This window comes from Delphinus delphis, chromosome 2, assembly GCF_949987515.2.
Source record: "Delphinus delphis chromosome 2, mDelDel1.2, whole genome shotgun sequence".
Classification (NCBI taxonomy): Eukaryota; Metazoa; Chordata; class Mammalia; order Artiodactyla; family Delphinidae; genus Delphinus; species Delphinus delphis.
The window spans coordinates 82,533,362-82,821,719 of NC_082684.1; the positions used below are offsets into that span (position 1 = coordinate 82,533,362).

Genomic DNA, 288,358 nt, shown 5'->3' on the forward strand with positions numbered 1-288,358 from the left:
TAAGGAATCTGTTGCAACTTTCTGTATTTGCCTTTGAAATCGTTTTCATTACCTTGGTTTAGAGAATAAGTATTGTTTCGCAGTGACCTATGACCCCATTTGAGTAAGTGTTTTAAGATCTTTTTGGTATTTTTGACAAACTTCCTCCAAATCAAATTCTAATAAAGTCTTTTGACTTACAACTTTGGATGTCCTCTCTCCTTACAAAAAGAGAGACATTTAACTAATCATGTATATTTGATTTGTTAAATTACATAAGAAGCATTATCAGATAAGAAGCAATGTTAAGCTTTCTTTATGTTGTGTCTGTACAGATATAAATGTTCCAGAATATTATGTGAAATTTCTAGAAGCCTTGTATGTCCTGAGGTAAAATGTTATCTGTCAGCAAAATTGAAGCTCACACTAAGAGGACTGAACCCAAGTATCAGGGAAATGCCCAAACTGACTTTCATACAAAGGCAGAAACAATAAAAGAATCTGTAAAGATTGTGACACATGTGGATAAAGCCCATTCCGCTGCAAAAATTTGATCTCTCATTGCCAGGCTTTTGCCATCCTGATGTCCTTGTAACATGGCAACAGTCTGCTCCTGAATCAGAGAATTTAAGATGAGTAAACAACAGCTATAAAGGAAACAAACAGCGCAGTGGGAAACCCAAGATGGTCGCTTGGTTCTTCCCAACTCCCTGGCAAACCTCCTTTTTCATGTGATGTGTGAAAGCCTCCTCTTGCCATGAGGCTGATGCCCTCACAATAGCAAAGAAACTGTTTAAAAAATGTGTTTTCCACTTGGGGTATACCTTTCACAATGTCTAGTGAGGAAGGCACCCACTTAACGAGGCGAATCGTGAAAGTGTTAAGAAAAACCTTGAGGAGGCATCCCTGGTGGTCCAGTGGTTAGGACTCTGTGCTTCCACTGCAGGGGGCGTGGGTTTGTTCCTTGGTCAGGGAACTAAGATCCCACATGCCATGCGGTGTGGCCAAAAGAGAAAAACAAACCTTGCAAACCTCTTGAAATTATCACTGTCCCTAACACCTTCAATCATCAAGCAAGGTCAGTGGAACTAATGGAAAAACTGGACTCAAGCAGAGCAAGAATTAATTACATGGGGGACTTCCCTGGTGGTCCAGTGGTTAAGACTCCACGCTCCCAATGCAGGGGGCCCGGGGTTTGTTCCCTGGTCAGGGAACTAGATCCCGCATGCCACAACTAGAGATGCTGCAAGCCACAACTAAAGACCCACATGCTGCAGTGAAGATCCTGTATGCTGCAACTAAGACCTGGTGCAGCCAAACAAATATTTAAAAACAAAAAAAATCCTTTAAAAAAGAATTAATTACATGGCGGGGGGCTGGTGGTGGTGGGATGAATTGGGAGATTGGGATTGACGTATATACACTAATATGTATAAAATAGATAACTAATAACCTGTATAAAAATAAAATTCAAAAATAAAATGAAAAAAGAATTACATAGGATTGAATGAACTGATAAATATGATTATAATTTTTTATCGTTTTGTCTAAAATACTACTGATTTTTAATAATTTGTTTTCCAGATAAAAGGAAAAAATTTTAAAGACTTAAAACAATTTAGTAAATTAAACATTTTTAAGCAGAATTGAAACACTTATCTTTTTCTCCCTGATTTCTGCAGAATTCTCAGACTAAGCCCTTTTCCTGAAGCTAAATGACTTGATACAAACTTCAGAGAAATTGCCACAACAGCTCATATTTAAATAATCCTCATGTTTGTTTCTGTATGAGCCACTCAGAAAGTTTACTTGAACACCTGGTGACATCATTAGAGACATTTCAAACTGCAAAAGATGCTTTGACCCTGACATCTAGAAATCTTGATTGACTGCCTCTTGGGCCCAGAAACTGGTTTATAAGTTGCTCTAATGATTAACCTTTGTTTTTCTTTCATTTCTATGAAAGTCCTCTTATTAATTACCAGATTGCTTGCCCCATAGTCCCAGCTTTGGGAACACACCTGTATCACCACCTCCTAAAATGAGATATAACTGTTTAACTAAACTGAGCTGTTTTCAGAACTAAAAACTGGTTCAAAGAAATGGAAGACTCTACTAACCCATTCTCTTCACAGTTACCAGCTCAGCTTTTAATACGTGAAACTTCCAGGGATGTTTCAGAAGAGGAAACTATTGGGCCCCTAGGTAGGCAACCACAAAATGTGCCTCAATGGCATATTGATTATTTTGAATTAAAGTTACTTAAGAAACAGCCAATGCAAGGGGGACACTCTCACCCTCCTTTCTGTCTCCCTGAAAGCAGGAAATATATCTCCCATGTGAAAAGTGTACCCCCTGCATCTGGAAGTAGAAGGACGCCCTTATCACCAGAGATAGGAAATTCAGGCCAAGAATCCTATATAAACAAATATTATATCTTTAAGTTACTATACCAAGCCCAAACTCTGTTAAATTAAAAGGAATTAAATTAAATAATCAGGTGTAATTCTGGTTATTGTAACCAAGTTTCTTTATTGATTACTCTGTAACCAGATATTTAACCATGCCTTTTAAGTCTTATTTATAGACAGTTATTATTGTACTCTGATGCTGTTGCAAAAGTGCTTCATCTTCAAGACGATTCATAAGAAGCCTATGGAAGCAGTTAACAGTTCCACATCAAGAGGATGGCTCTGCGAGGATTCTAGCCCACACTGACTTAAAACAAGGAGCTGTCCTGCAGCTAGAGCCCCTAAATAAGGCATCCAGAGATTTTTACTCCCTGACAGGCAGGGTCAATGCCTCTACTCAACACTGAAGCAGCTACAGGAAACAGATCATCTATCGCCCCTCTGCTTCCCATACAATCATAGGAGTAAAATCTCTGAAGGGGGAATGAGGTTTGGGGGGAAGGGGCAGGGCACATGAAAAGAATGACACAGCTGTTGAGAATATGACAAAAACTGGTTAGAGCCAATTAGGCCCAACATGGAGGAAGATTCGACTCCCAGTAGACCTTGAGCCTCATTTTATGCTCATTGTAATATAAATATAGGCATCTAAATGACGCACCCAGAGGTGCCATGACAGTTCTGAGGCCAACCATAAAAGGCCAAAAAGTGGGTGGTGGCCCAATTCCTGGAAATCCCTGCCCCTTCCCCAAAATATTTGGAATAATCCTCCCAATTGTGAGCCTATGAAATTACCCACCCTATAAAAACTAACCACCTCCACACCTTTGAGAGGGCCCACACTCTGTCTGTGGAGTGTGTATCTCCCAGGGCTGCTTTCCACTTTTGAGACAGACACATAAGGAACGTGTATCTCTCTAAATAAACCTGCTTTCCCACTTAGAGCCCCCTTGCCTGTCCGCTTGTATCCTTCACAAGCATCCTATATTAATCTACTTCTTGCCTGTCTTCTTTGCCTCTTGCAGAATTCCTTCTGTGCTGAGACATAAAGAACCTGAACTTCATTAAGTTCTGAGACCAGGTATGTGATTTCAGCTGGGAGGTTGTGGGTTTGAGTCCCCTCCAAAGCCAGAGATTGTGGATTCAAGTCCCATCTGAAGTGCAAATGGGTTCGAGTCCGAATCTGAGATGTGCAGTTTCAATTATATCCCTGAGGGATCAACTAACCTTGATTGTAATCAAAACGCGACCTGCCTGAGACCATACCCCTGAAGTCTATCTGGGCTCAAATGTGACCCAAGCTTGTAACAGACTCTTCTTTTTCCTCCTTGCAATGTGAATTTCCTGGGGGCGAATCTACCCCAGCTCTGAGGAACTCAGTGGATTTGGAGCAGGTTATTAGCCATTCCGGCGATGAAAGGGACATGAGACCAAAATTGATCATCAGTGCTTTCTAAAGGAAAGATTTCAATGATGACATATTTAAGATCAATTAAAAATTAAGATGGAGTAACTGGGGTTCAGGCATCCAAAATGGAGCCTGGTGGCCATTGTGGTTGTGGTTTCAGACATGGTCCTGCATCCCTGAGAACTTGAATTTTCTGAGCTGTATCAAACTCAAGGATACCACCATTCATTTTCAAAACAGTATCTGCCAGAGGCTGCCAGCTGCAACCTTATGGTCTGAAGGTCTCCCTCTGTGACTGTGCAATTATTTTGGACATCAACTAACCTTGCTTAACAAGCATCCTTACTTCTTGCCAGCTCCAATACTATTTCTTGACAAACAACTTCTGTAACTTTGTGGGTTTTGCCTATATAAGCCTCCCCCATTTTGCAGTCAGTCAGAACACAGTTCAAGTGCTTCTTGAATCTGTGCTCCCTGGCTATAGTCCTCAGCTTGGCTTGAATAAAACTCTCTTCTATTCCTTAATATAGATTGTTTATTGATTATTTGTGTTGATAATAGCATGAGGTAGCACGATTTGGATATCCCATTGACCCAGCACCATGTATTGTAAAGACCTGAACTACAATGGTGATTTTGTCATACTCGAGTGACTGTGTAAGTGCAGCTATCTGTTCACGAGAGGAATTAGTCAATAAATTCTTTTTAATAATGTCCTTATTGATGTTCGTTTTAAGGTAATGTTCTCTTAAAAAGCATTGCAAACTACTACATGTTTTTCTAGTTTCTGGAAATGTTTGTATAAGGTTGGTGTTATCTCTTTCTTAAGGGTTTGGGGAAATTCATCAGGAAAACACTCTGGGCTTGGAGTGTTCTTTGTGGGTGATGTCTAATTTGTCATTCAATTTCTTTAATAGATGTAGAACTTTTCATATTTTAAATTTTCCTTGTATCATTTTTGTTAAATTGTGTTTCTCAAGGAATTTATCAATTTCATCAAAATTTTCAAATTTATTGGCATAAAATTATTCATAACATCCTCTTACTGTCCATTGGTACTGACCAGTACCAATGTCCCCCTTTTCATTCCTCATATTGGTTATTTGCTTCTTCTTTTGTACTTATTTTTTCTTGATCAGTTTGGCTAAAGGTTTGTCAATACTATTATCCTTGCAAAAAGACTCAAATTTGGCTTCATTTCTTTATTGTATTTTCCCTCATTTCATTGATGTCTACTCTTTATTATTTCTATCTTTTTGTTTCTTTGAATTTAATTGGTTTGCTTTTTGGCTTCTTGAGATTGATACTTAGATAATTAATTTTCAATCTTTTATCATTTCTAATATTTGCATTTAATGCTATATATTTTCTTTTAAGAATGGGTCTACCTGCATCTTTCACATGTTGATGTGGTATTTTTTATCACCATTCAGTTCAAAAATATTTTCTTATATCCATTTGTTGTTTAATTTAATCCCTAGTTTAATTCTAGTTTAATCTGATTATTTAGAAGTGCATTCCTTAAATTCTGAACATCAAATATTTGGGGACTTTTTTAGTTTTCTTTTTTTCTTATTGATTCCTTGTTTAATTCTAATGTGGTCAGAGAACATACTTTTTATGATTTCGGTCTTTGAAAGTGATGAAACTTACTTTCAGTTACAGTATAAAGTCAATTTTATAAATTACATATATGAACTTGAAAAAATTCATATTCTGAAGGTTTGGGGAGCAGTGATTCTTATATCACATTTGTAAATCATGTTTTCCAAGTCTTGTGTATGTCTATTGATTTCTTTTTTTTTTTTTTTTTTTACTGCTTATTACATCAGTTAATGTGTTTAAAACCTTCCTTTGTGATTGTGGATTTGCCTATTTCTCCTTCAAGTTTGTTAAGTTTTGTATTTATATATTTTGAGGCTGGTTGGGTCCTATAACATTTAGGGTTGTTATAGCATTGTGTTGTCCTGACACATTTATCATTATGAAATGTCCTTATTGATGTCTCCTAAGGTTACTAAGAATAGTACTTTCTATGACTTCAACTCTTTGAGAGAGGCAATAACCACTTAGAACATACATTCTCTGCCTTTGGTTTAGAGATTAATTCAAATACATTAAGCTGCAAATAATTTTATACTTAAGCCTGGGTATATGGTAGAGGAGTCATTATTGATATTTGTTCAAATTTATGTGTAAGCTTCCCTCAGGGGATTTTACAAATTTATTGGTAAGCTTTTTATTTGTAACAGTGATTTGTGATTTGGGAGGTGAGAGCATTAGTGTCTTTAGTGCATTAGGGCCAGGGATGTTATGTATTCTGTGAGGCATGGGACAGTCCTTTACAAGGACCAATAGTTACTGTTTTGCACAACTTTCAATAGTTCATTTGGTTATTCATTTGGGTGATATAACTGTTAATAATTTTATGCTCTATGCTGACTCTTTTACATATGAACCCTAAAATATATTTTGTATTCTTTAGATAGACACTGAATTCTCCATAAATAGTACACAGAGGGACTACTGTGTTTTGTTTGTTTGGAGTTTTATGGAGAATTTGGGGAAAGCACAATTTGGGGAAAGCACATCAGCTACCCTATTCTGCCCATGGAATTTTTGTTTTTATACAACTCGCCTATATTTTGTCAGCAGTGCAACACATAGCCTGTATGTGTGTTGAAGAGGATTCTATAGATAGATGCAAGCATCTGATCACTTCATTGATCTTCTACATTTCATAATGAAACAATATTTTGTTATAAATTTCCTTCTCTATTTTTCTTTGAAGTTGGAGCTTTGTTGTGTATATTCATTTAAAAATTATTTGTTTAGGTACATGATATTATGTACAACTTTAGCTCAAGATAATTAATATTTCATTTAGGGATTTTTGTTGTAAAAAGGGAAAGCCGGAATCTGATTGGTTGAGAACTTGGTAGAATCACGATGTTTGCTAAGACAACTCAAAGAAGTCTTTTTATTTCTACTATTTATTGTTATTATTATTTTTAAAAGTTAGCATTGTTACATAAGTTGGTTTTAGGCAGGAGAGCCAATTGCCTCCGGGCCGGGAACGTTTTGTCCCCCAGTGCCAGAGGCACTCCTAGGCAGTCCAGGTTGAGAGCCGGCCGGAACCTTGGCGCCGCGACGCCAGTTTCCGGCGGGCTCCTTAGAGCGCAGAACAGCTTTGGGCCGAAGGACCATGAGAGGGCCGGAACCGGGTCCCGAAGCTACGATGGAGGGGGACGTGCTTGACACTCTAGAGGCACTGGGGTGAGTAGTCCTGGGGCCGCCTTTCCCCCGAAAACGTAAGCTGTACCTCCGATGGCTGCCTCAGTCTCCTCCCCGTGGGCCTTCGCTGAGCTCTTGCCGCTCGGTGCAGGCCTCCGTCCCTGCCTCGCTGTCTCCGGCGCGGACAGAGTTAAGAGAGAGGCGGGAGAGAAATCCGCTTGGGGGGTGGAGCAGGCCCGGAGAGCTGGGGCGCTTGTCCCCCTCTTCCGAACTACTTGCCTCGGAACTCCGCAGCCGGGACCCGCGGCGAAGGCGCGGAGGGGCCCGGCTGGCAGCACTCCTGTGGGCAATTAGTTGCTGCCCCGCGGGTGGTATTGTTGACGCTCCGGGGGAGAGGCGCTGGAAGCCGGAGTGCAGCTGTTGACTGTTGTCTCCTACCTTGTACAACCTGTGGATTAATTAGGGCGCGGGAGCGAATCTCCTGCTTCCTTGACCCGAGAAAGGGGTTTTAGTTCAGTGCAAGTCCATTCATTTCACCGTTTCTTCCATTCATTAACAACATACTAATTTGGTGTTAATCTGTATTCATTAATGCGTATTTGTGCTAGGCCGAGGAGGAAGACAGTTTTCAGATTACTAGTAGGTTACCTAGTCGGGGACTATAAAGAGTCTACGGGTGTTTGCAATTCAGGGTGGTTAAGTGCTATGAGAGCTCCTGGAATGATGTTAATACTTGCAGGCATGGGTATCAATACATGCAAAATAGTCTCTCCTTCAGCCTCATCCTGTTTTTCTTCACAGCCCTGGGGTCCCAATCCCAAATTATCTTGTCCTGAACATTTATTTATTGTCTCTTGAACATCCACCCTCCACCCACTAATACACAAAAGTCAGCTCCAGGAGAACAGGTACCTTACTTGTCTTGTTCCCCAAAACATCCTACAACCAGATCTGCTACAATAAATAGTGGTTGGATGAATGGGTAAGTAAATGAAGAAAAGTTCAAAGCAGAGAGTGCACAGAGGTAAGCATAGGGCCAGATAGTTGCAAGTCAAAAAAATACACATTAATTAAAGACATTGGAGCCATCTGTAAAATTGTGTGCCCTGCCACGTCTGGAGTTTCTTGGATAGGATAGGCTGTGCCTTTGCAGTACTATCGTGAAGCTTGAACCACCCTCTCGCCCCCCTTTATTTTTCTTAAAACTGCACTTGCTCCTCTATCAATTGCTTCTTTGGGACCCTGATAGTACCTACTTTGCAGTGACTCATTGTTACAGAGCCTTGCACTTACCAGATCCTGAATAAATATTTGTCAAGTGAAAGAACAGAGCCAGTGATTACTTAGGGGGCATTTTTACTTCTGTGAAATCCCGTGGAAATTGTCACGTAACTTGGTTAAGGAAGTAACCAACACAAAAAGTTAAAATAATTAAAGTGTTTTGGACCCAAATAGTTTGAGCTCCCAAGTATTCCAGATAAGACTAGTGGGATTCTATAAATAGTTTTTGAAAACTGGAAAGTCAGTGCTTTTTTTTTTTCTTTCATTCTTTGAATTTGTTTATATTATAGGTGTTTTGAAAAATGAAGTTTGGTATAATCTTGGCTTTTATCAAGGAAAATTATTTTAGATTATTCACTATAGAAAGTAAAACAGTTTAGAACTGATTTAAAACATACTTTAGAACTGATTTTTCCTGGAATAATTAAGGACAAGATTTTGAAGTTTGAATTTTCCTATAATGATAATGAAAAGTGAAAAAAGTAATTGTTTATTTACAATATGTGTTGTAATTGAACATGCGTTTCAAAATTTCCATGTAGATTGTGAATAATGCATTTTCTGTTGTGATTAAAACATTTAGGATATCAGTGAAGGTACTTCAGTTTATCAGATAAAATAGGAAATTAAAGGGAGGAATTAAAAGGGAAAATCTATGTGAAAGAACAGTTTAGTGATGTAGTACATTATAAACGAAAACAGTGTAGTAATGACTTAGTTTCCTAATCTGTGAAAGGAGCAGGCTGGATCAGATTTCAGAAGTCTCAGTTCTGACAATCTATGATTTTTGTAGAACAGTGTATCTCAACCCTGGTAATACATCAAAATCATGTTTGGAGCTTGTAAAAAAATGTTTCAGTGTGGTATATACCACCAGCTGTGTGAAGCATGATCTTCAGGGGTGCGATATAGGCATGCATATTTTTAAAAAGCTTCACAGCCTAGGTTGAGAACCACCATTGTGGAGGGAAATTTATTTCACATATTTACTGAGCACAGCTCTGTATTGGACGCTGTTCTGAGAAGTCATTGGTGAGCAAAACAGACTTGGTTCCTGTCCCAATGGAGCTTACAGTCTGGTGGAGAAAAAGACATGATCACACAAATATTTATAAACTAAAATAAGTGTTTCAAAGGAAAAGAACAGGGTGACATAATGTGGCAGGAGGACCTATGTAGTCTTAGGGGTTAGTGACAGATTACTGAGGAAGTGACATTTGAGTTGAAATAGGAAGGGTGAGTAGGAGTTAACTAGGTGAAGTTGGCTGGGAAAGGAGGACAAAGGTGTCCTTACAGTGAGGACAAAATATGAAAGACCTTAAAGTGGAAAGGATCTGCCATATTAGGAGAACTGGAAGGGGGCTGATGTAGCCGGAGGGCAGAGAGCAAGGACCAGTGTTAGAAGATTGGATCAGCGAGGAACAGGGCATGCAGCACCTTTCAGGCCATGTTGAGGATTTTGTTCTTTGTCATGACAGCAATACGACATGATTGAAGAATTTTAAATAAAAAAGGGAGTGATTAGATCAGGGGTCCCCAACCCCCTGGGGGCTGTGGGCCAGTAGTGGTCTGAGGCCTGTTAGGAACCAGGCTGCGCAGCAGGAGGTGAGCGTGGAGCGAGCAAAGCTTCATCTGCTGCTCCCCATGGCTCACATTACCGCCTGAACCAGCTCCCCTACTCCCCTCCCTCCGCCCCCTCTGTGGAAAAATTGTCTTCCACAAAACTGGTCCTTGGTGCCAAAAAGGTTGGGGACCGCTGGATTAGATGTCTAGTTTGAAAAGTTACCTCTGTCAGCAAGGTGGAAAATAGATTGGAGAATTAGTTAGTAGTCTAGGCAAGAAGTGATGGTTGCTCAGTGGCAGTGGATCTAGAAAGAAGTATATTACTGGTCTCAGTGATTTGATTGGCTATTAGAGCTGAAGGAGATGACAGTATAAAGGATTCATTTCTTCAACAGGTGTTTATTGAGCAACAAAATAAAATGATACACTTTGGAATCTCAATTGGACAGGGAAGAAAGTGAAGACAGCCGGAAGCTAGGAAATGCAGAGAATGTGGAGGGACCATAGGAACTGAGGTAGAGATGATATTAAGTGTGGTCAAAAGAGCAAGCTGGAAGGATAGATAGTAGGCTATGGTCAGGGAGTGACATGTTCAAGTTAGTGATTTCGGAGGTGACATAGTTCCAGGTGATGGCATGATCTGGGTGTGGCTTACTTATGTGCAGTGGCAAAGGTTGGAAAAGAGGAGGTTAGGGAATTGAGAGCTCAGGGTACTGGAAAGGGTATACATATGGACTTCGAAGAAACTCAGTATAATTGAAAAAAATAGGAATGGAGAGGAAAAACTGAGCACAGGGAATGTTGAAGAGTGTCCAAGAGATTGATAGGTGAAAACCACGAGAGAAAGAGGGTGGCATATCTGACTGGCCTGAGCCTGGAGAGAGCGGGAGATATTTATAAGATAATGAGGGAGTCGATCAAAAAATGGGCAGAAGATCTAAATAGACATTTCTCCAAAGAAGACATACCGATGGCCAAAAAGCACGTGAAAAGATGCTCAACATCTCTAATTATTAGAGAAATGCAAATCAAAACTACCATCACCTCACACTGGTCAGAATGACCATCTTCAAAAAGTCTACAAACAATAAATGCTGGACAGGGTGTGGAGAAAAGGGAACCCTCCTACACTGTTGGTGGGAATGTAAATTGGTGCAGCCACTATGGAGAACAGTATGGAGGTTCCTTAAAAAACTAAAAGTAGAACTACCATATGAGCCTGCAGTCCCACTCCTGGGCATACATCTGGAGAAAACCATAATTTGAAAAAATACATGCACTCCAATGTTCATTGCAGCACTATTTATAATAGCCAAGACATGGAAGCAACCTAAATGTCCATCGATGGAGGAATGGATAAAGAAGATGTGGTGTATTTATACAATGGAATATTAGTCATAAAAAAGAATGAAATAATGCCATTTGCAGCAACATGGATAGACTTAGAGATTATCATACTAAATGAAGTAAGCCAGAGAAAGACAAATATCATATAATATCACTTATATGTGGAATCTAAAAAAAGAATGATACAAAAATGAACTTATATACAAAACAGAAATAGACCCACAGGACATAGAAAACAAACTTACGGTTACCAAAGAGGAAAGTGTGTGGGTGGGGAGGGGTAAATTAGGAGTTTGGGATTAACATATACATGCTACTGTATATAAAATAGATAAACAAGGACCTACTGTATAGCTCAGGGAACTATACTCAGTATTTTTTAATAACCTATAAGGGAAAAGAGTCTGAAAAAAAATAGATATATATGTACGTATAATGAATCACTTTGCTGTGCATCTGAAACTAACAACATTGTAAATCAACTATATTTCAATTTAAAAAAAAAGATAATGGGAGAGCAGTGATATGGATGCTGTATTCGGAAGCAAGGAGGACAAAAACCCCACCATTTGACCGTCAGGCACTTAAGAGTAAAATACCCAAAGCTAGAGGCAGTAGGGATAAATCATTCTGAGAAGACATTGACAGAATAGGAGAGTTGTTTTTTATGGATGTAACATATGGAAGAGTTTGAGAAGCAGGAAGAAGTGGAGAGCTGGATCAGAGGCAAGCCAGTAGGGTGGGTAAATGACAGGGGGAAAGAAAGGGTCTAATATTTTATATGTTGGCCGATGAAAATAGAAAACAGAAAGTAAGTTAGACCCCGGCTGTGTCTTTGTGAAGGTTTACCAATGGCCCTACTGGACTGAAGGTTTGGTTCACCCAGCTTAGAGCAGTGTCAGATCAGCAACTATGGTTCAAGTGTGCATGGCCCTGGGGGAGTCTAGGCCTAGGGGAGGTGTCCCCAGTTACTACTAAGTTATTACTCTTCGGAGTTACTCTTTGGAGTAAGAGTAGCACTTTCCTAATTCAATAAGAATTTATAGAACAAACTAAGCATGGTAATAATACCTATCTTACAGGATATTGTGACAGTTAAATAAGGTAATATACATACAGCACATAGCACTGGCCTAAGATTAGTTTATAAATGTTAGTTGCTATATGATTATGATTGTTATTAGATATTCAGGTTTGTTAAATGCATTTCTTTTTTCTTTTTCTTTTTACCTATTTTGAGGAACTGAGGCATTAAAGCTTGTGTATTCAGGATTTAGTATTTTTGGTGATTCAGTAAATTTTTGCTGAATTTTAAAATTGGCATTTCAGTAAAAATAACTTACCAATAATATGAATTAGTTACATTTTTTCAGGAGCTTATGATTATTGCTTTATTGCAGAAGTGAAAACATGTAGGGGGAAATAAGATATTTACTGTTAAGTCTCAATGAGAGGTGCTGTAAGATATGGTAGAAAGGTAATACAGGGGAACCAGTCTTGGTTGGAGGAGCAGAGACTGGTCTAGTCCCAGCTTTCTTTACCTGGCTGCATTACCTGGCCAGGTTATTTACTTTGTTTCCTTATTAGTGTAGAGAGAAGTTTGAGTTCACATGGAGCATTTGGGGTCAAATCTGGATTTAAATCAGAGTGTCGTCATTGAACTTCTGATATTATCTTCTGGTCCTACAGAATTAGAATAATAATAACTTCAAATCATTGCTGTAAAGAGTAGATGAATTGGAATATTCATCTGGCCTGCTACTTAAGGCAGGTATCCTAACCTTGTTGAGCCTTAATTTCTTATCTGCAAAATGGGGCTTTGAAACTACTCACCCTTCGTGAAATATGACCAGAGAATTTAGAGAAAAAGAAACACAAATGGCCTTTAAACATATCAAAAGATGTACAGTCGTGCCATAAGAGAAATGTAAATTAAAACTATACTGAGATACCAGCTGGTCAAAAATCCAGATTTTTGACATGAGTCAAATGTTTGGTAAGTTATGGGTAATGGATACTCTTCTACTTCAGTGGTACAACCCCTGTATAGGCAAATTTAACATTAGCCAGCAAAGTTGGATAGCCATTTACCCTTTGATCCAGTGATCCTACCTCTAGAAATCTATTCCAGATATACACTGACAAAAATTTGCCCAATTTTTTTAATAGCAAAGCATTACAAAAAACCAAAATGTCCTTCAGTGAGGGTATAGCAAATAAAATATGGTATATCCAGACAGTGGATACAACTATAAAAATGTTTGAATAGTATCTCTACAGATCTCTAGTATATATAAATATGTGTCTGTGCATGTGTATGTTTAAAAAAAGGAATAGAACAGTAGATAGTAGGCTGCCTTTTATCTAAAAAAGATACATTTATATATATATATATATATTTTGTGTATATATATGTTTATATTTTAAAACATTATGGTTTGACAACCCCAAACTAATAAATACGGTTTCCTATGAGGAAGGGAGGAAACAGAGTACTAGATGGAACAGTATTAAGATTGCAAGCTAGAATTGTCTGAATGTACCTTGTTTTGTTTTAGACTTTGAAACCGTATAAATGTTTTACATAATTGTAAAGCAAAATTAAAATGAAATCAAAACAAAAAAAGAGAGACAAACCCCTAAAAATTAAAAGCAAAATGAAAAAAATACCTATCAGTGTATTGAGTAGGAGGTTTAATCACATGGAAAGGAATTGTTTTTCTATACATCCTTACTGGAATCTATCCTAATGATAAAAATATAAATTGTTTTCATTAATTTTATTTTTAGTAATAATGCTGTTTTTTCTGTTCTGAAACTATGTAATTTATGTTATTTTTATATTTACTAGGATTCTGTAAATGTCATAAAAAAACAGAATTTTCATTGTAAGAGAAAAATAGATAAAAATGTAAAACAAAATAGGTAAAAACCCTATAATTCTAAATTTGAACTGGAAATAGCAGTGTGAACTCCTGATATAATTTCTTTTAAAAAGGTACAGATACAGTGATTAACCTTTACGACCAGATTGTGTATTCTAAATACCATTGAAGAGAATCAGGGCTTCTTGGAGAAATGGCTGATTACAGGTATAGGGGAGGAACATATTGTGTAGAAAGCAAGGAAAATATTTAAAGAATAATGGGGACAAATCAAAGGACTCATTGAGTAACATGAATGTGCTCCCACTAATCAGAGATAGGACAATTTGAGTATCAAACGAAAGTAAATGCAATGGATTAAAACCCATCAACTGTGCTAAAACTTACAAGTTTAATAATGTGGGGGAAAAAAAGGCTCAGTTACAGAAAGAACAGTAAAAGTAGAAAACTGGTATCAAATTCAATTAAGGTAATATATAAAAATGGTTTGAAAATTTAAGGTTCTATTCAAATACACTTTGTAGCAGTGTTTAAAAGTATAAAATTATAAAAGAAATGGTTAAGGTTAAAATCTCATATGTCCTCAGTTTTAATTTTTTTAATTTAAATTTGCATCTGTTCTTTTTTCACTATATTACCTTTTTCTTATTCTTGTAAGAATAAGAAAAGTTATAGTTATTAGACTCTATTCTATTTGACCTTGTTATATGTAATATTTATCTTAAAATTGGTTGATAATTTTACTAAAAAATTTTAAAACAAAGTCAAATGTTAATTATATAGAGCAGAAATCAGCAAACTATTTCTGTAACAGACCAGATAGTAAAAATTATAGGCTTTACTGGCCACACTGTCTCTGTCACAAATACAGGAAAACAGCCAGAGAGAGTTTGTAAATGGGTACAGTTGTTGGCTGTGTTCCAATAATATTTTATTCACAAAGACAGGCAGCAGACGTTGATGAAAAAGTATTAGGTGTATTAGGGTTTTGTTTGTTTGTTTTAACCTTTTATATCTTCCTTTCTAGGTATAAGGGACCACTGTTAGAAGAGCAAGCCCTTATAAAGGCAGCAGAGGGTGGACTATCTTCACCTGAATTTTCAGAGCTCTGTGTTTGGTTAGGCTCTCAAATAAAATCATTGTGCAACTTGGAAGAAAGTATCACTTCAGCTGGTATTGCTATTGAGTTTTATTTACTTTTCTGTTTACTAGTAAAATGAAATGATAGGTTATGATTTACAGTTTTATCTATAATGTGCTCACTGTACAAAGAAAAGTCATTACTACAAACAACTTCAATATGTGATTTAAATATCTTTGGATTAAATTTTATATTGACTAATCCAAAATTGGTTCTTAAATTTATATAAAATTATAAATAATTATTGTTTATCTGCTGTCTTGAATTTAGTATTGTTCTTTAGAAAAAGAAGAGTCTGAATTTGGTTATTTAAAAAGTTTAAATTTTGAATACTGCTTATTTTGAATTAAGGTGTTTTTTTCCCCTAAAGTATGCATATATTTAATCCCTAATTTAAGTTGTATTACCAAACCTATAACTCAGGACATGGATTCACATAGGAATACGTTTATAAAAAACTCCTGTACTAGCTCACAAGGTTTATTTAATTCACTACTGTACTGGTAGCTGGAGTTCTTGTGGGTCTTTGATTGGTAGAATTTCAGACATGTAATAAAATGAAAAATAAAATTTGTGGGGGCATTTGCTAGGAGACCAGTAGCCTTCCCTTCTGATGCTGTCCTTTTAAATTGTTTTTTTCCTTGCCAAATCTAATAGAATTCACTTGAAGCTAAGTAAAATAAGCTGAATTCAGAACTTATGACACAAGTTCCCACATAATTAGATGATGAAAGAAAGATAAGTGCTGAGGCTTAATTTGATGATAGCATTTATTATCCAAATCCATAGAAATACAATAGAAATGGATCATTTGCTCTGAAGCCAATTAATAATTATAGCCATAATAATGCTTTTAATATTTCAGTTACTAACATAAAATATTTCCATTTTATCTGCTTTTATGGAAAGCCCATTGGAAGATATCAGAGATTTAAATATAAAAATATTTATAATTTCATGATTAGATACTTATGTTCTTGAATTTAATTGTTGCTTTCCATATGTAGAAATATGTTTTGGTTACTTTGACCTAAGCTTTTGGGGTCACACATTTAAGGATTTAATGTCAAAGTAAAATTTGGAATTGAATATAAAATTAAAATCAACTAGTGGTAGATTTGATAGTATCAGATTACATGGTAAATATTTAGTAAATGTTTTATACCTTTTCTTGTTTAAAGGGAAAGATGATCTAGAAAGCTTCCAGCTTGAGATAAGTGGCTTTTTAAAAGAAATGGCATGTCCATATTCTGTACTCGTATCAGGAGATATTAAAGACCGTTTAAAAAAGAAGGATGACTGTTTGAAACTTCTATGTAAGTTATGTTTCTTTGAACAATTTAAATGCATGTGTTTAATCTGGTTTGTGTTACTTTCAAGTCAAGATTTATGAACTTTAATTAATGAATCATTAGATATTTTGTGTATTAGAAAATTTTTAATATTTGGCTTAAAATATGAAACTAACTCAGAGATTTTTATATAAATGTAGTATAAATTCTACTAAAGTACTCTTTAAGATTTCTAACACTTATGATTTATTTGGCCAATATAGAATGCCCAGTGTTTGTGACTTGTATGGTACTTCAGTAATTTTTCCTTCACCTAATTCATCTCTTTACATTTATGACTAATTGGCTAAAGTGGTGATCTCCAAACTGCTATTTAATCTTAAAACTCTCTGAAACTAGGCTGCTAAGCAGATTATTAGATGATAGGCACTGAATGATGGTTCAAAAATATTCATTGATCCCTTTCTACTGTACCAGAAACTGCTCTAAGCATTAGGGATGTATCAGTTTAAAAAAAAAATTGTGCTCTTGTGCCACTTGAATTTTAGTGAGTGTGGCCTATTTTCATCAGGGGTGAATTTGGAGTACAGATTACCTATATCTAAACAATTACTATGAATAACATCCATTTATTTATATTGGCTCCCTTAAAATTTTTAAAAATTCAGTTAGTTTAATTTCATGCTATTTTGGAAGTTCTACAAGCGGTGACTATTTGAAAGAATTTTTCTAACATCTTCTATTATTGAAGATTTCTATTTTAGGTTGTACCATTTATAAAAAGATGCATGTGATATATTCCTCTATGTTCTAGTGTTAAAATGTTAGTTTCATTAGAGCAGAAACCATGTTTATGTGTTTAACTACTGGTGGTGTTGGAAGTGTTGACATTTGAATTATCTTGTTTGTTTTGGGGAGGATAAAAATTATGTGCCCTTCCCTCATTTCTTACACTATTTCCTTGTCTTCCTCCCATTCAGTGTAAGTCACTGATTTAATGAACCATTGTTACTAATGGGAGGTCACAGTAACCCTTAGGTGTATTGGGACACAAAGGAAGGTAAGAAGCACTGGCCATGAGGAACTTGCATATAGATATAGGTAATCCTTAGATTACCTTATCCTTACCTTAGATATAGGTAATCTGTAATTCTTTATGTTAGTCAGTGAGAACTGTGTAAATCATCATGTTTCCCTTTTTGCCTTTGCTTCTAAGAAGCTCAGCAATAATGGTAATATAAGTTTCTGGTCCAAATAACAGTAAAGAGGAGATATAAGAGAGGTTGGTATAGTTTTTTCTGATTATAAACATACATACTCAGGAGATGTGGTGAAATGGGGAATTGTTAAATGAGTACAAAGTTTCAGTTGAGGAAGATGAAAATGTTCTGGAGATGGATGGATGGATGGTGGTGATGGTTATACAACCGTGTGAATGCACTTAATGCCACTGTACACTTAAAAATAGTTAGAATGGTAAATTTTATGTTACATGTTGAAAAAATACATGCTCATCATAGAAATCTTACAAAGTAGATAAATATGAAAAGAAGAAAATAATTTATAATTTCACTCCCCAGAGAGGATCATGAATAACTTTTCAGTGTATTTCCTTTTCCTTCTCTTTTTCCTTTGTACACACATATTTAAATAAGATTTAGATCTGTTACAGATGTAGTTCCTGCTCTTCCTCTGCTTCATTTAATGTATTGTGAGCATTTTCCCATCACTTAGTATTTTTTGAAAAAATAATTTAAATTGGCTACATAACATTCTATGTTATGGGCATTTTTACTTAACAGATTTCAAATTTGAGGGTATTTGCATTTTTCTAATTTATCTATCTATCTATATCTATTTATGGCTATGTTGGGTCTTTGTTGCGTGTAGGCTTTCTCTAGTTGCGGTGAGCGGGGGCTACTCTTCGTTGCGGTGCGTGGGCTTCTTATTGTGGTGGCTTCTGTTGTTGCAGAGCATGGGCTCTAGGCGTGTGGGCTCAGTAGTTGTGGCGCACGGGCTTAGTTGCTCCGCCGCATGTCGAATCTTCCTGGACCAGGGCTTGAACCCGTGTCCCCTGCGTTGGCAGGCAGATTCTTAACTACTGCGCCACCAGGGAAGTCCCAGTTTTTCTATTTTAAATTAATTTTTTTGTTCATATTTTTGGTTACTTAGACAAAGATCATGAACATTTAAAAAAATTCTCTGGTCTAGATATATTGCCATAATTTGCTCCAGAAAGGTTATACCAATTCACAATCTTACCAGCATCTATTTCATCTTTATCTTTAGTTTGACTACCTTTAAAACATACTGATATAATAAGCTTCTTCATGTTCTTTTAGAATTGTTTGCAACGTGTGTAAGATGAAAAGGGCCACATTCCTTACTATGTGGAGAGCTTTTATAGAGATAAAAACTCATTGGACTACTGAGCCTGCGCGTCTGGAGCCTGTGCTCCGCAACAAGAGAGGCCACGACAGTGAGAGGCCTGCGCACTGCGATGAAGAGTGGCCCCCGCTTGCCACAACTAGAGAAAGCCCTTGCACAGAAACGGAGACCCAACACAGCCAAAAAAATAAATATAAATAAAAAAGCTCACTGGAAAAATATGTAAAGTACATAAGGCATGAAAAGGCATTTTTGGAAAGGCAAATTTTCAATAACACAATTAAAATTCACCTGTCTTTTGACTTGGCAGTTCAATGACTAGGAGTTCATACTAACTGTACAAAGATATATGAAAAGAATGTTCATTATGGCATTGTTTGTAGTAGTTAAATAGAAATGGTACATCTTTGCAGTGATACCATTCTATAGCCATTAGAATGAGAGTAGATAAAATGTGTAAATATGGAATGATCTCTAAGATATATTGGTAAATAAAAAATATACGGAACATGTATCGTATGCTCTTGTTTCTCTAAAAGAAATAAAAGTGCATAGGTGGTAGAGACATATACTAAATATATACATACACACACACACGTGCGCGTGCCTAAAAATATGCCCAAGAAACTAACACTGGTGATTGCCTCTGGGGAGGGGGAATCTGAGGATCTGTGGTGGGAAGAAGACTTTTCACTGTATTATTTCCCATCTGTGAGAATTAGCATTTTAAATACTAGACTGAACTCTTGTTTGTACTGTTACATACAGCATGTTTCCATAGAACAAAGACAGACTTCAGCCATGATTCTGCACAAAATATAAATTTTTGAAGAACTGGTGATCTGCTTAATGAAGTTAAAAAATCAGGGACCTTGGCATAGTCCTCATGTGCAAAGTTTGATACATGTTGGTCTTAACTTTTTGTGGGTTCTTTAGACGATCGTGTATAGATTACATGAAAAAATCTTATATTAGTGGCTCTCGATCCTGCCTGCCCATGAGAGTCACCTTGGGTCTAAAACCACACAGATTCCCAGATCCTACTTCAGACCTACTGGTTCAGAATCTCTGAGGGTGGGACCCTGGTACTTGTACTTTTAAACAATTTCTCAGATATTTTTTCTGCTCAGCTGAAGTCGGAACTGTTGTATTAAATTGTGTGTGTGTATAACTTTAAACAAATAAAAACAAACCCCAATATCTTAACTGTACTGTTGTAAAAGTTAATTTTAAAAAAGACTGTAATGATTTAAGATAATTTTTTGCTTTCCAAAATGATATTTTTTAGGTTTTTTTTAATTGAAATAGAGTTCACATAAAATAGTTTCAGGTGTACCACATAGTGATTTGACATCTGCATACATTATGAAATGGTCACCATGGTAAATCTAGTAACCATCTGTCCCCATACGAGGTTATTACAGTATTATTGACCGTATTTTATATTGTGTGTTACACCCCTATGGCTGATTCCTTTTCTTTCTGGAGGTTTGTACCTCTTAAGCCCCTTCACCTATTCTACCCCACCCCCACACCCCTTCTTTCTGGCAACTACCTATTTGTTCTCTGTGTATATGAGTCTGTTTCCATTTTGTGTTGTTTGTTTTGTTTTTTCCATCTAAGATTTTTGAATGATTTTTTAAAATATGGCTGTTGAAAGGATGAAATAAAATGGTGACAGTGAAAGGACTTGTGAACAGCCTGGGGTGGTCTGTCTTAAAGGCAGTTTTTCAAATTGCTCAATCTGCTTAATAGATCAGTTAAAGCTATACATTCTCCCCTGGCTTGAGCTGTGCATATCAGAGAGAGAATATTTTATCAGTCTTATACATTCTTAAGCATTTTAAAATTGTTGAAGTACAGGTGGGTCTCTCCTACTAGGCTTTAAACTCTTTGCAAGTAGGCACTATTTAAAAAAAAATTTCCTTCTGCCCTCTTTATTATTATTTCTTTTTGTGATAAGAATACTTAATGTAAGATTTACTGTCTTAGCAAATTTTTAAGTGTACAATATAGTATTGTTAACTATAGGCACTATGCTGTAAAGTAGATCTCTAGGACTTATTCATCTTATATAACCAGTATGTATCAAACTTTGCTTATGAGGACTATGCCAAGGTCCCTCTGATTTTTTAACGTATTTATTTATTTTTGGCTGCGTTGGGTCTTAGTTACTGCGCGCGGGCTTTCTCTAGTTGTGGCGAGTGGGGACTACTCTTCGTTGTGTTGCACGGGCTTCTCATTGCGGTGGGTTCTCTTGTTGTGGAGGACAGACTCTAGGCGCATGGGCTTCGGTAGTTGTGGCTCGTGGGCTCTAGAGCGCAGGCTCAGTAGTTGTGGCGCACGGGCTTAGTTGCTCCGCGGCATGTGGGATCTTCCCAGACCAGGGATTGAACCTGTGTCCCCTGCATTGGCAGGCAGATTCTTAACCACTGCGCCACCAGGGAAGTCCCGGTACCTCTGATTATAAAACTTCAATGAAACAGATCACCAGTTCTTCAGAAATTTATATTTAACGAATATAAAATTTATATTTAACTAAACTCCTTGTTTCCTCCTTCCCCGGCCTGGCAATCACCATTCTACTTTCTACTTTAGGAGTTTGACTGTTTTCGATTCCTCATAGAAGTGATATCATTAGTATTTGTCTTTCTGCGTCTGGCTTATTTCTCTTTGCACAGTGTCCTCCAGGTTCATCCATGTTGTCACAAATGGCTGGATTTTCTTCTTTTTTAAAGCTGGATAATAATTCCATTGTATACATATACCACATTTTCTTTATCCATTCGTCTGTTGAAGGACACCTAGGTTGTTTCCAAATCTAGGCTGTTATGAACAGTACAGTAGTGAATATGGTAGTGAAGATCTCTTTGAGATCCTGATTTTCCCTTTGCATGTATACCCAGAAGTGGGATCTTTAAAGCATTCTTGTGCATTTTAACATTATTTGTTTTTCCCTTTTCTTATTATAGTATTTTTAAGTACAGAGCTTCAAGCTTTACAGATATTACAGAACAAGAAACGTAAAAGTTCTCAATTAGATAAAAATAGTGAAATTTATCAGGAAGTTCAAGCTATCTGCGATACCCTTGGTATTCCCAAGTCAACAACTTCTGACATTCCACTTATGCTGAACCAAGTGGAATCAAAGGTATTGTATTTGTTTTATTTTTCATTTCCCCCAAATTCAGTTAAATGCTGATATGTAAATGTTGAATTAAAAATGAAAATACAGTTGATCCTTGAACAATGTGGGACTTAGGGGTGCTAACCCTCTGCAGAGTCGATAATTAACATACAACTTCACTGTTGTCCCCCTGTATCTGCAGTTCGCATTTGTAAATTCAACCACCTGTGGATCAGATAGTACTGTAATTTTATTTAGTGAAAAAAATTCACATGTAAGTGGACCAGCACAGTTCAAACCCATGTTGTTCAAGGGTCAACTGTATTTCCTTTAACTACAAGATATACATTCTATTTAAAGAAACATTTATCTTCGTGTAAACTAAATTTTGGATTTGGAGTTAATATGCATGTGACCTAATTTGACTATAAGTAATATTCAGGAATCGGATCTTAATGAGTGAGTGCTAGGCTTTGTGAAGGTTTGCCCTGATAGAAATCCTTTTGCAAATTTAAGGGACCCTTTTCTAAACAAGGTTGTATTACGGTATAATGAAAGAAGTATAGTTATCGTATGAAGTCAAAGGCAAACTAAATTTCTTTTTAATGGATGTTGTTAATAGAATTGCAGTGTGGTTGTCTTTGGCAGTGAGCAAAGAAATGCACAATTTCTGGTGGATAAGTGTTTAGTAAATGTTTGTTGTATAGTGAATAAATGAATGAGTACCCTGATGGAGTAGTTAAAAACAACTAAAACCTGTGTACTTCTAGCTTTTTTTTTTTCCAGTTATTAAACTATCCTTGTTCCCAGTCAAGCCATCGATTAGAGAGAATGATACTCTCACAGACCAAATTCTGGCTTAATTCCTAGGTTCTGTAGGAGTCCTCTAGGGGAATAATACAAGATTCATTTTTAAGGAAAAGAAAATTCTCACCCTCAAGAATAGGTACTAAAACTCTGTTTTTAGACATGCTGTTTTAAACTAAATTCTTGAATAAAGTACTCTTTGCATTGATAATTTATGAACTGAAAAATAAAAAGATTTGTCTTACTGAATGTCAGAGAATTTTAGTATCATTAAGATGAAAACACAGTATAAAAACTTTTTTTTTTCCCCTAGAACTTGTAAACCAAAGAATAAGCCTATGAATCCCAGCTCAGAAACACTGGTGTAGAGTTAATAAATTGCTCTTCAGAATTTGTTTCTCTGGATTAAGAATGATCTGGGGTTGGCTAAAATATCTGGGGCTATTTCAAATTGAGACAGATTTCTAGACTCTTCCTAATCTCCCAGTGCTTACACATATTGATCCCAGAGAGGTTTTTTCTTTTTATGAGTTTCAGTTAGAATTTAAAAATACCCCCAAACCTCTTTTCCCTGCTTAAAGCAGGCTGTAATGCCTGTGTTCAAGTGCTGGCAGGCTAATTATAAGGTAGTAGTTACTATGGCCATCATGGCTAAATATTTACCTATAATGACTTACTTCTCCATTCAGTTCCTATCAAAAGCAAAAATTTCCATATTTTCTTCTATGTACGATGTGTCCAGAAGACACTTCGTCACCATTGGGGAGGAAATTTATCATTATCTTTTAGCTCGAAGCTGTTCAAATGTAAATCTAAAGTAATTATAGTAATATTAACAGCACACATACAGCATTTACTGTGCTAAATGTTTATATGTAATAACTCATTGCATTCTTACATCACCTATAATGAAGTAGTAATATTATTATTTACAACAGCCATTTGAGAAAATTGAGGTACTGAAAGATTTAATAAATTAGACAAGCAAGTTTCTAAGTAGTAGTAGTGGTAGACTGGAGTTTCAAACCCAGATGGTCAACCTCAGAGTCTGCTCTTAACTCCCTCTTTATCACAAGTGATTCTCAAAGTTATTAAAACTGTTATCTAATGTTGAAATACAGGGAATGTGATTATATGTGAGAAACTTAAGCATGCATTCAGAGTCCCTCTTGAGTAAGGGGTTATGACTAAAACTTTTAGTAGTATATGAAATATCAAAATCGAAGGTATTTACAATAGTGAGGAATCTACAGAAATGGTATGTTTTAAGAAAATAATAATTCTTTTCAATGTGTAAGAGCAGTGTCAGTAATCACTGTTGTAGTGGTAGCTTTACTGTGATGTAAAGCTTAAGCTTTGGGACCCCCTAATTTGCACAAGTTCTTTCTAAGCTCATTTTTCAAAAATAGCTTTCTCAAGATATAATTTAAGTGCTGTAAAATTCGCCCATTTAAAGTATACAATTCAATGAATTGTAGTATATTTACAGAGTACAACATCATCAAAATCTAATTTTAGAACATTTCCATCATTCTCAGAAGAAACCATGTGCCCATTTACAGTCACTTCCCATTACCACCACCAGTTTCCAAGCTAATTTTGTGTTCATAATTTTTAATTCTTTTTAAAAGAGGTCCCCCAACATTAAATAAGGTTCATACTCCTCAAAATGTGAACTCTTCCTGATTATTTTCTCTAGTTACTTTATAACTAAGCAACTGTAAATATTTCATTCTGTTTGAATGACCTCTGATATTGCTGAAGCAAAAGCAAATGTCTAAATCTTGTTCACCAAAATAAAAATGTTTCAAGTAATTCAAATCAGTGGCTTTGCTTTGCAAAAGTAATGAAATGTGTATGTGGCGACTAATTGAGAGGGCTTGCTCTCCTGTGTTGTCTTGCTGAACAATGGAATGTGTACAGAATATTTAATGGAGTAAAACCAACATACTCAGCAAAGGTTTTAGTATCCCTTTTGAGAATTTGTCAGCATGTAAGAGCGTGCCATCTTAAGAAGAAACTCTGAATTTATTTCACATATAAATTATAGATTCTCATAATAAAACCTTTTAGTAGCTACTTCTTTAATTGTCCATGTACATTATTTCTTACTCTGGAAAAGGTGTGCTATAGCTTGAATTAATGTAACTAATGCTTCTTTGAGAAAGATACTCTGCATTGTAGTGATATTCTTTCCTATTATGTGAAGGTATATTTTAACTATTTCTCTTTAACATTTTATTAATTCTCTAGCATTCAAAGCGTTTTAAGCAAGAATAAGATCGTTTTAAATTAGGGATACACATTTTCACAATCTTTTATGTTTAATTTTAGGTGAAAGATATTCTCTCACATGTCCAGAAAAATCACGTGGGAAAACCACTGCTGAAAATTGATTTAAATCTGGAACAGGCGGTAAGTCACCCCCCCACCTTTTTATTAGCTTTATGTAATTAAAGTAGTGAATATGACTTAATTTTATAGATGGACATCTAGATTTTACAGTGTGTAGCATGCATTTTTTATATTGGAGAATTAAAATGGAATGATATTCTAGAACAGTAGGTCCTAACATTTCTTCACTCAGATTATTAATTAAAAAAAAAAACCTGGCCAAAAGTATTTATAGTCCCTAATATGTTAGCATAGTTGTAATTTGAAAAGTGTAGTAGCTCAACGCCAACAAGATGGGAAGTTGTTGGTATTTTCTTTCCTTATTGGTCCAAACTACTTTGCAAGTAGACGTTTTACGTAAATTAACATGTTTGATTGAAGATCAGGTAAACTGTACCAATTGTAGAGCTTAATTTGTATGTTTAGTATCTTCCGAATATTTTATATGTTCTATCAAATATCTTTATCTAAATAATTTACTGTAAAGTTTCATGGGATCAGAAAATGACCATCAAGTACCACCTTTTGAATTAATAGGACGTATTGACCACAATTCTGAAATTTCTTTTCTGTGCATAATGAGTCTAAAGGTTATGATTTTTGTTTCCAAATTCCTTAGGAACAACTGGAAAGAATCAACGATGCCCTTTCCTGTGAATATGAGTGCCGTCGGCGGATGTTGATGAAACGATTAGATGTAACAGTGCAGTCCTTTGGATGGTCTGATAGAGCAAAGGTAAGGCTGTTTTTCCATTTGTGTCCTGTAGGTGGTACTCTGTGACAGCTCTTCAGGCTCTCTTGTCTGTTAGGTAACGATGCCACATTTGTACTTTATCACTCTGTCTGAAGCTCCTGCCCAGGCCAACTGCTGGTCTTAAATAATGATCCTGGTCTTGTATAAGTCCCTGTTTGCAAATATCTTAATTTCTTCCCATATCTTTCACATTTATTTAAAACTCATAGATGTTGTGATTTATGCAAGGATATACATAAAAGAAGGCATCATATGTGATAGTGAGATAGATATAGTGAGCAACTGGTCAAGAAAGAAGGATTTACTGCTAAACACCCTACAGTACACAGGATAGCCCTTCACAACAAGATCTGTCTGGTCCAAAAGATCAAAAGTAGTGGTTGACAAAATCTGTTTCTGATGATATGAGATCAGATTTTTCTTTATACATAATATATTGTTATTTTCATTCAACAAATAGTTGAATGCCTACTCTATTTCATGTACACATTAAAGGACATTTATTAAAACATATATTTGAACAGCAAGTGCAATGTGGCACACTGTACACAAAAAGAGGTGACTCTTCTGTAAGCATCATGCCTGTCTGCTTATTGTGCTTACTGTCGCTTTGTTTATTTAACTAATGTGAGGTTCATTATTCTTTTTCAGCTTTGCAATCTGGTTAAAGTAACACATCACTCCTCAATGTTATCCTGTCTAAATCTTCTCTGATAAATAGCACCTGTCTGCAGAAAGCACCTGCTCAGAAGCAGTGTTAGACTCCCTGTTACTGTTAAGCTTGTGAGAGGTCACCCAGGCTGAGAGGAAAGAAATTAACAGACAAGCTGCTACTGTGTTCTGAAATGATGGGACTGAGGCCACGTATTCTCTGGTTTCTCTCCTCATGGTCTTTGCAGTCTTTCCAGTATAGTATGTCTCTCTTCCTATTGCACAGAGGGATTAAAACCCTTTTTTCCCATTTGATATATGTCTAAATCCTTTTATTCAACTGTCGAAAAAGTAAAATACTGATTTTTTTATTCAGAAAAAAATAAAAAAGAAAGATAGATTTAGGAATGAATCAGGTAGCACTGATGCCTGAACAAACCTTAAAGGTGGCTTAAGGCTGTGGAGTGTGTTCCAGTTGAAGAGAGGGTTGGAGGGTGGGGGCATTCCCAAATATGGATCTCTTCAGGTAGTTTTCTAGAGAGCTGTCACCCATCATTCCCATTTCATGTCTGTAATCTGTACCCAGGCGGCGTCTGGGATCCTCCACTCCAGACTGTAAGCTGGGATGATTATAGGAAAACATTTGCTTCCCCTGTTTGAGGGATCATTGTGTCCTGTGCTCCTTGATGTCCAGTGTCTGAAAATCACTGGTTCACGTGGGTTGTCCAGTTTTATAGTTGTCTCAGGTAGGAGGGTAAATCTGTGCCTGTTACTCTCAGATATTATTATTACATTCTTTGGATTAACTGGGTAGTTGTCCTGCCCCCATATTGTATCAACTGGGGTCATTTATGCAGCTTCATTCAACTGATACCTGGGCTGGGTTGGGCTGGAACATCCAAGACGGTTGCCTCACATGTCTGGGTTTTGCTAACTGTTTCTTGGGGTGCTTCACTTGTCATCTTGGCCCTTAGGTGGTCTCTCTCTCCATGTGGTGCCCCACATTGGTTTCCTATGGCTGCTGTAATAAATTACCACAAACTTCGTGGTTTAAATAATACACATTTATTTTCTTACAGATCTAGAGATCAGAAGTCCTAAAATGAAGGTATTGGCAGGGTTGCATTCCTCCCGGACACTTCAGGGGAGAATCTGTTTCCTTGCATTTACTAGCTTCCAGATACCACCTGTGTACCTCGAGTCATGACCTCATCCTCCATCTTCAAAATCAATAGTGTAGGATCTTCCATTCTTTCTCCTTCTGCTTCCATTGTCACATGCCTTCTGCTCTCTCTCTCTTATCAGGAGCCTTGTGGTTACACTGGGCTTACCCAGATAATCCATCTCAAGATCCCTAACTTAACTCACATCTGTATCTTCAAGGTGACATATTCACAGGTTCCAGGGATTAGGATGTGGAGATCTCGGGGGAGCCATTCTGTTTACCAGGTGTCTTCTAATTGAAGTTTATTTTTTTCCTGCATTGTATTTCGTTATCATATGTGGCTGCTGCTTTTTTCTTTTCTTTTCTTTTTCTCTTTTTTAAATATACTTTTAAAAATCAAGTATTCTAATGAGTCCTCTTTTCTATACTTTCCCTCCTAAAAGCTTGTATCCTTCTACTGCAGTTTGGGCTGTTTGCTTGCCTATCCTTGGCTACTCCACTATTTCCTGGATTCCATGGCCTTCTCTTTCATTGTTTATTCCCTCAATCTGCCATAGTAAGTCCACAAATAACTTCCTAACAAAGGGTGCATAGGAGTGATTTTTCTGAACCCTTGAATTCTAAAAATGTTTATTCTGCTGCCACATTTGATTGATAGTTTGGGTAAATATAAAATTCTAGGTGGAAAACATTTTTCTCTAAGAATATTGAAGGCAAAAAAAAAAAAAGAATATTGAAGGCATTGCTTCATTGTTTTCTAGCATATAGTGCTGCTGTTGAGAAACCCAGTGCCATTGCCTGTCCTTTTGGATGACCTTTTATTTTTCACTGGGAGCTTTTGGACCCTCTTCTTTTTTTTTTTTTTTTTTTTTTTTTTGAGAGTTACATTTTATTTGACAGACTTGCTGAGGACTTAAGCCTGGAAGACAGCCTCTCAGATGACTCTGAGGGACTGCTCTGAAGAGAGGTAAGGGAGGAGTCAGGATATATAGGAGTTTTTGCAAGGAACGAGGTAGTAGGAACATCAAAAGATCATTGTTAAAAAAAAAGAAAGAAAAATCATTGTTAATTAAAGAAAAACAGGGACTTCCCTGGTGGTTGGACTCTCTTCTTTATCCTTGGAGTTCTGAAATTTCACAGCATATGTCAGTCTGGGTCTTCCTGAATTCATTGTGCTAAACATTAGGTGGGCATTTCAATCTGTAGACTCTCAGCTTTTATATTTCTCTTTATTAATTTCTTCCCTTTTGTTTTCTCTTTCTGAAACTCTTGTTATTCAGATATTAGACCCCCTAGATAGATCCACTTGAGTTGCTTTATTTTTTTTCTCATTTTCTGTCTCTTCCTTTTTGATTGACTTTCTTGGAAATGTCCTCAATTTTATTTTGTGCTTGGCACTAAATTTTTGTTTCTGCCATCATTTTTTCATTTCCAGGAATTCTTTTTGCTTCTTGAGTTTTCCTTTTTCATGTTTTTTTTTTCTTGTTTTATGAACGTGCTATCTTCTTCAATGGGGATGAAAAATTTTTTTTTAAAAAAGGTTGTTTTTTTTTTCCCCCCTTAATTATTTCTGTCTCTTCCAGGGCAATTTTTGGTTTGTTTTTCTTGGTCTCTCTCTCGTGGTGGCTTTCTTCAAATCATGATGGTCCTTTGTTGTCCATATTTAAGAGAAGACACTGAAAAACTGATTGGGAACTGTAGTTGTTGATCAGGATTGTTGATGTCAGACTCTGGAGCTGCCTCCTGTGCTGTGGAAATTCCTGATGCTCATTTGGAGAAGTCTTTTCTCTGTAGCTGCTCAGTGTTTCAAGAAGGGAAGCCTCATTTTTTTTTCTATACATTATTCTCCTTTGGCCAGAGGAGGAGGAGTGGCAACATGGCACCAGGGGTTGGAAGAATAGACTATTCCACAAATAGACAGTTAACCCCTATTTTTGGCTCCCAGTTTCATTTTCTGAGATGTTGGTTCCCTTCTTACCTGTATCCCCTTTTTCCATTCTGTTTATTGTAGTATATGTATATTTTTTGAAAAAAATAATTTAGTGTGTTTGAGAAAATACCTTTAGGAAATATCTTGATATCTTATCTTCTCATCTTGGTCTTTTTTCATCATGTTTTAGGACAAGGAGGTTGTGTTTTTGTTGTTTTTCCCTTAGTCCGGAAGATTTTTTAAATATCTTTTTTCTCAGAGTATAGATCAAATTTTGGCCTTTCATGCCATCCTTTTCAATTGATTATGTGAGTATATACATTTATACCCTGAGTTTTCTTTTCTTGTTAAATTTAATATATCTTTATCTTATTCTCCCTATTTCATGTGTCTGATGTTGAATGACTCATCAAATATTGTTCTACAGCATTTAAAATCTTTTGCATACAGATATACTCTATTGATTGACATTGAGTTTTCCTTTAATTTTGTCTCCTTTGACCCTGTAATGAAATTTTTGGCAGCTAAATTTTTGTTCATGTCCATGATATATTCCTAAAAGTGGAATTCCTTGATCAAAGAAATAATGCTTTTGATGCACACTCCAGAGTTGCCCTTCAAAAAGATTATACATGTTTATTAGTATGGTTAATCTGGTTTCTCTGTTACTTTGCTGGTATTGAAATAGGACTGAGTATACTTTTATAGTTTGCTTTTTTTTTTTTTTTTCCTGAATATATTGTGATCATGGTCCCATATCTCTAAAAGTTCTATTTCGGTGTCCTTTTAAAATTGATTTTTAATTTATTTCTTATTTTTTGAGTTATAATTCACCATCTTAAAGTGTACAGTTCAGTGGTTTTTAGTATATTCACTGTATTCTGTGCCATTATCTAATTCCACAACGTTTCCCTCACCGCCAAAAGAAACATGCACCTATTAGTGGTCATTTGCTGTACCTTCAACTTCCTTTTCTGACACTCACTACTATAACCTACTTTCTGTCTCTTTGGATTTGCCTGTTCTGGATATTTCATATATATAAGGAGTCATACAATATGTGGCTTTTTATGTCTGGCTTCTTAGCATAATGCTTTCAAGTTTCATCCATGTTGTCCCATGTAACTGCACAATCAGCCCTCCATGTCTGCAGATGTGAAACCCATGGATTCCTAGGGATTCCTAAATGGAAATTTACTGTGTGAAAGGTTATGACTCTTAATGCTCTTGATTCACATCACCAAATTGTTTTTTACAAAGTTTGTATGAATTTAAGCTCCTACAAGTAGTGTAAATGAAATTTTGCCTTCACTTTAGCTTCTTTAGTATTTAGAATATTATCAATTTTATGGCTAACTTGATGGTTAAAAAAGACTAAGTTGTTTTAACTTGTATATTTTTTATTAGTGGTACAGTTGAACATTTTTTCATAAGCTTATTAGTCATTTGAATTTCCTCTTTTTTGAAATTTCTATTTGTGTCTTGTCTTTTTTTCCCCTTAAGGTCTTCCTGTTTTCCTTCTGATTGAGCTTTTTATATATTAAGGAAGTTAGCTAGTTGCTTTATTTGTTGAAAATATTTTCCCCAGTGGTCTTTTGTTTTATGTCTTTTGCTGTGCAGAAATTTTAGTCTATAATATGGTTAAGTTTTTCAGTTTAAAATAAAACTTTAAACAGTGAACTCTTTTTAAAAATTTATAATTAATTTTTTTATTGGAGTGTAGTTGATTTACAGTGTTGTGTGAGTTTCTGCTGTACAGCAAAGTGAGTCAGTTATACATATACCTATATCCACTCTTTTGTAGATTCTATTCCCATATAGGTCATTACACAGAGTATTGAATAGAGTTCCCTGTGCTATAAGGTAGGTTCTTATTAGTTATCTATTTTATATATAGTAGTGTGTCTATGTCAGTCTGAATCTCCCAGTTTATCCCTCCCCCCTCCCTTTCCCCCTTGGTAACCATAAGTTTGTTTTCTACATCTGTGACTCGATTTCTGTTTTGTAAATAGGTTCTTTTGTACGATTTTTTTGGATTCCACATATAAGTGATATCATATGATACTTGTCTTTCTCTGTCTGACTTACTTACTATGATAAACTCTAGGTCCATCCATGTTGCTGCAGATGGCATTATTTCATCCTTTTTTATGGCTGAGTAATATTTCATTGTATATATGTACCACATCTTCGTTATCCATTCCTCTTTTGATGGACATTTAGGTTGCTTCCATGTCCTGGTTATTGTAAGTAGTGCTGCAGTGAACATTGGGGTGCATGTACCCTTTCTAATTATGGTTTTCTCCAGATATATGCCTATGAGTGGGATTGCTAGATCATATGGTAGCTCTACTTTTAGTTTTTTAAGGAATCTCCATACTGTTCTCCATAGCGGCTGTACCAATTTACATTCCCACCAACAGTGTAGGAGGGTTCCCTTTTCTCCACTCCCTCTCCAACATTTATTGTTTGTAGATTTTTTGATGATGGCCATTCTAACAAGTGTGAGGTGATACCTCATTGTAGTTTTGATTTGCATTTCTCTAATAATTAGTGATATTGAGCATCTTTTCATGTGCTTTTTTTTTTTTTGCATACAAATTCTTGACCTTATATATTTATTTTGTCATTTTTTTCCCTGCCTGTAATGGGTTTCTTAACACGAAGTCAGTCCATGCCCAGGATTTCTTTTTTTTTTGTTCATCAACATTAGACTATATTTTGCATTTATATAATAAAATATAGAAGACAATAAAAATAAGTGAGTATTGCTATAAGCAACAACAGAAATAAAACACATGAGCAATATTCAGCAAAACAAGGCAGACATAAAATGATATACATTGTATGGTTTTTTTTTAAAAAATTCAAAACTGGGCAAAACAAATTTATGGTGAAGGTAGTAGTGATTATGGGAACAGAAAGCAGGGGTCATGACCAGGAAATAGTATAAGGAAGGCTTCCGAGGTGCTGGGAAAGTTCTGTTTCTTGATCTGAGTAGTGGTTATACTAGTGGGAGTTCAGATAACTCACATAAGTCATAAGTTTATAGTTAAACTTACGACTTATACACTTTTCTCTGTGTTATAACTTATTAAAAAAGCTAAGACAAAAGCCTTATTTAGTTCATTAAGATCAGCAGTTGGCAAAGAATTACTGAATATTATTTTAGACACCTACAAAGTTCAAGGAAGTGTCTTAGGTGATCAAAGATTCCAAGTCCATTCCACTATCAAATATATATTTTTTTCTTATTAGTCATCCATATTATACACATCAGTGTATACATGTCAATCCCAATCTCCCAGTTCATCACACCACTCCCGCCCCACACCACTTACCCCCTTGGTGTCCATATGTTTTTTCTCTGCTTCTCTGTCTCAATTTCTGCTCAGCAAACTGGATCATCTGTACCATTTTCTAGGTTCCACATATATGCGTTAATATACAATATTTGTTTTTCTCTTTCTGACTTCACTCTGTATGACAGTCTCTAGATCCACGTTTCAACAAATGACCCAATTTCGTTCCTTTTTATGGCTGAGTAATATTTCATTGTATATATGTACCACATCTTCTTTATCCATTCGTCTGTCGATGGGCATTTAGGTTGCTTCCATGACCTGGCTATTGTAAATAGTGCTGCAATGAACATTGGGGTGCATGTGTCTTTGAATCATGGTTTTCTCTGGCTATATGCCCGGGAGTGGGATTGCTGGGTCATGTGGTAATTCTATTTTTAGTTTCTTGAGGAACCTCCATACTGTTCTCAATAGTGGCTGTATCAATTTACATTCCCACCAACAGTGTAGGAGGGTTCCCTTTTCTCCACACCCTCTCCAGCATTTGTTGTATGTAGATTTTTTGATGATGGCCATAACAAATGTGAGGTGATACCTCATTGTAGTTTTGATTTGCATTCTCTAATAATTAGTGATATTGAGCATCTTTTCATGTGCTTTTTAGCCATCTGTATGTCTTCTTTGGAGAAATGTCTATTTAGATCTTCTGCCCATTTGTTGATTGGGTTGTTTGTTTTTTTGATATTAGGCTGCATGAGCGGTTTGTATATTTTGGAGATTAATCCCTTGTCAGTCACTTTGTTTGCAAATATTTTCTCCCATTCTGTGGGTTTTCTTTTAGTTTTATTGATGATTTCCTTTGCTGTTCAAAAGCTTTTAAGTTTCATTAGGTCCCATTTGTTTTTATTTTCATTACTCTTGGAGGAGGATCAAAAAAGATCTTGCTGCAGTTTATGTCAGTGTTCTGCATATGTTTTCCTCTAAGAGTTTTATAGTATCTGGTCTTACATTTAAGTCTTTAATCCATTTTGAGTTTATTTTTGTGTATGGTGTTAGGGAATGTGCTAATTTCATTCTTTTACATGTAGCTGTCCAGTTTCCCCAGCACCTCTTATTGAAGAGACTGTCTTTTCTCCAGTATATAGTCTTGCCTCCTTTGTCGTAGATTAGGTGACCATGGGTATGTGAGTTTATCTCTGGGCTTTCTATACTGTTCCATTAATCTATATTTCTGTTTCTGTGCCAGTACCATACTGTTTTGATTACTGTAGCTTTGTAGTATAGTCTGAAGTCAGGGAGCCTGATTCCTCCAGCTCCGTTTTTCTTTCTCAAGATTGCCTTGGCTATTCAGGATCTTTTGTGTCTCCATACAAATTGTAACATTGTCTTGTTCTAATTCTGTGAAAAATGCTATTGATAATTTGATAGGGATTGCATCGAATCTGTGGATTACTTTGGGTAGTATAGTCATTTTGACAATATTGACTCTTCCAATCCAAGAACATGTTATATCTTTCCATCTGTTTGTGTCATCTTTGATTTCTTTCATCAATATCTTATAGTTTTCTGAGTACAGGTCTTTTGCCTCCTGAGTACAGGTATTTTATGCGGTGGTAGATGCGATTGTTTCCCTAATTTCTCTTTCTGATCTTTAATTGTTAATGTATAGGAATGCAAGAAATATCTGTGTATTAATTTTATATCCTACAACTTTACCAAATTCATTGATGAGCTCTAGTAGTTTTCTGGTAGCATCTTTAGGATTTTCTATGTATAGTATCATGTCATCTGCAAACAGTGATAGTTTTACTTCTTTTCCTATTTGGATTCCTTTTATTTCTTTTTCTTCTCTGATTGCCATGCCTAGGACTTTTAAATCTATGTTGAATAAAAGTGGAGACAGTGGACATCCTTGTCTTGTTCTTGATCTTAGAGGAAATGCTTTCAGTTTTTCACCATTGAGAATGATGTTTGCTGTGGGTTTGTTGTATATGGCCTTTACTATGTTGAGATATGCTTCCTCTGTGTCCACTTTCTGGAGAGTTTGTATCATAGATGAGTGTTGATTTTTGTCAGAAGCTTTTTCTGCATCTATTGAGATGGTCATATGGTTTTTATTCAGTTTGTTAATGTCGTGTATCACATTGATTTATGTATGTTGAAGAATCCTTATATCCCTGGGATAAATCCCACTTGATCATTGTGTATGATTGTTTTAATGTGTTGTTGCATTTAGTTTACTAGTATTTTGTTGAGGATTTTTGCATCTATATTCATCAGTGATATTGGCCTGTAATTTTCTTTTTTTGTGATATCTTTGTCTGTTTTTGGTATCAGGGTGATGGTGGCCTTGTAGAATGAGCTTGGGGGTTGTTACTTTCTCTGCAAGTTTGAGAAGGATCGGTGTTAACCCTTCTCTAAATGTTTGACAGAATTCGCCTGTGAAGCCATCTGGTCCTGGACTTTTGTTTGTTGGAAGTTTTAAAATCACTGTTTTAATTTCAGTACTTGTGATTGATGTGTTCATATTTTCTATTTCTTCCTGGTTCAGTCTTGGAAGCTTGTATCTTTTTGAGAATTTGTCCATTTCTTCTAGGTTGTCCATTTTATTGGCATATAGTTGCTTGTAGTTAAACAATGAACTCTTTATTATATTTGGAATCCCCTTAGTTATATGTTGATTATTATTATTATTTTACAATTAGACAACAGTTCATTGCAGCACGATTTAAAAAATCTATTTCTTTTCTCATTGCTCTTTTTTTTAATGTTTTAATATTCTTCATTTTTAGAGCAGTTAAAGGTTCATAGCAATATTGAACAGAAGGTTTTGAGATTTCCATTTACCTCCTGCCCCCCCCCACACATAACCCGCCCATCATCGTCCCCCACGAGAGTAGTAGATTTTTGCAGCTGATGAACCTACATTGATACATCATTATTATCCAAAGTCCCATAGTTTATAGTAGGTTTCACTCTTGGTGCTGCACATTCTATGGTTTTGAAAAAATACACAAAGACAGGTATCCACCATTATAGTATCCTACAGAATATTTTCACTGCCAGAAAAATCTTCTCTGCTTTGCCTATTCTTCCCTCCCTCTGCACAACCCCTGGCAACCCATTTAATCTTTTTACTATCTCTATAGTTTTGCTTTTTCCAGAATGTCATATAGTTGAAGTCATACAGATTATTATTTTCAGATTAGCTTCTTTCACTTAATAATAGACATTTAAGTTTCCTTCATGCCTTTTTGTCTCACTGATCTTTGATGCCTCCGCTATCATTTATTGCATTCATGCATTTATGAGGCCCTGAATCTCAATTGCCTCTTTTGTTTCATCAATCTATTCCCCCTACCAGTTCCATTTAATTAGACCGAGGTAGGATAGTATAGTGTTATCTATACAACCACTCTAAAAGGATGTTTTGAAGATTAAAGATATGATATTAGATGAAGAATAAATAGCTTGGCTCATTTAACAAGTAGTCAATGAATGTTAACTCTTAAGGCAATGATGATTTAGATATCCCCTACCTCCCTGCCCACCACTCTCCCCCAAAAAATATTCCAGTAGGACTGCAATAAATCTATAAGTTAATTTTGAGGGAAACCAACAATACTCAATGTCCCCATCCAGAAACTTGGTATTTCTGTTTATTCAAGTTTTACTTCTGTTTTTGTAGATTTACTAATGTTTTCTTCTTAAAGGTTCTGTGTGTGTTTTTGGTACAGCTATTTTTAGGTATTTTGCTTTTTGTTAATATGAATGGGATTTTTTTTCGTTACTTTTTAAATGAGTTGTTACTGGTAGTTATGTAGCCTTTTAGCATCTGTTGGGCTTTTTTCTTTCTCATTCTACTTACAGATTATCAGATATTTGAATGTTTTGCTCCTCTGTTTCTTTGCTTGTGTTATTATCTCCTTTTTTTCTTTCTGAAGATTATGATTGCCATCGCCCTTTTTTAAAATTAATTAATTAATTTGGCTGCGTTGGGTCTTAGTTGTGGCACGTGGGATCTTTGCAGCATGCAGGATCTTTAGTTGCGGCATGCAGGATCTTTGTTATAGTACGTGGGATCTTTAGTTGCGGCATGCAGGATCTTTGTTATAGTACGTGGGATCTTTAGTTGTGGCATGCAGGATCTTTAGTGTGGCATGCAGGATCTTTTGTTATTGCGTGCGGACTTCTCAGTTGTGGCGCACGGGCTCTAGAGTGCGTGGGCTGAGTAGTTGGGGTACGCAGGCTGAGTTGCCCCACGGCATGTGGGATCTTAGTTCCCTGACAAGGGATGGAACCCACGTCCCCTGCATTGGAAGGTGGAGTCTTAACCACTGGATCACCAGGGAAGTCCCACCATTGCTCTTTCATTGAAATGTTCTTTGGTTCCTTTTTTCCCTGAATTTTGTCATTTAGATAAAAACAGATGACATAGCAAGAATTTACCAGCCTAAGCGTTACGCTTTGTCACCCAAGACAACAATAACCTTGGCACATCTACTTGCTGCCCGTGAAGATCTATCCAAGATCATCAGGACAAGTAGTGGCTCCAGCCGGGAGAAGACAGCATGTGCCATTAATAAGGTTGGTCTTTCTTTCAGTAACAGCGGATAATGAATTTATAATATCCTTGTTTGATGTTTTTACAGATTTAATCCATTTTTCTTTTAATCCTAGTGAACTCCTAGAAAAGAGAGTGGTGGAGGGCCTTCAGTCAATTTAGGCTTAGTAATGTTTTCTGTGTGCATGTTCGTTTGAATTTCTGTATTCATAAATTAAACCACAGTTTTATCTGAATTAGAGGAATTAAGAATTATTTTTATGAATAGCATTAGCAAGAATTATTTGCCTTCTTTCCAATAATGTAATCATTTTTTGTCAGTAAAAATCTGTAGGAGTCATTTCGGGTACTCACATATTCCTTAGATCCTTGGTGTAAAGGGAGGAGTCCATGCTTTGGGTTCACATCCTAGCTCTATCATTTACTTAGAGCAGTCACCTTGGGCAAGTTGCGGAATCTCTTGGAGGTTCCATTTCCTGATTCAGAGTATAGATCCATTGCTCTGACAGTAGTCTTAAATAAGCTCAGAGTCTGAATTTTTTACTTTATGACATTAGCATTAACAATAAACTAATTTAGAATGTTTATATTAGCTTGATTAGCATATACTTTTTATTTAGATAGATCACTCTATGACAAACTACTACAAAAGAGCAAGAAATCAGAAGTAAGGGATTTGGGTAATTTTAAAACATCGTTTCTCACTCAATGCAGTGAGAAAGGTATCCTGTATCAAGGGATAGCTGTATGTAAAGTCAGTTTGCTAATTATTGCTAAGTTAGGCACCAGTGTTTGGGCCTTCCTGCTTCCATTTTAGACCAACCTCCTCTCTTCTTAAAGTGTTCTGTCTTTAAATATGTTACTTAATGTCTTGCATCAGGTTATAAGCTAGTCTTGATGGATCAAGAGTTCTATTTCTTTAAGTGACATTACCCATCTCTTTTCTGAGTTTGTAATTTATAGTCTGGTTATTTGAGGGCAATCTTATGAGATCTTGGAACAGCGTCCCTGTATATCCACCCACATAGCATGTTTGGTGGAGAGACCAATGAAGATAACAACCAAGAAAAAAGCTACTGATATTTTTTGGATTTGGTAATTAGGATGTTATTGCTGACTTTTAAAAGAAAGTTTGCTTCTTCGAACCTTGTCCCACAGTGAGGATGTTGTACTTTTTGTCTTTCATTTATGACATAAAGTAGTAAAACATGATTTTGATTAGAGAATCAAAGGAAGTAGAACACAACTGATTCATAGATCATTTTAGTTGAGGCACTTCTGGTTTACCTTCTTTCCTGAAAGAGACTAGCAGGAAGCTATTTGCTTCCTGTTGGTCTCTGTACACAGGCATATAAAGTAGTTCCTTTCTACAGAAAGTTGGGGACTTAAAGCAAACTCTTCCTTGGTTTATCCTTCAAAGCATTATAAAGCATGGTTAAGGAAGTGTATCAAGTCTCTCTTTTCTCTATAATATAGTAACTAGTATCATTGAAAGTTAGCTTAATTTCTCATAAAAAAGGAATAGTTCAGGCTTCCCTGGTGGCGCAGTGGTTGAGAGTCCGCCTGCCGATGCAGGGGACATGGGTTTGTGCCCCGGTCCGGGAAGATCCCACATGCCGTGGAGCGGCTGGGCCCGTGAGCCATGGCCGCTGAGCCTGCGCATCCAGAGCCTGTGCTCCGCAACGGGAGAGGCCACAACAGTGAGAGGCCTGTGTGCCACAAAAAAAAAAAAAAAAAAAGGAATAGTTCATTGAAAATCCTTGTATCTCTTTACAGTGATAACCTTGGATTATAGCCATTATGTTCATCTCTGACTGCATTATACCCACATGTTATCATATATACTTCATACTCTGTTGAAATAAAATGTGCTCAGAAATAGTCTTTTATTGGATAATCTATTACCAAACCAATGGCAATAGAAAGTCCAGAGTTGTTGCATAAATGGATATGAAGTCATGTAAGGTATGTATTTTATGTATACTGTAAATGTTTTGCTAAAAAAATTTCTTAGTGTGATGGGTACTACATTTGTTATAAAATTTGCTAAACAAATTTAAACAAGTCGTTAAGTTTCAGAAATATTCCCCCACATTGCTTAAAAATAACAGCACATTATGAGGAATTTGTCACACATCACATTTGTATTTTCAATATTAATTCATACAGCTGTGTCTGATACTTTCATGTCCTTAAATACTTGACTTCTGTTTCTTTATTAGAACAATAACTTCAATATTGCTTGTATCCTTTATGTAAATTTTAACTTTTAAAATATTGGAAACTGAAAGAAGATATTTCTTTACACAGGTGCTGATGGGAAGGGTGCCTGACAGGGGAGGACGGCCGAATGAAATTGAACCACCACCCCCTGAAATGCCCCCTTGGCAAAAGAGACAAGAAGGCGGCGGAAGGGGTGGTTGGGGTGGTGGAGGTGGAGGTAGAGGAGGTGGTGGGAGTGGAAGAGGCGGTTGGGGAGGGGGAGGGGGAGGGGGGTGGGGTGGAGGTGGAGGTGGAGGAGGGGGTGGTAGAGGAGGAGGTTTCCAAGGCAGGGGAGATTATGGTGGAAGAGGGGGCTATGGAGGAAGAGGGGGCTATGGAGGAAGAGGTTATGGAGATCCATATGGAGGAGGTGGAGGAGGTGGTGGTGGATATAGAAGATATTAAAAGCTAAGCATTTAGATAGCAGGCTTACTTCTTAATAGATACATTAGGCATAGTGTTCTAAATAACTACTTGAATGTCATCTTTGAAGTAAACACCATGTTAGATTCCCTGATGATATCATTCTTGAATTGGGTTTAGTATGTAAAGAGCATTGTTTTATACTACTATTTGATCTCTTAGACAAAGTGATGATTTTTTCTGTATTCTGTGTACTCTTGAGCATGTTATGTCTTTTTAAAAAACAAAAAAAAACGAGCAAAAATTATTTTTAAAAGTGTAAATATATTATTACCATCAAACTTGGAAAATAGAAAGTATTTTATTGTCATGATTGAATTTAGATTGTTACCTGTATTTTATTCAGGTCTGAAACACATAAATGACCCCACTTGTAGTGGAAAGGAATATAGACTATTGCCTCATCTGTATTCCTGTGGCTGTGTTTTGTGTTTGTTAATCCTACTTTACAAAATAGGGAAAGGGGCTGATTGATAGTTGTGTTCAGGAGGAAGATTTCTTGACTTTTTCTTTCTTTTATATGAGCAATTCCTCTGGCCAGGTTTGTGTTAAAATTCCATTAATTGAAGCTGAAGTCTGGTTTTTGCTATGCATATTTGATTTATTTTCCAACTGGATTTGAAATCTATATGGTTTTGTTTGACAGCAGAATTAAAGACTGAGGTCAGAATTACTCTAAAGGGACAAAGACATGTACTAATTTTACATGGTGGTGTGAAAAATATTTCTGTAAATTGGTTTCTTCATCATTTGTGCCATCACTTTAGGTCTCCGAATATTAAAAGGCAGGCTGCACTGTGCTACACAGGATTAGGACACTCATATCCAGTTTCAGTAGATCAGAGGCAGGGCCAGGGTATCCTGTGGTAATTCTGATTCTCAGCTAGATTTGGGAAACAAAGGGTTGGGGAATGATTAAATGTGGTTTGGTGTTTGGAGCAGTCGAAGGCTTGAGAATCAGGAGTTGTGAATTCAAATCATGGCACTAGTCCAGGGGTGCTATGGGTTGAAATGGCCATAGCTCTCAAGGATTAATTTGTCCTCATTTGTCAAATAAGGAATGTGATACTTGTACCTTCTCAGGTTGTTTTATAAAGACCTAAGTACAAGTCCAATTTGTTGAGAATTTATAAAGGCCTGTTGTGAATGGTTTAAGAGGTGGCCCAAGTAATGCATTTTTCTCTTAGTGTAGAGAGAGAAAAAGATAGTCACATAAATGTTTTCAATCCCACTTTAAAATCTGTAGGCTCCTGGTCAACTCTTGTGCATAACAACTTTCTGTGGTCTAACCAACTCAACAGATAGAAGGCTGAGTACCTGTGGACAAATGGTATTTGATATTTGGCAGTGTTATTCTTGTTGTTGTTTTGTTTTACAGTAAACCCTGTGGAGAAATCTAAAATAATGTTAAACCTTCACATATTGTGTACACCGCAGTCTTGGCCATGTATTTTTCAAGCTAACCCTTTGAGGAAATTTGTTCAGGATAGGAAAACATAAATTTTTTTGGTTATTCTTAAGCTTAGATTTTAAAAAAATTTTACATGTAATGAAGAGACTTAATTTCATTTGTGATAGTTGAAGAAAAGCCTTTCCATATAAGGAAACACTTTTATCAGTAGCTATGAACTCTGAAAAATAAATAATTTTAAAAAATATATACGCAAAGACCACTGGAGTAAAATATTTCAAAAAAGTTATTACTTAAACTGTTCATTTAAAACCTTTACATTTCTGCTTCATTTCTTTTCAGGAGCTTTAGTTGCTGATACAGGATGGGTTTACAACTACTTTCAGCTTCTTTTATTACTAAAGGTTTATGGCTAATAATGGTAGAAACATTAGTTTATTAATTTCTGTAAGATTTCTTTGTACCTTCATAGGAGTGTTGTTGGGTTATCTGCTACTCACTGTAAATCTTATCCAAGTTTAGCACTTGCTCCTGGAATTTTGTTGGAGCCGGAACCACTCTTATTTACACATTCCTATAAACTTCACTTGAATGAAAAGCTGAGTGGTCTAGAACCTAATATCTTATTCTTTCCTGTGAGGTAGGATTTTCATGAAAATCTTCTTTCAGTAAAAATTTCTTTCATAGAAAAGTTTGCTAAGCAATATCTAGAATAGCAATAAGGCAATTTGGGGCCTTAATGTGAAAGGCCATAATGTGAAAATGCTTTTATAAATTAAATGCAATACAAATGCAGAGTATGATGAATGGCACTTCACTGCTTCCTAAAATCTAACACCTTCTTCTGTGCCACCTCTTCATCATTCTTTTTTGCCTAGTTCTTAATCTTATTTTTTCCTACTACCTCATTTTCCCTCCCCTTTTTTCTTCTCCCTGCCTTGGTCTATCCTGTGGTATCTAATAGCACCTATAGACATGATCTTACTGGGAGTTTCTGGATTAAAGAAGTAACTGACCTGTTACCTGGATTTGTCCATCCATACATAATTACCACAACATTACACATAAGCTCTCAGTAAAAGAAGAGATGAAGTATTTCCTTTTAACCTGTTCCCTTGTGTTCTGCAGATCAGGGAAATCTTGCCTCACTAAACAGAAAAAAAAATCTTAAACCAAAAAGCATTTAATTACCTTTATGTGTGTCAAAAGAAGGTATGATAACCCCCAAAATATTTGTGATGGAGAATGTTCTGAGGAATGATACAATCTATACCTTGTAAGGGGCACAGGGTAGAGAGATTTGGAGTGGGAATTGTGGGTGGAGGAGAGGGTAGGTAGTTTAATCTCTCTTCTAGGGCCAAGTTGTCAGTGTGACTTCATTGTTTTGTATGAAGGACTATGAAATGCCAAAATGATAAATATACCACATCCAAGTGTACCAGAATACATTCCACCATGGAATTTGAGTGATTGGAATATGTCCCTGTTCTCCCCCCCCACCCCCCTTCATTGGTCTAGTTAAACAAAAGTTGGCTGATCATTAAGGAAAAATCACAGCTATCTCTAATCACTCTAGATAATCATGAGCATAAATGAATTGCTCTGGGTGATCTGTCCACTAGATTGAACCATCCTCTACCAATTCCATCCATAGCTTCAAAGTTTCTCTTCTTTACTTGCTAGTTTTCTTAGATAGAACTGTGGAATTAAAGCTGAAAGCCACAGGAATGACAACCTCAGATTTGTCTCCTTCAGTGTTAAGTATCTGTAGATACAATATTTGGGGATCACTGTAAGTCATTATGCAATAAGATGGGAAAAGGTTGAATATTTCTATATGCTACTACTTCATGTTATAGAAAGATTTAGAAAAATGTATACTGAATAATTAGTTGCTTTGCTTTTCCTTTCAGGAAGACTCAGTTTGGTTTGGTTAACAGAAGTAGGGAGTGGTCTCAGCTGTCGATTATAGTAAAAATTCAGGTGAGGCTTCTATATGTTCATGAACTAGAAGAAACACAGGACATCTATGCCGTAGGGATCCTAATGTCTTTTATCATACAAATATTACACAAAGAAAACTTACATTAGGTATCAAAAAAAACCACCTTTACAATCTGTACATTTGTTTTTTCCTTGCAGTTCTTTTACATTATACATCTTTAAACAGAAATTCACATTTGGCCAGTAAAACAGCAAATCAATTACCAAAGAAAATAAGAAATGACACTGTTGTTAACAAGATTTGTCCTTGTTTCAGCAGATAAATATATGCCCAAATTTATTTCAAGTTGATACAAGACACAAATTTGTATCCTAGGCTTGATGAACAAAAAATTTGTTTCATATTATTTCTGTAGATTTCATTAATCCCATGTAGTTCAGAGCAAATAATATTAATTTATACACTATACTTATTTGGCCCTTGCTGGACTGTAAAGACTTGTGGTGAAACTACTGCTTCCTATCCATTTCAGTGATAAATTCTGGAATGCTTGAGACTTTCTAGCCATGTTAATTTGACTAATTAAGGAGACTGTGACCTTTTGAATTCCTCTAGATCACAAATTATTTACATAGAAACTAACCTGGGCTCTGTATTTTGGATCCTGGGTAACAAGAATTAAAAAAATTTAATTGTGTTTCATAACTATGTTTAAAGAAATTGCATTGTACCGTCTTTGGTCAGAGGAAAAGAATAGGTGAAGAATATGAATTTTAAGGATGATTATAAACTCATATTTGTTCCACATAAGGTAAATAAGTAGCAAAGTACTTCTTATAGGATTATATACCAAGTGGTGGACCTAAGCAGCCCTGCCATGGGGATTTCTGAGTTTGGATTTAGAAAAAGGTAGATTTGTGTGTAAAGTGATTCCTTAAATCACTAACTGAAAGCTAGTCACTAGCTTTTTCACTAAAGCTCAGTTCAGTACAAGGAGGTATGCAAATGGGAACTGGTCTTTCATCAAAGAAACTTCTTAAATGATATGAATTCTCCAAGGAAGCTTATACTATATATATAATTTGTTTCTGATTAAGACTTGGTGTTGTTGGCTTTAGGTTTGGAACTTTTGGTTGCTGAGATTATATGCTTGGCAGTTGGTCAACTTGTGTATGAACTTTAAGTCAGCTTGGTGTCAGGCTTTCCAAGCATGGAAGGTAAGTTCTCCCCACCAAAAGAAAATGATCATATGAATTTTTTTTAGAGAAATAAAGAGTCTGACAAAGAAATTTGTGAATAGTTGCCCAGATAATTAAATGAGCCCATTTATCATTAACCTTAACAGAAAACTCACAGGACTCTTGTGATTTTGCCAAACAATACAATTTACATTCTGAGCAATTTCTTGATCTTGTAGCAAACTGAACTTCGTGAATTTGTGTACATGACCAAAAGTCATTTAACTCACACATTTTACTAAGGAAGAAACAGAATTCCAAGCCACATGCATGACTGATGTTGTATATACATAATATGTACATATGTACATGCTGTCAGCTGTTATTGAAGCCTCTGATCCAATTAGCTTATTTCTAAATAGTATTAATAGTGAAGACAGTACAAGCTCAAATTCAGTTCAGAAACTTCAAGAAAAAAAAATAGGATGGCATATGAGCGTTAAACATTTTTAAAAAGCCATAAATTCTTCATTCTATCCAGTGTAGATTATATGAGGGACAAACATCATGTTTGCGTTATGTTTGTTTTAGCTAATTAGCCAGCCATGTGTGAGGTGCTAATAGCCACATTTCCAGGTACTTAACTTGGCTACTTCTTTTATGACTCAGACTAAAACTATGAGTTGACCTGTAATTGGATGATGTCATGTTGTTTAATAGTCCCTTCCTGCTCTCCCCAAATTTATGGCTGCATCTCTAGAAGTTCTCTTCTAAGTAGATATCCTCATGTGTGTTAGAACGTAGTGAGGAAGAAGGGGAAAAGGCAAATTGATTAGATCTGAGGTAGTGAAGTGGGAACCAGATTTGTAAAGAATGCTGAAATATAGAGGAAGCGGTTCTACTTTTGGAATGTGAGTATTTTTCCACTATAAGCAAGCTTTGGATGGAACAAAATAAATGCCTCAGGAAAAAATGGGAAGGAAACAAATTCATTTTCCAGGGATTTTAGTTCTAAGGAAGAAGCAGCTGGGCAGGCCACATAGAAGCTATCTTGTCAGAAAACTATAGTCATGTTTTTTATCATGCTTTTGATATTAGTCCCGGTGGTGGGGGGGTAAATTCTGGTATGAATGGCAAATACTTTGCATTCTTCAGCTTTCCTCCCTTTGATTCAACTGGCTGGAAGAGAAAACCATACCACACAGTTGGAATCTTTTAAGTAACAGAAGAGTAACCAGCTTTCCTTCTTTAAAGTACCCTTTTGAAAGCCAGTCAGTCTAAGGTTTCCCAGGTCTTTGTGTTAAGAGTTTTAGGAAATGAGATCTCTGATACACTCTGCAGTTTGTGCTGCTTGAGTTTCTGGGCTAAGAACAGTCACCCTGCTCCATCTGAGCCAAGACATGATTGCTTCTTGCAAGCTGGAGGGTTTCTATCTTCTTCTGTGCATATTTCAGTTGGATCTTTAGAGCATTATTATCTGCTTTCAGGGTGTTTATTTCCTTTAAAAAAAAAAAAGAATGAGGTATGTTAATAAAGCAGCAACGAATGGCAAATCAGTTACAGTACTGGGAGTACTACACTTGATTGGCATCTATTCACTGTGGCTGAGAATTAAAAAGTGTTTTCAAGGCATGTATTTTGCCCTGAATAAAAAATAACACATTAAATATCAAATGAGCATGTGTAAACAACAATTAGTTTTGTTACATCAAAGATGTGAGTGGCTAGCAGGCAGAATAAACCATTCCTGGGCAATAGATGAATAATGAGAAAATCTTTGAATATTGTGTAACAGACCTAAACTTGGCAGAAATAGTCTTGGTCAGGTCTGAGGTATGAAAGTAGTGACTTGGAATTCTATAATATGTGATATTATAGTTCACATGCGATATTACATATATAATCATATTACATATTTTCTCCTCCAAATCATTGAAAACTAACAGACTCTTGAGAAAGATAAGAATTTTATCCCATCCCCGTAAACTGGGATTTATTTAATTTGCAGTGATTTAGTTATAGAGGCAGCTGTTGATTTCCAGTGTTGTAAGTGGCAGAATTTCATTCTTTGTTTATGGCTGAGTAATATTCCATTGCATGTATGTATATGCACATATATATACATACATCTTCTTTATCAATTCATCTGTTGATGGACACTTAAGTTGCTTCTACATCTTGGCTATTGTAAATAATGGTAAGAACATTGGGGTGTGTGTATCTTTTTGAATTAAGTGTTTTCATTTTCTTTGGATATATACCCAGGAGTGGAATTGCTGGATCATATAGTAGTTTTTTTCAGTCTTTTGAGAAATCTCCATAGTGTTTTCCATATTGGCTGCACCAATTTTCATTCCCCCCAGCAGTGCACGAGGGTTCCCTTTTCTGAACATCCTCATGAGCACTTGTTATCTTGTGTTCTTGATGATAGCCATCCTAATAGGTGTGAGATGATATCTCATTGTGGTTTTTTTTTTTTTCTTTTTTTTGCGGTACAGGGGCCTCTTACTGCTGTGGCCTCTCCCGTTGCGGAGCACAGGCTCCGGACGCGCAGGCTCAGCGGCCATGGCTCATGGGCCCAGCCGCTCCGCGGCATGTGGGATCTTCCCAGACTGGGGCACAAACCCATGTCCCCTGCATTGGCAGGCAGACTCTCAACCACTGCGCCACCAGGGAAGCCCTCATTGTGGTTTTGAATTGCACTTCTCTGATGATGGGTGATGTGGAGTATCTTTTCATGTACCTGTCGGCCATTTGTATGTTTTCTTTGGGAAAAAAGTCTATATAGTTCTTCTGTTTTGTAATCAGATTTTGTTGTTATTGAGTTGTATGAGTTCTTTACATATTTTAAATAACTCCTTACCAGATATATCATTTGCAAATATCTTCCCCCATTCAGTTGATTGCCTTTTCATTTTATTGATGGTTTCCTTGCTGTGCAAAAGCTTTTTAGTTAATGTAGTCCCATTTGATGATTTTTTGCTTTTGGTGTCATATCCAAAAATTCATTGCCAAAGACCAGTGACAAGGAGCTTCTTCCTTCGTTTTTTTCCAAGGAGTTTCATAGTATCAGGCTTCATGTTTACCTCTTTGATCCATTTTGAGTGAATTTTTATCAGTGGTGTAAGATGGGGGTCGAATTTCGTTGCTCTGCATGTGCTTATCCAGTTTTCCCAACAACATTTGTGAAGAGACTTTCCTTTCTGCTTGGGTGCTCTGGGCTCCCTTGTTGAATATATTAGTTGACTGTATATGCAGGGGTTTAATTCTGGGCTCTTTTCTGTTCCATTGGTTTATGTGTCTGTTTTTGTGCCAGTACCATACTGTTTTTATTACTGTAGCTTTGTAGTATAATTTGAAATTAAGTGTGGTACCTCCAGCTTTGTGCTCTTGCATCAGGATTACTTTGGTTATTCAGGATCTTTCATGGTTCCATATAAATTTTAGGACTTTTTTTTCTATTTCTGTAAAGAATTCCATTGGCATTTTGATGAGAATTGCATTGAAGCTATAGATTGCTTTGGATAGTATGGATATTTTAAGTCTTTTAAAAAAATTTATTTTGTTGAAGTCTAGTTGATTTACAATGTTGTGTTAGTTTCTGCTATACAGCAAAGTAATTCAGTTATACACATATACATATTCTTTTTTCATATTCTTTTCCATTATGGTTTATCACAGGATATTGAATATAGTTCTCTGTGCTATACAGTAGGACCTTGTTGTTTATCCATTCTGTATGTTAATAGTTTGCATCTGCTAATTCCAAATTCCCAATCGACCCCTCCCCCACCCCTCCCCCACCCCTCCCCCCTTGGCAACCACAAGTCTGTTCTCTGTGTCTGTGAGTCTGTTTCTGTTTCATGGATAAGTTCATTTAGGTCATATTTTAGATTCCACATATGGTAAGTGATATCATATGGTATTTTTCTACTGACTTCACTTAGTATGATAATCTCTAGGTCCATCCATGTTGCTACAAGTGGCATTATTTCATTCTTTTTTATGGCTGAGTAGTATTGCATTGTATATATATATATATATATATATATATATACACACCACTAAATCCATACTATATCTTTATCCATTCATCTGTTGACGGGCACTTAGGTTGCTTCTGTGTCTTGGCTGTTGTAAATAGTGCTGCTGTGAACAGTGGGGTTCATGTATCTTTTTGAATTATAGTTTTGTCCAGATATATGCCCAGGAATGGGATTGCTGGATCACATGGTAGTTCTACTTTTAGTTTTTTAAGGAACCTCCATACTGTTTTCCATAGTGGTTGTACCAATTTACATTCCCACCAACAGTGTAGGAGGTTCCCTTTTCTCCACACCCTCTCCAGTGTTTATTATTTGTAGACTTTTTAATGATGGCCATTCTGACCAGTGTGAGGTGGTACCTCATTGTAGTTCTGATTTTCATTTCTCTAATAATTAGTGATGATGAGCATCTTTTCATGAGCCTTTTGGCCATCTGTATGTCTCCTTTGGAAGGAAAGAATTCAGGTCTTCTGCCAGACCTTTTAGCAATCTTAATTCTTCTGATCCATGAACACAGGATGTCTTTCTGCAAAGTCTTGTAGTTTTCATTGTAGAAATCTTTCATTTCCTTGATTAAATTTATTCCAATTTTATTGTTTCTGATGCTATTGTGAAGGGGAAAGATTTCTTTTTCAGATGTTTCGTCCTTAGTGTATATAGAAATGCAACTGATTCTATAAGTTGACTTTGTATACTGCAGTTTAACAAAAAATGTTTATTAGCTTCAACAGTTTTTTTTGCTTAATCTTTAGGTTTTTCTATATACAGACTCATCATCTGCAAACAGTGACAGTTTTGCTACATCGTTCCTGATTTGGATGCTTTTTTACTTTCTTGTCTTGCCTAATCGCTGTAGCTGAGACTGTCAGTACTTTAGGTCATATTTTAGATTCCACATGTAAGTGATATTATATGGTATTTTTCTGACTGACTTCACTTAGTATGATAATCTCTAGGTCCCTCCATGTTGCTGCAAGTGGCATTATTTCACTTTTTTATGGCTGAGTAGTATTGCATTGTATGTACATACACCACTAAATCAATACCATATCTTTATCCGTTCATCTATTGATGGGCACTTAGTGGTGAGAGTGTTCTTGATCTTGGTGGAAAAGCTTTGAAATTTTCTCCATTGAGTATAATGTTAGCTGTGGGTTTGTCATATATGGCCCTTATTATGTTGAGGTTTATTCCTTTTATCCAGTCTGAGCAGGGTTTTTATCATGAAATTTTGTCAGATGTTTTTCTGCATCTGTTGAGATGACCACATGATTTTTATCTTTCATTTTACTAATGTGATGATTACATTTATTGATTTGCCTATGTTGAACTGTCTTTGCATGCTAGGGATAAACCCTACTTTTCATGGTGTATAAAAATCTTTTTGATGTGTTCTTGAGTTCAGTATGCTAATATTTTGTTGAGAATTTTTGCATGTATAGTCATCAGTGATACTGGTCTGTAGTTTGGTTTTCTTGTAGTTTCTTTATCTGGCTTCGGTATCAGGGTAAAACTGCCCTCGCAGAATGAGTTTGCAAATATTCCCTCTATTTTTTGGAAGGTTTTAAGAAGGACTGGTGTTAATTCTTTGAGTATTGGGTAGAATTTGCCAGTGAAGCCATCTGATCCTGGGGTTTTCTGTGTTGGGAGGATTTTGATTACTGATTCAAAGACTTTGTTACTGGTCTGTTCAGATTTTCTGTATTTTTCTTGATTCAGTCGTTTGGTTGTATATTTCTGTAAACGTATTCATTTCTTCTAGGTTATCTAGTTTGTTGGCATATAATTACTCATAATAGTCTCTTATGGGCCTATGTATTTGTGTAGTAACACTTGTAATGTCTCCTTTTGTCATTTTAATTTTACATATTTGAGCCTTCTCCCTCCCTTTCTTTCTCTCCCTCTCCCTCTCTTTCTGGCTGTGTCAGGTCTTAGTTGCAACACGCGGGATCTTCGTTGCGGCATGTGGGACCTTTCATTGCAGTGCATGGGCTCCAGAGCACGTGGGCTTAGTTGCCCCACGGCATGTGGGAATCTTAGTTCCCTGACCAGGGATTGAACCTGCGTCCCGTGCATTGGAAGGCAGATTCTTTACCACTGGACCACCAGGGAAGTCACTCTTTTTTCTTAGTGTGAATAAAGGTTTGTCCATTTTGTTTATCTATCTTTTGTCAGTGTACATGAAGCTTTGGTTTGCTGTGGCGCAACTGGCTGTTTTAAGAGCAGTTACTGCTAAATGATTATCGATTTTATCTTTTTTGTTGATCCTTTCTATTTGTTTTTCTGGTCTCTATTTTATTTATTTCCAGTCTGATCTTTTTCCTCCTGATAGCAGCAAGTTGACGTGGGGCAGGCTCACCAACTCCCTTGGCTTCACAGCCCTCTCTGAGGTCCTGTGAAGCTATTCTCTTCTCTGAAGAACAGGTGGGTAGAAATCTACTGGGTGGTCTGGTGTAAGGTGTAGAGTCACTTTTGTTTGTTTATGAATGACCAGTTTAGCTGTAAATAAAAGGAGAGAGAAAAAAGGAGCAACACATGCCACCGTGATGCTGATGTTGCTGGTCTTCAAGACTTTGAATCTCGTGTTTTTACCTTACTTATACCATACTGATTACCCCCCAAAATATGGGAGGGTAATTTGGGATACATGAGTTGTTTCTCAACATAAATTACCTAGATAGCTGTCTGGTAGCTACTGTGTAATATTGAGTATCTGCTATGTGCCAGGTACTGTGTTACATGATTAATAGAGGTGGATATAGTATCAGACTGGGGATTTGAACCTAAGAGGCTTTGCATTTTCTTTTGTCCTGTGGTGGCTTAGAGGTATACACATACTTAAAATAATGTATAATATTTATTAATTATAATATGAATATTACTATAATATGAATATTACATATTATTTTAAATACTCTAAAACATGCATAGTGAATTCTGGTCCTTAGGTCCCAATGACAAGGATAAAAGTAAAGAGGGTTTACCAGCTCTGGTATTACCGGGTAGGAATGAATACTGGACCTAACTAACTCAGTCACCTGAAATCTTTCTACCACCCACTTCTTGCAGCAAGAAGTCACTGTTGCCAACAACTACACTGCTCCTTTTACACGGCATGTAAAATGTCAGGATCTGAAGCAAGCTGTAGAGCGCATGGACTGTATTTTACAGAGGACCAAACAGGTCACAGAGTTTATCAGCAGGAGTAAGAAATATCTGGGACTAGAAGCACAGATCTTTGTCCCCAAGACTGAAGTTCTTTCTACTCTATCAAGTTCACTTTTCAAGGTTTCTTTCATTGTTCTTGAAAGTTGATTCTGGCTGCTTCTACCCCTAGAGAGGGCTTTGTGTCACCCGCATCGGAAGATGTTCTGATTGATTCTTAAAGCATGTCTTAAAATAGTCTGAGTGACTACTTTTATTCCAGAAAATCTGTTCTTTTCTCAAGCGTTCCTCCTAATATTATGTTTTTGTTCTAGGCACCAAACCAAGAGTTTCACGTACATTATCTAACATGTTTCTTCAATTCCTGGGGGTCTGACAGGGAAGGTACAACCCTGAGGACCAGGTAGGGAATCCTGAGAACCTCTTGGGCAGTTTTACTATGTAGTGTGTAGAATTATGTAAGGAATTCTAGCCAGTTAGATGTTGGTTTTGTGTTTGTACTGATTGATAGGCCTCCAAATGATGTTTTGGGGAAAAAAGGCAGACAGGCCTTACCCTATCTTTGGTAAGACACTACTGTCCCATGACAAGAGGTCTGTCTAAACCAGCTCTCACCCTGAGCTTTGTACTCTAAACAAAAAGAAGTAATTAGTGATGACCCTATGGAATTGAGTATTTGGACAACTGCCTGTTGTCCCCCGTTGTCCTAGCTCCTACTTTCTTTTTTTCTATTCTTAACCTTATTATCCCCCTTCTCATCAAACCTTGGCATCATATTCTTCTTGGTAAACCTTATTTTGTCTTTTCTAACACCTCCATTAGATAACTTATGATTAGGACATTGTGAGCCTAACAGATAAAAAGCAATTCTGCTACCACAACTGTTACAATTTACTACATTATATTGCTATAGATTATAATCAATGGTGCATTTTCCAACTACTGTTGATTTAGCTGTGTGTGTATGTAAAATCAGCACATCCCCTGATGTTTTAGAGAAGAGTTCCCTCATTCCGTATTAAGAAGGAGGCTTTTTCTGCAGTGAGCTAAATACTCCCTCCGTTTTTTTTGATAGCACGGTGCTCACCTCCTTTTAGGAAGATGTCCAGGCAACCATGAAGGCCCCCAAAGACCTCTAGGGAGGGAGGATTTAGGCAACTTGCTTTTAAGTCTAGAAAAAGGGTGTGGTGTCACCACAGTAAAGCTGATCAATAGAAAGTGGTTTTTCTCAAGGAGCCTACTGTGCACAGAGCTTTGGGCCCTGGTACCAACACTTCGAGATTGTACCTTTGTGGCAATAGGAGCCCTGTCTATCCTGTCCTAGTTACATAATGTGAACCAGGGCCCCCCACTGGTTTCTTTGAGACAAAGCAGAATCCTTTTTTTCCCCCTTTATCTTTCTAATAATCAACCTGGTCTGAATCTTCAGTTTACATGTTCTTCCCTGGTTGAGCCCCACTTTTCTCAGAGTCTGAAAAAAAGGAAAAGAGGGTACCTGTTCCAGCTCTTGGTAGGTTGGGAGTCTGAGGTGACGGAGCTCCTCCTTTGATTTTATGAGGGATTCTTTATTCTCCCACTTGACGAAAGCCCGCTTTCTGACCAAGACTGGGCTGGGGCATGGAGATGTAGTGCTGGGAAGTACATACAGAGTATCCTGGGCCGTCTTCCTTGGGGAAGATAGCACAAAGTGACTGGAAGGGCCCTCACTGCCAAGCCAAGACAGTGCTTCGGTCTGGGTGGCCTTGTGGGCAACAGTCCTCTTCAACCGAACAGAAATCTTCTGTGAGGACACTCCCATGAGCATGATGGTCCGATCCTTACTTTCTTCATTGTGTTCCACAGCCTCCCCATTAGGGAATGTGAAAGGTCCTTCCTCTGGTGCTGTAGGAAGGTACGTGACATGTTAGTACTTTGGCTCAGAAGAGCAGAGACTCAATATTGACACATTAGTTTCGAATGAGACTTTTCTTATTGGTACAGGAGTTCCATAGGCCCAAAGTGGACTCATTTTCAAGCAGGCAGTTTAGGGGGTAAGGGGGCTGAAATCCAGGGGCCTTGCTGGCCAAGCTATGGCCACTGGTGTCAGGCTGCATCCACCCTGAGGAAAGGCCATCCTTAAAGGCTCCTTTTCTGTTGCTTTTTTCTATTTGCTTGCTTTCTTTTGCTCCCCAAAAGGTAGCGTGCCTAAGATTCCGTCCCAAGCTTTCTGTATATCTAGGGTTTATATTTACCATTTAATAGATAACAGTGATAACCAGTAGTCGGTTTTTTCACTACAAGCAGACCTTGCCAAATAGCACTTCTACAGCAATTTTCATTTGTTGCCCATGATACACCTATGTTTAACCTACCTATTAGTCTACTTCCTGGCAGTCCTCCTCTTGTCACTATTGGGCAAAGCTCTGGGGACTGGGGAGAGATGGTCTGGAGAAGAGAAACCTCTAGGTGCAGCCCCTTTCCAGGCTTCACTCTGAGGCCGCAGACCTTCATGGTGCTCTCTGCCACTTTTCTCCCAAGAAAGTCTGCATTGTGTGTGACAGAATTGTGGTGTCCACAGGTGAAATGGAACTCTTAAAATACAGGGTGCATAATATACAGGCATGTTTGTGGTGGTTTTTATTACAAGTAGGAAGGATAAAGGTAATGTTTCCTCCCCGAAAACCATATTCTTCTATCTTCACTTCCCAAGATGAACATTCCCAGTGCTTGCTTACCATGGTGCAGATCTTTGGCTCCCAATGAGCAAAGGTTGGACGTTGGCCCCACAGAGGTGCTGTTCTCTGTGGGAGCTGTTGAGTTCTTGGCTCGCTTCTTGCACTCGAACACAACCAGGTCTTTGCATTGTTTGTGGCAGTTCATCCCGCAGTCTGTGGACAAGACACCCTGATCAGGAAGTCTTTCACTTTCTCCTCCAGGGTCTCAAAACCACATGCATGCAGTGCTCTCGTCACACATGCCTGTCCTGTCTTCTGGAGCTAGGACACTTAACACTTCTATTGAACTTAGCATTCTTCTCACTGGGTTGTTCTTCTCACAACCTTGTCACAGCCCTTATGAGTCTGGGAATCAGAAGTGGCATCCTGCTCTCCTAGACAGAAGTGGTGTTTTTCTTGGTCATCCTGCACATACTGCCTACTCTAAGGAGACCCTGGAGGCTCCCAGCTGTTAGGTCTTATTCTTTCTTCCTTGCAGTAAAAGGTCTTTTCTCCTTTACTCCTGAACTTTTCTAGTCATAAGGAAGGACAATTATCCTGGGATATCTACTGATAAAAGGAAAGCTGACAAGGGCCTTTGGTAATCACTTATCTTTTGTTTCAGAAGTGATTCTGTGCCTGTCTTTGGGGACCCATGACCATATGAGAGCATAATCTACCAGTCATCCCTATTTCCAGGGCAAACAAGGCAAAGTGAGGCTCTTGTAATGAGCTGCATAACTAGTCACCCAGATTCCTCTCTTCTTTGTGGTGGCAATCACTCTCAGGGGGTGCTCTAGGGAAGCCAGTTTGAAGATGAGGTTGTGAGGTGTGCTGAGAAGCTGTGGACTGAATGGACAACTACTATGGGGTAGAGCGACAACACACTGGACAAAGCTGGGCCTTACCTTTACACCGATACCCTTGTTTGATCACTCCCCAGAGCTGTGGGACAAAGAAGAGACAGTTAGAATGCACCATAGGTCCTTCATCTACCTGGCAGGAGGCTAGACATCCATTCTTTGTTTTCCCTCATTCTGCTCTACCTCAAGTGGGAAGGAAACCTCATTTATCTCTCATGTGTCTTAATCCCTCCTGGCCTTAAACTGAAAACAGGAAAAGTTTGTGCTGATCAGAGGTAAATGTTCTCAAGAAGCTTACTACAGTGGATTTATGACCCAGGTCTGAAGTGGATGAATCACAGGACAAATAGGCTTCTTGAGACTCCAAACTAAAGAGCAAGTATACAGAATCCTGGGGTCACGACTGAGTTTAGGAGGAAACTGTTGGTCGGGGTGGGACAGGGGAGGGGCAGAGCCCAAGTGACTTCTTAAAAGGCAGTTCCTTTTGAAGGGGTGAGGATGTCTCATATTTCTCTTTTCTAACAGCATATGGATATAATACTTTAAAAGTATATCCCAAATTCAACATTTCCTCACCATTTATCCCAGGCCCTTCTACCAGAGGAGAAAATAAACCAGGAAGAAACGGGAAAAGATGAGTGCAAGTAAAACCCATGCATTTGAGGACGAGGTTATTGTAGGTGTTTGCTTAGGCTCTAGGCAGGAAGAGTTGATAAAGGTGCATGAGGTCTGTACCTGGCTTAATCCTTTAAACTGTCTCATACCCCTCCCCACGTTCAACCCCAAAGCACTCTGAGAACAACTCACAAATCCAGCACAGTTGTCACAGAAAGTGGGTTTCAGGTAGGTTGTCTCTTGGAAGTTGTGAGGAAAGCCCAGGCCCAGCTTGGAGTAGATGGAGCTGGCCCTCATGAAGTAGGCAGTGATCTCTTCTCTGCTGATGAGACCTTCCCTGCCCGCAAATGAGAGAGAAGGATGTGAGCGGGGCTGGGTAGCAAGGCAGCTTCTAGCCTTAGAAACTCACTCTCTTTGTATCCTTGAGGGGTAGTACAGTATGTATTACCTGACACTTACTTCCATGAGCCCTCCTTTTAATAAGGATGTCTGGGTAGCATGTGTAAGGAGGTGAGATGGCATTACTCATTTCCACAGAGTCACTCTTTGGCTAAACCAGGTTTTCCTAACTAACTTAACCACTATCCACAAGACTTGAAAAAGAAGTGATGGAAATGTGGGTGTAGGGAAATATCTTATGCTGAGGTTTCTGACTTTAGACAGCACCTACTATATAACTGTAACCCACCAACCAAACATTTGGTTTCACACAGAGAACCAACTTCTTGAGAAAAGTAAATATGCAAAATATTAGTAAATATTAGTTGTTCCTCATAATCTGTAAGGACAAAGCAAGAAGGAAGACTAAACTTTTTCTTACTTACAGTTGACTAGACTATTCCTAAACTGGCAGAATTATGGAGTCTTTGCATTTAAAACATGCATTTTTCATGGTAAAGCCGGACAGGCATAGCACTGAGATTCATTAAGTGACCACATCAGCAACACATCTGAGTTTACAAATTCTTCTAGTGACACACCCATAAAGCGTTCTTACCAACAGGTTCACAGCCACATATTCCCATACACAAACCCTCACCTGTCTTTGTCCATCACACAGAAGGAAAATGGAAAACTCGCAGCAATCTTTTCAAATTCTTCCTGGGAAATGTATCCATCCTGGTCATGATCATAGTTCTTGAATACAGACTGTGAAAAAGGAGTTTCTTTGGTGATTACGAAAGAGAAACCAATCATAGCCAAATGACAAAGGGGCCAGAACACCTCAGTCTAAGTGAGAGGAACAAGGAAACCTGCTCCTTAAGCTGCTGCCGAGATTCAGTGGGCCACATCCCAGGTCTCTGCAGGTACCAGCATCTGGAGGGTGGGCAGATGCTTTCAATTCCATTAGCATGTCAATATGCCCTCACCCCAGCTGCTCTGTACTCCTAGCTCACTGCACTGGGGGATGTTCCCCCTTCACTCTGCCCTTTCTTCACTGCACAGCTCAGATTGCCACTTCTCTGTGTAGCTTCTACTAACAGCCCAGTCGGAAGTGCTCCCTACCCCCTCTTAATCCTCTACCAATTGTTCTGTCACTTGCTGGCTCGTTCTTTTCTTGTTACACTGGAATGGTCCACAGGATAAATGTAGAAATATGAAGGTATACCCCTCCTCAGCATTTAGCACAGTGAATTGAATCAAGCAGTGTCACACTTTTCAGTTTTAGATTCTCATCACCCTTACTTACACTCAAATCTTTTCCAACCTCTCTCTGCCCCCAAATCAACTGACAACCTTTAAATATATGATCTCTTGCTAGGCCTTTAAGAGGTACATCTCCCCCCAGAAGAGGCCAAAGTGTGTTGGCAAAATGTAACTTCTGAACTGTTCTGCAGCCACAATATGAGAAGTAACTGGTTCCCTGTGCTCACATAGGAACGAGTTTCAAGTTTCTTACCTTTGTGTTTCTACCACTGTGCTCCCCTCTCCCCATACACAACACGAAGCCAGGCAATGCCTTGCTTTTCATCTGTGCAAACACAGCTGTACTTACATCTACCATCCTCTGGACGTGTTTGCTTATGGTCTTTGGATCAGGTTTGGGAGATACTCCAGAGGCCCAGTCCACAACTACTGGTGGCTTTGAAGGTGTTAGTGGCTAAAATGAAATATTCAGAGAAATCCCCATGACTATAATGCAATGCTATAACCTTAAGCTCCTTCCTTTCCCATTACCTGGTAGCTGCAGCTGTGGACAACCCTCAACTATGTGCAGTGGCAAGGAGCAGAGGGCCCGCACGTAACTGAAATCTAGAACAGTAACCTTGCCTAACACAAGTGTTGTGCTTTAACACAAGTGTTGTGCTTTACAGTTTATAAAGAGCTCCTCACATACATTGTCTCCATCTAAGATAATTTAAAATTTTCAATATGCCTGGAGTTTCACTTCCCTCTCTATTAAAGCTTTTGTTGAAGCTATCAACAAAGAGTAAAGTAGATCATTTAAATTTTCTCTTTCTAAAGCAACTACAGAAAGAAGAACAAACAAAACCCAGTTAGTAGAAGGAGAGAAATCATAAAGATCAGAGCAGAAATAAATGAGATAGAGATGAAGAAAACAATAGCAAAGATCAATGAAACTAAAAGCTGGTTCTTTGAAAAGATAGATAAAATTGATAAACCTTTAGCCAGACTCATCAAGAAAAAGAGGGAGAGGGCTCAAATCAATAAAGTTAGAAATGAAAAAGAAGTTGCAACTGACACCACAGAAATACAGACTACTACAAACAACTCTGTGCCAATAAAATGGACAACCTAGAAGAAATGGACAAATTCTTAGAAAGATACAAGCTTCCAAGACTGAACCAGGAAGAAATAGAAAATATGAACAGACCAATCTCAAGTACTGAAATTGAAACAGTGATTTAAAAACTTCCAACAAACAAAAGTCCAGGACCGGATGGCTTCACAGGTGAATTCTATCAAACCAAAAAAAAACAAAAAAAGAGTTTAACACCTGTCCTTCTCAAACTCCTCCAAAATATTGCAGTGGAAGGAACACTCCCAAGCTCATTCTAGGAGGCAACCATCACCCTGATACCAAAACCAGACAAAGATACCCCCCGCCGACCGCAAAAAAAAGAAAGAAATTACAGGCCAGTATCACTGATGAACACAGATGCAAAAACTCAACAAAATATCAATACTAGCAAACCGAATCTAATAACACATTAAAAGGATCATACACCATGATCAAATAGGATTTATCCAGGGATACAAGGATTTTTCAATATCTGCAAATCAATCAGTGTGATACACCACATTAACAAACTAAAGAGTAAAAATCATATGATGATTTCAATAGATGCAGTTAAAAGCTTTTGACAAAATTCAACACCCATTTATGATAAAAACTCTCCAGAAAGTGGGCATAGAGGGGACCTACCTCAACATAATAAAGGCCATATATGACAAACCCACAGCTAACACCGTTCTCAATGGTGAAAAGCTGAAAGCATTCCCTCTAAGATCAGGAACAAGACAAGGATGTCCACTGTCTCCAGTTTTATTCAACATAGTTTTGGAAGTTCTAGCCATGGGACTCAGAGAAGAAAAATAAAAGGAATCCAAATTGGAAAAGAAGTAAAACTATCACTGTTTGCAGATGACATGGTACTTACTATACACAGAACATCCTAAAGATTCTACCAGGAAACTACTAGATCTCATCAGTGCATTTGGTAGTTTCAGGATACAAAATTAATACACAGAAATCTCTTGCATTCCTACACACTAACAATGAAAGATCAGAATGAGAAATAAAGGAAACAACATAATTTACCATCGAATCAAAAGAATACCTAGGAATAAACCTACCTAAGGAGACAAAACACCTGTACTCCAAAAACTATAAGACACTGGTGAAAGCAACTGAGGATGACACAAACAGATGGAAAGATATACCATGTTCTTGGATTGGAAGAATAAATATTTTCAAAATGACTATATCACCCAGAGTAATCTACAGATTCAATGTAATCCCTATCAAATTACCAATGGCATTTTTCACAGAACTAGAACAAAAAATTTTTAAATTTGTATGGAAACACAAAAGACCTCAAATAGCCAAAGCAATCCTGAGAAAGAAAAACGGAGCTGGAGGAATCAGGCCCCCTGACTTCAGACTATACTACAAAGCTACAGTAATCAAAACAGTATGGTATTGGTGCAAAAACAGAAATATAGATCAATGGAACAGGATAGAAAACCCAGAAATAAACCTATACACCTATGGTCAATTAATCTATGATAAAGGAGACAAGAATATACAGTGGAGGAAAGACAGTCTCTTCAATAAGTGGTGCTGGGAAAACTGGACAGCTATGTGTAAGAGAATGAAATTAGAACATTCTCTAACACCATACACAAAAATAAACTCAAAACAGATCAAGACCTAAATGTAAGGCTGGACACTATAAAACTCTTGGAAGGAAACATAGGCAGAACACTCTTTGACATAAATCGCAGCAAGATCTTTTTTGATCCACCTCCTAGAGTAATGAAAATTAAAAAAAAATAAACTGGGATCTAATTAAACTTAAAGGCTTTTGCACAGCAAAGGAAACCATAAAAAACAAAAACACAGCCCACAGAATGGGAGAAAATATTTGCAAATGAAGTGGCTGACAAAGGATTAATCTCCAAAATAAACAACTCATGCAGCTCTATATCAAACAAAGCCACAAACGACCCAATCAAAAAATGGGCAGAAGATCTAAATAGACATTTCTCCGAAGAAGACATACAGATGGCCAAAATTCACATGAAAAGATGGTCAGCATCACTAATTATCAGAGAAATGCAAATCAAAACCACCATGAGGTATCACCTCACACTGGTCAGAATGGCCATCATCAAAATGTCTACAAACAATAAATGCTGGAGAGGGTGTGGAGAAAAGGGAACCCTCCTACACTGTTGGTGGGAATGTAAATTGGTACAACCACTATGGAGAACAGTTAAAAGCTAAAAATAGAGCTACCATATGATCCAGCAATCCCACTCCTGGGCATATATCTGGAGAAAACCATAATTTGAAAAGATACATGCACTCCAGTGTTCACTGCAGCACTATTTACAATAGCCAGGACATGGAAGCAACCTAAATGTCCATTGACAGAAGAAAGGATAAAGAAGATGTACGTATATATGATGGAATATTACTCAGCCATAAAAAAGAATGATATAATGCCCTTTGCAACAACATGGATAGACCTAGAGATTATCATACTAAGTAAGTCAGACAAATATCATATATCACTCATATGTGGAATCTAATTTTAAAAATGATACAAATGAACTTATTTACAAAACAGAAACATACTTACAGATATCAAAAACAAACTTATGGTTACCAAAGGGGAAATGTTGGGGGGAGGGATAAATCAGGAATTTGGGATTAACATACACACACTACTATATATAAAACAGATAACCAACAAGGACCTACTGTATAGCACAGGAAACTTTACTCAATGTTCTGTGATAACCTATATGAGAAAAGAATCTGAAAAAGAATATATGTATACGTATAACTGAATGACTTTGCTGTACACCTGAACAGCAGGTACACTCCAGTAACATTAAAAAAAATTTTTCCTCTCTGTTCTCTACTTACTATTTAGTAGAGACAAGGATAAGGAGAAAAATAGCTAAAAGGCAGGAAGACACGCAAGAAAAAAAAACAAGAAGTGAGGCCTAGACAGGCTGAGATGGAATCCATTCCTAAGTATCTTGAGACTTGGCCCAAATTAAAATCTCTTCGAAAAATGAAAGAAGGTCCCCTTTTCGTTGGAATGCCCTCCAACACCCTGAAACCTGCCGAACATGTTCAGTGAACATCTTTGGTTACAATAGTATGCTAGAACTTGGTCTTTCTGTATAGAAACAATGAAATTTAGCCATCTGAACAGATAAGCTGAATTTCTCATGTACAGGCAACTCTCTACCCTTGAGTACCACTTGCTTGGAGCTGGGGAGCTGCCCAGGAGACTGTGGGAATTATTGGTTCTTCAGAAGGAAGACTGAAATTATTTCACCTGCCTGTAGGAAGCCAGGGCCAGATAACCTGTGAAGTCCCTACTGTGCAGCCAGGACTGTGCACAGGACTTCTCATCATAAGAGGTCAAAAGACCCAGCAGACTGCTCTTTCTGACCCACGTGAATACAAGACGTGGGGGCTTTTCTATCTACCAAGTTGAAAGTCCTCTGAAGCTGAGCATCTGATGAATATACATATCATTATAATCAACAAATCATGAAGAGAAACAACTGCCTTGAGGACACTTTATAATTAATAGGAGGGAGAGGTCACTCCAGCCTACCATGCTATATCCTTTCTCTAACTAGTAAACCACTGGCTGATTCCCCCACTCCTTCTGACACTCATGGCATGTAGTTATTTACTGTTCACATATTAGTCTTATCCCCTCGAGTTGTGTACAAACTCTTTATGGTCAGGAACTATTCCTAATACATATGCTGAAGCTTTTCTTATTCCTAGCACAATGTTGGGCACATAGTAAAAAGATAATCTGCTTTTTAACCTGAACTAAAGTCCATTCCAAGATGGATGACCTTGATGAGAGGCTTGTAAAGCACCTGTTACACATGGGCGTCTTACTATGAAAAACTCACGGGGGCTTTGTGGTTCCTGGGCTCCCGGGCATAAGAAAGCTCGTAGATTTCGTCTTCAGTGTAGTAGAGATCTAGGGATAACTGCAGATCAAAGGAGAACAGAGTTAATTGCTAGGATGCTGTTTGCCTTTCCCAGGGCCGATGTGTTTCTTTCTTGGTTCTTCCTCTCTAGTGGTTTACCCTTTTAGGCTGTAAGTCATTTGTTTTTAAAAATTCACAAAATTTTGGGGGTATAACATCTACCATTGCAGTAGGGCAAGCGTTAGTTTTTGTTAAAGTATTTTTAAACTTTGGAGAAGTCTCAAGATGCCCACTTTTAAACTATGGTTTAATAGCTAAGCTTCTAGGCAGAGCTTAGGCCAAAGGCCCTATCTAGTCAGATGGTCCACACCTCACATGTTCTCTCCCAAAGCAGACGGATGATCTGAAGGGACAGTTTGCATGGCCTGATACCATTAAAGTTTGATTCCAGCAACAGAACCCAGTTTAAATGAGAACAGGTAGTATCAAACAATATTAAGAGTTTCATATAAGAAAAACTTTAGAGGAGAGAGGTCTTAGAAATAATCTTGTTCCTAATCTGGATTCTGTGGATGGGCTTCAGGGGGTTCAGAACTCAAAAACATCCATATTTTTTAGTATATATGGCTTACGTATATTTTGGGAGGGAAATGCTTAGTTTTCCTCACAGAATTTGTGAACCAAGAAAGTTAAGGTTCAGTGCCTCTTTCCTCAGATAATGCGGTCTAAGGCTGAAACTAGCCAAGGTCACCTGGACAATTAGCAAAAGGGCTGGGATTAGACACCAGCTGGATGCAAAGCCTGAGGCACTATCAGAATAATCCTGTGAGGTAGGAAGAGGCTACAGTGATTATTCCGTTCTGCAAAAAAAGCAGATTAAAAATTGTCTAATTTTAGAACTGAAAGAGAAGGGAGAAGTCATTGCAGAGATGAATCCCTCTGATTTTACAGAGAAGGAAACAGAGAGAGTTATGTGCCCACAGTCAGTCACACAGCTGGTGAACTACAGAATCACAGGTCTGGAAGGGAGTTCATCTGATCTCACCCCCCACCCAAAGTGCAAATCCTGGTCTCCTGCATCACAAGTGTTCGCCTGCCCTTGGCTTAAATGTCTCTGGGATCCAAGCCAGTGGTAGCAGGACCCAAATAATGAACCTATTTTTTCCTTTTTTTTTAAACTCAATGCCTTGTCCTTTTTTTAAATGAAAACCGACTGTCTCCAATCTCTTACCAAGCCTTGTATCCTGATTTGCTATCAGCTCCTCCCAGAGAGCTTAGGACTGGCTTTTGTAGGGGGAGGGGAACACTCCTAGAGGTCCAAAGGGCATGGTGCTTAAGAGCACAGCCCCGGAGTCCCACCACCCGGGTCTGAGCCCAGGATCTGCTGCTTAATAACGTGTGGCTTCTGGAAAGTTACGTCTTTGTGCCTCAGAATCCCCATCCATAAAATGGAGGTAATGAGAGTATCCACTTCATAGAGTTCTTGTGAGGCTTAACTGAGCTGATCTTTGATGAGGTAGCGCTCAGTAATTTGTCTCCCATGGAGCCTCACCGTCAGCAGGTGCACCAGGTCCTTGTTGGCCTCCAGGGGTGGGGCCACCTCTTGCAGCTGGACCAGTTCATTGATATGATTGTAAAGGGCCAGCAGCTTGTGGACGTTCACCTTCCCCTCCTCCAGATAGTCGGGCATGGCTTCATACAGGGAGATGAGGTCCTTGAGGTGTACCCCCAGGATGGGGATCTTGAAGTGGGTGCACTCCCCGTAGGCACGCCGGTAGTTGTCATAGTTTCTGCAGGAGGACAGCAGCTCGGTCATCTCACCCAGAACCTACAAAGCAGAGGAAGGGAGCCAGTCACAGGTACCATCCAGGCAGGCTGCGTTTCTGCAGCGGCTGCCTTTTACTCTCAGCTCCTACCATAATTTCACCCCATCCCTGATTTGTCAGGCAGGGGGTGGTCCACCTAAAGGTGTAGATTCTGACTCCCCAGTTAAAACTCCAGCTTATGTCAAACATCGCAGAGTAGATTTAGAAAACGCAAGCTGTGCTTTACAACATAACTGGAAAATTCTAGATGAGGTTTGTTTTTTTTTTTTTTTTTTTTTTTTTTGCGGTACGCGGGCCTCTCACTGTTGTGGCCTCTCCCGTTGCGGAGCACAGGCTCCGGACGCGCAGGCTCAGCGGCCATGGCTCACGGGCCCAGCTGCTCCGCGGCATGTGGGACACTCCCGGATCGGGGCACGAACCCATGTCTCCTGCATCGGCAGGCGGACTCTCAACCACTGCGCCACCAGGGAAGCCCCTAGATGAGGTTTTATTTACCATTTTTATGCTAAAATTGTTCTTTAAAAAAATAAGTAAGCACACGATAAAAAAGATTTTAAAAGTACAAGAGTATACAGTGCATAGTAAGTGTCTCTCTGACTTCTACCCCAAGCCACGCAGTCCCCTTCCCTAGTGTCTTCCGAATGATTCCAAAGACACTGCACCGCACAACACTTCAAGTGTGCTGCCCACGCAGCTGGCGCGGGGAAGCGTGTTTCCAGCGTGGCGCTTCAGTCACCTGTCAAGTGGTGTTATTCCTTATGCTGCGCTCTGTGGGCCTTGGCTCGGTGAGTCTCAAGATGGGCCTATGCCTAGGAAGCAGGTGACATTCCACCCATGACCGAAACCCTAGATAGGGAGACTGAACAGACTAGACCAATTCCCAGCAATGGACCTGAGAGAGGACGAGGCAGAGGCCGTGGGGGGCTCTGCGTTAGAGCCTGTGCTCTGCCGTGGCCAGAGGGCGTGTGGCCGCTCCCAGCACAGCAAGGGCACAGCCAGGTCTGCTGTTCCTTCCAGTGCACCTGCTTTAAGTCAGCACGCAGTTCACAGAACCCCACCCCCACGTGTGGTGACCGGCCTTCTCAGAAGCAAAGACAGGAAGGACAGACTCACGTCACAACACAAAACAACCACTTTAAACACTGTGCCGGAAATTCCTGTAATAAAATCGTGGCCTAAAGTACCCTTTCTCCCGATGAAGAGCTTGAGGTCTGGGAGTCAGCCCCCGGCAGCCATGTGGCTGCCAAGAGAGCCTCCTCACACACCTCTAAGGAAACAGGGCGCGCGAGTGTGGAGTGTGGGAAATGCTCACAAGACGAGAGACTAGCAGCAAAGATGACAAAGGTATTTTTGTTCCCCTTGGAAGGTGACATAAACTACTGCAGGACGCTAGCTTTAATTCTGGACTTAGGAATTCACTATGCAGACCACCCCGAAGGTCAAGCAGCTACAGACAGGAAGCACTGCTATGGGGGGACCCCAAGCTGCAGAGCAGCAAGCTACATCTCGTAAACGAAATGACACGAAGGCCCTTGAAATTCTGTGATTCTCTCCCTCCGAGACACAGGCAGTCTTCAGTTGTTCTGCCAGCTCCCAGCCAGCACTATGAGGGAATTATAAGGTGACCAGACCACTGGGAGGTGGGGGTGGAGCGGTGTCCCCAGACCCCAGCATTGTCAGAGCAAGGATGATTAATAAGAGGCTTTCTGAAAGGAGGCTGAACACCTGGGAAAACGGATGTGGCAACGAGGCTCATACATCTCTCCCTAAGAAGAGAGCTCGCGAGGGGACTGGGGTTTGAGTTCAGTAAGGGAGGCCAAATGAGATGAAATGCCCAGAGCAGCTGTTATCAAACCCATACCATAAGTAGCTGCATTTATACCTGTACTATATCATAGCGGTTTACATGTGTGATAACAGCCGTAGGTATAAAGGATTAAAGTCCTTTCTATAAAATCTAATTAATAACGTAGGAAAGTACATAGGACACTTAAGAAAAATGTTCCTCAATAAAATACCACCTATTAAAAAATGGTACCTGAAAAGCTCATTTCCAACTATCTGGAAAAATTCAGCTCTCCATAATGTCACTCTCCAAGGGTTCCAGCTAGCTAGGTTTCTAACGTGTCACTAAATAACCTCACTTGACATGCAGACTGAACTATGGTCACGGAACCACTCTTCCTTGCTAGAGCAAGTGAGTTCTCACTAAAGATGGTGACTCCGGATACTCAGTGGCATATGAACATGGGAAAGACACACACATTGTTTCAAATCACCAGCGGGAACGGGTGCAGTAACACTGCGGCCAGACTGAGTCGCAGTCACTCTCAAATCTGTGACATCCCCGTTCCTGTCCTGTGGGTTTTCTTAGGGTTGCTTCCTTGGTATTTTGCCTGGTTGAAAAGGGATGCTTTGGTTCGGAAATGCTCTCTGGGCTGCCCCTCAAGGAGGAAACGCTGACGTTAGTCCTAGGAATGCTGCTAAGAGGCCCGGGAGGAGACAGGAGCACTGACCTTATTGATTTCATGCGGGACATGTGAACTTGTCTCCTTGAGCCTGGAGATTGAGCTGTGACAGAGCCCTCCTATCACAGCCATCAACGTATTGAAGTTCTGTAGTTGGTGGAGCTTCTGTGACACAGAAAACAGAGTCACTGTACATGCCAGTTACATGGGAGCTTAGATGCTGCTTCTCATTTCTGTGTTATGAGTCTTCCTAATTCTGGCCAAAGGCTAGCAATCAGGTATTGCAATTTTCTGTCCATTTCTTTCCTAAGGCTTAATTCCAGACCAGGAGGTCCCAAATCTAGCAAAGCGTCATGTCTTCCTCCTTTAGTTTCAGCTGGTCTGTGGACCACCCTCTACAGCAGTGGCTTCTAACACCCAAAGTACTTGTTTAACACAAAGATTTCTGGACTCAAGTACAGATGTTCTGATTCCCCAGATCTGGGGTTGAGCTTAGGGATCCGTGCTTTAGTTAACATCAGAGCAGGTGGTCCATGTACCACACTTTAAGAAACACTGGTCTAGAACATCTAGAGATGAAAAAATATATCGTTCAGCATAATCCTTTATATCCTTCACCCCAAAGTAACCAGACTTTTATTTCTGAGGGCAACGCCAATGCCTATATAGGACAGTAACTGGGACAGAGATGCTAGAATCTCTGTGAAATTTCAAATATGTGTTCACAGTATCTGCTTTTCTCTTATCAGATGCCTAAACTCTGCCCCTCAAACACTAAACCCAGCCAGTCAACACAACATGGGCTCACAGACCTAAATCAGGCTGGTCCAGCTCCACTAAAACCTGAAATTGCCATTTCCTTTGCCATGTGGGCCACATTTGGTAAAACAATATAGGCTGGTAAGCATCTTCTGAAAAATGTTAAAGATCTAAACAGATCTAACCATATCCTGACCTTGAAGGTGGCCTGTAGGGCCCTCTCCGTACGGCCCTTGTGTGGGATGTAGAAGAGTCACCGTATCTAGATCTGGGGGCAGCTAAAAGTGCACAAACCCCACCCGGAGGTTCATGATGAGAAAGCAGCTCTAATGGATAGACTAGGCTGGGGGAAGAGGGGATAATTTACCTCTTAGCCCAGGCGCTAAGTCAATCCAGTCACTCACCTGAGCCACCTGGATGAACTTGATGAAGACTTCAGCTCGGAGCTGGGGGGTGGGGCGGCTGAGAACCATCAGTTGTACCCACTGGGAGATGCCGTTACACAGGGCAATGGACCGCTCCATGGTAGGGTTCTCCTTCACGCAGCTATTCACGAGGTAATTCTGATAATCGGAGAACTGGGGAAAAAGAAACTCATCAGGACTGCCGCTCCAGTATTCTGGGAGACCTGAGGGGCTTATTACCTCTGCTGAGTTGATGGCTAGAATCTGCTAAGGGACAGATGAGCTCTTGGCTTTCCTCTCCTGCAGACAAGGATGGTAGGAAGGACATCTTTCTTATTCTACCCACAGCATGGTCCCTCTACATCAAACGTCATTAGGCCTAAATGGATGTGTACACATACAAGTTAACCCCAATATTATGTGGAGTAGATAGGGATAGTGCCCCTTTTCAATTCTAAAGAATACAGTATACAAGAAAAATCTCAGTACTAGTTCCAGCTATGTTGCTGAAGGTAAGGGGGAAAAAAAAAGATCATCTCACAAAATCTACTGTGTTACACACTCTTTTTCTCTCTCTCCTAGCTGTTTTCTTAACTTAAAAATGGGATAGGGCTTCCCTGGTGGCGCAGTGGTTGAGAGACCACCTACCGATGCAGGGGACACGGGTTCGTGCCCCGGTCTGGGAAGATCCCACATGCTGCAGAGCGGCTGGGCCCGTGAGCCATGGCCACTGAGCCTGCGCATCCGGAGCCTGTGCTCCGCAAAGGGAGAGGCCACAACAGTGAGAGACCCGCGTACCGCAAAAACAAAAACAAAACCGGGATAACATCTGTCCTATTTAGGACACGGAATTGTTAATAAGATCAAACATGATAACCTGTGAAAGCACTTTAACTTTTCAAAGTACTACATAAGTGTGAGGTGGTGCTAACAAGATATTATTAACCTCATGATCAAACAGCCCTGTCTGGATTTCCCTCTATTCGCCAACTTGAGCAGGGGCGAAGTGAGTGGGGTACGTGACACTGATTAGCTATTATTTGGGGACCACAGCTTCCCATTCACCTGGGCAATGGCATTCACTATGGCTGACGCTGAAACAAACAGCAGATGTGAAGCTGGAAATGTCTCAGAAGATCAGTGTATAAGTCATGACTGCAGCTACTGTGTCCCTGTCACAAACAATCCTTCTGCTCAAATAGTATAACAGAGGGAGGAGAGTTTGCTCTGCTCCAGTGCTCCCATGGGAGTTTTCAGTGCTGTTCCCCAGCTATTTCCAGCTCTCCATTTCTCAACTCTGCCCTTTGAGATCAGGTGTGACCACATGACAGTTTAGCCAGGAGAATGTCAGTGGAAGTGACGTGATGACCTTTTTTTTTTTTTTTTGCAGAAACAAGGGAACTGTTTTAATAATGATGTTTATATTAGTAATACGCACATTCCAGAAATAAAGAAAAATCCTCTCGCTGGGATTGTATTGGAACGAATGCTTTTCAGGGAAATTCTTTTAGGAAGTTGAGCACACTATCATTTCATACCCTAAAAATCTTCAGATATTTAGGAGTTGCTGATAGATGTGACGACTTTTGAGATAGAAGAGCCAGTGAATGATTGGCTATGTTGCCTTTCCAGGCTGCAGAGATCGTGGAGACCTATGTCAAGATGAAGCCTCCCACACCCAGGCTCTGAGCACCTGTGGTCAGCAGAGGCCCCTGTGCAGGAGTGAAAAATAAACTTTTGCTTTGTTAGGCCGCTGAGATTGGGTGGGAAGGGTTGAGGGGGTTGTCATCAGCGTACACACCTTAGTCCTGCCTGACTAGTAATACACTGATGAGAAGATCTCATAACCTGAATAAAATGAATGCAGATTAACTGAGCCCCATTTTTCTGTGCTGTTTGCTGATGGGTGGAAAAATATGAGTAGACCAAACCTACTCCTTAAGAGAGACATATACAGCACAAATCTTACCGGTTCTAAGAAAAAGTTCCCCGATTCATTCCAGTGAATACATTTATATACCCCTCCCATTCGAAATGTAACATATTGAATCCACTTGTTTTTTAAAAGAATTATCTCAGTATAATTATTCCCCCCTCCAAAGTATTATAATAATCAGAAAATATCAAATGTCACTCAATTCATAGCAGAGATAAATTTCCCTCCCACCCTACGTGGGCAAAACTGTTTAGAACTGTGTAGGTAAAACAAAAAGATCCCCCCAAAAGTCTTCTACGAGGCGACCGTGACATTCAAAAGAAATGAAGGTTCAAGCTGATGTCTTCATTTGCAGCTAGAACCCTGCACCGACACTGGGGGAGCACTGGCGCAGAGGCCTTGTTCTGCACTGACTCTTCCCTTCCACCTCCACTGATCTGAGCCCTGGCAGGGAACAGACAGCCCACAGGCCTGACAGAGCAGTCCTACCAGTTGGGCCCCAGTACAGCTCAGATTTCCAGTGTGATAGATGGCTCTTTTCAGTGTCCTTCCCCCGTGACACGAGAGGCACTGCCAAATGGAAACCCCCCAGGGGGAGTGTTCCAACTGGGGCCTGTGGTTCTGTCTGAGGGGAGCCAGTGAGGAGACGGGAGGTCCCCATGCAGATGAATGCTTGGAGACGTATTTCCAAATTGGGCTGGAGCGGGTGGGGAGGTTCCTGGCTGATTGGCAAAATAGCTGTGTGAAAACAGGGAGGCTGTCAACATTATGGGAGAAAAGCTATAATAACCCCTGTAACCTGGTTTGCAGCTCTCCTTCCAAACACAAGCAGCCTCAATTAATTGGTGCTGAGTGACCGAGAGAGGCTTGTGATCCTGGTCTCAGCTCTGACTCTAATAAACTGTGTGACCTGGTCCAAGCCACCCCTGGGCCTCCATCACCTCAGCAGGGAACAGGTACATCTAAGAAATGCATCCAGCAACTAGGTAGTCTCTACTTTTAGAGCAAAGCTCAGAATTGTATCTTTCCATAGCGGTGGGGGCTGAATGGAGTCATTTCTCAGGAAATCATATCGGCCAGTGAGGCTCTGTTGGCAAGTTCTCTTGTATGGAGCTGGTGTTCTTTGGTATCACATATGGAGTTTCAGTGAGCAAGGTTTGTGTCAGCACAATTTCTCTCTAGAATCAGGGGAGACTGCTGGGCCATGTCAGCACCACCTCAAGGGTTTAGGTAAATTCTGGGCTAGACCAGTAGCATCTGATTTATTTTGAGATTTCCCACAGCCATCCAAAGCCTATTCTAGAATGAATTCAAGTCCTCTTACAGGACTTAGCCTCATTTTTTTGGAGGAAAATTAAAACCATTCTGGAAGCCTAATGATTATCAGGAATAAAATGTGTGTGTGTGTGTGTATGCGCATGCATGTTGTGTGTACACTCACGTGTGCAGGGTACCATGTGTGCCCACAGTATTGCCACTTGAGCGAGTGGTGGGCTGAGGGAGGTGGGCTTGGAGGATGGGAGCGTGCAGCAAAGCAGGAGCAACAAACAAGGCAGCGTGTCCTGATTTTCCCAACGACACAGAGTGATGGGAAAGCCTACCAGTGCTGAGGGGCCCTCTAGGGTTAGGAGGTGGATGGCCTGTTGAATTCCTCTGCTTATTTTCAGAGATATCCCAGGGAAGCTTTTCTCCGGCCCCTCGGGTACATACAGATATCCTCCGGAAGGACTTGAACTCCAGGTAGGTAAGGTGCTCGGAGAGCTCTTCTGGTTCCAGATGGTCAAAGAGCAGGGAGACTTTTCGTTTCTTGCTGGTGTTCGATTTTATCCTTTGAGTCAGTTTCCTGGACCAGTCACGGGCATTGCTTTTGTGGGTTAAAATGAAAGGGAGAAGACAGGGAAAAAGAATAAATCAAAATTGCTTTTTAATGCAAATAAATCCATTAACGCTTCCCACAAGACTATGCAAAGCACCGTTACCTAACTTTCCTTGGTCAAAGCAATGCATTAACAGTTTCCCCACATCAGTTTTTCCTACGGTGGCGACTAGGAAGCTTTGATGGTTTTCCCTGAGCCTTCTGAACGTGCCATGGGAACTGGGTAAAATGCATTTGTCTTAAGTCTGTGGGAAGGACAGAGTCTCGGGCATTGTTCACAGTGTCCTGGCTCCTCTGTGTAGCCCTGGCAGGTCTGCTCTCTCCATGCCTTCTGTGTGTTTCCTCATCTCATGAGGGTGATGGGGACTCTATGTGGTTGGAAATCTCAAGGTAGTGGGGCAGTTTTCATGCCAGAAAAGCACAGAGAACCACAGAGAGGAGATGCCATGCTGGGTAATCATGTGTAGGAACAGGTGGTCACTCTGGGCAGACTTGTGGCATTTTCCTCAAATGTCCCCAGCCACTGAAATGACCAAGGAAGTCTAGCTAACCCTAGAGTTAGCCCCCCACACATTTTCTTGTAATCAATCCACGTGTTTCTTACTCAGTTTCAATTTCCTACACTAAGGAAGCAAAGAGAAAGGTAGCAGGCTGCAGATCTGTGTTTCCCAAACCTGTATTCCTGAGAACCTTGTCTCTTGACAAAAGGGTTCTGTGGTCAAATGAGTTTGGGAAATGCTACAAATTCTGCAGCCCCCTTAGCCAAAGAGCATATTACACACTCTGAGATGCATTGCAAAAAGGAAGTTCGACTCTCTCTTTCTCAAGTATATCTGGTCGGGCAATATCCCACTGACTAATTCCTAAAGAATATACTGTGGAAAATATTGGTAGAGGAAATTCAGCTAGGGGTGTATTGGGATAAGGAAATCAGGGTTTGAGAACTGCCCTGGGCCCTGTGTGCTGCATTTAAAAAACGGAGACACTGTTACTGTAAAACCTTCTTTTACCTCTCAAGTTATTATAATTCTAAACAAAGAAGTACAGAGAGTCCAACCCGCTATGTAGATTTAATTGGGACTCTGACATGTGATTTGGAAATCATTTCCACACGGCCACGGCACAGGGCACTGAGGGCTCTCACAGTCCAGATTCTGCTCTGCCATTAACTCAGCTAGCTGTGTGACCCCAGAAAAGCAAGCCTTGCTGAGCCTGTTTCCCAGGACGTTGGATAAAATCATCTTGAAAATATGTTTCAGTCCTAGAATTCTATGTCCTAGGGATCTGTATTATTCTAAAACAAAGGGGCCACATTGTGAAAACCTTAGCATATGATGAGTGTACTCTCCTCTCCCCAGATTAGGACAGGCATTCATTTTTCCAGAGTGGGACCATCTCATAAATAAGAAATCTAAGGAATAATATGCAGTATTCCTGAGATCCTTTCTATCTCTGCATAGGTCTAAGTGTCTCTTGCAGAACTTTTTGGCCTACCGAATATGTTATAAACCCTTTGCTCGATCCATTTTCCAGCAGTCCCTTCCCCATTTATAAGTGCAGGGGCCCTCCAGGCGTTAGCTGCTGAAGAGGCACCAATTTAGTCACCACACTTTCAGTTTATTGGGATTTATACAAATTTTAGTCAATATCTGGCTTCCTGATTTCTTTTTCACTGAGACTTTTTTCCTACTCTTGGATATTAGTCACGTACACTGTTATCACCAGGGGGCTTCTCTGCTTTCCTGCTACATGTCAAGCTTTTCTCTTTCATGAGGCCATCTGAACCTGCCTGAGGGCTTCTTGGGGTGGGTAGAGCAGACGTCACAGCGGGACGCAGAGCCTTGCTGAGTGGCCTGGGTTGTATTACAGGAGGGAGGTGGTTTCGAAAGAGGCGTCAAAACCACGACACTCACATTTGAGTTGTGTCAATCAGGCGGCAGTGCAGCTCCTCGCCGTTAGCTTTCACCAGTTCCTGAAACTCTTCCATAGTGCTTGCCAAGCTGGCATCTATTTTAAACATGATCCAGAATTCTGTTATCCAATACCTACATGGTGGGATTTAAAAAACACAAGCCAAAACTGAAGCCAAGGACTTACATTGTGGTGGGTTCTTCCCGCAAAAAGGATTCAGAAAAAGACGGGCTGGTTTGTTCTATATTCCTGGGAATATAGAATCTATATTCTCTACACAGAATATAAGGAACTGGAGTAGGGGTGGGGGGAAGAGAAGAAAACCACCCACTGACAGTCCTCTGCGCCCCACATATTAAATGCTATGCTATGATAAGATGAATCATAATGAAGGAAGCCACTGCAAAGATTTAGGCACAACCATGTGTATCAGAGAGAATGATAAATAAGACAATGGCAGACAAACCAAACGTCCAAAGATTGGACAATGCATCTGTAAATTACACTTTATTATACCTCAGGATATTACATGGCCATTAAAAATAATGTTTACAAAAAGTTTTTAATGACTAGAGAAGATTCCTATGATTTAAAGTTAAGTGAAAACTACAGGATACAAAATTTTGTATGTATTTTGATCTCTACTATGTTAAAAAACCTACTTGGAAAGAGACAAGGGAAATATACCAAAATAGGTAGTTGGATATAAGTGATTATTACTATAGTTATATTCTTCTTCTCTATATTTTCAAAGTGCTCTAATATGAGCTACATTACTTTTATACTTGGGAATAAAAACAAACAAAATAACCTTTCCCTTATGTCACTTGATACCAAAATGCTGGAAGGTTGACAAAAACATTGGTATAAAATATTAAGTTCAGGCACATCAGAAAAAACCGACTATGCTCTCTGAGGAATTTCCAGTACTAACAATTGCCCTTTCTGGTCTGTCCAGAGGTGTTGTATAGATGGTCAGAAAGGGAAAGGCAGGGAGGACAAGGAAAGAGCTAGAGTCTCTGGCTCTTTCATTTCACCCCACTCCACAAAGTCCCAAGTGCATGCAGAAATGTTACCTTACAAAATAGCAGATCTTCAGGCAAAGCCCTGGTGAATTCTTTGCCAAGGCATCCTTATAGGTATGGCTGTGGTTAAGGGAAATGGAAGCCTCTGTTATAGAAACCAAACAACCTTTCATCTTTGCAAGTATTGCTAAAACTACCCTCCCTCCAGCCCCACAAATAGTTTCTTTTAATGTTTCTTCTCTCCCTGGCCATAGGATAAAACCAACTCAATGTGTGCAGCTGTATGCTTATGAAGGGCAAAGATGGTGACTTTAGCCCATGCTGAAGCCGCTTATGGAAGAAGGCCACAGCATCTCCTCTGCAGAAGTAGGAAGTCAACAGCACAGCAATGTCCCCACACAGGTGACCTGTAAGAAGTAAAGAAGGGGCAAGTGACCTCTGCCCATGCCCAAGACTAGGAGTCTGCTGGAGACAAGCTAAAAAGAAGAGCTTGTTCTTATCTTTTCAGCAACTGATAAAAAATCTGTGCATTGAATTAGAAGAAAGGGAAGGAATAAATATTCAGATGTAATGATAAGGCAATAATAGGAAAATGATAATACATGCCTAGAAAATGTCAGTAGATTGATCTTACAGGTTGTAATAGCAAGTCAGAAAAAGCCATGTGAATGATCCAGATACAACTGGAGAGCACATTAAGGATCAATACCATTCGGAATATTCCACGAGAATGATGCCATTCTAAGAACAAGAAAGAATAACAAAGTTCCACCAAGTTCACGCATCTCTAGAGATATATGGAAAGAATAAGTGTTTACTGTAAAGGTCACAGAAATGCAAAATCCAATCCAGTGACGAACCTGGGTGGTCCTACCCTCTTCCATCAACATACTGAGGAATCAGGCTATGTGGGCTGTGTGCCCCGCAAGACACTGCCCTCTTTCTCCTCTAAAAACCATGTCAAATTAACCACAATCCAGGGCTCCGTGAATTTCAGCAGGGCCCCTGAGAGGAATCCACTGAGCAGCCAGCAGATGTCTCAATTAACTGGGGCTGTGCAGTCTTCTTTCAGTGGCTATGCATATTTTAACCCTTGGAAAACTCAGACTTAAATATAGCAAAGTAAAAAACAGGCCAAATCATATTACTGATTTTTTTATTAGGAAGGGATCTATGCCTTTTGAAATCTTATATACCTTAATGTTTAAGAGCATATTAGAACAAGAGTCTTGAAACTTCAATCTGGAATATACAATTAAGGGATTTACACTTGTGATTTTAAATTCAAATCTTATTAAGTTTATGCATAGCTTTGGAACATCTAAGGTAATGTTAGCTTTACTGTTTATAATTTTAATTTACTGAAGTTATAAAAACTATTTAGAATTCAGAAAAGCCTCTGAAGTATTTAAAAAATCTAAGATTTAAAATTACAAGTACATACCTATCAATAATTACTTTAAATGTAAATGGACTAAATGCTTCAGTCAAAAGACATGGAGTGGCTGAATGGATACAAAACCAAGATCCATATGTATGCTGCCTACAAGAGATGCACTTCAGATCTAAATAGATAGACTCTTCAAGAAAAAAAATGAGAGGGCCCAAATCAATAAAATCAGAAATAAAAAAGAAGTTACAATCAATACCACAGAAATATAAAAGAACGTAAGAGATTACTACAGCCAGTTACATGCCAATAAAATGGACAACCTAGAACAAAGGTACTAATTCCTAGACATGTACAATCTTCCAAGACTGAGCCGGGAAGAAATAGAAAATATAAGCAGACCAATTACCAATAATGAAATTGAATCAGTAATTAAAAAAAACAAAACAAAAACAAACTTGCAGCAAACAAAAGTCCAGGACCAGATGGCTTCACAGGTGAATTCTACCAAACATTTAGAAAAGAGTAAACACCTATCAAACTATTCCAAAAAACTGCAGAAGAAGGACCACTTCCTAACTCATTCTACAAGGCCAGCATCACCCTGCTACTAAAGCCAGTCAAAGATATCACAAAAAAAGAAAATTACAGGCTAATATCAGTGATAAAAATATGATGAACATAGATTCAAAAATTCTCAACAAAATATTAGCAAACCAAATACAACAATATATCAAAAGAATTATACACCATGATCAAGTGGAATTTATCCAATGAATGCAAGGATAGTTAAATATCCACAAATCAGTCAGTGGGATATACCTCATTGACAAATTGAAGAATATATAAAGAATAAAAATCATATGATCATCTCAATAGATACAGAAAAGGATTTGAGAAAATTCAACAATTTATGACTAAAAAAAACTTTCCATGAAGATGTATAGAGGGAACATACCTCAACATAGTAAATGCCATATATTATAAGCCCACAGCTAACATCATACTCAATGGTGAAAACTGAAAGAATTTCTTCTACGATCAGGAACAAGACAAGGATGCCCACTCTCACCACTTTTATTCCTAGCCAGAGCAATCAGACAAGAAAAAGAAATGAATCCAAATTGGAAAAGAAGAAGTAAAACTGTTACTGTTTGAAGATGACATGATACTATACATAGAAAATCCTAAATATACCACCAAAATACTACCAGAGTTCATAAAAATTCAGTAAAGTTGCAGGGTACAAGATTAATATATAAAAATCTGTTGCATTTCTATATACTAACAAGGAACTATCAGAAAGAGAAATTAAGAAAACAATCCCATTTAAATCACATCGAAAAGGACAGAATATCCAGGAATAAATCCAACTATGTAAGTAAAAGACCCACAGTCAGAAAACTTTAAGACACTGATGAAAAAGATTGAAGATGACAGAACAGATGGAAAGATATACCATATTCATGGATTAGAAGAATACCGCTAAAATGACCATCCTACCCAAGGCAACCTACTGATTCAATGCAATCCTATCAAAACACCAATGGCATTTTTCACAGAACTAAAACAAATAATTCTAAAATTCTATGGAAAGAAAAGTCCCCAAAGAGCAAAACAATCTTGAGAAAGAAGAATAGAGCTGGAGGTATCACACTCCCGGACTTCAGACTATACTACAAAGCTACAGTCATAACTGTATGGTACTGGCACAAAAACAAACAAGTAGATCAATGGAACAGAATAAAAAGCCCAGAAATTAACCCACACACTTATGGTTAATTAATCTAAAACAAAGGAGGCAAGAACATACAATGGAGAAAAGACAGTCTCTTAAATAAATGGTATTGTGGAAACTGGACAGTTACATGCAAAAGAATCAAACTGGACTATTCTGGACACTATGCAAACTGGACACTATGCACAAAAATGAATTCAAAACTGATTACGAACTTAAATGTAAGACCTGAGCTGCCTGGAAGCAGAGAGGCAGCATATCCAAAGGGCTGCCTCCATAGTGTGGAGTTCAGGAGTTTGGAGAGCCCTTTGGGGGTCCCAGTTTTACCTAAGAGATGTCAACTTGAGAGTGTGCTGAACTTCACCTTATGCTCCCATATCACGTGTAGTCATCAAAGTGTTTTCTCTGCGGTTTGGCAGACATTCTTAGAGGGGAATCAGGAAGATGGTGGAAGAATAAGAGGTGGAGATCACCTTCCTCCCCACAGATACACCAGAAATACATCTACACGTGGAACAACTCCTACAGAACACCTACTGAACGCTGGCAGAAGACCCCAGACCTCCCAAAAGGCAAGAAATTCCAGACATACCTGGGTAGGGCAAAAGAAAAAAGAATAAACAGAGACAAAAGAATAGAGATGGGACCTACACCTCTGGAAGGGAGCTGTGAAGGAGGAAAGGGTTCCACACATTAGGAAGCCCCTTTGCGGGTGGAGACTGCGGGTGGTGGAGGAGAAAAGCTTCAGAGCCACGGAGGAGAGCACAGCAACAGGGGTGCGGAGGGCAAAGCGGAGAGATTCCATCACAGAGGATCGGTGCCCACCGGCACTCACCAGCCCGAGAGGCTTGTCTGCTCACCCGCCGGGGCAGGCGGGGCTGGGAGTTGAGGCTCGGGCTTCGGTTGGAGCACAGGGAGAGGACTGGGGTTGGCGGCGTGAACACAGCCTGCAGGGGGTTAGTGCACCACGGCTAGCTGGGAGGGAGTCCGGGGAAAAGTATGGACCTGCCGAAGAGGCAAGAGACTTTCTCTTCCCTCTTTGTTTCCTGGAGCACGAGGAGAGGGGATTAAGAGCTCTGCTTAAAGGAGCTCCAGAGACGGGCATGAGCCGCGGCTAACAGTGCGGACCCCAGAGACAGGCATGGGACGCTAAGGCTGCTGCTGCTGCCACCAAGAAGCCTGTGTGTGAGCACAGGTCACTATCCACACCTGCCCTCTCGGGAGCCTGTGCAGCCCGTCACTGCCAGGGTCCCGGGATCCAGGGACAACTTCCCCGGGAGAACACGTGGCATGCCTCAGGTTGGTGCAACGTCCCGCCAGCCTCTGCAACTGCAGGCTCTCCCGCATCCATACCCCTCCCTCCCCCGGCCTGAGTGAGCCAGAGCCCCCGAAGCAGCTGCTCCTTTAACCCTGTCCTGAGCGAAAAACAGACGCCCTCCAGTGACCTACACGCAGAGGCAGGGCCAAATCCAAAGCTGAGCCCCAGGAGCTGTGCAAACAAAGAGGAGAAAGGGAAATCTCTCCCAGCAGCCTCAGAAGCAGCGGATTAAAGCTTCACAATCAACTTGATGTACCCTGCATCTGTAGAATACATGAATAGACAATGAATCATCCCAAATCAGTCCAAATTGAGGAGGTGGACTTTAAGAGCAAGGTTTATGATTTTTTCCCCCTTTTCCTCTTTTTGTTAGTGTGTGTGTGTATGCTTCTGTGTGAGATTTTGTCTGTATAGCTTTGCTTTCACCATTTGTCCTAGCGTTCTATCTGTCCGGTTTTTTTTTTCTTTTTAAAAAAAATTTCTTAATTATTCTTTATATTAATAACTTTATTTTATCTTACTTTATTTTACTTTATCCCCTTCCTCCCTTCCTTCCTCCCTCCCTATTTCTTTTTCTTCCTTCCTTCCTTCCTCTTTCTTTCTTTCTACTTTTTCTCCCTTTTATTCTGAGCCGTGTGGATGAAAGGCTCTTGGTGCTGCAGCCAGGAGTCAGTGCTGTGCCTCTGACGTGGGAGAGCCAACTTCAGGACACTGGTCCACAAGAGACCTCCCAGCTCCACATAATATCAAATGGTGAAAATCTCCCAGAGATCTCCATCTCAACACCAGCACCCAGCTTCACTCAACGACCAGCAAGCTACAGTGCTGGACACCCTATGCCAAACAACTAGCAACACAGGAACATATAACCCCACCCATTAGCAGAGAGGCTGCCTAAAATCATAATAAGTCCACAGACACCCCAAAACACACCACCAGATGTGGACCTGCCCACCAGAAAGGCAAGATCCAGCCTCATCCACCAGAACACAGGCACTAGTCCCCTCGACCAGGAAGCCTACACAACCCACTGAACCAACTTTAGCCACTGGGGACAGACACCAAAAACAACGGGAACTACGAATCTGCAGCCTGCAAAAAGGAGACCCCAAACACAGTAAGATAAGCAAAATGAGAAGACAGAAAAACACAGCAGATGAAGGAGCAAGATGAAAACCGACCAGACCTAAAAAATGAAGAGGAAATAGGCAGCCTACCTGAAAAAGAATTAAGAATAATGACAGTAAAGATGATCCAAGATCTTGGAAATAGAATAGAGAAAATGCAAGAAACATTTAACAAGGACCTAGAAGAACTAAAGATGAAAGAAGCAACAATGAACAACACAATAAATGAAATTAAAAATACTCTAGAGATGCGATCAATAGCAGAATAACTGAGGCAGAAGAATGGATAAGTGACCAGGAAGATAAAATAGTGGAAATAACTACTGCAGAGCAGAATAAAGGAAAAAGAATGAAAAGAACTGAGGACAGTCTCAGAGACCTCTGGGACAACATTAAATGCACCAACATTCAAATTATAGGGGTTCCAGAAGAAGAAGAGAGAAAGGGACTGAGAAAATATTTGAAGAGATTATAGTTGAAAACTTCCCTAACATGGGAAAGGAAATAGTTAATCAAGTCCAGGAAGCACAGAGAGTCCCATACAGAATAAATCCAAGGAGAAACACGCCAAGACACATATTAATCAAACTATCAAAAATTAAATACAAAGAAAACATATTAAAAGCAGCAAGGGAAAAATAACACACAAGAGAATCCCCATAAGGTTAACAGTGGATCTTTCAGCAGAAACTCTGCAAGCCAGTAGGGACTGGCAGGACATATTTAAAGTGATGAAGGAGAAAAATCTACAACCAAGATTACTCTACCCAGCAAGGATCTCATTCAAACTCGATGGAGAAATTAAAACCTTTACAGACAAGAAAAAGCTGAGAGAGTTCAGCACCACCAAACCAGCTTTACAACAAATGCTAAATGAACTTCTCTAGGCAGGAAAAACAAGAGAAGGAAAAGACCTACAAAAACAAACCCCAAACAATTAAGAAAATGGTAATAGGAACATACCTATCGATAATTACCTTAAATGTAAATGGATTAAATGCTCCCACCAAAAGACAGACTGGCTGAATGGATACAAAAACAAGACCCATATATATGCTGTCTACAAGAGACCCACTTCAGACCTAGAGACACATACAGACTGAAAGTGAGGGGATGGAAAAAGATATTCCATGCAAATGGAAACCAAAAGAAAGCTGGAGTAGCAATTCTCATGTCAGAGAAAATAGACTTTAAGATAAAGACGATAAGAAGAGACAAAGAAGGACACTACATAATGATCAAGGGATCAATCCAAGAAGAAATAACAATTGTAAATATTTCTGCACCCAACATAGGAGCACCTCAATACATAAGGCAAATACTAACAGCCATAAAAGGGGAAATAGACAGTAACATATTCATAGTAGGGGACTTTAACACCCCACTTTCACCAATGGACAGATCATCCAAAATGAAAATTAATAAGGAAACACAAATTTTAAATGATACATTAAACAAGATGGACTTAATTGATATTTATAGGACATTCCATCCAAAAACAACAGAATACACATTTCTCTAAAGTGCTCATGGAACATTCTCCAGGATAGATCATATCTTGGGTCACAAATCAAGCCTTGGTAAACTTAAGAAAATTGAAATTGTATGAAGTACCTTTTCCAACCACAAAGCTATGAGACTAGATGTCAATTACAGGAAAAGATCTGTAAAAAACACAAACACATGGAGGCTAAACAATACACTACTTAATAACGAAGTGATCACTGAAGAAATCAAAGAGGAAATCAAAAAATACCTAGAAACAAATGACAACGGAGACATGATGACCCAAAACCTATGGGATGCAGCGAAAGCAGTTCTAAGAGGGAAGTTTATAGCAATACAATCCTACCTTAAGAAACAGGAAACATCTCGAATAAACAACCTAACCTTGCACCTAAAGCAATCAGAGAAAGAAGAACAAAAAAACTCCAAAGTTAGCAGAAGGAAAGAAATAAAGATCAGATCAGAAAGAAATGAAAAAGAAATGAAGGAAATGATAGCAAAGATCAATAAAACTAAAAGCTGGTTCTTTGAGAAGATAAACAAAATTGATAAACCAGTAGCCAGACTCATCAAGAAAAAAAAGGAGAAGACTCAAATCAATAGAATTAGAAATGAAAAAGGAGAAGTAACAACTGACACTGCAGAAATACAAAAGATCATGAGAGATTACTACAAGCAACTCTATGCCAATAAAATGGACAACCTGGAAGAAATGGACAAATTCTTAGAAATGCACAACTGCCAAGACTGAATCAGGAAGAAATAGAAAATATGAACAGACCAATCACAAGCACTGAAATTGAAAATGTGATTAAAAATCTTCCAACAAACAAAAGCCCAGGACCAGATGGCTTCACAGGCGAAATCTATCAAACATTTAGAGAAGAGCTAACACCTATCCTCCTCAAACTCTTCCAAAATATAGCAGAGGGAGGAACACTCCCAAACTCATTCTACGAGGCCACCATCACCCTGATACCAAAACCAGACAAGGATGTCACAAAGAAAGAAAACTACAGGCTAATATCACTGATGAACATAGATGCAAAAATCCTTAACAAAATACTAGCAAACAGAATCCAACAGCACATTAAAAGGATCATATACCATGATCAAGTGGGGTTTATTCCAGGAATGCAAGGATTCTTCAATATACGCAAATCAATCAACGTGATACACCATATTCACAAATTGAAGGAGAAAAACCATATGATCATCTCAATAGATGCAGAGAAAGCTTTTGACAAAATTCAACACCCATTGATGATAAAAACCCTGCAGAAAGTAGGCATAGAGGGAACTTTCCTCAACATAATAAAGGCCATATATGACAAACCCACAGCCAACATCATCCTCAATGGTGAAAAACTGAAAGCTCTTCCACTAAGATCAGGAAGAAGACAAGGTTGCCCACTCTCACCACTCTTATTCAACATAGTTTTGGAAGTTTTAGCCACAGCAATCAGAGAAGGAAAGGAAATAAAAGGAATCCAAATCGGAAAAGAAGAAGTAAAGCTGTCACTGTTTGCAGATGACATGATACTATACATAGAGAATCCTAAAGATGCTACCAGAAAACTACTAGAGCTAATCAATGAATTTGGTAAAGTAGCAGGATACAAAATTAATGCACAGAAATCTCTGGCATTCCTATACACTAACGATGAAAAATCTGAAAGTGAAATCAAGAAAACACTCCCATTTACCACTGCAACAAAAATAATAAAATATCTAGGAATAAACTTACCTAAGGAGACAAAAGACCTGTATGCAGAAAATTATAAGACACTGATGAAAGAAATTAAAGATGATACAAAGAGATGGAGAGATATACCATGTTCTTGGATTGGAAGAATCAACACTGTGAAAATGACTCTACTACCCAAAGCAATCTACAGATTCAATGCAATCCCTATCAAACTACCACTGGCAGTTTTCACAGAACTACAACAAAAAATTTCACAATTTGTATGGAAACATAAAAGACCCTGAATAGCCAAAGCAATCTTGAGAACGAAAAACAGAGTTGGAGGAATCAGGCTCCCTGACTTCAGACTATACTAGAAAGCTACAGTAATCAAGACAGTATGGTACTGGTACAAAAACAGAAATATAAATCAATGGAAAAGGACAGAAAACCCAGAGATAAACCCACGCACATATGGTCACCTTATCTTTGATAAAGGAGGCAGGAATGTACAGTGGAGAAAGGACAGCCTCTTCAATAAGTGGTGCTGGGAAAACTGGACAGTTACATGTAAAAGTATGAGATTAGATCACTCTCTAACACCATACACAAAAATAAGCTCCAAATGGATTAAAGATCTAAATGTAAGGCCAGAAACTATCGAACTCTTAGAGGAAAACATAGGCAGAACACTCTATGACATGAATCACAGCAAGATCCTTTTTGACCCACCTCCTAGAGAAATGGAAATAAAAACAAAAATAAATGGTACCTAATGAAACTTCAAAGCTTTTGCACAGCAAAGGAAACCATAAACAAGACCAAAAGACAACCCTCAGAATGTAGAAAATATTTGCAAATGAAGCAACTGACAAAGGATTAATCTCCAAAATTTACAAGCAGCTCATGCAAAAAAACAAACAGCCCAATCCAAAAATGGGCAGAAGACCTAAATAGACATTTCTCCAAAGAAGATATACAGACTGCCAACAAACACATGAAAGAATGCTCAACATCATTTATCATTAGAGAAATGCGAATCAAAACTACAATGAGATATCATCTCACACCAGTTAGAATGGCCATCATCAAAAAATCTAGAAACAATAAATGCTGGAGAGGGTGTGGAGAAAAGGGAACCCTCTTACACTGTTGGTGGGAAAGTAACCTGATACAGCCACTATGGAGAACAGTATGGAGATTCCTTAAAAAAGTAAATATAGAACTACCATATGACCCAGCAATCCCACTACTGGGCATATACCCTGAGAAAACCATAATTCAAAAAGAGTCATGCACCAAAATGTTCATTGCAGCTCTATTTACAATAGCCCGGAGATGGAAACAACCTAAGTGTCCATCATCGGATGAATGGATAAAGATGTGGCACATATATACAATGGAATATTACTCAGCCATAAAAAGAAACGAAATTGAGCTATTTGTAATGAGGTGCATGGACCTAGATTCTGTCATACAGAGTGAAGTAAGTCAGAAAGAGAAAGACAAATACTGTATACTAACACACATATATGGAATTTAAGAAAAAAAAATGTCATGAAGAACCTAGGGGTAAGACAGGAATAAAAACACAGACCTACTAGAGAATGGACTTGAGGATATGGGGAGGGGGAAGGGTAAGCTGTGAGAAAGCGAGAGAGTAGCATGGACATATATACACTACCAAACGTAAAATAGATAGCTAGTGGGAAGCAGCCACATAGCACAGGGAGATCAGCTCGGTGCTTTGTGACTACCTAGAGGGTGGGATAGGGAGGGTGGGAGGGAGGGAGACGCAAGAGAGAAGAGATATGGGAACATATGTATATGTATAACTGATTCAGTTTGTTATAAAGCAGCAACTAACACACCAGTGTACAGCAATTATACTCCAATAAAGATGTAAAAAAAAAAAAAGTAAGACCTGAAACCATAAAACTTATAGAAGAAAACATAGGTATATGATCTTTGACATCAGTCTTCATAACATTGTTTTTGGATATGCCTCCTCAGGCAAGGGAAACAAAAGCAAAAATAAACAAATGAGACTAGGGCTTCCCTGATAGCACAGTGGTTAAGAATTCTCTTGCTGGTGCAGGGGACACAGATTCGAGCCCTGGGCTGGGAAGATTCCACATGCTGCGGAGCAACTAAGCCTGTGCGCCACAACTACTGAGCCTGCACTCTAGCGCCCATGAGCCACAACTACTGAGCCCGCATGCCACAACTACTGAAGTCTGCGCACCTAGAGCCCATGCTCCGCAATGAGAAGTCACTGTAATAAGAAGCCTGCACACTGCAACAAGGAGTAGCCCCTGCTCGCTGCAACTAGAGAAAGCCCGTGCACAGCAATGAAGACCCAACACAGCCAAAAATAAATAAATAAATTTATTAAAAAAAAAAAAAACAACCAAATGGGACTATATCTAACTAAAGCTTTCGCACAGTGAAGGAAAAGAAACCACCAACAAAATGAAAAGGCCACCTACTAAATGGTGAAGATATTTGCAAATGATATATCCAATAAGGGGTTAATATCCAAAACATACAAAGAACTCATACAACTCAACATCAAAAAACCAACGTGATTAAAAAACTGGCAGAGGATCTGTATATACATTTTCCCCAAGGAAGACAAATGGCCAAAAGCCACATGAGAAGATGCTCAACATTACTGATCATCAGGAAAATGCAAATCAAAACCACAACGAGGTATCATCTCACACTTGTTAGAATGGCTGTTATCAAAAAGACAACAAATGACAAGTGTTGGTGAAGATCTGGAGAAAACAGAACCCTTGCACGCTGTTGCTGGGAACATAAATTGGTGCAGCCACTATGGAAAACAGTATGGAGGTTCCTCAAAAAATTAAAAATAGAACTACCATATGGTCCAGAATTTCCATTCCTGCGTATTTATCTGAAGAAAACAAAAACATTAATTAGAAGAGATATATGCAGCCATGTGTTCAATGCAGCATTATTCACAATAGCTAAGATATGGAAGCAACCTAAGTGTCCATCAAGAGACGAAAGTATAAAGAAGATGTGGTACATACACACACAGACACACACACACACACACACACACACACTGGAATATTACTCAGCCATAAAAAAGAATGAAATCTTGCCATTTGAGACAACATGGATAGACTCAGAGGGTACATGCTAAGTGAAATAAGTCAGATAGAGAAAGACAAATACTGTATGATTTTATTTATATGTGGAATGTGAAAAAACAAATGCACAAACATAACAAAACAGAGTTATAGGTACAGAGAACAAACAAGTGTTTGCCAGAGGGGAGGGAAGTAGGGGGAAGAAAGAAATAAGTGAGGAAGATTAAGAGGTACAAACTTCCATTTGCAAAATAAATGAGACATGGGTAAGAAATGCACCGTATGGGGAATACAGTTAATAACTATGTAATACCTTTGTAGGGTGACATATCCGTAACTAGACTTATTGTGGTGACCAGTTTGACATGTATAGACATATCAAATCACTGTTATGTAATAGAAACTAACATAGTGTTGTAGGTCAATTATACTTCAAAAACGGACAAAGAAACAACAAACATAGAAAAACAGATCAGATCTGTGGTTACCAGAGGCAGGGGATGGGAAAAAGGGGGATTGTATGAAGGCAGTCAAAAGATACAAACTTATAAGATGAATAAGTACTAGGGATGTAATGTACAACATGATAAAAATATAATGAACACTGCTCGACGTTATACATGAAAGTTGCTAAGAGGGAAAATTCTAAGTTCTCATCACAAGAAAAGAAATTTAAATTTCTTTAATTTTGTATCTATATGCGATGATAGATGTTCACTAAACTTATCATGAATCACGCTTCAAACCTTAAACTTACACAGTATTTTATGTCGGTTATATCTCAATAAAACTGGAAGAAGAAATAAAATTCATAATTATAGTTTAAAACCATTATTCCAATTAACCAGACATTTTTCAAGGTTCCTTAAAAGTGCCTGGTGGGACATTCTAGACTTATAGGAAGAACAGTAAGATTTGCAAGCTAAACTTGAACCTCTAAAGAAAAACTATGGCTGTGAAATTTGTACGTTTCATAAAATGACTTTAACTTAAAAAACCTAAATTTTGATAGATTTACTGTTATAAAATCTGTCCGAGAGCACCAAAATCAAACAGAAACACAAAACACAAAACACAAAACACACACACACACACACACACACACACACACCCCAAGAACAACGGTAATCAATCCAAAAAATAAGCCCAGGCAACTGGCAAATTTCATGAAGTGAATAGTTCCAATGCTTGCCTTTCTTTGGACATAAAAGGGAGGAGTGAGAATGACATGACTTTACATTTCTCTTTACATTTCTTTATACCACATGGGTAAGAAAATGCATCCCTTCGGTGCAAAGAGATTCAAGCATAAGGCACATTCTAGATAAATACGTCTTAGAGTCTATATTTTTATTATTTGATCTAGTTGTTGAAAGATTTAACTTCTTCCTTATTAATGAGGAAGGCACTCACACACAAAAAACCCACTTTTCTTTTAAGACAACTGGGTGGACATAAGAATCAACGTGGTGCCTTTCATGGTGGAGTTTATCTTCCTTCTGTTTGCTCCCTACCCTTCTCTTCACACGTCCGTTCCGCAGCGCACAGTGCCAGGTGCCATCCAGGAGGGCAGAGCCTCCCAAGGTCGCAGAGCCCTTGTGCCACAGTGGAGGCAGCCTCGAGCAAGGCAGGCACTGCTTTCTCACGTGAGGAGATGAAGCAAACAGCAGCACACGCAGGGCAGTAATCAGGGGCTCAGGCATCTGCTGACCTGGGGTAATCGTCATTGTTTGCTGCAAGCTTCAGGCTCCACATCCTCATGGGCAGTGCTGTGGCCATGAAGTACCAGGGCAGTTCTGGCTGTACTTCTCAGGCATCTGAACTATTCAAAGCATGTTGTTAAATTTTTTTTCTCTAACAATGGAAAAACAGGAAACAAAAGGAAGCCATCCGAGCTTCTTTAACTGACAGGTAAAAGGAGCCATTCCAGTCTGGTATGTTGAGACGTTCACCGTGGAGGGGAAAGGGTTTCTGAGAGAGCTGAGCATAGAGCTGGAGGGGCACACTGGGCCAGCCTGTGGAGGGCCATTTCCTGGCAACCGAGGATCTGCCATTACCCTCTATTTGCAGAGGCTCTGGTGCATGGCCTGCCTGATTCGCTTCTCAGGAAAGTAACTGCAGAGGTGGATAAACGAGGGAGAGGGTGGCTGTGAAGATGAGAAGCCCAGGATGGGACAGAGGCTGGGGAGAGAGACCGTGAGGGCCCAAACAAAGGCAGAGACATGGGAATGGAGAGAAAAGAGTCACTTCTGACGCAGGAACCCTGAGATTGGGTGATGGACTCTGTAGGTGAAAGGCAGGGAGGACTGTGAGTGCTTTGATGTTGCCGCTTTAAGACCATCGGATGGGCAGCAATACCATGAACTGAAACTGAAAATACAGGTGTCAAAGCAGAACTCATAGTAGTAGTAGTTGAGGTGGTGAGTTAATGAGTTAAGTTTTAGGCATATTAGATTGCAGTGTCTGCAGGATAAAGTGGTACAAACGTTAAAAAAAAATGGTTTGGGTTAGAGAAATATGGACTTGAAAGACCTCAGAGGAATGGTGGTGGAAATCCTGGTGGGAAATCACCCAGGGGAAGTGCAGTGAGAAGAAACCAGGATGTTATCCCCATCTCGAGGAGGTACGCAAAGAAGAGGCTGGATGGAGAGGTGGAGGAGGGAAGCCCAGGAGGGGGGAGAGCCGGGAAGGTGCAGTTCCCAGGGCCCTGGAGGGAGTCTGGAGAGGCAGGGGGTGTCAACAAGGCCTCTACACGGACATCGCTGTAAACAAGGATGGAAACAAAAGCCACCAGGCTTGGCAGCTAGGAGGTCACTGGTGACATCAGAGGAAAGTCTGAGTACAGGGGTGGGGCCCACAGTCGGGTTAAGGACTGAGTGGGAGTTGAGCGATGGGAGAGAGTGAGTGCGGACTATTTTAAGAAGTCTGTGCATCACATTTCTAACCCTATCAATGGAATGAAGGGGAGGCAGGGTTGAGAGTTTATTTTTAGGTTGGGGAGACTTGAATGTGTTTTAGGCTGAGAGGCAGGTGCCCCTGAAGAGGCAGGGTTTAGAAGGACAGGAGAGAGGGGAGATAACTGATAGAGAAAGATTCTGTGAGAGTGGGAGGGAGGATGGGGAGGAAGAGGGCTCTGCTGTCACCGTGGGGGCAGGTACCTGGCAGGGCACCAAGACAGGCGCCCCAGGTACAGCTCAGTCCTTAGAGCAACAAAATTTTTTCAGCGAGGAGTATTTAATCACTGACATTGTTTAGAATTGCTGGTACGTGGAGTTAATAAAAAGTACACCAACTCTGAGTCTGTTTATTACGGTTTTAAAATTCTCTGCAGGCCAGACATCCAATTATTACCTGCACCTCTCATCATGTGGACCCCTCCCAAGGTTGCACGCTTGGAATGCCACTGAAAACACCTCCTCTGAGATGAGAGGTAAAGGTTTATGAGTCACTTTAGAGAAGAGATTCAGTCTTTACGTTTTTTTCTGTGTGCCATGAGATGAAAAGGGATGGCTGAGGAGGGTGGTAAAGGATTAGAACAGCTACAAAGCATGACTCAGTGCCAGGGACCTGGGCTTCAAGGTGCTAAACAGTCTCAGCCCACCTACAGCCCACAGTGTCATCAGTCATCAGGGAGAGGGAGAAGGCAGCCGTTTTCTCCACCCAGCTCCATTCACACCCCCAGAAGGTTAGAATCCGGCAGGGTTTGCTTGGCACGTAGCCAGCGCCTCTGCCTAAGCAAAAAGGCACCAGCAGCCTCTCCAGATGCTCTGGCATCAGAAAGCGCTCTTCAGAACCTGAGCAAGGCTGAAGAATTGGACAGGAAAGCCACAATGCAGTTTATCACTTGAGTCATGCTTGCACCCTTGTCATTTTGCATGGGATAAATATGAATTTTGATTAATCTACAGGAAAACTATTTTTCACTAGCAAGCACTAACAAAGAAGACTATGTGTGCATGTTGATTTCTTTGGCCTCTTCCCAGAGCAATCAGCATCAATAACATTGCCTCGCCCAACAGAAGATACACACACATACATATGCACACACTCACACATGCACACAGACACACACACCGTGCCATGAAAGGACGTATGAACCCATTAACCACTCAGGGTTATGCCAAACCAACCAAAGTGAAAGCATCCTTCCAATTTCAAGACACTGCTGAACGAATCCCACTTGGGGACCGCCGGGCACTGTGCTAAAGGATATAGAGTGATAACTTTTTGGAGCAGTTCAGCAGAGGAAATGAGAATTCGGTGCATGGTCAGCAGGACTTGCAACAGTTGGTTACTTCGACACAGGTTTCCGTCTGCATCTGAAAACATAAAGAGCAGCTTCTGAGCGAGGCCCCAGAGAGGAATTAGTTACCTGGTGGGACACCTGCCAGCCCCCCATCACTCCCGGTGGAAGACCAGAGGGCGGGCTCTGCAGGCCCAGCGCCCTGCCCCCACTGACTCTGACACCACACATCCATCCCTCCGTTCTTTGCTTTTCTTTATCCTCCAGCTGCATCCTCCCCAACCCCAAGTGTCCATTTTGAGGCTCATGAACCACGCTGCCAGAAAGGTGGTAGAATCGTGGGGAAAGGATAACATTTGCACCGGTACATGCGAGTCTCTGTTGAAAGCAGAGGCAGATCCAGGCTTTGTGATGCCTGAAAGGCATATAATGGGGGAAGGAGGAAGTCCTTTCTGGGGTCAGAGGGAAAAAAGTTATAGTCTTACCAGATTACAGTTAAAATACCTTATTCTTGCAAGTTTTACAAAAACATATGACCACATGAATACATTTCTAGGGCTGCCCCATGGCCTTGGAAGTGGGCTCATGCAAACGAGGGGCCCTGAAATGGAAGCTTCCCTAGTTTTACGGGCAGTGCGCTCTGGATGGGAATAAAGGAGGAAGACTATGGGCAAACATGACTTTTGGAGATTATGGGTGGGTTACAAGTACCCATGATGATTTGTATCAAAGATCATGGTTAGCTCCTTACTTGGGTTTTGCAAATCCTGCTGGTACCACATAACAAGATGCATTCCATACAATGGCATTGGGTGCAAAGATTCCCCCTGGAGTGGTTTTCAAAATCTTTTAACATTTACGGCATGAAGTGTTAGGGGCTGTGCTGGTTATTCACTGCAGATCTAGTCTCTGTCCTTCACCATGGACTGCATCACCAGGCTCCTTGCTAGCCAGCTTCCGGTTGGGTTCAGCCATTGGGATGCATCGGCAAGAGATGGGAGGAGAGAGAAGTAGGTATTTCTTTCTCCTTCCCTCTCTGCTTGGCACTACTTCCCTGTAGCTACAGGTCTCTTCAATGAGTGATCACGCTGCTTGGTCCCGCTTTGAGGGCTCTAGCTCTCACTGGGATCTAATACTATATACTAATCTCCCTTTTGACCCTTTGCTCCTGAGGGTGGTAACAACTTCTGGCTGTTGATAGTCTCTGGGTGCAGCATCTCTTAATTCCACTCTCATCTCTGTAAGTAGGCCCCCATCATTAAAGTGTCTTCACTTAAACAAACCATGTGAATTCTGTTCCCTGCTGGGAACTTGAATGATTCAGGGGAAAATATCTAATGAAAGAATATACATGGATTCTTTTATCAATATACATGGATTCTTTTATCATAGCTCTTTAAAGCACGTTATACAAAAGGGGTTATCATTTTCATTCTTTCCAAGTATACCAAATGGTGAATGAAGGACATAGTGCATTTGGGCTCAGGATTCAGAAGTTCTGGCTCACTCGCAAATGATGAGTTAAAGTCATAGCTCATTGAGAAAATATAAGCAAACGCGACAAGATCGCTCACCTTCCCACCGCCAAATCCACCAATTTACCCACATTCTATTACTCTTACTGCCTGCCTTCCTCTATTACCATGGAAGGTACTTCACAGGTCAATGCTTCCACTGAGCTCTGAGTCTCCTTTTTCTCAAGGACACTGACACTGTCTTTGTCCACGTTCTCTCCTTCAGTATCAACTTTCCTCTTTCTCTCGCCTGGTTTACTTCCACTGGCATTTAAGCACACCCCAGAATCTCCTATTTAAAACGAAATGAAATAAAACTAAACCTGAAACTCTAGGCACCTCTCCATTCTGTTCCCCTTTTCAGCAAAACCTCAGTCATCAATTTCTCATCTCCCATTCCCTTTCATCCATACCATTTTTGACTCCTACCTCTCTTTCTTTTGTTGTTTTTTTTGCGGTACGCGGGCCTCTCACTGTTGTGGCCTCTCCCGTTGCGGAGCACAGGCTCCGGACACGCAGGCTCAGCGGCCATGGCTCACGGGCCCAGCCACTCCGTGGCATGTGGAATCTTCCCGGACCGGGGCACGAACCCGTGTCCCCTGCATCGGCAGGCGGACTCTCAACCACTGCGCCACCAGGGAAGCCCTCTCCTACCTTTCTTATTCCACAAAATCTTTTATTTTCAAGGTCTCCAATCTTTTATTTTCAAGGTCCACATTGCCAAATCCAAGGGCTCATGCCTCTGTCCTCATCTTACTTTATGACTTGAGTTGCATTCAACCCAACCCAACCCAAGCTGACAACTCTCTCCTCCTTCCTGGAGCATTTTCTTTGCTTGGCTTCCACAACATCACACTCTCTCAGCTTCTCTCTCCAGCTCTTGTTCTGTCTCCTCTTCGTTTGCTGAGCTTTTAAATGTTACTGTGCTCTGTGGCTTAGTCCTCCCACTTCTTTTTTTTTCTAACAATTTTTAAAGTCTAAAACTTTTTAAGTTTTAAATTAAAAAAGTTTAACTTCTTTCTTCTAGGTAGGGGAATTCATCTAGTCGTTTGGCGAAAATACCATTGATATGCTCATGACTGCCCAACAGACATCTTCAGCCCTGAGTACCGAATTCTTATGTCCCACATCCTACTTGGTGAATCCACATAGATGTGTAATTTCTGACTTAACTCATACAAACAAAATTCATGACCTCTCCGTCCCCTAATTCACTTCTCCTCCATTTTTCCTCATCTCAGGAAATGGTACCACCAGCCATCCTCTCAGTTACCCAAACAAAAAACCTAGTGGTCATCCTTCGTTTCTCATTTTTCCTCGCATCCAATACATTAGCAAGTCTTGATTCTACTTTCAAAATATGCCTCAAACCTCTCCGTGTTTCCCCATCCTTGCCATCATGCTGTGTAGCCATTACCACGATGACCTAATTGACCTCCCTGTTTTCACTCTTATCCACTTACCCACAAACTGCTCTTCACACAGCAGCCAGGAGTGAGCTCCTAAAACCCATAAATCAGGGCATGTGCTTAATACGCTTCAATGGGTTCCATTATACTTGTAATAACACATGGACTCCTTGCTACAGCCAACAGAGCTCTACATGTTCTGGCCCCTGTTAGCCTCCCACTTCATTTCATACCATATTACTCCTCTCTATACCACTGTTTATACCTCGAACGCTCCAAGCTTATTCCTACTTTGCATTTGTTATTTCTGTCAGTGTGGCCTTTCTTCCCTTGGCCCATTCATGTCATTTATGTCTCAGTTTCAAGGTCACATCCTCAGAAACGTCTTCCTTAAACTACTTAAGGTAGCCATGGTCCTGCCTGAGTTTCTTCACAACACTTACCAGTGATCTGAAGTTCTCTTTTTTTATTTGATTTTTATTTTCTGAGTCTCTGCTAGAATATAAGCTTCATGAGACCTGACCTTGTCTGTTTTTTCCACAACCGTATCTCTAGGGTCTACAACAGTGCTGATACATGACAGTTACTCATTAAACACTTCTTGAGTAAATGAGTGAACTACACCAAATAGGAGACCCCTTAACTCTTCATGTATCTTTGGATATTGAGTTTGCTTTTTTCATTAGCTATTTCATTAATGATATATAATATACACACATTTTCTTCTTGGCCACAGTTTATAAAAGAAAGTTACAATTTGATAAATCATTTTTAAGAAGTATTCATCTAGCCTGTTATAGTTTTATAAACGTTCATTACTTATTCTAAGCTTACACTCTGGTGAGGTGGGGTTAGTACTGCTATGTTTTCTGGCCCACATAATTTCTGTAATATTTATCTCCTGCCACAAAAATTCTGCATAACAAAACACCCCAAAATTCAGTGCCTGAAAACAGTAATCTTTTTTTTTTTTCCTCAAGAGTCTGTAAGTTGGCTAGGGGTTGGCTGATATAGGCTGGGCTTTGCTAGGGCTCCTATCCTACATGCCCCCCCACCTTCCCTGGACCAGTGGGCTAGCCAGGGTATGCTCTTCTCATGGTGATGGCAGGGTGCTGTAGGACAACTGGAAGTATCCAAGGCCTCTTAGGCCTAGGCTTAGAACTGGCACTTAGACTGCTTAGAAGCTGTCACTTCTGCTTTATTCTGTTGGCTGAAGAAAGTCACTGCTGAATCTCAAGTCAAAGGGCAGGAACCTCAAAGCCATATGGAAAAAATCACTGACACAGAGAAGGTAAAATTGGGCGAGGAGGCAATAACACAATCAAATCTACCACAATTATACGGATGTAAGTTTTCAAGTCAGCATCTGACAATAGAGTTTTTATAAGGCACCTTTCCTCACAGAATTATATAGCAGTGCTTCTATTCCTGAACGTTATGGTACAAAGCAGGAGAAACTGAAATATATTTGTAGGGTATGCATTAGAATGTTCCTGGAGTTATGGACACAGTCGCAGACTTATTCAGTATGAATAAAATCTAAGACTTGCTATCTCAATTGTTCTTTGTGGCTGGCTAGCATCCTTCCACGGATGCTCATATATTAGGGAAAGGGGCTTAGCAGTATCCAGGGTGAGATGAAAACCAAGTCACATACAGAAAGATTCAAGGACCCAAATAGGTTTACCATGGAGAAGACTCAGTAGAGATATTAAAATTATCTTCAAATATTTGTAACGTTAACTGTGGGAGAATGTTTAGACTTGTTCTGTGGGGCCACAAATGGCAGAACCAGAGAGGATGAATAGAAAAAGTTATGGGAAAGAGAACTGGGCACAACACATGGCAGAAAATTCTAACCATTAAGCCTGCCCAACAACGGAAGCATTTGCATCACAGACCTCTGTATTCAAGAGGAGGCTGGGGAGGGACACTTTATTCAATTATTGTAATTGGCATTGAACCTATTATTTACTGAAGTCCTACTCAATACCAGGGGCTATGCTCAGCACTTTGATGTTATTTCTAATTCTCACAACACCTCTGCAGTGTTGATACTGCTCACAATTTATAACTGAGGAAATGAAAGCACAGAGAGATTAGGTCGTTTGTTCTAGGTCAAAGAGACAATGGGTGGAGGAGCTCAGGATCTGGCTCCTGGTCTGTTTGATTCCAGATCCCCAGCTCTTTCCAAGACACTGCATGACCATTTGTCAGGATAGGGAATTCAAGTATTAAATGGGGGAAGGGGGCTAGAGTAGATGAGCTTTAAGATCTCTTCCAGTCCCTAGGGCTACAAGTCTAAGAGACGCCACTGGAATATTGGATTGGAACCAATTAATGCACATTTGAAAGGATAGCTTTTTGCATCTGATGATTTCTGAAAAACTCTCACATGCCTTGGCGGATTGATAGTGATCATTCAAGTTGGCTTTAAAATAAGAAGGGTGCTGTGCCTAAGATTCACAGTCACAGTCATTCTCCACTTTTGTCTCACACCCCCTCTTCCACAGAGTCCTGTGATGGTCCCCCACTACGGCGTGTTAATCCCCACACGCTCTGTGGGAGGGCAGGCTGGCATACGGTAAGGCCAGGAGGGCATCTCTCGGCACCTTGTTTCACAACCCCCTCGTAGGTGCCCCTTCTTCCACAGAACTTCCTGGCATGTTCACTTGCCCTCATTCCCGCCACCACCTCTCCCCAACTTGACCATCGACCTTCCTACAACCTCATCAAGGATGCACTCCCCTCCCGCCCTCATCTCACGGAGCAGCACTTCTCCCTTCTTGAGGGGAAGAGCCACCCTTTGAAAGTCAGATTTCACAGTGGCTGGTCAAGGGGAATCTACCTTCTAGACTGCTGGATTTTATTTTGATAATTTGATATAATTGCTGTAAGCTGATTTAAACATTTCAGTGAATAATTTAATTTTGTTTGCAGCTTTAGGCTTCTGAAAAATGCAGGGTGTCATACTAAAAATTCTAATACGTAAAATGTGCAATGCATAATAAAATGTGCATATTTTCTCATTACCATCTGCTTCTCCTTCTACTTCAGGGGGAGACTTCTTTAAAGGGTTGAAACCTCAGTGGGACACAAATTGCCCATCTTACGTACTCCATCACTCAACCTGGGGAGCAATGTGTGCTGCTAGGGAAGTATGCTAGTCAAAGATCCACCCGACCTGTGGACCATTTGCTCTACAGAGCAAACAGAAAAGCCATGTGGAGAGTCATTTCTCTGTGAGCCAGCAACTGGTTTTCCATCATCAGACTCAGTGCTGGCGTTAGCTATGCTTCATGGAATCACAGACTCTCACGGTGGAAAAGACTTTAGCTGTCTTCCACCTCAACCTTCTAGCTGTTGCATTACTTCCTCCTAAAGGCATCACAGGTAACTGGCTGACTAGGCCCTACTTACACCCTTCCAATGAGAGGATACAGCTCTCTAACTACTCTGTAGAGCAACTTTCATTCTACTTCAATTAAAAACATTTTATAGTTAATCGACTCTGTGCAAGGCACTGTCCTGGGTACCAAAGGAGATATGAAGAGCTATAAGAAAACTCTTGTCTAGTTGGAGAATAAGACACACACCCAACATACTTCATAATATCAGGCAGTCAATGTTAGAAGTGAAACCCGTGGAGATCATGCTGAATGGTGGCAAAGTTCAGGGGAAGGAGAGATCCTATCCAGTCGTGGTGATTCAGGAAGCATCTCTTGCCATCTGCAGTGAGGTGACCCAAAGCTTCAGGATTCAAGAGGCCATCTGGTCTAGCCCTCTATCTCTCAACCTGCCCATAGCCTCTTTTCTTCCTTTCTGTGGTTTAATCTTAAATAAGCTGCTTGCCTAGAGTGATGCCCTGCTCCCTGATGATATGACTCCTGTGAGAACAAACTTGCAAACGGCTGCATTCGAGGCACTGCTTCTTGCTGACAAGGGGTGGGGGCAACCTTCCTACAGTGAAGGCTTGTCTGGGGGATGAGGCAGCAATGACTCGCTGCAAAATGGACATAAAACATGTCCAACACCAGAGAAACTCCAGTACAGAGTCCCTTCTTCCCCTATGTTTCGGTTTCCATGGAAATCCCTTGATGTGCGAAGGGATTTTGTATGTACCAAAGACAGAATATCAGAAATTGGTATATTGAGGGTAAGCAAGCGATCAGCATTGGGAGGGAATCACACAAAAGAACAGGTGTGTTGAAAACGGGGGCCAGAAAATGGCAATGGGAAAGCTAGTATCAGAAAGCCACGGGGCAGGTTTGGATCCAGAGCCTAGAGCAGGGCTGCAGCTGCTAATGCAGGTCAGTATCACCAGTAACAGGAGAGACTGGATCTAGGCAGAACCTGACAGATACAGAGTTCTGAACGCGTTACAACACGGTAAATGTTCCAAAGAAATAAACTCTACTTGACAGCAAGACTATTACACTCATTAGATCCTGTTTGGAGAGTGCAGAAAAACTGACAAGCTGAAAATAAGTTTACTGGTTTGTTGTGTGTTTGTTGGTCTGGTTTTTTAGGGCCGACAGCTGCAGCTGGGGTAGGAAGTGCATGCGAAGAAAGAATGTGGTGACGCACACATGCTTTGAGCCCTCAGAGCTTTTACTACCTGAGCAGCTTACAACATGTATCAGCAGCACCTTAATCTTTTCTCCAACCAGGAGAAAGCAAGGGATTTGCTAAGGACGGAGTCTCGCTTCACAGGGCAAGCGTGAGAACCCGCGTGGCTGCCACTGGGGGAGCACTGGTAAGAGTTTCAACAACAGCTCTCCTGGGGGGTGAGGGGGACCCTGATTTGTGGTGCACGCAGATTTCTGTGGTATTAATACCCCCACTGTGGCCGATTCCAAGCCACCAATATGAAGTCAGACGGTGGAGCGGGGAGGAGATGCTTGCAGTCAGCTCTCAGCACCACGGGCTGCCGCTCTCATCCACGGACCCGGGGTCGGAAGGGCGGTGCCTGCTCAGCTTCCGCCCTACCTGGCACCTCGTTCCCAGGTGCTCCCAAACCCACTTTCCTCCTCACCTCACTCCTGATCTCATGCCCTCTGGGCCTTGCCTGGTGACTGCTGCCCAGTTAACCCTGATGAGCACATTCCTCGGGGAGGAGGGGAGGACGCATGGGTGGATCCTCTCAGATGTCTGCATAGCAACAGCGACTTCTTGGAGTACTTGGTGCTCTAACCCAAGGAAGAACATTTTAACGTAGGGTGAGAATGCGGGAGAAGGGAAGCTCCCAGCCCTCATAAATCTAAGCCCCGCTCTGGCTCCCTCTGGGATAACCTGGTATATCATACCCAGACAAAACGTGCGCGTGCACACAAAGCTGTCCTTGAAGCCCCCAGCAGCGGGAGAGCCACTGCTCTCCCTGGACGGGAACGCCTGAGGGCAAGACTTTGTTTTCACAGCACTGAGGCTCAAGGGACAGAACCACCTGGGCTGAGCACCTGAGTCGTACCGCTCTGCGAGCAGCTGGCACCGTGGGCACAGTTTTAAAGAGGAGGACACCGAGGTGTCGTGCGTTGGCCATGGTCTAGGGCTGGTGAGTGGAAGGTCCTGGACAGGATCGGCCCTCTGGCCCCCAGCCCAGGTCTCCTTCCTTGGCATCTACCTCTCCTCGGGGGATTGCTGGGAGGTGAGCGGCGTAAGGCCTAGGTATACTGGGAAGAGCTCTGACTTGCAGCTGTGCATGCTACAAGGCTAAACCTCTTACGCCCATATCTCTTTTTCTCCCCCAAAAGCCCTACATCCACATACCAACCCTGCCCTTCTCACTGCAGTCACGGTACAGACTAAAAATCTTCCTGGAGACCCGAACCCTTAAACCCACCACTTCTCATGACATCAGCACAAAGGCTGTTACTGGCACCATTTAGCTAGGACGACTAGACCCCAGAGAGCCCGTGGCCACGTGGGTGAAAACACCAGTGCCCTGAGAGCTCACAGCCCCTGAGTGGCCCGCCTCTCCCTCTTCCTGCAACAGCAGCTCCGCTCCCTCAGCCAAAGCAGACGGCCACGGGGACGGTCCTCCCCGCGCACGGCTTTGCTTCCGAAGCGTGAAGCTCTATGTAAAGGATGACCTAGATTTTCTGGATGAGCGACTGCAATCTATAAATGTCTAATCATGCGCACGAATTGCCTAAAGTGAAGAAGAGCTTTCAGCTCTATTGCCTCTGCTGAGCAAGGCCGTGGCCTTCCTTGGGGACTGCAGCCTCCATCCGGACCTGTCACGTCTCAAGAATCAGGGGTCTGAGAAGTCGTGAGGGAAGCTGTCCTCTTCACTTCTGCAAATTGGACACAGTCCCGAGTGTGGAGGTCAGGGGGCTGGGCCGGCACTAAAAGACAAGGGGCGGGAGGAGGCGTGATGGGTATGGGGTAGGCCCGGTGATGGGGTCTGCGACCCGGTGATGGAGTCTGCGACCCAGTGATGGAGTCTGTGACACTGTGATGGAGTCTGCGACCCGGTGATGGACTCTGCGACCCGGTGATGGACTCTGGGACGAAGCCATGACCTCAAATTCTAAGAGCCGTTGTTGGAAGGCGGCACCAACTGAACACCCTGGGCAGGTGGCCGCTTCTCCGAGGCCCGTCTAAGTCCCTGGGAACAATCGAATTGTCCAGCTGGGTAGAGAAGCTGTGATTTGAGTCCTTGGTGAGCTGCTGTCAACGCAGCCTACTTGGCTCACACAGTGACTGTCCCCCGCACAGCACCACAAGAATGTGCCCGGCGGGGGGCGGACAGGCAGCAGGGCCCAGGCTCAGCTTCCCGAGGACATAGAGAGCTGCCCGCAGGTGGCTGGAGGGAGGCCAGCGGACCCAAGACAAAGACACAACACAACAGGGAAGGGAATCTGGGGCAGCCCTCCCTCTGCTCTCTCCTTGCTTGCTGGAGCGCGTTCCTATCGCTTCAATCTTGTCTGTTAAATCCTGGGCCTTTTTTAGCGTATTTGTTGACAGGCTGGATAGGTATTAAGCAGCAGCTCAGGGAACTTTCCAAACACTGACCTAGTGAAATAACACAAGGCCTGTCTGGGACTTACTAGTTAGCCACGAACTCAGCCTTCTTCAGAAAGTTTTTCTCAGTATTGATTTGATCCTAACAGACCTAGACGCCTAGTTAATCTCGTTCCGGTGCACGACAGGGCTGAAGCAATTGGTGTACGTTGCCATAAAATGGCACTGCCCCCAACACTGTCTCACCACAAACTGTCCTTGACTCATAATTCTCTGCAATGAACAGGCCTGGACAAAAAACATCATCACACCATCACGTATGGTAAAAGGACTGAGTAAAATCTTTTGTAATCAGACAGAAGTTATTCTGAAAGCCTCCTCGCCCCTTCTTTGGTTGTGGTGAGGATTAGATTACCTTTGATTAAAGACAGAGAAACGCTTAGTAAACTGGGAAGCACTGTCACGGTGGCGACCTGTTCTTGTTTCTCTTGATGGATTTGGAACACTACTTTGCTCCTGCTAGGCTCTCGTTATTCCAGAGTGGAACAATGATTTTTCATGAAATACTTCATTTTAACCACAACCCAAAGAGGGGCTGTCCACGCTGGTCTGTCACACTGTCCGTGCCCATGAGACCAGATGTGGTTTCCTGCAAGCACGGTTCCAATCCATGGCAGAGTAAGTAGGGGCCTTCCAAACTTCTTTCCAGTTCTACGTTCTAAGTGCAACCCGCCCCTCGGGCCCTCAAGACAGAAGGATTTCTTAGGGTTTACTGAGGTGCTAGAGAGAAATCTGCATGAGGACCCAGGAATGACTCTGAAAGAGAGAACTTCACAGGTGGGTGAGGAATCTCTTATTCACTGAAGGAAAGAAAAAACTGCTCTCTACTCAGGAGCCAAGAGCAAATAAGAAGGGGTTTCAAAACAGCTCACGTCATGAACTGGCGCTGTGTCGCCATCTTACAGAAATAGCCAAAATGCAACGGAAACTCACAAAGTGGATACCAATCGGAAGATGGGAAGGCCGGGAGCACTAGCTGGTGTTCTGCTGGAGGAAATACAGCATCTGACCGGAACAAGTGAACTACATTCAAAGTCCAGCCTGACTTCTCTCCCTCTCCCTCTCCCTCTCCCTCTCCCACTGGCGGTCTCTGTTGCTCTCCAGCTGTTAAACATACATGGAGCGCAGTACCAGGCCCTGTTCCAAGAGGGTCTTCACATGTATTAACTCTACGAGGTAGGTGGTATTGTCATGACAGATGAAGAAACCGAGGTTAAAAGAGGGGTAAGGCAACGTGCCCAAGTCTAGCTGGTAAATGGCAGTCCTGGGATCTGAACCCAGGCTACCAAGCCCTGGGATAGCGCTGTCATTTCCACGCCTCAGTTTGCTCATTTGAAGAATAAAAGCTTGATAATATCTTGCCTCCATCCCTCCCAGCACAGAGATAATCAGGAGATCAGTCAAGATAAGGAAAGCACTTTGATATCTTTTGGGGAGAACAAGGTCCTGCACTAAGTCCAAACCACCGTGATATCTGGTTGACGGGTGGGTCCTAAATATCTAGGCTGCCTGACAGTACAGTAGTCACGTAGCACACGAAACCTCGCGCCACTGCTGAAGTACCAACAACATGCATTTATTAGGGCCTTCTCTCCTCGCACGTTAGCTTATTTGAACCTCACACCAACTCTGCAGGATGGGTATTATTTTTATTATTTTACAGATGAGGAAACAGAGTAAGGTGAGGTGAGCTGCTTAAAGTCACATGCGTGGTGAGTGCCTGACCTGAGTCCAGGTCTTTCAACTCAAGCCCGGCCCTTTCCACTGTATCCCACTGCTGCTCATTCTGGGTTGAGAAGATTAAAGGCACATCGTTTCCATCTCAGCTCTGGAGGGTTTCTGGTGCCAGCCTACCTGGAAAGGTACTGAGCATCCCTGGTGCTTGGGTGGGCTAGGCTATTGTGGTGATAGTTGTATTTGTTTTTTCTGTTTTGTAGCACAAGTGCCTGACCTAAGCTTTGATTGCTGAGGCATCCATTGCAAAGAGGCATCCTTGAAAGACGGCTATCTCTCAAATACACACACTGCCAGCCACAAGACTAGATAAAGGGCCAGGCCACCTCCCTGCACTGAGGCTCCTTGGTTTTAGACATTGTGGTTGATTTCAATAACTGACCATTGGGCTACTTGTTTTTTCCTCTCCTCATACTTTAGAAACTCCTGCCCTTATGTCTTAAATTCACCAATAAAGACTGAGCCCATCAAACATTAGACCCACCCTTGACCCCAATATATTCAGAACCCCTGGCCTGCGTGCCCTTTCTCTTTCTTTCTCTCCTCTCTCCCTCCCCCCACCCCAACCTTGCTGTGTGGCCCTAGGTATGCTGTGTAATTTCCAGGTCTTGTAAGCAATAAACTTTTATTTTTTCAAAGTTTCCTGAGGGTTATTGCTGAACAGTGTCTTGTAATCATAATAAGAACCATCTCCTTTTGAGATGGGCACAAAAGAGCCCTGCTATAGGCATTCTAATTTTCGCCACAGCTCTGCAGGGTAGACGTTGCTGTTTCACACATGAAGAAACAGACACAAGGGAGGTAAAATTACTCATCCTTACCACTCATTTGTAGTCCCACAGCTAGGAAGTGGCAGGAAGGGACTACAAATTATTGTGCTGGTTATTTTCTCATTCTGAGTCCAGAGCTGTAGTCTCTGGGGTACATTCCAACATCCCCAGTGGATGCCTGCAACCAAAGATAGTACCAAACCCTATACTATATACACCATGTATGTTTTTTCCTATACCAGTGAGTGGGTAGAGTCTACAGTGTGGATCTGCTGGACAAAGGGATGACTCATGTCCTGGGCAGGATGAAGCAGGACGGTGTGAGATTTCATCATCATACTCGGAATGCCATGCAATTAAAAAACTAAAAATAGAGTTACCATAGGATCCTGCAATCCCACTACATATATCCAGAGAAAACTCTAATGCGAAAAGATACATGCACCTCAATGTTCACTGCAGCACTATTTACGATAGCCAAGACATGGAAGCAACCTAGATGTCCACTGACAGATGAATGGATAAAGAAGATGTGGAGTGTGTGTGTGTGTGTGTGTGTGTGTGTGTGTGTGTACACACACACACACACAAACGGAATATTACTTGGCCATAAAAAGAATGAAATAATGCCATTTGCAGCAACATGGATGGACCTGGAGATTACCATACTAAGTGAAGTAAGCCGGACAAAGACAAATACCCTATGACGTCACTTATACGTGGAATCTAAAAATTAGTACAAACGAACTTATTTACAAAACAGAAACAGTCTCACAGACATAGAAAACAAACTTATGGTTACCAAAGGGGAAAGGGGAGGAGGGATAAATTAGGAATTTGGGATTAACAGATACACACCACTATATATAAAATAGATAAACAATGAGGATTTACTGTATAGCACAGGGAACTGTACTGAATATTTTGTAATAAGCTATAAGGGAAAAGAATCTGAAAAAGAATATATATATATATGTATACACACACATATATATGTATATATACACACACATACATATATACATATATATATATCTGAATCACTTTGCTGTACACCTGAAACTAACATGATATTGTAAATCAACTCTACTTCAATAAAAAAATAAAAATAAAAAACAGATTTAAAAATATCCCATAAAAAATAAGAAAATGAAACCTATGAATTATTTACTTCTGGAATTTTCCATTTAATATTTTCAGACTGCAGTTGACCATGGGTAACAAACTTCAGAAAGCAAAGCCTCAGATAAGGGGAGACTGCTCTGTATAAGAACAGATACTGACTAGTAGCCAGTGATAAACACAAAACAGTAGCTGTGCACTTATTGAAAGAGTTAAATGTCTTTGGAAGAAAGGTGTATGTAGAAAGGATTTTTATGCCTGAGATGTGAGGGGATGCAAGGAGGTGATGGTAAAGGAATAATCACAGTTTTTAAGAAGAAAGGGTAAAAAGACGGATCAACAAACGATAAGGACATAAAGCAGGACCTAATGTTCAGGCTCTTCTTTCAACCTGTGTTAATGCCACTGGCATTTAATTCCATTTACAGATCTAGACAGAGCATCCCCTTGACACAGTGACAATCAGAGATTCCCAGATATCTTTAAGGGTCCTGAAATTTAACGTCATTGTGCAATAGAACAATTCTCCTCAAGTGAGAAAAGCTTAGACTACAGTTCAAAAAGCCTTCCTGGGCTTGCGATCTAGATAAGAATTGCCAAAGTATATCCACTGAAAAACTGACATTTTCAGGACTGAAAGGGTAGAGGGAGATGCCTGAAGAAGCTGATATCCTGAGTTTCTGTGGGATCTAATAGGTTGATGCCAAGATTTCTTCGACTTGTGTCCTCAACTGATCAGCAAGTCCTTGGTCAGCTCTGGAGCCTGCTCTGAGCAGAGTAGGAGGGGATGCCGAGGGCAGGGCCACCAACCCCACATGGCACTGAAAATAACACTAAACAGCTGGACACGCCTGAGCACAGCACTTTTCACCTTACACAGTACTTCCACATGCTTGGTCTCATTTGACCATCACATCCACCTTGTGAGGTGGGTAGGGACACAGTCACTTTGCAGATGAAAAATGCACAAAAACAGGGCTGATGTTCAGTCTGTCCAAGTGGCATCCGTGTGGACTGATGGGGCCTGTGCCGTGCCAGTTACTAAGTATTTTGAATATCACCCTGGATGAACAACTGGCCCATGGTTAATACCACCACCAGTGGCAGGGATGGTGTTCCGGGCTTGGATGTTCTCATAACAAGTCCAGGGTCTTTGTTCTAAGAGAGCTGTGCCTAGTAGTGTGGGGAATGCAGAGATAACCAGGGTCCTGTCCCAGCAACTGTCCAGAAGCTGCCAGCTATAATATGGTACAGAACACAGAAGGGCCTGGAGGGAGGTACAAACAAAACACTAAGGCAGTGTGGGGAAAGGGGAAGGCTAGATTTGACTAGAAGAAATGGCTCAACCTTTATGAATAGGTGGCATGAGGTGGGTCTTGAAGGAGGGGTCAAATATTGACAGACTAAGGTGGAGGTAAAGACATTCTGGGTGAGGGAAGAAATGGTTTCTACTCTTGGAGATCAGAGAGTTAAAAGTATATTCAGGAAAGGATGCGAAGTCCAGTTTGGCTTAATTAGAAAGCATTTGTAGACAGGAAGTATGAAAATGCGGATATGGGTCACAGTGTTGGGGACCTCATATACCAAACTGGGGAGGTGCCCTTACTCAGATCTTTACTTTAAAATGCTGCAAAAGCAGATGGTCTGTCCACAGAAAGGGGAGAGCAGCACCCTCTCACCCAGCAATCTTTTAAAACTGGTTATACCTTACAACCCGAGCCCTAAAGGCTCTTTTCCAGGTGGATCATTTCTAAAGAACCTAGTACCTTATTTTAATTTCCACTTGCATCTTTTCCCTAACTGCATAGCTACTAAGGGAAGGTTACAGAGTGTGTGAGTGTGTGTGTGTGTATGTGGGCATGTGTGTACACTTACTGCTACAGTGAGATCATATCAGAGCATGAAATAAAGGTTGGTTTTTGCCTAACATGACTAGTTTTGCTGTTATTCAGGAAGCTCAGTTACTTGAATTGATTATTTTTCCTCCCACACTTGGTCAGCATTAGTATCTTAACTCTCAGTTTCCTTCCCTGTCAACATCCTTCCCGACTGCTTTAAAAGCCAAGGAGCCATACAGATGGCCATCTATGATTACAAGAGAGCAATGACTCTAGGGCTTCCCCAATCTGTCACAGGGATGCTGGATCATCCACTTGCAAAAAAATTCAGACCCCCAAATATACAAGAAGTCAGCAAGGATGGGGCTGAACGTTGGCAAGGCCTTGGCCTCATCTGCTTGCTCAGAGTTTGGTCACAGTGGGTCAATATCATTATTTCATCTTTGGCCTCTCATGTGCACCAGCTGGCACGTGTGTCCCTCCCTGATCCGTGCTAGCGATTTAGGCAAAATGAGGATGCTGTCGCCAGTCTGAATAGGTATAGAGCAGGCTGTGTAGTAGGAAGCACTTCAATACTTTCCCCACTTAGTGTGTTTTCCCCCTTTACCTCTCACCTTTCCACACACCTGGTCACCTGTGGAAACCATAGGAAAGATCTTCCTGTGTTAAGGTGTTGTAGACTTCAGTATTCCTCTGGTCATATTTGTATAATAATTGTCACTCTGAGAGGAGATAACATAATGAAAAAAAATTCACAATTGGTAAATCTGGGGGCTTTAGTGGGTGATTTTTTTTTTCTTTTTCTAGTGAGGTGGTCTTAATTTAATGGAGAGTTTCAGGAGAAAAAAATCAAATGTTTTCTATCCTAGGGTGCACATGTTCAGGCTTACCCAGAAGTAAATGAACATATTAAACCTGACTGACTTTTCAAGACCTGCTGGTTAGCTTAAAAATAAGATGAGACAAAAAATAAACCAAACGACCTTCCCCCCAAATAGATCCCAAGGCTTTACCTCATACCTATTGCCTCAAAATATTCAAGGATGGACACAGAATTTGTATTTTTAAAAATCTCTCCAATGATATGATGGTCAGTCAAGTTTGATTAGACTGCTTTAGACCACTTAGTTTATTCCTTGCCCTGGGGTAGGTCTATAAGCTACTAAATGACCTCATGAAGACAGCTCCAATTTCAGAAATCAGTGGTGAGGTCTTTCAGTTGTTTTCAGGGCTAGACACAAGGGAAGTACTTAACAAATAGGTGATTTGGTGCCAATGTTACAGACTCCTGGGTGGGGACTCAGGAAGCACAATCGGAAGCACAATCAGAAGCACATCAGAAAGCAATGTGGGCTGAGCCAGAGGACCATGATCAAAGGTAACTGATCTGGGCCACAGGGAGTTTCCCGTCGTACATTAGTAAAGCTCCCCTCTCCCTCGGGCCTGAACAGCCATATTCTGAGAGGATATTTTATCCCTGAAGCCGGAGACCAGGGTCCTTCACACCCTCCAACATAAAGATGTCAGTTCTCCCGGGGCCTTCACAGGCTCTGCTGATTAAGGGTCTTTGCCTGTGGTGTCTGGGCAGTCTTCTCTCTCCCCTCTTCCCTGGAACCCTGGGAAGCGTCCACTGGGGTCTATCACTTTCCAGGCATTAATGAAGAGGCACCGAAAGCTCAATCCCAGGGATGACCCTGCTGTACTTTGTCTGGCCAGGGGCATTTTATCCAGGATATGAAAACATATCATTTTCCCTTTCCCACCATCCAACTCTTGGGCCTTTTACCACTCACAATATTTCTGCCAGAGAGAGGAACCAGAAGGGGATTGAACATTAGTCATTTTATAGTAGTTCAGCAACTCTGGTAAAACAACTGGAACAGACTCACAAGTAGGATTAAAATGAAATGTGTGGGTTCTTGGTAAATTTCAATGAACCCCTCTTCTCCAATGGCATGGTCTCATGAGTTAACTTTCAAGGAGTCTGCCATTTCACCTCTGTAGTTCATGGGGTGTTACAAAGAGTATTTCACTAGCAGCAGGTCAACTGATTAAATACGGATGTTCTTGGCAGGGTTTTATTTATCTCCCCAGCCCTGCCCAGTGATCATCAGAAGGGGACTCTGGTTTCTGAGTCACTAGACATTTGTCCCTCAGATCTTGGCCCTCACATATTTGATCACACACAATCATAGAGGAACCCAAAGGATTAAACCAGAGATGAAACAAAAGTTAGTCATCTTCACTTGCTATCTGGTAGGCCTTGAAAATCTTGGCCTTACCTTCTAGCAAGCTCTACCACATGGGAATAGATTGAGAAAAGATGTCCTCTCACTTAAAGTTCCTACAGAAGAAATTTCTACCAGTTTTCTGCTAGCCAGTTTTGGTGTTTTTTTTTTTTTTTTTTTGCGGTACGCGGGCCTCTCACTGTTGTGGCCTCTCCCATTGCGGAGCACAGGCTCTGGACGCGCAGGCTCAGCGGCCATGGCTCACGGGCCCAGCCGCTCCGTGGCATGTGGGATCTTCCCGGACCGGGACACGAACCCGTGTCCCCTGCATCGGCAGGCGGACTCTCAACCACTGTGCCACCAGGGAAGCCCTGATGTTTGTTTTTTGAAAAAAAAAATTTTCTATCTTACTGAGGTACAGTGGAAAGCACAAATTTTAACATATAGTTTGATGTCTTCTGACAAATACATACATCCTTATAACCCAAACCCTCTCAAGACTTAGCATATTTCTATGACCCAGTAAGCTCCCTTATCTTCCCAGTCAGTTCCTCCAACTCAGCCCGCCATAAAGCCATTTTTCTTTTTTTAAATCATAAATTAGTTTTACCTATTTTAGAACTTCATATATTGGAATCATACAGTATGTATTTTTTGTGTGTAATGCTTCTTTCATGAAGCAAAACATTTTTGAGATTAATCAATGTTGACTACATCAGCAGTGCATTCCTTTTTATTGATGAGTAGGTATTCCATTGTATACATAGCATATTGTTTATTCTTTCTCATGTTGAGTGATATCTGGGTTGTTTCCAGTTTTGGATCTGTATGGCAAAAGCTGCTATGGACATTCTTGTATAAGTCATATCATGGGCATGTTTTCCTTCCTCCTGTATAAGTGCCTAGGAGTACAACTGATGGGACGCAGGGTAGGTGTATATTTATAAGAAACTGCTGAACAGTTTTCCGAAGTGATTATATCATTTTACAATCCCATTCATAATGTTTAAGAGTTCGAGATGCTCCACATCCTCACCAACAGCTGGTGCTGTCAGTCTTCTGATTTTATTGTTTCCATTTATCTGTTGAGTTACTCTTCTGTTTACCTTCCTCTGAGTCCTTCAACATATTTATGATCGCTATTTTAAATTCCTTAGTTACTAATTCCAACATCTGTGTCAACTCTGAGTCTATTTCTCTTAACTTTTTTTCCTTCTGGTTATGGGTCACATTTTCCTGCTTTTTAAAATGTCTTGTAATTTTATATTACATGCTGGGCATTGTGGATACAATGTTTAGAATTTGGATCATGTTAATTTATAGACACATTTAATTTACTGGAGTTTTAAACTCATCCTGTCAAGGCCTGGATTTAGGCTTTGTTAGGGTGGCTCAAGAGTAGCTCTTACTCTAGGGCTCTAGTACTCCTATTCCTGTGGTGTGGTCTTTTTCATGTCTCAGCTGAATGCCTCAGGTGTTATATCTTTCCATTCTGGCTGGTTCCAAACTGCAATATTTCCCAGACTATAAGACTTCCTCTGACTCACAGACCCCCAGTAACAATTTGGTGGCATGGAGTCTTACCATATTTGTACACAGTTTAGCACTTGGCCAAAGACAAGAGATCCCTTCTTTCCAATACCCTAATCCACAAATTCCAGCCATCCCAGAAGCCCTGAACGCAAACTCTGTTTCTTCTGCCAGGCAAGATGCTGCTCTCTGAGTTCTAGTCCTCTGTACAACAATTTGTACAGTGCCAGGAGAAAGCCAAGATAAGTTTTGAGGTTACCTTATATCTTTTCATTTTATCCATAATCACAAGTCTGTCCTGTTTTCTAATACCTAAAAATAGTTGCTTCAGACTTCCCCGGTGGTCCAGTGGGTAAGACTCTGCCCTCCCAATGCAGGGGGTCCGAGTTCGATCCCTGGTGGGGGAACGAGATCCCACATGCATGCTGCAACTAAGAAGTCCACATGCTGCAACTAAGAAGTCCACATGCCACAACTAAGAGTCCACATGCCGCAACTAAGAAATCCGCAAGCTGCAACTAAGAAGTCCGCATGCCCCAACTAAAGATCCCACATGCCGCAACTAAGCCCGGCTCAACCAAAATAAATAAATAAATTTTAAAAATGCATGTTAAAAAAAATAGTTGCTTCACATGTTATGTCCAGTTTTATAGTTGTTTACAGCAGGAAAATAATTCCAATACCCAATAATCTATCATGGCCAGAACTGGGAGTTTGTGTTTTGATATTTAATATGTGTATAAATGGGAAGTCCATTTACTCTGTATCTGCCCTCTGGGAGGACATATTCATACTAACTCTTCTATGCATAACATTATCAAGACATACATACACTTAATACCGTTAAGACTAAGAAAAAAGAAAACACTAATTTGTCATCTTTTCAGGTGCTGCCATCTTATATCCTCATAGATTTTATTTCTATATCATTCCTTAACTATTTATCTCCTCTGTACTCTTTCTAGCCTTCTATTCCTGTCTTAAAACCCAGAGACTAAACCTAAATTTAATAATGCCCTGCACTCTAGTGCTCGGTCTGATCTTGGTGTAATAGACAGATGTTGTTTTTTTTCCTTCTTTCATCACACCACCACCACCTCCCACCCCTGCTTTCCCCACCTTGGTGCCCATACGTTTGTTGTTTGTTCTCTACATCTGTGTCTCTATTTCTGTCTTGCAAACCAGTTCATCTGTACCAGTTTTCTAGATCCCACATATATGCGTTAATATACGATATTTGTTTTTCTTTCTGACTTACTTCACTCTGTATGACAGTCTCTAGGTCCATCCACGTCTCTACAAATGACCCAATTTCGTTCCTTGTTATGGCTGAGTAATATTCCATTGTATAAATGTACCACATTTTCTTTATCCATTCGTCTGTCGATGGGCATTTACACTGCTTCCATGACCTGGCTATTGTAAATAGTGCTGCAATGAACACTGGGGTGCATGTGTCTTTTTGAATTATGGTTTTCTCTGGGTATATGTCCAGTAGTGGGATTGCTGGGTCATATGGTAATTCTATTTTTAGTTTTTTGAGGAACCTCCATACTGTTCTCCATAGTGGCTGTATCAATTTACATTCCTACCAACAGTGCAAGAGGGTTCCCTTTTCTCCACACCCTCTCCAGCATTTGTTGTTTGTAGATTTTCTGATGATGCCCATTCTGACTGGTGTGAGGTGATACCTCACTGTAGTTTTGATTTGCATTTCTCTAATAATGATGTTGAGCAGCTTTTCATGTGCCTCTTGGCCATCTGTATGTCTCTTCTGGGACATTGTTGTTTTAATGTGGCCAGAACATCAGCATTCCTTTGGGAAAAATTTCTTCCCCAAATTCAGTAATGTGGTTCTAGAGAGAAATGCTCCATTCTTAAATTACTCCACCCCTGTGGCCATAGTTGATTGGTTCAAGCAGTAGCCATCTACCCCAACTTGAACCAACCAAAGTTCTTCCCTGGCAATTTTTTCACTGAACTTGAGGAAAAAAATATTAAATCTCTAATGGTTAGAGATACAGGATTTGCAGTTGTTAGCGCCATATTCCCTGTCCAGGGAGGAAACAAATCTTCAGTGAAAGAAAATGATTAGCTGACAAGCAGAGAAGCAAGTCAGAGAAAGAAGAAAGAGACAGAAATACATGCTGGTATCTCCTGATGGTGTTCTAGTCCCTAATTTCAGATGTTTCCAAGGCCTACAGGTATCTTGTACTCCTTCTGTGCTTCAGTTATATGAAATACCTGTTTTCCTTCAATAAATTCTGTAAGATAGTTCATGTTGGATTTCTGTCATTGTCCTAATATTTTGAAAAATGAGGGAATTACGTTTTGGGGTCTTATTCACTAAACGCCTATTAATATAGCTCATATTCATGTAAAATTTAAAATTACAGTACTACGTACTAGGTTCATACCTGCCTGTGCCTATTATGACAACATCCGGTAATTCTTTTGACACAGGCATTTCAACCAGATACCTCCATCTTGTATCTCCAAGATGCAATTATGCACCCTTTGGCAGTTTGCATTATTAATCTGGGAGGATGATACACTAACATTCAAGTCTATAACCTAACCCTAAACCCTAAATCCTAACCCTAACATTCTGATTATCTACTATTTTTGATTTATCTATTTTTGATTATCTACTATAATGGTATTTTGATAAAATTTTACATAAATGATTTCTTTCTACCAAGATTCCACTTCACAACAATATAGAGGATATGTATTAACTTTCATGTTGATAGAAACTGAGTCTCAGAAATGTTAAGAAACTCGCTAAGGGCAAAAAGTTCTAGCATTAGGACTAGACCTTATAATTCAATCAGGGTATTAGTCCCTTAACCTGGAAAGTCTATTTCGATTAAGGCAATCCCAGATTACTTTAACTTTTTGAGAAGTCACATGGCACTATAGGCTCATATTGAATTTAAAATCTACTAATAGCCTTTGGTATTTTTCATAAGATGGCAAGTACCCTAGTTTTTCTCCATCCAGAATATATATAAAGCAATATTATTACATTTCAGTGCAAGACATTTATTCCTATTGAAGTGCTGTCCAAGTTCTCTGCTCTTCCTTATTGATCTTCCTGAACTTTGATTTTCATCTAATGTACTTATTTCCATCAGTGTGTCTAACAAAAACATAGATTGTGTTTAAGTCTGATGAAAATGTCCAGAGCCACCCGTAAGTGTTTACACCTGCAGAACGACATCCATCCATACCCATGTCTGTATGTATACACTTTGAGTATGATTATTAACCGGCTCTGAATTTATCTGGACCTATATGTAGCCTATATTTGCCCATCCAACATTTACTGAGCATTTACTTTGTAGCAGAGCCGTCAGTACCCCCACCCACATACTCTCAGGCCCTCCTATTATAGTGTATGCCCACCCAACTTCAACCTGCCTGAGGGCTTCCTTTGGAGGTCCTTCCCATCCCCACCTGTGTGCACGGCAGCCCAGACATGCTGGAGAAAACATGCTGGAGAATTAACACCTAGAAGCAGCCCTTAACCAATGACTGGAGGTATTTGCCATATAAATACCCCAGCTCCTTTGCCTTCGGTAGGATAGTTCTGAAGTCGTCTACCTTGATTCTAGAGTAATAACCCACTTGACAATGCACCCTTTATAAGCCGCCTTCCCAGTTTTTTCCTAGGATCATTTTCCAAAGTAAACTATTTGTATTCAAATCCTTGTCTCAGGATCTGCTTCTGAGGAAACCTACCTAAGACAAACATTTAATTTTCACCCAAACTAAAATGACCTTTAAAACCTTTCACCATTATTATCTGTTTTGCAGATGAGAAAACTGCAGTAAAATAACTTGCCTAAGGCCAACATTTGGTAAATGGCAGAGTCAGGAGTGGATTCCAAAGACTACCATGCTGTGTGGCCTCCCATGGCCTCCTCTGTAATCTGCTCACTGCCTTCTTTGGATCAGGCTCTACCAAGACCATGGCATTTCCCTAATCAAAACTCTGTGTGTGTGTGTGTGTGTGTGTGTGTGTGTGTGTGTGTGTGTGTGTGTGTGTGTGTGTGTGTGTGTGTGTGTGTGTGTGTGTGTGTGTGCGTGCGCGCGCGAGACAGAGAGAGAGAGAGAGAGAGAGAGAGAGAGAGAGAGAGAGAGAGAAGGAGGGAGGGAGGGAGGGAGGGAGGGAGGGAGGGAGGGAGGGAGGGAGGGAGAGAGGTGGGGTGGGGAGGAGAGTATTACATTCTCTCAGTCACTTAACTCCAAGCCCTGCCTCTGACAGTAGGGTTGAAGATTAAAGTCTGCAGTTTTTTTTGTTTTGTTTTGGTCTTTCTGGATACCGGGAGTTCAACATCTCAGTGCTGAAGCTGGGAGTGGGCTGAATGTGATGTGGGGTGTCAAGTACAGGACACGAATAAGGTATTTCAGTGCTGTGCAACCAAAGTACCCTATGTTTATTCTTGACTTTCCTCTTCCCTCTTTAAGACAGACATAGCACTCTGTTTCATCACCCAAGAAAATTAGACTAGATTCCTTTGAATTTTCTGGAATTCGTAATCATCTATTTTTCTTAGGTTTGAGAATACTTTTCTTTTTAAGATCTCAATAGGGAAAATTATAAGCATATACCATAGTAGGCAAAAACAATGTAAGGGACCTCTATGGACCTATCTGGCTTCAACAATGATCAGAACATGGCCAATTCATCTATACTCCACTCACTTTTCCCTCCCATATTATTTAAAAGCAAATACCAAACATGATATTTCATCAGTAACTATTTCAGTATGTATTTTAAAAAATAAGAACTCCTAAGAAAAAGAAAACGCAATGCGTCATTAACATGCCTCAAATAAAATCGATAGTAATTCCTTAATATCATTAAATATCCATTCAGCATACAAATTTCCAAGTACATATAATTATATAATAATTATGAATACGTGTGTGTGTACATTTAGAAAAAAGGTTAACATGTTAAGACTGGTTGAAATGTCCCTTAAATCTCTTTTAGTCCAGAGAATCCTCCTCTATCTTTCTTGCAATTTTCAGGGCACACTTTCTCAGTTAACTGAAGCTAAGTCCATCTCGGGCAGATGTTGGTGGTTGCTGACCAGGTAACAGGACTCTGAGCCACTGAGGGCAGAGACGGTGGGGGAACCACAGCCACAGTAATTGTGGGGAATAGGTCCTTCCAGGTTCATTTAAAGCAGTGCCAAACAGTCAGGTGGACCCCAGTCACCACACACTCAGCTCATCCTTGGCAATAACTGAAGACAAAGTCCAGCAGCCAGGAGTGTGGCAACTACAGCTGTCTTCTGGAAAGCAACACATCAGAAGCCTGAGTGACTCACTGTGTGTCTTGAACTACCTGTGAGTGGAGGGAAATGGTGAACCCACCAAAGGAGGTTTGGGTGGAGTCAATCTGGAACCCAGGATGCAAGTGAGCTGGGGAGGAGGAAGGGGGGAAGGGAGCATGAAAACATCCTATGCACCTGGCATTAAATAAGTGAATGCAAAATTAACCAAAAGGATTAACTGCTCACCAGACTTAAGGATGCTCTGTAGGCTGTAACTACATTCTAACAAGATAGACTCATAAATCATAATGCTGGGACATTTCTTGGCTTCCTAAATGTCCTGGGTGCCTCCTTTAAATGGGGCTCTTCACAAGATGACAAAAACAAGTCCTGCGGGAACAGCGGTTCACAGACATCCGTGAAGGGAAGCCAGCCAAAGTTACCTTTGCTCCCCTACCCCAGAAATTCCCAAGTGACTTCATCCTTGACTGCCTTACTACTCTGGTTACTCCACTCTCTCCTTCACTCTAAAGCTGCCAGTCTCTGCTTCCCCTCCCCCCTCAAGAACAGTACCTCTGGTCCCTACTCCCTTTGTTCATTTCAACTAATTGCTGGTGTCCCTCTAATCCAAGCTCCATCCTAGCAGCATCTTCTGCCTGAAGATTTTAATAAGAACCTCAGCAGGCTCTCCAGGGCCCTTGACCACTCTTTGGAAAAAACCAAAGCAGACAACATGTCCTCCCTCACACCACTGCCCACCATCTCCGCAGAAGAATCACAAACGTACCAAACTGTAGCATCTTTGTGCTTCTGCTACGTATCTTTCCCAGTTGCTACTTCTTAAGATTCTCTTAGAAAGTTAACAGAGACACAAGATTTTTCCACTGTTTCTGTTTCCCTTCAGCAAAACCCTGCTGACTTTCCCTATACATAAAAGAAAAAAAAAAAAAACTCACCTCTCGACTTTTAAGTTAATGGGAGCATTTTTTGTTTCCTTCATTTATTACAACTATAATCAGTCACGTTTATCATAATTCACATTTAGCATTGGAAAGAAATGAGTAACTACTTTTCTTTTCTTGTAACGTTTTTAAGTCCTCATTAGAATCATTTTAGTTGCCAAGCAACCTTCACTTTTATGCCTCATATGTGAAGAGATGAGGCCAGAATTATTTTTTAAAATCAATCTTAGGATGGAATAGCAACTTTGTGTGCCAGCACACCTCTTTATAAATGCTAATACTGATTTTAAGATCATAATTGTTTAAAATGTGAATTAGGAAAAGCGAAGAGGTAATTGTAGTCAATCTACCATAAAAAAGTTAATATGACTGCAGTACCTAAACACGCATAGAAGAGAATCTAGTATACCCAACTGTGTCGACAGTGCTTATCTTGCTTTTGGTGGTAGAATGGATGAATGCAATTTTCTTCTTTTTGCTAGTCTGTATTTTATAAGCTTTCTATAGTGAACATAAATAATTTAAAAAGTTATTAAAATGTTAGCAATTATACTCCAATAAAGATGTTTTAAAAAAGTTATTAAAATTTAAAAAGTAAGACAGGAGAGCTGAGTTACAATTAGATCTTTGTAAATACAAATATGAGAAGATGGATGTTAGCTGAACTTCCTGTGGTAATCATTTCATAATATGTCAATCAAACCATTATGCTGCACACCTTAAACTTATACAGTGATGTACGTCAATTATGTCTCAAAAAAAAATGGAAAAAAAGTAAGTATGTGAGCTGAGTTATAGTTAGATCTTTGTAAATACAAGAACTTATAAAGTAGTGGGAATTAAATGAGAATATGTATATAAAAATATTGATATAAACACTGTGCTGTTCATAGTAAATACTCAAAAGGTAACTATTACTAGAAAAAATTTCAACGTCTACGTACGTGGTATATTTTATGTTATGTACATTTTACCACAATAAAAAAGTCTATGTAAGTACAATATAGATTCAGTCTATACTAATAATTTAGGGAAAAAAATCTGTTTAAATTTGGTTGGTCTTTTAAGTCTTCACCCTAAGGATACTGGCTCTTCTAATAATCAAAAGTACTTGCTTTAAAAAAAGACAAATTCCCAAAGGACTTACAAGTTCACAGTCAACATCATGATTGAGACCCCATTACGCCTTCTCCCAGACATTTTCAGTCTCAGAAATCATTTCAGGAGTCTGACAGTGAGGGGAAATTGAGGCTCTGAGTTACAAAGTGACAGTCCAAGTGCTCTGGGTTTAAGCCAATGACAACCTCAAAAACAAGACTGAAGGCTTCTTTTTTTTTTTTCCAGCAAAAACTGTTGACAAAGTTTTTCTGATCATCCACAATAGTGGAATATGGAATTATATCATACAATAGATTTAATAAAACTTTTATTAAAATGACGATGGAATAGTCACAAAGTCTTTGGAATAGGGATTCTTTTTTCAAGTTCAGAGTTAATAAAGGAAAAGATAAAGAAAACATGAAAAATTTAACTACATAAAAATGTAATATTTCATTAATGTCCCCAAAACAACATAAAAACTGAAACGAGAGTGAGGAAAAAAAAATGCCTGTAGCAAATGCCAATCAAAGAGTTAACAGGCTTTTTTTTTTTAACCATAAAAAGCTTTCATAACCTCTAATAATAAAAACATTAAACAAGTGATAAATAGGCAAAGATATGGACAGCTCACAAAGTTAGAAACATAGTTAGCAAACAAACTTATGAAAACACACTCAACAAAAGCTTGGTTTTATGTATCAATAGTGCCTGTTACCAGATAGAGAGAAATGAAGGCAAACGATTAAACAGATGGAATCAGAAACGAAGAGAGACAGCGTATAATGTTAGCATTTAGGAAGAACAGAAGTCACAAAACTGAGGTTTAGTTGATCAGAAATAAGGGAAAGTTTCATCAGGGAGAATTTTTAGAGGAGGTAAATTAAAAAAACAAAAACACAGAATAACTTCGACTCCAAAATGAGAATCTCTCAGTCTTAAATTTCCACTGTGACATTTTTTTTCTTTTTACTGTTACATAAGTTTCAGGTGTACAACACTATAATTCAATATTTGTATATACACTACACAGTGATCACCCCCAAAAGTCTACTTACCATCTGTCACCATACAATTGGCCCTCTTCACCCCTTTCACCCACCCCCCCAGCCCCCTTCCCCTCTTGTGACCACAGATCTGACACTTCAAAAAAATTTCTCAACTTCACTGACATGTGACTCCTTATCGGTAAGAGATATGGTTCCTTTTCTTTGAAGAACACATGGAGAGTTGTTTATAAGATAATTAGATGAAAGTAGCAAAACAATGGCAAATAATACTTTCCCCTAAACAGGTAACACAAAGTAAAATTTCCAGTTTTCAGCTTCCCGCCTTTGCCCTTTGCCGTGTAAGCATCCTCTGTAGCTGGGGGAAGGTGTTGGTAAAAGCTTAACGATGGCCTCTCCAGGGGTGGGGTCGAGACAAACCCGATTGGTAGTGTTTGCCCCTTTCCCTGGAATAAATACTCCCAACACAGGGAACGTCAAGCTCCTGGCGTGACTTTCACGGACCACGGAGCTGGGAAGAGACGCAGCTATCTCCACACCACTATGTGTATATGTATGATACGTATGTGCTATACGTGTATAGCATATCACTATATAGCATCTGTACCATACAGACACAGTGGCCATCTCAAGAAGATGGATGACAGTAAAATGTGGTAATACACTAGGAAATGATGAGTTTTGAGGGTTTATTTTTATTTTTAATATAACTGTAAGTTTATATAATTTAATTTTTATTGATGCCTGTATTTAGCAATTGGCCTGCTAAACTCCTGATAACGTAACAACCTGCTCTCACAGAGTAAGACTTTCAAGATTGTGACAGCATCCCGTCAAGTGTGGTGCCCTGTGCATCTGCGTAGGACGTGCGTAGCTGACCCTGCTTCTTCTCTCGCTCTTTCCCTGCTGTCTTCCTCATAACCGCTCTAGGACAACCCCAACTAGCTGGTAGCCCAAACTACCTGCAGACCAAGGCACCAAGTCCAGCAGCTGTCACAGCTCCAGGCAGAAGCAGGCAGGTCCTACCAACAGGAGGTGGGCCAGGGGTGGGTCTGCACTTCAGATAACCTTCCCTGGTGGTCTCACTGCCAACCACAGCCAACAAGCGAACACACCATTTTTGCTTTCACGTTATTTCCTAATGTGTTTCCATCACGGACTTAACAACCGTCATGTCAATATAGGGCCTTAAAAAGTCTGCTGCAAAAGCAGCACTTTTGAAGAAGTGCTCAGAGGAGCACCTCTCCAGTTCCCTCAGCTAAGCCACTACTTCTGGGTCTCTGACCCACGGGGAACTGGCATACACTAGGGAGCCAGGCCCCCAGCATCACACGAAACGGGTCTGAGTGTGGCTTAAAGGTGGAAATGCGCATTGGGAATGCTGCCTTTGAGTGCAAGGAACCAGATCATAGTAATAATAGACCGCCACTTTCCGTTTATTTCCACGGCCCAAAGACTGACAGGCGGGAAGTTTTCAAAAGAGTTCCTGCATTTGAAAAGGGATAGAAATACAGGAAAATCTGGGCTTCCCTGGTGGCGCAGTGGTTGAGAGTCCGCCTGTCGATGCAGGGGACACGGGTTCGTGCCCCGGTCTGGGAAGATCCCACGTGCCGCGGAGCGGCTGGGCCCGTGAGCCATGGCCGCTGAGTCTGCGCGTCCAGAGCCTGTGCTACACAACGGGAGAGGCCACAACAGTGAGAGGCCCGCGTACCGCAAAAAAAAACCAAAAAAAAAAAAATACAGGAAAATCTGACAGCAGTGGGACCAGAGTTGCAAACCTGCTCAAAGGCAGGCCTCTCTCTAGTTAGATCTGGACTGATTGCTTTAGAGATGGCCAGGACACTGGCTTCGCCTCATGATTGTCTAGTTCATATAGTTGAAAACCTATTTGCTCTATCGTTTTTCAAAGGATTTGTATTCTTTAAGTTTTCCGTGTTTCCCTAGAAAGCCTGAGAAAATGCTCTGGGATGTCCAAGAAGCAAGTGTGCTATAGGATGGTATTTCTCAAAATCAGTTTGTGGGGTCACCTCCTTCAAAACCACGACTGAATGAAAAGCTCTGGAGTTGACCCTCAGGAACCTGAAAGTTGAACACACCCCACAATGATGACTATTCATGCTGAAGCTGGAGAACCTCTGGTAGAGTGGAGAGAACAGGAGTGTCAGAGTTCAGATCTCAGCGGTTCTCCCACTAATGAGTTTGGCTACTTTCCACAGGTTACTAACATTCCTGAGCTTCAATTACCTGTTAATTAAAAGAGCAAAATAATATCCACCTCGCAGAGTTGTTGTGAAGATGAATGGGGCCAATTCAGGTAAAGGCCCAGCCCGCCAGGCCTAAGAAAGGAGGAGATGGGAAATTCCCTCTAGTCACTGTACCTCACACCTGGAGAGGGCAGACATGCCAGCCTATCACAGATGCAGCAAGGAGGCTCCTTGCCGATATACAGCATCCCAATCAGAGAATACGAATTCACTCCAGAGGGCTAAGAACAGCCATGCCCGCGAGCTGCTCTGATGCCCAGGGGCCTCAGGACATGGGTGCCCAAAGGACCATCCTATACATATGATATCTTGCAACCGTGACTCCCAGAGATGGGAGATGCCACTGAGGAGGCTGCTGGGACAGCTGTGGTCTTCTTCCCAAAGAGCCTGTCTTCACAATGGCCAGCTTTCCTGTCCCTACACTTGGCTTTGTTCCTTGGAGTTGCTGGTTCCTGGGTCCGACCACCCTCAACATCATGGCCCTTGGCGCCTGGTCTTGTGCTTTTGTTGCCTCTGGGCACTCGGCTTTGGTGCACAGACTAAGTTGCAGAGGGGTGAGGAACACTGAATCTTCCCTCTGCCACGGAGGGAACAACAGTCCCAACGAGTGTGTGTTTGCCTTTTTTGGATCTAACTTTAAAAATAGATGTAGTGTTTTACCCTTAATAAGTTGAGGTCTATACAATGCTTTCAACATCCAACTGCAGGAAATACATCTATTAGTGGTACGGGAAATATACCTATTAGTCTGGAGGTTTCTTTCGTTTGGGAGATACAATGCACACACTAATTTAAATTAATTCAGAATCTGTTTGAGAATTCCAAGCAGATATCTGGTATACAGATAGGGGCCAATAAATGTTTCCTACATTGAATGGAGTTTAATTTCTAATCTGGGAGACACCAGGCCTGCAGACTGTGGGCACAGAGTGCAGACTTGTCCTGTGGGGCATGCAGGTCCCCCCGAGTGAAGGGAGCTTGCCCTAGGAGAAGGACCTAAGCATGGCCCAGCTCAGCTTTCCAGAGGCTTCTGAGAGCGTGTTTTCTCTTTAGACTGGGCTGGGGGGCTGGGGGCATGAGGCAAGTTGTTTCAGTTCTCACAGGCTCCACTTATCGTCTCCTCTGTCCATAGAGACACTAATACCTGCCCTATTTCAGAGTTGTTTTGAGTTTCAAAGAAAATGGATACATATAGCCCTCCAAGGAAGAAATAAACAACACACCGTAAATAAGACACTAGCTAAGCTGCGTTTCCTTTCTCGCTGTCGGGTAAGACAAAGATGTGGAGTTTCTTCCCACACTCGACCTGGGAGCAGGAGAGCTGCGTGCTGAGGGTCCCTTGCTGGGACATGTCTGCAGTTTACTTTCTGAGGCTGTCAGAAGTTGTCTTGCATTCAGAGGGGGCCAGAATTGGGACATCTGAAGCCTTCCATTCGGCCCTCGAAGCTGGCAGCCCTCTTACAAAGTGAACACGTTATAAAAAGCCCGGATGATCTCATAGGTCTTTCCTACCTCTGAAACAGATGGTGTGATTCACACACATTTGACATCAACGTACCAGCGTTGTGATGATTTGCCTCATTATGCTCAGTGGAAGAGTGGATTAATGAGCAATGATATGGTGACAATGTAAAGCATGACCTCTGATTAAAACAGAAGGTGCGAGTGGGTTGTTTCATGGTGAAAGCAACACACTATGACTCAAGGCTCTGAATTTCTAATCAGAGATCTGTAACCTTGTATGTGGCGTCGGGAGGCTTGCTACAGGCCTTAATTTGTACGTGCCGGCCACCCATGCCTAACAGCCTTGTAATAAGTCCTTCCTCTGAAATGAATGGTTAATAATACTAAAGAGAGAGCCATCGGGAAAGACTGCCAAATGCCCAGGATGCCTTAGACAGCAGTCAGACTATTAGCTGGAGCTGCTAGAAAAATGCAAATCCCACACTGCTTTTGCCCTTCCGGTCAACCATCTACCCGGGCCAGTGCTATCCCATGGACTTTCTGCAAAGAAGGGAGTATTTTCTACTTACTCTGTCCAGCAGCAGGTACCACTTGTGGCTATTGAGCACTTGAACTATGGCTGGTGAAGCTTAGGAACTAAATTTTACATTTGATTTAATTTTAATTAAGCAAAATGTCTACATAAATAGCCACAGGTGGGTAGTGGCTGCCATACTGGTCAGCACAGCCGTAGCCAGTTCAAACCGCTTCAAGGCATCTGCATCAAGGTGAGGTTGAGACAGTAGTAAAAAGTAGATGGACTAATTAGTCAGTCTTTGTGTTCAAAAGAGGTTTTATTTCCTCCCTTTTTTTTTTTCAAGTTGTTGGGAGGAGTGGCTGAAACCTGAGTCTGAAGGGAGAGATGACCCCCCCGCACCACTCCCCCTGATAAAAAAAACTTTCCCCACACTTTGGTAGTGCTATTTCCCTCGCTTTCCATGGGTATTCAAATGAGAAGACTTCTAAACTCATGAGCAAAAAACTAAGCTCGATTGTTTTACTCTAAAGCAAAAACTCTTCTTTACGAACCAGAGAAAATAACCAGTAAGGTAAGTTTCAAGAGAAGCATCAGCCTCGCGTTACTGTTCTCGGATCACGTCTGAGGAAACCTCCAGAAGCACAAGCAATGTCCTACCGTGGATAGCTGCCTGTCACGATCCAGCTTTGGCTCCCCGGCCCCCAGCTCTAGCTCCACACCCCTGCCCCACTAGACACGTCCACTGATTCGCAGACAATTCGCAGACAAAAGGGTCATCTCCCATTCCCTCCAGACATAGGGTGTCTTTTCTTTTTTGCCTCTTTCATGTAAATTCTGTGGCAGGAAACCCTGCAGGACCTCAGGTGCAAACCCTTGCCTCTGACGGCTCCTTGCTGCCTTCTGGCAGCATTCCCACGCCCTGCACGAGAGGGGTTTGAAAAGACCGCGGCTGCTCTCCCTAGTCTACGCCCTCACCTTTGGTGTGAACTCGCTCAGAGTCTACATGGTTTAAAGAATTTATTCTTCCTGCACACCTTACCTTAACATTGCCCTGGCTTTGGTACATTTTTTCTTTCCCCGAACGGTGCATTCTTCAGGTATTCTAAGCTTGAATAATGGAATAGAGGTTCGGTCACTGTAATTCTCTCATGCAATGCCCAGCCAAGTGTCAGATGCAATTAGGGGCTTAATTAGGGGCTACTGAGACTTCATGATAATGGATAAAAGACTGTTAGACTCAATGGCTTTTTTTTTAAAAATAGCTTTGGGATTTTAAGGTACTTTTCAGTTCAACATAATTCAGGAAACAGTATCTTTAGCCCTGCTAAGATTCACTGAGGGGAGTGGGTCAGGCTTGGTCATTTTTTATTTCGCAGGACCTCAGAATCGGTCATGTATTTTTCAGGTTGAGGTCATGATGATTTGAAGGTTAGGGCAACAGCCTTGAACTGAGTGGACAGCTAAATGACTGGCAGGGGAGGAAGAAAGATGGCATGATAAAACTATTGTTGGACCTTGTTTTCTCAACAGTGAAATGGAAAGAGAATAAAAATGCTTATTCATGAAATAGTCACAGTGCCCTGCTAAAGACCAGTAAATAAGACTATCACGACTGTATGAGGAACTTTGCAGCTTATCAAGTCGGGAACCAGGTGAAAGTAAAGTGCATAATGAATAATGGCTCGTTACAGCCATGCTTCCACCCATCCCCCCATCTTCTAGCTTATCTCCTTGCATGGATATTTTCCACAGAGATTATTTTGAAATAGAAAACCATTCATTCTGCTCCCAAATTCATCCCAGCTGAAAGACTAAAGTGTAACTAAATAGAAATTTAATTAAAATTTAATGCTAAACTAGTAAAAATACTCCCTCTTTTCCAAGTTAAAAAAAATCGATAATAAACAAGAAAGCAGTGATTCTCAAAGTGAGGTTCTCGGAGCAGCTGCAGCAGCATCACCCGGGAAAATGACAGAAATGTAAATTCTCGGGCCCTACCCCAGACCTGCTAGAGCGGCCAGCCTGCGGGTGGGGCCCAGCAATCTGTTTTACAAAAAACCTCTGTGTGATTTCGCAGAACATTTGAGAACCGCTGCTTTAAACCAAATGGTGGAATCACCAAAACTATTCTTTTTTTTTTTAACATCTTTATTGGAGTATAATTGTTTTACAGTGGTGTGTTACCTTCTGCTGTATAACAAAGTGAATCAGCTATACATATACATATATCCCCCCAAAAACTATTCAATGTTTTGCTAAATTGTACTAAATGAGAATCTCCAAAATGTCAGTTTTTTCTGAATTCTACAAATAAGGTTTGACTGAGCACTAAACAGGTCCAGCCAATGAATAATCCCTAGCTCTGAGCTCTAACAGCCCGGCATGTTGTGCTACCTGGGATCTGACCAAGCCTCCCCTATACTCCCTGGGAGGCACCAGGGCAGGGCCGGCTGGTGGTGCTTCTGTGCTGAGACACACATGCTCATCTGCTTCCGGTGGGAGATGGAGGGGTTTCTAAAGGGGCAAGGAGGGGGACCGGTGATATCGAAACTCTATGAATCTTCCATCATTTCTTTTTGGGAACGGGAACAAACACTTAGTACTTTTCAATCACTACTTCACATATAACAATCAAAAGAAAGACAGTGCCTACAAAATTTTTTAAAAAAAGGGCATCTTTGTTGATAATTGCTTGTCAGCTGCGCTAAGTTGCTCATCCCTCACTGTGAGTACGGGTGATGACAGAGTGCACGCCTAGATAACTCCCTGCCCCTGTGTCTGTCTGCTCATTTTATAGATCCTCAATCCTCAATCACACTGCTCATTTGCCAGTACCTTTCAGGCACAGACATCTGGCTTTGCCTGGTCCTTTCCTATTGCTCCACAACCACCCTCAAGATTGTGAGGGGAATTATTAAGACTTTATTTTCCAAATGATCCAAAGGCTTTCGAATTTCTATTTGATAACAGCGTTTGCTCACGTAACCCTAGTCTTCGTGTGCCCCAAGAACACAAGGACAGAAAAGCACCAGATGTACCACTGCATTTTATCATATTTTTCATCACAAGAAAAACCTCCATCGTGAGAAAATTGGAAATGCAAACTCTCCTCAGTAACTTTTCTTGCTTTAAATCGCGCTTCTCATCACGACCTATTACACCCACATAGTCATGTGCCATAGGCACTGCACAGTCTCCAACATTTCAAAGGCTCAAGAGCTATTTTTAAACCCCAAATGCAATCTAGGTTGCTATTCTATAACGCACTTTTTAAGGAAGAACAAAGTAAGAGAGCGATTTTTATGCATGTGGGCAGTTCGCCAACTCACCGAAAGATTGAACACAGCTGTCGATGAGATCGTCCAGGCTGGCTCCTTTGGCTAAATGTCCCAGAGACACCATCATTCGGAACTGGGTGATCTGGGCCAGGCTGGGATGGGAGGGGAGGGGGCTGCTGGAGGGCTTCCCCTCTAGTCTTGCTTTAGGGGCTGCTCTGCAGCCATGAGAAGGTTTCCTGGGGAAAGAGAAAAGGCAGGGAGAGTAGAGCAGCCAGAGGACGACCACACTGACAGCTCTGCGCTCTGCAGGCAGATTGAAGAGGAAAGGAGTAGAGATACGACAATTAATCCCGGGAGTTGGGCTGATAAGACATACCCCTCCCACTTGGTAAGGGCACCAAACGGACTGGTTAGCTGTTAAAGAGACATCTCTCACACTAATAGCAAGGTGAGACTTCAGGTTGCAAACAGGGCTCCTCAGCCTGGGGTTAGGATTGCTTTGGCCTGCTTTCTCCAGCTCCTGAAAGGAAGAGGCAGACGCAAGACTATTCTTGGCAGTTTTTAGCTCCTAGCAATACATTTTTATTTTAGCCCTGAGACCACTGACTTGGGTCTTAAGAATTATTTAAGTTTGGTCTCATCTTCAGCTAAATTCATTCGTCTTGAGCAACATCAGAGTTACTGTAGAAAGTCAGGTGGCCTCAGAAACATCTTTAAGGATTTTGGGGGAGAAGGCAAAGACCGAGGACCCGCGTGCAGGGGGTGAGGGTTATGGCGGTGGTGTTTAGATGTTAATCTAGCCCTTTTTCACAAATCTTGGTTGGTTCTAAGATTCTGTTTTTCATTACTGATAATCATTCTGAGTCATTTTTATCATTAAACATTATTCTATCAAGTCCTTACTGATTATGAGAGCTTTATTCCAGAAGTGAATACAAAAAGACAAGTCTGAATCTGGAAGTGGCTTTAGAGCCCAAGAGGTCACCTTCCTCCACTTTCACTTAGCTTTATCTTTGGTCATGACCTCAACAGTATAAGTCAAGTTGTTTGCAAAATGATATCAGTAGGTTAATTAAGCATTTTATTTTTCCTTCCATTAAAAAAATAAACATAACATACAGAGACATATCCATCATCTTTGAAGGTTTACTAGTGATACGTGTTGTTGCTGATAACTCCTTTGAGTATATTCTCCTCTCCTTACTGTGGCTTTGGCTATTTCATGTTTATTACCAAAGAGGAGATGAAGAAAAGAAATATATCGGAGATCCATAACTTTAACTAACCACTATATATTTGATAAACACATGATGGCATTAAGTAATCAATAAGTACTTAGCCTATGAGCAACACATGTGTGATAGGCCAGAGAGGACCAGTGAGATGGTCTGTGAAAGTACTTTGCAAACTGTAAAACATACTCATTATGTGTTAGTTGTTGTAGTATGAAGGTGATCTGGAAGTTCCTTAATACAAAAATCTAGTTGGAGAATCAGAACCAGACCAAGAAAAGATAACTCTATAAATCTTAAATAACTGTCCTGTGAGTGTCAAGGGCAAAAAGTGTGATGTTCTCAGAGGAGGGAAAACCAGTTCTAGGTGGAGTGTTGAGGAAAGCTTCTTGATAAGATGTAACCTCACCCAGAAGGGACTCAAGAAGTACTCAGATCAAAATAAAATGCTGGGGCACACATGGATTTTGGGAAACCACCCTGTTAAAAAGACAGTGGGACCACTCAGTACAAAGCCAGACTCGTGAAGGGAACACACTGACCTTCGAGTTCCCTTTCAAAGGAGCTCCAGAATGCTGGTCTGGCATTGGCTGCTGCCACCTGTTCCAACCTAGGATGGGCTCAGTGAAATCCAATCAGAAACTGGCGCTTGGGAATCTGCTAACCCAAGGCAGTGATTTCTGAAAGATCAGGTTGGTGTTACAGGACTTGATCAAGTTTCTGGTCATTACTGATTTTTACCCAGGCCCTGTGATAGCCCCAAGATCAGATCAGCATCTGAAAATGAAAGAAAATAATGGCCACTCTGAATTGAGTACCTTTGATAGGGCAGGCTCTGGGCTGGGGATTTACATGGTCTTCAAAGCTTACAGCCCAGAGAGATGTTATCTCCATTTCACGATGCTGAAACTGAGTCTAAAAGAGGCTGAATGACATAGACAAGGTTGTAGAACTCATATGTACTTGATCTGGGATTTGTACTTGGCACCTCTCTGGTTTGGTTTAATAAATATTTACTGTGCCTGGGACTATGCACCTTTCACTACATCAGAATTAGCAAGAGGAACTGAAAGGTTCAATTCAACTTAAGACAAAAGTAAAAACCTCCAAAAGCATAGCTGATAACATAAAGGCTGAATCTTGGGTCCTACTTCTTTTTCAGGTCCCCCAAAGTCCTCAGACCCCAGAGCTGGATGGCCCCTCCATGGTCATTCTCCAAGCCCTTCACCCATACATGTGGGGGTCTGGGCTCGGAAGGGCAATGTGACTGGGCACCAGTGCAGAGCCAGGCAGAAGCCAAGCCTCCTGTGTCCATGCCATGCTCCCTTCCCTCCGCAGAAGCAGTGATGTCTCTCTAAACCTGGCACTTGTTGTGCAGTGTTGGGATAAGTCAGCTTTTGGCCTTAGCTGCTGCCTCTTCACCATTAAGACCTCTACCCAAGGCAGACTTGGGAAAGATGAAAACAAAGTCCTTCTTGTTAGAAGCCTCTTTTTCTCTTAGGCCTTCCATATTACTTCTCCTTAGCCCCAAGAGAAGAGGCCACGGCAACTGGAGGCTGTCTCCACACACAGCTCTTCCCACTGGGGCCGGGATGTGGGTGTCTACCTCTGTCTCTCATCTGGCCAGTCCAGGAAAAATTCCATTTTCTCCCTCAGTTGGTAGCATCAACAATTCAGGACTCCAAAAACTGCCCTGGCTCTAATTCTGGCAATGTTTCCTAGTGTCACCTGTAGGGGAAACTACTTTGGTGCAGGAGGTGATTCTCAGAGGTAGATGCTTTTTATCAGAACTAGGAGGGACTGGTACAATACAAGCAGAAAGAATGAACTTGAAGGGAGTATTTAGGGGACGGGGAAGGGAGGGTGAGATGCAGTCGGGGGGAGGCCGCTGAGACTCAGAGGGCTTGGGCAGGAGAAACCAGGGAGAAGAGAAACTGCTAAAACCCAAATGGCATCCTGAGAGGTCCGGAAGATGGGGGTTATGTGCACCATAAACTAGGAAACTGGGCAATTTTGCTGTGAAAGTCTCTTGACTGACTGCTACGTGACAAACCTTCAAAGTGTTCTCTTCTGGTGAAATGGCTATAGATAAGGATTTATAAAATGCTTTATTTTAGACATAGAATGCATTCGCCTCTAAGTCCGCAAAGGCATATGTATTTTTAAAGGAAAGTAGGCAAATGTCTCCTCACCAGCTCCCTCAAGTATTAAGAAAAAAAAAGAAAGCAAAAAAAAGCGCCCTAGAGAAACAACTTGAAAGTGTTTCCTGAGGCTAAAACTGGCTAAGGCCCCATCCAGTTTGCCGAAGGAGACTGTCAAAACGCTGAAGTGGTTCAGGTGCAATCCATTCCAGCCTCAGGTATCTCAGTGGGGGTCACAATTTCGGGTTGAACTTTTCATGAAATTCAGCCCAGAAGAGTAAGGGATGAAATGGACAAGGAGAACGAACGGAAGCTTCCACAACTTTCTTTGCAGTGGAAGATGGCTTTGATTGACTTCTAGTGAGGATTTCTCCCAGTCCTGTCCTCTCCCCATTCCCATAATACAGACTCAGTTGAATGTACTTAAGCTCCTCCTCTCAGTCCGGTGCAAGGCAAAGCGCTGGACCTTCACGGTGCAGGACGGGGTGGGGGAGGGCATAAAGGACCAAGAACTTTTAGATCCGTAAGGTCCAGCAGGGCAACACTTCCTGCCTCGACTGGGCACGGCCAGGAGCAACAGAGTCTGCATGGATGGAGGTGGAAAGAGCACAGCTTTCCCGGCCCTATGCTGAGCCCAGGCTGTCGCCAGGCAGTTGTCTAGTTCTGGCCCTTTGGGGGACAAACTCAAAGTTGCCCGGCCCCTCCAGGCCTCCTTCTCCTGCCAATAGCTTTTTCACTCACGGTCACTTTTCCTTCATCTTCTGTCACCCCCAAGACACTCCTAAAACATGTCTCTAGGATCACGGTGGGTGGAGGGGAGTGCAGGTTTCCACCCAGGTGGTTATGTGGCTCACTGACCCCTGTGCACTCCTGGCAAAGGCAGTTAGTGGGCCTTCTGGGTCCGGCCCCACGTCCGCAGGGCAGGACGGGCCACCAGGTGGCGCTGCAGGAGCTGCGGCAGATGCAGGGGGCGCGTAAAGTCCGTGAGTGGGAGTTTCAGGGGCCCGGCGCCGGGGGACCAGGACGCTAAGCGCGATTCCGGGGCTCGCCGGGCCAACTCTGGCCGCGCGTCCGCACAACCCGGCTCCCTCCCCAGTCCATCGGGCGAGACGCGCAGGGCGCTCCGGGTTCGTCCGTCCCTCGAGCCCGTCTCCCCCGACTTCGGCCGAGACCCCGACCGGCTGCCGCCGTCCGCACCCCGGGCCCGCAACTCCCCGGAGGAGGCAGCGCCGTGCTGGCCCCCACCCCACTTCCCATCCCGGCGAGGTCCTGGGGCCGCGCGCGCTGTGGCCCCCGCCCCAAGAAAGGAAACGGGCGCCCCTACTCACCGCGGAGCTTCTCTCGCTTTGCCCAGGGTGCCCATGGCCGCGGCCGCGCTCCAGGAGCCACCTCACCCAGCGCGGCGGGACAGGCTCGGCGGGGTGCGGCGCATCGCCACCACCCCCTGCCGGGCCCCTCCGCCCCGGCCTCCTCTCCCAGGACGCCCGACCGCGGCGAACCCGCAGGCACAAACTTTGTGTGAGCGCGCCCCTCGTCCTCCTCCTTGCGCGCGCGCGCGCACACACGCCCGCTCCAACCACCTGACAAGCGCTGATGTTATCGCCGAGGAAATGTGTGGCGCTGTTCAGCTCTTCCCCGAAAACTGCCCCCATTACTCGGTAGTCCCCGGAGGCCTGCGCCTTCCTCCAATCTCGCCTTTTACCCCCGGCGGCTGCTTCTCCCGGCCCGAGGCTGAAGTGGGAAGCGGAGCTGGAAGGGCGGGGAGGCTCCAGGTGCCCTCGACATCACCAAACCAGCGCCAGGAGAGGGGTTGGGAGCCGGGGGAAACCGGCTTCACCTGGTGGCTCTCGGGGCAACACCCCCTCCCCCGCCCCCACCTTCCAGAATTTCAGTCCAGTTTCCCGAAGACCCCTCGTCCCCTCGCAGGCCTCTCTGGTATATATCAGAGCGTAGAGTTGGGGGTGGGGTAAAGAACGAATACACGGTTGTGGGTCCGCCTTAGCCTGTGCCTTTGGGTGTCTTCTTGGTAGCAATTAACAAGACTGGTCTGGAGATACGTGCTCGGCACCCTGCGGGAGGCAGCGAGTGTGCAGGTGCGCTGCAGGTCAGGCGGGACACAGCTGCCTGGCGTCTGTGGATATGGCAGAGAGGGGGTCAGGGCTGGGGAGGACTTTCTGACGGCAGATCTGGTCAGAAATGGCTGCCTACCCCTGCTTGCCGAAAAGATAGTGATGACAGCAATAGCTAATGTTGACTAAGTGCCTTGTGCTAAGTGCTTTCTGTACGTTCCTCATGTACGCCGTCTCCCCCAAATACCAAGAGGTCACTGTTTTAAAGATGAAAAAAACGAAGGGTTAGAGAATAATATGCTTCCCATCACACAACTAGTATACAACAGAGAGAACCACGACCTGGGCTGAGATCCGGCTGACTCCCTGTAATCGCTGTGGGGTTGTCCTAATAACATACCCATTATCAGTGTCACATGCCCTAACTCTAGTCACATTAATAAGTCCCTTCCCAGCCATAATGTTCTGGACCTTAAAGCCTCATATGTATGTGCCACCTTATCCTAAACACAACAAATAGTTCAAGATAGCTTACAAAGATGTGTAACTCACAAAAAGAAGTGTATGAAATGAAATGAAAAGTGAAAATTAAAGTACATGAAATGGAGCCAGAAATGAATTTTTTTATTAATGCATCCCATGGAGTCCAAAACACTTGCTACAAGTGGGACCAAAGATTTGTCTCCTGGATTTCTAGCAGTCATGTTCAAAAGGGAAGCCTTGTCTAAAATTCAATCTCTGTCACATGCAAGACAAAAAAAAAAAAATTGCTCAAGAGAAGATCAACTCTTTTGATCCTGAGCAGTAAGAAATTTCTCCAGAGAATCCTCATGAACATTGTGTAATAGAACCAAGTCCTCAGTCACAGCCATACACACAGAAGGAACATTTGGATATTTAATAAATATTAAATTATGACACTCTTCCAGAATTACACTGTATATGCATATGTATACATGCCAAATGGATAAACACGTACCTTTATATAAATGCATAAATATATGTAAATGTGTTTAGATAGATAGGCTACTGGGTGTATACACACACTACTGAACACAGTCGCAGGCAGTTGTATGCAGCTATACACCTGCAGTTCATTATGTAATAAGTACAGAAATGATTAGCTATTAGTTCATTCAAGAAACAAGTCTTGTGAGTCTTGCTGAGTTTTCTAAAGAAAGAGGCCTGCTTCTACCTAGGAGGCTGCTTCTGCTCGGGCTTCCGGAGAGCTCTGCATTCCACTTGCACCTGATTGGGTTTCTGGGCCCAGCTGAGCTCTTTGAAGAGGCTTTCTGGCTGTTCCTACTTGAGCAACTTGTCTTTTCCAAACACCTAAAAAATTAGAAGTTAGCTCCATCTCTTTCTTCATCTTCTGCCATGTGGTTAGTCTCCATGGTGCTGAGACACCTCTGACCTCAGGAACAAAGTGCTCCTTCTTTTCTCTTGTTCTCTTATCCTCTTTTCTGCTTCTCCAAACTCTTTGATAGGCAGTAGTCAATGTCTCTGTAATAGTTGAGAAAGGTTGGGGACCACTGTTGTCTTCTGCTCACCCTTTGGGTAAGGTCATTCCTTGGGACCCTTTCTCTGTTATTCTTTCTTCTTTCAACCAGGGACTCTTAACTGATATCCCCAGACCTTTTACTTGGCTTTTTGGTGAGTATCTGCGAAGCCTCTGAAACTAAAAACACCTGTTTTCATCAGATTTTCTAAACGATCCACTACTCAAATCCGGTGGGTTTTTTTTTTCAAATTAGGTTTTTTTCAAATTAGGTTTTCAAATTAGGTTTTTAATTTCTTCCATGACTTCAACAGGACCCAAATGACTCCCATGTCTGAATATCTAACCTTGATATCTAACATCCCAAACCATATTTCCAACTGGTCGCCTCCCCGAATTGTCCCCCAGGGCTTCCTCTCCATCTCCACAGCCACATGTCTTGGCCCCAGTTATCTCTGAACCTGAACATGTGTCATAGCCTCATAAATGGCCTCCCTAGTTATAGAACCTCCCCTTCTCTGATCCTTTTTTCATGTTGTTTTCAGAATTACCTGATCATGTCATTTCTTTGCTTCCAAACTGCCAAGGAATTCTCCAGTTGCCTACAGAATAAACTACAAACTTCTTAACGCTGCTCACCTTCACAACTAACCTTACCTGTCCAGCCTGGCCTCCAGCCATGCCCTCCCAGGCACCTGACCTCTTAGGTTGTGACTTGGTCACTGCTGGTAACTGCTGTGCCCTGTGCCCTCACAAGCCTCAGTGCTCTTGCTTGTGTATTTCCTTCCGCCTGCCATCTCTTTTCACCTAGATCACAAAGGCACAGTTACACGAAACGCATAGCAGACTGGCAAGTCGCCCCAGAGGGCACACGCAGGGCTGCCTTCCAGAGGCAGGGGGTGCAAACCCATCTTGCAGAATCTGCCTGATGACTGGTTATGCTTGGAGTACCTACTGGCCACCACAGCTTCCACTCTGTGGTCTAACATTTTTTCATCCATTTGAGATACATTCACTGCGTGCCTACTTAGTGTCAGATGTTGTCCTTGGCATTGAGAATCTGACAGAGAACATGACAGACAAGAGCCTTGTTCACATGAGCTTACGTGTCTAATAAACAGACAAGTCCAAATATGCTAGGATGTTATACGCTGATTTCCAGGAGCTGCCACCGCAGAGTTGGGTTACCCCCGCTCTCATGGGGACACCATGGGGTATTCCGGTTAAGGCACCCATATGGACCAATGAGGACAAAGCTGCCACATTTAGGGACACACAGCTCCACGGGAGAGTGAAGAGAGATGGAGAGAGAAAAGGAGGGAGGGGATGTGGCACCATCCTTTCCTCTCCTGCTGAGTGTTGCTTCTGTTTCTGAGACAGGGAGAATTGGCCTCATTATTTTATTATTGTGACTGGCCACCCCACACTGAACACTGTACATCCCTGCTGCTGCTCACCTTGGACCAAAGCTAGAGAAACTGCCCACGTGAGAAGCAGCCACTTTTGCTCCGGACCTGTAGTTTGGGGGCTTCTGGTTGGACTCCTGCATGTTTCTTTGTCCTCGGCATCTTCTTATGGAGGCAGCCCACGCCTCTTTGGGAGTCTCTCTGTCCATGGGCCAGCTCTTCTGGAGAGCGTTCTACCTCCTTAAGGTACCCCCAGGATTCTCTAAAGGGAATTTGATGAATGTCATATAGATGGTATTTTAAGATATCCATTCTTGTTTTCAGCTGAAGGATGCGGCTCGTCTCTGTTGAAGCCCCTTCTCAGGGACCCTCTCCCCACAACAGGTCATGTTTCTTTACATCATGGAGCCCATATGTTTTATTTGATTTGGGAATTGTTTTAGGATATTAACAAGCAAACAGAAATACATGTTGTCTCATGGCTTTTGCTCTCAGTGAGATGGGGGTCCCTGGAAGAGTTTGAACAGAGGAGGGAGGGGATCTGACTTCTGCTTTACAGGGTCCGGCTGCTGAGTTCCAGAGTGACTCATGGGAAGTAAGGGTGGGAGGTTCTCTGTGGAAGCGGCCTTCATAATGTCCAACTTCTGGGTCTGCCCGGTCGGTGGCCTTCCAACAGCTTTGAATATTACTCCGTGGTGAGAAGTGTAACGTCACATTTTACACTCTGTGACTCAGATGTACATTTGTGTTACACGTCAAACTGAAACACAAGCTGTGTGAAACATGATCCTTTCAAATCTTTTTTTTTTTTTTTTAATGACATTAAAAAACAAATGCTGGTCAGGACCCTCAAAATCGATCCATTAGTAGGCTGGGATCATAGTTTACAAAATACATCTCTAGGGCTACCTCTCATGAGGATAATAGATCTCAGTAGTTATCTCTGGAAAAGGGGAACTAGGTGGCTCTGAGTAGGGGGAATCTTGCTTTTCATTGTTTCCCCTTTTGTAACTTTTATTTTTGTATCGTGTGCAAGAATTTAGTCCATCAATGAATCCTATTTTGAATCATTCTGGCATAGAACTTCTTGCTTTCTGATTCTGGCCCAAATAGCTTAAAAAAACCAGAAGCTGGGGCCAGAAAAGGTTAAGTTGTCGGTGAATCCGCTTTGTTCAAGTTTATCAAAAAATATCAAACAATATGTTTTTCACAAATATTTGGGAGGCAGAATGGCACAGTAATTCAAAGTGTGAGCTCTGGAGTTAGACTGATTTTGAATTTCAGCCCTCATGCTTCCTAGTAATGTGACCCTGAGCAAGTTAACTTTTCTAAGCCTCAGTTTCCATGTCTGTAAAAATGGGTACAAACAAGGCCTACCTCATGCAACTTTGCTAATGACTATATGACATGGTCTATGCCTAGCACGTAGCAACCACTGTGGACACACTAATGTTTTGAGTGCCAGGTTGAGGTGAATGTTTTGGTAACCTAGTAAGTGCTATGCAATCACATCCAAGGGACACCTGCACTAGTCTTGGTCGATGGGGAGCCGACTTCTCAGAGGAAGTGAGGTGGGGGTTAAGATGTAAAGGATGACATGAACAGCTCACTAGCCAAAGAAAAGTGAGGGAAGAGGAAAGGCGAGGCCCGTGTTTCAGAGATGAGGAAGATGCAGAGGTAAAGAAGAAGCAGGGCAGAGTGCTTTGCTGAACTACACACAGGAACTTTGATTCTCCCCACCCCCTGCCAATACATAAACAAGGTTCTCAAGTCTGACTTAATCTTATTGCCTTTGCAGAATCTGAGAGGCTTCTCACTTTGAAGGGTCCCCCATGAGCGCCTTGAGTCCCTCACTCCACTTTAGATGTGATTCAATTAACGCCGCTTCCCAAGAGAGCCTCTGGGTGCTTGGGTTGAGCGCTGCTGGAAAGAGGGCTGAGTTAATTACCATCCAACACTGAGCTTGTCAAATGGCTGCGCTGCAGTCAGAACAGCAACGACTTAAAAGCTAAAACTAGTTTAGTAATGCAACCGCTATTTTTAAAACTCTGATTGTGCACCTGAGCACCACCCTAGCACTAATACTACTTAATCATTTAACACCTACAAAGACACGGGTAGAAGCTCGAAAAAAACCCAGTTAATAGAAAGATTCGAGTGGCCTGGACCAGTCAAAGGATGTGGTTTTCTGAGTACAAAAACTGTTTAATATGCATTCAAAAAAGTACTGTGATAAGCATAGTATTAAAATGAAAACTCCTGAGTATTAATAAAGACACTTGCATGTGAGCGATGGAGAAAATCATTGTAAATTAATATGGGTAGGTGCTTCTCACATGGGTATCATCAGCAGACACATCCTTAAGGGTCTAGAAGAAATTTTTTTCCCCCTTAAAAGGGGTCATATTTTACTCATATTTAAGAAATACTGAAGTAGGCCATTTCACACACAACTCACAAGCATTTTACTTCTTGATTTGACAGTGGAGTTCTAACACCCCAGCCCACTCCCCTGTGCCAAAGCCCAGTTTTCCACCCCACGTGGGATGTTAAGTATCTTTTTCTTCAGTCTGATTCTTTGTGGTGGGAATAGAGAGTGAAACTCTCATGGGCAGATAGCAGGCTTAGGAAAGTATACATTGGGATGGAATAATCTGTCTTGCCTGTTCCTCTGGATCTGGAGGTGGGAAGTGAGCCCGACTAAAAAGGGTGTGACTTAACCCTGTAGGTAGCTGTGTTCCCTTGGTACAGAGACTGTTTTTCACAAATAATAGTCACACCCAAGACAGCATCATGAAAATTAGAAATTCACTGATTAAAAAACAAAGCCGAAGGCTGAAGTTTGCTGCAAGTATTGATCGAGATTGATCCGCCTCCCTGTCTCACTGGTAACAGACTCAACACGTTTTGGTTGAAGAAATGTCTTGGCATTCATCCAAATGATAGCCAGCATTTACTGTAAAAGAAAACTGTCTTTTTTTGTCTTGTCTTGTCTTGTCTTGTTTCTGCACCTTGCATCAAACTGAGAAAACTTGCCTCCGAACAAAGTGTACAGCTGGAGTAGTCTACATGATGGCTTCATAAGTATGGATGGAGACCCAACCAAGTGTTCAGCTGAGTTGATTTTTCAACTAAATTAATCAGTGAAAAGTATCGCCATATGTTGTGATAAATCTAATCAGTGCCCATTTATATATGATTTTCAAGTGCCCCAGAAATGAGGCTTTGTTTCCTGAGGAAGGTCACCTCATGCTGGCCCTTAACCTGGCTCATGCAGGTGTGATCCTGATGTTGTGTTAGTGCTCTGGCATCCTTTGTATTTGCGTGGAGGTGTGAAGAAGTCTGGGTTAGACATATGATGGAAACAGACAAGTTCTATATAATCAATGTTGGCAGTTGTTTAAAACATCCTCTTTTTTAAAAAACTGAAGTATAGTTGATTTACAATGTTGTGTTAGTTTCAGGTATACAGCAAGGTGATTCGGTTATACATATATATGATTCGGTTATATGTATATATATATATATATATATATATTTTTCAGATTCTTTTCCCTTACAGGTTATTACAAAATACTCAGTACAGTTCCCTGTGCTACATAAAAAATCCTCTTAAAAATCTGAGTCGCTGTGACTTTTTGTCCTGTACCAGACAGAGGAAATAAATGGGTCACGTAGGAGGCAGGGTCCAGGTGGGCGAGTTTGCCTCCGGTTCTCCCCACATAGGACCACTCTCAACTCAGCAGGAGTGGCAGGGCCACAGTGTATTTGTGAGCCCCTTCCTCCATAAAAATATATTTTAAAGTATATTTTATGATTGTTTTGGCATAAAGATGAATAGAATCCGGAATGGATTCAATGATTATACATACGTTCTTATCACCTTCATTTTTTTCTTTGGTTTTAAAAAGAAATTCGAACCTCTTTGTGGGCCCCTCTAGGTCCTGTGGGCTCTTGGCCCCAAGCCTCCTGAGTCCGTCTTCAGCGTGAGCCTGGCTCCTTCAAGAGAGACAAAGTGCTCTTTTCTGGCTGTGACAGAGTACTGTCTTCTGGCTATTGAGAAATGTTGGTATAAATATAAGGGGAAAGGTGAGTTTCAAGGATGGGCTCCCTCTGTCCCTTTTGAACACCCGGTAGGGAGGCATATGAAAGGTGACCTGGAGGGCAGTGAGGTGAGAAATTGCATGAAAAGTGGAGGTTTGCCTGGGGAGGCGAGATAAAACTAGGGGCGCTGGAGGGTCATTCAAGGCCAGAGGGCCCGGCTTGGAGGAGCTAAGAAAGCAGTACTTACTGACCAACTGGCGGTCGGTATAGGGAATAAGGAATACTAGCGCTGTGCCAGGGAGTGAGTAAGTACCTACTGCTTCCATGTCAGACTTGAACTTGAAACTAGAGTATCCAGAGGCCTAGCCAGAAAAGACCTGGCAGCCCCTGGGCTATTGCAGAAAGTAGGCTAGACTGTTGGGCGCAGTTGGTAGGCAGCAAAAACAACCAACCAACCAAACAGAAAAGGGCCGACTTACATGTTAAGCTATGCTGAGCTAGATTCTACGATCAAACAGAATGCTTTTTACTTTTTTGTCTGTATTTTCTGTTTACCCTAGGTTCCTCACGATGATTCTATGAGCTGACATATTGAGCACTTCCTACATGTCAAGCACTGTGCCAAGAAATAAGTACACCTTATTTCACGTCACCCTTACAAAAAGAATTTATGATTTACCCTTGTTGTCCTCTCTTTATAGATGGTGGGGTTTAAGGCTCAAAAAGGTTAAGTGACTCATGCAAGGACACACAGCTAGTGAAATGTGAAGCTGGGTTTCAATTCAGTGTGATTCTGAAGCCCAAGCTTATCACCATTTTGTTACACCTCCCACTCATAATATATTAGATTTTGTACCCAAAACAGTTGATCTCATTGGCTGTAGCCTATTAGAAAATTCTGGGTGAGGTAAAGAGGATCAGTAAACCAGCACTAACCATACTGTTGATGGTCTCAATGAAGTGCTGAGGTTTTAGCTGTCTTATCAACCACAGCCAGAGAATCAAACGGTCAGAATTTTGGTCTAGTTACACTGATAGTTGGCCCAGCTCAAACCAGAATTGCCTCTGAAAAGACTTGGCCATTGGTTTGGGGAGGGAGAGCCACTGACTTAAGATTTCTTTAGGCCCAAGTTTTCACTTTCAGTTATTTGAAAAGTGAAAGCGTAACTGTTGTCAATGTGCTATGAATACGTTGGTCGGGGCCTTGTTACCTTATTATGTCACTTCTCATATAACATGTATCATACCTCTCGTGTGTGTGTGTCTGTGTGTGTGTGCCTACACCTGTGAATGTTTCCTTAGCAGATTGGGCTAAAAATGCAGTTCCTACTGTAATTTCTTCTCCATGACTCATTTTTTAGGGGCTTTGGTCTTCTCTTTAAAAATGGGGAATTATTATATCAAGTGATTCCAGCATTATTCCTTAGGGCTTCTTTACTACAACCCAAGAGTGCTGATTTGTTTGTGTGTTTATTCATTTGTGTGAAGAGAGTTTTAGCTCATCATTATACTTCAAAAAAATTCTCATGACTGTACTCCAATCTTAAAATCTACCCTCAACAGGTGTGACTATTTTTCTGAGGTGCAATATAAGTTCAGTCTTTTGGTCTCACCTGGTCAAATTAGGAGTTAAGTCTGATTTTGACTTCTGGTGTTTATTTTGCCTAGTCCCTCAATTTCCCATTTGGACCTGGAACATCCCAGAAACCCAGTGTTCTCAGTATCCCCCTACCTTGTGGTCCCACCCAACGTGCTTACAGCTTCTGATACAGATCTGGGCACTGAAGAAAAAGGGTCCCTCGCTTGCCTTGCTTTCAACACAGAGCAAATCACATGCTGGGAAGTTCCTGACTCAGCGGTGCTGCTTCTCTTCCTGGTTCCCAGCCTCTCTAAAAGACTCACAGATGACATGTCAACTTCCATTTCTTGCTATTTCCATCAGTGTCTCGCCTTTCCTTTTTCTCTTCCAGGACATTTGAGGACCACTTTTTATTTTATCTTCTGTTTAATGTGATGTCTGGCATCTCTGCCAGCCCCAAGAGTACATGACAAAACCTGTCCTTACAGACACTGGAATACATGAAGGAAGGGCAAGATGGCCAACTATCCAAGATGCCTATAAAATGGGGGGCTAGAGATAAGGAAATACATGGATATGCAGTAAGCAGGAACGCTTGCCTACTTTCTAGCTTCTGCTACAGAGAAGCATGATAGGTCCAGGTTCCTGAGAACTTAACTATGTCCCGTCCTATTTCATCCTCTGGGAAAGATTTTTTTTCCTTTGAACAGTCTTGTGTTTTTTGCCCTCGTCACTTGGAGGCAGGGGGTTGGGCTGCCTGAGACTGACAACAGTCTTAATGTTTGTTGCACCGTAACTTTACTAATGTTGTGGATATCCCAAACCTAGGATAGGTTTCTGAGAGTCAGGGATGGCTTTTGATTCAGACTCTCAAGACCCAATGTTTTTGGCCGATGGAGCTCCTTCTGAACAGTAAGTCATTGTTGAGTGACATGAATAGGACCAGAGCTAAAGGAAATTAGGCTTTAAAAAGATGGCCTAAAACAAAAGTCCTTTCAGTCCCTGGTATTCTTGATTTTATCCCTGACTGAACCAAGGTTGCTCATTTTTGCAGGGAGAAAGCACACGAAACTGTGCAGTCTGGAATCCAAGCACACTTTGATTGGCAAGTCAGTCGCCATTGACAGATAGGAAGTGCTCATTGCTTGGCATTAAGTTTCATCTGGAAGAGGAAGAAACAGCTAACCCTTTCCTGTCCTACCTATACTTATTCTCATCTTGTATTTCATGAGGGGCATGGCTGTCATTACAGGTACAAATCAAACAGAAAACACCATCATTCCAGCAGATAAAAGAACTCAGGGAAATGGTTGCCAGTTTGCCAGATTCCTTCTTCCCTATGTCTTTTTTTCCCCCATTTTTCTTGAAAGCTGCTGAGGTCTAGTTGTTCCCTAAGGAGGTTTAACTCAGATCTCAGCCAGTGCTGATCTAGAGGACTCAGGAAGGTCTTATCAACTGTGGTGTCAAACAAAGCAAATCCTGTTCTGGGCATAACTAGGAGGACCCAAAACTCTGAGACCTGTAAGAACCCTATTTATGGACACTTAACGATGGACTTGTTTGCTGAGGGAGAGTTAGGGTTGTGAGAGTCCCCTGGAAACATGCCAGACTGAGACTTCATGACTGGGGACTAGACTTTCAGGGCTGAGGGGTGGGGAACTGCAAACCTTCCTGAGTTTTTCCTGAGATTTTGGTAGACAGATGGTTCCTCTTAGTTCACAGAGGACTTTCCATCCCCGTTCTTTGCTCATTATTCACAAGAGTCTGTGCCGTGGCACAGAGCTAAGTGACTCGGTTTGGGCCACAAGGTGAACCAATTAACTAATTGAGAATTGTATCATGTCTTCAAAGTCTAGCTTGGCCTCTTGACCAAAACAGCATCGACTCTTTCTAGAAAAGATTATGTCACTGGTGGTAAGGCATTTGTCTTTGTCTTTCTTCATCTCATTTCTGTTTCCCGGTGTCTAGCATGTATTACCTGAAGAGTCTGGTTAGCTTCATAATTGATTCATATTATACAGTTTGATTTTTATATGCTCCCCCTCTGTTGAGTTCTTTTGTTTCATTAAAAAGAGGAGAAATCTATGTAATAAAAACAATAAACTGGTATGTCAAAATTGTCTCTGTCTCTGAAATCATCTCCATTGCGACACTTGCTCTGTGCTGCACTTGGTCTTGTAGTTTAGGAAAGCAAGTACTCAGCTCAATCCCTAAAAGGAGTTTTAGTCTTGACCTTAAATATGTCATTTTGGGTTTTTTTTTTTTTTTTTTTTTTTTTGCGGTACTCAGGCCTCTCACTGTTGTGGCCTCTCCCGTTGTGGAGCACAGGCTCTGGACGCGCAGGCTCAGCGGCCACGGCTCACAGGCCCAGCCGCTCCGCGGCACGTGGGATCTTCCCGGACCGGGGCACGAACCCGTGTCCCCTGCATCGGCAGGCGGACTCTCAACCACTGCGCCACCAGGGAAGCCCCAAAACAAATATTTTTGTGTATGTCAAGTGTTCTTCGTCCATGGGGATGACTCCTTCTCACATAATTTGGATTTTTCTACTTCCAGATATTATTTGGGATTTCATGGTTTCAAAGTCATTTCCGGCCATATGCCCATATGTCCCTTGCTGGTGGTTCTGGTTGTCAACTCTGGAGAAGTGGTGCTGACACCTGCACAGAGCAAAGGCTTCCTCATCACAGCTCAGGAGTGTGTGGCCAGGGACAGAGGCTTTGGAGAGCCTCTTTCCAGGTGGACAGATAACAAAATGATATCATCAGGGTTCGTTCAACAAAAACAGCTTCCTCACTCGCTGGCTCCTAAGCTTGAGATTCCTGTAGAGTCTTTACCATTCATAGTTCCCTTTAAAAGGCCATACTAGATGTCCTTTGTGTAACAATTAAGGCTATAGTCTGTCTGATTATCTATCTATCTATCTTCATATTATTATATAGTAATAATAAGTATATAAAATACATATAATTATAAATTTATATATATTACATATATTATATATTAATATGTGATATAATATTTATATATAAAATATTTTATATAATTATATGTAATAAGGAAATTGAAGCTTTCTAAGAAAGGGCTACTCAAGTTACATAACTAGTAAATGGAACCTTGATCTTTTGTCTTCAAATTTTGTGTTCTTATTACTAACAATGTTGCTTCCTCTATAAAATATTCTACCATAAAAAATATTTTAACACAATTAGTTCAGCAGATTAAGAGCCTCCAACAGATAAATTTTCCCTGTTTGGAATGGAGTCTAGGGCAGGAGTGTGTGTGTGTGTGTGTGTGTGTGTGTGTGTGTGTGTGTGTGTGTCTTTTACCCAAGTTTTTATTATCAATTTCAAACATAGAGGGAAGTTGAAAAAATAGTACATAGGACATCCATCTGCCTTCAACCTAGATTCAATAATGATTAACAGTTTGCCATATTTGCTTTCTTTCAAGAACATTCTTTTCAAGAATAATTTTCAACATCATGACATTTTATCCCTGAACACTTCAGCCTAAAACTCCTAAGTATAAAGACACTCTCTCACATACCCATAGTATTTCACTTATAACTAATAATAGTTCTATAATAGTTCTATAATAGTTCTATAATAATATAACTAGTCCACAGTCAATTTTTTTTCCATTTGTGCAGTCCCTATTCAAATGTTCTCAATTGCCCTAAGAATGTCTTTTATAGAACTAGATTCCAGATTAGAATCACCCACTGATTTTGGTCATTGGGTCACTTTACTTCTTTTAATAGAGAACCACACTCTCCTGTGCCATAGCTACTAGCCAGATGTGGCTTTTGGGCACTTGAAGTGTGGCTACTCCAAATTGAGATGTGCTTTAAGTGCAAAATATACGGCAGATTCTGAAGACTCAGCATGAAATAAAGAGCATAAAATATCTCATTAGTGTAATTTTAATATTGACTACATGCTGAAATAATACTTTGGCTATATTGAGTTAAGTAAAATATATTATAAATATTAGTTTCATCTGTTTCTTTTTATTGTTTTTTTTTAATGTGACCACTCAGGGATTAAAAATGACATGGCTTGCATTGTCTACCAGACAGAGCTATTCTAGAAAGAGCCTCCTTCCTTTTTTCCCCCATGACATTGACTGAATTAAGTGTATATGACAGTCATCTTTAGAATGAGTCAGGTATATTTTGGTGGGAAAAAAGGGGGCTAGGAAAAATCTGCAGGAAGGGCTGCTTCCTGGGAGGAACCCTAAGGAACCTGCTGGAAGGTTGCTATAAACCTCCACTGTCATGTGTCTGCTCAGTGTGGGCCAGCCTGTTGAGCTTTGCTCTGTCTGCCTCCTTCATACAGATTTGTAAAGTGTCTGAGGATTCCCCTTCGTGTTAATATTTTGGTTTTTCCTTTTTTGCCTAAAGAATTTTTTCTCATTTTTTCCCCTTCTTCTTCTTGTGCCTGCTCACTTCTCAATTCATTCTCTCAGTTCACTTTGGGGGAAGCCCGGTGTTCCTGAGTTCTACTCTACCCATCCCTCAAGAGTCCCTGGACATTATCACCCTGGGTAAATTAATGGGTATTAGAGACATTCCAGACCACACGCTGTATCTCCCGTTGACACCCATTGACCCTTCCCCTCCCACTAAGCTGCAGATGCCTGACTCCTAGCTGGCTCTCTTTTAGGACTTTGATGAAATGTCCTAAAACTCAAGAAGAGAACTCTTCTTGAAAATAATAACTTCTCATTTTTATTACAAAAGTTATATGTGTTCAATTTGGTAAAGATAAGAAACATAGATAAGCAAAAAAATTCTTACCCCCCCCAACCATTATACAATAGGATCGTTCAGCTGCTCCGAGCACAACAGCAATATTCCCACCCTCCTCTATTCGTTTCCTAGTTCTGCTGTAACAATTACTCTGAATTTAGTGACTTAACACAACACAAATATATAACCTCACTGTTCAGCAAGTCAGAAGTCTGAAAGGATACCCAAACCAGACAAAGCCACTACCAAAAAAGAAAATTACAGGCCAGTATCTCTGATGAATATAGATGCAAAAATTCTCAACAAAATATTAACAAAGAGAATTCAACAACACATAAAAAAGATCGTACACCATGACCAAGCTGGATTCATGCCAGGGACACAAGCATGATTCAACATACACAAATCAATCAACGTGATACACCACATCAACAAAAGAAAAGACAAAAACTATATGATCATCTCAATAGATGCAGAAAAAGCATTCAATAAAATTCAACAACCATTCATGATAAAAACTCATACCAAGGTGGGTATAGAGGGAACATATCTCAACATAATAAAAGCTATTTATGACAAACCCACAGCCACTATAATACTCAATGGTGAAAAACTGAAAGCCGTCCTGCTAAAATCTGGAACAAGACAGGGATGCCCATTCTCACCACTTCTCTTCAACACAGTATGGGAAGTCTTAGCCACAGCAATCAGACAAGAAAAAGAAATAAGAGGTATTCAAATTGGTAGGGAAGAGGTAAAGTTGTCATTAAATGAAGAAGACATGATACTATATATATAAAACCCTAAATACCCCACACAAAAACTACTAGAACTGATAAATGAATTCAGCAAGGTGGCAGGATACAAGATTAACACACAGAAATCAATTGCATTTCTTTACACTAACAATGAAATATCAGAAAGGGAATGTAAAAAAACAATCCCTTTTATAATCACATAGAAAAAGTACTTCAGAATAAACCTCACCAAGGAGGTGAATGACTTATACGCTGAGAAAGAAATGGAAAGATATCCCATGCTCTTGGATTAGAAGAATTAATATTGTTAAAATGGTCACACTACTTAAAGCAATCTATAGCTTTAATGTGATCCCTATCAAATTACCCATGACATTTTTCACAGAACCAGAACAAGTAATCCTAAAATTTACATGGTAACCCTCTGCTGAAAACTGGGAAGTGAATGAATCAGAGGTGAACCCACTCTGGTGAGAAGGGGCCCATCTGTTGCTGCCTCCCCGGCCCTCAGCTGCCAGGGGCACTGAGGAACCTCCAGGTCCCTGAGGCACACAGTTTGCAAACCACAGGGTGAGGTGACCTCACATTCCCTCCCACTGACATCTCACCATCAGGTGTTTTGCTGTCAATGAACTGCTGGCTGTCTAGACGGGTCTGAGATCACTATTGCTGGGGCCTGCCGTGCCTGCTCCCTAAGTGGTCAGCAGGTCCTTGTTAGTCTTAGATAATAGCCATTTCACAACAGGTATGAGGCAGGAAGGACCCTGCAGGCCAAGCTGAATGGGAAGAAACTGGGCCACACCCACTTGGGGGAGATGAGTCTGGAGCCTAGATGAGACAGATGAATCAGGGGAATTCCTGTGACTCTGAACTTGGGGAATGTACACAGTATATAATGAACATATCATCTTAAACATACAGGTGACTCTGAATATTGACTCTAACCTCCTCTTTTTGTAGATGAGAAAATGGAACCAGAGAAGGTAAAGGTCTCACCCCAGGGCACACAGCAACTTAGTGGCATAATCAGGCAACCTAAAAACTACACACAGGTTCTTTTGCTTTTACTACATTTGAACATTCCTCCCTACCCCCTATAAAGGGAAAAGGACAGAAGGGAGGAAGAAACTAACATTTAAAACACCAATTATATGCCAGACAATGATCTAGATGCCTTCCTTATACTTTGCTTACCGTCGGGATGGGGCAATGTACTGTTGTGCATGTGTGGTCTTTGCTTCACAAAGACCTGGGGTCCAGAGGCACCCAGCGGTGAGTGATCGTGCTGCGAATTGAGCTCAATCTCTCACTCCAAAGACTAACCTTTCCCAACTTGGATCTATTTTATTAACCTAGAAAGGTACCTGTTGCCTAAATATCAGATTGCAGAGGAATTTGGGAAGTAATTTTAAGACTAAAGAAGGTAAAAGGTGATAAACCAGAAAATGATAATAGGTAAGACTAAATAGGATGTAGACCCAGTGATTTGATTCAAAAACATCGACTTAGGAGAACATGACCTGAAACCCTGCCCAGAACATGTCCTTGAGGGGGTGTTTCTTGGCATGAAGGTTGGTGCTGCAGGAAGTGGTGTAAGATATAGAGAGAAATCCTCTCCCTCGAGTCAGATTCCTCTGGGAAATTCCATCTAGAGGATGGAATTCCATCAACATTCTAATGTCCTCTCTGCCTGGAAAACTTAGGGTACTCTTCATAAGAACGTGAGGTTTGGGTGTAGATCTCTAGTCACTCAGAAGGCTTGGGTACCCAAAATGCAGGCACAGGGGTTAATCCTTGGGGAGATGAGGGGTTGTGGAGGCCAGGATAGGTGCACAACTACCTTAAGTTTGAACTCTAGCACCACCTTTGGTCCAGTCCAAGTCTACAGCAGAAACTGTGGCTGGAGCCCTGCTCTGCTTCTCCATCTCCAAAGAGTGGATTCCAAAGCCACTGCTCTTTGCCCAAGTCATATAAGAGAGGCCTTTTATTCCTGAAAACTCCAAGCTGCTACAGCAGTCTGGAATGCTCTCCATTGCCTCTCAAACTCACACCTCCATGGAGGCCCATCCCCTGTTGCCTTCCTGGCGGCATCACCCCCTACTGTCTTCCCTATGTACATTGGTTACATCTTTCCTCTCTTAAACCACAGAGATTGTCACTAGCTGCTACATTGTATTGCTCTCCGATTTTTCATGCGTGCGAATCCCACTGAACTCAAAATTTACACATTTCTTGAGATTAAGGCAGGGATGGGGTAATGAATTTGACTACCATTTCAGTGCAGTAAATCTTAGAGAATGAATGCACGAGAGCAGGACTTTAAGTCAGAGTGCCTGAGTTGCAATGCAGACTCTGCCTCGATCAAGTTACTTAACTGACCTGTGCTCCAGTCTCCTCATCCATAAAATGGGCATAAAAATGGCACCTACCTCACAGGGCACTAATTAAATCAGAGAATTCATAGAAAGTGCCTGCCACATTAGAAGTCCTCAGAAATGTCAGCTATTAGTATGCCCACGTGCCGAGCACTGCGTGAGCCATTTTCATTCACCCTCTCATCTGCTCATCACGAGTTTCATGGGGTGGTGTAGTGAACATCATTGGTTGCTGCATCAGCCACCTACTGCTTCTTCCTCGTCCACAAAGTCCTGCTATTATTTAGGTTTCTGTCCTCCTATCATCCTGTCTTTGGGGAAGCTGATTCTGCCCTCAGCCTAGGGGTAAGTGCTGAATACTTTAAACCAATCGTGGCCTCTGTCGCCAGTGACTGGGTCACAGGTGGTCGTGTGAACCATTCAAGCCAGTGAGGTACGAGGGAAGCCTGGCCGGTGGGGGTGGGAGTTTGGGAAGCCTTCCTCAATGATGAAAAAGAGGCATTTAGGGAGAGATATCCCTTCTCCCTGCTCTGGACCTTGTGGTGTCTGGATGTTTGCCTGGCGCTTCTATGTAAAGGAAGCCAACACGGATGGAGGAGGTCAGAGGCAAGCAAAGCAGAAGCAGGCCCCAACCCCTGGCATAGCTGTGCACTGGCTGATATGTGAGACGGGACTGACCATTATTGTTAAAGCACTTGAGTCATGCTTTTTCTGTAACCTGCACCCCCGAAAAAGCATCCTAACTAATACACTTAAGTATTTTGCTCCTTATGTCTCAGACAAGGAAACTGAAGTTCAAAGGGATTTGCATTATTTACTCAGAGTCAGACAGACAGCAAGTGGTCCTGCAGAGCAGTGTCCTATGTCCCCTGTAGCCTCCAATGCCCAGGGCATCACAGGACAAATAATTGTTTAATAAGTAGGTAGCATCTCGGAGACTCCTGATGCTCTTACCTGCCTTACCTGTGGGTGTTCTAAGACTTCTGTGGCCAGGAGTGCTGAACGTGACATGCTTCAGCAGTTTTAATGACTTTCCAATGCAGTGTGCACAGCGAGTCTCATGAATTCTCTTAAAAGCAAGAAGAGTCATTATCTAAAGTGATTCTCGTTTCCAGAGCATACTTCAACACACTCAGCTCTGTCATAAGTAATGCTTGCTCTGTATTTAAATGACAGACTTTGGTTTGGTAGTTACCACTTCTTAACGTCATCTTCTTTTAAAGAGACAAGATTCATGCTATAAATGCTTAGGATGTCTAGTTCTCCTTTTCTTCTGCAAATTGTGCTGAATTGATCTTGACGTTTATCTCTACTCTAAGAGTCCTCTAACTGGGGGTCTGGTAGGAAAGCTTGGGGTGGGTGTATGAGAACAAGAGCCAGTCGGGGTGAGAAGGGGGTGTCTCACATTTTTCTTATCTTGAGAAGGGGATGTCTCACATTTTTCTTATCTGAGGAGCCCGTGTCATGTCTTAATAGATGCCTCTGATCTTTGTCAGGGCATAGAACACCAAAATACACCTTTAATTCTATGGGAAGCTCACCAAGGGAAAGTAACTACCAGTGACATACTGCATAGTCTCAGAGGCAATGACTGGGTTCCCCTTTGTGTCCCTGCCTCATGCCAAGGTCTAACCAAGCTCAGTCCCCACTGAACACGCACCTGGGCAGAACTTCAAGGACAATGACCTTGACCGATAGGGCCAAATGAGGGAGTTATGGGCCAGTGGGCTAAGATTGTAGCCGGGAAATTGCCTCAGTATTATACCCATGATAGCTAAATTAATTGTTAAACCCTCCTCCTACCTGAAGAAATAATCATAGGAGAGAAGCCAAGAGTAATAAGGGTGACAGTTAATACTTACTGAGCACTTAACACACATCAAGCTCTATTTTTAAACTCTATACATATATTGATTTTTTTTTTTAAACAACAGAAATTTATTTTCTCATAGCACTGGAGGCCAGGAGTCTAAGATCAAGGTGGCAGCAGATCCAGTTTCTGGCAAGGCTCTCTTCCTGGCTTGCAGATGGCCACCTTTTCCCTGGGTCCTCATGTGGCCTTTTCTCTGCTTATGCTGGGGAGGGAGCCATACATACATATATATATATATATATATAGTAATTTTTAAAATATTTATTTTATATTGGAGCATAGTTGATTAACAATGCTGTGTTACTTTCAGCAAAGTGATTCAGTTATACATATATATGTATCTATCCTTTTTCAAATTCTTTTCCCATTTAGGTTATTACAGAATATTGAGCAGCATTCCCTGTGCTATACAGTAGGTCCTTGTTGGTTACATATTTTAAACATTGCAGTGTGTACATGTCAATGCCAAACTCCCAGTCTATTCCTCCCCCTGATTACCATAAATTTGTTCTCTAAGTCTGTGGGTCTGTTTCTGTTTTGTAAATGAGTTCATTTGTACCATTTCTTTTTCGATTCTGCATATAAGCAATATCATATGATATCTGTCTTTCTCTGTCTGGCTTACTTCACTTAGTATGATAATTTCTAGGTCCATCCATGTTGCTGCAAATGGCATTATTTCATTCTTTTTAATGGCTGAGTAATATTCCATTGTATATTCGTACCACATCTTCTTTATCCATTCATCTGTCGATGAACATTTAGATTGCTTCCATGCTTGGCTATTGTAAACAGCACTGCAATGAACATTGGGGTGCACATATCCTTCTAGACCATGTCTTCCTCTGGGTATATGCTCAGGAATGGAATTGCTGGATCATATGGTAGCTCTATATTTTTTTCCTTAAGGAACCTCTCCATACTGTTCTCCATAGTGGCTGTACCAATTTACATTCCCACCAACAGTGCAAAAGGGTTCCCTTTTCTCCACACCCTCTCCAGCATTTATTGCTTATAGATTTTTCGATGATGGCCGTTCTGACTGGTGTGAGGCAATATCTCATTGTAGTTTTGATTTGCATTTCTCTGATAATTAGTAATGTTGAACATCTTTTCATGTGCTTTTTGGCCATCTGTATTTCTTCTTTGGAGAAATGTCTGTTTAGGTCTTCTGCCCATTTTTTGATTGGGTTGTTTGTGTTTTTTATATTGAGCCCCATGAACTGTTTGTAAATTCTGGAGACTAATCCCTTGTCGGTCACATTGCTTGCAAATATTTTCTCCCATTCTGTGGGTTGTCTTTTCATTTTGTTTATGGTTTCCTTTTCTGTGCAGAAGGTTTTGAGTTTAATTAGGTCCCATTTGTTTATTTTTGTTTCTATTTCCATTACTCTAGAATCTTGCTGCAATGTATGTCAAGAAGTGTTGTGCCTACGTTTTCCTCTAAGAGTTTTATAGTATCTGGTCTTACATTTAGGTCTTTAATCCATTTTGAGTTTATTTTTGTGTATGGTGTTAAAGAATGGTCACATTTCACTTTTTTACATGTAGCTGTCCAGTCTTCCCCGCACCATTTATTGAAGAGACTGTCTTTCCTCCATTGTATAGTCTTGCCTCCTTTGTCATAGATTAATTGACCATAGGTATGTGGGCTCATTTCTGGGCTTTCTATACTGTTGCATTGATGAATAAGGCTCTTTGTGCCAGTACCATACTGTTTTGATGACTGTAGCTTTGTAGTATACTCTGAAGCCAGGGAGCCTGATACCTCCAGCTCTGTTTTTTTTTTCCCTCAAGATTGCTTTGGCTATTTGGGGTATTTTGTGTCTCCATACAAATTTTAAGATTTTTTTGTTCTAGTTCTGTGAGAAATGACATTGGTAATTTGATGGGGATTGCACTGAATTTGTAGATTGCCTTGGGTAGTATAGTCATTTTGACAATATTCATTCTTCCAATCCAAGAACATGGTATATCTTTTCATCTCTTGTGTCACCTTTGATTTCTTTCATCAGCATCTTATAGTATTCGGAGTACAGGTCTTTTGTCTCCTTAGGTAAGTTTATTCCTAGTCATTTTATTCTTTTTGATATGATGGTAAATGGGATTGTTTCTTTAATTTCTCTTTCTGATCTTTTGTTGTTAGTGTATAGAAATGCAACAGATTTCTGTGTGTTAATTTTGTATCCTGCAACTTTACTGAATTCATTGATGCGTTCTTTGTATATTGTAATTTGAATTCATATAACCTGTGTTAGTTAAACTGTCACAGCTTGTGTTAATTAGGATACCTCTCACAACAGTAATAGTAGATACCACTATTATAGATGAGAAAACTGAGCCACTGATACATGAACTAACTTACCCAGGGTTTCAAAGCTAGGAAGTGGCAAAGTCAGAATTTAAATCCTGGTCCAGAATCCAGCTCTACTCACCACCCTCTAGTGCCTTAATAGCCAAGATAGTTCATGAGAAGGAACAGATGGTTTGAAAATGGTAAGCAGATGGTGAAGAGAAAAACACTTTGATCAAGCCCATTTTATTTCTCCACCTTAACTGTGCCCAAGAGGCAGTGGGGCAGTGGGGAGAGCCTGCATGTCGAGATATCTGGAGCCCAGTTTGAATTCTGCCCTGACTGGTGTTTAAGGCCCACAGAGGATAAGCACCATCTTCCCCTCTTTTTGCTATTTCGACTGAAATATAATGAATTACAAACTTTGAAGCATACTCAAATCACCATTGGTTCACAATCTTTAGGATGGAGAAAACACATCTGATTTTACTTTTTTTTGTTTTTTTTTTGTTTTTTTTTTTTTTTGCGGTACGCAGGACTCTCACTGTTGTGGCCTCTCCCGCAAGGCTGGGGAGTCAGCAGTTTGTGACTGTGGCCCCTGCCTTGCCAGCGCACTGATTCTTCTGAACTAAGATTCACAATGCAGGGGGCGAATGTCCTGGTGCTGCTGTTGTTGTTGTCGTTTAGGTTCTAATTCGTCCCCTCTCCGGTCCTGGTTACTGTACTCAGTAGATTTAGATGGCATGGACTTGAAATAAAGCACCCTTGTGTTTAAAAAAAAAAAAAAAAAAGGCTACTGTTCACTGCCTCCAACCTTATTTTTTTTTTCACGTAAAGTACGATAAAGGAGACCAAAAATCAGGGGCATGGAATGAAATAGCTGCTCGGTAATGTCGGCGGCCATCCCCTGATCATTACAGCCACATTCTAGTCTATGTTGCCATGTCTGAATTAAGAGCACTGCAGAGAAAAGTTGGAATCTAAACAGTCACTAATTCTTTTTTTTTTAATGTTTTACTTTTATTGATTGATTGTGGTAAGAACACTTAACATGAGATCTACCCTCTTAACAAAATTTGTAAGTGTACAGTACAACATTGCTGACTACAGGCATAGTGGATGTCTAGAACTTATCTTGTATAACTGAAACTTTATACCCACTGTACAGTAAACCTATTTTCCCTCCCCCCTAGTCCCTGGCAACCATTTTACTCTGTTTCTACGACGATTTCAGACACTTCATATAAGTGGAATCATGCTGTATTTGTCCTGCTGTGACTGACTTATTTCACTTAGTATAACGTCTTCCAGGTTCATCCATGTTGTCACCATGTGGCAGGATTTCCTTCTTTGAAAAAACTGAATAATATTCCACTGATCTTGACAATGATTTCTTATACATGACACCAAAAGCACAGGCAATTAAAGCAAGAATAGGTAAGTAGGGCTATAAAAATAAACTAAAGAAACCCCAATTCTTTCTTTTTTTTCTTGCGGTACGCGGGCCTCTCACTGTTGTGGCCTCTCCTGCCGTGGAGCACAGGCTCCGGACGCACAGGCTCAGTGGCCATGGCTCACGGGCTCAGCCGCTCCTGCGGCATGTGGGATCTTCCCGGACTGGGGCATGAACCTGTGTCCCCTGCATTGGCAGGCTGACTCTCAACCACTGTGCCACCAGGGAAGCCCCAAGAAACCCCAATTCTTAACTAACTTAAGTAACACAAGTTAGAACTCTCTCTTGGTCTCTTCATCTAGGTTTTTGCATCCCTCTCTTTAAGAAGATTCTGTCCAGGCCCCCTTAGTGTGGGTCTAGCGTACACATGGTGTACTGGCAGACATACCTCTCATGTCCTTTCTTTGCACTGATACTGCGAGTTGATATTTTCCGGTTGGCCCAGGTGCATCTCAATGCTCCAGGAAGTCTCTGCCAATGAATTAAAGATGCTTTATGAGTCCTAGTCCTCAGGGTGGGGGAGGGATGGGTTGGGAGTTTGGGATTAGCAGATGCAAACTATTACATATAGAATGAATAAACAACAAGGTCCTACTGTATAGCACAGGGAACTATATTCAATATTCTGAGATAAACCATAATGGAAAAGAATATAAAAAAGAATGTATGTATAACTGAGTCACTTTGCTATACAGCAGAAATTAACACAACACTGTAAATCAACTATACTTTAATGCAAAAATAATTAAGTCCTAGTCCCCTTGCAAGGAACCTTTTAAAACTTTATTTCCTTTTAAAGCTGCCTCTTTTTGAGCGTCAGCATGATCTGGCATCTGGTCTAATCTTAAGGTCACACCCTAGAAGAGTAAGAAAGGATTTTTATTGCTAGCTATCAAATTGTGGAATCTCTATTGTCAGAGAATAATTCTTTTTAAAAGGTAAAATTGTGACTCTTGGGCTTCCCTGGTGGCGCAGTGGTTGAGAGTCCGTCTGCCAATGCAGGGGACACAGGTTCGTGCCCTGTTCCGGGAAGATCCCACATGCCGCGGAGCGGCTGGGCCCGTGAGCCATGGCCACTGAGCCTGCGCGTCCGGACCCTGTGCTCCGCAACGGGAGATGCCACAACAGTGAGAGGTCCGCGTACCGCAAAAAAAAAAAAAAAAAAAAGTGACTCTCATACAAATTGAATACCCATCAAATATTCACTCATGAATATTGAGAGAACTAGTAAGCTATTACAACTAGCTCAAAGGCAAAGCTGAAGTCCAGTTCTTTATATAGGCAATCAGAAATGCTGGTTTACATTGCTGCTAGATGAAAAAACAGCCTGTCCCACAGGGTGGAAATCAGTTTTATTTTTTACAGGACAAAATTCGTTTGGTTTTTCATGAACAGGAATCACTTGCATCGCTCTCAGCTCTCCATGAGTTAAAGTCTGTCTCTACAGAGTTGCAAAATTGTTGAAGACCGAGAAAGGCACAGACCGCTAATGAATCAGACAATCCTGGGAGGGTCCTCCAGACAATATCTTGCATTTCACTGAAAGGATACTCGATAATCTTTTTGCTCATTTCAAAGTTTTTTGCCGTTTTTCTTGACCCTGCTTTGTGCTTAAACCTGCAGGGATGCTAAACATCCTTTGAAATCATGGCAGGAAATCCCCTCTTGCTACATTATTATGTAGTTGAAAACCAGTTAAAATGAGCATTCAGTTCTCCTTGAAACTGGTACTTGCTCTGACTCTCCTGCCTCTTGTCCACTTGACCCGGCCACTGAGACCTAGTGCTAGTGACTGGACCCCAGGAGGTGGTTCTGTCTTGCTTTCCCCCACTACCCAGGACCTTCTCAGGGAGTTCGTGAAAAAGAGCTCAAGGATGAAGAGGGAGAACAAGGCGGAACTCGAGTCTTGATTAGAACTCAAGTCTTCTGATCCCTAACTTAGCCCAATTTCTTAGAAAAGAAGTAGCACTAGGGGGAATGCAGGGGGGCAAACCTGGTGTGTGCGTGTGTGTTTGTGTGTGTGTGTGTGTGTGTGTGTGTGTTGACAAAGACTCTCTCTTTGACCAAACTTTCATCAGGTATCTCTCTCTGAGCCCCTTTCGCGAAGTGTTGACCTTGTCCTGTCTTGGGCCTATTTGGTGCAATTTTAGCAAGAATCCTGCTGAGTCAGTTAAGCAAGAACGCCCCCCCTACCCTTGATATCTGATCAAGTGCCTCATCCCCCATCTTTGATGTCTAAGTCTTTGGCCTGCCTTCCCAGGTAAGAATCTTGTTAGACCAGTTTAGCAAGAATACCCCTACCTTTGATGTCTCCTCTTAGTAATTTTCCATCCACTGGACCCTCCTGGACTCAGTCCCTACTGGCCCTGAGCACAACAGAACCCAGCAGCCCATTTTACCCTACTGAGAATGCAGGGGGAGGAGGCAGGGTAGCTCCCAACCAGGTTCATGCTCCATTTCTAGGTGGCATCTCAGCTTCCCAGCCCTGCTCTTTCCCTTCATCTCCATGAGGGGGACACCAGGACACAGATTCCTGGAGGAAAAGGTAACACCAGCTCTGCCACTCACTACACTAGCTGAATAGGGAATTTACTTTACCTTTCTCTCCCTCAGTTTTCTAGTCTGTAAAATGGACATAATAAGAGTACCTATCTCATAACATTGTCATGTGAGTTTATTAATATTGTATTTATGAAATATAAACATTAATATTTATAAAGCAGTTATGTACATTTCACATATATGTTTGATTTTGTTATTATTTAAATAACTATTAGGTAAAAGTGTTACCTTAACCTTTAAGAGAAATGTCATTTCTAATCTAGGTAGAGTGATATAAATGGTAAAAAGGGCATTACAAGCAGCTGAGAAGGGGAGTCATTTGAGTAGGGGTGCTTTTTTCTGCTCTGGGTGGTTAAATTCTGCAAGAAAGCATCCTTCACTCTGTAATGTCTAGCGAGTTAACTTTGCTCTCGCTCTGAGCAAGCGAGAGAGAGATAAAAGACATGGTAACAGGCTGGACTTCCCAGAAGGGTGACTCAGCAGTGCTCAGGGTTGGCCGTAAAGTATCAGCCAAACGATGGAGGGGGCAGCCCTCAGTCAGCCGGCTCCCCAAGAGGAACCATGCAGGAGCGCACTGTCTTGCTGGGGAACATCGGCTTCAGGGCCCTGGAGATAGTGGAGGCATGGAAGGTGCAGTGGTGGCTGGGAATCCTCTCTCCATCTCCCAGCGGGCACTCAGGAAGGCGCTAACTCATCTCACTCTTGAGAAGCCCTCTTAGAAGGAATACATTCCCTGTTTCTGGGGGGCAGGTTGGACTACTGAGGAAGTGATGTCTGCAGCCTGTGGGCCAGAGAAGGGGCTGCCCTCTGGGGCACGTTGTCTTAAACACTGAGGCTGTTTCCTGGAAGAACCGCTCTGATGGTACAGAAGAAACCTTAGAGATGAGAACATGAGTTGGAGAGAAGTTCTGGGAGCACTAAGCCATGTTGGATCATGTGAGAAGGAAAACACGTTACAGAAAGTGGCCAGTCTCCTAAACCCTCCCTCGGCCCCAGGTGAGGACAAAGACTAGGAAAAACATCTTAAAATATGACTGCTTTTGGGAATGGCCACAGGCGAGGAAGCTCGTGCGTTTCCCCAAGTGGGAAATGTGTTCAGTAAATTGGCAACTTGGATCAATGAATTTAATCCGGATGTAAAAGAGGTAGGGCCAAGCAGTCTCAAAATTAATTCTTTCAAGGGAAGTTGCTTTGGTAGATAACTGGGGAGCTCCGGCCACTGATAAGAAGGTGTGAGAAAGTAGTTTAATAATGAAAGGCTCACTCTGTGCAGTGGATGTTGGTTGCTTAATGAACAGTCCCTTTCTCCTTAATGCTGCCATCATTGTTCCCAGCAACCACAGGGTGGTTGCTTTCATCTTCATAGAAGATGCTGATCTCCAGAAAGACAATTTTCCCAGGGGATTAAAGAAAGTTCTCTTTAGGGGGAAAGCCACAAGATGAGGAAGGAAAGGAGAACCATCTCAACTCCACACAGCTCTGAAACTGACTTAGATAAACGAAAAGTATGTAGGGGGAGAGAAAAAATGAAGAGAGAAGGCTACCTGGAGTTTCCGTAGGCCACCTTGAAGTTGGAGATAGAAACTCTATTTCTATATTAATCAGCCCTCTTAATGCCTACTTCAAATCTTTCAAGTTTCATCTCCCTTTATATGCCTCCTAACAGCACACTGCATGTCCAAAAAGCTTCCTTAGAATTAGTATCACTTCTAGAAATTTGTTTGGGTCTAAGAAACTGAGGATCAAGCAAAACGGAATGAGGCATAATGTTTTAGTTAATTTACTTATGTCACTGAATGATTGTTTTTAACATAGTCTAAAACATTTTCCAAAGAATAGTCCACTGTATGATATTAATAAATAACAGGGCTTCCCTGGTGGCGCAGTGGTTGAGGGTCTGCCTGCTGATGCAGGGGACACGGGTTTGTGCCCCGGTCCGGGAGGATCCCACGTGCCGCGGAGCGGCTGGGCCCGTGAGCCATGGCCGCTGAGCCTGCGCATCGGAGCCTGTGCTCCGCAACGGGAGAGGTCACAAGAGTGAGAGGCCCACGTACCGCAAAAAATAAATAAATAAATAAAAATAAATAAATAAATAGATAAATAACATACCCAAGAAGAATTTGATGGTCAAATAGGTTTGAGGCTTACAGGGTTAATATGAATTATATAGATTTCTTTGTGTACAATTGCTCCGAGCCTTTAATAAACTAATGTATATTATAAATCAAGATGGGCTACTTGGTAAGCAGTAATTCCCAAGCATATTCTCAAAGCATAATGACACAACAGTGATTTAAGGAACACATCTTAAGACACGCCGATTATTTCTCAGCCAGGTGATTTCACTATTTGGAAGGTTCCTTCTATAGTTTTCACCATGAGCACACACCACAGGGAGACATCATGGGGCAGTGAAATGACAGGTCAGTCAGGAGACCTGGGTTCTAGAGTCCTTCTAGTTCTTCTCACTAGCAGCAGCAATAGTAGTAATTTGCTTGGCCTCAACCTTATCATCTGGAAAATTGGAGAACAGAGGCTTTACTTTGTTTGCAGGGCAATAGTTGGGAATCAAATGAAAATTTTGAAATAACACAAACATAAGTTGGTGGCTATTGTTACGCCTGGGCTGAGAAATACCTTATCTTGTTTGGATGAAGCCGTAGGGCAGCATTGCCTCCTTCTGTTCTTTATCTACTCTTTACAGAATCAACAAAAGTCAGAATGCCTGTTTTGTATAAGGCTCTGTTTACAGGGATTCTAGAAGAACTATCTGGGGTTCATAGCAATCCTCTGGAAATGCTTAAATTCCCTGGCTGGGTACGGTGCCATCACTTAGGGGTATCGTGTAAATGCATAAACTCACTCTGGCTGTCTGGACAAGCTCAGTCTGACAGTCCTTTTTGCCTGTTATTTATGCTCATTAATGAATGACTTCCTTGTTAAATGGGCCAGTGGAGCAAAACCTATGCCTTCAGGAGCAGAATTTGCTGTCGGGCATATCTGCCTATTGCTTCTGTGAATTCTATTTTCTTCCTTTAAGACCTTCCCAAAGATAAAAGCTAGCATTGGTTTGGGTCACTTTAGAATAGCCCTGGACATTTTCAGACTGGGAATTATCCACCTTTGTTGTCTAAGGGTGTTATCAAACCCACACTGGAAGAGGATGTGCTTCCAGAGACATTTCAGTTTGGCAATTGTTGAAGCATATGTTTTTGGGTTTTTTTAAAATAAATTTATTTGTTATTTATTCATTTTTGGCTGTGTTGGGTCTTTGTTGCTGCATGCGGGCTTTCTCTAGTTGTGGCGAGCAGGGGCTACTCTTGCGGTGCGTGGGCTTTTCATTGCAGTGGCTTCTCTTGTTGCAGTGCACTGGCTCTGGGCACATGGGCTTCAGTAGTTGTGGCTCGCAGGCTCTAGAGCGCAGGCTCAGTAGTTGTGGCGTACGGGCTTAGGTGCTCCGCGGCATGTGGGATCTTCCTGGACCAGGGCTCGAACCCGTGTCCCCTGCATTGGCAGGCAGATTCTTAACCCCTGCGCCACCAGGGAAGACCCGAAGCATATGTTCTTGAAATAGGTGGGTCAGGCAAACAAACTAAGTTGGGAGTCAAGGGCATAGCATACTAGAATACCAGAGCAAACATGGTTTAGTACAGCTTGAATAATAATGCCATTCATAGCAATTACTCTGTACCAGGCACAAAGTAATGCACTATACACTTCCCATGGATTAACTCCTTTAAATCTCATCATAGCACGATGGGGATGCCTGATTCTACATAGGAGGCAAGCAGCAAATTTACAATGCCTACTCCTGGTTTCTGTTTCCAACCATAGTAAGTGATGTCCCGATATAATGTACATATCTGGCAATTTATCTATACTACCCATAGTTCTGGGGTGACCCTCCTGGCTATAGTTGATTGGTTCCTGGATAGATACCTGACTCAAAGGCAGCCAATTCATTGGATAGTCATATACCCTCAAGAATCTGAATTGGGAGTCATAGAGATATGAGTCTCTGTAAAAGCGCTAGGGATGAGGCAGCCGTTTTGTATCACGTGCCAGTAGCTGAGAAAGTAGAAGGAGCTCTTCTACTGAGCGAGGCAGAGAAGAAAAGAGCCACATGATGCTAAGAAATGGAAAGACTGGTTAAACACTCCAACTCTCGGGTCTGACAGGCTAGGGTTCTAACCTGGACTCTGTTATTTGTGAAATGGACAAATTACCTAACTGCTCTAGGACTCAATTTCCTCATCTTTAAAGAAGTAGGATGGTATCGCCGTCAGGTGAATTGCCCAGCACAGTGTCTGGCACAGGATAAGCACTCACAAAAGAATAGCTATTAGCATTATTATTACTACTTCTGATGACTTTTCAGTGCTCCTAAGGCTTGACTTTACCTAATTCCCTTTTCTAAGATTCCGTCATCTCTGTGTCCTTATCATAACCCTCCTTCTACTAGAATGAGACTTGATGGAAACGCATGAGTTGTCACACAGCACAGTGATAACTAACCCTCTCCTTCACTTTTTAAAAATAGACTTTATTTTTACAGAAAATTTGAGAAGGCACGGAGATTTCCCATATACTCCCACCCCACACGTGCACAGCCTCCCCCATTACCAACCTCCTCCGAAGTGGGACATTTGTTACAAGTGATGAACCACTGTCAACACATCGTTATCGCCCAAAGTCCAGAGTTTACATTAAGGTTCACTCCTGGTGTTTTTCATTCTATGGGTTTGGACAAGTTAATAATGACATGTATCCATCATTATAGTATCATACAGAGCAGTTTCACTGCTCTAAGAACCCTCTGTGCTCCACCTAGTCATCCTTCCCTCCCCACAACCCCTTGCAACCCCTGATCTTTTTACTGTCTCTATGGTTTCGCTTTTTCCAAAATGTCATATAGGTGGAATCACATAGTATGAAGCCTTTTCAGATCGGTTTCTTTAACTTATTAATATGCTTTTGAGCTTCCTCCATGTCTTTTCATGGCTTAATATCTTATTTCTTTTTAGCACTGAATAATATTCCATTGTTCAGACATACCATGGTTTATTTACCCATTCACCTACTGAAGGGCATCTTGGTTGCTTCCAAGATTCGGTAATTATGAATAAAGCGGATATAAATATCCATGATTGGGTTTTTGTGTGGCCATAAATTTTCAGCTTATTTCAGTAAACACCAAGTAGTACCACTGCTGGATCGTGTGCTAAGAGTATGTTTAGTTTTGAAGGAAATTTCCAAACTGTCTCCCAAAGTGGCTGTACCATTTTGCATTCCCACCAGCACTGAATGAGAGTTCCTGTTAATTTATATCTTCATTTGGCATTGTCAGTGCTCTGGATTTAGCCACAACCCTTCCCTTTTAAGACCAGCTCTTTACGGCATGGTCTGGGGCATGTATAGGATTTGTTCTTCATAGAATCACAACAAAGGGAAGACATATAAGACAATATAAACATTCACTTTCCCACCATTCCATTTCCTTCTCCCCTCATCAGGTGTGGCAATCTAGCATGAACAATTTATTATATCTTCACCGTGTACTGCACTGAACTGTGTGTGTGTGTGTGTGTGTGTGTGAGTGAGTGGGGAGCCCTGCTCCTGGACAGAGGAGCTGATGCATTGGTAGGAAAAAAAAAGGTAGCAAACTCCAAACAGTAAAAACCCTTATGACAGTATATAGCAAATACGACACGGTTCTTTAGAGACCAGTGACTCTTAAATGAGGGTCTACAGGTACATAAAAAAACAAACCAACCCAAACCCAAACGCAAACCAAAAAGACAGATTTCCCATCCTGACTCCCCAAATTTCAAGTTCAGACAGTCTGAGGATGGTGATGGTAAATATTTAAAGAGCTCCTCAGAGAGTTTTGTTTTGCCCCAGATTTCAGAACCACCCCAAGGATTACAAGTACAGTTAGAATTTCTGGAGTTCAGAGTTGTCAAGGATGCCTTGATAGGAGGTTGAAAGTTAGAGCTGAATCTTAGAAGGTACGAGATAGAGAAACAAAAGGGGGAAACATTCCAGAAAAGGAGGAGCATATGCAGGGGATTTGGAATCTCCATGGTTTCTGTTAAGGGGTGGGAGGTGGGTGAAGTAACAAGACCTATGAAACAGGAGCCGTAGGTCCAAAAGGGAGAACCGCTGAGGCGAAGTATCATGCTTACATTCTGCATCTACATTTGCAGAGTCAGCATCATCTTGGCCTATTTTTGCAGCAGTCTTTCACAAGGTGGGTGGAGCAGTACTCCTGCTGGTCCTGGTGGTAAAGCTAGGTAACCTCTAGTTAGCTCTGAGGAGGTCTCATTTCTACTCCTAGTCTCCGCTGTTAGTGCCATAAAGCGTAACCAGCCCCAAGTGAGACGAGAGGACCAGTGGTGTTTGCTTAAGTGCCACCTCATCTTTGCAGGGAAGTTCTGGATCGGCTGCTTCAAGACACCTGGAAAAGTCGCTTCGGTCCAACATGAGCCCAGCCTCGGGCTTGGTGATGGTCTCCAGGAAGTTGGCAGCTCAGCTGGCTCATGACTTGGTTGTGTGACTGAACCCTCTTCTACAGGAAAGGTTTATGGAGGATAGAGCAGTCTTAGCTCAGGAAGGCTTCTGAGAAACTAGAACGACGTTAACAGAAATATTGGCCATGTGTCTCTGCTATATATAGCTCCACAGTGAACACAGGCCTGCCAGCTTCCTTCTTCCCAGGAACCAGCAACCTGTGCACTGATCTGATGTGGAGTCTGTCTTTTCTGAGATATCTCTTCCTCTGGGACCTGGCCTCCCACAACTTTGCCCCATGTGCTCTTCTCTGTGTTATCCCAGAGTCTAGACACGGTCTGTCAACTCTTCCCTTGTCGGGTCTTGCCTATCCTGTGTCCTTTGATGTCAAGCCAAGACTGAATCTATGCAGAATGAATCCTACAGCAAATATAGCAAAAGCTATAGCAAATTCCATAGTGTTTGGGGCTGTGACTGCTCTCTGAATCAAAATATCGAGGGCCCAAGGACTTACATTGTCAACCATGACTGGAATGTCTGATACCCACTGCCCTTTGCGGCCATATGAACACAGAGCTTCTGGAGACATCCTACCTCAGCTGAAGTCCCATGGTGAAAATTTCTTGCTCTGTGATATGGAGGGAGGGGAGAAATGGCTTTTGAGTAGAGGGCCTTCCAGGCCCTATAGACCTTAGGTCATCCTCTGTGAGGAGACTCTTGTTGCCAATGACTTTGATGGGTAGTGTTTGTCAGCACTGACAGATTCAGACTCAGGTACTCTTCACCTCCAATGTTCAGGTACAAGCTGCCTTACTGTCACTGTCCTCCCCACCTCACACAGTCCTCACACAAAGGACTGCAACAGAACTTCAGTGAGCCATACTCTCTTATTAGAAGTGAAGACAAGAACATTCGCTGTGTGAGCACTCTTTTTTTTCTCCCTCTCTGTGTGCACAGACCTGACGTCATTGCTGGGGAGCCCTGGGCTGGGTGTGTACTCAGGTGACTCATGAGGAAGAAACATTCCTCTGGGGAGCATCACCTTTCTCAGAAAGCATAAAATAGTCACCAGTATTAGACTTACAGGACACTTACCAGGCCTTTTTTTTTTTTTTTTTTTTTTGCGGTACGTGGGCTTCTCACTGTTGTGGCGTCTCCCGTTGCGGAGCACAGGCTCCAGGGCCATGGTTCACGGGCCCAGCCGCTCCGTGGCATGTGGGATCCTCCTGGTCCGGGGCACGAACCCGTGTCCCCTGCATCGGCAGACGGACTCTCAACCACTGCGCCACCAGGGAAGCCCACCAGGCCTTTTTTGAATAAACTGTGTCACTGAATGAGTGAGTCCACATTAGTAGAACAAGTCAGAGTTCTCCAGAAGTTATTTGTGGCAACTGTTTATTAGTGTGATGGACCTCCATGTTAAGGAGTGAAGAATCTCACTGTGCCATTCACTGGGCCACATCTCTGAGGGGCCCAGCACAGATGGGACCTCTGAGGGGTATTCCATGAGATGCTACAAAGGCATATGAGTTCCTTGAAGTGCCATGAAGGTGAAGGCCTTATCTGTCTTGTTCATCATGGTGTCCTCAGTGCCTGTAGTGGTTGCTCAATAAACCCATGTTGGATGAATGAACTGATTGTCTTTGATGGACCAAGTATGGCGCTAGTAGTGTGAGTTGGCTAAGATATGGGTGCTGTCCTTGAAGAGTTCTCAGGCTATGTATGGCAAATAGTAGGAGGAAAAAACAATACATAATATAGTAATCGATGTATATAAAGGTCCCAAGGGAGTCCAAGGAGTGAGTTAATTGTGTTGGGGGGCATGCAGGTGGATCAGGGCTTTATGCAAGAGGCAGACTTGAAAGGGACATGTGAAAAAGGTTGAGAAATATGTGAAAGATTGAGAAACATTAAACAGTCAGAAAGACTTCATGCTTCACCAAAGGAATGGGAGATGAGATGGCTCTTGAAGCGTGTGTGGGGGAGAGAAGAACAACGTAAGCATGCTATTGCTGAGGAACTCTCCGTAAAAGGGAGGGGCACATCTCTGTGAAGGGACATTAGAAAGCATGTGTTACAGGATGTTACGATGGGACCGTTCTTGCCTCTGTTTTGACTGAGGCGCCAACTTGATAATTATCAGCTGTCAAAGAGAGTAAGGAACAAAAGGTGCCACCTGCACACCCTCTGTAGATTTATGGAAGAAGTAACCCTGAGGATGCGCTTCACGTCTCCCAACCCCCTCAGCCAGATCAAGGACTTTTCAGGGCAAGCCTGCCGTAAGTGTCACCCCATGTCCTGTGGACTAGATGAAGGCCACTTGGGAGACAGATGAGATGGAGCCATCTTGGCTCCTGTCCAAAAGAGGTCCTGTCTTGAGAGGAGAGGAGAAACTCCATCAAAAGGGGCCAGAGATGCACTGCCCAATGCCCAGGGGACGAGGAAGGAGCTGCAAGCGGCTACCAAGAATACAGATGTATTTACCAGGTCAAAGGGGCTGCGGGGGAGATGAGCCTAGCAGGGGACCCATGAAGAGCTACAAAAACACTTCATGAGAGAAAGAGTTCACCTGCCCAGGGACACCAACACTAGCAAGTGCCAGGCCCAGAGAACACAGCTACCCAGTCAAGGAAGTCCTGCCCGATCCCCACCGCTCTCCCCACTCCTCCTCTCTGTTAGGTATGATGGTGAGGGAGTGAGGAAGATCATGAAGTGGAAGGCTGAAGTGTCAACCCTCCTCCCCCACTGTGGGCTCCCAGCCTGAGACAGACCTGAGGAGAGGGGATTCAATAGTAAATTGAGTTCAGCCTCTTGATTAGTACACAGGACTGGACATTATCATGACCAAAGTGAGAATGTCTTTGTGGCTTAAAGTGGCTCTAATACTGTTCTATTACCTAGGAGTGAGCAAAAATGCCACAATACTTGCCAAGGTTTTTAACTAGGGGCAGGAAAAGTTAACCCCCTGAAGAACCATTATGGGACAATGGGAAACACCTACACTGTTGGTGGGAATGTAAATTGGTGCAGTCACTATGGAGAACAGTATGAAGATTCCTTAAAAAACTAAAAATAGAACTATCGTATGATCCAGCAATCCCACTCCTAGGCATATATCTGGACAAAACTCTGATTCGAAAAGATACGTACACCCCGATGTTCACAGCAGCACAATTTACAAGAGCCAAGACATGGAAACAACCTAAATGTCCATCAACAGATGAATGGATAAAGAAGATGTGGTATATATACACAATGGAATATTACACAGCCATAAAAAAGAATGAAAAAATGCCATTTGCAGCAACATGGATGGACCTAGAGATTATCATGTTAAGTGAAGTAAGTCAGATAAAGACAAATATCATGTGATTATCACTTATATGTGGAATCTAAAAAAATGATACAAATGAACTTACTTACAAAACAGAAACAGACTCACAGACACAGAAAACAAACTTATGGTTACCAAAGGGGAAAGGAGGTGCAAGGGATAAATTAGGAGTCTGGGATAAGTAGACACAAACTACTGTATATAAAATAGATAAACAACAAGGTCCTACTGTATAGCACAGGGAACTATATTCAATATCTTATAATAACCTATAATGGAAGAGAATCTGCAAAATTATATATCTATATCTGTATATATCTGAATCACTTTGCTCTACACCAGAAACTAACGCAATGTTGTAAATCAACTATACTTCAACATCAACAAAAAAAAGAGAGAGGGAGAGAGAGACAATGGGAGACAAAACCAATTCTGAATACATTATGAGTGAGATTATTCAACATGCTGATTACATATTCAAATGGTGCTTGGCACGCAGCAAGTGTTCAATAAATACCTTTTTACTGAGTAACGTCCACAAGGTTTAATGAATGCTCCAGAACTCTCTACATGGAGACATAGAAGTCACAAGACTTTGACTTTCACAAGTCAAAGTCAAACCTAGATGTTGTATTTCGGGTTGCTATGAACTCTTTAAGGGTTGTTAACTATCTGACCTCACACAAAAAGTCATGATTACAGAGGGACATCAGTGACCTCATGGCACTCTGAATGTAGTATCCAGGGAGCCAAAGTCCATAGATGATGTCTCTTTGTAGAAGACAACTAAAGACCAATGACTCCTGCTTTTCTTTGTCCATAGAAAACACACAAAAGTTGTTTTAAATCTCTTCACAAGTGAGGATAGAATGCTACCTTAGGATTGGCTTGAACATGCTTACTTTGCAGTTGATAGAAGATAAGAGGGTAAGGCCTTCTCTGAGGTTTCAGCAAAGGAGAATATGGCGACATGGCTCATCAATTCATCCTGCCCTCCTCCCACACTGCTTTCTTCTATCCTGCAGAGGCTGGAAGTCTAAAAACTACATTTTCTCAACTCCCTGCAAGCTAGGCTTCCTGAAGTGATTCAAATTTGACCAATTAGTGGCACTCATGTAGATCTGGAGGACAGACATGGGTCACGAGGCATGCTTCTGCTGATTCTGAGGGCCAAAAAGCATGTGGGGGCAACTGGCCTTTCCAGAGCCCAGTACTTTCATGGGTGATGAGAGGCAGAGTGTGGGGCAGTCATTCATACTGCAGCAGGTGTGTTGTGATCTGGAGCTGGCAGCAGTGGAGGATTCCAGGTCTTGGCGCCTTCCTGGTTGCTGTGGCAGTGGTGTAGTTCTGATGCAGGTAGCTTCCTCGTTGTAGAAGAGGCAGCAGCTCCCTTGATGGGCTGGTTCTGCAGTGTGCTTCAGGAGTCTTTCCTGACAGCTCAACCTAGAGTCTGTTCCTTCCCGTCCCAGTGATTCCATAAGGCATTTAATAAATCCCTTCCTACTTAAACTAGTTAGAAAGGATTATGTTCTCTACCACTGAACCCCAATGGATGCAGCATGGCATGTAAAGAAAAATATAGAAAAAAATCAAAATATGTCTGAGAAGCTAAACACAGGGAGGAATAAGGGTAAGAAAGAACTGTTTTATCTAGAAGCGGTGGGTAACATTTATCCCTTCATCCATTTATTCATTCATTCCATATTTTTTGAGGGCTTCCATATCCCAGACACTGGGAGTAGCAAGCCATTCACTGGGGGTAAAAAAATGGGATCCCGTATTCATGGTGCTCAAGGTCTCATGGATTATTCTTCTTTTTCTCCCCTATTCTCTCTCTCTATCTGGCTGAGAACATTGACTTATACTTCTTTTCATTTAGTGATCAGATAGTTGAGTGACTTGCTTAATCAAAGAATTTGGTTCCTAGAGAGCTAAGAGCTCCAGGAGCAAAGCTTTACCCTCAACTGTCCAGCCATAAACAGTAGCGATTGAGTTTTTCCTATCCGGTACACCAGTGATTAACTAACAAATAGAACCTACAGTTAATCTGTTATCTTAAGATCAGGGTTTACTCCCTACACATGCAGAACAAGGTTCTACCGTCTATCAGGACAGTAGATTCTCCTCTAAGTTCTTTTACGTCAGGATGATGCGAGTGTTTGGCAGCTGTGGAGATGTGTTGCTCAGATCTCCCTTTAAGAGAGAACCTGCCATGAGGCATTGCTTTTAGGGCAGGTTCCTTTGGGATCTGCCTCAGCTTTGGAACCCATTAAGCACCACTCAGGTGGCCCCGCCATGACTGAGCTCAGGGGGACAAGGGCCAGTCATTTCTTCTCTGTCAGCAATCTTTGCCCCCAAACATTCTACCCAATCCTCTCTTCTGTTCCTTTCCTGTCGGGTGTCAGACCTCCATCATTGTCTGAAGACTTTCCCGACCTACTCCTGCCCTCTTTCCTCTTTCTCTTTCACAGGTCTTACCTCCAGTAAATCTCCTGGACTCTTAACTCTGTCTAGGCATCTGCTTCCTGGAGTACACAACCAGCCCACTGTGCAAAAATGCCTTTTCTTTTCGGAGGTTTACCCACGTACTTCTCACAGAAGAGCTTTCCCACTTGCTTTTGTCTCTCTTTTTCTCTGAATGAAGGCTTCCATATCTGAGGCTCTAGTTATTCTAATGTAGGCCCACCTCAATCCCAGCAGTAAAGGAGGTGATAAGGGACCTTTGGAAGTAATCAGAGTAAAACAAATAAATTAGAGGAAATATTGGGTAACTGGCATTTGGCTCAAAAACATCCCTGACCCTGGTACACCTTGGGAGAGTCCTGGGCTGCCCTTCATGGAGCCAGATCTTCTGTTGTGACGAGAACAGTCACCAGTGGACACGGGTGTACAGCCTCCCCTCCAGCATGTGCTATTGGACTTGTTTGCACAGTGAAAATAAATGACCGAGTGGGAACGCCCTGCCCAACATCAGTACCCTTAGCGAGCTGCTTTTTCTTCAAGGTCCAACTCATCTGTCTCCTTTGTGAAGATTTTTCTGCTCTCCCAGGGAGCATGGCCCAGTCCTTAGGTGCTCCTACTGCCAGGTGGACACAGTTCCCACGGTGCATGGGGATTATCTGAACACATGACTCCTCTCTGGCTAGGCTGGGAATCTTAAGGGAGGGATGGTGTCTGTCTCAGGCATCTTAATATCCCCCTCACAGGTGTGGACCTGACACTTTGTAGGCGTCCAATAAATGTTGGGTGAGTGGACAGTGCCTGCCTGTCTGGAATAAGGCAATGGGCTAGACACTTGCTAGGAAGTTCTTTGGCCTGTGATTTCAGTCCCAGGCTCAGCCCCAGGGTATTCCTGTACATCTGGCTGGTTCAGGAGGATTGGCCCTTGTTCACAGCATGGTGAAGAGTAAAGAGAAAAGGTAGGAGGCCAGGCTCAGCTCCTCGCTGGGCTTCAGTTTCCTTATTTATAAATCAGGAGATCTGGTTAGATAGCCTGTAAAGACTTTCTAGCACCATGGCTCCAGGTTTCTATGTCTGAGGACACATAGCTATGTCATCTGCCAGCCTGTTTGCTTCCAAGGAGGATGTGTCTGACCTGGAGATGACACCTCCCTCACTGTGACATGAATATCCTCCATACCTGCTTGCTCAGGCCAGGGAGGGAGAGGCTCTTCTGCCGATGGCAAGGAGCTGTCATTTGTGTTCAGAACTGAAGGGTCATAAAGAGGAAGAACAAACGTGTTGGGCACCTACTATGCCTGCTGCTTTCACAAATGTTATCTAGTTTTAGCTCAGTTTACAACAACTCTGCAAAGTTAATAAGTTCCCTCATTTTAAAGGTGAAGAAATGAGACTCAGTGGTTTAAAAGAAATTGCCTTAGATCACACAGCTAGTGAACTAGCAGAGGTGGGATTTCAAGCCAGGTGTCCAGACCTCTAGTCTGACCCTCCTCCTGCTGTGATTCCAGGCAGATGGCAGATGTGAATAAAGGCATGGAGAGTGTTGGGGAATTAGGGAGTGGTGCAGGTGGAGGGTGGAAAGCAGAGGGTTTAAAGGGGAATGGGGTGAGACAAGGCTGGCATGCTAGAGTGGGCAGGCACAGCAGCCAGGGACAGTGAACTTGTTGTAACTGTGTGCACCAGGGAACCATGGACAGTTCTGAGGACAGATATGACATGCACAGAATTGTGTGTTATGAAGGTTAACCTGGCTTTGGAGTAAAGTATGGATTGGATGGGGAAAGATGAGAGACTTCTTAGAGAGCCTATGGAAACAGTCTTCCTCCATGATCCGTCATTCAACAGACAGAGTGCTTCTATGTACAAACCCCTGAGCTCCACACTGAAAGATGCAGAGATGAAATAGATGTGAGGCCTGCCCTCAAGGAACTTATTATCTCATAGAAGTGATATATTACCAGGAGGACTATGTGCTCTTAACAGATGTTAGTGCTAAGGAGGTACAGCCACATCCCTGCCTTTGCAGTTTCCCATTAGATGAACCCCCTCATTTTAAAGGGGTCAGAAGTGAGTTTTTGGATAGCTCTGTGTACCAAAAAAGTGGGTTTCCTTTCCTCCTGTTTGCTTGGATGTCTGAGTGTCCACCTCTCAGTATAAAAACAAGTTGTGACTCACTGACTTTTCTTCTTCTCCTTTAAGCCTCCACTCTCCTTCTTGTGTGGGTCAAGGTGTCAGAGACTGCGCTCTGGTCAGTGTTTGGACTGCAGTGCAGAGCTCCCTTCCCTCCCATCTCCACCTGGAATTAAGGATCCTCCTTACTGGTTCCTCCCCCCCTTCTCCACCGAGGCCAGCACTTCTTAAATCTCCAGGTGCCCTTAGGTCACTACTGGCCTTGAATCCCTTGATCTCAGGAGATGTGGAGTGGCTCTTACTTGTGTTTCGCCTTTGGCTTAACTCATCTAAGGCCTGCTACTTCGCAGGTGGCCCCCGCATTACAGCTGGGCCTCACCTTCAGTCGCCCACTGGGTGCTTAATTAACAGTTCTTGGATGTTTAAATAACAGTTTTAGGAGGGACACTCCTAACTTTCAAATAGATCTCCTTTGAGTGGGACATAAAGGCAATAAAGGAATAGAGGCAATAATAAAGGACATAAAGGCAATAGAGGAACTGACACGTTATTCTTTTATTTTTCCCTTTTTCTTCTTCTCCTTTTGTACGTTTAAACCTTTCCTCTGTGCCCAGGAGAGCTGAGAGATGGAACAGGAGTCAGGGGTGTTTTATTTGCTCATCAAAATTTTATAGAACGCCCTATGCCAGACATCTTCCTCTTTGGGAGTCCAGCTCCTCAGCAAGGAGCTGCCCCTGGTTAGACTGGTGCCCATGCCATTAGCCCTGAGCGGCTGAGAATCATTCTTTCTTTTCCTTTAGAAGCCTCCCTCTTTTCCCAACAGCCAACTGCACACAGCAGCTACTAGGGAGGAAACCCTATGGAAAATGAACTCTGAAGCAGAGAGGAATTCCAAACTAAAAATAAACAACAGATCTTTACCTGGCTCTATACCCCGGCTGTTGCCCTTGTCATTGACTTCTCCTTATTGAAAACTACTCAGGGACCTGAGGAAACATTTGTGCTAATACTGATATGATTGCACTTATCACTACCTGGCTCAGCGTCATTAAATATTTACGGAGTTCCACACAGTGCGAGGTGCTCTGTTGCACTTAGTTCTATGTGGAGACTTTCACAAAATCCTCAAAATCACAATGTGGAGGAGGAAGAGCTCTGAGAATCAGAAGGGCTGGGTTCTGGCCTCACTTGTGCCACTTTGCCTCAGTCTCTATATTTTCAGAAGGGGCTGGAAAACTGAGTTTGTACTTCTGGTTTGAGATTCGGCGATCCTGACCTCACCACTTTCTTTTCACATTCTATTATCACTGTTTTTTCCTTCTTTATTTAACCATCTTTTCTCCTTGTCTCCCTTCTCTCTCTCTCCCCCCTCCCCTTTTCAGCCCAGCTTACCATCAACGCTGTTGCCTTAGTTTATAAGGAACCGCTTCTGCAATAGTCTTACAAAAACACAACTGTCATTCCAAGCTCTGGAACTGAGTCCCTTTTCTCTTACCAATACTTGAGCAAGTGGGCATTAGCACTGAGCCCCCAATCTACTTGTTTTCCTCTTAGCTGTGAACTTTGAAAAAGGATTTGGGGGAAACAAACGAAGGCAGAAATAAGCTATGTTTTGCTAGATCCTTCTGTTCTCCAGGCCTCTCTCCTTGTCATGTAGTTTACCTGGGCTGTTTGTTGCAACTTCTACCCAACAGAGGAGAAAGATAAGCTTGTGATGACCAAAGGTCATTTATTAAGTTTTTAATTGATTTCTAATCAATTGGACCAATTGGGGTCTAGGGTCAGGACCCTGGAAGATTAAGGAAGGAAGTGGAATGTCTCACAATACCTATTTCTAGGTATAAAAGAACCTCCAGGAAAATTTTATTCTAAAAAGACAGACATCCAGGGCAATAGTCTACTCTGTGAAGGCTTCAATTAAGATGTATTTGTTTGGAGTGGAACCACAGGGGCTGGGAGGATGACTGGCTGTACTTCCCTGATGCTAGGAGGATAGCAAGGGCAGGGCCGCTCCACAGGGCCCTGCAGCACTAAGAGCCCACCTAGTGCTAACTGCCATTTCCTCTCACCCAGATTGCCGCATTAGCCTCCTAAACCTGTCTCCCTGCTTCTGCTCTTCTCTCCAATCTGTTTCTCACACAGCAGCCAGAACCTCCTTGTAAAAATGCAAATCAAGTTGCGTCACCTACTGCATGAAACTGTCCGGTGGCTTTCCACTGCATTTAGGATATAATGTGAGCACGTCACATTCTTACTCTGGTCTGGTTCTTATATTCCTACTCTGTGTACAGAGCCCTTTGAAGCCTTGGCCTTCTCCACCTCTCCAGCCTCAGCTAGGGCTCCCTTTCCCTTATGGAATGTGCTCCAGGCACAATGGCCTTTCTTCTGTCCCTTGAGCATGTAGAGCATGTCCCTGCCTCAGGGCCTTTGCACTTGCATCCTTAGCCACTCTGACCTCATTTCTTTGAACGGCTGCTTCCTTCCCAAACTTCTGGTCTCAGCTTAATGACACACCCACTCTGAGACCTTCTCTGACCTCCTATCTAAATGAACTTAGGAAGTCTCTCACAATTATATTGCCCTATTTTATCTTCTTTATAGTCCTATTGCTTCCTAAAATTATTGTATTTAGTTAATGATTCACTAATTTATCGACTGTTTCCTAACACTAGACTGGAAGCCTCAGAGAGTAGGCTTGTAGCTGCACGGTACGCTGATATATATGCAGATATAAGTTCCTGGAACATAGTAAGTCCAGAATAAATAGTTTTGGTTGGTGTTGATAAATGATGAGACTTAATCCATTCTCCCACCCCTCCCCTCGTATTGACATGCTCTGTGGATGGGACATACCTTTCCTTTGTAAAGTGGGTTGAAGTGTCTGTTGACCTTGGAGGAAGGGCCAGTCCAGGACACACATTAGCACACTTTTCAAGCACTTAGTTTTAGGCAGGGCTCATGCACAGCACCTAACATCACCCAAGAGGGGCAGTATGATGGTCTCCAAAGATGGCCACCACCAATTCCTTCTCTCCTTGTATATACATGCCACTTCACTCATCAAGAGGTGGAAACCATTTCCCCGCTCCTTGAATCTAATCAGTCTCATGATTTGTTTTGACTAATAAGTAGAATGCAGCAGAAGTGATATCCTGGGACTTTTAAGCCCAGGCCCTAATAGAATTGGCAGCATCTTTTTCTTCCTTTTTGGAAGCCAGCTTCCATGTAAGAAGGCCAATACCCTGAGAATTCAATGCTTTGAGAAATCCTGATCTATCCATGTAGAGAAGGCCCAGGGAAGAGCACTGAGGCACCAGATATATGAGCGAAAACTTGGACCTTGCAGTCCAGTCCGTGAAAGCAGCCCACGCCACTTGAGGCAGAATCTACCAACTAAGCCAAGTCAACCTACGGAATCATGAGAGATAAATCATTAGTGTTTCAAGACACAGTAAATTTGGGGGAGGTTTTTTTATGCCGCAGACAGCTAATGTTAGCTAAATCCTGAGACGTGAAGAAATTTTGAGCTTCTCAAGCTTTAATCTGCAGATAAATCATGAGGGCACATTGTTAAAAGGCTGCTTCTGATTCTGTAGGTCTGGGGTGGGGTGAAGATTCCACATTTCTCACTAGCTCCTAAATGATGCCCATACCAATGACAGCGTGCACGGACTATACTTTTAGTATAGTCCATGCCAGTCCAACTGGCAAGGCCAGTTCCCAGCCTCCAGGAAGTTCCATACCTAAATAATCTTGGAAAACCCCAGGTTTTCCCCATGTATATTTGAGGAAAGACTATTATGAAAAGGGTTCTGGTCAAATAAGTTCGGGAAACACCACCTACTCCATTCTGCAACTGGAGACTCACAACATATATTAGCTATTCAAAGCTCTTAGAGCTCCTCCAGTAGAGAAATCTGTTCAAATCTATTTAGCACAATATTTTCTGAGTACCTATTGATGATACCTATTAATGTCTTAGAGAACTAGCGTCCTGTGGGACATACTTGGAGAAGCACAAAACCACCCTGTGTTTTTGTTTTTTTAAATTAACTCAGCCGGTTTCTCATTGTCCCTCAATAATGAATACTTATGTTACATAGCTTTGCAATCTGGAATCTTTTTTCCTTAGATCTAACCTAATTCCTTACCCCTTGCTGCAGTGTAAGAAGTCTCTATTCATTTCTCATAGAACAAGAGGACAATGCATGTCCCTGTTATCTAGCCCTTTCTGTCCTTGAAGGTCTCTCCTCCTTGTCAAAGTCCCTGATCTTCCAGTTCTTTCAGTTTTTCTTTCCATTTCCCAGCACTTTTTCCAAGTTCTACCTCTTCACCAGTGGAGTGACCTTAGATTAGCTTCTTGGTATCTCAAAGTATAAATATGCCCATTTGTAAAATGAAGCTACATCTAGTTCGGGGGTGAGTATTAAATGAATCAATCTCTGGGAAGCACTTAGCATAAGGCCTGCAAGTCTTAATCACTCGATAAATGTCAGCTCTTATCGTCATTCTTCTGGGTCTGAGCCTCATCTCTAATAGCCCTAACTCTCCAGTGCTATGGGTATTCATGTCCCACTGAGGCTGGGAGGAGGTAAGAGACTGGGGGGACATGTGGTTGATTGAAACTCATCTAATTCCACAGTCTGATTTGAGCTGCTATTCTTAGCTGCCTTCACACTAAATCTTTCCCCCGGTACTGCTGAGCAGCTTTGGAAAGTTCAGGCTAAAGTTAGATTCTGAATCTGTGTCTCTGGAAGTCCACCCACTCCTCGTCTCTGGAAGCTGTTCTTTGAGGCTGACACTGGCATTTCAAGGGTTATCTGCTATTTTTTACATTTTAATCATCTCTTTGCTGAAACAAGTCACAAATCGCCCTCCAGAAGCCAGCCTCGATACTGGTAGGTTGTGCACTGAAACATGGTCTGAAAAACATCACGTCTCCCGTTTACCCGTTTATTCCAGAGATTCCCTGTAAATCGGGTTGAATTCCTTGCTTCTCTTGTTCCTCACTTGCTTAGGAGAGAGCAGGCAGCTTTTCATCCATATTAAAAACCTATCGCACTTTTCTTTTCATTGGCTACTCTCTCCTGACATTTGCAGACCCCACTAATAGCATCACACTGTAAGTCTCTGCTCCTATAAAAGATGCACAGGGTAACTCAAGCTGTCCTTAGTTCTCTCTTCCTTGGCCTTATAAGGAAGTAGCTCTGGTCACAAGACAAACTTCCTTTTCCATGAAGTAGGAGAAAAACCTGTTGGATTTTGTTTGCGTTCAAGCCTGATATGATTTCTTAGTATGTGCAGATATGACGTAGCTATTACTGTATTTCTTTGCGGCCACAGATTGCTGTCCTTCACATAGGCTAGAACCCAAGCCAGGACAGAGGACAGCATGTGCTGTACTTGAATGCAGTGATTCAGCTTTTCTCTGTAAGGGACATCAAGGCTAGTATTTCCAATTAACTTAGAGATGGAGGAGAACCCGACACAATAACAGCTAGGGTTTAACGTTACTAATGTGCCATGCACTGTGCTAACCAAACACTTTGCCTATAATCTCTTCTGTTTCCTTTTTTACAGAAGATATGTAGGAACCCAAGGCTTAAAGCAAGTGACATGACTTGTCCTAGGTCACAGAGCCACTCAGTGGAAGAGCAGAGATTCAAACCAGAGCCTGGGGAGCTCCAGAACCTCACTCCTGTCCACTACAAATGGGAAGTTCCCTTGGAAAGCCAGTTGGGGCTGTTCCGGGGGGGCCAGTGCAGAGTTATGGACTTGGGCCGTAGGGCTGCAGGGCCCTCTTGAGGCCACTTAGCCCATTTACATGACTCCAGAGAGCATATCACGTGGCCAGTCCACTAAGACATGGTGGCTCCTTTTTGTAAACAGCTGTGACTTAAGTCATTCCACAGCAGAGCCTGACAGATCTGTTGGGTTTCACGACCCTTAGAAAGGAAACGTCAGCCTGAGGTTTCTGACTATTCGCATTGGAAAAAAAATCTGTGTGCTGAAACTCAAACCACTGTTATTTTCTTTAGCTTCCCACGGATAGGAAATGAATCCAAAGAAGTTGCAACTTGAAACGGGAGTGCACATATGGTGCTAGTCTTAGGACTACTGGTGATCCAACGAAACTTTTCATTACCAGTCTCATTATAAATTTTGCTTATTACATGGATTATAAAGTAAAAAGTAGCAATGACTTTGATTTGAAGGTGGTTTAGTCCTGTTTATTATTATTATTATTATTAATGGCCTTGCTCCTTAAAGTGTGTCTCAAGGACCGGCAGCAGCACCTGGGAGCATGTTATCAATGCAGTCTCTCAGCACCCCCTGCCCGCCTAGAACTGTGGAATCAGAATCTGCATATTGTTTTTAACATCTTTTTTGGAGTATAATTGCTTTACAATGGTGTGTTAGTTTCTGCTGTATACATATACATATATCTCAATATCTCCTCCCTCTTGTCTCCCTCCTACCCTCCCTATCCCACCCCTCTAGGTGGTCACAAAGCACCCAGCTGATCTCCCTGTGCTATGCGGCTGCTTCCCACTCACTAGCTCTTTTACATTTCGTAGTATATATATGTCAATGTTACTCTCTCACTTCGTCCCAGCTTAACCTTCCCCCTCCCCATGTCCTCAAGTCCATTCTCTACGTCTGCATCTTTATTCCTGTCCTGCCCCTAGGTTCTTCAGAAACTTTTTTTTTCTTTTTTTAGATTCCATATATATGTGTTAGCATACGGTATTTGTTTTTCTCTTTCTGACTTACTTCACTCTGTATGACAGACTCTAGGTCCATCCACCTCACTACAAATAACTCAATTTCCTTTCTTTTTATGGCTGAGTAATATTCCATTGTATATATGTGCCACATCTTCTTTATGCATTCATCTGTCAATGGACACTTAGATTGCTTCCATGTCCTGGCTATTGTAAATAGTGCTGCAATGAACATTGTGGTACATGACTCTTTTTGAATTATGGTTTTCTCAGGGTATATGCCCAGTAGTGGGATTGCTGGGTCATATGGTAGTTCTATATTTACTTTTTTAAGGAACCTCTGTACTGTTCTCCATAGTGGCTGTATCAGTTTACATTCCCACCAACAGTGCAAGAGGGTTCCCTTTTCTCCCCACCCTCTCCAGCATTTATTGTTTGTAGATTTTTTGATGATGGCCATTCTGACTGGTGTGAGGTGACAGCTCATTGTAGTTTTGATTTGCATTTCTCTAATGATTAACGATGTTGAACATTCTTTCATGTGTTTGTTGGCAGTCTGTATATCTTCTTTGGAGAAATGTTTATTTAGGTCTTTTGCCCATTTTTGGATTGGGTTGTTTGTTTTTTTGATACTGAGCTGCATGAGCTGCTTGTAAATTTTGGAGATTAATCCTTTGTCAGTTGCTTCATTTGCATATATTTTCTCCCATTCTGAGGGTTGTCTTTTCTTCTTGTTTATGTTTTTCTTTGCTGTGCAAAAGCTTTTAAGTTTCATTAGCTTCGACTGCTGCTGCCCCCATCTCAGCATCACCCTCTCACGAAAAAGCCAGAATCTGCATTTTAACAGCATCCCGAGCTTATCCATCTGCATAGAAAGTTCGAGAGGCACTACTTTATGGGACTTAAAGCTTGAAGACAGGGTACAGATGGCTTAGGTGTTAAGGCAATTGTTCACAGCGTTGGCTGCACCTTAGGGTCACCTGGGGAACTTTAGAACGTGTTAAAGACTGGGCCTCACTGCTCGAGATTCTGCCATCACTTTATCCGGGGTGGGTCTGAGCATGGGCATATTGTAAAGTTTTCTGGGTGATTCTAGTGTGTCATCAGGGCTCAGCACCACTGTCCGTGGAAAAGCAGAGTCCTGGCTCTGTGTCCGCCATCATGAAGGCGTGGATTGGTATGAGGACACGGGGTCTCTCTTCTGAACTCTGTAACTAAGGCAGCATGGCTGTAGACGAGGCTCAGGGAAGGACAACAGAATAAATATTGAAGCACACAATCAAGCCCTATCACGTGTAGATATTTTTTTGAGAAGGGGAGCCATGGGGACTATGTTTAGACAGAATCAGGGTTTGGAAAAATGCACCTCTAACTCAGTGGAAAGATGTTTATGGGGAAGATTTAATGTCCTTCATCCAAGATTTTAGCATCTTTCATTCAGCACATGTGCCTGTTTTAAAGTCGTCAGATTTAGCAAATATAAGATATAGGATACTCAGTTAAATTTGAATCTCAGCTGAGCAAAGAGTTATTGTTTAGTATATTTCTAGTATGCAATATTTTGGACATACTTACATTAAAAAATTATTCGCTGTTTATCTGCAACTCAAACTTAACTGGGGTCCTGTATTTTATCTGGCAACACTAGCCTGTTTAGAACAGGGAATCTCAATGCTTCAGGACACCATGCATATCAAAAAAGATGCCCTTGGTGATCGTGAGGGTGAGCATCTGTGTGTGTGTGTGTGTGTGCGCACGTGTGTGTAAAGGGTACTGAAGGGCTGGGGTTGCTTGGTGTTGGGAGTGAGGAGAGAAGGGCAAAAGTTTCAATAACAGTAAGGAGAATTCTCCCAGCATGTCAGGAAAAAATTCACCCAGAAGTTACAGACTAAAAAAAAACTGAAGAAGCCTTCATAAAGGAAACTTTCTCCCATGAGAAAGTTTTTGGTGTGTAAAATTATCGAAGGGATACATGCTTGTTGAATTTTCCAACGGTTTAGACAGGTGTGGAAAGGAAAACAAAAGTATCACAGCCCTTCGATATCACCCCTAGAAGTTACCGCTCTTAACTTTGACTTCTGTGCCTCCCAGAAATTTCTTGGGCATGGGTTAACATCTGTGTACATGAATTATTTAATTTCAAAGAAAATTTAAAATTTTACACACTTCTGCAAGTTGCTCTTATTTTCACTTAACAGTACATCTTAGATATCTTTTCATATATGCATATATACACTTACCTCATTTTTTAAAAGAACTATATTATAGTTTAGTTAATATTAGAAATATTTAAATTTATTATTTCTTTAAAGGACACTTAAAAGTACTTTCTCTCTGCAGAGCTTGGCATAAGTGGTTGCTTCCCCTCACTCACTATTTAATTCATCATCATTACTTGGTAAAAGTTCAAATATCATCAGCCCAGAGGGGCCTCCCCTGCTGCCCTGTAGCAAAAATAGCTTTGTGCCTACCCACACCCTCAGTTTTCCTAACAAATTACCCTGGGTTATTTTTTTTTTTTTAGTGGTGTTTTTCTCAATCGGAAATGACCTTATATTTTGGTTTGTTGGTTTGTCTATTTCGACCTGTCTTTCCTCACTATCCTATAAGCCTGAGAGCAGATATTGTCTAGTTTGTGGCTGTCTCCCCACCACTGACAATGTTGCAAAATATACAGCAGGTGCACAAAACGCATCTGTTAGTAGATAAAAGATTGAATGATTGAATTGAGCATACTGTGGCCTATGTAGAGCTAAAAAAGGGATAGCCAAGAAGCATATGATTTATGGAATAGGGAGCAACAGATGGCAAGAACTGTAACTCAAGGATGCTGTTTTAAGAGAGAGATAAAATCAACTCTATGGGAGCCCACTGAAGGGAGCAAATCATATACAGTAGGCAGACAGGAAAGGTGTCTTTGGGAAGGTGAGTCTGAAGTGACAGTTTAAGGATGAGAATGACTGGCAGGCAGGGACTGTGGGCCTGGTCCTGCAGGGTAGAGAACACGTGTAGACAAAGTCTGGAGGCAGTAACTGCCTGGCATGTTTGGGGACGGGCACCTTGGCACCATGGTGGGAGCTCAGGATGCCCGTGGGAAGGCAGAGTGGATTGTGGAGGGCTTCAAGGCTGTATGGAGGAATTTGTATTTTTTGCTCTAAGCATTGGGGAGCTATTAGAGGGTTTTGAGGCAGGAATGATGGGTTCATGATACAGTCAGTCCTTGAACAACACAGGTTTGAACTCTGCGGGCCCACTTACAAGCAGATTTTTTTCAATAGTAAATACTATAGTACTATTGGACCAGTGGTGGGCTGGATACAGGGATATGCAGGGGGTTAGCATTCTTAAACCCCATGTTGTTCAAGGGTTGACTGTGTATTCTAAGAGGATAATATTGTCAGCAATGGAAAATGTATGTTGGAGAGGGGAAAGACTGGGATGAGAAGAGGTGTTGATAGAGAAGATGAAGACCTGAACTAGGGCAGGGGTCAGACAGATTTGAGGGAGTGGCCTTTTTCAGATGGGGAGAATTAGCTGTGTTTGCTGTTTTTCATCAAGATCAGGGGTCAGCAAACTGCGGTCTGTGGGCCAATTCCTGCCCACTCACCTATTTTTGGGAGTAAAGTTTTATTTGGAGACAGACACACTATTCTTTTATGTATTGTCTAAGGCTGCTTTGGTGCTCCCTTACGGCATGAAAAGCCTGCACAGAAAAAGTTAGCTGATTCTTGGTCAAGATTGACAGTATCTATATATCTTAGATATAGGTCTTACATGCTCGGTTCAGAGCCATCTTAAAAGAAAGCAGGCTCTGGGTCCGCGGTCTGGGAACCAAGTGTCACAGTCTTCCCATCAACCAGCTGCTGCTCTTTGCCTTGGGTTTTGTCCTAAATCCTAGTGAAGCTGGCAGCCATAGAGCCAGCACCATGAGATACAGCTCTGAAAGGCTGACTGGGAAGGAGACTGTTGTCTCAAACAGCTCAACCTCCTGAAGAACCAACCGCTGCCTTTGCAGAGCCCACCGGCTTGCCCCTTTCAGGACACTGCCCCCTTCAACCTCAGAGCCACTTGCAACCCGGTCTCTTGCCCCAGACTGTACTTCCTCCAAGGACACTTCAAAGTTTTCTGATTTTCCTTAGCAAAAAGGAGGGCAGCAGTGACATGACAGCCTTTCACAAGGCTGATGGTCTCTCTATACACAGGCACGTGGAAACCTATCTCCAACAGAGTGAAGAGCCCCATGTTCACAGCAGACAGCCTTTTGCCAGCATCCCTGTTGCTAGGATACGTGTCATCTGATTGATGTTTTCAAGATCCTGTATGAAATCCCTTTGTTTCCTTTGTCTTAAGGATGTGTCTTCAGGTTTTGTGTTTTAAATGGAGTCTGTGGTTGTGTCAAAAACAGTGGGTTGACAAGCTGAAAACTCACTGAAACATCATTCCTCCATTAGTAACAATGATGCAGACTTTCCATTTTGGCGAATGGCCCTACAGTTCCTCACTTCAAGGTACTGGGTGAATGGGAATTTCCTTGCTGGCTTTTTTCAGCTTGTTTTTCCCCTTTGACCTACCCACTTGAAAATCATCTCTTGCCTATAAATAGCTCATACTTACTTCTAGAGTCAAGAGTTTGTTTGTAGGTTGTGTACTGGGATGTCATCCACCAAACTGCAGTGTCAGGCCACTCAGGGGAAAGCTAATTTCCTTTTGAAAATTGCAATTCTGAAAGGTGCATGCATTTTATCTCCATCATCAATAGGAACAAAAGTATACATACTCCATGCTGAGTGATATGCCAGCAGGCTAAATATCAATAAAAATAATCCTACTCTTGCAACTAAAAATAGATAACATTGGTGTGAACTGACCCCACAGTTGCACACACAAAATTAACTTTCAGGACCTCTGAGCCATCATCCTTCAACGAGAAGCAAGCCATGAGCAGTATGACTCTGAAGAGAGGAAAGAAGCAGTAGTTTCAAATAAGTTCCAAATTGAAAGTGACAAGGACAGATGCTTCAATTTACGGGCAATGATTTGCAAATAAGTTATTTCACACACAGGCAACTCTAGGTAGTATGCTTCAGGGCACATAGCCTAGGGCAGTACTTTTCTCAACTGCCATGGTTTTGCTCCCCCCACCCCTGCCCTCACCCCACCCCCACCAGGGAACATGGATAATGTTTGGAGCCATTTTTGGTCTATTGGAAATGGGGATGCTACTGGCATTTAAAGAGGCCAGGGATTCTGCTAAACATCCTACATTGTACAGCCTTCTACAACAAAGAATTATCCAACTGTCAATTGTCAAATTAAATCTAGGGATTTAATTCTTTAATGGTGATTAGATATCCTCCTGAGCAGCGCCTAGGTGGCCAGCTATTACATGTGTATTTGTAGTCAAGTGTCTGTTACTGCAGAAACTTGTCATTGATGGGTAGTACATAGTGAGACCTGTGAAACCCATGCCAGTGGGCCCCACTTGGAGGAAGAGGTGGAACTCCAGGAGTCCTAAGGGTGATGCAAGGGAAAGCCTGTGGAGAGCCAGAGAAGGGGCTGGGCTTTCCATGCCCAGGTTTGTGGAATGAGAAGTTTGGTTTGGGTTGAACTGAAGAAGAGTTTGCTAGAAAGTAAGTGATCCTGTAAAGAAGGGAAGGGGAGCAGCTGGTGACCTGGTGGCAGGCGGAGAGTTCCTTACTAGAGCACAGATGGCTTCCCGTTCACGGAGGCCGGAGCCTCTGCTCTCACTCATGCTTACAGTGTGACGCTCCTTAAAGGAACCCCTTCTCTTATGGAGGGAGCAGGACTTCCATCACTCCTGGCGCTCCCTCTGCTTGCCTTTTGAGTCTCCCTTCTATATGAACCTGCAGGGAAGCAGGAACATGCTGTTCCCTGGGAAATTCCCAGGCAGCTCTCAGCAAATGAAGAGGACTTGGGAAATGAGGTCCTAGACAGTGAAAAAATTCCTTTTCCAAAATGATACAAGCTTGCTAAAACCTTTCCAGTTAGAATCAGAAACAAGTGGGATTGCCTGCCATCAATATTATTATTAAGTATTGGCTTAGAGATTCTAGTGAGTGCAATGGTATTTTTAAAAATGAAATGATTTGTAAAAACTTTGGGAAAAGAAGAAAAAAATAATCTCTTCTGATGGATATGCAATTGTATACTTGGAAAATTAGAAGATCAGGTAAAAAAAATACTAGAATAAAAGAATTAAGTAGGTTGTTATCTATATGATAAACGCATATAAATCATTAACTTTTCTCCATATTACCATAAGCACCTAAAATGAACACAGAGAAAATATTTCATTTCCGATAGCAATAACAATTATAAAAGATGTGTAAAGACATACTTTGTTCTTATAAAAAAGCTTAGAATTGCAAATAAATCTTCCTCAAACTAATGTAAAAATCTGATTAAACTTCAATAAGAATCTCAATAGACTTTCCCCTTGGAATTGGATAAAACAATCTTAAATATCACACAGGAGAATAAATGTCCAAGAATAGCTAGAAAAAGGGGAATAAAAAGAAGGGGGGATTTTCTTGAGTTGGTTTTGCTTTACCAGATATCAGAACATTTTGTAATCACAGAAGAATAATGTTTTAGGAATAGAGAAATAGATTAGCATAACAGAATAAAGAAACTAGAAAACAATTGAAGCATATGAAGGATTTAATATACTTCTAAGGTGATTCAGTGAGGAAATGATGGATTTTTAAATAAATGGTGCTGGCACAACAGTTTCTTCATCTTCATCTGGATAAAGATAAAATTAGCTCTATCTTACAGAAAGTTAAATAAGTTTCAGATGACTAAAGATGTACATGCAAAAAAATTAATGCAACAAATACAATAAAATCTAGGAAACTTCATGAATAATCTCAGATAGAGAATATTTTCTTAACTAAGATAGGAAAACCAGAGACTATAAAAGAATAGATAAAAGAGTCTAAGAATATATATACACACATGCACACATACAAACACACATACACACACACACAGAAATGACAAGGAGAAGTCGGAGACCATAAATAACATGAAGAAACAAGTGATAAATATGGAAAAATATCATTCCAATGTAGAAGATTTTCTCTAAATATGTGAAGAGCTCTCATAAGTTAATAAAAGACAAATTATCTAACAAAAATAAGGTAAAGGATATAGAAAAAACAATTCATTAGGGAAAAACCAAAATGGTAACAAATACCTGAAGAAAAGCTCACAATCACTAGTAGCAAGAGAAATGCACCGTAAGTAACAATAAGCTATCTTTTTAGTCCCATCAGACTGGAAACAATTTCTAAGAGCCAGCAATCCTTTTTCTGAGCACACAGCTCACAGAAATAAAACACCAAAATGTGGAGCTCTACATTCGGCCTTGTTTGTAAAAAAAAAAAAAAAAAAAAAAAAAAATCTGGAGACAAGTAAGTGCTCATTAAGATGGGAGTGGATTAAAAAAAGATTGTGGGCCAAGGTCATATCATAGATATTATGTAACTTTAAAAAGAAGAATTTGGAACTGTACCATTTGACTTGGGGGAATTTCTATGACATACTGTTGACTGAAAAACGCATGATGCTGAAATGCTTGTATAATGTGGTTCCCATTATTGTTAAATAAGTAATGACCCATTATTGAATATGTATGAGTGTCTGCACGGAGAAAAATACAGAAGGATACCTACTAGGTTTTTAGCGCTCTGGAGGCAGGAGGTGTGGTGGAGGAGGCCAGCAAACAAGAAGAAAGAAAGGACTGCAATACAATCCCCTCTCATATCTATGACTTGATTCAATTTATAATTTTTAAAATTTAGTATTATATTTATTTATGTATTATGTGTGTGTTTATTTAAAAACTTTTATATGTGTGTATCCATATGTGCCCAAGTTAACTGGTTGGGGAAAAAAAAGAAATTAACGGAAATAATGGTTTTCAAAAAATATGCTAATGCTATTTTGAATCTATGCCGCAGTTTTCTCTCAAACAATTCTTAATACTTTCATGTATGCCATTCATTTCATCCTCTCAACTTCCTAGGAGATGTGACCTTTAAATGTCAGAGCCTGCAGGGCTCTCTGCCTGGCTCCAGGGATGGACATGTGCAGTGACATGCCTGGGGCAGCTCGCTTCCTCTGTGTGAGCGGATCCAGGGAGCTGGAGCTGGCTGCTGGGCGCTTCCTGCCTGCAGGGCTCTGGGTTTCTCCAGGCTCCTCTGTAATGTGTTTACTCCTCCAGACACAACTCATCCTCTAGGTGAAAGGGAGAGCTTCCAGGCTTTACCCAGCTGGGGGTTCCAGAACCCGAATCAAAGCACAGGTGAAGAGAGAAGGAATATCCTCAGAAATGACTTTTAGGGACTGATATGGGAGGATCACTGAGCGAGAGAACTCGTTCTAGGAAGAAGTAGGTACACTGTTCAGTGCAGTAAAAGCAAGGGGCCTCTTCCTTACAGAGGCTGAATGGGGTTGTGTGAAGAGTGTGAGCTTAGAATGCAAGAATCAAGGATGAAATCCTGGTTTTGCCACTTCCTTGGAAAATTATTTAACTTTTCTGAGCTTGATAAGCAAACCCTCCCCAAATCATTCTTATTTATTAGATTATTGCAAGGATTTCATGAGATGACGACTATGAAAGCATTTAATACTGCCTGACACATCGGAGAAGCTTAACTAGCAGATGGTAGGAAACCAGTGTCATGAAATCCTGTTAAGATCAGGCGCTATCTTCTATTTCTCCTGTCTTCCTTCTCATGCTTTCTTCAAACATTTATTGAGTTGCTATTATGCTGAATATTGGGCCCTGGAAGCCTCACAGTCTAATGAAGGAGACCTAGAAGAATATAAATACTCTGTGATTGGTTAAGGGTTTTACACTGAGGTACGTCCAAAAAGCTGTGGAGACATAGGAAGATACCGTCCGAGATGAGCCATAGTCAGGAAAGGCTTAACAGAAAGAGTGATATTTGAGAACTCATCTGTGCGACTGGTGAATGGAGAATAAGTAGTAATGAGTATGTGCTGTTTGGAAGAAAATGTATGCACAGGCAGACAGATATGTAAAAAAAAAAAAAAAGCCCAAAGGGGAAAAACCATTGATATTTATAGTACTATTTTGGGTATAAAAATTAACATGATTTGACAAAAAAATCTGTACAAATGTGATTGCCCTGGGTTAGCTGTAATGGCTTGAACCCAGTAATACTACAGTGTGGAAACAGTTCAGCAGATTATGGGGATAACTAAATAAGGTATTTTAAATCACAACTGTGATAGCCAACCTATCACAGCCAAGATGGCCCCCAATGATCCCTGTCTTCTGGTTTTCAAACCCTTGTATAGTCTCCTTTCACATAGCAGAGTTGGTCTGTGGGACCAGTAGAATATGAAAGATGTGATGTATGTCACTTCTGAGATGAAGTGACAAAAATTAGTGTCTGTCTTGGGCTCTCTTTTTTTTTTCTCTCTCCCTTGGATCACTCACTCAGGGGGGAGCTGGCTACCAAGCCATGGGGTACTCAGGCAGCATCTGGAGACATCCATATGGAAAAGAACAGGTCTGCCAACCACCATGGCAGTGAGCTTGGAAACAGAGCCTTCAGCCATCAAGCCTCAGATAGCTGCAGCTCTGACTGACAACTTGATTGAAACTTCATGAGAGACACTGAACCAGAATCACCCAGCTAAGCTGCTCTTGGATTCCTGACCCATGGAAGATGTGAGATAATAAATATTTGCTGTTTTAAAGATAATGTGTTATGCAGCAATAGATATTTTTTCTCAACTTTTTATCTTTCTCTGCATCAATGCCCTTTGCTATATGATATTGCAGTTTCTCCTACTAGAGGTAGAATATATTTCTCTGCCCCACTGATGTTGAGCTTGGTCATGTAATGTGCTTTGGCCAATGAAATGTGGGCAATTGTAAAAGTATGTTCATTCGTAGTTATCTACCCTTAAGATGTATCACGTATTTCTGCCCATCTTTCATTGGTTGAAAGGGTTGAACTAACTTGATTAAATTTCCAGGCAGATCTCATCATTCACTCCTCTTGGATCTAAGGAATAAGTGCAAGTTAGTCCATAGGAGGTTAGGCAAATCCACTCCCCAAATGCCTGCTGGGGTACATCTGAACCTATGGTGGGTATTCAAGGGTCCACCCTGCTCAAGGGAACATTCCCTTTGTACACATGTAGGTCATGTCCCTCCTCCCTTTGACCCCACTCCACCCATTTCCTCCAAAGTTAGAGGAGTATAGATTAGCTGTGGGTTTCTTTGGTAAATGTACTCTCAGATGAAGTTCAGAGGTTGCCCAAGAGAAAGTTGGTTGGAGTAGGGCCAAAGGCTTCCTGAGAAACTTTTCTAGTTTCTACCACTGGATACGAATTAAAATGAGTATTCCAAATAGGACAGCTCTGGGAGACCTTCCTCTGCACTCTAAAGTCACGAGTTGGGCTAGCAAAGTTTGGATCCATCTGATATCTTCTACACATTAACCTACTAGCTGGGAGGAGTCTTATGTTACCGTCTAAGAGTGGGAGAGCCCATAGGCTGATTGTGACGATCATTCCTATGTGTTGGAAAAAAGATGTACGCTTCTCATAAGTGGGATTATGCTAAACAAAGCCCAATAAATATTAATATGAAATGTTCATAGAATCAGCTTGGCTTAGTCCATATCTGTCTGACAGAATCACAAAGTTTATATTCTATTTTTTTTTTTTTGCGGTACGTGGGCCTCTCTCACTGTTATGGCCTCTCCCACTGCGGAGCACAGGCTTCGGACGCGCAGGCTCAGCGGCCATGGCTCACGGGCCCAGCCGCTCCGCGGCATGTGGGATCTTCCTGGACCGGGGCACAAACCCATGTCCCCTGCATCGGCAGGCGGACTCTCAACAACTGCGCCACCAGGGAAACCTCTACAAAGTTTATATTCTTAACAGTGAAGATGGAGTTTGGGAAATTTGTAAATGGATCAGGGATTTCCAAATGTGAGAGACTTAGAGCCACGGGAGAGAGTATCATGTCACTTTGGTGTCTTGTGATCTAGGCTCAGGTCAACTTGTGATGTAGTAAAGGGTAGTTCATAGGCTCCCTGACTCAGTTTTGTCACACGGAAAACTGTTTCCTACAGAAATTTCCCTACTGGTCTGTTGAGAGAATTAGTCAGCATTGGCAAAGAATTTACAAAGACCCTTGACAACTGGACAGCAGCTAAAGGGTGCACTGTAGCAGCCATTTCCCCCAAGTTAGGGGGGGATGGGTTAGCTGTGGACCTCTTTGGTAAATGAACTCTGGAGCCTGAGACGGAAGAGATTAGGAACAACAATAATTTTTGGTGTGGTGTGAAGTAGCAGGTCTTAGAACTGTTGGAAAGATTCGGGGTTTTTCTCGTCCAGGAGACTGCTATGACTTGAAGAGAAGTTTGAGTAAGGAAGAGGTGAAGTACAAAGACCCGCTCTGAAACCACAAACACCTGTTACCTTGAACATCACAGCAACCATGGCTTAGCAGTGATCTTCTTTGGAAACAGTGCCGTTAAATCAACAAGGGCTGCCAGTGTCAGTGATGGCAAAGACTTCTCGAGTCGTGTGCACATTAGCTTCAGTGATAAGACTGGATGTGGTTGTTCTAGGGTTAAACACCACACCTCTACTCACATGCCACTTGCTGGGATTAAAAACAAAATTTCTGTTGCACTTCTTATCTAGATCAGAGGCTCTGCCAGGGGACATTTCACAGTACTGAAAAGCAGGAAAGGTGCTCTGAGGAGTCTCACTTGGGATGATGAAGAGTGAGGACTAGGGGTGCAGTTACTGCCCAAGGTCATACAGCTTGTCTGTGGTCAAGCTGGAACCCAGCACCAGGTCTTCAAATTTCTAATCTATCATTTTTACTGTTTTACCACTTCTGTTCTTGACTTCTTGAAATTGATCATATCCCACTGACTGCTAGAAAGAGGCCACCTGCCTCCTTCAAATGAAGTAGATAAACCTGCCCCCAGCTTCCTTTCTCCCTCCTGAGGAGCTGCTTGGGTGTCTCCCTGACTCATCTACCTGGGCTTCTCTTCCATCAACCTCATTGGACCTGACCTTTCTCCTCCACACACTTTCCCTTCCCTCCATACTCCCCCCGCCGCCAGTAACTGCAAATCTTTTACACTTGTATTTGATGTTACCCTTGTCAAGGAATATTTGAATTTTACCAGCTCCTTTTAATATAAGAACCCAAGGGGTGACTAATGGGAGAGAGAAGGTACTTAGAGAATCCAATAAGGGAATTAAGACAAGTTGATTTTCTTGCACTCCTGAAAATCACACCTCATAGCTGGCCCCTTAGCACACAGCTAAACTTGAACTCTACTACTTTGTCTTAAAGGAAAAGGTGACTCATAGTTTTGGGTATGCTTTGATAAAAAGTAAATTAGTAGTAGTATAGTGATAACCCATCCTGTGAGATACTAAGCCGAGAAGTAGAAATAGAGATGGGTAACCATGAACATGCTGGCTAAGTTGTAGTTAGCCTATAGCAAAAATGTAAATAAAGTTAGGACATAATTTTTAATATCCTACCACCTACTTGCAAATGTCTTTTAGTTAAATGGGTCATGACACCCTGTCTGAAATATAATCACATTTTTTACATGTAATCACACCAGAGAATAATAACTGGGCACTTTCTAATACAGTAAGTTCCCTACATACGAACCTTCAAGTTGCGAACGTGCATTCACATGTCCAATCACATAAGTTAGTTCATGTGTCTGGCATACATGTCACATGCATGCACCCTCTACAAATGGTTGTACTTTTGTGTACTTTACTGTACAGTACTGTATAGAGTACAGTATCTTTATTTCAAGCCCAGGATGCTTGGAAGTGAGCGTAAAAGCAGTGGTGATGTAGCTGGTACTACTGTACTTTTCAAGGTACTGTACTGTAAGATTAAAAATATTTTATTTTTTGTGTTTGTTTTTTATGTATTATTTGTGTGAAAAGTATTATAAACCTATTACAGTACAGTACTATGTAGTCAATTGTGTCAGTTGGGCACGTAGGCTAACTTTGTTGGACTTAATGAACAAATTGGACGTAAAAACGCACTGCCGGAATGGAGCTCGTCTGTATGTAGGGGACTTACTATGTTATCCTTTGTGACTTTGGACAAGTAAATTGTCTTTCCCTTATCCTTCAGAATCAGTATCTGTAAATAAGGCTAATGCCTTATTGCATTTAAAAATCAGGCCCTTTGAATTTAATCTCCCCTAAATTTTCTTAGATCAATTATATCAGTTATCTGTTGCCACACTAATGATGAATAATGAACAACCACAAAAATCTCTGTGGTGTACCATGATGATCTTGTCCGAGGTTAGGCATCCACCGTGACTAACGTCAACCAGACTTGAGTCAAAACTCCCTTCAGCACCCAACCTCCATTAGAACTGCTACTACTACTGACTAGTTGAGACAGTGGTGCTTTGGATCTCCAGAAATTAGTGAACGTCCAATAATCCCTGAAAAGTCTGATTATTTTTCCTTCTCCAGTGCACAGTCACTTTGATAAATGGCCATAGGTGCCTTTGGGGAAAGTTAGGAGGATTTGCAATACAACTTTTTAGTCTGTGCAGCAGCGTCCTTACTCAAGGGGGTCCTTATTCTTAATTCAAGGGGTTCTATGAACTAGCTCAAGTCTGGGAACTGGTTGTTACTGAGATTTCTTTTGATGTAAAGTGTCAAAATAATCCAATTTTTTTTGGTGTTTATTGTACCTCCTCATGAGCCTTCTTGGATTTTCTGGGACTCAAGTCTAGGTATAGGAGCAGTAAAGGCTGGTGGGAAGGAAGGAAGATCACCAATTCCTTGCAATGCAAAATACCTCAGGGAAGGTGATTACAGGTTCTTCAGGCAAAAGGACACTAACCTCCTTGGACAGGGAAGGAAGAAGAACTGCTTCTACTGGCAAAGTGGGCTTAGTAGAGTTTCGGAGTTCAAGTTGCCCAGCTTCATTGGAATTTACCCATAAAGCCCCGTCCCAATATTCAAGGTCCCACTCTTTGATAATTATTACTCTAACTTTAACTTGTGAAACTATTAAGGTAGGGAAGTCAATTTGCATTGTAATTCAGCCACCTGCAAGAGTAGACTTTGGGTGTAATTTTGGAAATCTTGACCCTAAGGCTGTAGGAGAGAAAGCTTTCTATTAGGGAAGTTGTGTATTTTGGGCCTCTTCTACAGATTCTGAGTTGGGAATTTAAAGCTCTGAGCTCATTATTTCTTTTTCCAACCCCTCCAGTGCATTTAGAAGCAACCGACCAAATCACTCCCAGTATCAAATTTTGTATTAGTCAAGGTTCAATCAGAGAAGCAGAAACCACTATGAGCAATTCTATATCATTATATTACAACAAGGTATTTCTTATAGAAATTTGGCCTTAAGCAATTGTGGGAGTTTATGTGCAATTGTTGCAGTTATGTCTAAATATTTTATACATAAATATATGTACATATAAATATGTAGAATACATAGAAAATAGAGAAGATACAAGTATATAGAAAACATATACAAACACATATATGTATATATAAATATATGCATATACACACACACTACATAGAAAAGCTATGGCTTCTGGCAAAAGAGTAGACTAAGAGAACCTGAAACTCTCCCACTACAAATTCTGAGAAAAGCTAAATAAAATGTTGAAAAATTCTTTGAAATTTATAGTTGAGTTTACAAGGGAAAAAAAGGGAAATCCCTAGATTCCAGAAATGAAGAAGGAACTGAAGATCAGTAAGCTTGTAAATGGACCCTGGCTGCCCTTGGTATGGGGGTTATGGGTTCCTGCAACAAGGGCCGTGGGCTTTGAGGACCATAGTATGTGAAATAAGGAGCTAGAATTTGCATGATGTGGGGAGTGAACCTGAGGTGTCTGCAAAAGTCAGGACATTCAGAGGCTGAGGCTGTACTCTCAGTGAAAGGACAAAAGAGAAAAAAATCTACACCATGGCCCAAGACTCAAAAACGAAACTTCTCTGTTTCTGTATGGCTTTTGGTGAAAAATAAAGAGTCTGATCTGAGAAAATGCAATCATAGACCTATGCCTTGCATGGGCTTGCTATCCAAAATTATATTGCCTACAAGGTCTGGGAATTCAAAGTGCATAGTATTTGATATGAAACAGTGAGAAATTGATAAGGAGTGATATAGACAATAACAATAATAGCACCAACAAAATGATGAGTACCGTGGGGATGTAATTTCAAAGTGAAATTAAAGTAGGAAAAAACAATAACATGTAGGATAGGAGAGAGCTTACTGAATTTTTTTTTTTTTTTTTTATTAACATCTTTATTGGGGTATAATTACTTTACAATGGTGTGTTAGTTTCTGCTTTATAACAAAGTGAATCAGTTATACATATACATATGTTCCCATATCTCTTCCCTCTTGCGTCTCCCTCCCTCCCGAGCTTACTGAATTTTAAAAGTTCTAGTGTTTTTCTATTATGTGTGAGGAAGTTGGGAATATTGATTAAATTTAGATTTTGTTGATTAATGTGGTATGTAGAATTTAAGAGTTATCCTCAAAATATAGAAATAAAAAATATAACCTCAAAACCAGAAGAAAGCAAAAGAGAAAATAGCAGATGTGATAAATCCAACAGAATTTAAGAAAAAGCAGCAATGAGAAAGAAGGAGAAATAGAAACCATAAAATAAAAGTATGGAATTAGATCCAGCCAGATAGATCAGTAATCATGATAAATGTAATTGGGCTAAATTCAGTGGTTCAAATACAGCGGCTCAGGTTTCTTTCTTTTTTTTTTTAAACTCACAATCTTATAGTCTAGATATACGATGGCTTCAAAATACATAAAGTGTAATTCATAAAAGGTTGAAAATAAAATGCTGATAAAAGAGATACCATGAAAACACTTAACGAAGAAAGCTGGGATAACTACCTTAATATAAAATGAAACTGACTTTAAAATAAAAAACTACATTATTATAATGTATAATAATATATCACATTATGTAGGGATTCTGTATTATAGTAGAATTGTTTAAACAATGGTTTTGTTTAACAGCACAGGCTATGATAATACCTCATAATTGGCTTGACCTTAGCAATGTGATGGGCAATTCTCAAAATCCATTTGTGACGTTTCTCTCTCCTCTGGGCAGAGCTGGATGAACAGAGTCTGTATTTGACTTTGTGAAAATCACTTTTTAGGCTTTCAAGGCTGAACAAAGGCTGAACAAGGCTGAACAAGGCTCCTCCCTCCACCCCCAAATATCTTTAGATTAGTTAATAGGTGTTCCAGTTGGCTAAGGCTTGAGACATTCTGCTCTTTATGGAACCTTTCCATTTCTCTGCTTTGATTTAATTTGGGTTGATTTCACAATTTTTCTCTAAGTACCATCTTGTTCTCTTATTTCCGAAGAAGTTAAGAAGGAACAATGGACTGTATGCCCCAAGAGAGGACACGTTGACCATAGTACTTTCCTGCTTTAAACACTCCAATACTTCCCTTTCTCCTGGGCTAAGGTTCAAGCTCCCTGCAACGGCACAATCTGGCTTCTGCCTACATCTGCAGTCTGCTTCTTGTCCCTTCTGGCCTAGCACTTAACACTCAGCTATGTTGCAATGATACTCTGCTTCTCGTTCTACATACGTTGTACTATCTCTTGCCTCTGCCTTGGTTCCAGCTGCTGGAGGGTAAACCTATCATTCACTATTCACTCACCTATTCCCTTCATTGGGCAGCCTTTGCTACCCTCCACATCTCCCATTTGAACTCATCACCCTCCCTCTGTGCTCCAATAGCCACCTTTGCAGACTTCAGTCTGCATTTACCACACAATAATTGAAACTTTCTGTTTATGTTTCTGTCTCCCCAACTGGATTGATTGCTCCAGCAAAGATAAGAAGTGTGTCATTTTAATTGTCTATCCTGTAATGTCCTTGATGCTGGTCACTGACTGTTTCTAACTCTCTGCTTCTGGGCATGTGGTAGGATTGTACTTCTTGACCCCCCTAAAGCCATATGACTAGTTCTGACCAATGAGTTATGTTGAGAGTGATTTGTGTCCACCCAGGGCCACTGAAGTTATTTGCAAGTGGCAGACCTTTTAGACTCTGGCTGTTCCTTTGCCTGACTGGCCAGGTAGTTATTGGTCTGTCGACCTAGGACCCAGAGCGAGAATGATGAAGATGGTGAGCCGATCCCCAGCCGACCCATGGTGCACATTTAATGTGAGTAGAAAATAAACGTTCTTTGTTTTAATTCACTATGGTGTGCGGTTGTTTGTTACTACAGCATAAGAAAGTCCAACCTGACTGGTACACATCCCCAGTACTTGCCCTGGCACTAAAAAAACCCCAAAAAACCAAAAAAAAAAAAACCCACTACTCCAGAAGAAAATGAAATAAAGTCGTGTTTGTGAAAAGTACCAGACATCTAGAAGGCACTCATTAAATATTAATTGAATCTAAGAAGACATCTATATTTTAGGTCTCCTTTTAAATACTTTCTTCAATTGTGTGTGAGAATAAGTGTCTGCTGGAATGAAAATTAAATTACCAAGTCAAAAATAGTCATCCAGAAGAAGAGAAATGTCACGTATAGCCAAAGATAAAAAGTGATTAGGGAACACTTTTCTCAAGCAGAATACTTAGTCTCCCAAATTAAACAGGCATTCTATGAAGAAAAAGCTAGCATTTGAAATTTTGTCCTAGGTCTCTTATGCTCCTGGCAGGCTGTATTAATTCATTTGAGAATTATTCATTTAGCTCTTCACTGCCCTTTCCAGATTTTACAGGTTTTCCTAAGGTAGGGAAAGACTCATTTACTATCAGCTGTAGGGGGCAGGAGGGGTGGGGCTGGTAAAGCATGAAAAATGTTTAGTTTGAATAGTTCTCTTGGCTTCTCTAACTGTTGTTACCACCTGCAATAGTGGCATGGCAGCTGAAATAGGACTTCGTAATAGTGGAACTCCAAGGAAAGTTAATTAATAAACAAGCAGCCACTAATGTTTATTGAGTATGTGATAACATTCCAAGAATTTACAGAGTGTGCAAAAGATAAATACAACTCTCACAAGAAACTTATAAAGTACCTGGACAAGAAGTACTTCGCACAAGAAGGCACTTGCAAATATATGAGGGGTTACTATCCATCCGTGTTGGGCAAAGACCAGGTACGTGTGTTAGCACGTGTGAACATATATTTCCTTTATGTGTAGAAAATGAATTGCCTCTTATGTGACTGTGCTAATTGCAGTGGTTGTGTGTGTTAACTGGTAACATTCACACTGCTTTTCTCCTCCAGGAAGAAGAGCTGTCAGGTCCCAGGAGAATAAGAACAGTGCTCCCAATCTCAGAGGCCAAGGTAGAGAATGGGCAGTGAATGGTAGGAGAGAGCCAGTGCTAACGTTGTAAGGTGAGAAAGAGTGAAAATAATTAATGCAACGGGGGCAAACAAACAAATAAACCAGCAAAAAATAGAACTGAGCCACAGGCAAGAGTGGAAGCCAGTTGAAACCCAAGCTCCTAACCCTAACCTAGGAAAGCCTATGTAACCTGGCCCCTGCTGTCAGACTCACCCACCACACTTGTCCATTCACTCATGGTTCTCCACCTATACTCATGTTCCTGAAACATTTCAAACTTTTTCTCTTTGAATGACTTAGCATTTGATGTTCCCTTTGCCTGGAAATCCATTCACTAGATCTTCATTCACAATGGCTGGCCTCTCTTTTTAGGTCTTACTTCAGATATCACCACCTCAGTGAGACCTTGCCTGACTGTTACGCTCTAACTGGAAGGTGTCCAGAAGTGTTTGTTGAATAAATGGACTTGATATACATGGAAACAGCGTGCTCTGCTAGGTGTTTTGCAGAAATGGAAACCAAAGGCACCAAGTGTGGAGGTGATGTATTGTGGATTATCCAGGCAGATCTGGAATCTGGCGTCTGACTCTAAATGTGCTGCCATCCAAAGTCTGACATGGAGAACCAGAGGCCAGAGATATACCTCTTGTGATTAACTACTGTTAACCTATGTTTTTTGTTTTTTTTTCGGTACGCGGGCCTCTCACTGTTGTGGCCTCTCCCATTGCGGAGCACAGGCTCTGGACGCGCAGGCTCAGCGGCCATGGCTCACGGGCCCAGCCGCTCCGCGGCATGTGGGATCTTCCCGGACCGGGGCACGAACCCGTGTCCTCTGCATCAGCAGGCGGATTCTCAACCACTGCGCCACCAGGGAAGCCCCTAACCTATGTTTTATTATCCATGAAATGTGCAGTCTTTTTTCCCCCAGCCTTTAGGAGCTTCTTTTTTTTTTTTAATAAATTTATTTATTTATTTTTGGCTGCTTTGGTTCTTCTTTGCTGTGAGTGGCTTTCTCTAGTTGTGGCAAGCGGGGGCTACTCTTTGTTGTGGTGCGCAGGCTTCTCATTGCGGTGGCTTCTCTTGTTGCGGAGCACGGGCTCTAGGCGTGCGGGCTTCAGTAGTTGTGGCACACGGGCCTCGGTAGCTGTGGCTCCCGGGCTCCAGAGTGCAGGCTAAGTAGTTGTGGCGCACAGGCTTAGTTGCTCCGTGGCATGTGGGATCTTCCCGGACCAGGGCTCGAACCCGTGTCCCCTGCATTGGCAGATGGATTCTTAACCACTGCGCCACCGGGGAAGCCCTAGGAGCTTCTTTAACTCTTTTGTGTTTTAGTGTTTTTATCTGAGGGTATCAAAATATATTTTTAAAAAGGGTTATTAGATCTAGAAAGAAATATTTGCAACTTAGATAGCAAGGAGCTAATACTGCAATGTAAAAGAGCTTCTGAAAACATAGAAAATAATACACCAATACACCTATGAAAAACGGGCTGGAAATATGAGTAGAAAGTTCACAGAAAAACAAAGGAAAATGGTCCTTAAACATATGAAAAGATGCTTGACCTCACAAAAACAGAAATACACATGAAAACTTCACTGAGATATAATTTTGTCACCTGTCAGGTCAGCAAAAATCTGAAATATTGATAACATATTTTGTTGGTGAGGCTGTGGAGAAATAGACAATCTCATACATTGCTAGTTTGGAAAGCAAAATGGTACAGACACAATGGATGGTTGACACATCTAGTAAAATTATATACGCACTTCTCCTTTGAGAAGGAAATATGTTGTAAAAGAAAAATATGTTGTAAAACAACAACAACAACAAAAGACTTTTATATATGATTATACATTACAGAATTGTTTTTATAGCAAAAAATTGGAAGTTAGTTGAATAAACTATGGAACAACCTTTCAGTAGAATACTGTGCAGCTATAAGGAGGAAGAAGGCTATTTTTATACATGGCCATGGAGTGATCAGCTCAATAAGATGTTTTAGTGGAAAAAGTGAAGATAAAAAAGTGTATATATCAATAGTATTTTAAGATTTATCTCAGGAAGGGGGATATGAGTGTATGGATGACATTTAAAGAACCATAAAATAAATAAAACAATTACTTAAAGGAATAAGAAGGGGGAAGGTAAAGAGGATAGAGTTGGAAGCTAGACTTTTCTGAATGTACCTTGTTTTGTAGATATAACATTGATACAAATGTAAATGTCTTATATAATTATTTAAGAATTAATTCAAAGTTAAAGAAACAATTCCTAAAAATAAAAAACAAGATTTAAGACAGTCATGTGACTGTACAATCCTAACGTGGTAAACTGTGAAGATAAAAAGAACTGCAAAAGAAACCAAACAATAACAATAGCAATAACAACAAACATACAAAAAAACTTGCTGATGGTATTGTTTGTATCATTACCTGCAATGGTTACATATATTGTAGTATAACATAAAAGATTATGTTAAAGAGATTAGAAACTTTGATTTTTCATGTAAGACAAAGAAGGATACAAAATCACCAAAGCAAAACCCTGTAATCCTATTAAATTAAAATATCAGTATGAGCCAATGATGTATTTTTTTTTTAATACTTCTTTCCTGGTTCCCTCCATAACAGAGGTCAACCCATTAGCAATAAGCACCCCTTGTGGCTAGATTGTAGCATCTAAATAACATTTTCCAGTAAAAGGAACCAGGGATTTTTGGAGAAATGGATGTTCCAGGTCTGAAGGCAGACAACAGACAAGAGGAGTTTGGATATCTTGTCATACCAGTTTGCAAGGAAGTTATCAAAGACTATTGGGCTTGTATTGAATTTCCCAAGAACCAACTTGAACTTCACACTGGCCGAAGATAGAGCCATTTGAGCATCAGAAAAGCTAAAAATCACAATGATTTAAAATATATCAGGTATGTTAAAACCCATGAATTCATAAAGATACTAAAAAAATGCTAACTGGTCATCTTTGGAGGATGTTGGATGACCAACTCATTATCCTGAATTATTCGTAAGTAGAGGGAAAAGGTCAAGCATTTATCTTTCTTTTCATGTGAGAATTCCATCTCAGGGTAACCAAATAGTTAAAAATTTTCTCTCTATAGGAGTATTCCAGTAAACAAGGAAGAGTGACAGAACTGGGATAACACTATTTTGCAACTCCTAATTGAAATAATAGATCTAGGTAATGACCATCAATGGCTGCTAATATCACCAAAAGAGAGACAGACATCATATGCCTACTGATGGTTGCACACACCACCACCTATGAAGTATTCTTCTAAAAAAGATTAAACCTGAGTCAAACTAGGCTTCTAGATCGAACATCAATTTGCATAGGAAGTCGAATAGACAAAACCGAAACAAAACTGTGAGGATGCAATCAGCCAAATCCAGAAGGTGAGAATCTCTGCAAGTCAAGCAACCCAGTTTATTCAACAAATAAATCTCAAATAACCCCATAAAGATTAAAACAGACAAGGTCAATCACAGCCAAATGCCAATGTACCCTGTTTAGATCCTGATTTGAACAAATCAACTCTAAAATTAAAAATTATATGCAAACGCAGTTAGTGTTCAAATTTTCCTGGTCATCTCATGAGAGTGAACATGGTCTGGACGTTCGATGATTTTAAAGAATTAGTTAATTTGGGGAGGTGTAATGCTGTTAATTGTGGTTACGTTTAAAAACTTAGTCATTATGTTTTATACATTTATATGGAAGTTTTTATGGATAAAATGATATGATGTCTGTGATTTCCTTCAGAATAGTCCCAAGTATGTGTATGTTCAGGCGTGGAGGTGGCAGAGTTTGACAGTGGTCGGGGTTAGAGATGCAATAAGGGCCAATGAGTTAACTACTGTGGTAGCTGAGTGTTTACGGGATTATTCTTTGTAGTGTTGAGTATATCTGGATCTTACGTATTTGAGACAGTGCCTGGCATATAGTAAGCACTCAATAGATGGGTCCCTCAGGGAATCTGGGGCTTGAACATTCTGGAAGCTCTGGGAAACAACATAGAATACATCTTCTTTTGTGGATCTCCGGAAAGCTATGTGTGTAAAAAAGGAAGATTATTTTACACTAGTAGCAGACTATCATCGTTCTGTACCTTACTTTTTATCACTTAATAGTATCGCTTGGTGATTGTTCCATATCAGTGCCCAGAGAGCTTCCTCATTCTTTTTTGCAACTGTTCTGTTTCCCACGTATGGTTACACCCTATTGTATTTAACCTAGGCTTTATTGATGTCTGTTCCCATTTGTTTTTTCATTTTGAGTGCAGTAATTAAGAACTCATTCTTATAGAACACAGAAAGGATTTTATTTCCTGCGAAGAGCCCCATGGCTCCATAACTTGTCAGAGACAAATCAAGACACTCTCCTGACATTGGAAACCCACGTTACACGAGTGCCCTCCACAACAACAATTAAATCAACTGATCTTTGAGTGAGCACCTCCTGGGACACACCCCTCCAGTGTGGGTTTAGGTTGGTCAGATTGGGGTGGGTGTCAGGTGGGTGGAGCACAATGAATACTTCCTTATTGTCTGTCATGGTTGAATGCAGATCTTCTTCCCTAGCTGGGGCCAGAGTCTTCAAGCTTCTAACAGGCATTTCTAGAGCCCCTGAAACCTTCAGAGAGAACTGATATCAAAACTCTCAGCAGGTATATGAGAGTCAAAGGAAGTACCTTTACGCAGGGCTGCTTGGAAATGGGGTAAGCTGCTAGATAAAAAAGTGCAAAAGCAGAAAAGGGCCCCGGGGTATTTTTAAACCTCTTACAAATAGGAGCAAGTCCAAATTTAACACGGGCTGGTTGTTTAATGTGGCTTTCTCTTTCACCCACCTTCCCTTCAAAGGGATCGTTTTTTTCCCCTCTCTGCCTAAATACATGGGCTCAGGGAGCAAATACCCAGCTCTGAGAAGCAGAGCAAGTTAACACTTGTGAGAGCTGCAGCCAAGTAGCAAAGGAAGCTGAAGTTAAAATAAAACCACACCTCCTTCCCCTCCAGGTGACAAAGATAACCCTCCCTGGTCTGGCCTTGATGCTCCAGTAACGAGCAAGCTGAAGTGAAGGGCCGTTGGACAAGAAAGAGGAAGCAGAACCAGGGTCATCCCCATATCCCCAGTCCTTACTCCCCACTCCCTGCCTCTCCCATCCCCATCTCCGTGCAGATCTGGCCCCGTGCAGAGAAGTGAGGGAGGGAAACTTTTCTTTCTCTAAAATACTTTCTCAGGCAACCTTAAACTTCTTTCTTCTCTCAAAACACGATGGTATAGAAGATACTATAGAATCATCTATAATGTAATAATCAATGAGCTTTGATGTATCATCCCTTCTGAGGATATTCTTACCCTTAAGGCAAATTACTTAGTGGGACATTTCAGGAATTAGTGGCTCATGAATGGGAGAGAGTGTGGGTAGAGGGTAAGCTCTGGATTCTAGGATCAGAGAAAATGAATGGCAAAAACACTAAACACACTTAAATACATGTGTAAAACACTCACTGTTACTTGACCTGTGTTCCTACACTCCTCTGCAGGAAAGCAAAGCCCCTTTGATAGGAGTGAAACTTGCATTTCTGCGCAGTGATCAAGGCCCAGGCAGGCCAGTCCCTCAGTCCACAGCATGCTGGGTAGCTCTGGCCTCTGAGCCTTGAGGTTTAAGTAGTATGAAGTCAGCTCAGCGAGCTGAGGTCAGAAGCTTGGTGTGACAGCTTAACAGAAACTCTTCACCCACTTCTTTATTCACATTCAACGTTTTATTTGGTCTAAAGCCCCGTGTAACCCGTTTGGATTTGAATCTCTACCCCGTTGTCAGCCTCTGTATTCTGGGACTCCCAGTTTGGGACAGAGATGATGCAAGGTACATGCAGGTCTTTCATCTGACTACTTCATAAAATAGATGACTCCCTGACTTTAATCCCTGAAACGAATTAACTTCAAGGTTTGGAATGAGAAGGAACTCAAACTGAAAACCTGTGCAAAGCAGCATGCAGATTAGAAGAACCATCAGATTAAAAGTGAGGAGACTTGCAGGCCCCCTCGTGCATTCTCCTTTACCCTTGTCTGGAAGCCACTTTCTTGCAACCCAGCTTTGTGTAGCTGTCAAAACCCCAAACTTAAAGCTATTGGCTCAGTGACTAGACTCTGGGTTTTGGGGTCAGGATGTTAGGTTGGGGAGGGGGTGGAGTTTTCCTGTGTCTGTCTGAGCAACTACAGAAGAACTGTTTGATCTTTGCAGGCTCCAAAAATGATAACCAGCTTCAGTAAGACTTTGGGTGACAGGTCACGGTGGGGGGACCTTTTACCTGTCTTTGAAGAATGTGAGACTGGGTCAGCTATTTGACATTCAGAGGGGCTGTTTTGAAAGGGAACCAAGCACCAAAGCCCAGGTAAATAGCTGATGCAAAGGAGGGTAAGGAAAGGAGTCCAGGCCTCATCATGCTAGCTCTTCCCCAGGCTCTGGCAGATTCTGTAAGCTTGTCCTAATGACCTGGCTTTAAACCATCCAAAACGCTTTAAACTTTCACCAAGAAGAGCAAGAGACTGTAAGAGCCTCAGGAGAAATCTGTGGACAGGTGCTGAATGATGTCACTGATAAGCAAGGTTGTCCAACAGAAGTCTTGTACTCTCTAACTGGCCATTCTGACAGGGGCAATGTATCCAGGAGAAACCTCTTTTCTCAGACCTCATTCAAGGAAAACAATAGATTAAGTCAACCCTCTTCATAAGAAGGTGAGAATAAATGTTCTCCTTTCCTAAAACCCTATGGTAAACTGATAGGCACTCTTCCCCTTCCCACCCTCCATTACACAGGAAGCTCAGGATTAAAACATAAATACAGCAGTCTGGACGTTTGATGATTTTAAAGAATTACTGTTAATTTGGGGAGGTGTAACGCTGTTAATTGTGGTTACGTTTAAAAACTTAGTCATTATGTTTTATACACTTATAAGGAAGTTTTTATGGGTAAAATGATATGATGTCATATTTAGTAATTTCCTTAAGGAAATTAGGAAGATGTCTCAGATGAGTCAGCATGCAGGTGCAAATTATGTCTAAGAAGGATAATCTGTGTGGTAGTTGTGAAAGAAGGACACACAGGGAAACATGAAGCCATAATGTAGCGCTCCAAGGAGGATGAGCTGGAGAAGGACCCGTCACCAGGACTGGAACCTGGCCTCAGAGACAAGAATCACACGGTAGGATTCCTAGGGAAGAGTTCTTCAGGACTTAGCAAAGCAGGGGAAACACTCCTTTCAGCCTTAGCCAGTTAGGGACTTCTAGGGCCATGGAGGGAAGACTTACTCCTTAGAAACTCAGTGGAGTTGACAGCATTGTTCTGTTTGGGACTGGAAGACAGAAGCAGGATCTGAATAAAGAATTGCAACCCTGAGCAATTTAGGTTCTAGACTAGCTCTGTTCCACAGAAATATAATGTGAGCCACAGGTATAAATTTAAATTTTCTAGTAGCTACATTTTAAAAGGTAAGAAGAAATAGGTAAAAATATTTTAATTAATCTATAATCTATTGAGCTAAGTAGCTCAATATGTCCAGAATATTACCACTTCAAAAGATAATCAATATAAGTAGTATCTGAGATATTTTATGGTAACTTAAATATTGAATTAATTAAAATTAAACTTAAAAATTTGATTCCACAGTTGTACTAACTACATACATTCTGAGCGCTCAATAGCACATGTGACTCGTGGCTACCGTGTCAGACAGTGCAAGTCTAGAACAAGAGCTCTCAAATTATGGAACATTTCAGCATTTTATATTTGCATCCAGAACACTGAGTTACATGAACATATGTGTTTTACCTGACCTCAAGAGTCTATATTCTCTCTTGTAAAATTTAGCTGTGTATGCCTGAACAACCATGTGTGTGGGACTGTGATATCTAAGGTGGACAGACTGTATCCTTCAGGAGATCGTAAGAATGTGTGTGGGAGAGGGTCAGAAATGATAGTAGCTGGCTTTATCAGTCAGGATAGACTAGGTTTTGCTTCAGGAACAAAGAATCCCAAAATGTTGGTGCTTTACCCAATGAAAGTTTATTTCTCACATGTGCTACATATCTGACCTGGGTTGGTGAAGGGGGGATCTGGGGAGATGGGGAGATTCTCTCTGCGTCCTTCCTCCTGATCCAGTCCAACAAAGCAGTTACTACCTGGAATATTGCTGGCCACAAAGGTAGAGCAGAAGAGCACTCTGGACAGTCTCATAACTAAATAAATGATGGACCCAGAAGTGACACGAGTCACTTCCCTTCATTGGCGAGAACCAGTTTCATGGCTACACCAAATCCCAAAGGGACCAGGAAGTACAATTCTACAATGTACCCAAAAGGCACACAGAGAGGTGGAAAACTAGTGAATGGGACTTCTGTCTCACTGTCTTTCTGACCTTGGCTAGTTGTTGTGTAGTTGACTCAAATTTATATACAGGGACCAGAATGGAGTACCATGCTGAGCTTCATTAAAGAGGCTGGGCCATGCCTGTTTTGTTAAAAAAAAAAAAAAAAAAGTGCTGCCTGTGCATTTGTGCTTTTGTGGAGGGGAAGGCCCAGAAAGAGAAATTTTCAGGTAGATGAGGTTCAATGAGGAAAGAAGACACAGGAGAGTAGTTTTTTTTTTTTCCTTCCTCTGCCAAGAAATCAGAAACGCAGCTTCTCAATTGCTCTGGGACAAGAACAAGAATTCTTACTCAGATACCAAGCCTTGCAAAGGAGAGAACGTAACACAAAGGACTGTCTATGTTTGGGGAGCAAATTCATCCCAAGCACTATACAATGTAAAAATAACCAAGACCAAATATGGTTTCGAAGGCAGTGACTGTGAAGATGTTAATAAGGGGAAAGGAGATAGTTTTAAAAATGGAGAATATTGCCTTGTTTATCTTTTTTATTTTTTGGCTGTGTTGGGTCTTCGTTGCTGTGCGCAGGCTTTCTCTAGTTGTGGCAAGCAGGGACTACTCTTCGTTGCAGTGCGTGGGCTTCTCATTGTGGTGGCTTCTCTTGCTGTGGAGCACGAGCTCTAGGCGCGCGGGCTCAGCAGTTGCAGCACGCGGGCTCAGTAGTTGCGGCACGTGGGCTCTAGAGCGCAGGCTCAGTAGTTGTGGCGCATGGGCTTAGTTGCTCCGCCGCATGTGGGATCTTCCCCGACCAGGGAACGAACCTGTGTCCCCTGCGTTGGCAGGCAGATTCTTAACCACTGTGCCACCAGGGAAGTCCCTGCCTTGTTTATTTCTGAATCACAAAATCATTATTTTTTTTTTTTGGCATCAGGATGTCTTAATCCCATTTTATAGAATGGAAAATTAAGTAAGAGAGGTTAGATGCATTGCTTGAGATTGGCATTTAGTTTTGGACTCCTAATTCCCTGATGAATGCATTATCTATCCTGTTGACATAATTTACACATTGGTGGAATCAGGGGCTCCTCATTATTTCCTCTTCATTTCTAACTCTGTTTTCAATCTTGATAGATGGAGATGTGAATTTCATGAGATCAGGGACCATGACTCTCCCTCTTTCTTTAATTAGCATTTCTGTTCATAGACAAAAATAAAGCTAGGGATCTGTTATGGAATGAACTGTGTGTCCCCTTTCCCTCCTCCCCAGTTCATATGTTGAAGCCCGAACCCCTGTGTGGCTGTAACTGGAGACAAGGCTTTTAAGGGGATAATTTAGATCAAATGAGGTTATAAAGGTGGGGCCCTAATCCCAGAGGACTGGTGTCCTTATAAGAGGAAGACAGCTCTCTGCATGCACAGAGGAAAGGCCATGTTTAGGTCTCTGGTACTTTTTTATGATGGCCCAAGCTGGCTCATACAGAACCTATCCCATAATTCGCTCCACTAGTCATACAGAATGACTTGCTAGGATACAATGAACAAGATATTTCACTGATGTGTTCAGTTGCTACCTGAATTCGATGAGGCGTGTATTTGTGGTTGGCACCAAATTGGATGCCAAAGGGGACAGGAAGCACAGCACGACACTGCCTTCAATGAATGCAGAGACAGAGATACAGAAATAGCCACAGTAAAAATCACTGTGGTCTATAAACAATAGAGTGGGCCCAGGAAAAACAAATTCTGACAGGGACATTGAGAAGCTTCCATAGAGGAGGCAGCAGTGGTTGGGCAGGGATTTTCCCCTCAGCTCCCTCATCCCGAATTATCCTTTCAGTTTGACTTATTTGTATGTCATTGGCACATACATATCATTTCTCAGCGAAGCCAACACGGGCATATTTATTGAAAAGAAAGAAACTAATATTTATTGAGCACCAACTATGTGTAAAGCACTTACAGATTTCATTTCTTAGAAACGTACAACATCTCAATTTTGTATTTTTATGCCCACTTTGCAGATAAGGAAATAGACTTCAGGTAACTTGCCTAAGAAGACAAGCTTGCTAGTGACGGAGATGAGATTTGAACCCAGGTCAGACTGACTCCCAAAACCCCAGCCTATTGCCCCTGTAAAGTGATAGATGTTGCTGCTAAAGATCTCAGATACATTCTTCTCAAAGTTCAGTCATTGGAGGCCTTGGCATTTCATTGTACCTGTAGGTTTATTTATTGATTTTCTTAAACTTAGATGTCCTTGCTCCTCTATGTCAGGGATCATTGTGTGTTTTTTCCACTGATGTTCCCTGATCAGTGCCTGGCACATGGCAGGTGCTTAATAAATACCTGCTGAATGGATAACTGCTCTTAGTTCTTTAAAAAGATATAAAATGTAGCTCTTAGAACAATAAAGAGATACTAGGTGAACAGCTCTCTCTACTTGGCTGAAATGCAAAGGGGTACGGATGCTTGAAGATGGAGATGGGTGAAGAGGTTCTTTCAGGCTGATGACATGTATGGACTTGTGGAATCTGAGGAGTCGTGGGGATTTGAGGAGATATCGAACAGGTACCTGGAAAAGTCAGCCTAGAGATGAAGATATGTTTGTGGGGCCACCTTCAGAGGAGGTAGCTGAGGTTACGGAAAGGCAGAGTTGAGGGAGAGAGGGCAGGATGAGAGTGGAAGAAGTAAAACTCAGGAAAACTTGCCGACTCCCTGTTACTAGTAAGCACGTGTGTCTCAGACTGAGCTGTTAAGCCTTTATTCCTCCCCACTGCCAAGCCCTCAGAAGTCAGGTCTATTCTCTAACATCCTTTTTTTATGTCTTTCTTGACACCTTTTTCTTTCATCTGGACTCACCTTCTCTGTGCACCCCCATCCTTCAAATCCAAGTTCTATGAAACTCTCCCTGACCTCAGCTTTTACTGATTTATCTCCCTCTGAATTTCCACTGTTCACTCTTAAACCAGTGATCTTTGCTTTTCTGATTGCATATCCCTACCAGCAGAGCATTTTTGAGCTATTTCCCGACATACGTATTTACTGATTCTTTGAAGTGTATACATACAACTGCTCTTAAACATATGTAGAAAAGAGGGAAATTTTAAAAGCTGAGATAAAAAGGAAATAAACAATATTTTAAAATATCATGCTAATTGTGATGTCTTCATGTTATTATTAGTTTATATCTCAGGGACATGGTTCATTGTTAATAACAGTGGATGTAAATCTATGTTTCAAATGCTTTTTCTTTTTTGATAATTTCAAAACTCTGTTGACACCCTGACATACTTGAAAAAATCATCCTTGTGTTTACCTTATATTGAAGCTGATGAGGAGCTTCTTCCAGGAGAGGTAGAAATGTCAGACCTGCCACTTTCTTGTAGTTAATTCGTACTGAAGTCATTAATATTATTTTCAACCCATGGATAATTTACCAAAACAATTCATGGCATTTGTCCATTTTGTGGGAGCTATATTATCTAGTCTTTGCTAACTAATTGATAAATTCATTCAAGCAGGGACAGACAAATCCATTTGTCACAATTATTGGAAATAGAGCAGCCACTGTCAACTCTTCCTCCTTGTAAATATTCTTCCCTCAGGACACATGACTATCTGACAAACAGTCCAGGTGAAGATTCCTGTGTCTCCTTTTGGGGTATATGCACCCTCTGTTGGAGAACTGTGGTCCCACCCATAGTCCAAAGCACTTGATTACTTATTGGCTTGAGTTGGTCTGTTTCATATGTGCTTCTCTTTACCTTCTCAAGTTGTTAGTAACACTTTAAAAGTCGAGATGACCATGTTGTTGGTCTCTGCTGATGGAGTGGTAACATATTTTAGCTCTTTCCTCCTCCTTTATTCATGTCACTTTTTCATGAAGCTTGAGTTAAGGGGAAGCTAAGGCCCAAAGACGAATTGTGTGGCCAGCATTTCCAGTGTGATGTATGCAAACAAACCACAAGAATGGAGTCCAGTTCCTATACCAATATCTATGGTTGTTTCTCTGTGGATTTCCCAATTTACATCTCTTTTCAAGGAAGGGTACTCTCCCTTACAGGCCCTGCATAGTTCTCACTTTATAGCTGTTAATTAGAATGTTCTATTCTTGTACTCTGTCAATCTCCCCTCCTCCCTTCTCCCCCTCTACTCCCGGCTCCTTCTGCCGCACAGAATATCTCACCTGATGAAGCGTACAAAAAAAAACAAAAAACAAACAACAAAAAAAAAACAACAAGAAAACCCCAAACTCACAAAACAACTTGGGACATTACATTTTTTTTAGCTTCTCTCCCTGGGATAGCAATTCAGAAATAGCACTTTCTGTGCAGTCTATTTGTAAGCAGCATTTCTTGGCCTGAGTCTCAGCATCGGCACCTCGCTAAGCACTTTCATGTCTTGTGTGAGATTGAGGCAGACTCACCTGAGCCCTTTACTGTGTACAATAAAGTCATTGATAATGACTGACATGGATGGAAAGACCCCTCACTGTGGTGACATGGGGTCTTGTCCAGGTTCCTTCTATTCATAGTGGTGGATAAGTCACTTCATTGGTCTGTATATTTCAATGTAGATAAAAATCCTACCCACTTCATAAGCTTGTTTTCAGGATTACTGAGGATTGGTACAGTAAACATACTTTGAAAAACATACATCTGTGAACAGTATCCATTTGTCCAAACCCATAAAACATATTAACACTAAGAGTGAACCCTAATGGAAACCGTGGTCTTTGGGTGATAATGTTTTGTCACCATAGGTTCATCAGTTATAATGAATGTACCACTCAGGTGGGGGATGCTAATAATGAGGGAGACTATGCCTGTGTGGGGAAAGGGGGAATGTGGGAATTTCTGTACCTTACTCTCAATTGTGCTGTGAACCTAAAACTGCTCTAAAAAATAAAGTCTATTGAAAAAAAGTATGAGGTGTTATACAAATGTAAGATGTCATAACAAATTTCCTCTCTTCTGCAAATATTCTCCATTCTTCTGCTCTTGTGACCCTGGGCAATAGGTCAATACCCAGGGAGAATGAGATGCATAGGGAAATTATTTCTTTTTAATCAGTGCTTAGAGAGTGGGTTACTGCACAGGAATATCAGTGGTCGCTTAGAGTGGCATTTTAGATTGGATTGAGGATGGTAGGGGTAGGGGTGGGGATGGGAGCTCCCTAAGTTTTTGTTTTCTTATTTATCCTTCATCTATTAGCCCATTCTTTAACAGTTTCCATGTGCTCACTTACACAGCATACTGGCATTCAGCCTAAGGAAATGGTATTATACCATACTGTAGATAGCCACCTGATTAATTCTTTATTCATTAGTTAATTCAGCAGCATGTATTAAATACTAATCTGTGCTAGAAATTATTTAAAGTGCTGGGGAGAAAAATACCCATAAAAATACCCATATATAAGAAATGTTCTCTGTCCTCCAGAAGCCCTAATTCATGACTTTTGCTGTCCCTTCAATACTGAATATGCACACTAAACCATTTTCCCCTAAATAAATGCTGGACTCCTGCAGAAGTCATCAGGCTGAATGTCTTATTGAGGTCTTCATTGTAGTGTGTGTGATGGAGTTAAATTTATTCAGATACCCCAGGAAATAAACCCTCTTGTAAACTGTCTCAGTTCTTACTTCTTCGTCTCCTTTCATGGTGTCCACATCAACCTAGCTAAGAACCTTCCCCAAGAAATCCCCATTGCATCACTAAGTTAGGAAGCAATCCGCATGTAGACTAACCTAAAACAAGCAATGTTTTTCTAGATTGGGACTAGCAAGCGGGGTGTGGGTGGTGTTTGAGGGCCTCTGATTTGTGCTTTTTAGAAGGAAATTATTTGCACCCCATAGAGTTCTATCCTATAAAATATGGTGCTTCTATTTTCAAAGCATTTATTCTAGTCTTGAAATCATCCTATGACAGGGGCAGGACAATTATTATTCTTATTTTTACCGTGGAGAAATTGAGGCCAAGTTGAAGTAAATGACTATCCATTGTCTGAGATTCCTAAGTGGTAGCGTTAAGACTAAAATTCTTCCATAGAAATCATCCTGTGATAACATTCTGCTTCTCATCATTTGTTGCCTGCATTTCATGCTATGTTATTCCATGACATCTCATGTTATGGCATGTCATGCTGATTAATTTCCTTTCATTTTTAAAATTTACAAGTATTTATAGAGTACCATTTTGTGCAAGGCAATGTGGTTTTTTTTGTTTTTTTTTTAACGGTACACGGGCCTCTCACTGTTGTGGCCTCTCCCGTTGCGGAGCACAGGCTCCGGACACGCAGGCCCAGTGGCCATGGCCCACGGGCCCAGCCGCCCCGCGGCATGTGGGATCCTCCCGGACTGGGGCACGAACCCGCGTCCCCTGCATCGGCAGGCGGACTCCCAACCACTGCGCCACCAGGGAAGCCCAAGGCAATGTTTTAATGGAGAGATGAATGTGGTATGTTCCTTTGGTTCAAAGAACTTGCAATCTATTGCTTATGTTTCTACTGATGCTTCCAAATTTTACTTGCATTCAGCAAAGGCACCTACTCCTGATGGCACAGTTGGGGTTATTCACATGTTGGAGAATCCAGGGTACAGCAGCAATTTTAATGGTGAGTGTCCAGTGACACTAGATCCAGGTGGCGTCAGCAAAGCACCGTAGATAGCATGACTTACTTATATTTTCTGAGTCTGGTTCTCATCTTTTCTGTCAATTCGCTGATGTACCCAGTATCCTTCCAAAAATTCATTTTTCTTTTTAAATTAATATTAGTTTCTGTTGAATTTGACCAAGCACCCTGATATATTTTCCCCAGTTTATACATACATGTGTGTATATGCATATATGTACATATATAAAACTTCTATTTATATAACATATAAATATACAAAATCTATATAAATTTATATATATATAAGGTAAAATATAAATAAATTTATATATATTTCATATGTGTGTGTGTGCATGTAGAAAGAAATATTTATGTAAAGAAATTATATTCCAAAGAAAGATTCTAGTACAAGATTTAAAGTCTAGCTTTCCATGGTCACTCATACATAGAATGCCCCCCATGGGTCACCATTCCATGCTGCTGCCCCTATAGTCCTCAGCACTGTCCTCCTTGCCCTCTGTGCCCACCTGATCTCAGAGTCTCCCATCCTGCACTCAGTGCAGACTCAGTTGCAGAATCAAGGTAGAGAAGGAAGTGCTACTGAAAGCAGCAACTGTTATCACACGAGCTTATGCCCTTCTTGAAGCAAAATGTTGCCTATCTAGTTATAAAACCTAGGCTTTGGGAAGGGATGCATTACATCCATTACCAATACATCTGGCTAGCGCATGCCTATCTTGCAAAAGGAGTTCCAGGGCCATTGTGAATGGGAAGAGCTTGTGGTCAATCTGGGAAAAGATTTTGACAAGAGACTGTCTTAGAAAACCACAGAATGAAGTAGAAAGGTAGCACTTGCTACAGACAAACCAGAGTGCATTGTCCGTAAAAGAAAATAGTCCCAGATTTGAAGTAACTAAATTCTGGAATTTTCTAAGGACCTTAGAGACATCTACTGCCATCTACAGGTCTTGGTAGACACATTTGGTTTTATGTCCTACATGGGGCCTGTTTACACATTCAGAACTTTGGACCAAATTAATAGGCAAAATGGATTTTAACTGAAGTTTCTACAGAATGATCTTGTTATACTATCTATAACAAGGATTCTCACTCATGGCTGCGCATCAGAAACATTGAAGGAGCTTCCTAAAAACTGATGCCCAGACTTAGAAATTCTGATATAATTGGTCTTTTTTTTTTTTTACTGTTGTTGTTGTTGTTTTTTTGCGGTACGTGGGCCTCTCACTGTTGTGGCCTCTCCCGCTGCGGAGCACAGGCTCAGCGGCCATGGCTCACGGGCCCAGCCGCTCCGCGGCATGTGGGATCTTCCCGGACCGGGGCACAAACCCGTGTCCCCTGCATCGGCAGGCGGACTCTCAACCACTGTGCCACCAGGGAAGCCCGTTGTTGTTGTTTTTAAGATCCCCCAGGGGATTCTAATATGAGGCCAGGTTGGGAGCCATTGATATATAAGAACAAAAACATTAACAACAAAAACTGTTGATTCAGTCAAAGTTTAAGGCAAGGAAGAGAAAAATGGGATCGCCTAAGGTAGGAATTTGAAACTCAGAACAACACTTAAAAATAATAACTTTGTAAATCATGACTCTCTTATTACAGGCAGGGCAAGAGCCAGTAGCTAAAATCATTGACCTTCTTAATTCTACAGATAAGAAAAGTCTTTGCTTTCCTGTACTTCCCAAAATGTCCAGCATAGTGCTGTGTTCAGAGAGCTATATAGATAACAGCGATACATTGTACTTTCTCATACTTCAATCCCTTTGCTTCCAGCATTCTTTTCTGTTCACTTTAGGAACACACTCAATCTCTTGTTCCTCAACTAGTTTCATCTGGGGGTGGGCAGACAGCTTAGGACACATAAATTCAAACCACACATCTTCAGGAAGCCTAGAATGTCTTTAGATGTGTTGAACTGAAAGCTCCAGTTCTTTTCCCTCAAGGATTCGTCGTCCATAAGGGCAATGCTTGCATGTACATTTAGATAGGTTTTTTTTCCTTTTTCTTCTTCTTCTTCTTTTTTTTTTTATTGTGGGGGAAAGGATACCAGAGCTCTGCATGAACGCTTACAGCCCTGTGGTTTGCCTCAATAGGTATGCGCACACATGAACACCTCAAATGTTCGTGAATCCCCATCAGAACAGTACTATTTAAAAATTGTAATGCTCTCCATTGACACCTCCAGCTGAAGAGCACTTTTAAAGCATAATTATAATGTATTGCATAATTTGGAAAAGCTTTTGTTCTCATTGTGATTATCCTCGGAGAGCTCATTTTTCACCTCCCCCTTCCCACATTGACTGACTTAAGAATATCCGACCCTCAAAGGCTGTTTTGCCTTCATAGAATAAAAACGAAGCTTTAAGATGAAGTGCATAAAGTGATGGGTAGGAGAGAAATTTTGGTACATGATTCACTGCTTTATTGTGGTGAAGGTAATTTACTGTTCTTAAGAACCTTCTTCCCAGGATTTCACTAGGGATAAAGGACCCATGGGAAAGAATTGTAGGCATCAAAAGCCCCCTGAAAGAGGGGCTCCTAGTTTGTTCATGGCCTTGGGCAAGTCTCAGGGCCCCTTGAGGCCCCAGTTTGCTCATCTTCAAAATAAGGGAACTAGACCAGATGACCCTTAAAATAAATTCTTAAATACTACAATTCTATCATTTGGGAATACTATATGCGAGGGAGCGAAGAAAATGATTAGAAATCAAACATTGGATCAACTTTTTGTAGACCTTGAAAATGAAAAATTCTGGTTCCCTTTGGGATTAATGTTTTAACAGTCAGGACAAAGCATTTCAGAATGGTATTATTTCCAAGTCCCCTGGAAATGCTGATTTTTCTGTAAATGAAAGTGTCGACTTTTACTATTTGACCACAATCCATAGCCCTTAAAAAGGGAAAAAAGAGTGAAGGCTTCAAAATACACTATCAGTCACGAGGCACCCTATACTGGAGCTTGTTTAGCATGAATGAGATGTAAAGAACACCTGCATTTCCTCTTTTTCTTACTAAGTCCTGAATTTTGAAGGAGTTATTGTTTTCCCCTGGCCATACCTAGCATGGATCGTTGCACAGGATTTACTTGCTTGCCTCTCTGCTGTTGATCCCCATCCACCACTCCGTCCAATACACTAGTTTAAATGTCCTCATCCTTGAACAGCTTAACTCAAATTTAAAAGCTGGGCATCCTTCAGTCATTCTTACTCCATACATTCACAATGCTAATGTAATATTACTTTTTATGGGCTTACCTATATCCTTTATAATGGTGTCTGTGCTGGTCCTAACTTGTTAACCCCATCAACTAATTGAGGGCAGACATGATGTTATTTCCAATCTTCCACAAAAGCTTATGCAGATGGAACTCTGCTGTGGAAGTGTGCTCACTACAGGCTGCTGATTAAAATAACTAAAGAGACATATTCCCGTGCCCCAAATTACTGTTGACAGTTTTGAACTGTCAGTGCCAAGTCACAGTTCTGGAAAAAAAAAAAAAGAGATTCTTTCCAGCCTGGAAGAACACTTCTGTTCACCTTGAGAGAGTGTTAATTAACTGCTGTCTAGTGCGTCTGCAGCATCCTTTGAGAGTTACCACCTTTCTTGGCAATAAACCAAATGGGTTGGCATTAAGCCCTGCAAGGAGTAGATAAAGGCTAGGTGTACTCCATACATTTTTTTGGATGTGGACCTGGTTCTTGTGTTGTCTGGTATAAGGTCTGATGATTCTTGGTTTCATTTCTTTTTATTTAATAAATTTATTTATTTATTTATTTATGGCTGCGTTGGGTCTTCATTGAGGTGCGCGGGCTTCTCATGGCAGTGGATTTTCTTGTTGTGGAGCACGGGCTCCAGGTGTGCGGGCTTCAGTAGTTGTGGCGCATGGGCTTAGCTGCTCTGCGGCATGTGGGATCTTCCCAGCCCAGGGCTCGAACCCGTGTCCCCTGCATTGGCAGGCAGATTCTAAACCACTGTGCCACCAGGAAAGCCCTGATGGTTCTTGGCTTCTGATTGATTTTTTTTTTTTTTTTGCGGTACGCGGGCCTCTCACTGTTGTGGCCTCTCCCATTGCGGAGCACAGGCTCCGGACGCGCAGGCTCAGGGCCATGGCTCACGGGCTCAGCCACTCCGTGGCATGTGGGATCTTCCCAGACGGGGGCACGAACCCGTGTCCCCTGCATCAGCAGGCGGACTCTCAACCACTGCGCCACCAGGGAAGCCCTGATTGATTTTTTTGATCTGGGTGGATGAAAGTGAGGAGCACCCATTGGAGATGTTCTTGAGAGAGAAGGAAAAGCACTGTGCAACCTTGACGTGGTTCTATCTTCACCATGGTAACATGGCGGGGGGAAACTAAAGATACTGAACTATTGGAAGGTTAGGAATCTTCTTCTGGGATGCAGGATAGGCATAACACATTCAAATCCGCTTGGTAAAACTGGCTTTCCAATCTTTTGATTGTTTTATCCATTAGCTCTTATTCACTTTTTGATGAGGCTTGTCATGAAGAACTGAAAGCACTACAAAGTCTCCAACGCCTTTTTTTTTTTTTGCGGTACGCGGGCCTCTCACCGCTGTGGCCTCTCCCGTCGCGGAGCACAGGCTCCGGACGCGCAGGCTCAGCGGCCATGGCTCACGGGCCCAGCCGCTCCGCAGCATGTGGGATCTTCACGGACCGGGAAACAAACCCTGCCTGCCTGCATCGGCAGGCAGACTCTCAACCACTGCACCACCAGGGAAGCCCTCCAACGCCTTTTAAAAATCATCAAATAAAAATTCAATTCAATTCAACATCGTCCTAAGTTTTTGAACAGTGGCAACCTATTTGGCTAACAGAAAGCATCCCATTGCCTGACTAGGGCAGGTCATACATTTTATTTATGAACTCAGGAAGTTGTTCCTCCTCTACTCTCTACATTTAATCTGCTGTTTGTGGGTCAGCCAAGTGATGAAGATTTCCATCTGCTCTGTGGTAACCCCAAATCAGCACGCCTTTAACTGTGGCCTTTAACTATTCACGGTAATAGGGGAGCCCCTCGCCACCACTGCTCCACCATGACTGAAAGCAATACCCATGCACTGAATGGAATTCTATGGGGCAAATAAATATTGGCTCTATATCCTAATTTAGTATTTTTTGGGGGGGGAGGGGGAGTGGTGGTAAAAGCGGGGGCTTGCCTAGGGTTTAGCCAGTGTGACTATCACTACCAGCCACATAAAAGGGACGTGGCATCTCCAGCAGAGGGGCTCCTGAAAATCCACGCAGTGTTTTCCCAGAGTCCACGACTGCCTATTCAAGAACATTTTCCAGTAAGTGTTCTGTGGGAGGTGGCCATGGTATAGGCTTACTACTGCCTCGGGAAAGCTGAGCACATCTCCTTTCAGAGTGAAGAGCTGGTCTTCAGTTCTGATGGAGGAAGAAGAATTCCTAATATGGACTCGCAGAGGTGGAAATTGGTATTTATTGGCTTCTAATTTGCTGTCTGTCTACCTTAACACTTATCTGAAATACATGACGGAGGAAGAACTGGTCTCTGCAAAGGCTATTTGGCTTTCGCTCTCAAACCCTGAGACGGCATGACAACGGGGAAGCCATTTCCCTCTCAGCTGGCCATCTGGTCCTCTGTCTAGGCGGCTGCAAAGGCTTCACCCTGAGGGTGTTAGCTGATCAATGCCTTCGGCTGTACGCCCGCTCTGTTCCCACATTGATTGCCCAGATGCCTTAAAAATAATCCTTTCTTTTCACGTGGAGTGCATTTGCAGGTCTGGAGTCTGTAAAGCCAATTTTCATTTTTAATCCGGTTTGAGCAGATCTCATTAGTCAGTCAAGGCCTCCTTTTCATGCTTGCCTTGAGATACAAAGGGAAGCCAGTTATGAGCTGTTAATTAGCTATTAGGGGACTGGGAAACTTCCAATGGGTCATTATTCACACTGTCTGAGGCTCATACTTATTTAATTAGAACTATTCCTTTCCCGTCATAAATCCCTAGTTAAAATGAATTTAGCTCAAAATTTCAGTTCGGCTTAAAAAGAAACTGGTGGCTATTTCCAATTCTACTGACTTTTTATGGGACAAATGCTTGAATAATCGCTGTCCTGCCCAGCATAAAGACTAGAAACTGGCGAGAACTCACACTTAGTGGATGTACGTGTGTGTATGTAGATGGAGAACACTCATGAGACCAAGGAAGTGGGCTCCCCTTGGGTGCATATCATTCTCCCACACATTTTCTTTAGTCTTTTGAAAACTCTGATGAGAACCCAAGATCTGATCATGGTAGAGGCGAGCAGTAGTAGAACAACATCATCCTTACATTCACCTGCTACGTGTCCCCATCTTACTATGTGGTCATACATTCTTAAATCCAGGATTAGCTGAGGCACTGGGGGAATGGAGTGTGCTGACTAATGAAGTTTCTAGATAGACAAGGGTTCAGCAGAAAGCTTTTTGTTTCTGTTACTGAAGCTTGTGAAAAAAGAGTTTCTATATTTTCTTCTCGTTTCAGTTATCTATGGCTGTACAATAAACTACCTACAAAACTTCGTGGCTTAAAATAACAATCTTTACTTATTTTTATTTGTGAGTCATGAATTTGGATAGGGCTCAGCTGAGTGATTCTTAGCTCTCTATGGAGTCTGCTGGGGTTCACTTGGCTGCATTCAAGAAGGTTTTATCATGTCTGGCACCTCGGTGCTACTCCACAGGGTCTGTCTGCCTGTCTGTCTCTTTCTCTCTTATGGCTAGCTTGGGCTTCTTAATGGCAAGATGGTCACAGGATAGGTGGATGTCTTACAGGGTCACTGGGTTCTAAGAGGGAGTGTTCCAAGTGGCATGATGAAAGTTGCAAGTCTCTTAAGGCCCAGCCTCAGAAGTTATCCAATGTCACTTTCACTGCATTGTGTTAGTCAGAAGAGGCCATATGGCCAGCCCAGACTCAAGGGAAGGGAAAACTGACTTCATCTTTCAGCGGCTGCCCAATGACAAAAAACTTGTTCCATCTTTAAGGTACCACACGAAACTTGCCACATCCAAAACCTGGCTTTTGTTTGTTGATTGAGGGTTGTATGGGGTCTCTCAACCATCATTCAAAATGTGAAGGATGAGTACACAGTCATGTGGATGCTGGAGATGTGACAGATCCTAGCATCAGTTAAAGATGCTTTCAGCTGTGAAGAACAAACAACCTAAATCAAATTTGTTAACATCATGTAAAAATGTATTTGCTTGTTAGGCATAAAATCCAGAGATGGAACGTTGCCTTCAGGGTTGGTTTATCCAGTACTTTAGTGATGTCAGTGAGTGATGTCATATTATTCTCATTTCTCTTCTGTGACATTCCCCATACTGGCTTCATCCTAAGCTCCTCTTCTTATGACTGGGTGGCTGCCAGTAGTGATTGTGGCTGTTTGCTTCCTTGTTCACATACAGTGGGAGAGAGAGAGACACTATTTCTGTTTTTTTCTTAAGAGCAAAAAAGAAATTTTCAGAAAACCCCATCAAATTTCTCCTCATATCTTATTGGTCAGAATTGGGCCACATGCTCATTTCTAAGACAATTAGAAATTGTTTTAGACAAGAGGTATGGGATTATTTTTATACCAGTCTGTCCCATCCTGAACCTGAAGCAGAGTTAGTTTCCCTAAGAGATATTGGCTATGTAGAATAAAAAACAGAGTTGGGGTTATATTAAGAAGGAAGATGGCAATTGTTGGATAGGCAGCCAAGAATGTTATTGCCTTGCATCAAAGATAAATCCATGGCATCAATTTATTTTCTTAAGATAGAAAATAAAAATTCCTCTTGAGACACAAGACCCCGAACAGCTAAAGCAATCTTGAGAAAGAAAAACAGAGCTGGAAGAATCAGGCTCCCTGACTTCATACTATGCTACAAAGCTATAGTCATCAAAACAGTAATGGTACTGTCAGAAAAACAGAAATATAGATCAATGGAACAGTATAGAAAGCCCAGAAATAAACCCATGCACCTATGGTCAATTAATCTACAACAAAGGAGGCAAGACTATACAATGGAGAAAAGATAATCTCTTCAATAAATGGTGCTAGGAAAACTGGACAGCTATCTGTAAAAGAATGAAATTAGAACATTCTTTAACACCATACACAAAAATAAACTCAGAATGGATTAAAGACCTAAATGGAAGACCAGATACTATAAAACTCTTAGAGGAAAACATAGGCACAACACTCTTTGACATTCATCGCAGCAAGATCTTTTCTGAGCCATCTCCTAGAGTAATGGAAATAAAAACAAAAATAAAGAAATGAGACCTAATTAAACTCAAAAGCTTTTGCACAGCAAAGGAAACCATAAACAAAACAAAAAGACAAACCACAGAATGGGAGAAAATATTTGCAAAAACTATGTAACCGACAGGGATTAATCTCGAAAATTTACAAACAGCTCATGAAGCTCAATATCAAAAAACAAAACAAAACCAGTCAAAAATGCGGAGAAGACCTAAATAGACATTTCTCCAAAGAAGACATATAGATGGCCAAAAGGCATATGAAAAGATGCTCACCATCACTAATTATTAGAGAAATGCAAATCAAAATTACAATGAGGTACCACCTCACACCAGTCAGAATGGCCATCATCAAAAAGTCTACAAACAATAAATGGTGGAAAAAAAGGGAACCCTTCTACACTGTTGGTGGGAATGTAAATTGGTACAGCTACTATGGAGAACAGTATGGAGGTTCCTTAAAAAATTAAAAATAGAGTTACCATATGATCCAGCAATCCCACTCCTGGGCATATATCCAGAGAAAACCATGGTTCAAAAGGAAACATGCACCCCAGTGTTCACTGCAGCACTGTTTACAACAGCCAAGACATGGAAGCAACCTAAATGTCCATTGACAGATGAATGGATAAAGAAGATGTGGTACATATAAACAGTGGAATATTATTCAGCCATAAAAAAGAATGAAATAATGCCATTTGTAGCAACATGCATGGACATAGAAATTACCATACTAGGTGAAGTAAGCCAGACAGAGAAACGCAAATATTATATGATATCACTTATACGTGGAATCTAAAACAAAAACGATACAAATGAACTTCTTTACAAAACAGAAGCAGACTCACAGACTTAGAAAACAAACTTATGGTTACCGAAGGGGAAAGGTTGGGGGAAGGATAAATTGGTAATTTGGGATTGACATATACACACTACTACATTTAAAATTGATAACCAACAAGGACCTACTGTATAGCACAGGGAACTCTGCTAGATATTCTATAATAACCTAAATGGGAAAAGAATTTGAAAAAGAATAGATACATGTATATGTATAACTGAATCTTTTTGCTGTATAACTAAAACTTACACAACATTGTTAATCAACTATACTCCAATATAAAATAAAATTTTCTTTTTTTTTTTTTTTTTTTTGCGGTACACGGGCCTCTCACTGCCGCGGCCTCTCCCATTGCGAAGCACAGGCTCTGGACGCGCAGGCCCAGCGGCCATGGCTCATGGGCCCAGCCGCTCCGCGGCATGTGGGATCTTCCCAGACTGGGGCACGAACCCGTGTCCCCTGCACCGGCAGGCAGACTCTCAACCACTGCGCCACCAGGGAAGCCCCTAAAATAAAATTTTCTAAAATTTCCTTTTAATTGAGGATTAAGTTTAGGGAGAAATTATTATAGAATGGGTAACATTATGAAGGAAAACCTGTTGAGAATCCTGCTTCTGTACCGAGAGAGTAATCTTCTCTCCAAAGATCCTGTTTTCCTTCTCTAAAATTAGGATAATACTACATGCTTCTTAGGGTCAGGATTAAAAAGTGACAATGTATGTAGGCTGCTGAGACAAAGTAAACAGCCCTATGACTGGGACTACAAAAATAGGGGTCCCCCCTTGAGCAGACAGCAGGGTATTTCTGAAGGACCTGGAAGAGAGGGGATGTGGAGCAAGTAGCCTTTCAAGGCAGAATATAAACATATCTGAAAGCCCAGAAGGTAAACTTTCACAATGAGAACCATCTGGAGTGGGGAGGGATGGTGATACAGAGCTGGGGCAGATTCCTTTGGGTGTTTCCTCCTCTACAACATGTTTTTTAGAAGTGAAATCAGGTTATGAAGAGCATCAAGGAAGCTTTGAAGAGGAAGTCATAAAAGGACAGGCTACAGCTTGGGGACATGAGTGTGTGCTGTGTGCTCCTTGGGGAAGGAGGTTGGGGAGAGCAGGCCCACCTCCTTGACCTTCCCTGATGGCATATTAGGTCATTAAGGACGGTCTCACCTTCTCCACGTCTCCTGCCCCTCTGACTCACCTCTTAGTCTGGGAACCAGTGGGATCATCCCAAACCCAGGCTAGGCTCCAGGCCCATTCTCCCCACCCGAAGGATGACTGCAATCCCTCTGACTCCCGCTATTTCACGCCTCCTATCAACAAAGCACAGTTCTCTCTCTCTCTCTCTCTCTAATTCTCCACCCACCCCTCTTTTCTCCCCACCCTCCTCTCTCAATACTGGCAGGATCTTTATGCTCTATAAGAGTATTTGGAAATTGAAGGAAGAGATTCTCAGGGTGAAGTTTCCATCCAGGTATCATTCAGTGAGAATTGGTTTCTCATGTGCACTACCTCTAGCCAACATGCCAGTGTGTCTGATGTCCCATAAGATGTAAAATTATGAGGCAATATCTTCTTCAAAGGTGAAAAATAAGCCCCAGATGTTTCCAACAGCAGTTAAGAGCCACAAAACACTTTAGAAAATTTCCTCTAACTTTGACTCTAGCCCAGATGATCTAGACGAATAACTTAAAGAAAATTCACCTTAAACAGTAGTATTTTTTTTTTTTTTTGCAGTACGCGGGCCTCTCACTGTTGTGGCCTCTCCTGTTGCGGAGCACAGGATCCGGACGCGCAGGCTCAGAGGCCATGGCTCACGGGCCTAGCCGCTCTGCAGCATGTGGGATCTTCCCATACTGGGGCACGAACCCGTGCCCCCCGCATCAGCAGGCAGACTCTCAACCACTGCGCCACCAGGGAAGCCCTAAACAGTAGTACTTTGATGTCGCATGTAGAGTTAGCTAAAGCTTCATATTTTAAATATCTGAGGGAATTTTGAGTATGTTTTGGGGTGACATTAAACCTGAAATGAATGCCAGAGCCTGGCTAAATGACAGCAAAAGACACAGAAATCTTTTTATGGTGAATGTCAAGAAGCACAGGCCACGTGCATGTCCTTTTCCTCCTGTACAGAAGCTGTAAGGGAGGTATTACCCTCCCATTTCACAGATGAGAAAACAGGTTCACAGAGTCAAGGTCAGACATGCAATTTACCAAGTCAATTCCAGTTCTTCCTGTGTTACACCAGCTTCCCGCTGACACAATAACCTATCTTAACCATGTTTTAGCTCCTTGCATAAGGTAAGTCATGCCCAAACTGGGAAATGTGGGTTCCTGCCCTAGTCCTGCCTAGTTCTGTTTTTTGTTTTGTTTTGTTTTGAATTTCAGCATTAGTTTATTTTCCACCTCATGTGAGAAGCTCCCCTTCCCTCTCCTGCTCTGGTCTCAGGAAGGACACTGGGTTCACAGAAGGAACCGTGCTGACGGCATAGAAGGGAGCGAGGTGAAAGAGCCCATGGGCTGCTAATGGGGGTGGGGGGGGCGATGGCGGTGGGGGGGGATGGCGGGTGGAGGAAATGCTGAGCTGGCCAATCCCTCTGGCTTCCCCGAATTGCCCAAATTAGATTTATTTTCCTTCTTAGAGGTTAGAAACCAGGAGACTTTCCTTTCAATGTTTCCACTACCAAGATTGTGCCTCTTACCCCTAAAGCACGTGGAAGTTGGCTCCCTGCCCCACCTGGATCGGCACTATGGTCATTCTATGGCCCTGAGGACTGGCCTTGGCTCTGACTCTGGCTGACCAGGTTGTGAGTGTGTCAGAGGTTACCTGGGCCCTCGCTGACATACTCCTCAAGTTTAGGACTTTCCCGTGTTGGTTTGGTATTTAAAAGAAAAAAAAAAAGGAGAGAGCATGAGAGAGCTAGCAGAGAAGAGAAGAAAAGTCTCCTGGAGATGGAGGGCCATTTGCAGGCTGCATCTTAAATACTCGCACTGCCCCGAGAATTCTGGCTCCGCTCTGGGGCCAAGAGGCTTTCCTTGGCTGCTCTCAAGACTGCTTTGTGATTTTGAGGGGTTAAATCCTGCCTGTGAGGATAACTGTCGGCATAACTGTCCAGTCCTCTGTGGCTCACTCTTTTCTTGTCCATGTGCTGCCTGTCTGCCAGCGTCTGCTGGGTGGCTTGGCCCCGGGCCCTGGGCCCACATTTCCCCAACAGCTACAGTTTGTCTCTCTTTCTTCCTCTCTCTCGTGTGTGTGTTGGGTGGTTTCATCCTATCCTGGGCTTTGTTTCTCCATTAACAGGGAGGAGTTGGATAAGCCACTTCCCCTCTCTGAGTGAGTGGGCCGGCTCGAGGGTCTCTGAAAGCAGAATCAGCTTGGAAGAGCTGAGGTTGCTTTAGCTATTTTGTGTGCCCATCTGAATGCTTAGTTAGCCTAATCCTGCCCATTAGCTGTCCTCGAGGCATGTGACCGGGGCAGAGCCTCACACAAATGTCTTGGGAGGAAGGAGCAGCTATAAAAATCAGATCTTTCTTGGCCCAGAGAGCCACCACCGGGCACGCCTTCTCTGCAGGCGGCATTGGAAGTGTGCTCTTGGTGAACAACTTGGGCTGCAATGTGCTTTCACCCCAACATCGCATTGTCAAGTGTCCGCAGATTGAAAAATCAAGGACGTGTTCCTTGAGTCATTATTAGGAAACCTTATGTGTATCTCTAAAAATGACTCGCCTGTGCCCTAAGGCAATATATGAATGAGGTCACACTGGCATGCCCAGCTGTTTACAAGCTGTGAGAGGTGGAGTCAGGGAGTGAAGCAGGTGGGTGAGATTCACTGGCAGGCTGCTCAGAGATGGGCGGTTTTGAGAAAAAAGGGAGGGGCAGATCCAGGCACCGTACAGAAATGGTTTCCTGATGGATGGGAACTTGAAAAGTAGCTGGGGGAAGCAAAAGGAAAAAGACAAGCTACGAGGACACTGAAGATGCTTGTTAGGACTGGGCTCTGTAGAAGGTGATAAGAGGTCGATTTGGGATCTGCTGGACGATGATCAACTGATTTCCTCCGCTTTCTTTTCTTCTAGGACAGTTGCTTGGGGTGGAGCCCGCATTCAGTCATCCACAGCAGGTGGCTGGCCCTCGGCTTAAGGGCTGGGAGACTGGGGAGGAAGGGTGTGTGCAGATGTTGAAGGCAGATTAAGGAGACCTTTCAGCTCCCCAGAGGACAGCCGCCTTCTATTATAAATATTTCCTCTCTTTTCATCACCCCTTTTCTGTGTTTATCCAACTCACTGACAGCAGCTCATAAAAGATTTGCCGAGCCCTAATTTTTCATTTTAGTGGCAAGCTGGACCTTGAAGGAGGATAAGGCAGACTCTTCAGTAGCATTTGCCTTTGTGGATGCTGTATTCCTGTTTATCAGGGATGAAGACCTCATACTGCCTGTGGCTATCCAGTAGGGTGCTTGGAGAACAAGGCTGAGAAGGACCCTTTCTGGTAAAGAACGCTTTGAAAGTAAGAACACAAAATCCACTTGGGGCCCTGAATACTCAGCCTTAGAAAGTTTTCATGTCAGCAGCTGGTTCTGAGATGCTTGGAGTGAAAAGCACATGACCTTGTTGCCAATGTGAAATATACGAGGTCAAAAACCACACTAACTAACTAGTATAAAGTGGAGGTAAAGCCCAGCTTTGTCTAAATTGAAAACCACAGAGTCATAGGAAGATGTCCTCTCCCACCTAATGGGATGTCCTTTAACAGCATCCAAGATAAACAGCTATGAGCCTCTTCTTCAACATCCTCTGTAATGAGAAACTCAACTGCTATTCAAGGTACCCCAATGACCTGTTGTTGAAAGATGTTCCTCTTTATATAGAGCTGAAAACTGCCTCCCAGTAATTTCCACCCACAGGTTCTAATTCTGGAACTACATACACAAAATTTATTTCCTCTTTCAGATGACAGCCCTTCTAATATTGTGCGACCATTATCTTGTCCCCCTTTTCCTTCTCTATTCTTCCTCATAAAAGTCTGTTTTCTAGGTCTGAATTCTCTCAACTGGTCCTTGGTCTTAACTGACTTCCAGACCCTTCTTCTGGAGATGCCCTAGATTGTCAGTGTCTCAACTAAAGAGAATTATCCGAGAGGAATAAATATTACAGATGGGGCTGCCCTGCATAGAGCCTAGAAGGGCCTATGATTTCCCTTGATCTGGGCTGAATTGCTATTACGGCTAATCTCAAAATATGTTAAATGAAAGAAGCTAAATATAAAAAATTACAAACATGTAACAAAATTACAAACATGCAGTATGACTGCATTTATATGAAGTCTAAGAATAAGCAAAACAAATCCCTGATAGAAATCAGAAAGTGGTCCCTCTGTCAAGGGGGACGGGTGAATCCACTGGAAAGAAGCACAAGGGAACTTTCTGGGGTGATGGAAAAGCTCCTTGCTTTGTCTCGGGTAGTGGAAAATAGCTGTCAAAACTTATCAAATCGATCACTGACCTGTGTACTTTACTGTATATAAGCTATACCTCAATACAAAGAAAACTCAAAATTTTCATATAGTAAACCACCTTTTTTTTCCCCCTCAAATTTTCCGTCTATTTGTTCAGTTTGAGGTATTTATAAGACAGCAAAATGCCACAAATGTACATCAAGAAGAGCAGCTGCTAGCTTTTCTATTGTTAGTCAATTAAACATGCACAAATTTGCTTTCTTCATCATGCGATGGCGCTTTTATGAAAAAAAACTGAATCTCAAGCACAAGTAATATTTCAATGCCAATTACCTTCATAAAAACTAATTGCTCCTTGGTATTTTATTAAAATACAAGGATTATAAAGTGATTAGAAAAACATCTTTATTGAGCTGAAATAAGACTTAGGCACCCTTGTGATGGGGGAGGTGGTACCACTCAAACAAATGCTAATTAAATAAAAGCTAATGGTAATTACTAGGCTTCTTTATAGGCTCGGCAGTGCAAAGAGTATGTCTTTTTTGAAAGCAAATATTCTAATACTTTTGCTTCTACTATTTCTGACTCTACTCAGAATTTGAATATTAGCTCAACCCACTAAAGCAGCAAGAAGCTGAGGTTTTCCAGAGATCAGAAAGAACTCTCTTCAGCCAGTAACTGGGATCATTTTCAAAGTTATCCAAAACAGGATAAAAAAGCCAAGGAAGTCCCACAACCTCAGTCGTACCACGAGGAGACTATCAGACAAATTCCAGTACATAGGGGCATCCTACGATATACCTGACCAGCACTCCTCAAAACTGTCAAGGTCATCGAGAACAAGGAAAGTCTAAAACTACCACAGTAAAGAAGAGCCTAAGGAGACATGACAGCCAAGTGTAATGGGGTGTCCTGGATGGGATCCTGGAACAGAAAAAAGGACATTAGGGAAAAACTAAGGAGACTGAATAAAACATGAACTTTAGCTAATAATAATGTGTAAATGTTGGTTCATTAATGATAACAAATGTGGCCTACTGATGTAAGATGTTAATAATAGGGAAACTGGGTGAGGGGTATATGGGAACACTCTATACTATCTTCTTGATTTTTCTGTAAATCTAAAATTAAGTCTACTTAATTTTATAGAGCTTAATTACTATACAGCTTGCAGAGCATGGAAAACATCCAGAAAAGTTACACATTGAAAAGTTTTCAGAGGTTATATATTTTCACAGTGGAATTAAAGGTTTAAAAATTTTTTTTAAAAGCCATGAAAGAGGGCTTCCCTGGTGGCGCAGTGGTTGAGAGTCCGCCTGCCGATGCAGGGGACACGGGTTCGTGCCCTGGTCCGGGAAGATCCCACATACCACGGAGCGGCTGGGCCCGTGAGCCATGGCCACTGAGCCTGCGCGTCCGGAGCCTGTGCTCGGCAACAGGAGAGGCCACAACAGTGAGAGGCCCCCGTACCGGGGGGAAAAAAAAAAGCCATGAAACAAAGGATTCACAACCTGAACCCTTTACATCCTTCTTTGCGTCTGGGGGAGGGACGTGTTAGCTTCTGATCATGCGCTTTGACTACAATAGGTCTACTACCTGATGATTATCAGATTGAGTTTGGATCCCCAAATCAAATGCTCTGCATTTTGTTCAACGTTTGATAATGCCAGTCTTTCAGGTAATAGCCATTTTAATGGGTGTGAAATGGTGTCTCATCTTGGTTTTAATTTGCATGTTTCTGAAGACAACTGGTATCAGCAGGTTTCCATGAATTGTTACTGGCCATTTGTAGATTTTCTTCTGCAAAGTCCTTCCTTCTGGGAACCCAGCCTTTCCTTCCACCGTTGGCTCTAATCTAAAACCTGGATTAAGTCCAATAACTGGGCAAGTGATCTCGGATTTTTATTGGGGCAATTGCCCTCAGCTTCTTTTTTTTTTTTTTTTTTGCTGTACGCGGGCCTCTCACTGTTGTGGCCTCTCCCGTTGCGGAGCACAGGCTCCGGACGCGGAGGCTCAGAGGCCATGGCTCACGGGCCCAGCTGCTCCGCGGCATGTGGGATCTTCCCGGACAGGAGCACGAACCCGTGTCCCCTGCATCGGCAGGCAGACTCTCAACCACTGTGCCACCAGGGAAGTGCGCCCTCAGCTTCTTGATCATCCATTTTTGGTTTATTCTGATGGTAAGTCAGAGAGTAGCTTTGTTGAATCCCATCTATTTTGCCCCGAGGGATGCTGTGTTGTATTAACTATTTCTATAACTGTCTTGGCCAAACCCTCTTGGCTATTACTGCAACTTTGCCACTCATGATAATTAGATTCATTCTGAGAGTTAAGCATCATTATCTGGCCTCTATTTTTAAGAGGTGGGGTGGGGTTCCTGTTATCTCTATTACTATCAGGTAGCTTAGTTCTGTAATCGCTTTCCTACCATCACCAGCAGTCTACAAAGGAGAGCCACCACTGAACTTCTTAGTGACGCTGGTGTGCCTTGCACCAGTGTACTTATGTCTTTCTGTGAAATACAATTCTGGCATTTTTCTCTCATTTACCAGGAGCCATTGCTTTTTCCGTGTATCTAGAATACAGCCTAGTAGCAAGTATGTACCATTTCTTGGGTCCTTACTAGGATGTTAAAATCTGTATTTCAGAAAAATACCTCCAACTCAATAAACTTCCTCTTATTCAGTGCTATGCTCCAGCCTCCTTGATAGTGCCCTCAGAATCCAATCTCACGTGCGCACCTGCTAGGTAGGGCCTGGTGCTCTGTTGTAGGCGCAGTCCCTTTTTTCCTTACCAGGCTCGGCATGTCTACAGCTGGGTGAGCTGCAACTTAATCCTAGTTGTAAAGCGAAGTGGCCAGTAGCTGGGGCGAGTAGAGGCCTCTGCAGTGTCTTTAAGCGAGAGAGTGGATCATTTCTTCAGGTTCAGAGGTTTTAGAAGAGTTTGGGAATTAATTCAAGTGTTTGGGAGAAATCAACCCAGATATTCCATCCCATGGGTCAGGATTCATTTCCCCCAACCAACTTCCTGATTTTGGTATAACAACCTGCCTTGACTGGGAGTTTTAACCTTCACTGGAGTTTGGGCTATACTTCCTATTAAGGTCTGGGCCTTAACTTTCCTTGTCCTCCATCTTCAGGCGAGGAAACCCTCATCGTTTGCTTTTATGGAGAGCCTCTGGCTTTGTCACTTGGTTTTCAACTGCCTGGTAAATGCTCTCGGCCATACTCTGAGCTGTATTCTTTTTGTGGAACTTCAACACAGTGTAGCAACAGGCATCCTCTTTCACTGCCCTCAAGGTTACTCTTTCCCCAATACTTTTCTAACACCAAATACATAACACGAGCTCTTGCATTCCCATCCATCTATGCACTAGCCTATTTCACCACAGGACAGTGTTAGCGATTGCATCAGAGGCCATCTGTAGTCCAGCCACCCCAGCAGGATGGCGAATGATCCAGCTCCTACACACAATTCCATTGCCCGCTTCCTTGGGCCACTCCTGGCACCAATGTTTCCAGGCTGGGCTCTCTGGGAAGCTGACTCTAAGATGGAGTTTAGCGTGCAGGATGTTTATTAGGGAGTGCCCCTGGGACCGATATCCGTAGAAGGAAAGAGAAGACGGCAGGATTGGGTAGTGGAAAAAGTCATTTAAAATTTTATACTACAAGAATTACACTATCGTTGTGGAAAACATAGAAAATAAAGAGAAGAAAAATGAAGCAAAAATCTACCACAATCCTAACACTGCTAATCTTTTGTTTGAGGAATATGTTTTATACATTCTTAGATAAATGCGTACGTAATTCCTTATTTAAAATGGTTTTCACACTGTACATAATATCTCATAATCTGATTTTTCTCCATCATCTATTATGAACACTTTTCTGTGACAGTGAATATAAATATATCGTCATCTTAACGGTGGCAAAGAGAGGCTTACACACCCTGTGCGAGGTTGGACGATGCATGTCTAAGAGGGCAGATTCGGGCCAGCTTGCCAGGGTGCCAAGGTTAGCTCCACAGTCAGCAGCTTTGTGACCCAGGATGAGTTAGCGAGCCTCTGCACTTGAACTTCATCATCTTTAAAATGCTGACAGTAATTGTAGTGCCTATTTGTTGGGAGGATTAGATGAGTTAATACATGCAAAGTGTTGAGAACAGAGTCTGGCATTCGGTAAATGTAGGTGGTGTTATTAGTGCTTTGTACGAAACACCATTGTTTATTTCACCGAAGTCCCTACTTTTTGACATTTACTCGGATAAAAATAACGTCATGATGAATACCTTTCTGCTCAGGGGAGGGTCAGGGGCACGTATTTGCCTATTTCCCTCAGATAAATTCCTAGAATTAAAATTGCTACGTTAAAAGACAAGTGCATTTTAAAAAAATTGATTTTTGTTGCCAGATAAGCCAATCAGAAAGTTGCAGCAATTTCCAGAACCAGCACTAGTGTATGAGAGTGTCCATTTCCTCAGACCGTCTCCATCACAACTATTACCACCCATGGAAAGCTTGGTCAGTCTGCTTGGTGGAAAATGAGGTTTCAATTTATATTTAATTACTAGAGAGGCTGAATTTTTTTCATAGTTCTATTTGCCAATTCTACTTCTCTTGTAACTGTCTACTTATAGCCTTTGCCTATTTTTCCAGAGAGTTTTACTTTTTCTTTATGAGTTTGAAAGAACTCTTTACCTCTTAAGGATACTCTAAAAATTTTGTTAAGTCTTAAATATAAAACTGGTTTATGAAACTAGAATGTTAACACTGAAGTTTGAGTTAGGTATTAAAGCTATGTTTGGTATGAAAGAGATCAGTTGGTTTCTAGAAACCCTTCTGAGGTGGACTAGTGAATCTGGGCAAAACGGCGAATGAGTGTTCTTCCCACTCTTTTTACATTTTTTTTTTCTGTAAGTATGAAATTATATCAGAATAAGAAGTTCCCCCAGGGGCTTCCCTGGTGGCACAGAGGTTAAGAATCCGCCCGCCAATGCAGGGGACACGGGTTCGAGCCCTGGTCCGGGAAGATCCCACATGCTGTGGAGCAACTAAGCCCGTGCACCACAGCTACTGAGCCTGCGCTCTAGAGCCCACGTGCCACAACTACTAAAGCCTTTGCGCCTAGAGCCCATGCTCCGCAACAGGAGAAGCCACCGCAATGAGAAGCTCACGCACCGCGACAAAGAGTAGCCTGTGCTCGCTGCAGCTAGAGAAAGCCTGTGCGCAGCAACAAAAAACGCAACGCAGCCAAAAAAAAAAAAAAAAATCAAAACAATAAATAAATTAATTAATTTTTAAAAAAAAGAAGTTCCCCCAAAATACATAACTGAAAAGAAAGCTGGCTGGGGGGTTACTGGTGCCTGGTTTAGCCCAACCACGAAATACCTGACTGCTCTCCTTCATTATGTGTGTGGCAGCTATAAAAAGACCACACGGTCATCTCTGCGGCCAGCCTGAGATAACAGAATGTGAGTTGGTCCTGCTGAGTTCAGCTGCCTGCAGCTCTGCCCTTCCCCGGCCTGACCTGGGTCTGCTGGAAAAATCATACCCTCTGCTCTGTTGTCACGTGCTCAGTACCTGGCTTGGAATGGTAAGAAAAGGTAACCTCACCTAGCCTCTTGGGTTAGGGAGTCTCCCTTTCTCCCCACTGGTCTCAGGAGGATTGGAGATGGCAATGCAGCTTGCTTGTGCTTTCTCTATCCTCACAAGTCTGTGCTTCTCATGCAAGGCCCACTTACTTAGAGGAAAACGATCTCACTCTTACTTCCATCCCTGCAACTAGAAAGCATGGTATGGTCCTCAGTCAGACGAACGTATGTTCTAGGTTATACTGCAGAAAAAAATTATCGACCCCCCCATCTCTTTGGCTTAATTCAATAAAGATTCACGCTACCTACCCACTGTGAGCAGTGAAGGTTTGGGGTGAAGCATGGGGATTAGGGAGGGCTCTGCTTCACAGAGTCACTCAGGGAGCTCAGGCTAACAAAGGCTCGAGCATCTGTCATGTCACCAGCTACCACAGCAAAGGGAGAGAGAAGCATCGAGAAATTACACTCGCTTTTCTCTGCTTTGGCTGTAAAGTGTCACATATGGTTTCCACTCACATCTCATTGCCCTGAACCAGTCACAAGGCCCCACCAACCTGCAAAGTGGCTGGAGCATGTGCAAAAGCCCATAGAACGTGGGGTGAGCTTTCTTTCTCTGCCCACTCCCAGCTTTAGCCTCTTGACGCTTCCTCCCAGCATTGCAATTTAACTATTTATAATATTTTGTTCAATGTCTGTCTTGCTAGACTTGGAGTTTTTTGGGGGGGTTGGCACTCTGTCTTTTCTGTTCACCATTGCATTCTTCATGCCCAGCCAGGTACGCCGCACGAAGAACAGCAATAGAACTGGGACCTTTGATGCCATCTAGTGGCAGCACACATATATTACAGGAGTTGTTACTTCGATGTACAGACCTCTGCCTTCAATTCTCTTTTGGGGGGCGGGGGGCAGTGCAAGTGGGAGCGTGGGGAGGTGGAACAAGAGTGTTAGAAAAGGAGAGATGTTTCAAGATTTCAGTAGACAAATGCCCTAGAATGAGAATCTCTGGACGTCACCTGGTAGTTATCCTATCAGCTCTGCCCCCATCCCAGTTTTACCCCTTCCCCAGTTTGGCTGGTAAAAGAGCTTTTGGGTTTCAGAGTTGGAAGGCGACAAAATGAGTTAAAATTCCATAAAATGCATAATTCTTTTTACAAATAAAAAAGTTAAAACCTACCTATAGCTGCTCAATCAGTTGCAAAATAAACTGGTTTACTGGTCTATCTCAATGCTGGTCTGCCCATCTTCAGCACCTGGGACGGAAAACAGACAAAGCTAGTGACCTTTTCCCCGCCCTCTGGTACATCACTTCTTCAGGATCCATGTTCCAGTGGCTTCTGTCAAAGCTGAAAACGTTCAAGGCAAAGAGCCATGTTAAGGTTTCTAAAAAATTATCTGGCTCCAATTATCTGGCTTGTTGAGGTTTCTGAGAAGTGTCAGGGCTAGCTCTGGCTGCCAACTGCTGCGCCGGATGAAAGCTAATGACCCCGTGTGTGGGGCAGACAAAGGGTTTAAAAAGCAAAGCTTAGTTGAAGTTAATCATGGAAGACAGGAAAACTTGGAGGACAGTGATGGAAGGAGTGCATTCGTGTGGTTTCTGTGCTGTCACCCTTTATCCAGAGACTCCGGGCTCTTCTGTGTAAGTGGCCCCTTGCTCTCTGGAATCCATTATCTCCCTAGGATGCCCCATTATATGCTTGGTGAGATGGAAACCATGGTGCCTTGCTGCTGGCTCTGGGGAGGAGGAAGCTGGGGCCGACAGCATTTCCCAGAAAATAAGAAACAAAACTAAACTTAGTTAACAATGAAGAAAGAAAGAGGAGGCAGGGTGTTCTTTTTTTTTTTTGATTGCGCTGGGTCTTAGTTGCGGCTCACGGGCTCCTGAGTTGCGGCATGTGAACACTTAGTTGCAGCATACATGTGGGAATCTAGTTCCCTGACCAGGGATCGAACCTGGGCCCCCTACATTGGGAGCGTGAAGTCTTAGCCACTGCACCACCAGGGAAGTCCCCAGGGTGTCCTTTTGACCGTATAGCAGGCTGGGAGGTTTGCTTTGTTTATAAGAAACTGATTTAACTGAACGTGGATAAGTTGATGAAGGAAGAATTAAAATATATATGCTTAACAAATACCACTTGTAGACATAATAAAGAAAAAACAATGAGAGAAAGTTCACAGAAATGACAGACTTTCTTTATGAAGGACGATCTTGAATTTTTAATTAATAATAACGTATTTATTGGGCACTTGGTAGGTACCAGGTACCAGGCGAAGTGCTTCTATGTGGTTTATCCCTCAATTCTCGTGGGTACTCACTCTGTGAGGTAGATGTTGCTATGATCTCCATCTTACAGAGGAGACATGGGCTCAACAAGATTCCATAACTTGCCCCAAATCACGCAGTTAGACCAGCATTCCACTCTCTCTCCAGAGCCCTGGCTTTCGCAGCAGGTTTGTACAGCTGCCACTCTGTCCTTTTCTGTCCCCTGAATCCTAGCTCCTAGCATCACTAGTATTCCTACTGACTCATTTTGTCTCTCAATGCTGCCTTTCCTGCATGACCTCCTTTCTTCCTTGCCTAAGGAAGAGCCATAATCAACATCATCAAAATACATTTATTCTGCTATGCTGGGGACAGGGGATGTAGCCATGTGTTAAGGAGGGGCCCTCTGTCCCCAGAAGTGATATATTTGTCAAACCAAGGTTTTACATGGCTGGTTCTTCTGTCCCTTGATTGCCCACCCCGCCCCTCCCCGCAACCATCTTATCTTGGTCCCACCCACACTTCAAAACTCTGAGCTCAGAGGAACCCAGAGAGAACAGCCAGAGGCCCCCGAGCCACTCTTTCCTGTGAGAGGGTTCTTAGAATTCTTCAAAGGGTTTACCCAGGGTTACAGAGTTACAAGTATCACTGAGGAGCTAAACACCACATTGAAGTGTATCTTCTTCAATGAAATGCTTTAAACTGGTTGAAACTCAGTTTTCTGAAGATTAATTATTCTTTTTTGATTTGACGTGGACAGGGAAAGTATCAAAGGCAGAGTGAAAAAGATCAGGTGGGCTCTGAATTTTCTTTCTTGCTGTGTGAATAAATGTTTGCACCTACAAATATAAGACCGACCAAAGGTGGCAGAAACTTCTCTGCAAAACTGTGGGAGAGTGTGCAGTGTGAGGCAGTGCAGCATGAGGGGGCCCTGAGCAGGGCCATGGTGGGTGGGTGGGGCTCAGAGGTCTCTGTATTTTTTATTACAGGTAAGTGTGCCTGGCTGGCTGTCTTCTTGGACTCAAGCATTGGGTCACTGTTAGGGACAGAGTTCAGGACCTGAAGCTGGAAGATTAGGGCACAGGTTTTGCTTTGTCACTGAAGACCTAAGAGCCTAAGCATGCCATTTAACTTCTCTGCTTGAGTTTCCTTACCTCTACAATGGGGGTGATAGCGCTATTATCCTGTCTCATGGATTTCGTTAATTAACTAAAATCAACCAAAAATAGTAAATTATTTTGAAATACTCTGGTTAAAGGTCTAAGTAATAAGCAGATCTGATCACATGGAAACTCTGTTTAAAAATCTACTGTGTTCTTGGATTGGAGGAATCCATATTGTTAAAATGACCATACTACCCAAGATAATCTATAGATTCAATGCAATCCCTATCAAAATACCAATGGCAGTTTCCACAGAACTAGAACAAATAGTTTTAGAATTTCCATGGAAACACAAAAGCCCTGAATAGCCAAAACAATTTTGAGAAAGGAGAATGGAGCTGGAAGAATCAGGGTCCCTGACTTCCAACTATGCTACAAAGCTACAGTCATCAAAACAGTATGGTACTGCCACAAAAACAGACACATAGATCAATGGAACAGAATTTAAAGCCCAGAAATAAACCCATGCACTTATCATCAATTAATCTATGACAAAGGATGCAAGAATATACAATGGAGAAAAGACAGTCTCTTCAATAAGTGGTGCTGGGAAAACTGGACAGCTACATGTAAAAGAATAATGTTAGAACATTCTCTAACACCATACACAAAAATAAACTCAAAATGGATTAAAGACCTAAATGTAAGACCTGATACTATAAAACTCTTAAAGGAAAACATGGGCAGAACATTCTTTGACATAAATCTCAGCAATATTTTTTTTGGATCTGTCTTCTAGAGTAATGGAAAGAAAAGCAAAAATAAACAAATGGGACCTAATTAAACTTAAAAGCTTTTGCACAGAAAAGGAAACTATAAACAAAGTGAAAGGACAACCTATGGACCGGGAGAAAATATTTGCAAATGATGTGGCCGACAAGGGATTAATTTCCATAATATACAACAACTCAATATGAAAAAACAACCCAATCAAAAAATGGGCAGAAGACCTAAATAGACATTTTCCTAAGGAAGATATACAGATGGCCAAAAAGCACGTGAAAAGATGTTCAATATTGCTAATTATTAGAGAAAGGTGAATTAAAACTACAATGAGATATCACCTCATGCCATTCGGAATGGCCATCATCAAAAAGTCTACAAATAATAAATGCTGGAGAGGGTGTGGAGAAAAGGGACCCCTCCTACATGGTTGGTGGGAATGTAAATTGGTGCAGCCACTATGGAGAACAGTACGGAGGTTCCTTAAAGAATTAAAAATAGAGTTACCATATGATCCAGCAATCCCACTCCTGAGCATATATCTGGAAAAAGTGAAAACCCTAATTTGAAAAGATACATGCACCCCAATGTTCAATGCAGCACCAATAATAGCCAAGACATGGAAACAACCTACATGTCCATCGACAGATGAATGGATAAAGATGTGGTATATACACATATATATATATATGTGTATATATATATATATATAGATAGATAGATAGATAAAGATAGAGGGGGGAGAGGGAGAGGGAGAGGGAGAGGGAGAGGGAGAGGGAGAGGGAGAGGGAGAGGGAGAATGGAATATTACTCAGCCATAAAAAAGAATGAAATAATGCCATTTGCAGTAACATGGTTGGACCTAGAAATTATCATACTAAGTCAGACATATATCATATGTCTGACAAATACAAATATTTGTACTTATATACAAAGACAAATATCATATGATATCACTTACATGTGGAATCTAGAAAGTAATACAAATGAACTTATTTACAAAACAGAAATAGACTCACAGACACTGAAAACAAACTTATGGTCACCAAAGGGGAAAGAGGAGGAGGGATTAATTTGGAATTAACGTATACATACTACTATATGTAAAACAGATAAACAACAAGGACGTACTGTATAGCACAGGGAACTATATTCAATACCTTGTAATAACCTATAATCGAAAAGAATCTGAAAAACAATATATATAAACTGAATCACTGTGCTGTACACCTGAAACTAATACAACATTTTACAATCAACTATAATTCAATTAAAAAAAAAAAATCTGTGGCTCACAGGAGAGTGCTGTCTTTCAGCTTGGCAGACCAGTCCCTCCACTCCCTATATGGTTGTCCCTCGGTATCCATGGGGGATTGGTCCCAGGAGCCCCATGGATACCAAAATCTGTGGATGCTCAAGTCTCCTATAAAAATGGTGTAGTATTTGCATATAAACCTAAGCACACCCTCCCGTGTACTTTAAATCATCTCTAGATTGCTTATCATACCTAATACAATGTAAATGCCATGTAAATAGTGCCAGTGCAGTGCAAATTCAAGTTTGCTTCTTGGAAGTTTCTGGAATTGTTTTTTCAAACATCTTCAGTTCTAGTTGGTTGAATCCACGCATGCAAAACTTGTGGATATGGAGGCCCAATTGTACTCCCACTACACACACCTGTCTGGAGATCTTAATCAAACACGCTTCTTTGTACTTCTGTGCCGGCCATTTCCTTTGCCTGTGATGCCCTAACTTTTCTTGTTTGCTCTGGAACTTGACGTTAACCAATGTCCATGCATACCTCCCTCCCCAGACACCAGAATTCTTCCTTTATAAGCTGAATGAATTTGCACAAATTATTTAACTTATCTGAGCTTCAATTTCCTCATCTCCAAATTGGGACTAATAATAATTCCTGGTGGTGTAGCAAGAGGTCCTGGGGGAAGTGAGAGGAAGCACCGTTGTTACCCCAGATGTGACTGTCGTTGAGACTCGGATGAGAGGCCGTTAGAGGAAGCAGTGGGAAAGCTGGGTCTGTTCAAGTGCATTTGAAACATCTGTGGTCAGAACAAGAGACAAAAAGAGGAGATGGTCCAAAGACAGGGCCTTTTAAAAACTGTGCTCCCTCTCCTGGATGGTAGCACCTGCCTGTGCTTCTGATGTAATTTCCAGACCAGCCGGTGGGAGGGCTAAGGAAAGTTCACGCAGCATCTGGCACAGGGCTGGACATACAGAGCTCCAGAAACATTCGTTATGACTATTATTTAATTGTTTCATCAATGCTCCCATAGTGCTTTATGCATAAACTACATCATTTATTTGGGGGAAACTGCTGACCTGCTTTGTACCTCAATGTCCTCACCTGTAAGATGGGAACGGGAACACTGCTCGCCTTTGGTGGTGAGAAGCCAACCTGAGATAATATGTGAAAGCTCTCTGAACATTAAGCACCCAAAAGATACAGCTGTTATAGTCATTTGTTGTGAGGAAGTCAAGCAACACGTAAGAGTAGCTGGGCCTCATAAACATCAGGTAAATTCAGGTGTGTTTCGGAAGAACAAATATGTTAGGTCTCCCTCTAGTGAGGATCCGGAGAAGTGCAGCCAGTGCCCCGCCCCGGCCTGTGACCTGTGGGCATCCGCTGGATTGCCGATTTAGGACACAGCTGCAAGGGGCCTTTGAGCTGGGAGTTTCCCAGGCTTTGCTCACCTCCTGGGTTGGACTAGGAGATTTATGGAGAGACAGGTGGGTTTCAAATGTAAAGGTCGTGAAAAACTTTATACATCATATGCCCTGGGACAGGCCAGGGGTGGTGCTAGCTTCCCCTCTTTACTGTGAAACTGCTTGTGGATGGGAGGCTCTGGGAAAGATTCCTTTCCCAAAGACCATCCCAAGTAAGAGTGAAGGTGTGGGTCACTGTATTCAGTCAAACCCCTTCAGTGACCCAGAGTTAGTCTGGGTAACAAACACTGGCCAGAAAGAAGAGATGTCGGGGATTGTGTTGACGTCTAACTTAAAATATACATGTGGATTAAGGGAATGGGCTGAGGATTGGCGGGAATGCAAGCCTCAACCAAAGCCCTTTTGGGTTCTCAGGCCCCCTCTGTGGCTCACCACCTTTCCACAAGTCTGCCCTTTGATGTCCCTCTTTTTGAACCCCTTCCCTCCGGAAGCAACCCTGGGAGAAGGAAACCCAAGGAGGCAGGTGGAGAAAGTCAGGCCAGGCCATCAGGCTGCAGAGTGGAGAGAAGATAAAGGGAAGATCTTCTTCCTTCTCGCAGGAAGCTGTGGCTCTAGGAGCCGTGGAGGCGGTAAGGCTCGCCCCGTGCTTACTGGCAATCGTCTCTATCAGTCTCCGTCTTGGCCACCTTTTGCATCCGCAGTCCAGCCCAGGCAAGGGCCTGATGGGAGGAGGGGTGAGAAGGAATTTTCTTCTCAGACATGGGTTGGGGTGCTCTAAGTAAGAAGGTAAACTCTGCTTTCTTCCTCCAAAGAGCTTAGTAGGATTTGACCTGATTTTCAAGCATACATGCAAAGAACCAGAGCAATCTTACCTCAGGGTTTGGGACATTCTAAACACAGGGGGAGGCACCGTGGGAGATCAATTCCATGCTGGTCTTCCTTGGTCCAAGGTGGGAAAGTGCTGGGGCATGGGGATGTGCCACATCATGGGGTCATGTGGAACCAAGAAGGGAGGGAGGAGGTCCGTTACTGCCAAAGCAAGCGAAGAGAAAGAAGTGTCTACTCTAGAAGCAGGTTACTCTTCAAGGAGGCAAGGACACACTTCGATAGGGTTTCCCATGAGGATGCAGGCTGGAGAAGCAGGGCGGAAAATGCAAACTTGGTTGCCTTACGGTATTGTTTAGATGAGTGTGTCTTGCACTTTGGAGCTTCACAAACCCCATATTAGGGAAAGCCACTGCAAGGGGAGGCTGTAAGACTTTCCATCAGGCAGCAACTTCAACACCCAGCAAACTGTAAAAAGCATGCAGCAGCCTCCCCTCATCCACGGGGATATGTTCCAAGACCCCCGGTGGACGCCTGAAACCATGCATAGCACCAAACCCTATACGCATACCTATGATAAAGTGTAATTTATAAATTAGGCACAGTAGGAGATTAACAACAATAATAAAATACAATTAAAACAAAATACTGTAATAAAAGTATGTGAACGTGGTCTCTCTCTAAATACCTTGCTGTACAAATGTTAACACCTTTTCCATCTTAACTAAGCACTTATCACACACCGTGGCTGTAATTTTTGCAGTCTGAGGTGCGACAGCAAAACTAGCACGAATTTCTTTTTCCGTCTTCACAACTGTACGGATAGAAGATTCATTCTTACTGCAGATCAACCTTAGCATATGACTTTTTTTTCTTTCCTTATTAAACCAAGGACTTTCAACTTTTCTCTTAAAGGAAGCACTTTACGGCTTCTCTTTGGCTTATCCGAATTGCCAGCATCACTCCTCTTGCATTTTGGGGGCTGTTATTAAGCAAAATAAGAGTGACTTGAACACAAGTCCCATGATACCAGGACAGTCAGATAACGCAGGCAGCTACCATGTCACTAATGGGCGGGATGCGCTGACATCCCTGGCAGGACTGAGGAGGGTGGCACAAGATTTCATCACGCTACTCAGAATGTTGCACAATTGAAAACTTACGAGTTGTTTATTTCTGAAACTTTCCATTTAATATTTTTGGACTGTGGTTGACCACGGGTAGCTGAAACTGCAGAAAGTGAAACCATGGATAATGGGGGACTATGGTATTTTACTCATGTGAATGTACATGTGAAACCACTGTGGGAAAATTATGTGTGAGAAAATAGTACGCACCAAGTGGATGTGTTCTAAAGTCAAGAAGAGTGGACTGGTAACTGCAGACCAAGAGCTCTGTCCCCTCGGGAGCCTGAGCACGAACGCAGGCGTCGTTCCCGCTCCAGACACCCTTGTCCCTGAGCATCAGAGCTTCAGAGCATTTATACCACTTGTATAGAGTGTGCTCATCACTGCTCTTGACAGAGTCTCCAAATTACACCTTCTGTAATTTTGTTACTCTGTTTGCGCCACCAAGTCTTATGCTCTGCAGTAACCTAAGGCAATTAGCTTCATCAGGGAGACACTAGCCTTGACTCTCTTCTCTTTCCAGATGCTGAAATTGCCTGATCAGATGCTCTGTTCCTATCACCCTTCGGGCAGTTGCTTAGTACTGCTGTGGAAATTTCTAGCCATCTCAACTCTGCAGGTGAGCGGAAACAAGCCCCCCTCCTTACGCTGCCTGTAGGGAGAGGGTCCAAGAACCACCGCAGAAGCACTTGTATATCTGGCGACCGCTTTTCACTGGAGCTTTGATTATTTTATAGTGACCAAATAGTAAAGGGGCCTTTCTAATGTTTAACTTGGGTGCCCTGAATGGAAAAGTTACTGGAGACTCAATTCGGTTGAACACCTGGTTAGACTCATTAGTCACTGAGATTATGGGCTACGTGAGTAGATTTACTAGATATTAACCAAACTCCAAGACAATCCAGATTTCTTATTTTAGCTATGAATTTCAAGAATTTTCCAAACTTCAAACCTGGCCTTTCTTTCCAATTTTATTTATTTTTTTACACCAGAAGCTGGCAGTTAACCAGATAATAGTCTTCATTTTCGGACAGGGATTCAGATGAACAAGAAAAATACATCAAAAAGATACCTCCTAACTTTAGCAAACTACCTTGCATCAGTGGAAAACTGTTTAGAAATCCAGTGACCTGATCCAAACAACCTCCCCGTCGTCCCTCGGCCTCTCCTGACTCTTGGCTTCTATTGGCTGCCTTAGCGTTAGATTGGACTGGCCTCCACTCTGCCACTTTCTGTAGGATGGTATCACCTAGGATGCTCTCAGCTGCAAGGAATGAAAAACCCAACTCAACCTTTATTAACTCCCTTAAACAGAAAGTCCAGTGAGAGGGCAGTTCCAAGCAGTGTTTGTGGCCCCCTTAAACTCGACTCCCTAAGAGTTACTTCTCACACTTGGGGTGCTCTCTTGAGTTTCCTGACTTGAGGATGTTCTGAAGGTGCTGTGTCTTTGTTTCCAGAAGTCTTCGTGGAAGCTCTCTGGACATAAGATCTTGCCAAAGGGTCTCCAGCCCCGGCTTGGAGGGCCCTAGTCATTTTACACTTCAGGGCTCTTCTTCCGTGGGGTGGGAATGACTTAACACAGCCTCATGTTTGATCTGGAGTGGCCATTCCTTAGGGCACCCAGCCACCTGGTCCCTCCCTCTATGCCAGAGTCCTGGTCCACTCAGGGGTACCCCTCGGAGTCCCTGACCTTGCTCTCTCCCTCAAGTCCGACTCCTGTGGGGATGGATGCCCAGACCAACCCACACATTCATCTGAATATAACTTTTGACATTCCTGCAACAAATGTCTGTTGGCTGCCAGCTATGTGTCAGGTACCATCTGAGGGCCTGGGAACACACCAGTGAACAAGATGGACAAGAGCCCTGCTTCCATGGAGCTCACACTCCTGTAGGGTGACACGAGGCAGCAAATAAGCAAACCAGATCAGATTTAATGTCAGACGGTGATAAGAAGAATATGAGAGACGGTGGTGGGATAGCAAAGCCTTGGGGTGGCTGGGCTACTTCAGAGAGGGTGTCAGGGAAGGCCTCTCTGAGGGGAGATGGTAGAGCTGAGGCCTGAAGCATCGGAGCGACCCAGCCATGCAGGGAGCTGGGGGAGGAATGTTCCAGACAGAGCGAACGGCAGGAAAGGCCTCCGAGGTGGAAGCAGACTTGGGATGTAGAAGGAACAGCAAGAAGGCTGGTGGGCTGGAGTTAGAGGGGCCAGGCTCCTATCTCCTTCCAAGCACACACGTGGGACTTAATCTCAGGACATGAATGGACACCTGTGTTAAAGGTTCCCAGAAGGTGATGGGACAGTTGAGAAATCTGCCAGATGTTTTATGACCAGAGCCCTGTCTTCCCAGAGCACGTGAGGCTCCCCCCGTGAGAGTGTTGCCTAACTACCTGCCCTAGCTGCCTTTTCGTGGCACCCTGGCTCTAGTTCATTATAAATCTATTGTTTTCTGCAATACTTTATATACGAATCTCTCTATCCCCATGACAATACAGGGGACTGTCCCTCTGTGCTCCGAGAGCCATCTTCCATCCTCAGGTGACAAGAGCTGTGGTGGGACAGCACGTCCTGTACCTGCCTGGATGGTGCACGACATTGCAGACACTCTTAGCCAATGAGTCTTCTCCTGAGCTGAAGATCTTCTGCAGCACTTGACTTTCCTTTTGCTATTGACTTTCTGCTCAAGACAATTAGGCTATGTTCCTGGTAAAGAGACTGGGTCTGTGACCTGGGCTAACCACGGTGAGAAGGGAGACAGGATCTGCCCCACTTCCCAAAAGTCGGGCGGTTGAGATGACGTTGGCAGTTTTCAGGTGGCACAAAACCATGGTGGTGGTGGGGGGGGGCGAGGATCTCCCGTTCTGGTGGGGGGCTACAATCCCTTTTAGGTAAGAGCTTGTCGGATAGATGAACTTTACGACCCCACTGAAGCTGAAATGTGGGGAGTTGGTAGGACATGTCCCCACACATTGGATATCTCAAGGAGGTGCAGCGTTTTCCAGGGACGTTTCACTAAAAGTAGATCAGGAACAAGAAGGAAATTATGTGCCTTCACTAAGCAGAAGCTACGTCTATCAGTAATCACCAATCAGAGACGGCAGGGGGTCAAATAACCTTGTTCCTTCCGGTAATAAAGCAGCAGCCGAGTTCTCTATCACACTTGGTTCTTAAAGTTCAGTGTGCATGTGATGAGAGACACTGATTATTCTGGTCCTTGTAATGGTGCTTTTTGCGGGAGGGAAGAAGCGAGAGGAAAGCTTTCTCCCAGGCTTAGCTGGAGGCCGATGTCCTTAAACAGAAACCCAGGGGCATACGTACCCTGCAAGAGCTGCTATAGAGTAAGTCAGGACTGGGGGGGGGGGGGGGGTAGGGGCTCTTTAGAGTAAGACTTGTCTTCCAGGCCACAGAGGTGTCATCTGGAGTAGTAATCGCTGACAGGTTTCCTCCCTGCTACCAACTGGTTTTGTATCACTCAGGGCAATCGCCAGTGACTTAGCCCTGAAGAGGGGTGCGGAAGAGATAAAACGAGGAATGTTGTGTGTGTGAGGGCATCACCCCCTAAAGGTCTCCCCTGCCAGCAGGTTCTAAGTGGTAGGGGCAGAAGTGACCACCACTGGCATTTTGGGTTTTGTGGTATGAAGAGTCTTTTAAATGAGAGGTACTGAACACCCCTTCCTGGTAGCCATTCCTGCCACTGCAAGCCTGGTTGGCCAGAATGTGGGGACGTGAGGTGGACTCTACCTGCAGGATGCTAGCTGTCAGGGCCTGGCTCCCACATGTGAATTCTAGAGCAGAGAGGAGGGCAGAACGCCCTACCAACTCCCTCCCATCTCCAGTCTGGCTGAAAGCAAAGAGCCTGAGGTGATCTTGGCCAAATGCCAGCCTGTGCTTCCTGGAGCCGCCTGAAGACCTCTCTTCTGGTTTATCCGTCACCTTCCCCTTTCATACTGTGGCTTTGGAAGCCCTGCACCCAGCTGGAGGCACGGCTGCTCAGGTGTGCCCCCAGGGGGCCAGCTAGCCCGGGGAGGCCCCTTCTGGCCTGGAAGGAACACAGCGGCAGGACCGCGGGGATGGGCTGATCAGGGAGCCACTCCACCTGGGGCTCTGCTGGGGGCTGTGGCCTCCCAGCTGAGAACTAACCACTGTGCTGACTCACCATGATTGTGGTTGAGAAAAACCCAGCAAGTTGGTGGCTCCCACGAGCTCAGGGGCTGTAAAATATAGGCCAGGGAGCCTCAGCCGGAAAGGGCTTCAGTAAGTGAGAAACCAACCTTTTTTCTGCCCTCTCCACGTCTCTTTTACGCTATGGAGTTACAAGGGGCCCTAGAGGACCCCAGAGGGCATTTCCCGCTCTAGTCCCTCGGGGGACTGTGAACCAGGTCTGGAAATGGGCTAAAGGACAGGAGCAGCAACCAGGCCTGTGTCCAAGGCTCTCGGGACTTGTCGTTCTTTCTGCTGTGGCCGAACCTGGATCTAGCGGGTTCCTCCATCTCAGTCCTTTGGCGAGCTCCTCAGCTTCCCAGAGAATTGAAATGACCCTCTCCAGAGACCTCCAGCAAACTCCAGACCAGGCTGCAGCCTGCATGATTCAGGGGCGAGGGCCCGGGAACCAAGGAGGTGAATGGGGTAGGGGTACAGTTCATATTGCATTTTATGTAAATGGTGCCCCCTGAGGTGCCGCAGACAGACGTCCCCCTGTGCTGCCCCCAGCTCAGCTTTCTCCCTAGCCCGAAGCCCCTGATGCTGGCATCTGAAACCAGCACCTAGCACTGTGCCTGGCCCATTAAGGCACTAAATCAAATCTTGTTGATACATAATGCTATGGTACGCAGCATAATGGCTACCCAAAGACATTCATATCCTACTCCCCAGGACCTGCAAATATGTTACCTGACTTGGCAAAAGAGGGGTTTTGCAGGTGTGATTAGCGTTGTGGACCTTGAGATGGAGAGATTATCCTGGACGATCAAGTGGGCCCATTCTAATCACAGGAGTCCTTAAACGCAGACAACCTTTCCTGGGTATGCCCAGAGAGAGAATTGCGACTGTGGAAGAAGGTCAAGGAGAGGGTAATGTGAGAAGGACTTGACGCACCATTGGTTCTGAGATGTCTGGGGCCACGTGAATGAACAGAGAGCCCTCTAGGAGCTAAGGGTGACCCCAGCTGACAGCCAGCAAGGAAACGGGGACCTCAGTCCCACAACCCCATGGAACTGCCAACACCCGAATAAGTAAAGAAATGGACTCTCCCTTAGAGCCTCCACAAAGGAACAGCCCTGCTGATGCCTCGATTTTAGCCCCGGGAGCCTCGTAGGACTTCCGGCCCACAGAACTATGACATAATATGTTTGTGCTTTAAGCTGTTTACGTTATGGTAATTTGTTATAGCAGCAACAGAAAACTCATACGAATGGCTACAGAGTGGAATGTGTTTTATAAATGAATATAATTTTCTTGCCTTTGGCACCCCAATTTCCTTGGGAGCAGCCAGTGTTAGAGAAGTCCCTTTGCATGGCTGGCCATGTGCCGGTGGTAGGGAGGGCATCCCTCCTTCTGGTCCTGTACCTTTCTTGGCACATGTGAGTTTACTTCTCTGCTGGTATTGTTGCTGGCATCGCCACCCACCTGGCCCCTGGGAGAGATGTTGCTAGAGGCTGGCCTTTTCAGGAAGCACATAGGACCTCCTACTGCTTCTCGTACTCTCTGCTGCTTCACAGAGGCAGCCCCTGGCCCCTTACTCCAGGCTGACGGCCCTCACACAGCCCCCATGCGCCTGTTCTTTCCTTCAAGGGTCCTCCCGGGGCTGGCGAGTTGTCTCAGTTTGTAGCTAAGGCCTCCAGATCACGCTGTGTCCGAGCAAACTCACGGCTCTCCTCCATCACACTTCACCCCAGGGAAGCTCGGAAATGACCTCCCACCTGACCACACCTTGCCCTCTCCCCACCTTCTCCCTCCTCATGACCCAGCGGCAGATGTGTCTCTTGTGGCTGCTGCTTAGGGAATTCTAGCTGGGGTGGTGGTGGGAGGAAACGTACGATCTCTCCTCTTAGATGCTTTGTGGGGAGTCCTGCTTATTTCCTCCCTTCCCCCCACCCCACTTGGGACAGGGCCTGAGGGCTGCTGTTGGTGGTGGTGGTGATGAGAGTGGCAGGGGAGAAGCTACAGGCCCCTTCCTATTAGCTCTTCTTTCAAACCTTTCTCTCCCTCTCCTCCTTAGCCTCTTGTCCAGCTCACACTCCGGCAGGGAGAAAAGTAGAGAAGCTGTTCCTGTTCACATAGCCTGTGATCCCCAGTGGTTATTGACTCACAGCTGGGGCAGCGCCCTCTGAATCTAGCAGGTTTTTTTTTTTTTTTTTTTTTTTTTTTGAGGTACGCGGGCCTCTCACTGTTGCGGCCTCTGCCGTTGCGGAGCACAGGCTCCGGACGCGCAGGCTCAGCGGCCATGGCTCACGGGCCCAGCTGCTCCGCAGCATGTGATCTTCCCAGACCGGGGCACGAACCCGTGTCCCCTGCATCGGCAGGCGGACTCTCAACCACTGCGCCACCAGGGAAGCCCTGAATCTAGCAGTTTGGTCTAGCCTCGAGTGTCTTCCTTTTGAGCAGTCTTTGTGGGGTTGGGAGCAGAGAAAGAGAAAGAATGAGTAATTTGATTTCTCAGGTTCTTTGTGGTGTCTTAACGTCAGCAGGGCAGCTGCTCACGGCCTCTGTCTCCTCAGGCCCATCTAAGGTCTCAAGGCCTTGCTTCCTATGCGCCTCAGTTTCCCTATTCTAGGCCAGAAGGAATTTGTGGTATAAAAGAAGTCCAGTCCTGATAGAAGATGGTTGAGACTTTCAGCCTTCAGTCTCCTCTGAGCTCATTATTCAGTCCATTTCCTCAGGTCCATGGTGGCCTGTGGGGATGGACCCGTTAAATGCCTGGACTTGCTGTTCTAGGAGCCTCCTTAGGTTTCTGTGGAGACAAGCCCTGGCTCTGATTTACACTTTGGGCCTGTAAAGACTCTTATCAAACTTAGAGTCAGAACTACAAAGACTAAACAGAGCCCCTCAAGGTTCCTTTTGTGGTTACCCAGAAGAGGGGAACCGGCCAGTCTTGGGTTACAGACAACCGAGGGCAGTTATTCCAGGTCAGTCACTGCCCCCTGGCCCAGTTCCCCTCCAGCAGGACCTCCGAGAGGTTCCTCTTTGGGTGGTGAGAACGTCACTTTTAGGTGAGATCAACACGGGCAAAATAGTGAGGTCTGTCTCCAGGCCGCTGTCTTTTCTGGGGTCCAGGGAAAATGGCTGCAGCTTCCAGCTTGGAGGGCCTTGATGAGGAAGGACCTTGCGCCTCTGGCGACCTCCGTTTACTGGTGCTGACTGTGCCCCAGACACGTTGCTAGGCTCTCTATGAGCACCATCTCCCTTCATCCCACAGCAATCTGAGGAGGGAGATGCTCTCATCACTCCCAGGAGAGGAAGGTGGGATTTCTTGGGAATCAGCCTGGGCTTATGGTAACAGTCAGAGTGCTGGGTTTCAATCCCCAACCTCTCACTCTGTGGTTTTGGATGAGATATATACTTGCTCTGAAATTCAGCTTTCTTATCTGTAAAATGGGATAACGATTACCGGATTCATATACAGTTGTAAGGATTACAGGAAATAAAATCCACGAAGTTGCCTGTACCGAATAGGTGATTGATACACGTCCTCTGCCCCCACTCCTCAAACACAGAGCAAAGTTTTGGTGTGGGCTGCACATAATCTCAGGGCTGACAACAGACTCAACCAAAAACAGTTGGATAGAGTCCCATCCAGTGATGTCTAAAGGCTCTAAACAGGAGAATTTACGAACATTACCAGGGGCTCAGTCCTACCAGTGAGGACCCTTACCCTATCTCCCCTCCCTCACCCCAAGGGACTGGGCTCCATCAGGGGAGGGCCAACAAGAGACTCCTTTGCCTTCCAACACTGTCTTACCTGTCTCTGGGATTGTACATCTTTCTCACCAATTTTTGGATGTGGTCAATTTAGTTTTTGCTAACCTTTCAGTGAAACAATATCTAATGGCATTCCTTTCCATTTTCCACATGCTGTATTCCCCGTGACTCCATTTTCTTCAGGGATGATTTTTGGCCTTTATTTTTCCACCAACAGGCCTAGTTAAGCAAGTTTCATCCCATGGTTCATCCTGCACCCCCAGACTACTTGGACAGTGCAAGACCCTGTCACGCTGGTCGTATTGAGAGTGAAGCTGCCACCTAGTGGTCACTGGAGGTGTGACTGCCTTGCCATGAGCTCTCCTGTGACTGGTATCTGAAAAAAATGTAGTTAATAGTTTTCTTTTAAACTAACCTAGAAGCTGTGGAGTGAATCAGACCAAGCAATGTAACTGTTTCAAAGCCTTATCGGAAAGAGGTTGAGTGTATATGAATATTTTCAAATCAAAATGCTTCGTGAAACAAAAATCAGATTGACAGGTTTTGACCAGCGGGCCAAACTAAGATACAACATTTTTTCTTTGACCGAATGAAGCCCAAATGAAGTCCCACAAAGACAAAACAAGCAAACCAGCCAACAAACCACCTAAACCAAACAACTCAACAACAGCAAAAGGAATAACTTTTTTTTTTCCCTCAGTAATCCAGTACACATCTACCAAGTGCTGGGGTGGCTGTGGGCACCACCCACAAGTTTAGTGGGCACTGAAGCAGCTCATCACAATACACTGTGGTGACTTAAAGCCAGGCGAAGGAGAATGCAGTGGGAGACCACAAGGAAGATCTACTAACTCTACAGAGCAGTGGAATTTGAGTTGACTCATCAAGGAATATTCGATTTTGTCAGGTAGGAGGGATAGAGGCAGAAAGGGATTCCACCCGACTGAAGGAAGGGCAATGCAAGGCCCAGAGGGGTGGAAGAGAAGGGCGAGTTCAGGTGTTGGTGGGATGAGTAGTGTGGCTGAAAAATATAATTCAGCCTAAAGCCTTGTGCCAACAGTGCATTTGTTGACTGCCTATTTTATGTATTTATTGGCTACCTATTTTTTTTCAAAGTAGACAAAAGTATGAGACACTGAGAAATTTAGAAATTTAAGACGGCGTGGAAGCATGTTGTAAAGATGTCAATTCTCCCCACTTATAGTTTATAGATTTAAAACAAACCCAATAAAAATCCTATCAGGTATTTTTTTTGTTTTTTTGTTTTTGGTGCAAATGGACGAGCTACTTCTAAATTTCATTTAGAAATGCAAGGGGCCGAGGATAGCCAAGACTATCTTGGAAAAGAAGAACAAACTGCAAGCCTTATATTACCAGATAAAGACTTAATAAAGCTAAATTAAGGAATCATTAGAAAACTAGCAGTATCTACTAAAAATGAACATACACGCACCTTCTGATCCAGCAATTCCATTCCCAGGTATGTGCCCAAACAAAGATGCATAGATATTTAACAGAAATTTATACTACATCATTCAAAGCAGCACTATTCATAATAGCTCTGGACTGTGACTATTCAAATGCCCATCAACATGGTGATGTCTTTGCAATACGGAATTCCATTTAGCAACAAGAATGAATGATTTACAAGTACACATAACCCTACGGATGCATTTCACAAACATTAACAAAGAAGCCAGAATACACACTGTACAATTCCCATTAATAAAGTACAAAAATGGTCAAAACTAACTGTGGCGTTTGATTGCATTACTAGCTCTGATTCTTCATCTTTCCTGATATCCTTGCCCTTTGCCATGTGACCGCAGCTCCTCTCATTAAGGATGTGGCGCACATTTCCCCAACAGGGCCAGGACAAGGGTGAGACAAGTAAGGCATTTAATTACCCTGGACACAAAATTTAAGGGGTCCCCAAAACCCTCAGTAATCAAGAAAAAGATTTTAATGAAATGTTTTTTAAACAAATCAAAATTAATGCCAAAAAACCCCATGGTGAACAAAATATCAACATTTCCAATCAGGAAATTGACCCTGCACCTGTAACAACTACTAGAATATTCAGAAAACCTGTGTAGTTATTTATTTTGAACCCCACCCACAATTATATATAAGAAAACACTTCGCGTTATTTGGACCATTATTTTTAAACCCTATTAGGCCCAGACAAAATCAAAACGTAAGAATATTTTCTGAACCAGCATTTCATTTGCTTTGAGTTTTTGCTAAATTCATCTTTACAGTTAGCTTTAAACTGGCCTCATTTCAATGAAAAGAATATTTTTTATGATCGTTGTTTTTTCAACCATAAGTTTACTGCTAACAAGTGTAAGATCAGAAAGCATGACTTTTCTATGCACAGAAATTAGATGCAATTATCATTCAGCATTGATTGTTTGAGGAGCAATTCCTTACCCAGCTGTCAACCAACTCTATCATCTATTGACCCACCATCTATCGTTCTTCATTCCGGATGGGAAGAAACTCAGCAACTAATTAGAAATGTGACTGCTATGGTTTCCCTGCTGTGGAAACTTCCTTCTCCTTTGAGCTGGGTAGGATTGATTCTGAGTTGGGTGGGAATGGGAAGATCTTGTCATCGATTTGATGTCAGAGAAAGTAAGGTTGAGATAAAATGGAAAGGTATGTATCTAAATAATAGCACTTGTGATTTCTTCCTGCAGCTCCCAAAGGGATGACATCTATTTGCTTTTCAAAAAGACGTACATATGTTGTGTTCTTTCTGCAGAAAATAAATTTCTCTTTAGTGTCAAATTTTCCACCTAGTCCAGGTGCCCCCCCAACCCCGGCCCTGACAGTGCTGGACCACACTTTCTACAGCAGAGGAGGGCCGGGCACAGTGCCAAGAACTGTATCATATCTTTTTTTTTTTTTTTACAAATGAAGATACTGAAGCTAAGAGACGTTGTCTCACTTGCCCAAAGTCGCATAGCGAGAAATGAGCAGAGCTCACGTTGAAGCCAGCTGTCAGACTCTGGAGCATGTGCTCTTAATCACCAAAAGCTGCTTTCAAATTGTATCATAAACTCACAATTTGAAAGGAGCCGTGATAAATCCTCTTTTACAGTGAATAATTATTTTATAAACAGGGCTACCTCTCCCTAATTTATGGCTAGTGTAAATTCATATGTTTATATACATCAGGTGTGCTTGATGTGGGGAGGGGCATACCTATAGTATGAGTTTATAATAAATGAGCTCATTCTGAGACTAATGACTTAGAGCACGTGCTTGTAGATTGATTAACGGGACTAAAGTCAACGTCTCATAGCTTAGCAGAGACTCTGGAGAGAAATGGAATAAAATGCAAATAGTGTTCTGTGAAACTGACTACTGGTACACACGTAAGCTACTCAAATGTTTTCACTGATGGGAAAAACAACAATGATATTTCTGGTTATAAAGCTTCTTTCTGTTCGGCCCCTTCTGTGCTTCCTGTTTGTAGTAGACTTCCTCCTCCCCTTGTCCTCCCCCACCAGCGTGAACAAGAGCAGAACTGGAGAAGGTTTTAGTAGATCATTCAACAGACCCCCCTCCCTGAGCTTCTCTGACTGTCAAAACACTTTAGCTTTCAGGAGGCCATGATCTTCAGTACCTGTTTTTTGTTTTGTTGTTTGTTTGTTGTGCGGTACACGGGCCTCTCACTGTTGGGGCCTCTCCCGTTGTGGAGCACAGGCTCTGGACGCGCAAGCTCAGCGGACATGGCTCACGGGCCCAGCCGCTCCGCGGCATGTGGGATCCTCCCGGACCAGGGCACGAACCCGTGTCCCCTGCATCGGCAGGCGGACTCTCAACCACTGCGCCACCAGGGAAACCCTTCAGTGCCTGTTTTAAAGTCTATCCCACTCTGCTCCCTGGGAAACTCACAGAGCGCCCCCCCACACCCCCCTGCATCTACAAACAGCCTTTCCTTTTTCACTGTCAGAAGGGTTAGTTGTGAGATTTCCAGGATATGGTGGGAAATCTAGAGGTTTCTTCAAGTCCCATAATTCCTGCTTTGCTTCCTGCCCACTTGAGAAGGTATTTCTGCGGAGACCATTCTGGGCTCACATTCCTCCCTCGGTCACAACAAACAGGTCAGGGCCAAAAGGATTCTTTGAGTGCCACTTGACATCCCTGTTGAGGCTGTCTATTCTCTTTTGTGATCTCTATCCTTAGGAACTGCAGTTTCTATTTTAAACAAAGTGCTCGTTCTCATCGCAGACGGTGGCGACACCCCCTGCTCCTTAACCAAATCGGTCACTATTTACGAGTTTCCATTGTGGGCAAAGTACTATTCTAGGTGCATCAGGGTATGAAAACATGAGAATGCAGGTCTGTCCTCTGGGAAGACTGGAATCTGTCAGATGGAGAATTAGAACACACACCGCCCGATCGACTCCAGTACTGTGATATGTGGGCTCTGATGAGGGATGTGAGAGTGGGATAAACTCAAAAGGTGTGACAGGCGAATTCTGATGAGGGGATACAGGGTGGCCTTTTCTTGGAAGTGGGATTCATGGGCCACTTTGAAGAAAACATGCCTCCTTTCAATGCCCATCTTAGTTCTGGCATTTATTAATTCGCTCCATATTTGCCCCAAGCGCATTTAATGAACCTTCCAACCGCCAGCCTTGCGCCACTAGCTCATTGCCACAGCTAATGTTCCACAGTCACCCAGACAGTTCTTGGACCAGAAGGGTTTCCTTCTTGGGTAACTGTGCACCCCACTCCCCAACATCCAAGACATTTTTCTTCCTGGACTTAGATTTTGGTGAATATTAAAATGATCTTAACTTTCACAGTTCATAGAGAAAAGATTTGGGAAGAAAGCAGTCATAGATTATATACAAGTTGCGCTATTTCTTCATTTGAAAACAGTCTGCCCCAAAGAAGCTCAGTTAAATATTAGCAAACTTTTGTAGTAAAGCGTGCTTACCTTTGACGATCCGGAGCTGAAGCTACGTCTCTTGAAAGCAGCGCAGGACTGACAAGGCAGGGATTTTATCGAGTCTGTGTTCCCTTCTCAATCAGATACAGCTGTGACCCTCCAGGGGTCACAATTGTGAACTTGTGAGCTGGTTACTTTTAGAATCACCTGGGCAGCATTTTGAACCTGCAATTTCTTGAGTTCCAGACCGAGAGTTTCTGTTGCAGTAGATCTGAGAATAAGGATGAGAAATTTATTTTTAAAAAGCTCTCTGAGGTTTTCTGTATAAGCCAGGTTTGGAAGTGACTGTTGCAGGGACTGTGTGATTGGCATGTTACATTCCTGGTGATTAGTGATACTGGATTAATGCTCTCCCATGATTCCAGTTTCACGGGTCCTTACACACATGATCTACAGCTGATTTAGGAGAGAAAAAGAATGGTTTGTTGGGCAAGGTTGATAGTGGTCACCATGTGTGAGTTGGTTGCACTTGGTTTTTTTCCATATGGGAGAACGTCTCCTGTGAGTATGATACACCATCACAAAGTGAGGTTGCGCATACAACACATAATATTAAGTGACACTAGAAAAATCAATCATTTGCTGCCATCTTTATACATCCCACTTTTCCTCATTCCTTTCGTTTTATATGCTTGTGATCATAACTGATACTCTACTTTTATCCTCCTGTTAGTATCTTCCTGGAAGTTTTCTCACATTGTTGCAGAGGCTTTTTTCATTTTCCTTTTGAACACTTGTATGTTCTTGCCCGCTTTTAGCGTATCTGAGTGTACACCACATTGGTTATTTTTAATACTTGCACCAATCAATGTCCTGGGGATTTCTGAGAAGGCCATGCTCACACTTCCATATTTTGGGGATTGTTCATCGACACCACTGTTGGCTCGATGTACTTTCATGTCCGGAAAGTCTCTCTTAGAAGTGCTCAGCTGTTCCCTGACGCCTCTCACTCTCAGTGTAATGCATAAGACAGACCAGGAGATGGCGCTGTGGGTCAACTTTTCCCTCACATCCTGCACTGCAGGTGGTTTTCCTAGAGAACCCAGGCGAATTATCCCGAGATAAAGCTTTCATTCCTTTCCTACTGGGGCTAATGAACTGTTCAAATCTGCAAGCTAAATGAAATCTTTAAAATTAAAAAAAATTAACTTTTAGCTGGGCATGAAAGATGACAATGGACTGACTTGGAAACCTGCTCTGAAGACATCAGATCTGAACTTCACACTGAACTTGAACTAGGACGAAGTAGTGAGTTGAGTGTTTACTGGTAGCTTCCAGTTGTTAAGAAACAGGTCAGAGAAAATTTTGAGGAAGGCTAGAGGCCAATCTGGGGCTTCCTGCTACCCTAAGAGAAGCACGGAGAAATGACTGCAATATAAATGGAGCTCTAAAAATACATATATTTTATGCTTTTTCCTTGGTTTAACCCTGAAAATATTGCGCAAAAGTTGCTATCTACAAAATTAGCATAAGGAAACCATCTGATGCCAAGGGCCATAGGATTTTGCCCAAGCCCTTTGTAACCACTAAAGCAGTTGGCTCACTTCCCTAGGCATTCTGAGAAAATGCTAACAGGGTGTTTGGCTTTCCTCTTGTGTATTTATAACTTCTTCTGGTATTTGTAGTTAGAATGTGGCCTGCTGGAATGGATTTTCCTTTCCTATTTGCATGTAAATAACATGACCATGACCCTGTAAATTTCCCACAGGCCATTTTAGACATAGGGTGTTGTGATCCCAGAGGTGGGGGTCTCTGCATCATCACTAAGAGTGTCTAAGCCAATTAGCTCAGTTGGTTTGAGCATGGCTGTAAGACATCCAAGGTCACAGGAATCATCTGTGGCAAGACCAGCCAAGTTAGAGAAGAGAGAGCCTGTGTATTCCCGGCACCAAGAGGAATGTGCTCTAACCCAGGCAAAATGTGAGTTATTGGTAACATGGAAAAATATAATGCGCATGGCTCAGTGTCCCTTGATGGTTAACAGAACAGACACTCAACTCAGTGATGTCATCAACAGCAGATTCCTTTTTGTCTATACAGGGCAACCGCCTTCCTAAGAATAAAGTTGTTTGAGCCAGTGGTTCCGGACTCAGAGTTTTTATTTTGCGACTCTTTCCACAACTCCCTATGTCTCCTAAATTTTTTACCCTCACACGCAATTAGGAAGAAATGGAAAGATGACTCTGCTTGTGGATAGAATCAGGAAACGGTTTAACAGAGGGGATGATTCTCCCACTCGAGGGCCCCCACCAGCTGCACAATTTTAGGGAAACCGTGCAAAACGGGTTTCTCATCGTTTTTGCCGGCTTTCTGCTGTGTCTCTCTGTTGGCCACTATGAGCCAGATGTGTACTTGAGATGTGTAGCTGTTTTCCTGGGAAGCAAAATCTCATCTGAAACAGGAAATGGATTTTTCAGATAAAGGATAAATATTTGTGGTCGAGATGGAGAAGAAAGTCTTTCTGAGCTGAGTTTCTCCTGCTGGCTGGTTGCATGTCTGGCACATCGTAAGAGCTCACGTTCATTACTAAGGGACAGGCTCTGTACTAAGCACAATTTCAGTTCTACTTCTTTTAATCCTCACAAAACCTTGTGCAGTAGGTACTGCTATGATCTGCATTTTTAAGGATGAGGAAATAGGCTCTTAAAGATGAGATGAATTCCCTGGGGTTCCCTGTTAGTAAATGGCAGAGCGATAATTTGAACCCAGGCCATATAATTCCAAGGGCCTACATGTTCTTAAATACTATCCTATCCTATTTGGCCTATAGCTTATCAGAGACAATCTAATTACAATCTGAATCCTTTTTTTTTTTCCCCCAAACAGGATGATATTCTTGTAACTCTGTACTTGGGGAGGAGGCCCAACTTCTGTGTTCATATATGCCTCCCTCCATATGTCTCTTCAATAGGCTGCAGGTATGTAGTGAGGTTAGGAATCCCAGGTTCAGTGTGCCTGATTTTGATTAAGTCCTGTGTGTGTTTAACATCTCTCCTTGGAACGGGAGGCTACCTTTCCTCTACTGTTCTCAGCTTGGGGCTGTGTCAAAAACTTTGACAACAAGAAAAGACTCATTCGGTATCCTGTTACAGTGGAATACCCCACTCATTTTAGTGCTCAACAAAATGAAAGTCCTAGGGTGAATAGGAAATACCCTCCTGACTGGGCATGTAAGTAATCCACCTATTGTTCCTTGAGCATATTCTCTGGCATTTCATCCATTCAAAGTATTTCCTTTGTATCCATCCAAAGTATTTCCTGGCAATATATACACTACTCTTGCAAAGGAAAATTCTTCCATAAGTAATTATCAAGAGGATAAAAATTTCTGCCTACCATTTAGACATGCAACGTTAAAGCAAAACATAGACAAGGACTGGTTTTTAATGTTTACCTTGGACACATGCTTTTAAAAGTTTAGAACCTTGGAGGTTCATTGTTATCTCCCTGCAGAGGCCTTCCTCCCTAGGAGTATCTGCCTTGGGAAGACAGTGTGGCACTTTGCTACAGGGACTTGGATAAAGGTCATGCCATCATAGATAGAGGAAGTTTCCTAGAAGTTGGATTTGAGTTGGGCCTTGAAGGAAGTGCAGAATTTGGACTGATAAGGAGGCAGGGTTCATCACGTGGAGAAAAAAGTGGGATGAGCCAAGATTAAGTGTGGAACTGAGCCTAGTGGTATAGCTCGGGAAGCCTGACAGAAGTAGAAGGTAACTTGTCTATAGGTGTGGGGTGGGGACATAGTTTGAATGGATGAGGAATGTGAAATTAATGAAGGATTCAGTGGAGTTGGCAGGATACTAATGGCGATATTTTAGTGGGGACATATTTTTGGAAACCACCTACTCCAAACCTGGCATCTTACTGGCGGAGCAATGGAGATTCAAGGTGATGAGGCAAACTTCCCAGAGTCTCACAGGGTATCAGTGGCACAGGGTCCTTCAGTGCTTGCTCCTTAGTCCATTCCTGCTTCTGTGCTTGGTCTGAGCATAAACGTGAAGCCATTGTAGGCTAGGAAGGAAAGAAGCTCTTCCGTGGTACAGTACTAGTTTGTTGGATGTGTGGAACAGGGAGAAAATCAGAAGGAGAACTATTATTATATCAAAAGCGTTCATGGAAAAGAACAAATAACGAGTGTTGGCGAGGATGTGGAGAAAAGAGAACCCTCGTATGCTGTTGGCAGGAATGTAAATGGATGCAGCCACTACAGAGAACAGTATGGAAATTCCTCAAAAAATTAAACATAGAATTTTCTCCTGAAACATATCTAACTAAGGGCCTGTTTCGCCTGTTTTCCCAAAGCACAGAGTGTCTCATCCCGTCCTTCATCCTGAATTCCTTGCAGGGTGTACTGCAGTCAGTGACTGCAGGGCTGATGACTTAATCTTTGTAGAACCAGATGGTGAACGACATTCTTTGTTTTACAGTATCAACAGATTATGAGTTTTAAATACATTGTCCGAAGAGTTTTAAAACCATTTCCCCTCTCATTTCTTTTATTTAAATGAGTTATTTGAGCTTGTCCCCACCAAAGAATTCTCAAACATTCAAGTGAATAGAGTGAATGATTAAATGGGCTGCCAATGGGGTGAATATGTCCACTGACCCAAGATAAAAGGTGACAGACTCTAATTATATGTAAAAAAATTCCCCTGGCCCACTGAGCTGGCACCAGCCCCTTTTGCTGGTTTCACTTGTCAGGATTCTTCAAGCTTGGACTTGCTCCACCAGGTGATGGTGAGTGCTAAAGCCTCTCTTGTTTTCCTACCTAGTATTAACCCAAGCTTGGACTGGCCTTCGGGTAGAAAAGGACAATGGGCTCCTGAAAGATTTAAGAGGTTAAGGACAGGCCAGGGAGCACCCCACAATCTCCTGGTTAAATAGCAAAGGTAGTTGTTGGAGGTTAAGAGAAAATCTTTTTGAATGTTAGTACAAACTAAAATTAGCATTGATTTACATTTTCAAAGCCTTATTTACTACTTCATTATATTATAATGATTCATTTTGTTAAATTTGAAACCTCTAAAAAGCTCCCAGAAGCAATCATAATGTAGATCTTACAGGTGAAAGATCAACTGTTAAAATAGAATCTGTAACAACAACAACAAAAAAATGGAGAAATTGTCTTAATAACTGAAGTTTTAAATAGTCTTTTCCAGAAATGTCTTCTTAGAGTGAGATGTATATTGAGAAGAACTGTAGGAGTTCACTCTTTGAAAGACTGCAATGACTGGTGATCTGAAGAAATTTCTAGATTCCTCAAGGGCAGCCATTCTCCATACCCTTCTTTGTTCTGCCAACTTTCCATTTTTCTCCTTCCTGTGTAATTGTGTGTGTGTGTGTGTGTGTGTGTGTGTGTGTGTGTGTGTGCGTGTGTGTATGTGTGTGAGATCTTTCCCTTTTTGTCTGTGGAAATGCTACGTACCCCGGCACGTCCTCTTCAGTCTCTTTAACTATGTCTCTCTAGGCTTCCTCTCACTTTTCTTTCCCAGGACACAGAGACTCTCAGAATTTTACTTCTATCTGCTCTGACCCATTACGATTTTATTTTTAACACCCAGAATGTCATTATTTTATGTTGTAGCTCCTGTTGGGAATGGGCAAAAGTGTCTCACTGTGTCCCCCATGTCTAGACAATAATAATCTCTGCTCCTGGAACAGCTGGCAAGGTCAGCTCTGGGAACTGTGGCTCTTAAGTCATAGCAGCACGTTTCAATCTTTTCTCAATCTTGTGAATAATTTTCCACCATTAATAATATTAGCACCCAAGTACGTGAGTGACAATTCTCGGAAAATAAAATCAGAGAGGACTGCAAGTTATCCCTAAAATCACTCATCGTCACCTTCTGCATTCCAACGTGTTCTGGCATAGAAGAGAAAGCCACAAAGTTGCGGAAGTGAATCAGAAAGGAATATAACCACAGTCAACCTGGGTACCTACAAGCAGTGTGTTCACATGTGTCCTTTTTAATTTATTATTTTTAGGGGTGGGAGGTGGGAAATGCATCATGAACCTATTTGGGGAAAAAAAATCCAGATTTTATTTAATAATGAATCAAGCAACCCTGAGGTCCACAGCCCTTCCCTCATGAATATTCAAGTTTCTCTGAGTGACAGAGAATGAAAGGGAAGTTCTACCATAGTGTAGTTACATCAAAATGTATACACTGAACATGATTCATAATTATCTGTACAAATTAACTTCATTACACACACTCTGCTCTTCAGAGATCTGCCCGGACATTTTGGCCCTGCTCATTGATGGCCAGCACTTACTGCTTCTCTCTCTACCTGTCTCTGTTTCTCTCTTTTTGCTTTCCCGCTCTCCTTCCTTCCCTCCCTGCCTCACTTACACCCTCACCAGACCCCATCTTTCCTCTTCTCTCAACAGAGAGTCTATCTTCCTACAGTGTGGCTCTCTGCCAGGAATAATGGAAATGGTGAAAAGTTTCTTGTGGTTAGAGGTGAAGCCAACAGTGAGTGAGGCTTGTCCTTCTCTCTCCTCCCCTCTAGACACCCTCCTCCCTGGTATGCATTCAGGATGGGGGCAGGGAGCACAGGGGCTGGTGGCCAGAAGAGCGAAGGGATTCCTGTTGCCTCTTTCTGCCTGCTGTGTGCTCCGAAACAGGGATTACGAACATTTTCTGGAGGTGCTGGGAGGATGCGAGAGTGCCAAGCAAACACGGCTCTTCCTCAGAGAGGAAGAAAGGCCCCCAAATTCCCCGACGGGCCCCCTCCTGGACTCCCAGGACACACAGGGGCCCAACGGAGTGGATGCCAACATGCATCCTGGGCCCATCTGGCGCTGTTAAAACCTTGCCCCTGTGTGTTTGGGTTAGTCCATGAGAGAATTTCCAGGACTCTTGAAATGCTTGTGGGTAACCTGGAATTTCCTGAGAGACCTGGATGCCGAGATCACTAGCCAGTTTCAGGGATCCATGCCTTCTGTGAGCGACAAAGACATTTGTGTAAAAGTGAGTCGCAGAAAATCCTTGGAAATTTTTGAGCCTTAAATTCCCTGTAAGGCACAAACACACCAACTATAAAAGTTCCAGGCTACGGCAGAGAAGGCCTAACTCTCAATCAAGCCAGAGATATATAGGCAGCTATCACGTGTCTTCGGCTCACTCTAAAAGCCAGCTTTTTAATATTTGTGGATATAGACCCTGTGACTACAAGATCAACAACCATTTTCTTAGTTCTCTTTGAAGTTGAAAGGTAAAGGCCTTATGGGGCTCACTGGAATTCCCAAGGTCTCCTGGGCCAAGAAACAGAACAGTGGTTGAACAGTTGATGTTCTGAATAGAGACTTAATTGAATTTCCTAGCCGATGCCAGACCTAAATTCCTCCAAAGGAAAGCCCAGAAATGGCCACCTGTGCTTTCCTTTTGGGACGGATGGGCAAGGTCACTCTTATGTAAGCCTCCATCAAGCATATATAAGCGCACACAACAACCCTTTTGGGGGCCACCATTTTCCTTAACTTTCAGTAGCGTCAGCATGTTCCTTTCTTGTAGATCACGTCATTCTGTCATTTTTGAGTCACTTAACATATTATTCACTCACGCGCCACATCCTTTATTAGGTAGTGGGGAAATGATCATGAGCGAGATAGTCCCAGGTCCTTGCCCCTTAAAAGTATAAAGTCCCCACAAAGCAGGATAGAAGGTTCCTCTGATGCCACACCGATGGGCACAGGCTCCAGAGCCCGGACAGTCCTGCTTCTCTTGTCCATCCCTCCCTCTAGATCAGGGGTCCCCAACCGCCAGGCCGCAGACCAGTGCTGGTCCGAGGCCTGTTGGAAACCGGGCTGCACAGGAGAATGTGAGTGGAGGGCGAGCGAGTGAAGCTTCATCTGCCGCCGCTCCCCACTGCTCCCGTTACTGCCTGAACCGTCCTCCCCCGGCCCCCTCACCCCCATCCGTGGAAAAACTGTCTTCTGCGAAACCAGCCCCTGCTGCCAGAAAAGGTTGGGGACCACTGCCCTGGATACTGTGGCTTCAGGATGTGAATGAAAAGTGTCGCCTGCCGTATCAGTAAACAAAGGATGTTGTAGCCATAACCCACCCTCCCGTGGGGGAGGGCCACGCAAGGCAACAGGAGTCAGACAAGAGGTTATTCTTTTGGGCTAAAATAACCAGTGACTGCTTCCCAAAGGGGATGACATGGGGTCTGGAGCATGAAGGACAGCTGAAATGTGGCCGAGGGAGGCGCTTCCAACAGAGGAAAAATATGTGTACAGGTGTAGAGAAGGAAGTATTTGTGGCATGCGAGGTGGCAAGGAGGAGACTGGCCCACCTGGAGATCCGAGTTTTGTTTGGATAGAAACCCAGCTACTCTGTCCAGAGACGCCACCCAGGGATCTCCATGGCTCAGAGAGAACTTTCCATGTGGAGAGAGTAACTCATGTGGCCTTTTGCCCACCACTGCCACCACCATAGAGCCATCAAGGATAGAAATTAGGAGAAAACAGCTCATTTCCTCATCCTTTGCTTAAAGCATCCATTTTCCAGGGGCAATTTTGTAAACGAAGAATTTTCCTGTTCTAACGGATAGGTGAGTTTCTTGAATAAACAACAGGTTGAAGGAAATGATCACACATTCATACTCAATTCCCCCAGTACTCCATGGCAGCCTTCACGCATCAGAATGGAAAAGCAGAGTTCCCCTAATGGTCACAGCCACGTTACATGTCTGCAAAGAAAAAGGCCTTAAACTGCCAGGAACTTAAGCCAAGAAAGACCATAAAAGGTACATTCTCTTTCAAGGTGATGCAGTCAGCACAAAGGTGTTCTGTCTGAGATTTGTAAAGCTGCTTGTGCATGAGTTGGATTGTGAATTTGACTGGCAGCCAATTGTAAGCCAGCAACGAGGAAAACCTGCTCTAGATAGATTTCCACGCCAACACGTACGCACGGCATCACTGTGGACAGAGATGGTAATCAAGGGCGTCCTGGGTGAGGACAACTGCATCAGAGAATCAATACTGGACTCAAATACCACCACAGTCCGAGACCTTTCCAAAGAAAGCTTTCAATATTCATCACCATGAGCATTAGACAGGGCTCTATTTGTGCTGCCTGAGGTTTTCTCTTCCACATAGATGCAGGGAAGTCTTCTTGGGTGAAATATAGTTAATTCCCAGGTTCTGGAAACCTTAGGTTCATTTTTCCTCCATGCGGTCAGAGAGAAGAGCGAAACGAAGGGGTGAACCTGCTAGGGCGTGTCCAATCTAGCCCCAAACTACAAAAGAAGTTACAGAACATGGCCCTCACTGTGCCTCTTTATGAAAAATAAGGGCTTCCCCCCACGTTTCATCCCTTTCCAAACCTCTGTCTGTCTCGTTACTTCCCCAAGTAAATCTTCCTTGGCAAGGTGCTCAAATCACGTTTCCCAGGACACGCTGTCAGCCTTTTGCCCTCATAGCTTTCTGCCTGCCATTCCCCTTGGCCTGGAGTTTCCTTTCCGTTCTCCCTGGTTATCTAAATCAAATCCAGCTTTCAAGATTCATCTTAAATATCTCTTCCTCAGAGCAACTTCCCTGATCACCGCAGTCTAGTTGAAAGTCTCCTGCCTTTTAGCCACTACAGCTCGCCGAGTGACATTAAGTAACGACTTTAGCACTGTGTGTGACACGCTGCCTCGTGTAATTATTATCTGTGAGTTAACCCCCTAACAAACCCAAAAGCTTACAGAGAGGTAGAGAGGATGGGCCATGTATGACTCATTTTTTACAGCCTAATATCCAAATTTCTTTGTGTTTAATTTTTAGATACACATTGGTTCCCCAAATCAATGCAGACACATTTAAGAGGCAGGTTTTTTGGAGTTTGAAGGATTCATTGAAAAAATCAGCTAGAACCAAAATAATACTCCCTCAGACCTCCAGGAAACACGCCTAGCCTTTAAGCATGAAAAGTTCTTTTGATTTCTTATGGAACCCAAGACGTATTTAAATTGTGATTCAGAGCTTGTGCACCGAACATCTGAAGCCTAAACAGATGTTGTCATTGACTGATACGGTAATGGATGCAAACTGGTAAAGAGAAGAAAGAAGCATATTCCCAGAGTGGGGGGAGGGATGGAGGCCATCACAGACTACTACTGTAGTGACCAGTCTGGACACTGATTTGGGGTCTGTCTAGTTTTAGTCCACGGAGGTATGAGGGAAAATCTTTGATCAAGATGAGGAATCTAGGAAACACCAATCTGTTTCAATCTAAACTTCTTGTAGCCTCAGCTAATCTTCCTCTGGGTGACTCTCGCTGTTCATACTTAAAGCCATCCACAGTGGACTTGATTACTTCCTTGTTTGGGGGCCCTTATACTGTACTAACACAAAATTCACTTTCTGCACTGAGACATAATTTTATTTATTTAATTTCTTTGGCTGTGTTGAGTCTTCGTTGCTGCGCATGGGCTTTCTCTAGTTGCAGTGAGCGGGGGCTACTCTTTGTTGCGGTGCGTGGGCTTTTCATTGCGGTGGCTTCTCTTGTGGAGCTCGTGCTCCAGGCGTACGGGCTTCAGTGATTGTGGTATGTGGGCTCAGTAGCTGTAGCACACAGGCTTAGCTGCTCCATGGCATGTGGGATCTTCCTGGACCAGGGCTTGAACCCGGGTCCCCTGCACTGGCAGACGGATTCTTAACCACTGTGCCACCAGGGAAGCCGTGTATTAAGATATAATTCACATGCTATGAAATACATCTGTTTTAATAGTACAATTCAATGGTTTTTAGTGGATTCACGAAGTTGTACAGCTATTACTGTTAATTACAGAATAATTTTCATTACCCCGCAAAGAAATTTCATATCCATCAGCAGTCAGGTTCTATCCTTTTGTTCCCTCAGCTATGGGAAACCAGGAATCTACTTTCTATCTCTATGGAGTTGTCTGTTCTGGACATTTCATTGAAAAGGAATGATACTATGAAACTACCAATGGCATTTTTCACAGAACTAGGACAAAAAATTTCACAACACGGAAGACTCTGAATAGCCAAATCAGTCTTGAGAAAGAAAAATGGAGCTGGAGGAATCAGGCTCCCAGACTTCACACTATACTACAAAGCTACAGTAATCAAGACAATATGGTACTGGCACAAAAACAGAAATATAGATCAACGGAACAGGATAGAAAGCCCAGAGATAAACCCCAACGGAACAGGATAGAAAGCCCAGAGATAAACCCACGCACATATGGTCTCCTTATTTTTGATAAAGGAGACAAGAATATACAATGGAGAAAAGACACCCTCTTTAATAAGTGGTGCTGGGAAAACTGGACAGCTACGTGTAAAAGAATGAAATTAGAACACTCCCTAAAATAAACTCAAAATGGATTAAAGAACTAAATGTAAGGTTAGACACTATCAAACTCTTAGAGGAAAACATAGGCAGAACACTCTATGACATAAATCACAGCAAGATCCTTTTTGCCCCACCTCCTAGAGAAATGGAAATAAAAACAGAAATGATCAAATAGGACCCAATGAAACTTAAAAGCTTTTGCACAGCAAAGGAAACCATAAACAAGATGAAAAGACCACCCTCAGAATGGGAGAAAATATTTGCAAATGAAGCAACTGACAAAGGATTAATTTCCAAAATTTACAAGCAGCTCATGCAGCTCAGTATCAAAAATACAAACAACCCAATACAAAAATGGGCAGAACACCTAGACATTGCTCCAAAGAAGATATACAGATTGCCAACAAACACATGAAAGGATGCTCAACATCATTAATCATTAGAGAAATGCAAATCAAAACTATAATGAGGTGTCACCTCACACCAGTCAAAATGGCCATCATCAAAAATCTACAAACAATAAATGCTGGAGAGGGTGTGGAGAAAAAGGAACACTCTTGCACTGTTGGTGGGAATGTAAATTGATACTGCCACTATGGAGAACAGTATGGAGGTTCCTTAAAAAACTAAAAATAGAACTACCATACGACCCAGCAATCCCACTACTGGGCATATACCCTGAGAAAACCATAATTCAAAAAGGGTCATGTACCACAATGTTTACTGCAGCTCTACTTACAATAGCCAGGAGATGGAAGCAACCTAAGTGTCCATCGACAGATGAATGGATAAAGAAGATGTGGCACATATATATAATGGAATATTAGCCATAAAAAGAAATGAAATTGAGTTATTTGTAGTGAGGTGGATGGACCTAAAGTCTGTCATACAGAGTGAAGTAAGTCAGAAAGAAAAAAACAAATACTGCATGCTAACACATATATATGGAATCTAAAAAGAAAAAAGAAAAAAAAATGGTGCTGAAGAACCTAGGGGCAGGAAAAGAATAAAGACGCAGACGTACAGAATGGACTTGAGGACATGGGGAGGGGGAAGGGTAAGCTGGGACGAAGTGAGAGAGTGGCATGGACATATATACACTACCAAATGTAAAATAGATAGCTAGTGGGAAGCAGCTGCATAGCACAGGGAGATCAGCTTGGTACTTTGTGTCCACCTAGAGGGGTGAGATAGAGAGGGTGGGAAGAAGATGCAAGAGGGAGGAGATATGGGGATATATGTATATGTATAGCTGATTCACCTTGTTATAAAGCAGAAACTAACACACCATTGTAAAGCAATTATACTCCAATAAAGATGTTAAAAAAAAAAAAGGAATGATACAATTTGCAACCTTTTACACTTGGCTCCTTTCACTTAGGATAATGTTTTCAAGGTTCATCCATATTGCAGCGTGAATCAGTACTTCATTCCTTTTTATGGCTGAATAATATTTTACTGTATGGATATCCCACATTTTTTTAATCCATTCATCAGCTGATGGATATCTGGATTGTTTCCACTTTTTGGCTATTATGAATAATGCTGCTATAAAAACTATACAAGATTTTTCCTTTTTTTTTTTTTTTGGTGGATATATGTTTAAAATTTTCTTGGGTATATACCTGTGAGTGGAATTGCTAGGTTAAGTGTAAACTCAGTGTTAACTTTCTAGCGGACTGTTTTCCAAAGTGACTGCAACATTTTACATTCCCACCACCAGTGCATAAGTGTTCCTATTTCTCCATAGTCTCACTAATACTTCTAATTTGTCTGTCTTTTTGATCATAGCCATCCTAGTGTGTGTGAGTGGTGTTTCACTGTGGTTTTGATTTGCACTTCCCTGATAATGTTGAGTGTTTTTTCCTATGTTTAGTGACCATTTGTATATCTTCTTTGGAGAGATGTCTATTCAAATTTTTTGGCCCATTTTAAAATTGGGTTATTTTTCTTCTATTATTGAGTTGCAAGAGTTCTATGTATAGTCTCAAAATTCACTTTCAATTGCGTGTTAATCAACTGATTCCCACAGCAGTTTCTTCTTACAATACAATCCTCAGCATGCTGACGTCCTGCACTGCTTTTTAACTTAAAAATAGTTTTGTCTTGCTTGACCATACAGCTGTATCTTTTAGTACTCTCTCCTATATCTGTGCTCTCACCTGGCTCTGATTTCTATATCTGTGTAATAAAAAGGATGGCAGGTCACTTTGGGGAGAGAAAAGAGCCATTTCCTAATTGGATCTGTATTAGTTTTTATCGGTGCATAACAAATTACCACAAATGTTGAGGCTTAAAATAACATACATTTATTATCTTACAGTTTCCAAGGATCAGGAGTCTGGGCAAGGCTAAGCTGTGTCCTCTGCCCAGACTCATACAGGACTGCAGTCGGCTGTGTAATGTTCTCAACAGAGGCTCAACTTGGGAAAGATCCACATTCACACTCCCTCAGCTGGCATGAGGAATGGCAGAATTGATTTCCTTGCAGTTACAGGACTCACAGCCTCTCACTTCTTCAAGGCCAGCAGAAGAGAGTTTCTCCCACCTCAGGGAGGGCTCCCATCTCTCGTTTAAGGGCTTTCACCTGATTAGGTCAGGCCCACCATGGTGCTCTCCCTTTTAATTAACGCCAAGTCAACTGATTAGGGTCTTTAATTACATTGCAAAACTCCTTCACCTTTGCTATATTCTGTTGGCTACAAGCAAGTCGCAGGTCCCATCCACACTCAAGGGGAGGGAGTCATAAAAGGGCATGAGCCATTGGGAGCTTCCTTAAGGTGTGTCTACTACAGGATATTAGCTGAAAAAGGGTTTTCTACTAAGCAAAAAGAAACACTGTGAGTTCTTTTTAAGATAATGCCATTAAATCACTTTCCTAGCTACAGAGGCTCCAAAGTTGTTCCTGTTTCACCATGTTTCACCACTTTTCAGTGACATAAAGGCTACAGAACAAATGTGCATAAATGACTGGGTTGGGCATCATGAAATTCTTTTCAATACATAACAGTCATAAGTCTTGCAATGACTGGCTTTCATTAGACAGCCTACATTTTCCATAATCACATATTAATAATGATAAAGAGAGTTAATGCATGTATAGTGCTTTCTGTGGTCTGGTACTTTACGCATATTGGCATTTAATCTCCATAATCAATCTTAGAAGTGGGTATTGTTGTTTTATCATTCTGTGTTACAGATGAGGGAACTGGACACGGAGAAACTGTTACCAGAGGGAGCTGGTCAAGTGGATGCACCGTAAGAAGCAGAGCTTGGACTGAACCGAGGGAAGCCGCACTCAGACCCATCACGCCCTTTGCCCCTCCAAGAGCTGAAGAGTCACTCAGTGGAGGAAGTGCACATCTGGGTGTCATCAAGGCCCTCACTCCACACAGAGCCTCAAGTGAAAACACATCCGCTAGCTCACTGTCGTCTATGGAAATGGGTCATCAGCAGAGGGTCTCTTGGGTCATTATAAAAACTGTTGACTAATACACACAGAGCCAAAGAGAAGAAAGTAGTTTAAAATCCTAAGAAAGCACCTCATACGCTTTCTCCATTTTGTAAGTCACCTTTGGTCAGAGGAGAGTACCATTCACTCAAGCTGCACTAAAACAGCTCACATTCTGCACGTACCGGTACATGAAGCATCAAAGCACTCATCTAACTTATTATTAAGAGCCAAGTATGTGTCAGGTGCTGTGCTATGCACTAGGGACTCAGCGGAGGAAAAGAGTCACGATTCCACTTCCAGGGAGATAACCTTCCAGTGGTGGGAGGACACAGTAAAGAAACAAACACAAATACAATATCAGGGCATACAGTATCAGGGCAGCCATAGGTGTCACACTGAGAACAAGACAAGATGATGGTTGAGACTAGCACCCACGGTTACCCCTTCTCTGGATTAAAAAATGGAAGCATGTAAATCCGTCAAGAGCCGCAATGAGTGCTTTTAATTTTGAGAGAAGAAACACCGACAAGTAAACTCATTGAGGAAAAAAATGGCAGATGGAGCAGCCTCCAGCTGGAGGCTGAACTCAACCAGGCCCTTGGGCGTGTTCATGCCGCTCCCAGTCCCAGCTTCCACCTTTTCCTGGCTGCTCCCATCCACAGTCATCTTGTTCCTGACCACACCTCAGTCCAAATGGCTGCCGGCTCCCAGAATGGACACACTGCACCTTCCGGGTTCCCACGCTCTGCCTAGCCAGGTACCCATTCCAGGAGCCCTGGGAGCCCAGTTCTACACATTTCTGCTTGGACTGGTCCTGGGGTGTGAACAGTACAGGGGTTATTTCATGGATACCGCACATGAACTGCTGTGTGCTCTAAAACAGGGATTAAGAACATTTTCTGGAGGTGCTGCAGTGTCTAGCCTTATCCAGATCCTGCTGGCTCTGCCTCTTGCTGCCGGCCCCTTGGAACTGACAACAGGTTTTGGCTTCCTAGAGATAAACCATCACCACCTCTTCCTCCTCCAGACTCACCCCAACTGACTCCAGTCCTGAGGGCCCAGGTCTCCTCCTCTGACACTAAACCAAGGGTTCAGACTTACAAGTGAATCTTAAAGCCAGGCCCCCTGAAACAGCATCTCCCTCTCCATTCAAGCTCCTTCATCAGTAGGTAATTAGATCTAAGCTCAGGTCAGGTCATCCACGGGGTGGTCAGAGCTTTGGTAAGTTTCCACTACACACAGCAACTCTGGGTCCCCTCCCCTCCCTCCCCTCCCTTCCCCTCCCTCCCCTCCCTCCCCCTCCCCTCCCCTCCCTTCCCCTCCCCTCCTCTCCCTCCCCTCCCCTCCACACCACCTCGCCTGGGCCAACAGGCCCCACCCCACTCCCCACAGTCCCATCCTAGGGGGCACCAAGCCCCGCATCATTAACAAGCTCCTCAGGTGATTCTGATCTGCTGTCCTGCTGAAAATTACTGTGACTAAAGGAAGATGGAAAGAGATCTGAAGAAAAAAAATCCCAAAACTCAAGTGGTTTCCTAATGCAACAAAAAACATGTTCTGCAATTATGCCATTTCAGCCTATATTTTTAGAATAATTCTCCTGGATAATCCATACAGAGGATAAAAGATATTCCCAGGAATCTGCAAAGCTATTCTCATACTTTCTTTGGTGATTCTGGTCAGCAGTCATAAGACCTTGATTTCTGGCTTCGCTTTTCAAACTGAAGGGCTGTTCCAAACAAGACGATGAACTTTCAGGGAAAGTAGGCCTCTGACTGCACTATAATAGGAAAGGAGGGGAGGGCTCCGGTTTTCTTCAGAATTCCTCCTGCTGAAGGCCTCGTCAACACAGAGCGCTTCAGTGGGGTCTCAGGCGGGACTTTCCAAACAGAGCAATTTCCAAAGTTATAAACATGCTGCCTGTTTTGGAAAGTGTGAGAATCTCTGGTCATCATCAGTTTGTAATTGTTGATGTTTTACAAGTGAGGTTAAAAGGAAGAATTTTGGTAACAAATTTCTCAAATCAAACTAACAAGGACAAAATTACCCCAAATTTGTTATTCTCGATGACATAAATGGAACATGTTATTTGACAGAAATACTTATTCACTCTCTTATTTTCTTCTAAAGAATTGTCTGGATGTTTTTTTGATAGATGAAATCTATTTTGTTGAAATAAAATAAATTAAAAGAAGGCATATCATAAAAATAAAAGTGAAAAAAGAATACAGTTTGGGTAGCTCACTCCATAGCAGATGCCTGATGGCTGGAATGTTACTTGCTTCCTCCAGACCCCTATCTCACAATGCACTTTACCTCAGCCAACCCCGACGGACACGAGAATGGGCCGAGAACGTGTCAGGTAAGGAGAAAGACGGGGGAGCCCTAGAATGAGGTCAACTCCCACCTCTACGTAGGCCTCCCGGAAGGATCACCCATCTTCCAAGCCCACTCCACCTTGGTCTCTGCAACTGTCAGAAGCAACCATTTTACAGCCAGCTCTTCTGTCCTTAAGGTGCTTCGAAAGTTTCCTGCCCAATGAATATCTGGTTTGTGGATTATTTGGCCTCAGACATATCCATTTGCATTTTTCCATGATGATTTGTAGTCCTGTCCCTGCCTTTCCCATTTTCCTAATTCCTTTAGGTTATTCCTTTGCTTATGCTGGTGTTTATTACATTTCTCCATTCGGAATCATCTGTGAATTTCATTTTCAAGCCCCTTCTCACTCCCTAAGGTTAATAAAGACAGGTCTGAGTGAGATGGGAGGAAAGGCCAGCTTCCTCTAGCACCCCCCGGAGCCCACCCTCTGGAGCCAGCCCAGCGTTCTGAGGGCTGTTTCCTTCCACCCAGCACATTCTTCCATCCATGTGACAGGATGGGCAGCCAAGATGATCTGCCTTCACTTATGCCACGTCTCAGGACCCTTTATTAACCGCCAAAGTTCAGAATTCACGGATGGAACATCAGTTCCTGTCAGTTTTTATGCTGAGGCTACACCCCAAAGGAAAGGGTTTGCCTTCTCCTCAAGGGCCACATGGCAAATTGTTGTCAGTTTAATATGTGCAGTATGGAAACACAATCCTCTCTCTCCTACCCTCTGGGAAATTACATTTCCCTTCCATACCCCCCAATTGTTCGGGGGTACCCTTCACTCTTCTTTTTATTGTTGTATAGAACAAGCAATCTCCCTTCAGGAGAGTCAGTGGGGAACCAAAGCCATTCAGTCCTTCTAAAATTACTTGGAAATTGGTCTGCAGTGTTTTCCGCCACCACTGAGCCCCTGAATTCTCACTTTGCGCAATCAGAGTTCTGCTGATCAAGGCAAGACTTTGCCAACTGGCAAAGCCTAGTTCCATGTAGGTCTTGGAAAGCAGGAGAAGGGTTGAAATCAGGATGCTCATGAAAGATGCAAATTAGATTTAAACATGATATTTGCAGACAGGAGGAGCCCTAGAGAAAGTTCTTCTTTGCCTGAACTGGCTTCTGATACGAACTAGCTCTGTGGGCCTGGCCAATTGCTCCATCTGCCGGAGCCAATTTTCTCAGTCTTAGGATAAGAGAGGGAACTACAGAGTCTAAGGCCACATCCCGCTTTAGATCTATGAGTAAGAATTGCACACAGTCCAGAAAAGAGCGCGTTCTTTCCAACAGATGTTCTCACTGCAAGAGGGAATGACTGTAGGGTGGAGAGCTGGGGGCCCTTAAGAATTGCAGAGCTTGCTTTAAGATCTCAAAAGTCCGTTTGAATCATGTTTACTATGGGACTTTTTTTTTTTAACATCTGTATTGGAGTATAATTGCTTTACAATGGTGTGTTAGTTTCTGCTTTATAACAAAGTGAATCAGCTATACATATACATATGTCCCCATATCTCCTCCCTCGTGTCTCCCTCTCACCCTCCCTATCTCACCCCTCTAGGTGGTCACAAAGCACCGAGCTGATCTCCCTGTGCTATGCAGCTGCTTCCCACTAGCTATCTATTTTACATTTGGTAGTGTATATATGTCCATGCCACTCTCTCACTTCGTCCCAGCTTACCCTTAACCCTTCCCATGTCCTGAAGTCCATTCTCTATGCCTGCGTCTTTATTCCTGTCCTGCCCCTAGTTTCTTCAGAAACATTTTTTTTTTTTTAGATTCCATATATATGTGTTAGCATATGGTATTTGTTTTTCTCTTTCTCACTGACTTCACTCTGTATGACAGACTCTAGGTCCATCTACCTCACTACAAATAACTCAATTTTCTTTCTTTTTATGGCCGAGTAATATTCCATTGTATATATGTGCCACATCTTCTTTATCCATTCAGCTGTCGATGGACACTTAGGTTGCTTCCATGTCCTGGCTATTGCAAATAGAACTGCAGTGAACACTGTGGTACATGACTCTTTTTGAATTATGGTTTTCTCAGGGTATATGCCCAGTAGTAGGATTGCTGAGACTTCTTTTTATAGCATCATGAAGGAGATAGGCTCAAAGCCAGGACTGGCCAAAAACTGTGAAGCACACAGACTTTGTCTCTGTTTCTTTACACAACAGCTTTTGAAAGGACTTGCTCACGTAGTTCTCACACTCTTTCTCCTTGGGGAGGCGGGGGTGGGGTTGGGGGGCATCTATCCTATGATGTAGTCCTGAGCCCTTCATTCAGGTGCTCATAAGAGACACAAAATGTCACCTCCCCAAGGTATTTTCATTAATTTGAATACTCAACCAAGACTCCTTCGGGTACCATTGTATCCATTCATTCTTGAATATTAAGTGCCAGGCACAGTGATAAAAACTGGGTACACAGGGCTTCCCTGGAGGTGCAGTGGTTGAGAGTCTGCCTGCTGATGCAGGGGACACAGGTTCGTGCCCCGGTCCGGGAAGATCCCACATGCCGCGGAGCGGCTGGGCCCGTGAGCCATGGCCGCTGAGCCTGCGCGTCCGGAGCCTGTGCTCCGCAACGGGAGAGGCCACAACAGTGAGAGGCCCGCGTACTGCAAACAAACAAATAAATAAATAAATAAATAAAAATAAAATAAAATAAAATAACTGAAGCCTGGTGGCCTGGATGGGCCCAAGGTGGCCAGTTGTCTACCAGGCTAAGCCCTCCACAAAAACAGTCACCCTCATCTTCCATCTAGAGGTGTACTTAGAACTGGGGGACAAAACAGATCGACGTTGCTTGTGATCTACGTTCTTCCATAGTTACATCATTCAGAAAAATATCTCCTCTGTGGCAAGGAATATCACAGTGTAGGTCCCAACTGTCCTGATATTTATCACCCCAAGTCACAAATATAAGAACCAAATCAACAACTGCTTAGCTGATAAATAACTCCACAACTTGAAAAGTCAAATGTATGCCTATAGAACTCACCCTCTACCATGAACAACTGTCGAGAAAGAGCAGAAGGGACCATCATAGGCTTAGAATGTTTTAAAAGACTCCCAGGCAAAAAACCTACAGTAAATCACATACTTAAGGATGGAACAATAAAAGAGGGTCCACTGGAACCAGGAAAATGACAAGCGTCTCCTGCTCACCCTGTCTACTCATCATGGTATGAAAGATCCCAGCCAGCATAAAATTAGAAGAAATGAGAAGTACAAGACATGGGAAGGGAAAAAACTTTCATTATTGACACATGGTATTATTTTCTAAGTAGAAAGTTCAAAAGATTCTATAGACAAAAATGTTAGCATGGATAGAGAACAACAAATTTGCAAGTTAAGAATCTATATACAAAAAATCAGTAATATTCCTCTACTCCAACAGCAGCAAATTGGACAATTTAATTTTAGAAAAAAAATTAGAAAGTGTAATTTTAGTAAAAGAGCCTATGTACAGCAGCAACAAAAATTCGTAGGTAAACAGAATATATTAACAAAAGGTGGACAAAACTTTAGGGAAAGTTGTATAACATTTTAAAAACAAGGATAAAGCTCTAAATAAACAGATATGCTAGACACATAGTAGGGAAGTTTTAATAACATTAGGATAATAATTTTATTCAAGTCTACCTACAAATTCAACACAATTCCAAACACTATCTTGATATTTTTTGTGGAAATTGACAAGCTGATTGAATAGCTCATATGAATAGCCAAGACAATTTTGAAGAAAAAGAATAAAAACAGGGGCTTCCCTGGTGGCGCAGCGGTTGAGCGTCCGCCTGCCGATGCAGGGGACACGGGTTCGTGCCCTGGTCCGGGAAGATCCCACATGCCGCGGAGCGGCTGGGCCCGTGAGCCATGGCCGCTGAGCCTGCGTGTCCGGAGCCTGTGCTCCACAACGGGAGAGGCCACAACAGTGAGAGGCTTGCGTACCGCAAAAATAAATAAATAAATAAAAATTAAAAAAAAAAAAAAAAAAGAATAAAAACAATTTGTATTATACTAGCTGTCAAGAATTGCTCTAAAACTACAGTAATTAAAACAGAGTTAGCTCAGCACACCAATGGAATAGACCCACATCTATATAGAAACTTTGTGAATGACAGTGGTGGCAATACCAGTCAATGGAGAAAGAATAAGCTATTTAACAAATAATGCCAGGACAATTAGCTATTTCTATAGAATAAAATAATTAAAAGTTAGTTTCCTATGCAAAAATAAATCCAATATGGATTAAAAACCTAGGTGTTGAAACAAAGTAATGCTGTAAAACTTTTAGAAGAATATAAAAAATATCATATAACTTTGGAGAAAGGAAGGACTTCTTGTACAAGTCACAGGAAGTACCAACCATAGAGGGAAAAATTGATAAATTTAGCTATAATAAAGTTAAAAACTTTGGGGTGAAAAAACAAACATAACAATTAAAGGACAAGCCACAAATTAGGAGAAGATATTTCTTATTCTTAAAACCAAAAAAAGAACTAGTATTCAGAATACAAAAATTGGTATATATATATTATATAAAATTGACATATAAATATTGATCCTTCAAATCAGTAACAAAAACAAACAACAAAAAATATAAGCAAAGGATACAAACTGAAAATTTACAAAGAAGATGACTGAATAGCCAATAAATACATGAAAACATCAAGAAAATATTATTTCATACCCATCAGATTTGAAAAAAATCTAAGCGTCTTACAACACACATGTTGGCAAGGATGTGGGAAAACAAGACGTCATATAATACTGGTGAAAGTATAAATATCTACAAGTGCTTTGGAGAGCAATTTCGCATTATAGAAAAGCTGAAGATAAACATACCCTGCCACCAAGTAATTTTACTTCTAGGTAATTACCCTAGGTAAACTCTCACACATGTGCTCAAGGAGACTTCTACACGGTTGGTTGTTGCAATGTTATTTTAATAGCAAAATGTTGGAAACTATTTAAAAGAACATCAACAGGGAATGGCTAAACTGTGGTATATTTATATAATGGAATACTAAGCCACTGTTAAAATAAGTGAATGAATAATTCCATAGGTGGTAACATAACTAAATCTGGAAAATATAAAGTTCAGCAAAAATAAGGAAATTTACAGTATATTTTTTATGTACATTTAAAAAACTCAAAACAATACTATATATTGAAAATATATATTAATTTAAAGACAGTGGTTATTTCTGGGGAAGGAAGAAATGGGAGTTTATTATCTATAAAATTTCATTTCATTTAAAGAAAAAATCTGAATCAAATATATCAAGGCATTAACATCTTAAGTCTGAATGGTAGATGCATAAATATTTGTAATTTTTTTGTATGTAATAAACATTTTCGTAGCTTAAACAAAATATTTAAAAATTAAACATTAAATAAAGGAATAGATCAATATGTGAATAAATTAATGGTGAATGAACACCCCAGATATTGGGACATACTACACAAACAGTAGTAGAATATTACTGCTGCAAGCACCATTAGCAAGTATCTAACCTTACTCCATATTTGACATGTGTGGAAACTGACACCTAGAGAAGTTAAGTGACATCAAAGCCACACTAGTAGTCAGATTTGGAATCCAGGCTTTCCAACTTGCAGTCCAGGACTCCCTTCCATCATGCCTTGGGTACATATCACTGCCACCTTCATTAGAAGATGCAAAGATTTACAAGTATCAGGAATGGTATGGAGAAGCCCTACTGTCCTCAATAACCCAAGAGTCATTCTCTAAAGGTCTCTCAATGTAAAGAGTAACATTTATAAACATTCTGAGAAAACTACATAGTTTATTTATGTCATGGCTTCATCTCAAACCCTAGGATAACCTCTGCCAATTGTCCATTATGGGCAAACAGAGAGAGAAAAATAAATATCTCAAGGAAGAGTTGACTTGGGCTATAAGAACCCTGCTTACACCCTGGTTGGTAGAAGAGAGCACTATTCATCTCATTCATCTTTCTGAAGCTGAGGTGTCCTCTGGACCCCACCAGGTCAATAACATCCAATATCCTTTCTCAAATCACCATGCATTCTGGTGTCTTGAGCAACCTTCAGATGCCCTGATGCAGGCAACTCCCTGTCAGAGTCTGAAGAGAGTGAGCTTTCTCATTTACTCTTGTCATCCTCTCCCCGTCCACTTTATTCATGGTTATCCACGGCTTCATTCATAAAGTCCACATTATCTGAATTGAAGACTGGATTTCAAAGTCCTTTCCAGTGTCTGGTGCTTTATTGTAATTAATAACAATAGCTAATTTTATTGAACGCTCACTAAGGGCTAGACATTGTTCTATGCACTTTTTGATTGTTAACTCATTTGATCATCACAAAAACCTTGTGAGGTGGATACAATAATTACCACCATTTTAAAGGCAAGGACTCACAATCATAAGACTTAAGAACATTTTGCAAGATCACGCTAATAAAGTCATGGAAGAGGATTCAAACCTAGACAGTTTTGTTCCTGAGCCTAAACCATCACACGGTACACCAAATTTACTTTATTCTTTGGGTACTTACTCATTTGGGGAAAAAATTTAAAAAGAAATAGAGACAGTTTGCTATTACTCTAGTTTGAAGTCAGGAGGTGTCCTCCAGCTTTGCTCTCTTGCTCAGGGTTTCTGAGTGACTGATTTGTGTAGTGGGCCTAGCTACTGGACTGGAACCAGGGCTGGAGTGGAGTAGGCTGCTTTTGTGTAATTTTCTTTGCCTATTATCCTGTAATTCTGCAAATTTGCATAGCCAGTTTTGAGAAGTCTTTTTACTTTCATTTGGACCAATGTCAAAATAAGAATAATCTTAGGATAAAGGATCTTAGGTTAGAGTCAACTCATAGATGAACTAATGTAAGTAGTGCAGACAGATACTGTCTCTCTCTCTTCCCCACCATCCCTATAATGTATATACCACATTTTATTTATCCATTCATCTGTTGATGGACACATAGGTTGTTTCCATATCTTGGACACAGTGGTGCAGATACCGCTTTAACATAGTGATTTCATTTCCTTTGAATATATACCCAGAAATGGAAATGCTGCATCATATAGTTCTACTTTTAATTTTTAAGGCACTTCTATACTGTTTTCCATAATGGTTATACCAATTTACATTTACACCAACAGTGCACAAGAGTTCCACTTTCTCCAGATCCTTACCAACACTTGTTATCTTTTGACTTTTTGATAATAGTTATCCTAACAGGTGTGAAGTAATATCTCATTGTGGTTTTGATTTCTATTTCTTGCCTAATAGCTCTGGCGAGGACTTCCAGTACATTATTGAATAAAAATGGTGAAAGTGGGCAACCTTGTCTTGTTCCTGATCTTAGAAAAAAGCTGTCACCTTTTCACCATTGAGTATGATGTTAGCTACATTGAGATGTAGGCCTGTCATATATAGCTTTTATTATGTTGAGATACATTTATTATATACTTTATTTGTTGAGAGTTTTATCATGAAAAGATATTGAACTTTGTCAAATGCTTTCCCTCATCCCTGTAATGTACCTCTGACCATATATGTAAAGAGAAACCCACTTAGGGAGAAAATACTTGCAGCTGTACATCCAATCAAGTTTCCATTATCCTTTTCTCTTTCATATATGTAGTCCAACTTGTCTAGTTTTTCCTTTGTCTAATCCTAAAATCCAGGGCTACAAGGATGTAAGAGACCATCACTTCCTTCAGTGACTCAAAAGTCACCTTATTAGAGGGGACTTCCTGACCATCCCATAAACAATTACACCATCCCCTCTCTACTCTACACCTTGGCTATTCCCTCCCCACTTAGCCTCCTTTGTTTGCCTACATATACCTTCTGCTGCCTGCTATGTTATATATTTATTGTCCCTCTTCCCTAGAATGTAAGTACTATAAAGACGGGGCTTTATTCTGTTTGCTTATGTATCTTCAGTGTCTACAGCAGTGTCAGAAACTAAACCAGGCTCTGCATCTAATAGGTATTTCAAAAATCGAGTACCAGAGTTGGGGAATTTGCTCTTTTTCTTTTATTCTCTCTAGTCCTCACTGCTGGGAAGCTCTCTGGTGTCTTGTAATATATGACTTTTTATGTAGATAATCAGTGGGAATTTTGGCCTGCTAATAATCGTTCTATTATGTCTCTGCTTCCCTCTGCTCCCACCCAGTGCCAATTCCATCAGTTCAACCCAGTCTTCTTCTTTTCTGGAACCTCAGTGAATTAGAAAGGTCAAGGCAGCATTCTCTGCTGTTTGACCCCAGGATGTTATGTGCCCAGGGCCTGGGAATAAAATTTCTGCTCATGCCTTTTCCTGTTCCTCACAGCAGCTTCAGCTCATTGGCTAAAGGTTTCTACTTCATTATGTCATTTAAGGGAAACCTGACAAGGTCCTCTGGGTGTCTGATGTAATGGAGTCTTGTTTAAATTTAAAGCTTGGTTATTTACTCTCCTTCAAAAATTAATGGAGGACATTTCTTATCATTTTCTACTATATTTGACTAACCTGCTATATAGGTGTGATATGGCAGTGATTGGTAACTTCTGATTTGGCTGCTAGTTGAATTAAAGCACTATAACTTTTTATATTTTTTCAACATCTCTATTGGAGTATAATCGCCTTACAATCTTGCGTTAGTTTCTGCTGTATAACAAAGTGAATCAACTATATGTACACATACATCCCCATATCCCCTCCCTCTTGCGTCTCCCTCCCACCCTCCCTATCCCACTCCTCTAGGTGGTCACAAAGCACTGAGCTGATCTCCCTGTGCTATGCGGCTGTTTCCCACTCACTAGCTATTTTACATTTGGTAGTGTATATATGTCCATGCCACTCTCTCACTTCGTCCCAGCTTACCCTTCTCCCTCCCCGTGTCCTCAAGTCCATTCTCTACATCTGTGTCTTTATTCCTGTCCTGCCCCTAGATTCTTTAGAACCATTTTTTTTTTAGATTCCATATATATGTGTTAGCATATGGTATTTGTTTTTCTCTTTCTGACTTACTTCACTCTGTATGACAGACTCTAGGTCCATCCACCTCACTACAAATAACTCAGGTTCGTTTCCTTTCATGGCTAATATTCCATTGTATATATGTGCCACATCTTCTTTACCCATTCATCTGTCGATGGACACTTAGGTTGCTTCCATGTCCTGGCTATTGTGAATAGTGCTGCAATGAACATTGTGGTACATGACCCTTTTTGAATTATGGTTTTCTCAGGGTATATGCCCAGTAGTGGAAGTGCTGGGTCATATGGTAGTTCTAGTTTTAGTTTTTTAAGGAACTTCCATACTGCTCTCCATAGTGGCTGTATCAATTTACATTCTTACCAACAGAAAGCCCTATAACTTTCTTATTCATAAACTATGAATATGCCACAAAATTTTGTTGAGTATGTTGGATAACTGAATCAAAAATTTTTTTTTTCTGAATCGAAATTTTAAAAAAAAGATTCTATGGTGATGGACTGAAACTGGTAGAATAAAATAGAACATGGATATAAATATAAAATCTTACATTTAGACAACGAACAAACAAAAAGCAAACCTTGGCTAAGGATAAGGTAGAGGAACATAGCTTAAAAGCAGATCACAGTGTTTATTTACCACAAACCATAAATGAACCCTAAGTGTGTGACAGGGTTGCTAAAAATAAGGTAGAAGAATTATTTTAGGTTTTTCCAATACTAGTGTGGTATCCAGGTTAGTTCTACTTTTCTTGGTCACACCACATCTAAATTATTCCAGTTTTGGCCTTTCTTTTTAAAGTGGACATGGATAAACAAGGACCCATGTAAAGAATAGTGAAGAACTTAAACGCAAATTTTAGACTTGAGACTCTTTTTTTTTTCTCACTCGACTAACTCTTTAACAGTGGAATTTAAATATTCAGTTATTAATAAATGGAAGCACTGCCATACAGATTTGCTTTGTACATGTTTAGAAGACTCAGGTCATACAGAGGTATAATTTGGAACTATGTAACTGCAGGTATTTTAAAGATTAGAGCTGTTGAATGATAAGGGCTACTCTTGTGTGAGACAGAAAACTCCTTGTTCTTGGAGGTGCTCAAACAAAGGATGGTTGTCCCTCTATGAGGAATACTGTAACAAAATGGAAAATTATAGGAGATGACCATTAGGTTGATTCAACTTTGAGATGCTCAGCTTCAGTGTAATTCTGCAACTCCACCTCTATGCTGTGAGAGGCACTGAAATAGGGAGAGAAAAGAATCATGGGATTGCCTTTAGCCCTTAGGAAACAGCAAACTTTAAGGAGACTATGTGGATCAAAGAGAAGAGAGAGGAGCGGTGGTTCTCATTTCTTTTTTAAGTAACAGACTCCTCCATCCTGCCTTCAAAAATTTAAATGCTATATAGAACCCAACTAGGAAATAAAGAGCTAATTTTTTTTTTTTTTTTTCGGTACGCGGGCCTCTCCCGTTGTGGCCTCTCCCGTTGTGGAGCACAGGCTCCGGACGCACAGGCTCAGCGGCCATGGCTCACGGGCCCAGCCGCTCCACGGCATGTGGGATCTTCCCAGACCGGGGCACGAACCCGCGTCCCCTGCATCGGCAGGCGGACTCTCAACCACTGCGCCACCAGGGAAGCCCTAAAGAGCTAATTTGAGTGGACAAGACTGGGGGTAGCCACAGACTTGGATCCCTACCCACTCAGCTCCTTCACCCTCAAAAAGGTCCCTGTGCTATTTCTTTGGAAGTTGTATGTGTTAATTTCCAGATTTCTGTCTAGGACCTGAGGGTTTCAATTTCTCAATGAAGTAGTTGGTGAGGCTATCAGAGATAATCCAAGAATTTTCCTTAATTTATGAAAGGCTTAATCTTCAGATAGTAGAATTATATTGACATCTTGGGTATGTGTGTGTAGCTCTAAAAATTAATCAAGGTAAAAAGACAGAAGAAAGCATGGTTAATCCAATGTAAGTCGGGAAAGGAGTAAAAAGAAGCAAAGAGATATATAAAGAGGGGAGTGGTCAAGATGGTAAAGCAGGAAGACCCTGAGGTTACCTCTTCCCATGAGCACGCCAAAATCACAACTATGTACAGAGCAACTATTAATGAGAAAGACTGGAACACGAGCGGAAAGGATCTTCTACAACTAAAGATATAAAGAAAGAACCACAATGGTAGGAGGAGCAGAGACACGGTATAGTCAAGACCCATATGCCCCAGGTGGGTGACTCACAAACAGGAGAATAATTACAATCGCAGAGGCTCTGCCCGAGCAGTGAGGGGTCCAAGCTCCACATCAGGATCCCAGCCTAGAGTGTGGCACCAAGAAGATGAGTCCCCAGAACGTTTGGCTTTAAAGGCTAGTGGGGCTTATTTTGGGGGAGAGCCAGAGAGCTGTGGGAAACAGAGACCCCATTCTTAAAGGGCACACATAAAACTTCATGTGTTCCAAGACCCAGGGCAGACGCAGTAATTTGAGAGGAGCCTGGGTCAGACCCACCTACTGATCTTGAAGAGCCTCCTGGAGACGCAGAAGGCAACTGGAGCTTACCCTGAGGACACAGACACTGGTGGCAGCCATTTTGGGCAGCTTTTTCTACCATGTGGACGCTGGTGCTAATAAGCACCATTCTCGAACCCTTCCACTAGGTAATTAGCCCTGGGGACCTGGCCCCACCCACCAGCCTGTCAGCACCAATACTGGGATGTCTCAAGCCAAACATCTAGTTGGATGGGAACACAGCCGCACCCATGAGCAGGCCAGCTGCTTAAGACCCCTTGAGTCCACAGCCACCATGGGATCGGGTCCTGTCAACCAAAGGCTGAGGACCTGGCCCTGCATACGTATACTGGCACTAGCCCCATGACTCCCAGGGCCCTGCAGCCAGAGACCCTGGGACCCAGCTCCACCTAACAGTGGGCTGGCACTATCCCCAGGACCAGCCTCATCTACCAGTGGGCAGGTGCCACACGGGGATATGCTGGGCCCAGGACACACTCAACAACAGGCACACACCAATTCCAGGACTAATGCAGTCCCAAAGCCTGCTGTGTCAGGACCCAGCCCACCCACCAGCAGGCCAGCAACTGCCCTGGGACTGCCTAGGTTCCAGCCCTGCCCACCAGCAAGCTGACACCAGCTTTGGGACACCCCAGATCCCACAGCCAGCCACTTTGGAATCCAGCTCCACCAACCAGCAGGTCAACACCAGCCCTGGGACCCCCAGGGCCCTGCAGCCAGAGACCCTGGGACCTAGATCCACACATCAGCAGCTGGCACTAGCTCAGGGACCCTCTGGGCCCCAGCCCTGCCCACCAGCAGGCCAAAACCAGCTCTAAGATACCTCAGATCTCTCATCCAGCTGCCCTGGGATCCAACCCCACTCATCAGTGGGCCAGCAGTAGCCCCAGGATCCTCTGGGGCCCTGCAGCCAGTTACACTCGTAAACCGACCCTGCCCACCACCTACCGGCAGTCTCCGCACAAGGCAAGGTCTGGCGACCAACTGAACTGGAGGCCAGCCACACCTACCAGACTGCCCATAGTAGTCAGCCTGCCACAACAGAAGGACCCATACAGCCCGCATACAGGGAAATCCTAGAGCATATAGCTCTGATGACCAGAAGGAAGTGTGCTGCTGGGATGCATAGCATGTATCCTACAAAAGGCCACTTCTCCAAAGTCTGGAAACATAACCAGCCTACAATATACAAAGAAATAAAAACAGCAAATTACGCAAAATGAGGTGACAGAGGAATATGTTCCAAAGGAAGGAACAAGAAAAAAACCCAGAACTAAGTGAAGTGGATATAAGCAATCTACCTGATAGAGAGGTTAAAGGTAATAATCATAAAGATGTTCAAAGAAGTAAAGAAAGCCTGGATGAACAGAGTGAGAAGTTAGAAGTTTTTAGCAAAGAGTTAGAAAATATAAAGAAGGACCAAACAGAGATGAAGAATATAATAACTAAGATAAAAAAAATTAGAAGGAATCAATAGTAGATTAAATTATACAAAGGAATGGATCAGTGAGCCGGAAGACACATCAGTGGAAATCACTGAAGTTGAACAGAAAAAAAGGAAAAAGAATAAAAAGAAATGAGGACAGCTTAAGAGACTTCTGGGACAACATCAAGCATACACTATCATTCACATTAAAGGGCTCCTAGAAGGAGAAGAGAGAGAGCAAGGGGCAGGGAATATATTTGAAGACATAATAGCTGAAAATTTCCTTAACTTGGGAAAAGAAACAGACATCCAGGGCTAGGAAGCACAGACATTCCCAAACAGGATTAACCCAAAGAGGACCACACCAAGACACACTGTAATTAAAATGGCAAAAGATAACAATAAAGAGAGAATATTAAAAGCAGAAGGGGAAAAGCAACAATTTATCTATTCCCATAAGGCTGTCAGCTGACTTTTCAGCAGAAACTCTGCAGGCCAGTAGGGAGGGGGGGCAAGATATATTTAAAGTGATGAAAGACAAAAATCAACAACCAAGAATACCCTACCTGGCAAGGCTTTCATTCCGATTTCATGGGAGAAAAAGTTTTACAGAAAAGCAAAAGCTAAAAGAGTTCAGCAGCACCAAACCAGCTTTACAAAAAATGTTAAAGGGACTTCTCTAAGAGGGGAAAAGAAAAAAAGGCCACAACTAGAAACTAGAAATATGAAAATTACAAAAGGAAAAATCTCATTGGTAAATGTAGTAAATCAAACCACATATAAAGCTAGTAGGAAGGCTAAAAGACAAAAGCAGTAAAATCAATCTATATCCACAATAAGTTAAGGGATACACAAAACAAAGAGATGTAAAATATGATGTCAAAACGGTAAGTGCTGGAAGAGGAAGTAAAATGCAGGGTTGTTAAAATGTGTCTGAACTTAAGAGATCAGCAACTTAAAATAATCATGTATAATATACAGATTGCTATACGTAAACTCCATGGTAATCACAAACCAAAAATCTATAATAGATACACACACAGAAAGAGAAAGGAATCCAAACATAACACTAAAGATAGTTATTAAATAACAAGGGAAGAAAGCAAATGAAGAAGAAAGGAATAAAAAAAACCTACAAAACAACCAAAACAATTAACAATATGGCAATAAGTACATATCTATCAATAACTACTTTAAACATAAATGGATTAAATGCTCCAATTGAAAGACATAGAATGGCTGACAGATACAAAAGCCAGACCCACATATATGTTGCTTACAAAAGAAATATAGACTGAAAGTGAGGGGATAGAAAAAAGTATTCCATGCAAATGGAAATGAAAAGAAAGCTGAGGTAACAATATTTATATCAGACAAAACAGAACTTAAACACTGTAACAAGACAGAAAGAAGGACATTACGCGATGATCAAGGGAATAATCCAAGAAAATATAACAACTGTAAATATATATGCACCTAACATAGGAGTACCTAAATACATAAAGCAAAAATCAACAGACATAAAGGGAGAAACTGAGAGTGACAAAATTATTAGTAGGAGACTAACAGTTCACTTACATCAGTGAAAGATCATCCAGACAAAAAATCAAGGAAACACTGGCCTTAAATGACACATTAAACCAGATGAACTTAATACATCTATATAGAGCATTTCAATCCCAAAGCAGCAGATTACACATTCTTTTCAAGTGCACATGGAACATTCTCCAGGATAGTTCACATGTTACTGAGACAAAAAATGTCTCAGTAAATCTAAGAAAACTGAAATCATATCAAGCATCTTTCCCAACCACAATGCTATGAGACTAGAAATAAACTACCAAAAAAAAAAAAAAAACTCTGCAAAAAACACAAATACGTGGAGACTAAACAGTATACACCTAACAACCATGGATCACTGAAGAAGTCAGAGAAGAAATAAAAAATACCTGGAGACAAATGAAAATGAAAACACACCCATCCAAAATCTATGGGATGTAGCAAAAGCGTTCTGAGGGAAATTTATAGTGATACAAACCTACCTCAGAAAATAAGAAAAATATCAAATAAACAACCTAACCTTATACCTAAAGGAGACAGAAAAAGAAAAACAAGCAAAACCCAAAGTTAGTAAAAGGAAAGAAATCATAAAGATATGAGCAGAAATAAATGCAACAGAGATTAAAAACAATAGAAAAGATCAATGAAACTAAAAGCTGGTTCTTTGAAAAGATAAACAAAATGGATAAATCTTTAGCCAGACTCATCAAGAAAAAAAAGGGAGGGCTCAAATCAATAAAATTAGAAATGAAAAAGGAGAAGTTACAACCAACAGGACAGAAATACAAGGATCATAAGAGATTACTACAATCGAATGCATGTCCATAAAACAGACAATCTAGGAGAAATAGACAAATTCTTAGAAAGGTACAATCTCTCAAGACTGAGCCAGGAAGAAATAGAAAATATGAACAGACCAACAACCAGTAATGAAACTGAATCAGTAATTAAAAGAAAAAAACAAACTCCAACAAAAAAGGGTCCAGAACCAGATGGCTTCACAGGTGAAATCTACCAACATTTAAAAAGGAGTTAACACTACCCTTCTCAAACTATTCCAAAAAATTGAAGAGGAAACAATGTTTTTGAACTCTTTCTATGAGGCCAGCATCACCCTGATACTCAAACCAGACAAAGACATCACAAAAAAGTAAATCAGGGCTTCCCTGGTGGCGCAGTGGTTGAGAGTTCGCCTGCCTGCCGATGCAGGGGACACGGGTTTGTGTCCCGGTCCGGGAGGATCCCACATGCCGCGGCGCGGCTGGGCCTGTGAGCCATGGCCGCTGAGCCCGTGCGCCCGGAACCTGTGCTCCTCAACGGGAGAGGCCACAACAATGAGAGGCCCGCGAACCGAAAAAAAAAAAAAAAAAGTAAATCACAGGCCAATATTACTGATGAACGTAGATGCAAAAACCCTCAAACTGGTGCAGCCATTATGAAAAACAATATGGAGATTCCTCAAAAAATTAAAAATAGAACTACCATACTATCCAGCAATTCTACTTCTAGGTATCTTTCCAAAGAAAATAAAAACACTAATTATAAAATATATATGCACCCCTATGTTCACTCTAGTATTATTCACAATACCCAAGATTTGGAAACAATTTAAGTGCCCATCAGTAGATGAATGGATAAAGAAGATGCAGTATATAAATACAATGGAATATTACTCAGCCTATAAAGAATGAAATCATGCACTTGCAAAAACATGGATGGACCTAGAGGGTATTATGCTAAGTAAGATAGATCAGACAGAAAAAGACAGACACCATATGATTTCATTTATATGTGGAAAGGAAAAAAACAAATGGAAAAACAACAAAACAGGAACAGAGTTACAGATAGAGAGAACAAGCAGGTGGTTGCCAGAGGGGAGGGTGGTGCGGGGAGGAAAGAAATAGATGAGGGAGAGTAACAGGCACAAACTTTCAGTTGTAAAATAAATGAATCTCAGGTCTGAAAGGTACAGTGCGGGGAATACAGTCAATAACTATGTGATATCTTTGTATGATGACATATGGTAACTAGACTTATTGTGTTGATCATTTTGAACTATATAGAAATCATTAATATTGCTAACAGGAACTAACATAGTATTGTAGGTCAAATATACTTCAAAAACAAACTCAGAGAAAAAGAGATCAGATTTGTGGCTACCAGAGGCAATGGGCAGGGGTGAAGGGAAATTGGACGTAGGTAGTCAAAGGGTAAAAACGTCCAGTTACAAGATAAACGAGTACTAGGAATGTAACTTACAACATGATAAATATAATGAATATTGCTGTGTGTTATATATGAAAGTTGTTAAGAGAATAAACCCTAAGAGTTCTCATCACAGGCAAAAATTTTTTTTATTTAAAAAAATTCTGTATCTATATGAGTTGATGGATGTTCACTGAACTTACTGTGATACTCATTTCATGATGTATGGTAGGTCAAATCATTATGCCATACACCTTAAACTTACACAGTGGTATATGCCAATTATATCTCAATAAAACTGGAAGAAACAGGCAGCAAGGAAAAAATCCTGTAACAAAAAAATCAAAATATAATGGCATAAACAAGTAAAAATATATCAATTATCGTAAGTATGAATGGCTTGAAAACAAATGTCCATTAAAAGACAGAGATTGCTTTGGATAGTATGGCCATTTTAATATGATTCATTCTCCCAATCCAAGAGCATGGAATATCTATCTATTTCTTTGTATCATCTTCAGTTTACTTAATCAGTGTTTTATACTTTTCAGAGTATAGGTCGTTTACCTCTTAGTTAAATTTATTTCCAAGTATCTTATTCTTTTTGATGCAATTTTACATTGAATTTCTTTACTTTCTATTTCTGATAGTCATTATTAGTGTTTAGAAAAGAAACATATTTCTGTAGATTAATCTTGTATCTTGCAACTTTACTGAATTCACTTATTTGTTTAATAATTTTTGGTGGAGACTTTAGGGTTCTATGTACAAGATCATGTCATCTGAAAATAGTGACAGTTTTACTTCTTCTCTTCTAATTTTGATGCCTTTGATTTCTCTTTATTGTCTGATTGCTGTGGCAAGGACTTCTCATACCATGTTAAATAGAAGGTGAGGGTGAGAATCCCTGTCTTGTTCCTGAATTTAGAGGAAAGCCTTTCTGCTTTTCACCATTGAATATGATGTTAGCTGTGGATTTTTCATAATTTCCCTTTATTATGTTGAGATATGTTTCCTCTGTATCCACTTTGATGAGAGTTTTTATCATAAATGGCTGTTGAATTTTGTCAAATGCTTTTTCTGGGTCTACTGAGATGATCATGTGATTTTTATCCTTCCTTTTGTTAATATGGTGTATCACATTGATTGAGTTGCAAATACTGAATTATCCTTGCATCTCTGGAATAAATCCCACTTGATCATGGTGTATGATATTTTTGATATATTGCTGGATTTGGTTTGCTAATATTTTGTTGAGGATTTTTACGTCTATATTCATCAAAGTTGCTAGCCTTAATTTTCTTTTTTGTAGTGTTTTTGTCTGGTTTTGGTATCAGGGTAATGGTGGCCTCACAGAATGAATCTGGGTTTGTTTCATCCTCTTTAATTTTTGGAATATTTTCAGAAGGACAGGTATTAGCTCTTCTTTATATGTTTGATAGAATTTCCCTGTGAAGCTGTCTGGCTCCGGACTTTTGTTAGCAGGGGTTTTTCTTGTTGTTGTTGTTTTGGGTTTTTTTAATTACAAAAAAGGAAAAAATAAACAAATGGGACCTAATTAAACTTAAAAGCTTCTGCATAGCAAAGGAGACCATCAACCAAAAGACAACCTACTGAATGGAAGAAAATATTTGCAAATGATATGACTGAGAAGGGATTAATATAAAAATATATAAACAGCTCATACAACTCAATATCAAAAAACCCAATCAAAAAAATGGGCAGAAGACCTAAATAGACATCTTTTTCAAAGAAGACATAGAGATGGCTAACAGGCAAATGAAAAAAATGATCAACATCGCTAATTTTTAAAGAAATGAAAATCAAAACTACAATGAGGTA

At 41.8% G+C, this 288,358-nt stretch overlaps 2 protein-coding genes across 5 annotated transcripts; one reads left to right on the forward strand and one right to left on the reverse strand.

Annotated features, from left to right (window-relative positions):
- The first annotated feature begins 6,965 nt into the window (after positions 1–6,965).
- FAM98B (family with sequence similarity 98 member B) lies at positions 6,966–42,008 on the forward strand. Its single transcript, XM_060004972.1, has 8 exons — positions 6,966–7,074; positions 15,136–15,281; positions 16,431–16,565; positions 21,902–22,080; positions 25,198–25,278; positions 25,877–25,993; positions 37,479–37,646; positions 39,934–42,008. The coding sequence occupies exons 1-8, from the start codon at positions 7,004–7,006 to the stop codon at positions 40,288–40,290; spliced, it is 1,254 nt and encodes a 417-aa protein (XP_059860955.1). The 5' UTR covers positions 6,966–7,003; the 3' UTR covers positions 40,291–42,008.
- Positions 42,009–43,585: 1,577 nt separating this feature from the next.
- Positions 43,586–131,096, reverse strand: RASGRP1 (RAS guanyl releasing protein 1). Of its 4 annotated transcripts, none has more exons than XM_060004973.1 (17): positions 130,968–131,096; positions 126,318–126,502; positions 91,191–91,296; positions 75,141–75,203; positions 74,067–74,198; positions 71,988–72,141; positions 68,342–68,515; positions 67,227–67,343; positions 64,437–64,712; positions 62,864–62,944; positions 58,221–58,325; positions 57,264–57,373; positions 56,417–56,561; positions 55,655–55,691; positions 54,768–54,920; positions 53,549–53,934; positions 43,586–46,341 (listed from the first exon to the last, which is right to left on the reverse strand). In XM_060004973.1, the coding sequence occupies exons 1-17, from the start codon at positions 131,000–131,002 to the stop codon at positions 46,207–46,209; spliced, it is 2,394 nt and encodes a 797-aa protein (XP_059860956.1). In that variant the 5' UTR covers positions 131,003–131,096; the 3' UTR covers positions 43,586–46,206. The 4 variants fall into 4 exon arrangements, with proteins under 4 accessions (XP_059860956.1, XP_059860958.1, XP_069396550.1 ...); XM_060004974.1 differs by lacking the exon at positions 43,586–46,341 and adding an exon at positions 50,792–51,387; XM_060004975.1 differs by lacking the exon at positions 58,221–58,325.
- Between the last annotated feature and the right edge of the window lie 157,262 nt (positions 131,097–288,358).

What these genes read in the sequence shown, in the direction of transcription:
- RASGRP1 (XM_060004973.1), bottom strand. Translation starts at nt 131,002, where the DNA reads ATGGGCACCCTGGGCAAAGCGAGAGAAGCTCCGCG. An exon ending in ACCTGGTGCACCTGCTGACG is followed by an intron (nt 62,945 to 64,436) that starts GTGAGGCTCCAT and finishes TTTGATCTGCAG; the next exon opens with TTATCCCTAGATCTCTACTA. An exon ending in ACAAGGGTATCGGTGTAAAG is followed by an intron (nt 54,921 to 55,654) that starts GTAAGGCCCAGC and finishes TCTTGTCCACAG; the next exon opens with ACTGCGGGATGAACTGCCAC.
- FAM98B (XM_060004972.1), top strand. Translation starts at nt 7,004, where the DNA reads ATGAGAGGGCCGGAACCGGGTCCCGAAGCTACGATGGAGGGGGACGTG. An exon ending in ATTTAAATCTGGAACAGGCG is followed by an intron (nt 25,279 to 25,876) that starts GTAAGTCACCCC and finishes CAAATTCCTTAG; the next exon opens with GAACAACTGGAAAGAATCAA. An exon ending in CAGCATGTGCCATTAATAAG is followed by an intron (nt 37,647 to 39,933) that starts GTTGGTCTTTCT and finishes TTCTTTACACAG; the next exon opens with GTGCTGATGGGAAGGGTGCC.